At 42.9% G+C, this 239,781-nt stretch overlaps 5 protein-coding genes and 3 long non-coding RNA genes across 31 annotated transcripts; 5 read left to right on the top strand and 3 right to left on the bottom strand.

The window, feature by feature from the left end:
* Positions 1-32,631: 32,631 nt before the first annotated feature.
* LOC137483373 (uncharacterized) lies at positions 32,632-33,401 on the bottom strand. Its single transcript, XR_011004444.1, has 2 exons — positions 33,021-33,401; positions 32,632-32,725 (listed from the first exon to the last, which is right to left on the bottom strand). It is a non-coding gene; the product is annotated as an uncharacterized lncRNA (long non-coding RNA).
* A 23,198-nt stretch (positions 33,402-56,599) lies between these two features.
* On the top strand, positions 56,600-110,100 carry CARD11 (caspase recruitment domain family member 11). 15 transcript variants are annotated; one of them, XM_068207108.1, is made up of 26 exons: positions 56,600-56,711; positions 59,240-59,363; positions 79,910-80,122; positions 80,501-80,638; positions 81,273-81,598; positions 82,311-82,490; positions 84,076-84,228; positions 84,322-84,447; positions 84,935-85,132; positions 85,972-86,151; positions 87,195-87,249; positions 88,483-88,592; positions 89,757-89,860; positions 92,792-92,844; positions 93,395-93,527; positions 93,996-94,197; positions 94,637-94,763; positions 95,837-96,077; positions 96,481-96,577; positions 97,637-97,732; positions 98,674-98,806; positions 99,348-99,527; positions 100,683-100,807; positions 101,629-101,744; positions 102,305-106,269; positions 108,841-110,100. In XM_068207108.1, the coding sequence occupies exons 2-25, from the start codon at positions 59,351-59,353 to the stop codon at positions 102,507-102,509; spliced, it is 3,504 nt and encodes a 1,167-aa protein (XP_068063209.1). In that variant the 5' UTR covers positions 56,600-56,711; positions 59,240-59,350; the 3' UTR covers positions 102,510-106,269; positions 108,841-110,100. The 15 variants fall into 15 exon arrangements, with proteins under 15 accessions (XP_068063209.1, XP_068063218.1, XP_068063213.1 ...); XM_068207112.1 differs by lacking the exon at positions 56,600-56,711 and having other exon boundaries at positions 59,060-59,363; positions 102,305-104,673; positions 106,162-106,269; positions 108,846-110,100; XM_068207111.1 differs by lacking the exon at positions 56,600-56,711 and having other exon boundaries at positions 59,060-59,363; positions 102,305-104,673; positions 106,162-106,269.
* Positions 110,101-122,771: 12,671 nt separating this feature from the next.
* Positions 122,772-163,715, top strand: GNA12 (G protein subunit alpha 12). The gene is made up of 4 exons (XM_068207100.1): positions 122,772-123,446; positions 134,931-135,146; positions 155,471-155,521; positions 156,514-163,715. The coding sequence occupies exons 1-4, from the start codon at positions 123,126-123,128 to the stop codon at positions 157,081-157,083; spliced, it is 1,158 nt and encodes a 385-aa protein (XP_068063201.1). The 5' UTR covers positions 122,772-123,125; the 3' UTR covers positions 157,084-163,715.
* Positions 163,716-168,738: 5,023 nt separating this feature from the next.
* Positions 168,739-184,452, bottom strand: AMZ1 (archaelysin family metallopeptidase 1). Its single transcript, XM_068207099.1, has 7 exons — positions 184,201-184,452; positions 176,652-176,979; positions 175,889-176,056; positions 174,892-175,020; positions 174,397-174,560; positions 172,896-173,072; positions 168,739-169,430 (listed from the first exon to the last, which is right to left on the bottom strand). The coding sequence occupies exons 2-7, from the start codon at positions 176,953-176,955 to the stop codon at positions 168,861-168,863; spliced, it is 1,512 nt and encodes a 503-aa protein (XP_068063200.1). The 5' UTR covers positions 176,956-176,979; positions 184,201-184,452; the 3' UTR covers positions 168,739-168,860.
* Positions 177,424-181,727, top strand: LOC137483755 (uncharacterized). Its single transcript, XR_011004633.1, has 2 exons — positions 177,424-178,129; positions 181,593-181,727. It is a non-coding gene; the product is annotated as an uncharacterized lncRNA (long non-coding RNA).
* Positions 184,453-197,662: 13,210 nt separating the features above from the next.
* Positions 197,663-206,471, bottom strand: BRAT1 (BRCA1 associated ATM activator 1). Of its 3 annotated transcripts, none has more exons than XM_068207118.1 (13): positions 206,198-206,471; positions 205,713-205,867; positions 204,766-204,913; positions 203,548-203,932; positions 203,338-203,457; positions 202,793-202,884; positions 202,431-202,549; positions 201,756-201,942; positions 201,557-201,630; positions 200,869-200,971; positions 200,489-200,587; positions 199,335-199,513; positions 197,663-199,139 (listed from the first exon to the last, which is right to left on the bottom strand). In XM_068207118.1, the coding sequence occupies exons 1-13, from the start codon at positions 206,373-206,375 to the stop codon at positions 198,414-198,416; spliced, it is 2,565 nt and encodes an 854-aa protein (XP_068063219.1). In that variant the 5' UTR covers positions 206,376-206,471; the 3' UTR covers positions 197,663-198,413. The 3 variants fall into 3 exon arrangements, with proteins under 3 accessions (XP_068063219.1, XP_068063220.1, XP_068063221.1); XM_068207119.1 differs by having other exon boundaries at positions 204,766-204,910; XM_068207120.1 differs by lacking the exons at positions 204,766-204,913; positions 206,198-206,471 and having other exon boundaries at positions 205,713-205,836.
* Positions 199,509-201,942, top strand: LOC137483767 (uncharacterized). The gene is made up of 2 exons (XR_011004636.1): positions 199,509-200,310; positions 200,387-201,942. It is a non-coding gene; the product is annotated as an uncharacterized lncRNA (long non-coding RNA).
* A 109-nt stretch (positions 206,472-206,580) lies between the features above and the next one.
* On the top strand, positions 206,581-235,396 carry IQCE (IQ motif containing E). 8 transcript variants are annotated; one of them, XR_011004634.1, is made up of 24 exons: positions 206,581-207,025; positions 208,764-208,811; positions 209,441-209,483; positions 210,411-210,551; positions 210,856-210,987; positions 211,944-212,014; positions 212,544-212,657; positions 213,243-213,293; positions 213,809-213,879; positions 214,103-214,175; positions 214,585-214,634; positions 217,211-217,368; positions 217,836-217,891; positions 218,270-218,472; positions 219,270-219,374; positions 220,119-220,221; positions 222,403-222,498; positions 222,718-222,741; positions 223,632-223,727; positions 224,759-224,889; positions 225,585-225,700; positions 229,903-230,019; positions 233,514-233,645; positions 233,741-235,396. XR_011004634.1 is itself a non-coding variant. In XM_068207128.1 (23 exons), exons 1-23 carry the CDS (start codon positions 206,630-206,632, stop codon positions 233,520-233,522), a joined length of 2,376 nt encoding a protein of 791 aa, XP_068063229.1. In that variant the 5' UTR covers positions 206,581-206,629; the 3' UTR covers positions 233,523-233,739. The 8 variants fall into 8 exon arrangements, 7 of the variants coding, with proteins under 7 accessions (XP_068063229.1, XP_068063225.1, XP_068063223.1 ...); XM_068207128.1 differs by lacking the exon at positions 233,741-235,396 and having other exon boundaries at positions 229,903-229,991; positions 233,514-233,739; XM_068207124.1 differs by lacking the exon at positions 233,741-235,396 and having other exon boundaries at positions 233,514-233,739.
* The last annotated feature ends 4,385 nt before the right edge of the window (positions 235,397-239,781 follow it).

The following is a 239,781-nucleotide window of genomic DNA, read 5'->3' as shown; positions in this document are numbered from 1 at the left end:
TTTCATCATTCAGGCCTTGCTTTCTTATTTAAATATGATGTCTTTTATACTTGACAGTTTGGGTGAAATGTTTGCAGTTTGTTATTTTATTTTTAACAATGAGCACATCGAAGAGGACAATATTACAATATAATGGTTGGGGATTTTTTTCTATTTACCTTGGTTACAGTAAACGTACATAATAGTGTTCATACATGAAAAAAATTATCTGAAATCTGGTTATCTAAATTAGTGAAAGCTTTTTACCACTTTCCCTTCCTGCTTGCATGTAACAATTAAACATATAGCAGGAATACAGGTAAGAGAACAGCTCTCCCACCTGAAAAAGCAGAATCAACAAATCTGATGGTCATAAAAGACAGAGGAAAGGACGGGATGAGTTTTCAGGAATTTTTAAAGTAAACACAGGAACAAAAGAAGCAATGTAGTTAGTTTTATTTAAAGGTGGAAAAAGAGAAGGTTAAAAGTCTTTTTTATCAATGACTGTTGTGTTTTGAAATGAGGTGTAAATGCGGTGAGATAATGAGACGAAAGAGAAAGCAAGAAAAGTCTGCACTACTCAAGAGGGGCCATGAAACGAAAGGCAGCATTGTAGTCAAGAAAGTGGAAGCACGAAACTACTTCCACAGGAAAATCTCACCAATGTTTTTTTACAATCTTCTAATCTTCTTATTTTATACCTTCTTTATTGATTCTTTAGCATTTGGAATTAGCTAAACTCCTACAGATGGAGTGTTCTCATATGCAAATAATTTGATATGCTTTTTAAGGTTTTATTTGTTTGTTTGGGGGGTTGTTCGATTTTGTTTGTTTGTTTGTTTTTGAGCACTGCAGGAGGTTGTTGGAATCTGCTGTATCTCCTCTTGGAGTCTCTGGTTCTTGCAGTCATTGATGGGTGGTACCTGGGGTCTAGATTATACAAACGTGATGGGTTTTAGCCAGGTCATTGCTATGGTTTGTTTGGCTGTTTTAGTCCTGTAAACCAAATAATTATGCTGCATTCTCTTCTTTTTAATAGAAAATCAATGATTTTTTATATGATATTTCTCAACAGCACACTTTCTTTGTTGATGACTTACTCCACCTGGAAAATTTAACTGGTAAAGCAAAAGTCTTTACCAAAACCTTTGAAAATTAAATGGAGGGCTATATGAACACTATAACAGGCAAAATAAAAGTTGATATTCTAGTAAGGTCTTTATCATAAGTAATGTACAACAATTACTACTTTTAATTAATTGAATAGAAGGTATGGATCTTGTTGGTACCCTGAAAACAGTTCCGTGGGTTGTTCCTACACTTCCATTCTCCTTCACTCAAAAGCTTAAAGTGCAAAACTCAGGACAAGTAATTTTATTGACTACCACATGATAGTCCCAGAGGGTTCTTATATTGCCTTTCCTTTTCTCCCAAGAGGGACAGTGCTTTAGAAAACAATGACTTTGCAAGTAGAAAATAACTTTCTTTCAAATGGGAAGGTTTTTCAGCATATTCAATCAACCTGAATTCAATGAACTTTTGGGAGGGGGCTAAAATCTTCCTTAGCAAGGGTGTATTCCCAAGGGACACTAGCCAGCTGCTCTGCTTTTATCAAGTAGATATGCTTCTATGCCAATAAAAAACATTGGAAGAGAAGGAAAAAAGTATCCCATTATATGCTGGAAGTCTCAGGGGAGACATTAGGCAATGACTTCACCACACTTCTGAAAGTATCTCCTGCAGCAAACACTGTTTCAAGAGCAAGAATGACTCCCATTAAATGTTACTGGCCTTAAATAACTTAATGTGGTGTCAGTTTATAAAGCCCCCAAACAAACAGAATGACAAATTTTTGTTTTCTCCATGTGGTTTGAATTTACATAAAAGAAATTAGAATTAGATTTATGTACCTCTTACGTCTGATTTTAAATTCAGAAATGCGAGCGAATTCAGAGTTAAATTCCTTCTCTTGCTGCTTAATATGATTGTGCTCTGGAGTGTGGGAACAGGCGAGGTGCAGTTCTAAGGCACAGCTGTAGAAGTTGAGGGCAGAATTAATATATTGAAATGTTTCATGGCTTTTATGAGCCTGAGAAGGTTCCTACTAGAGCTGTAGCACGGCTGTATTCATGCTCAAATACAGTTAAGCTGATGGAAGCAGTGTCTGTGCCGTCAGGACAAGGAGCTAACGTGGTTTCTGAATTATCCCACCTCCTGCATTATCCCAAGGTAACGATAGGCTTTCTCATTTAGCCATCAGAAGAAATGCACAATGACCCAGCCATGTTGCCCTGCTGTGTTTTATGGGAGTAGAGAGTTAGCGAAGTCACATAAAGGATCAAGACAACAGGTTCTGCGTTTTTGAAATGCAGACGTTTGAAAACATTCTCAGAGCCTCCCAGAGGATGTCTACGGGGGCTCTTATGATTCTACTCCAGACAAGTTGGGCTAGAATGGAGAGAGAGATCTTCTCTTAAGAAGTCTGTGCCTTCAAACACCAGCGGGTCTGGCTACCCAGCCATGGGTTGCCGGGATCGCCCTTTCATGGTTCTGATGATGCCGCAGGCATGAGTGACCTGAGCACTTTGAGAACTGTCTGAAATTGCCCATAAATACTGGGGCAGACTTCGGACAAAGACTGAATGTTTTGGTTGAACTTAACCTTTGTACTGAGGAGTGCCATCTTGAGGATTTCCTCATCTTTCCAGTTGATCAGGAAAAAAATAAATGAAGCAGAATCTGAAACCATAAGTACAAAAAAAAAAATCTACTGAATAGCAGCTGAATATTACCAGTGAAATGCATTAATGCATCAGCTTACACTTGATCACACTAGCAGAAGACTTTCAGAGAATACATCAGACTGTAGGAAGTGTGATATTAGTTGCATTCTTTTTTTCCCCCATCCTTTTTTTTTTTTCCCTTGGAACTAAACCATAACCCATTCACAACAGTAAAAATTACTGCTTCTGCAGGACATGTCTCAGGCAGGACATAAAATGTTAAACACTTTGAAATGAGATTAGATTTCATAGTGTTTTCTGTTTTTCAATAACTCTTATGTGAAAAACCCAGCAAACAAAAACCCCCACAAAATCCTTAGCTGAAGTCCTTGTATCCCATGTGAGATCCATTGTGATTTCTGTTGATTACAATTTTCTGAATTTCCTGATTAAGATGCTGTAATATGCCCATGGTTTCTCCCAGAGAGAGTGCTAGTTTAGTCATTAGTGAACTGGTTATTGTCTTCCATATCCTTATTCACAAAAATATTACAAAGACCTAAATGACTTTCGTGCAGTTCCTGAACAGTGCAGAAAACAGTTTTTATCAAGGGTATGGGTTATTTTCAGGCACAGTATAAACATCTTAAGTAATCAAAGACATCCATTGAACACTTTGTGATGGGATTCCTCCATTACAGCGAGGAACTGTGTTAAGTGTATGAATAGAGATCATATTCCAAAAAATAGCATATTCTTGAGATCCTGTAATTGAGAAATGCAAAGTGCTAGATGTGAATGAGTTAGTTCATTATTACAACCCTGCATTTTTCTGACTTGATTGACATGACTCAAATGGAAAAGCTTTACAAGCAAAATGCCCGTGTGACAAACTGGATGGAAGAAGGATGGAAACAATTACCACGAGGGCTCGAGCAGTCCCACTCACTAAAGGGGTGAAAACTGAACGTCTCAGCCATGTTGCTGCTGCCATAGCCTACCATTTGTCTGTCATATAAAAATAAACAGGTTATGAAATAGCAAAGTGAATTTTAAGGAATAAATAGAAGCTATTTGCAGTGATTGGCCACCTTAGCTATAGATTATTTTTTTCTCCACAGGACATGAATATATATTGATGAGTAGTATTTTAAATTAGGATTCAAATCCAGTGGAATCTGCCACTATGGAGATTTCAGCAGATACTTCCCTGCCATAGTGAGACCATGGCCTGTCTTTTAAGGACATTTTGGCTTTATTAATCCTTTGCTCCTAAACACTTGTGTAGCCAAGAATTTTCCAGATTTATTGATGACTGAAGTTGAGATGTCAGTTTTAGATCCTGTAACTCTGGTTTACAAAAATAAAAAATGGACCATACTGTTGGTTCAGGGAGATAAAGTGAGAGGGTTAATGGGAGTGAGCCACTGTGCCAGATGGTTTTTACAAGTACTGCTATTTTGGCATAAAATTAATGTTGTTCCAAAATATTTTTTGCCAGATATCTGTGCAGAGATTCTGAACAGCAGGTTCTTATATTTAGTGGCCAAAATAATTTATTTGTCACCACTGTTCTCCTTGGCTGCATCCTTGTGTACATCAGCTCAGCCCTTCTCTTGACTGACTGTACTGGCATCTACTCAGTCCTTCACAGCTTTTTCTAGAGTGCTTCTTCTCAGTTCTGTGATTCTTCCTTTTCTTACAAGTTTTTTTTTTCTTTTTTATTCTTTTTTTTTAAGATGATCAAAAGCAATTATAATATATCTTTGAATCTGTTCAAGATAGGACAAGAGTTCAGATTAGCACTGGAGAGCTTTCCTTTCCACAGGTCTCTTATCATGATTCTGCTAACAGAAATTAATTTTGTAGAAATCCAGGCTTGGGCACGGACAATACATTTCACCATTCTTACAGCTTTAGCTCAAGGTTATTATTGCTGCTCTGTGCTCAGAAGGGAAGACTGCATACTAATTACAGACATTTTATCTTAATTTCCATAGCAATTAAATGTTATTTTAAAAGGCTAATCTGAAATATTTTCTCAGTGATCCACTTGGGTGACACCCTTGCACCATTTTTAGGAAAGCAATGAAAATGTATTTAAACGTGTGCTAAGGTCTTGAATCCAAATCTCACTTTTCACTGTTACCTTTCAGTAATACAGACAATATGAAATGCATATTCCTTGGAAGAAAACACCCACAACAAAGGAGTTCACATCCGTGATAAATTTAAACAGCAGCAGAATATCAGGATGGCTTTGACAGCACAGCTGATGTAAAGGAGAAATAGTGGAGTAAAAATAAAATAAAACAATGTTCATTGAACAAATTTATGTTTTAAAGGAAGTAGGAAAGCTTTGTGGTTATTTACATAGAAACCATTGATTTTTCTTAACTACTCTGTAATGCATCTATGCAGCAATTTAGAAAGCTTATACTTAAAACAGATGCCAGCATTATTCTTCAGAGAGTACTCGGAGCACAGTGAGTGTGAGACAGATGGATGCAGCAGAATCAATAGTTCAGAGAACTCCATCAGGTGCATGTGTTTCACATAGGTCAAGTTTGATGAAACCCCAGCTTCGTGAATCAACACTTCTGGTGTAAATAATTCACAGGAATGGAAAAAAAAAATCCACTATGCTTATATGGGATGAATATAAATACACTTTTAAAATAATTGTTAGTGAGCTGACTCATAGTCAGCTCATAGTAATATGATCTGACTCTTGTAGCTGTATATACATATGATCCTACTAATACAGAGTTTTAGTACAGCAAGAGATTGGAGATTTCTATTTTAGTAATGAGTTTAGTGAAATAAGGAAAACTGAACTTTAAACTGAGTGGCATTTGCAATACAATAATGCTGCAGCCTCTTTGCTCTTTCAATGTATATACTGTAAAAAAAAATCTATAAATCTTCAATTAGTATTTAAATCTGATCTCATTCCTTACTTTATATGTGTATCTTCAGGTTATAAGTATTTCAAGATGACTCTAATGTGACCTCCCTTTGGGAGCAGCTCCACAGGGCTCTCATAGGTCCAAGAGGAAAAGGTATAACCTCTAGAGTGATGTGCTCTGTAAAGCACTCGATGATCAGAACAGGACTCCTGGTGCCTTAACAGTGAAGTAAAATAAAGCTCAGTTCAGTCTGGATCTCCCTAGACATGGAACTTAATTCTGCTCCAGCATGTTTGTTCAACTGCTGCAGCCTGACACGTTTTGTTGTCACTACTTCTGTTTTTTACTGGTAAGGTGAATAAAACCAAAGGAAGTCGTTATCATTTACTTCCCCCTCCCCAGAACTCTGGTGGATTCCAGATTGTGTAGGATGAGAATAAGAGCTACTTTGTTTTGCTGAGAATGTTTATCATTGCTTTTCTTGACAGACTTACAGAGGAGCCTTTCAAGCCCCCTCACAAGGGCAAAAATTAGGTAGATAAAGGTGAAACTTCAATACTGAGTTGTAACTTGGATTGATTCACATACAACTGAACTCAGTTATGAAATTTATAATCTTAAAAGCCTAAATAAAAATAAAGATGGCTAAAGGAACTCATGGGAGGTGGTGTATTTTGTAGAGAAATAGCAATATAATTCTTTGCTAGTCAAAATTAACACTTTAAAAGAGTTACCAAGATGAATGCAAAATACCTTCAAATTTAAAATATACAGATTTAAATAATACAAAAAATATAAAATTTAAATAACACCAATATTATTTTATATTACATAATGCCTGGATATACCATGGATTCTTAAAACAACTGCCAAACAAGTTCTGTGAACTGTCAGTGTCTCTTTAGCAATAAAATTTCCAGAAGACTGGAAGGAAAACCCAATGTTGTGTAAATATTTTAAAGTTAATGATGCCACAAGTAATCCCAGACATGTTAATTGAAGATCAGTTCTCATGCACTCCACAGACTGCTTAAGATTGAAACAGTAGAAGCAGAATTAAAAATCAGTGCTGATTAATCTGTTTTTTTATGGAAAGCAGATATTGAAGAAGAATGCTGGTGCTGTGGATGACATCACAGCCATGACAGATAATCTCCCATTGCTTCATTTAATGTTCTTCTTTGGCCAAAATGTCTTGCCTCATTATGGTTTTAAAAACAAGTGGGTTATCTGATATTCAGCCCTTTAGATTGGAATGATAAACTGAAACGAACTTCAGAAAATAATCATCGGGTTGAAAGGTGTGTGGAAGGAGCGTGTGTTTGGGGGAACTTTGTCAGATCTATTTTTAGGCTTGATATTTAAGATCCTTCCTGAAGAAGGACTTTCTGAGAAATCTTTCATCTGTCAGGAAAAGCATGCTTTGGGACGTAAAAAAAAAAAAAAAGTCCATAGTTGAAAAATGATGCTAAATTATTTCAGACCAGAAATAAGAGTAGAGTTTGTCAACAGTGAATTTTCATCTCTATGGTGACACTTGAAAAAGCTCAGCTGAAGCAACTGAAAGTGTGAAATTAGAGAACATAAACTGAAGAATGATAAATCCCTTTGTGGATGTCATAATTCTTGAGTAATATAAACTCTAGTGTGCTGGAATTTGGAATTTAAGAGATTTTTAACATCTGAAATGGAATAATCACATCCAGTTCAACTAGTTTTATTTATTGCCAGTGTTCAGCAGCTTAGCTTTCCTGATCCATCCACTCAGACCATTCCAGTTGGTAACTGGTCTTCACATACTTTACCTAGACATGCAATGGCCTCTCTGTAGAAGATGTTGCTTATTTAGAAAATACTCTGTAAATAGACCTTTTGCTATTCTCCATTATATAATTCTTAATGTTCAATATTGCTTTCCAATAGAAATAATAGTTGTGTTAATATTCCAACTTAAAAAAAATACATTTGTGTACATGATTTAGCTTTAAATATTATAGGGAGTTTGCAATATAAACAAACATGGCTTCATCAAACAGCTGCCTCACAAGCTGGAGTAAAATTCTGACCTTACCCATGGAAGCCTCTTCAGTAGTTTCAGGGAGAAGACAAGGAAGGAAGTTGCTATTGCACAGTGGTTGATTGTTCTTGGTTTCACCTGAACCCAGCGATCTTTGTTGATCATAGCAGCAGCCAAAGAATTTCTCTAATGTGCAAAAAGAAAACAAAAACAGCAGAGAAAGTGTTCCAAATTCTGAGACACTTGTCAACGATAAAATGTGTTAGTTGCTTTGGTGACAAGAACAAAGCCAGCAAGGAAGGATATTTGCAATGAAATCCTTAAAAAAGTTTTCAATTACATTTATTTGTAAAATGCATTGCAAAAAAAAGTGAATTTGGAGTCTCCATACTTCTTTTATATGACAAGAGAAACTCTGCTTTGTGGCATTCATTGAACAATGTCACATCTTGCTTTTTCTTTCTCAACTCTTTACTCCAGTTTTTCAAAAGGAGATTTACACACTGTCTCAGATATCTTACATACATAGATTAACAAGAAATAAATTGGCCTTGGATGTTGGCAAATCTCAAAACCATATGTTCAGAGAGTTCTTTCATTCAGTTGTAATTAATTTTTTACAAAATTAGTAGCTTTAATCAATTGGATACCTGGATTGGGTCTGAATCCTGCTATGGGTGTTTGAAGACTCAGGGAGTTGTAGTAGATCAAGCAAAGCTTTCAGAGATGTGGCCTTTTTCCTTTCACTATATACATCTGTGCTAAATAATACTGAGACTAATTCTGCCTTTTGTCATAATGATATAAATCCAAAATAAAGCCTTAATACTGCAAGGACTTAGTACATGTACTCCAGGCAAGGGGCAAATCCTATATATTACAGCAGTAATATATAAATGCTTAACTTGCAGCAGATGAATATCTCTGCAGGATTTAATTTAAGCAGACACTTCTAGTTTCAGTGAATGTCACCTGGAGCAGAGCTTGGTGTGCTGGTTGGAGACATTGTACCTTGCTTGCTGTTACTGCTTGATCTCTAACAAGTCCCAGGGGCTTCCAGTCACTTAGCGTTCATTATTTAGGCAAAAATTAATTTAAAGGCATCTTAAAATTCTGTAAAATAATGATTACAAATTCTCTGAACAAAGCAAGAACAATACATCTTAAATTGCTGTTTGAAATACCTCAGATGTAGAATTTTTCTGTTACAAAGCATTTTGAATTATTCTGGGTTTAGCTACTTTAAGGTAATTTTAAGTAACATCCATAAATTTGTCCCTAGAAAAATATCAAAAGGGTGAAAAAGAACCCTTGTTTTAGTTGTGCCCCTGTGCTGAATAGTCACACTTTGCATTGGCTCCCTGATAAACATTGCAGCTGAGAGTAATTCTGAAAAAGAAAAATGGAAGAGCAGCTTTCCTTCCAGCACATTGCAGTATAACGTCTTATGACACAGCTAAGTATAGCTAATTTATTTGGAGCAAAGGGGTTATTAAGATGAAGATTAATGCGCAAATAACTCTTTCCTGGAAGCTTACTGTGATGCATAAACTCACAAAATCTGTTGCATGGGAGGGTTTACAACTGTGCTCAGTGTGGCTGGGATCCTTTTTATCAGCACAGTAACACTTGGGGTGCTCTTCCAGAGGCCCCAGCAGGGGAGAAGGGCTTGGACATTCCTTTTATCCCCACAAACATGTAAGTGTGTTTACTGGAAGAGGAATAATTGTACCTGGGGTTCAAGATCCATTATGATTCCAAGAGGAGTCAGTACCATGATTCCATGCTGATAGCCTAGAGAAGCCACTAAGCAACAAATGGGAGTTGTTGGTTTGTTGTGATAACTGTGTTTTATAAATTACTAGACCAACATGGACTGCTTTTGTTTTGTTTTGCCTTTCCTTGGAGACCTGGGTATTAGGTAGAAATAATACTGTGATTTTTAGTAGATTTGGGTTCTTGCCCTGAGTAACCCCCCTATATAACTTCCTCCATGTATCTAATGTGTACCATATGTCTGGGGTAATAATTTGCAGGAATATGTCAGAATGTCCCTCTAGTAAGGTTAGGGGTAATAAACTGTTGTTAGTGGTTCCAAGGTCAAACCTGAGTTCTTTCCATGGAAATAAAAGATAGCACTGCATTACCTTGTCAAGTTAATACAGTGTGATAGAGCAGCTCAGGCAGCACATCCTGAAAGACTGTAAATGTCTAATAGATTTAGGAAAACTGTACCTCAGGGAACATATTAGGAAGGATTCATCAATGGATCAAAACTGTCTTGGAGCATTACTTATTGGGGACCAGCACAGTTTTAAATTATTGCTTTCTTAAGAAAAGCCTCAAGACAAATTGTATTTCTTAGATTAGCTTTTCACGAGTGGTCAATAGTTTCTGTTGGAGAATTTTGTGGGTTTGTTGTGGTTTTTTTTTTTTTTACACTGGCATGAGCAATTTCAATAATTTGAACTCTGTAATTAAGTTTTGATTTTTTTTCCCAAATGATTTTCAAATTGCTTAACGTGCTGCTTATAGTCTGTCATTCTTTGCAGATGAAATTGGACATATTTGTGAAGTGTCTTAGCAGCATGTCTCTAATGACAAAGAACTTTAATTATAAGATATGGGTTCGCAAGTTGTGCATTAATTAGTCACAAAATTAACAAAGTGTGAAGTTTGTACACATGTTCACACATACACAGAACATCAGGAAGTTTTCATGCATAGATGTGTCCCAGTGTATGTAAGCATTTGGAATCAATACTGGTTTAAGGGTAATAGCAATTAATAAGAATTCTGCTACTCTGTGTGTTTTGAATTGTTCCACAATTCATCCCTGTGAAATCAGTTACTCGATATTTCCAATGTGGCTGAACTAGAAACTGGCTTCTATTTATGATTGAACTTAGATCTCCCTATTATGCTTATGCTGTTTAAAGTCATGATGGACGGTAACTCACAGCTTAAACAAGAAAACTTTATACCAAGGAGCAGATAAATAGGATTAAGTTAATAATTCTGCAGTTCTAGAGTAATTGCTATTTACAAAGCACAAGCTGTGGTTTACTGATGACATCATTAGAGTCTTGCTTTAATTAAAGTCTATATTGCCTGTGTTTTACTATGACTGCCTCTTACTGTAAATTGATTTTATAGGGCACTAATTTGTAAACTGGAAATTGCTGCAGAATAAGACTTGGTTATATTTTTGTGGTCTAAATGCTACATAGTATTTAAGAATGCATTTAAAGTTAAGTATGTGTTCAGCAGTTTTCTCGAACTCTTGCTTCTTTTATTCCACTTCATGCAAATTCATGCCTCAAATAGACATACTAAAGATCTGATCCTTGTAATCTTATTGATATTGAGTAATGCCTTAATTGCTAGACTGTCATTCTGACATAGACTATTCTAATTTCAGAACAAGAAAAAACAAATGCAGGTTATTTAGGAAACTGTGTTCAAGCCTAAAATTAAAATGTTTTGACAGAATCATAGAGAAGAGGAAATAAGGTTTTTGATTTGTCTGTTATCAAATAGAAGCCATGGGTTGCATCCCATGGAAAGGAATAGATGCGGCTTCTTTATCGAGTACCTATTGATTTTTAGTGTTGAGAAGAGTGACCAACAAAAATGAATTTGGAGAAGAATGGTGCTTTTTACTGATGCCTGCAATTGTTGGACCTCTGATTTTGTAGTTCCCATAACAACATCCAAATGACTGAGGACTCTGCACCATTGCTGTCCATTGAATCTACAAGATGTGGCTGCTATTGCTCCAGTTTCCTCATTTCTCTGAGAAAGGCAAATGCTTTGGGAAGCTGGCTCCGTGTTTTGTTCCAGAAAACAAAACTTTACTGCTATTCATTGTCTGTATTTTTCTATCTGTAAAACCAACAAAACCCAAACACCTAATATTGGGAAATTCTTATATCCCACTTACAATTCATGTCTTTGTTCTCCTTTGAGTGCCCAGAGAAATCCAGTACAGCTGTATATTTTTTGTTGGAAAATTATAGCAACCAAGAAATGAAAATATTCTTTTTGTAAGTTACATTTTATTTCCAGCTGAGTTGTATCAGCTTAGAGGGAACAATAGCAGAATCCAACATCTTAAGAGGTTGAGGGACTATTTATTTAAAATAACTTTAATGCTTTGGGATGCAAATGAATTAAGAGCATGTAAATGCTCTACAATAAGCAAATATTATTTTTTATTTTTGTGACCTGCAATTTACACTTTTCTGAGTTAGGTATTCATTTCACCAACTTTTTTTTTTTCTTTTTTTTTTTTTTTTTTTTTTTTTTTTTTTTTTTTTTTTTTGCTTCAGGTAAACCTGAAGCCGCATTCTGGGACCTGTGTGCAGAGAATGATTTATTCCAACAAACTGACAGCACTCATACTCCATCTACCATGCTGACAGTACAAGTAGTTGATTTGTCTTGAATTGTTAAGACATAGACAGGAGAAGGATTTAAAGGTTGGGGAGCATTATTTTGTTTATCCTTCTGGTGATGAGCTGAAACTAATACTCCAAGTATCTGATGGCAACCTGTTATTTTAGAGATAAAAAATGCCTGAACTGCCAGTAAAAGAGAGAATAACCTTCTTTGCAAGTAGCCATGATCTTTAATTTGTTTACTAAAGTTGTTTTCAAAGAATATATATGTTAAACCTGACAGCTTGATTGCACTGGGGTCTTGCCCTAGGGCAGCTATTTGGATGCATCATGGACACAGAATATCAAAACAAAATAATTTTGCTGGAATAAGAAATCTGTCTATCTTGCTGTCCATTTTGACTGTCTCCAGTGCACAATTCAACAGTTTTGTAAAATTGAATAGTATATGCTCCAATTCTCTCTTGGAATGTCGTGATGTTAGGAAACTATTGTGTTTCTGTGCAGAAGGAGATGGATCTTTATTCCACAGCAAAGCCTTGCCTAGGGCATTATGATTTTTCCCCACCCATATGTTTAATGTGTGTTCTTATATACAGATTGCTGTGAGGACAAACCTCTTCACAACCAGCTATCAGCTATCCCTTACAAACTCTTGTTATGTTAATTAAACAGTTTTTGTTACCCCATACATAAAATACTAAGCCTGGAAGAAAAGAATTTTGAGAATACATATTAGCATCCTTAAAAACATACAAGTAGAGGTATATGTTTATGTCAGGAAAATGTAATAGCTATTCCAAACCCAAAAATTACTAAGCTAGAAAATTGCATTAGTATATTTGGGCTCAAAGTGATCTTTGAGGCATGGAGGCAGAGTTGAGAGACTCAATGGTCTGTCAGCAATTCAGTGCCATTCAGGGAAACTTAAGAATGCCAACAGAGGGGAAAATATATGTAGAGTTCTTCAGGCTGCTTAAGAGTACTGCAACAAAGAAACAACATCGTCACCTGGCAAAAATCAAAGTTAAGAACCTCTGCATTAAGTTCATAATTACAATGAAAATATGTTTGTAACACTGATTTAGATGAACCCGAATTATCAGCACATTCTTCTTTATTTTATGAATACCATACATGCTCAGAGTCTGCCTGGACAACACAGTAACTTGGTCTGCAGGAGTTCCCACACAGGCTCTGAGAAACATCTGTGCCTGAAGTTAGAAACAGTTCCCAGCAGCCAAGAGCTGTGGCTGCACTGGGAGGGTTTGACTGTGATGTGCTCAGCGTGTCACTCGGACTGGACAATTGTAGGTCCCTTCCTACTGAACTACTCTGTTCCCAGTGTGGGCTGAATCTTGCAGGCGCTGGCAGCTAAAATCCAAGTCTCCACTGAGCTATACAAGCTCCATTTTTCAGATTTAGAGCAACTAAATCTAGGCAAATTTTCAGAAGAGTGGCAAAAGCTAAATCCCTGAAGTGAGTTATGGTACCTGCCAGTATCTCAGTCCCTTTTCTAGTCCATGAGGCTTAATGTTCATTCTGTCATTGAGTTTCCCCTTATATTTTGTTGTACTGTATATCAATTGCTCAGTAATCCTTTCTTTTTCTTGTTAGATCCTTTGGTTTACTTAAAAAAAAAAAATTAACAACCAAGCTCACAGCCTAGAAAAAGCAATAAAATAAAACCTTAAAATATAGAACTATTCTTAAGTTTTTCTAGCTGCAGCCTATTTGAGTTCATCGAAAACTCTAGGTGAAGGAGCAGAGAGAGTGCACCTGACTCTTTTAGCTGACATTGGAATAATTAATTTTATGAAAATGACTTCTATTGGAGGTTAATTTATTTTGGCTGACAGTCACATACATTAATAGACATATCTAATGCTGCAGTCAGTCTGAACTTTATTTAGAACAGTTTATTTATATCTTTGGGTGATTTCATTGCAAAGAGGTAGAAGACATTTAGGATCATCAAGTATGAACATTATTTCCCAGTTTAAAAAAACACATAGAAAGAAAACCCCCCAGAATTTTGACTGCTTGAGTATTTTCTGATAGTTAAGCCTAAAATAGTTTGATTTCTTTCATCAGTGCAGCTTAAGCAGTTCCTTCAGATGACACAGTTGACTTCCTTGTACAGTAAGAAACACCAGACATCTTTCCTCTAATCCTGCAGTTTGTGACTTTAGGAACAAGGACATGCCTCAGAAACTTGGTATATAAAATAGTGTTTGTGTGCAACTCAGATGACTTACCTGTTCTTCTGGCCATAATTTGGTATTTTTAATTGTCTTACTTGTAAATAGCTTACACAAAATGGCCAAGCACAATAATCTGTCTATTTGAAATGGCTCAGATGTAGTAGTATGGAATGAGTCTGTACTTTAAAAAGCAGAGCAAAGATGAGAATATTTGGTGGGTTTATATACTATTCCAGTCTGAAAAATCCAGCTGTAGAAAAAAACCTTCATGCCCATTTCAATTGTATTTTTGAAAGGGTATATTATGATAGTAATTTCCCAGGAGGTAGTTGTGCCTTCTGCTTTTTTTATGCATAAGGATGGAGTCTAATGTAGTTTTTAAGGCTTACTTTTATCCTACTTTATCATTGTGTTCCCACCACCAGATAATCAAAGAAACAAAACTGGTGGATTCTGTATTGATATAATTAAGTCAGTGCTTGGCTTTCTAAGTGTGTGTGAAAAGTGGGTTGATAGTATTTATAAAGAGAGAGAATATGCTTAGAAACATAGTTCTTATAAACTTAGAGATATGGGTAAGCTGACAGTTTCAACCATATTGTCCAGTTTTCTCATGCGCTGAAAACCTCCTGATAATCTGATGTCCTTTGCAAAATATGTTATCATGGGCATTGTGTAGAGTGGAAAACAATGACTCTCCCTACCCTGATATATGACATCTGCTATATCATTCATTTTCATAACCCTTTTCCGTGGCTAGGGTCCAACTGTTGGATGGAATTTATTAATTTTAGTGACATCAACCTGTTACAGTGTCAGTGGTACAAAGTCAATCTTTGTATGCAAGCTGGATTGAATGATGTTTCCATTGTTCACTCTGCATCCTTGGGAAAGACATTTTGAGTCTAAAAATATTAAATCAGAAAAGAAGAAGCAAGAGAAAGAGCATTATTTAAAAGTCTTGTAGTCATCAGAGGCTTAAAGAATCTTGTCTGTACAAGAGAAGAACAGAGAAATTTTACTACCAACAGAATCACAGGTTCAGAATAACTCCTTAAATTTTGGAAAACTTAAACTTAACACCTTTCCAGTTAGAACCCCAGAATTTATACTGAGGCCAACTCACCTTTATGGTCTTAAGGAAATAGCAATGTTTGTTCAATGATCTTGGAGCTGTATTGCCAAGCATATATTGAAGTATGTGCTTGTGTTCCCCAGGACTTCACTCCATGACCTCTGTTCATCCAAAACTCAGCAGAACCTATCCAGAGGCTGGCTGACAGCCAGGCTGTGTGAAAACAGCTGGCATTAGATTGGAATGGGAGCAGTGGGGATTCACTTCATTCTACACAGGCCTGGAAGAAAATGAAAATATTAGTTCACACAAAAACCCAATCCAGGGCTATGAAACAGAGAGATGAGTGATGTCAGAGTTCAAGGAGCATCTGGATGACACTCTTGGTCATATGGTTTAGTTTCAGGTAGTCCTGTGAGGAGCAGGGAATTGAACTTTATGACGATTATGGGTCCTGTCCAGCTTGAGATATTCCATGATTCTGTGATTGCCTTAGACATAAAATTGAAAGATCTTTACTGTGTATTGATGAACATGTGAAACATGGCAATTTGTGTCATTGATATGTGCTAGAAGTAGGAGGTTTGCCTTATGAGCCTGCTTTGAAACCAGATTGATTTCAGTTAAAAGAAAGGTTTCAGTAAAAAGAAAGGTTTTCTCTACCATGTTTCTGTCAGGTCTGTATGTGCAAGTGCATGTACTGAAGAAAACAAGAACTGCAGTGGGAATAGTATTTGCAGATGATAGTAACATCTGAACTGATTACCCAGTCATTGTTGCCTCTTGGTTTTGTAGTCATTCATGCCTGTGTGGAGTAAATACATATACTGAAAGAGATATTCAGAAGGATTCAATGGAGTCCTGGGTTTTTTTTACAGTAGCAATTTTACAATCATTTCTGCACCCATGTGGCAAGCAGTTGAGAGTGAGGTCTAAGCTATACATAATCAGATTTATCTCAATTTAGATACAAACTTATTCAATTTGTGTGGAATACCCAAGATATTTAAATGCAGAATGTGTATCCTGACTCTCTTCAGATTTAGGACTGAATATGAGACCCTGAACAGATATCCCTTCAGAAAATGAAGCAGAGATATATATATTTCCAATTACAATTCAGTAGGTCAAATGGTGGGTCAGCTGCTCAGTCTCCTCAAAGACAGGCAGGATGAATGGAACTGTATAAAGTTTGAGTGATGCTTTTCCCTTCAGAGATATTTTATCTGGCACAAGGCTGTGCTTCCCATTGCTCCTACCACAATGGTAGCCACATAGAGTTAACCTGATTTCATTTTTTTTTTTTAGTTATGCTTCATTTTCTCAATTGCAACAGTCATAACGCATCCGTTCATCATTCATTCTCCTTGGTTATTAATCTGAAGTATGAATCCGTTTATATTCAGGGAAACTTTCTTTAAAACCCTGGGGACTACAGTTCTCAGTGTAGTCCCCCTTCTATCGATTTTGCAGATTCTATCGTAAGGTGTCCAAGGTCACTGGGAAAGGGAGGGTGAGAGACAGACAATGCTAATTCTGCTGACGTTGAAGTGTTATGTTGGAATTGACCTGGAAAAAAATTCCCTGAAGAGCAGTAGGGTGTCAGTGTGAACTCCAAAAGAAAGAAAACAGTGAAACTATTGAACTGTGCCAAGTGCCATCTTTTTCATCTCCTCTAACTGTTAAAAGACCAAGTAGTGTCCATGGAGCAAGGACCTCTTAGCTCCTCTCATTCGAGGTTCCTCATTAGAAGAATGATTATTCTGGTAGTAGTCTAACAAACCTAATGTTTACTAAAAAAGCCCAAAGTGTATAGAATCTGTAATAAGCACATCACCCTCCTTCTGAAAGACTTTTGAAGTCCCTGCCCTCCATAGTTGTGCTGTGGTGTTGGCTGGCAGTGCCAGGATGTGTTTGGAAGGAGGCTGATGCTATAATACAGCACATCACACTTGCTGAACTTTGACTGTTGGAGGACCTATGGAGAAAAAAATCCACAGCAGTGGAATTAAATGTTCTTTTTCTCCTTTCACCTACCTCACCCTTTTCACTGTTTTTCTTCCCTCTCTTATTGACCTAATTCTTTTCCACTGGTTTCCTTTAGGCTTTCCCTGAACTTGTGGGCATATGGGTTTCCAGCTGTAATTTTATGCTGGATATGAGAATTGAATATGTCACACAAAAACTCTGCTTCATGGGGACGGTGCTGCCTTACATTACAGAGTTTGCCAGAATTCTGACACCTTTTTCTCCCAATAAAACTACAAGGCCTTGCAAGCGGAAGAAGAGAAGGGCGGCCTTTGATCCAAGTGGGTTTTTGTTTGGTTTCTCTTAGGTCGTAGCATTTAATTATAAGGTAAGTGTACCTGCCTTTGCCTCCTTCAGGAAACAGGTCTCAACCCGGTGAACTGCATCAGCAACTCTGACCAGCAAGAATGTATTCCCCTTGGGTTAACATTTATGTGGACACTGCCTTATGGTCCTTGTACAGGTACAATAAAACAAGTTTTATGTCTGAATCCCATTCTGCATTTCCAAAGAAAGTGTGATGCTGGCATCATAAAAGCCAGAGCAATTTATACATGGCAGCAGGAGCCTGTGATTGAATTACAGGGTTACTATTTAGCCATGAAACTCTATATTGTTATTGGCCATGTGTGTTAAGAGAATATCAGTAGTTAGCCCTCAGGGGCTATAATTTATAATTTACTTTGCAGGTGGGAAAAGTTTATAGTTCAAGAAACTGTGTGTGTCTGAAGTCATGTTTGTGCCATTATGTAGGGAGGAGGCAGAAAGAGAGAATCAAGGAATATTTTAGTCTAATGGAAAAATCTATAGATTATATAAACATGAGGTAGAATCTTTCTCTCTTTTGCTTTTGTGTTTGCACATTGCACTGATGTCTGTGTAATTCTGGAGCCGTGCTAGCATTATGCACGTTTGCAGAATAGTTCTTCATCTGTAGCAAGGCAGTTTCATGCTTGAAAAGATGCAAAAAGGCTTCCTATAAATTTTTCACTCTGCGTTATTAAAATATACATGGAGCTCAAAAAATATACAGTGCACTAAAGAACATGTGATGAATGCCATATAAAAAGTTTTGTGTGGTAACACAGTTATTACATTTCTGGTACCAACTAAGTGAAAGTGAATAAAGTGTGTTGCACACAATGTTCAATAATAAAAATTAAAATCAGATTATAGATTAAATTAAATTATTAATGCCATTGATTCTATTGCACATTCATTTTAAACAAAAATATAATTACTGTGCTGCTACTTGATTGCAGTTGATTTGGGCTTTCACAGAGAATATTACAAAAATTCTTCTACATTTTAAGAAGATAAGAATTGCCATGGTAGATAAAACTGGCTGTTCATTTAAGGCTGTATCTATCAGACATCTGAAAGTATAAAATATATTGTACCAAAAAAAAAAACACCACAGGGAGTTTTTATCCCTGATAATTAACTTTATTCTATCCATTGTAATTGTGGGTGTTTCTGTCGAAATGTCTGGTCCTTTATTTGAATTCTGCTGAAATTGTGGACTAAGATTTAGTGTAGAGAGTTCGTGTAGCCAATGATTCACTGTAGCAATGATTTCCATGTGTTGCCATTATAAGTCACAATGAGACTAATGAGAGGTTCACAACGTTTTATTGGGGAAGTGCTTTTAAAAAAATTAAAGGACTTAGTGGATTTTGTGTGCGTACTTATCCAGACAGAATGCATATGCAAAGGTAGCATATTCTAGGCAGTTAGATAAACATTTAATTTATTTATGTGAGCAGAACACTTCATCATGAGGAGGAATCAACAAGTAGTTTGTGATAAGATGAACAGCTTCCATTAAGTTGTAGCGGACTGTTGCCCAACTGAAATTCCATTAAATGAGTAAAACATGCTTATGTGAATCCCTTGCAGAATCCACAGTTTTAAAGCAAGGCAGGAGGTTCAGTGATGCACTGAAAGGCAAGGGTTACAGTGTCATTTCAAACAGTAAATTATTCATTAGGACAATTTTTCTATTCTTTGGAAATGCAAAACTGCATGGAAGTACCTAGTCACAGTATTAGGCCATGAATTTTAGCTTTCTGAGGTCTATAAATTTGTATTCTTTCCTTTGTATTACATGGTTTTCCATTACGTACCTCATTTTTTAAGTCTGTTTTCACAAATACATAGCCAGTGTTTGCTATAATCGCTACAAGACAACAATGACAATAAATAATAATACATAAGTGACTTCTTGCTATATAATATAAACAACCAAATCCTTATTTTCCATGCATTGCTGAGCTCTGTTTTTGCTCAGGAGCCAACGTTTCCTGCAGGTGAAGTGGCAGTGAATAGTCAGGTCGAGATAACTGTGTATTTGTTGTAGGAATTACAACACTGTATGCAATGTTTTTAATACAGTACAGTTTGCCATGACACAATGCAAGCCAGCAAAGCAACCCCCTTCCCTCCCACCCCCCAGTGTATGAATTTTAGATGCGACACTGTTGTGCATTAGGCTGCACAAATAGACTTTTTGTTCTTTTTTCCTGCGTGTTGTCATTTTAGAGTGGTGGTTGTGGAGGAGTTCAGCATCCACCACAAAGCCAAGCTGGAGCATACCATCCCCTAAGACCCATGAAATGCAATCATCGTCCTGAGGGCTTAACTAATATGCTCATAAAACCCATTGATATAACACCTCCATGCAGAAGCTAAGTTGGGAATGTCTCAAGAGTATGACCTAGCCCACAGATTTGTTGACAGAAATGTTAGAAACTGAGCCAACTTCCCTTACTTAGGAAGATCATATTTTTAGCCCGTTGCTGTCCCAGATCACCCCTGCACTTATGAAATGACAGCAGATGGCTCCTTGTGTTTGCACAGCTGCCAGCACCAGTGCTAAGAACAATGCTGCTCTTGCTTTTGTGCTCCCTTCCGTGTGACAGTCCCAGAAAGGTGTGGAGGTTGCTCTGTGGGTTTGTGCTCTCCTGGGGAACATCCCCTGGGGACATAATTTGCCAAAGATTCCCAGCAAGTTTTCTCCCTTTCATGCCTCTGTGCCCAGGCACCAAGGCTGCAGCTCTTCTTGGTATTTTTGGCTTGTTATTGCCTGGCTGCTTTTTATTCACACAAAACCTTCTGATTGCTTTTTTGCAATCTTTTGATTGTAGCCTCTTTAGAGACCTCAGGATATATCAGATGCTGCTGAGATGGTTAGAGGGGTCGACAGCAGTGAACAGGCTTATAATTGAAATTGGAAGTTTAACTGTGTCACTGTGCTCCATGTAATATGTAGGCCTGGTTTATTATTTGCCACTGCAAAACAGAAAATACAGGCTGGCAGATCCTTATAATTTTGGGGGTTTAATGCTAAATGGGAGAACAGTCTCATTTAATATGTCTGTGTGTGAGGATCTGTGTCTATACTGCAGCTGAAAGCTTTGGCATGAGTTTGGTTTGGATTAACCTAGAACAACTTCATGGAATTTGCTAGGATCTTCTTTATCTGTAATACTGAGGTTTGATTATCATGTGATTTCCTTTCTTTCCACTGGCACTAATTGGACTGTTTTCATATATTTACTGATCTTGCATATTTTCCTCTTCTCTCTCTCCTTTGCACAAAAAAGTAATTCTGTTTGCTCTGAAATTCCCAGAACACTCATCAATTTGTGCATCATTTCCAATATTTACAAAATTAGAATTTCATAAAAATCAACAAGAAATACTTCTGTCCCTCTATGAAAAGAGTTTTACTAGTGAGGGATATTGGATGTTCAGGAAAAACTCCACTGCCTGGCTTAAGAGTAAATAAAAGTCTCTAAGCAGACTTTTATGACACTCTATAAATGAAAACATGTGGGAAAATGGGTATTATCATACACTTTCCTTTTTTTTCTTTTTGTTCCTCTTATTTCCTTCTTCTCAGTTGACTACATTTTCTCTTCTGTGAGCAGGGGACTGGAGTCTTGTTTTGCACAAGAGCAGCTCCAGTTTCACTCAGCACTGTAAGCTGAGCATCCCCAGACTTGCTAATTGGACCCTTTTGAAAAAGGCATGACTTCTTTCCCGAAAAAGCAATCCTGCTATCCCAATGTACAGAAAGCCTCCAAGAAAGAAGCTAAACCCTTTGCCTTTACAAAGAGCAGTTTCATTTTGTTCATTTTGTTTGTTTAATAGGATTAAAATGAATGCACCATTATTTAAAAAAATGTGCACTAGAGCTGCAATCCAGCTGTTCTGATAAATGAAAATGCAGATCTGGACAGATCAAATGTGCAGCAAAATCCAGAACCTACCTTTTGCTGGAACACTGCTGGAAGATTTTCTTGCTGTTATTTCACTTTCTCACTGGCTACAGGCCTCATACGTGTATTTTATTTTTAAACATTTATTATCTTTAAACAGATACATATAATTAATAAGCAACAGCCTATGTACAAAAACTAATGAAGTGGAGATGGCATAGCTAGCAAGCTAAAACTTTATTTTCATTAAAAGTGTACATCTTTTAGTGCAGATACAGCTTCCGTCGATAAGAGGAAAGTGTGACACAGAAAAGCAAAAATAGAACAAAGAGGAGGTTAAGGCAAAAGAACTCTGGTTGACAGAATTCCAATTGCCAGTATATAAAAGAGAATGGCACATAGATTCTTTGGAGAGCATGTGCTGTAAGTCCTATTAAAGGAGGAGTGGGTTTACAGAGCTCTTCAGTATTCTGAGTTCTGGAGTAGATCCTTTAATAGATGTGTAACTCTTTTCATCCAAAGATCTCCAAGTGCTGTGCAGAGGGATGAACGAGGACTCAGAGTAGTATTAATATTTACTCTCTAGCTGAGAAGGATGCTGTGATGCTTTAGTCATCAAGAACATCCTACATCTATATTTAGACATGCAAAAGCATGATTTTCAAAATTGCTGAATACCCAGTATTTTTCAGGCAGGAGTGATTTAGAAGTGTAAATGCTTAATTTAAAAAGTTTTGAACAATGCTTTATAAAGTCACATATTACAGAGCTATCAGCAGTTAAATGGGCAGTTCAGGATGCATTGAGATTTTTATACCAAGCAAGACTTGCACTTTAACGATTGAAAATTCTCCAGAATGGTTCTGTTCAAATGGAAACTGTGTTTCCCGGGAAGTTTTTTTTTAATAAAACTTTTGCAAACTTTTGAAGAATAAATACTTATTTAAAACAGTATTTGAAATATTCTCCTGCTTCATCCCCTTCTTTGTTTCCTGAGCTTTAATGATAGTCTCTACTGCAGTTATCCATACTTCATCATGTCTAGAATTGTAGATTTGTAATCTGCATTGAAGCAATACTAAAAAACCACTCTGAAATCTCAGCTAATGTAGAATCCTACTGTCTTGCTGCTTGGTAAAGCAAATTATCTTTGTTCTTCTTAGATCTAATTGGTTTCCAGTTTCTGGGTACACTTAATCTGTACAGTGGCAGAAATGGTGTCAATTCAACACGGCCTGGAGAACATCTCTTTTTAAGTCATACCTACTCAACTGAAATAACCTTAGAAGCAAAAAAGTGTTTATCAGGAGTCAGAGACTAGAGCATTTTCCACTGAGGGGCAGTTAATTTCTTTCCTTGGTCCATCAGAGCATGAGTGCATTAAGCTTCACAGCATCCAGTGAACCCCTGCATTTTCCCAGGGGCTGGCTAAAAGGCACCACAGTGGATTCCATGGATTTGATTGAGTGACTGGAGAGGCTCTGTTTGCAGTTTGTATAAAACACAAGCACTTCCGAACTATTGCAGATTGCCAGGGAGTTAATTGGTAAATCTACTAAGAAATAAGCAGAAAGTTGCTTGTCAGATGAAGAACTGAGATCCATTAAGTTGTTATGGAAATTCACACCGTCCTTCAATTTCATGACAATAATTGCAATCCAGTTTTCCATTGTGCAGTGGAGATTGCAGGGCTGTACCTGAGGTAAGCGATTCCACAAAGCCTGAGCGAGAAACACGTATCACATAATGAACATGGAAAGCAGTTAAAATCAAACATGATGAGTTTGTTCATTTATTTTTTTTCTTTAATCATTTTACAACTATGTTCTCTGGCATGAAGGCAGTTTGGCAGAAATTACAATACTGGAGGGGAAATGGAAAGCAGTAATCTACAGGATTCTAGATGACAGTCCTGTGCAGTGAAAAGCACACAAATGCTAATTACATAGAGAGCAGGCACAACTGCTGATCAGGATTTATTAGAGCCTCTTTTGTGGACAAATGAATATTGGTGTGCCTGGAACTGTGCACACATGGATCCTCTCAGGGTCATGGTATTTCTGGAATCACACTGATCTATGCTTTGCATTGCACTCACTTGCACTTCCAGAACTGAATGGACTTGGGTCCCATTTCCAGGGTTCTTTGCCTCTTTGTGGCTTCATGTTTTCTATCTAGAACTGTCACTTGTAGTGATGTGATGTATTATTATACTTCCAGAATGTTTGAAAAGCAGTGACTGACAGACTTAAAGCCAAAATTATAAGATGCACATGGAACAAAGAGCAAAATTAACCACAGGTGTGTGTTTATAAGGATTTCTATAATATTTTCTGAATGTTCCTAGTTAAACTGGTCAAGTCAATCCAACATGATTTGCCACTGTGAATGCTTATGAAACATTTGTAGTCATTCCACATTTCCTGAATTGATGGCAGTTCCTGGTAAAGCATGAATTAACCAAGCACATGTCAGCACTGATAGAAATTGGAGTTTGTCAGCTTTAAAATGTGCAAATCTTCCTTTCCTCAACTCCTTTAACAGATAGACTTCCACGACATTATTTGTTCTCCACTAACTGAAACATTGCCACATTTGTTTTCAAAATGTGTAAAGTGGAAATTGCTGTCAGGCTAAAAATTTATATTACAAACCTCTGCCTGCAGCAAATTTTCATAGTTAAATTAAGCAAGACTTGTAACTTTAACACTGATAGACTATTTATTACAGCCACACCAATGTGAGAATCTCTGGTAGAAGTTTTTTTTGAGATATTGCTGCAGCTGGAGGATTTGCTTCTGTCCAGCTTAGTTGTTAACAGCTGATGAGCTGTACAGCAAACGCCACTGGTTACTGAAATCTGTCCCTTGGCTGTGCCCACATCCGACCATCGATCTCACCAGCAGCAGTTCTCTGTTTGAAAAAGAGCTGAAACCAATCTCACAGTATTTTCAAACATTTACATTGCTTGGGAGAATTAAGAGATTGCAAACATAGACTCTTTCTTATTTAATTAATCTTTATCAAAGAACTTTTGAAGACCCTCATAGGCAAATTTGCAGACGTGCCAGGCAAGAGCAGCTGACTTAGACAGACCTTTGCTTCCTAGAAGCCTATGATAATTTTATCTAAATTTTAACCAAAGTGTTCATGTGTCTCTAGCGCAAGTTTTCCTGTGTTTTTAGTGTTAGTGAGAGTTAGTACTCCATAACTTCACCAGGAAAACAGCTGCATTCTGTAGTACTGGGACATGTGGAAAAGCCTCATGCTTTGAATCACTATCCCTAGTTTTCACTGACATTTGCAAGAGCAAGGACATTTCAATACTGGTGTACTTACATTTAAGATTTGGGGTACTATACTTTGCACTTCATTCAGATTATTGCAGTTAAATATTGAAAATCTCTAATGTCTATTCGTAAGAGCCCTTAGTGGTGTTTTGTTTGGGTTTTGTGTTTTTTGGTTTGTTTTTCTTTTTCTTTTTGGTTTTGGTTTTGGGGTTTTTTTTGTTTTGTTTTTGTTTTGTTTTTTTTTTTTTTTTTTGAGTTGACATAGGGCAGAGCTGTCCATGTCTGCTTTTAGTGTAGCTCAAAGTTCAAAACTGTTGATTTCCTTGTTCAGTTTGTTTGTGCAGAGAAAGCAACACAAAACACATCAGCTGTAAAATACCAGCTGTAAATGGATGGTGCTTTTTAATGAATGAGTAGTTCAGATTCTCTGCTCCTCTTTCTGTCCCCCAAACCTGCTTTTATGGACCAATTTAAATTTGAGTGTTCTACAACAGTACAGGTCATCTTTGATTAGTCAGACTTGCAGGAAAGAAGTCAAATAGTGTGAGGAGCATATTGTGCACAAATGAGCAGCATAAAGATGTCCAGTGAACGTGACTTTTATGTGTACAGCTCCCATAATTTGTTTCTTAACTAAGCACTGAAAAACAAGTCTTAATTTTAAGTTGAACATGTAAAGTTGACCTCAAGTGTATCTTTATATCCACACCAGTTGTACAGTTGCTCCCTGCAACTTTTCTCTCCCAGTGCCTCAGCCACCCATATTAGCATTCTTTTGTTGCAGTCATTGATAGTGCTGTTAGCTGTACACAATGATTTACAAGAGGTTGACCAACACTTACAAAAAATAAATCCTTGCTGCAGGGGATTTGCAGATTAAAGGCTTGAGCAGTGCCCATATTCTGAGTTTATAAGAACCAGAACATAGAATACGCACGATATACTACAAAAACTCTTAGAGATTCACATGTTCTGCTGGATTGCCATAGCTGGAATCAGTTCCTCAGTTTCTTCACTACATCCCTTTCCAGTTGCCTTCCCTCTGCAGGGCACATTTGTGTTGTGCCCTCCTTTTGCACGTAGCTTTCACAGCTTTATTATCCTGTGCACAGAGCCTTCTGCAGAACTTGGCCAGCTCCGTCTTCTTACTGGGGATCCTGGCTGAGAAGAATAATGATAATGAGATGAGAATATAGATATCACTTTGCTTTGAGTGACTGCATGGTGACCACTTCTGCCAAGAGCTGATATTGAGCACGGCTCTTGGTCTTTGCCGAGCAGGCTCAGTGATGGCTGACAGAGTGAGATCGCTGCCAACCGCAAATTTTGTGAACTAAAACAATGATTATGTTACAATGGGCTGCAATTCTAATTGCATCTAAATGTGTGTTTTCTGAGCCCTCCTTCTGCTCTGTCCTCGCCTCTAATTCTTAAAGCAGAGCTCCATGTGCTGTTGATCCCTCTGAACTGTGCTGAGGGAGCAGCTGCCTATTGATGCGTTTAACTTCTTTGAGTGAGTGATGCTTTATAATGAGGCAACAATCCTGGCTACCTTTAATCTCCTTTTGATATTCAGTATGTGAATTAGAGCATAGGGCATCATGGTCTATAGGAAATGGAATATTGTAACCAACTTCATCACATTTGGGAGGGAAGAGCCAAGTGGTGGGATTAGAATGGCTGCATCCCAAAGGCAGGCTCAAACTGCTGTGATATTGTGCTCTCTGTCACTGATATGTGGTGTCTGGACAGTGATTTTCATAATAGGCTAATCTTGGTTGAGAGGAAAGCAGAATAATACATTCAAAAATGGAATAGAAAGTTATTCACACAGAGCAATTAGCTTTTTGTTCTCTAACCTATAATACAGAACGACAGAATTTTAGCTTTACCAAACCCTAAATGCAGTGGCCTGGGAGAGAAAAGGGGCCAGCTGACAAAAGAAACACATGAGGAAATATTAAAAGTGAACCAGTTTTCAGTGCATATTCTGAAACTAATATCCTTTTTTTTTTCCAGTTGCTTTCAAAAAATAGGGATCAAATGCTAATTGATTTGTTTCCCCCTCCATAAGGCTGCACTCTTTCCTTGAGGGAGTACCCTTCATATATGAAGCTGAGAACTGGCATAAGTCTCTCGCCTTGTGTTCCATACTTCCCTTCTAGCATGGTATGGGCTATGTTCTCTCTTGCTGGGTGTATGAGTAAAAGTGGTGTTGAATGTTGCATCTTCCTGTGCTTCTAATGTAACATGAGCACAAGAGCCACTAAAAGCACCAGTCTCTGTTCATTTATTTTTTTTTTCTTGGAGCTTGCTAATTAAATCATTAAAATTTTATCATCACTTAACCATGGATAAAGCCTTTTGAAACCTTTAATTAGTATGCTGCAAGAGATATGTGTGAAACCAAAAGCATTTATATAGTGTGAATGACAGAGAAAGATAGAGTGAGAAAAGGAATATATGAGAATGCAATTCCCTGCAACAAAGCTGCCCATGTTCCAAACAGGCTGTAGATAAAATAATACTGTTGTCAGTAGGTGCAGTTCCAAGTGAGACAGTGGCACTCACAGGAAAATGCCAATAGCTAACTCATGGATTTAAGTACAACTATATTATAAATATGCTTTGCATTACAATGTGTCATGGTTCTCCTTTAGTACAATGGGTTTGCTGTCCAAGCTCATTTTAGAGTGCCTTAGCTAAAGAAAGAAAATGTGATTTTGGTCATAACATTTTACTGTCCTGTACAATAATTTTACCATCCATATCATATCTGTTCTGCAATTCCTTCACCTGTTTTATAAGGACAAAAAGCCTGGCAGTACAGTTAGGCAGAAGGGGAAAATTTCAGTCTTTCAAAAACATTTTCAAGAGACTGAAAAGCCAGAACAGCCATTACTAAGAGCAGTGATGGGGTAGTGTCTGACACAGGGATCAAACCCTGTGTTTGAAACTAGAATTAAATCTAAATCTCACAGATCTCCAGTGAATATCACCAGTTGTGTGTGGGAACTGCTGTCTTGCACAGGAGAAATGTGGGAAATAGTCCCTAAGCAAGCATGTATTATATTGCAGGAAGCTTAGGGAGACACTGGATGGCAATTTTCAGTTCTGTTCTGAGTGTTGCAAGTCCAACTTCTTTAAGATATTTTTAAGTAAGGAGGAAAGATCAAGAAAGGCTTGTTAGTCTATACCTGCTTTTCCATCTCCTCTCAAAGGGCAGTATTTTTTTTATTTTCTTTTTTAACTGCACCTCTGTTCTTTCCATAAATAAATTTCTCTCTGGCTGTTTTGCTGACAGACTGGCCTCCTCCAGGCATTTCTCATGTGTCAGAAAAGTTGCAAGAGTTGTGCAGGAAATAACATTAAATTAGAATGAAGAAGAAAAACATTTTTGGTTTTGCTCTCTTTTTCCATATCTAACCTAAGCACTGCCTTTACTGAAGTCTCCTTAGGTCTGCAAATATCAAAACATCTTGCAAAACATCACTGCTCTTATTGTGTGAGGTTACAGGAGTGCTGTAATAGGGATGTGAGGCTGGCAGCTCAAACAATGCATAACGATGCAGTTCTCGATTTAGAAATGGCAATGACAGCTATTAACCTATTCTGTTTGTTACGGCATAATAGTGCCCAGTAATCCCTTGGTTTTGGTTAAGCAACATGAGAGTTTATGCTGCCCTGGAAGATAGAATCAGTAGATTCATTTAAAGAAAATTGCAAAATATGTTTTTCCCTACATCTTTGTTTTCAAAATTCTGTACTCAGAATTATGGTTCTGCAGTTTGGACCAAAATTTAAATTCACCAGTGAAAAAGAGGAATCTTGCTTAGTTTTATTTGATCTGTAGTTTTCGGTCTTCAGTTCAGACACTGCTTTTCCTTTCAGTAGAACTTGATTAGTCCTGAATTCTCTGCATCTTGGTTAAGCAGTGAAGCTGCAACTCTGACCTAGAAAGACTATCTTGTTTGAGGCAAAAAAAAGGCCTACATTTGTGATTTTTTTTTCCATACTGATGTTAAAGAAGAGTTTCCAAACAGATTAATTGTACTTTCCACTGATCTTGAAGGTAAATCATACATGTGCAAATGTCAATCGGGTAACCCTGAATTTCCTCTTTCATTCAGTCTTCCTTTTCTGAAGCTCAGTGGAATGAATGTGAGATAGCTTGCCTTGGATTTTAAAAAGCTTTTCCTGTGACAGGAATATGCTTTATCTCATTGTAAGGCAGCTTTCCTTCTCTAACCCAGTACAGGCAGGTTTGGGACCGCAGACCTTTTCTTTAGGCACAGGGAGCTGTGGCATCAGCTCTGCTCCTGCCCTGGCATGGCACAGCCAGGCTGGCTCCATTCTCCTGGAAGAGCCGATGGGGTGGGAGCCTGGGAACCACAGAAACCTCACCACCCCCAGCATGTCCCAGTGCCTCTGGATCACAGCTGGTTCATTATGCAGCCAGACAAGAACAAAGGATGCTCAGCACACAATTGTCTGCAGTTTAGACATGTCCTATATTTCCCCTCTCCATGTATAGAATTAGCTAACGATCCCAGTCAATGTATGGAACTGAACTGTAACTGTACCAGTCAGAATTGCAGAGTGCACTCTGTTCCCATCAGCCTGGAGAAGGAAGGTAGGACCCTATCTCCAGAAATTCCAGAAAAACTCTGCAGTATCCAAAATCTTCTGTATAATGGTTGTATTTTGTTTCTGCCACAAGCTTATTCACATCTGCTCTTCACAAACAGAACTTGTTAGTGTGAGGTAAGTTTAACTACCCTGCAACAGGCTGCTTGAAAATCCAAACTCACAAATACCTGGATTGTATTTTCATGAGGTCTTTCTGAATTCCTCCTCCCAGAAGATCCTTTGTTCCAAATAAAGGAGATTGGAATGATTAAAAAAAAAAAAAAGTCAAACAAGAAAATCCATTTGCAGTCCCCTGAGGTTTACACCATTTGTAAATTCTGTCATTGGTGTATTCACATCGGAGTCAGAGGCTCACAATAGAGCAGCTAAATATCAACTCAACACAGCTGCAGACTCCAGCACACGATCATTTATAAATTGCAGATAAAGTTCTACCCAGAGTTACATTTTTGCAATGGTATTGACGTAAATAGAGTTGTCTGGAAGTACTAAGGGCACAACATGCCCCCTCAAATCTCTTATGATGTTAAGGCAGTTGCCCTTTGATGACATCACTTTCCCTAAATATACCATGAAAGTACCATAGAATCATGAATGGTTTGGTTTGGAAGGGACCTAAAGCTCATCTCATTCCAAGTGCAGGCACACCTTCCCATAGACCAGGTTGCTCCAAGCTCCATCCCACCTGGCCTTGGACACTTCTAGGGCTGGGGCAGCCACAGCTTCTCTGGGCACCCTGTGCCAGGACCTCCCCACCCTCACAGGGAAGTATTTTGTCTGTATATCTAATCTAAATCTGCTTTCAGTTTGAATCCACTCCCCCTTGTCCTCTCACTCCATGCTCTTGTAAATAGTCTGTCTCCATCTTTCTTTAGGCTCCCTTAGGTACTGGAAAGCTGCAATTAGGACACCCTCAAGCCATAAGTAAAGCAGAACACTATTATACATTATATTTTGGCACATAGATAAAAATACTATGTTCATATATGTTTTGTGTTGTAGTTTACTGGAATCACATCAAGAGAACTGGTTGTCCTTTCCCTTGTTTTCCTTCACAAGAGTAAACACTCAGGATGCATCAGGCTTTTATTTCTGAAAGAGGAGCTTCCTGCTGGCATCCCCTCTGTTTGAGAGCTATTCTCTTTCCTTTAATGATCATCCAGTAACAGCTTAACATGCACAGCTGTGCTCAGGTTTCATACCAGGGCTCTCCTGACAGCAGCACTGAGAGTCACCTCCAGATTTCAATGCCTGGTTTATAGTGAGCCTCACCCCTGGAGACCTTGTCCCCAAAGAGCAGCTAGAACAGGGCTGGCCAGGCTAGCTGCAGTGTCTTGGGAGCACTCTGCATCCCAGGCTGTTCTCAGGACATGCTGCCAAATATTTCTCCTGTTCTCCAGGCACCATCTGCTATTGATGGGGAAGGAGCTGTCCTTCCTGAGCAGTCACCAGCATCCTGCAGCCGAGGGCCCCTCTCGCCTGCTCTGTCTGTACCACAGAGATGGTGTGGGAAGGATGAGTTAAATAGAGGACTAGGAACTTTAAATGCTGGCAAATCATTGCTTTCCTGGAAGAATTTCTAATATGACTACACAATTTCTTGTATTCAGAAATCTCAGTAGGCTTTCCCCTGAACTGACAATAAAGTTAGTACAAGTCAGTGGGGATGGGGCTTTTGCTCTTTGCAAACAGTGGCTGCTGACAGAGCAGTGTAGGTGCCATGGGATGTGCACCCAGGCAACCTTATAATGAGAATGAGAAATGGTTTGCAATTCTCCTTCTCTTTTTCTCTTGGAAAGAAGCTATCCAACTATCAAAGTAAGATGCTCAAGTGTCCCCCATCCAGAAGAATAGTCTTGAAAGGATCAGCAGGCTCAACAAGCACACATCTCACCCTCAAGTGCTGAGATCCTGCTTTTGAAAATGTTTTTTGAGCTTAGAGATCACGTTGGGGTGAATGATATTTACATGAGTGATGTCAAAGTTTACAGCAGCATTCTGTAATTGCAAATTCTGTTCCACTGAGCTAAAACTGGATTATTCAGATAACAAGTTTCTTTCACTTAAAAATCTTTAGAGCATGATATGCATGGAGGAAAATCTGCTATTTGTTGTTGAATAGGAAGAACCTGGGCCATTCCCCTACCTTGGCAGATATGTCAAATTTGAATTATTCACCTGGTTTAGTTTTTAGTTTAGATTTTACCTCTAACTCAGAGCCATCACTGTGCAATTACTATTTATTTTTTGCATGCTGAAAACCTGATAGGTGAATGTTTGTGCTCTGCTTTGCATCAGCCAACTTTCTGACTCTGATAAGGAAATCAGATTCCAGCCTCTCCAGCAGTTTTATCTATCTGCAGGTTTTGCAATCCTGCCTCTCATCCCAGTGTGGCAGGAGGACTTGCTAACAACTAACTCCCTACCTAGCTGAACAAAACAAAACAAAATTATACCTTGTGCAGGGCCCATACATATCTTTAGATCTTCTGTTTATTTAATTTTTTCATTTCTGGTTTAGAATGAGGATTTTGCTGGTGAATTATTTATATGACAAGAGGAAATGAGAGGGGGAGTGGTGTGAAAAATTTCCATAAAATCCTTATGTAGTTTGCAGTAGCGTTCAGTGAAAGCGTTGGGGGTTTTTTGTTTTCTTTGCAAGTTTCATTTATATTTCGTCACTGGAGAAAGCTGCCACTGATTTAATTTAAATATTTATACAGAATTACAGTCTTAAACTACATGCACACATTAAGAGAGCTGTACATTAAAGAAGTTTATTTCCACATAATGTGGGAAAGGCTGTGTCTACAAACATTGAGTTTTCTTGATCACTGACACCTGCAAAGGAGATAACTTTCCACTGAAACTAAATCCTCTGGCCAGTGTTGGTTGTAAGGAGATAGAATAAAATCATCCGTATACAAATTGCACCACACAGCATTTAAGGAAAAGAATGGCACAAGAGGGAGGTCTTGTAGGAAATACTAGAATTCCACGAGCAGCAGCCATTCCCAGTCTTGATGCAGCCAGCCACGGAGCAGCCTCGGTTGTGACAAGCACTGTGTATGAACCACACCTTTTCTAAACTTCACTTCTTCAGAAGTGTCTTGGCCATGAGTGCCTGTATTCCTCTTGGCTGTTTTCTGTCTTTATTTTCCTTTTGTTGCATCACCAGCAATCCTGATGTGACAAACTGTGAGATAACATCCTCTCTGTTCAGCAGCCTGTCAGAGAAATGAGATCTGAAATGAAAAGAACCGTCCAACTCTAGGTGGGCAGGGTCAGCTGGCTCTGTGTGGAATTGTCCAAGCATGAATATAGAGAATTGAGGAAAAGAGAGGTAAAACCCCAATTACTTAATTCTGCCAATTAATCTCACTCAGCTCCTTCTTGACTCATCCCCCTACTCCTGTTGGCTTACACAACATGCAGAGTGTTCTACCAGCTTCAGCATTATGGCAAAGAAATCAGGACTTTATAGGAAAAGAGAAAGAAATATTTTCTGTTGCACATCCTTACATCTCTTGCCATGGTAGCAAATGAAAAATTCGGCAGTGAAACTGAAAAAGTACACTTTGATTGAAAAATGTCTTCAACCCTGATCTTAGAATGACAGACAAGCCTGTAAGACCAACTCTTCCATTGAGAAAGCCTTTTGCTTTGATGAACAAGTTCAGTTCTGTACAGACAATTCCCAGAAGGCTTCTGGAATGGGAATTAAAGCCCATGGAATAGAGATGCTTCCATCACAATGGAAGGATTAGTTTCATGTTTGCTTGAACATTTGGTGGGAGGTTGCCTAAGGAATAGCATGCTTGGACTAAAGGATATAAATACATCCTAAAATCCCTATTTTGATGGTTTTCTGCATGCATTCCTTTAGTTGCCCTTTCCACTGGAGTTTGGAATCTCCACATGGCTGACACATCATACCAGCTGCTAACAGAGCTGTAAGCAAATTATAAACAAATCAGGTGACAGTTGCAGAAGTTTAGCTGTGTATTGCAGGGTTTCCAAGTACCCCACTACATAGGATACCTTTTTTTTCTTTATTTCAGGCTCAAGCTATCTGAAACCTCTTATCCAATTGTAATGATAGAATCTCTTTCCAGAGCTGTAATATATTTGTTAGGATTTGTTGTGCTGAAGTATGGCTGAAGTTCCCTTGCACCTTGGGTCATGGGGTCTGTCAGGAGCCCACCACAGGCACAAGCATTTCCTCATTCCTGTGCTTGTGCCACTGATACAGTCAAGACGCCGGTTCAGTAATTACTCCTCCTAAGGCACCACAGTTATGTATCACAGAGATATTCTGTATGGCTACAGCTCCATAAAACTGATATAATTGTTCTTTACTACTGCTAACATTAGATAAAGAGAAAACAATCTTGTGGTGTGGGTGAACTTATCAGAATCAAAAGGCTCATATGGTTCATCCTGCCTAAAGCAAGCAAGGTGGTGAAGTAAAGCTTGGAAAGGGAAGGCACAGAATTCAGGCATATTTGGAAAGAAATGGGGAGTTATTATAAGTGATTTCAAAATAAATAATGTAAAAACTCTCTTGGCATACAGTTTTGTATCTGACAATATTTAGGTTTAGATTTTACATTATTAGTTAATAATAATGGAAAGGAAGCTTTGAGTACATATGAAAATAATTTGAATGTCAAGGAGTATTTTCCATCCCTTGTTCATCTGCTGGCACACTGTGTTTATAATGACTCATTAATCCCATGCAAATGTAAGCATTTTCTAGATCTTCTTTTCAAGCAGTAGAAAACAGAGACTGACAGTAAGCAGTGTAAACGTAAATCCCAAGCCTCCTTCCTGGTGTTCAGTTTCTGAGTATATAACCAAATCAGTAACTCATTTCCTTAATCTACACTCTCTGCCCCATATTTGTAATGCTTTCTTTTGTAAATTATTACAAAGTAGCTATGCTTCCCAATAGTAAATGTTATATGAATTAATTGCATCTGTATTTCTTTTTTATTCCTTAACAGTATTTTTAGGTGGGTAGTATTTTTAAGAACTTTGCTTGACAACTTCATTAATGTGTGCTACTGTGGTATTTATTTTAGAATGGAATTATATTCTCTTTGTATGTATCACCATTGCAAATGTTATTCCACAACTCCTCTGTGTAATTTTTTTTCCCTGGTACTTCTTAAGGCAAACACTTCACTTGACTATGGACTGCATTTTAAAGAGATGATATCAGCTAAATTAAGCTTGCCCTCTGTAAGTACTTCAACAGATAAATAATACTTTCATTTAACAGGCTGAATCCACTGCTGCCACTCACCACAGCTTCGCTGGAAATGCTGATCATTTAGCAGTGAGGCTTGGAGGCATCCAGACAGTGTCCAAGTTCTTGTGCAGCTTGCAGCCCATGAGGTTTGGACTGTGAGGTTAAAGCTCCGTGCAGTTCTTTACCCTCATGGTCACATTCAAATGCTTGTTGATCTCAACATTTTGAAGTGCCCTAAAGTAATTATTTCATCCAACCTGCAGAATTGCTGGGGAAATGTGGAGGGTAGGGCCTGCAGGAAAATAATGATGAAGCTCCACCTCCACCTCAACAAGCGAAGCGATGCTTTCTTTAGATTTTATTGCTGAAGTTGAGGGATCGGTGCATTCCTGACTCCGGGGCCATTAGGTGGCACACTTGGGCTGCGGGTTTGGCAGGGCATGAATTCGTGTGTGGAACCCAAAGTTCCACTGATTAATCACACATCTTTTAATTTATAGGAGATGAAGCAGGAAGAATGCAATAAAATGACATTTAGGCATGAGACACTGTAAATATTCTGTCAGCTGGAAACCACTGAGCTTTCTGTATCTTTGGGTTTAGGGCAGTAGCAAAGGGATGTTTTCAGGAGCCTTGTATGGATTTCATTGCTGATTTAGTAGAATTTAGCAAGTTGATGTTGCTTAATCCCAGACAGCAAGTAAGCTCCACATAGACACTCACCCACATCCCTGGTGGGATTGGAAGAGTAAAAATGAGAATTTATGGGTTGAGATAAAGACAGTTTAAAAGGTAAAGCAAAAGCCTCACACACAAGCAAAGCAACCCCAGGCATTCCTTCACCTCCTTGTGCATCTGCATCCTCCTCACTGCTGGGCTGGTGTGGGCAGCAGAAAAGACCTTAAGTCAGTGTAATTGCAGCACAAATCCCAAAACCAGCCCCATATCAGCTTCAGTGAAGAAAATTAACTCTCCCCCAGCCCAAAGCAGTACACAGGTACTCAATGCACAACCTGCAGTGAAACCAATGTGAGTTATGTAAACATATACTGGTGAAAGTCTCCAAATGCTTAGAAAAGGGCTGTTGTTTATGCTCTTTAAAAAACAAATGGATCAATAAGAAATTAGTATTTTCAATTTTCTTCACTTAGAAAAGATATTTTTGATATGGCTGTGTTGTAGGAGCTATATATTATGTAAAACTAGAAAGACTGTAAAAAACTACTTGGGATTACGTAGGATTGTTGTACAGAGCTGAGTGTTTCTGAAGGTTGTGGAATTTGAGTCAACCAGTTTCTGGGGTGAAGAAACTGAACAGTTGATACAGAATAGTGTTTTACTTGTGCCTATGAACATTTTGGCCAATCCCATCCCAATAGCTAATGATTTCCAGAGTTCCAAATCAAATTAAATTTCTATTTCCTGTTCTCCCAAGCTTCCTTCAGTTGACTTGACAGGTTTTTGTTTTGTTTGTTTTTTTTTTCAATGGGATGTAGCTGTCATGTGAAGTGCTAATCATAGGTAAATTAACTGTTGTTAATTTAAGACACCTGGGGTTTCATAAACAAGGATTTTTTATTCTCTAAGCACTGCAGCAGTAGTAGGAAAGTAGAGCACTGGGATGACTTTGCTTGAGCTGGACTTTGTTTCCAGTTCTCATTAATAACAGAATGAGCTGCGGAAATGACATCTGAAGGATCCATTGTGTTGCTGGCTGTTGGCCTGGGGATGACTCCTAATGAAATCAAAGGAAGTGTATGCGTTCCTGGAATGTCTACTGGAGCCAGTGTCCCTGGAATTAGAAAGAAGCCCAAAAGCTTTAAGTTTGTTTAAAAAGTACGGGGAAGAAGCCTTCCATAATGAGTGAAGTCAGCATGGGCACACATAATTTTATTTTTTTTTTTACATTTTGAGCTGATGTCCAATTCACTTTAGCTTTCCTCTGGCTTAATGTTAAGCCAGATGGCCATGCAGCATCTAGAACAGTGGGGTTGCACACAGATGTGCCTGGAAATGTACTGCATTTTTAAAAAATAAAATAAATAAATAAGTAGTATTAGGCTTAGCACATGAGCATGACCAGGACTCTGAGTTTCCATTTTGTCTGGAGAGAGAAGTTGGAGTTACTGTGATTCCTCCATTTGGACAGAGCTCTTTGTTTAAGCTTTTGCATCACCTGAATGATTGCACACATATTCTCACCTGTCTGCATTCTGATGTGAGAATTAGGTGCTCTGCTTATGTGGATTTTGGGATATTTATTTACATTTAAAATTTCATGTGTTTGGATGGATATTTGTGCATGACCAGAAATGCACAAGTTGCTTAATGAAGGCATAATACAAGATTAGTTAGTATAGAAGTTCTATTGTCTTTTCAGATTCTTTTGGCAATAAAAATCAGTTTCCAGGGAATATCTTGATGCTGAGTGTAAACAAGCAATAAGTATACAAATAACTCGGCATTGCTTTGCATTGGGAAGGGAAGATGTTTAATTTATGATCAGGTTACAGCTACTAATTTAAAGCTCTTAAAACATTTAGAATTAATCCTTTGAAATATTAAAATACTTGAAGAAATAAGTCTAGAAAGTGACTGTTTTACTAATCCGCCATTCTGTGTCTCTCCAAGGCTTCTGCCCTCTTTAGAAATAAGGTGTTATTGGAGCTGGGGGTACTGGCTCAACTAGGGCAAGGATCAATAAGGACAAGAACAATGTCCAAATGATAAAAGTTTTCATCTAGCTGCTCCTCTCTCCAATTTCCTTACTGCAAGTAGCCTCTTTAAGAGAGGTAACGGTCCAGCAGTGAGCTCCACTATAAACATGAAAAAGATGAATGATTCTTGTAATTTCTACCATAAATCTGCTGTGCCCAGAAACAGGGTGGAATTCAAGCTCTGTTTTAATGATGACCAAAGAGAGAATCTACAGGACTGCCACATGTTTGGGGTTTGCTGTGTTGACAGAGGGCCTATGGCCTGAATAAGAGGAAAACAACAAACATCACTCTCAGAATATACTGAAAAGTATAGGAGTTATAAAGAAACACTGAGGGAGGGAAAAGTATAGGAGTTATAAAGAAACACTGAGGGAGCAGTTTTTCTGACTGCTCCAGAGCCAGAAAAAACCCCCTTGCTGAGCATATAGGTTTACTGGAAAGGTGAGTGGTACAAGATACATTAGCTGAGTTGATGAAGCTGGGACTTAGATATCTGAGTTTAAAATCAGGATTAAGGAGTTTTAGCAGAGCTCCTGAGGCCTAAACAGGTTTTCTAAAAACACAACACAAGTTATTTAATGAAAGACATTTGAAGCTTTCTAGTCTAAAAGTGAGGAATGTTACCCTTTCTCTATTTGTGTGAGAAAAGAAAGAACATTAACTAATTAGTATGCAAATAGGGATTGATCCTGACCCAGTTCTTCGCTGTCACTTGTCATCCTCTCAGACAGTTGAGCCATTATTCCAGTTCACAGAGCTAATATTTACACAACCTGGGATGACAGCAGGAGGAAAGTTCACAAAGGAGATCTTGCCCTCCCCCACCCCTTACATTTGAATTAAATGCCTCTTTACACTTCCCCACCTCTGCTTCCTGAACTTCTCCTGTGGGACTTTCTCCCTGCCTGTGGTCAGCAGGACACCTGATTTCATAGCATTACAGACTCACTGAACGGTTTGGGTCGGAAGGGACCTTAAATCTCATCTTATTCCACCCCTGCCATGGGCAGGGACACCTTCCACTGTCCCAGGTTGTTCCAAGCCCTCTCCAAGCTGGCCTTTGATATGTACTCAGCATCTGCTAAAAACATGCTGAGTGCACCAGCTACAGCAAAGCAGCTTTCTAGGGAATAGTAATTGTCACAAAGTGGTGGTGTCTGGTGTGTTACAGGGCAGCACAGCTGAGGACACTGGATTTGGTTTCATCCCCTGAGAAGATAATATTTCAGAGACCCAGATATGAGGGAGAAGATGATTTATGCTGTATGAGCTTCATTACTTAATAATGTCCTAATTGTTTTGATCACCCGCTGAGAGAGTCCCTAACAGTATGAAGGTACCTCAGTGCCAAAAGAAAGGTGACAGATTTTTTTTTCTTTTTTTTGAGTCCTGCCAAAGGATATTTTAGTTTATTATTTAGGACATTGAGATGAAGGATGTTACACAGACAGAACCAACTCTGTTTTGTATGTGAGCATTCTGCAATCTGTGGGCTGGGAGCAGGGATGCATTTTGCCTGTTCTTCCTGGGAGGTGGCTCCCCTCGGTGCTGGCTGGGTGTGCTGAGGCTCTGGGCACAGGGCTGAGCTGCAGCAGGAGCACTGCAGCAGCTCTGCAATGCACAGAGAGCCTGAGCCCAGCTCGCCTGCAGAACTGCCTGCCCTGAACATATGCAATTCTAAATATGAAATATTTGTGTCTCGCTTTTTTTTTTCCCAGCATGTTAAGGAGGAGGCTTTGTTGATTGATTTCAGTGCTATATTCCTGTGGCATATGCCATGACATTGTTCCACAGATGCTATCACCAGCAGCATGCTACAAAAATACTCATTTTCAAAGCTCTGTGACTGCTCACAAGAAGCCTGAACCCCTCATAACTATTCAAAGAGATCTGTAGAGGAAAACCATACTCTTATGCTATATTTGGAAGAAGTCAGTGTGTGTAACTTCACGTTCATTTCAACTGTAGTAATTTGATGCAGCAGTTCCTCCTGGTGTGGTTGTCTCTGGACGTGGTGTTGGTGAATTGTTGTGCAGGTTTGTGTAGTGATGGCACAGCATCACCTTGTCTTGTGTAGCAGCACAGTCTTCCAATAGGACAAGTTCTAGAAGTGCTTCCTGCCTTCTCTTTGTCCATGTGTGCACACACATGAGCACAAACCCCCTGCAGTTTCTCTGTGGTTTGTACTTTACATGCTGTAGCTGTTCGTGTTGGGCATCTTAAGGCATTTTTAACAGCAGCTTATTAAAGAATGAAACATGAAGACGACAACCATATTTGTAACAACAAGTGTATGCAGTACTTAATATTCAAATAATGAGCAAAAATGCCTGTAGTGGTATCCAAGAGTAGAGGAGGTGTTGCTTTTTCTGTGCTGTGTTGAAGTGGCAGAGGGGAAATGGTGATGAAGATAAGGATAAAGACTGGTGGCTGTGTGGCATTCTTGATGCACTGCTCGAGGGCTGATAACAGGCCTGGGCTTAGAATTAGTAAAGAGAGTTTATAAATCAGGAAAGTACTTGGAAATTCTGATCTTATATGTTTGGTCTCTGGGATTTATTTTTGTTTGGTTGGTTTTTATTGATTTACACACAGCTAATGGCTTGCTGGGATTTACTCTTCGTCTGATGTGGGATGTAGGGATATTGTGTAAGGGAGATACCTCCTCCTTTCAAATCCCAGAGTTGCTGGAGGTTAAAACCTTGTAAAAAATGTGCAACAAAGAAGTGTTAGGAACAAATTGCCCTCTATTTTCTGATCCCAGTCACCTGACATAGATCCAGGTTATAAAAATTGAATGTCTCCTGTCACATGGGTAGATTATTATCCATGGACAGGAATGATTGCTGTCACTGTTTGACCTGTGATTTCCTTTTCCAAATTGCCATCACTTTGCATTAGCAAGTGAAAAGTAAGTGTATATACTGAACAAAGGTATTTCTATTGTGTAGTCTACATACTAACACTGTGAATAAGCAAGAGACAACATCCACATTTGGAAATCTTCATTCTTTTTGCCTTTGGTCGTTATATGCATTCTTAAGAAATACACATTTTTTGTCTTCCTCCTTTCACTTCTGAGACCTCTTGCAGTTCCAAAAAGGAAAGTGCTTAGACAGGAGATGGTCTTCTCTTCTGTTTTCAGTTATTATTTTAAAGTAAACATCACACCTCATCAGAACAGAGATTCATTGCATTCCTGCTAAAGGAAATGGGATTTAAGGATATACTAAAATTTAAGAACTTGATTACATTTGCTCAGACACGACTTCAGTAAGCACCATCTATCCTTGAGTAAGACAGAAAGGTTGTATAATTAAATACAGTAAATTATTGTTTTCAACAGTTTTTAAAACTGCATGCAGAGCTACATTCCTTGGAACTTCAGGGAAACAGGAGCATCTGATTCCCTTAGATGCCTTTGAAACTGTGCTAGTGTGGATGAGGGGCAACACACACCTCCAGATGAATCGAGTATGCAAAGGCAACCTCAGCTGTGTCATTCTTGGGCTAGGAGGTGATTCGTTTTACAGCCATTTCTTATGCCAGCTTGGGGAGTGCAGCATTATTCATTGCAGTGTTGTGCACATTGCAGTCCCAGAAAAAGCCCTCATAATTCCTGGGTATGCCTGTGTGCACCTAAATCAGCATTCCTGCTGAATTTGTGCTCATTGATTGCAAAATGTCGTGTGCAAGAATATCAGAACTCTTCAGAAACACTTGAAGAGGAGCAGAGGCTCCGTGGAAATCAACAGGTGTGGGAATGTGGAGGGCACATTACTGAGGAAGCAGCATAAGCAGGAGAACTAAAAAGCTAGGAACTGCACAGCATTTGTACTAATGTTTTGTCTGAAATACAAAAAAGGTCATGTTTGCAGAAATATAATTTTATGGTTTGGGTTTTGGTTGCACAATCCACTGGGTTCCCTCTCCCGTAGTTTATGATGACATGAGAAGCCACAATGGAATTAGGGTCCTGTAATTCTCAGCACCTTTGAATATGTATATAAACACACACTTTTTGTTTATGCTTTGTATAAAATCATAAGTGAAATTAAGACCTAACCTGAAATCTAATTAAATTCCTATGTGAATATTGGGTCTCACAAAGACTGCTTTTATTACAGTTGGATTGTTTGGTGTTGATCCAACATAACACAAACCTTGAGAACTGTGGCAGCTATACACAATTGAAAAGGTCCTTGCTTTTAGTGTAAAATTCAAAAAATGGACACAAAATCCCACTCCTTGATCCAAGCACGGGGAAGTGACCTTTAGGGAAGGGTGAGATGGATCACTGCAGGTTTTGAGAGCATCGCCTTGGAGGGGAACAGCTGAGTGACTGCTGCTGTTGGAAGGTGTCAGTGGGATGTTTGTCACTCCTGAGATCAGAGTAAATGACTGCATAAAGCAGCAGCAGCAGCAGCCCAGTGCATCCCCAGCAGGTCAGAAACCCTGCTGTTGGTAGTGCTCAGTGGTTGTGGGGTGAGGTGTAAGAAGTTTGCTTGGTCACGTGGTGGCAGAAATCTGGAAATCTGTGCATTAATCATTGGGTGTGCTGTCACCCAACCTGCCAGTGATCGACATTACCTTTGAATTTCACAGCTTTTGTCAGTCTGAAGTCACATTATATGTTATATTATGTTTTAACATAGTTTTCCAGAAGTAATAGAATCATAGAGAAGAAATGGTAACGTGTGTCACATAAACCTGGATGTAAGAGGCACAATACTGTGGTAATGGGACATCCAGCCCACTGGGATATCTTTGTAAGTGGAAATTGATTTTCTCCAGGATTCTTTACTGGGCAAAATAAATTAAATATGCATTTAGTTTTACCAGTTTAAAAAATGTCTTTTTTAAAATAAGAACAGTGATATAGAAACATATTCCAATAAATTAAAGTAAGATAAATTAATATTCAGCAGCTTGGTGAATACTTCAACTTATGAGATTTTTTAAAATCTGAATAATACAATAGGGACCTCCCAGAAAGGAAAAGCCGATGGAGATCTCTGGAACACTTTGACTAGTTACAGATAATTTTAGCTTTGATGATGTAACCATGTGTCTAGACTCTATTTTCCTTTTTCACTTCAAGCTTTTAATTTGATACTATTCTTCTTGTGAATATTTGAGGCGGAGTCAGTTTGGTTTAGGTCAATAGGCCAAGTATGACCTTAGCAATAAGACAGTCAGCCTCCAAAAGCTCCACAATTTCTACACAGACACTTAATAGGTTTTTAGGACACAAATGAAACCATTGTAGTCATTTTGCTGGTATAATTTACTACATTAATGATCAAAAATGTGGAGAAAACAGAGCAAAAATGTTAATTTCAAGCACCATTACAGAAATACAATATAATAGAATAAAAAAAAAAAATCAGATAAATGTTCATTTGCTGTAAACTGACGGTTGTTAAGAGCCCATTGCCCTAAAGCAAGCTCTGTTTGGAGCAGCAGCAGACCGAGGTCACTGTCATTTGTGAAATGCAGATTACTTATTGGAGATGTTTGTTAATGTTTTAATAGAAAAAGGGGGCAACTGAAATGGTGTTTCTTCAATAATGAAGAGTCATCTTTGTTCTGGTGATGGTGTTAATACTCTGCTGCCTGTTGCTGTCGTGGCTCAGGCACCCTTGAGCAGACATCCCAGACTGAGGGCGCGGTGTCTCCTGCACCCCAGCCCTGCAGTGGCCCCCAGCTGCTCCTGTTCATGGCCCTGCTGATGGAGCTGCCCCTCTCTGCCCTGCCAGGGTGGGCAGGCAGGATCTGAGCTGGGCTGAAGGGCACCAGAAAGCCCTGCCATGCCCACGATTGGCTCACTGCCTGTTTGCCCTCCAGCTGAAGAGGAAGAATCACATATTCTGCTTTACTTGTTGATGGTGCAAACATCATGGCATCATTTATCACAGTAACATAATGAACAGTAACTGTGTTTTCCCAGAACTGCAATCCCTGGCAAAGTTCACATGTATAGAAAAAAAGTCAGGTGACAGTAGATCCTTCAGTAGCTGCTTCCCTCTGATGAAAATTATATGTAAGGCAGAAAGTAGGAGATACCAAATATAACAGGCATTCAAGTTTAAAACTGAGCAGCATTGGTTGAAACGTGGCTCCTTTGAGAAGATTTCTGTCTCTGCCGCATCAGTCAATGCAAAATAGGTTTCAGAGCCATTCCCTTGGTAAGAACTGGAAGCACCTTAACTCCTCACATTTGTTTAAAAGCTCAGGGCTGACAAGGCTGCTCAGGTTGAGGCTGTTGTCCATGGTGACATTGCAGTCTGGATCTGAGTCTCGTTAATAATTTGGTTTGCATTACTTATAAATATCTAAAAGACAATCAGAATTAAAAACAAAAAAAAACCTCGTTGTTGAGTACTGAAGGTGTGGTAGGAGAAATTTAATTTGAAGCAAACATATATTTTTAAATAAAAAAACTTCTCCAGTGCTCTTTTGCATGTGAAAGAGACCTAATGACACTTCTGATATCCTTCATGCATTCTGACATTTTTACATTTTCAGCTAGAGAAGCATGCAGTACACAAGAGAAGTGATTGTATTAGCTTCTTACTTTCTGCACTGCCTCTTGTATTAAATAATGGCTTAGAAAAATAAAATAAATCCAGTTCTTGCATAAAGATGAATGGAGTAGAATAGTCATTATGTGCATGAGTTCAGCCCCTGAGTGTGGTACATTCTGGGAGAATTCAGGCTCATGCCCAGTGAGTGCCTGTTCCCATCCTACTGAACACCAGGGGGATTTGTTTATTTGTTAGTGGTGTCTGTGGAGGTGTGGACACAGGAATCTCTTGCTGAGGGATTCAGGTGAGCTCAGCTTCTCTTCCTTCAAGACTCTCACAAGAGAGGCTGTGCAGAAGCTCCTCTCTGGCTATGAATTAGAGCCGAGGACCTGCTTCCTCCCATCTCCTTGGACCTCAGCTCAGCAAACAGTCCTGGTGTAACCCCCCTGGCACAGCAGGAGAGCCCCCTCCCTGGGGAGCGCCTGTCAGCGAGGAATACACTTCTCTCAAAGTCTTTTTAATGGCAGGCTGAGCACACTTTGGACTGCAGAGCGCACGTCTCTGTGTGCCCAGATCCACACTGGAAGCAGCACACTTGGATGTGGGGATTTGCCCAGGCTTCAGGAGCTGCTTGTGCTGGGAAACATCGGGCCAGATAGCAAGAAAGGAAAGCTGTGACCCCTAATTCTGTTGATTTTTATAGGTGTTTTTGCTGTGAATAGGCAGCGAGATGAAATGCTCTAATTTCTGTGGTGCACTCGGAGTGCAGGCAGGGATATTCTGCAGTTTCATAAACAGGGAAACTCCCAGAGAAGAGCAGTAACTTGGGGCTACAAACCTCTCCACTTCCAGTGTTGTGAAATCATAGGAGTGGACCAGAACATCATAGAATAGTATAGAAAAGATCAGAATAGAAGCAAAGCCTTTGATTTCTTACCTGTTCAAATTCATTTTAACTTCTGGGAATGTATTTCCTCTGTAAATGCCAAGAAAAAATAGCCCACAGAAGCACATGGAAACCTTAGGAAGGATTTAAACTATTCCATCTGTGAAACTGTTTATGGTTAAAATATTGACACAAAATCAATAAACCTATGAAATTTTACCAAAGATAACTCTGCAGTGGTTTCAAAACTTCATGGGATAATTAATATTATAATAGTATTAACTAATTTAAACATAGTATTAACAATACATGATTAGAATTTGAAATATATTTTGGCAGAATCATAAGAAAAGACACTTAATAGAGATGAGCATTCTGCTTTGTCTTGGTTCTCACAGAAGTTTGTACTCTCCAACTTCTTTGGTCATTCTTCCAGCAAAGAAAGCCCAAACAGCTCTTTCTGTAGCAGGAGTTGCTGCTCTCAGGGACTGAGCCAAAAAGACAAACCCAGGCTTGTGATTAAATGAATGGAATTGAAAGGGTCCAATATTACTCCAGATTCTTCTTTTGCTGCAAGTGCATGTGTATTTATTCTAGTGTTTAAGCCCATTATGATTTTATTGGGGAATCGTTTCAGTGTTTAATATAGGAATTCATTTATAGATTTAGATATATTTCCACACAGAATCTCTTTAAAAATAAGATGAAGCAAAAAAGTAGGGCTTTTTTATATTATGGGTTCATATTGCAGTAGATCTGAGATGATACGCTTATTTATCCTCTCCTGTGTGAGATCAAAGCTTTCTCTGTGAAATATATCCATGATATAGAAAATAAGAATAGCACAGCAATAAGGGTGTCTGATCCTCACTACCATAATCTGGACCCCCAAAGAAATCCTCATCTTGTGAAACTGCAGCTTTAAATAGAAGCAATGTTATTTATGATGCTCACAAACAAGCTCACTGGAAGTCAGGGAGCAGCCAAGATAGTATCAATCTCTCACAGGGTAGATATTAGCCAGAACTGTATTTAAAATTATTTCTAATTGGAGTGTGATTGTGCATATTTTGTACCCCAATGCAAATGCAGTGTGCAGATAAGGTTCTTAAAAAGAGATGTTCAGAGCAGCAGACACTTGGAAAACACTGAGTGTGAAATCCAGGAGCAGTTGGTTGATAATTTTTCTGTCTTTTGTATGGTTTTTATTGACCCAAAATGATTTGCTCCTTTATGAGAGAAGACACAACCTCACTAGCATTCCCTACTGTGTGCGAGACCCACTGTGTGCGGACTGCTGGGTTTTGAGAATTAACAAATGAGCTAAATGAATGCAATAAAAATAAATCAGGGATGGTGCATTGCAAAATGGGCTTTGTTCATTTATTTCTGACATGAATGGTTTAGTTTTAATTATTTATAATCCTTCACAGTGCATTGTTAAATGTGCTGCAACATATTTTGTAGAAGTAATGAAGTTTTTGAAGTAGCAGAGCACAGTGCAGCTCTCACACCAGCTGGGTCTGGTGGGGACTGAGCACTGCAGGGAGAGAGGGACAGGAAGGTTCTGTTTGCTCCTGTTTCCTTGTGGTGTGGAAACAGCTGCACTCCAGACCCTGTGATCTGGACATCTGGGGTCTCTTGGCAGTGTCAGGTGGAAGTGGCACATCAGGTGCAGATCAGACCTGAGCACCTTGAGCTGGCACTGCGCGGGGGTTTTGCTTAGGAGAGCAAAGCTGCTGCTCGTCCTCCTGGCCAAAGCTGGGAGCTCTCTGCATGCCTGAATAAATCAGTGTCACACATGCAGGTGGCACAGGAACAGTAACAGCAAGGCAGCCGAGGGAGCTGCACTGCTGCTCCTGGGGAAGATAAACAGGGACAGCAAAGTCTGCGAGTGACTGAGCACAAACGAGAATGAGAAGTTTGAAACTGCAACGTTTGCACATTCTCTGGTTCCACATTTTCACATCATTGCCTGCTCTCTCAAGTTGGCACTGGCAGACAAATGAGGGCCTGGGTTGGGAGGCAAATATTTCTTAAATAACCACAGACCTCTTTCATATGGTTTTGCATGGGAACTAAGGAATGGAATTGTGTCTTTTCATGCAGGAACAAGAAAAAGAGTTGGGCACTTGGGGCGGAGGAAAAAAAATTCATAAAGAACCAAGTGTGATAATTTAATCTATTGCAGATACAAAAGAAATGAGCTGAAGTATATTTTAATCCATCTTTCAATTTGTACAGAGCCTTAAAGTTCACTTTTGCTTCTGACTCTGCTACCTCCTGTGAGTTTGTAAACTCTGAAACCATTCCAGTGGAATTTTCTGCATTTTATTTTTAGTACTTTCAGTCTGGTTGAAGACATTAGCTACCTGAATAAAAAGCTGATGTATGAGATAACCCTCTCTGCATCCATGTGGAGGTAATGGAAGATATTTGTTATGGGGGAGGATTGATGCAACTTGCTTGAGGCAGTGAAAATAGTCACAGAAACTCACCATGGGAAGAATCTTTTTACCTTTCATGTGAAAACCCCACCTGAAACCCTCTCCTTTGCTCTGCATGTGTCATTGTGTTGATAATAACCTGGCTAATGTCTTACCCTTGATGGGATGAAAGGCTGGATTTCACAGCTGTTTATGACATATGTTTCCCATTATTGATGGATTCAGCACTGGAAATAATGCAGGGAAATTAGTGTCTTCTTTTTCTCACTTTATGATAGCAAATGTATCAATACAAATGTGGAGATGCTATGCAAAAGCAATCAAATTTAGTCTGGCTTTATATGTATGTAAACATTTTATTTTCTATAGTATTTGTAGCCCTTTGCTGCAGCAATCATATTAATCTCTGATTACTATTGGGAAGACCAGAAATGTTAATGAATAGCACAGCTTGTCTTGCTTCTAGGATTTGGAATTTATGGAATATGCTTTGCAGTCTACTTTATTCTAATGTTTTTCTCGTGAAACCCCTTTTCAGGATTAACACAGGATTGAAAATACAATCCTTGATTATCATCCTGCAGAGACTTATAAATGGCCTTAATTTTAAGAACTGATACTTCAGTAGGACTGTTCACAGTATGAAGAACCTACGTGAGTCTTTGCAGAAATGAGATCCAAAATACTAACTTTGCCTTAGTCTTCTTAATTATAACAGTGCACTATTTCCAGGGACAGCTGCCTCAGTTACAGGGAGCTGCAGAGCAGCAGGTTGTGGTTGTGCATTGATCCTACAGCCTCTGACTTCATAACCCTGGTACCATCCAGTCACTGAACCTACAGACAATGATTTTCTGATTTTCTCTTACTCTCTTTTCCTCCACGACAGAATGAGTTACCCTTTGCTTCTGACCATTCCAGCAGCACAGCTGGGTGCTGCCTCCTCTTCCTCTTCTTTCTATCCACAGGAGTGTTGAGTATTCATTAGGAAAAAGAGAGGCACTATCATATCCACAGATGATTCCTCCTCCAGAAGCCTCACAGTGGGTTAATCTAAATTCTGTAACCAAAAAGAAGCAATTGGGCTTTGTCGTGTCCCTTTCTCTGCTCTCAGGGTCATGCCAGAAAGAATCTGTCCTTACTGCATCACCTTCACCCCCTCACAGCATGTGGAGACATTCTGAATTCAGCTGAAAAGGATGTATATGTCTTATTCCAGAAATAAGATGTGCCCAGTGTCTATACCATGTGCACATTTCACTACATCTCCTGATAGTTCTCCCTATCACCCCTCCTCTCTTCAAGGACAATGAGCTCCTACAAGGTCTCCTGTCATGATCTTGCTTTCCTCTGGGCTTGCCAGAGCAGGCTTTGTGTTCTGCTCCCCTGTTGTAAAGCTGCTGAGAGTTATATAAACAACAGTAGCTGTGCCTGGTACACTGCTTCACCCAAGCGATGTGAAGCTGAAGCGTTGCAGATGAGCCTGCAGTGCTTCTGTGGGGTCCCATGAAATGAGCCGATAAACCACACAGTTACTGCCTCCTCACATGGCATTTACTTCCTCCAGGGCAAGGAAAGCCAATCCAGGCTGAGCTGGAATGGTCTCCAGCAACTATAAAAGCAAAATGAAAAGTGACACTTTTCAACTCAGCAAAATAAAAAAGTGAGCTCTCCTTCTCCACTCCTCTGAACACTTGAGCTTTTGCTCCCAGCCAGGCCTGTCAGTTTAGACTAGACTCAGCAAAGTGAAAGCCTCTGCTAAAGGCATTGTATCATCATCTTAATCTTTCTCCTCACTTCTTCTTGTTTGTTAATTCATCTCCATTAGGGCTTTTGGTACTCACTATCATACTTGTTTTGTTTCTTATACCTCAGGCATCCACAATGGTTTCCCATATGGAAGACATGTCGGACCTCAATTTTAACATAATAAGGATCAAGTTGTGCTAAGTCTTATAAGGCCACTTCTTGTTTGCCTCTGGTGAGAATGTCTGTGGCTCTGCAGGAAAACTTCAAGTACTGTTTTTTCTGCATGCGTAGGTCAATATTACTGAGCTGCTTTCTTTGGGAGAGGTAGAGACTGCTGAGAACCCAAGATGAAGGTATTGTAGCAGTGTACAGTACTATTGATAGCAAATGTCTGGTTTGTAGCTGTTGTTGAAAGCAGAACCCTACCACAGTCTTTAGAAATGTAAACTAATTCCTGGTCTGTTTCAAGAAATCAGGACAAAAGCTCCCTTTTATATATCTGTGCTTTCAGCATTACTGATCCTTCCACACCTGCTCAGCAGCCTCTTCCACCAACTCTCCATGTCCAAGGTTCAGTTTTCTCTTATGTCCTTTCACATTTATAATCTCAAGTGCAATATTCATGTATGATTTTTTTATTCCCTTCAGATTCAAGCTTTTCTATTCCCTTCAAATGCTGAGCTTTCTATTCTTCCTTGCTGTCATCTCTGTTCTTCTCTCTGAAGCCATCAATTACCAGAGTATTTCTCAAGAAGATCTTGGACCAGTGGCTGATGTATAATTTTTGGACCAGAACAGTGTTCTGTGTGTATGAAATCACTTTTAAGACAATTTCATTACCCTTCCATTTCATTAGGGTTTTTTTGCTTCTTTGTCTATACAGAACTACGGAGAGTTACAGCTTTTGGCCAGCAGATCTTCACCTGTGGGCTGCTAACAGCTTTTGTATTTCTGTCTTTGCAAGAGTTAAGTCTTCTGAAACTCGTGTGCCCATCTTCACTGCCTCTCTCTCATCTCCAAACCCTGTTTGCCTAATTACTTTGATTACCTCATTGCTGAGTTACTTTGGTTGTATTTCCAGACAAAGGCTGTGTCCAAATGTGAAACATTTTCTAGACTTTCTGTATTAAAAAATAAATTAAATGGGAAAAAATCAGATTCCCTCTTTCAACTCCTCTGACATTTTGTGAACATCTTGCCTCTAGCAGTGACCACTTAGGTTCTGTTAAGAACAGAACAGGACAAAGATTTCAGGGAATGTTTGTAGGAAACCCATTCCCTGCCATGTCAGTGGAAGACCGATGGTTTTCCAAGCAGCTCTCAGCCTTCATGACAGCCTGCTGTCGATGTGTTAAATCTCTAAAGACCCAAACCATAGTCTTGTTCAAACATTGACTTTTCCCCTGGGAAGCTTGCATGGCCAGAAATGGATTGCTGACCATTCCTGAAGGAAGTGTCCTGTCTTGTTCATTAAGTAGATTATGCTAAAAAACCTTGAATCACCTATTAGTGAGTGGTTAAAGAGAGTGAGAGCAAATAGACTCCATGCACGCTTTCATTCCTCGTGCTCAGAGAAATACAACAACCTGAGCTACAAGACAGGCATGACTTCTGCTCAGGAGAAAGGCAGGCCAGCCCCTAACAACAGGGAGGTAATTAGCAAAAGACTGGCTGTTGGTATATTTTGAGAAAGAATTCTTTTGTTGTGGATAAATTTTCAGGATTAGTGTGGGTAGCTGATAAATTCCTCAGTTATATTGGTGTAGAGAGAGAGCTCAATAGATCCATGATGGAATAGCAAATTTAGTTTGTTTCATGGTGGAAGGTTAAGAATTGGATACAGTAGCTGCAGGAGGAATATATCATTCCTTAAATCCTGATATAAAATGGTAGATCCCTCTTTCTGTCAATACTCTTAACATTATTGCTTCTTTGTCTCACTGAAAGTTCAATTCAGGAGTCACTGGAGTTTCTTAAAATTTACAGGTTTCACTCACTGAAATTTTAAGCCCACAAGTTTATAAGCAGTTTTTCATATTTTGGTGAGCCAAAAGAGGATAAATGCATAATTCCATAACTTTCCAGAAATAGACAATATGGTTTCTTTGTTCTCTCAAAAACTTTTTAGACTCTTGGATAACCATAAAGCACTAGGCAGTGCTATAAATTTTAGACATTTTTCAGTTTTCAATGAAAGGACTGTGCTCATCTCTCTGTCCTTTCTCTCCTTTATGCAAAATATAATGTAGGCATATTTCGATGAATGAATGGGGGTCAGTAAACTCAGCAGGGGTCTGGTATGTTTTACACAAGAATCAGTGATTAACACATCAAACCAGGTAATTAGTGCAATGTCTCATAAAATCAGGCTTCAGTTTTATTAGATATCATTATCTATTAATGTAATAAATTTAAGAGGTTATTAAAATTGTGGCAATTTAGATCTACAGATAAAAACCTAGACCTATGTGTGCTTGAATTAATTTCATTTCCATTACGTATTTTGAGATGGGTTATCTGCATTCCATTACATCAGGTGCATCAGAAGTAACTCCATGAATGATAAGTGAATTACAGTTTGTTACAAATTTCATGGCATGTAATGAATGTGGCTATGTGGGCATTGGAATGAAGTGAAAGTCCTATAGATGTAAAGGTATTAAATATTCCAACACAGTGTTGTCATACAGTGAGAAAGCACAGCTTGCAGAAAGCTACACTATTGTTTCAAAGAGAAATATTAAAAATTCCAACCCAGGTATTCATTTATGGATCAATAAATAGCAGTCATATAGTTTTATGGCTATGTTTAATCTCACATATGTAAAATGTGCTGTGATATATGACCACTATTTATATGCATCCTAAGAACTCTTCTACAGGAATGCTCAGAGTCCTTCCCTTGGGAAATACACAGTTAAACAGAAAATGAACATGAGGTCTTGGGAGAACAGATATATCCAAAGATGAAAAAATAATTTCTAAGTAGCAAGTCACAGAGAAATCCCACATACTGATCAAGTGGGACATCAAGATTTCTGTCAGCTCAGTCACAGGGCCAATTCAGTCTCACAGGCTGTTTAAAACCCCTCAAGAGCTCTCCACTACCTGCTGTTTCTGCCTTCTTTCTTTCCCTTGCTTGGAAAACATTATATGTTCCTAGCCGGCCTCAGAATCCTCTGCTTTCAGAAATGATCATTGCTGCTTTGGCAGAATAACTCTGAATTTGATGTTGGCTAAAGCTTGTTCTATTTAAGGGAAACAATAAGGAGAAATAAGGCATAACATGGTAATATCTCAGTCTGACCTCTGGGATCTGATAACTTTTCCATCAAATTACTAACTTAGCCCAAGTTGCTTTTGGCAAATTCCTGTTTCATAAGCTTCTCTCTGTTCTCCTGTGTAATGACCCAGCTCCTGTTCCTGCAGTGGAGCTGCATTTACCTGAGGATGGCTTCAGCTGCCAGCTTTGGGAGCATGCAGTTGCTGCTGTCTGGCAGAGCTGGATCTTTGGTGTGACTCAGTACAGGAATTCTTGCTTTTCTAAGGTGTGCTGGTGATATGCTCACGTGGAGTTTCATGCTCTGGTTTTGACACATTTATGTAACAGTTTCAAGTTCAAAGGTGTTGTGGTTCTCTCTACAGAGGAGGAGAGACAAGCGCCAGTAAATTCTGTGAATCATGGTGGATGTAGAGGACCTGTGATGAAAGGTACAAATCCTTAACTTCCAGGTCTGTGTTGCATTCCCTGGATATTTAAACTGTGGAAAATGTCCCCTTGCCATTCAAACTATGTGGATTAATATATAACCCTGTGTTTAGAAATTACATCGTTCATATTATTAATTAACCCTAACATTGCTATTTCTGTGTAGTATCTTACTGCTCTTAGCACAAGTTTTCCTCCTTCTGACCTTTTAAAGAATCTGTATAGATTCAAAAAGATAAAATGTGGAAGAATGTGAGCCATTTAAGCTCTGCAGTTATTTTCAATTTATCTCTATTAAAATATGCATATTTTAATTGGAATAAATGCTGACCTATAAAGAATACAAGAAACATTTCCAATTTAAAACAAACAAACAAACAAAAATAAGTAACTCACCTCTCCTGGCATCTACTAAATTTCAAGTTTGATAGATTATCCTTTAGATTCCAGATATGTTAAATCCTTCAGTCTAATGTTCAGAATAGGTATCGACAGTGCCACTATCACATAAATGGGGAAAGATGACTTTGTGTTTTAAGCAAAAGGTGAGATATGAGACTAATTAATTTATTTAGGAAAAAAAATTAACAGAGGCTCTTGAACTAAAATAATTTTTTCCAGCATTTATTCTGGTGGCAATGATCTGAATTCTATGAATGCTTTTTTTCAATAATAGTGATTGGATTTCTTCCTGTCCATCTTTATTTTAAGAAAAAAAATTGTTTTAGAAGTGTCTGCCTTGATCTCTTAACTTTTTCCAGTTGTTGTGGCATTGTTGGCTTTTTTTTTTTTTAAGTTAGACCAAAATATTGAACTATGTGAAAGAACTATTTTTACCACTTGTAAGGTAGAGGAAATAATCCCTTTTCTCCAATACATTGTCTTATCATCCATTGAGGATGGATATGAGTCTATAACTCATTGTTTGCTGTTAAATTAAATCATTTGTCTGGAAGGTTTAAAAATCCTTGGATTTTAAGCCCTGTGCACATGTAATTAAGAACATATGGAAAAGCACAAGCACCTGAGCTGTGGTTCACGCACAATTTTGATGAATCATGTAAGTGTAAGGGAAAGAGAACAGGTGGAATAACAACTAAATTAACTCTGACTCTTCTGGAGAGAGCATCAGAGAGTCTGGAGCTTCCCTCCCTTTGGCCTCAAGAAGGGGCAGAATTGGTCATAGAATCCCAGAGCTGTAGAATCCCAGACTGCTTTGGGCTGGAGGGGACCTTAAAGCACATCTTGCTCCCCCCCTGCCATGGGCAGAGACACCTCCCACTATCCCAGTCTGCTCCAAGCCCTGCCCAACATGGTCTGGAGCAACTCCAGGCGTGAGGCAGCCACGACAGCCTGAGCCAGGGCCTCGCCACCTTCACAGAGAGGAATTTCTTCCCAGTGTCCTATCTAAATCTACCTTCTTTCAGCTTAAAGCTATTCTCCTTTTTCCTATCAAAACCCCAGGTCTGGGTTCTTTGCTTCAGTGAAGGGCTGGTCTTTCATGCCATGGATTGTGAATCCAGATGCCAGAATGGATTTGAATCCAAATTTTCCACACTGGGTGGATATGCTAACAGGTGACTGGGATATATCCCATAATACTGTGAAAGTTGACAGACACTGTACATTTTGTGCAAAACCACGTAAGCCCCACCACTGTCAAATGAAAGAGGGAATTTTATGCTCTCTGTTCCCCTCTGATATATGTTTGGCTGTCATCTTATTTCATAGTTGAGGCAATTGAAACACTGTTTAAATGTGTATCATAAACCTATAGATGAGAACATTTCCCTGCTGGATTTAAACCATTACCCCCAAAGGTGTTAAAGAAACCACGCTGTGTGTCACTTTTTAAGATCAAGGGGCATTTTTGATGTTAATGCCTAGAAAAGGCAGATGAACACTAACAGCTGCTTATGCACAGGCTGGTGAATTGAATAGCGAAATACTTCTGTTCTGGAAGTCACATCTCCAGAGAAAAATGATAAATTGTGAGCATCCTTAAGTAAGAATGATAGTCTCTAAGGATAGTTGAGCAAGGCTGATAACATAAAATATGTAAAATGGGGAAAATATTTAATACTTCTGTTTCTCTGCTCTAAGGAGTTGGAAGGGTTGTGTTAACAATATATACGGGGCTGCTGTGCTCAGGCATGCAGGAGAAATGCAATATATTAGTTCTCAAATCAGTAGTTTGTGAAATGCGTTTCTGGTATCCAGGGATTTTCAGGACTGTTACACTGATAAGGAGTCAAGGGCAGTCTCCTCATGGGCTGGGATGGCTCTCTTGGGAGAAGAAGGGAACAGAAGAAAAGGAGCAGCAGATTAAGAGTTTTTAAGGGCATTTTAGTGTTCCTTTACTTCCAAATGCTGATTTTTTTTTTTAACTCTTCAGTTTGCAGATATTTAAAGCTCTGCAACAGCTTCAGCTCTGGCTTAGAGCTGATGAATCACATCTTTAAGAAGGCCTCCTGTAGGAAGTTGTGGTGTACAAGGAGAACCTTACACCAAGGGAAGTTTGTTTCCTAGGAAGTATATGTGATTCCTGTAGGACAGGCAGAAGGAGAAAGGAGAGAAACTTTCCCTGTAGACCCCAATAACTATGTTCTGGTATGAAAGTCACCCATGGGCAAAATGTGTAGGAGGCCAGCAAAAATAGGGAGGAATATCTAAGATTCCAAATATTCTCCACTGCTTGATCACCTAGTAGAATAACCTTGAAATTTTGCTGGCTTTTTTATGCAAGGAACCCAAAGTAAAAGCCTAGAGGAAGGGATGGTACAGCACCACCAAAGGATTTAAAATGCAACCTCATTCAGGTTGTACCACCAGGGCTCAGATCCTGCAGAATGAAACCAACTGGAAAGAACTAAATATACCCTTTTTTTCTGAAGTCTCTGGGAAAGAGGGAGACAGCAAACATACCAGGTGTGTCCTTCCAGGGCACTTGCAGGTGAGAGGAGTTCCTTTGAAAGCAGAGGTGCAATTTATTGTTTCCTGCACCAAGTTTAATGAAAGAAATCTGAGAAGCCATAACCAACACCGATAACAAAAAAAGTATTGTTTATTGTTACCCCTTAACTGGACAGGCTTCTTAAACTGAAATTTCCAGTGGAATTTTTAAAATTATCATTATTATTAAAAAATAATCAGGGGACAGAGACAGGTATCTTTTTGAGGCAATTCAGTTTTCTCACCCCCCAAAAAAAAAAAATAAAAAAGGAATATTTCTTGCTTAGAACTCTACCAGTCAGGTTCCTAGACCCTGAATTTGGGCTAGGAAAGCCCCTGGTTCAAACTCTGCAGCTTTTTGCTGTATTTTAGGTGATGCATCTGAAGTTTTTCATGTTTTTTGGCTGCCTGGTTAATAGAACATAATTATTTTCTACACTTACATTTTGTGAAACACATAACTTCAGTCTGCCAGCCTCAAGGAACTGCAGCCTCACTATAACACTTTTTTTATAGCTTGAGAGAATTTTTTTACACCTGAAAACTGGGATTAAGATTGTAAATTCTTTTAAAGGAGAGTTGATCCTCAGTTACATGTGGCTTTGTGATTGATGACTGTATCCTGCTCAGCTAATCTCAGTTTGCCAGTAAACCCTTTATGACTATGAGAATTTTGGGTTCTTTGATTTCTGTGATAGATTCCTTAAAGCTGTTCAGGCTTTGCTGGATAATTGCTCCATCTCTATGGTGCCACTTTAAACGCAGGGAAATGTGGCATCTTCTTTAAAACAGTTACTGTAGTTTTTGATCTGTTTGTAATCTACATCAGTAAACAAAGCAAAAGCAGGAACAGAACAAATGATACCTAACCCCTTGCTTGGCTCTGTAGGGCAGTTTCAGAATGTGCTGCCTGATACTCTGTTTGCTGAAGAAATCAAGGACAGAAGGAGAAAGCTGTAATGAGACTTTGTGAGTTTTGATTTGAATTTTTAGCATGTTTTTCCTTTCAGGTTAGGAACTATATGTGGAAGATCTGTGATTTTAAAATTGAAGTGAAGGCACAAAGCCGCCTGCCAGCAGAGTTAGTTTCTCTGGTTGTGCTTAAAATGGTTCCTCTGTTGCATGCACAAATCAGCTTCCTCTGTGAAAGCAGCAGAAAGCTCAACTCAAAAGTGACTTGTATTGGTTTTGATGGAAGAATTGTAGGCCATGATTCTTATGGCTCTATTTCACAGTTTTCACCCAAAGTTTCACAGACTTTCCCCCAGCCAGAAACTGCAGAACCTCACCTGTACAGTTGCTGCATGGAGAGATTTTTGGCTGCCCAAGGCAGGAGGTTTTCCTGCACCTTGTCACATGCAGCTCTGAGTTTGTTCCAAGCAGTGAATTTTGGTAAAGTTGCAAAGAATATCAGTAACACATCATGATATAGTCCTCACTGGAAAAAAAAATTGGTAGGGGGGGTAGCAAGTTCTGCTATTGCTCAGCAAGAGACAGAAATTCCTGCCTTCGTTTATCTTTGAGCTCTTGATATAGAGAACTGGAATTGCTTCCAGAATCCCTTTCTGAATAATCCTTGTGGATAAACTTAGACCCTCAGCAGTCCGGGTACAGTTACAAACATGTGAAATTAGAGAAAAAATAAGGGACGATTGGAGCAGAGCACCCTTGCAATTTTTGCAGGCTTCAGATTTTCAGTTTGGTAAGAACAGTTTATGTGTTATTGTCACAAGACTTAGAGCCATGTGTTTTCTCTATTTTATTTACGTTTCTTCTTTTCACTGTATCACCTCACTTCCTCTATTCTTCTCTTTGACGACGCTCTATCCTTTGACAATTTTTCCACTGTTCTTTTGTACTTACTTTCCATTTGTTACGGTTTTCTTTATTCTCTACCAAATACTTTTTCCTTTCTTATTTTCTCCCTCCACTACTTTCATCATGCTTCCCCCCACACACATTCCTAAATTATCTGTCATAGGTCGCTTATGCTTATTTTTCTAGTGTTTCTGATTTTATTTCTGTTATTTTCTCTCAGGAAATAAACACATGCCCATGCCCATATATACATAGTTGTTTTTCTCTAGTCACCCTCAAAATAAAACTGAACCTTGCAAAAATCATGAGGGAGCAGAAGGTACTCCAGGCAGAAAAACCTGTGGGTGACTCTGCTTCAACCCACATTATTGTTCCTGTAATTTGATGTGTTTGCATTTACAGCTGGACTGATGACCTTTGCAATCACCCTTGCACACTGGCATCCTTATTACACTCATCCTTTCTTTAAGGGTTCTTCTCTCTGTCCCTCACACATCCAGGACCTGACTCCAATGAAGCTTCACCTGTGCACATGTGCCCAGTATAAAGGCAAAACCTTGGGTGTGAGGAGTAGAGCTGTACCTGTGCCTTGTACAAGAGCCAGCACACCACACAAGGAGTTCAGGCTCAGGATCCCTCAGCAGGGTGGCAGAGCACTGAAGGATGTTTCTAGAAGTGATGGTGGCTGCTGGTCCTGCAGGACCCTGGGAACAGCAAGGGCAGGGACTTGGTGACTGCTCTGGTGGGTTTGGCTGCAGGGAGGCTCCTGGTTGCAGCAAGAGGTAAATGTCCTCTGTGAGACCCACCAGGGACTGAGTTTGCATGTTGGCCTTAAGGCTGGAATCCAGCATTGAAGCAATACAAGCTACTGCAGCTTCTTTGTGTCAGCAAAGACTCCCTTTGGAAAACATGTTGTTTAAAGCATCCTTCAACTGCAAAATAATCTGATGCATAAAGCAAACCTTGTTGGCCACCTTTTTAGCAAAATAAGCTATTCATAATATAGATGCTTTAATGAAAAACCTTTGATACCTTGGGAAAACCCAGAACTCCTTTTGCCTGGAACTGTTGTTCTTGAAACTCTGTTTTCTTCAGTTCCTTCATTCTTTTTTCTCTCCCACCTGCTTTCTACCAGCAAGTACCCTGAGACACCAGGGCTGCTGCTCTGTGCTGGGAGCGGCACAGCACCAGCCAGGCTGGCATTAAGCACGTCTCCTTGTGCCTCAGGAAAACATGCCCTGGAAGTGTGTGGAGCTGGAAGTGAGGCAGTGGAGACAGGCTGCTTCTTGTGCCTGAGCCGGGCATTTGTGCTGCCACCTCTGCCCACTGCTCTTCCTGGGGAAGGGGCAGCGGTGCCTCCTGATTTGCTTGCCTGGTGCCACAGGGCTCTGCTGTCACCTGCCTGCAGAGTCATTTGCAAATAGGCCCTATTGCTGGGGAGCAGAAATGTGTTTTTTTCAACCCGAAGCAGATTTATAGTCTGGTTTCCTGTCAGATCTTTGCATTTTCCTTCTCCGCCCCTCCCAGTCTCTGACACACTTTTTCTTACTTTCTGTGTGGCTCTTTGCTCGTTTTGCCACCAGTGCCCCAGCCTCCTTCATTCCTGATTCTCCCGAGACTTTGGTACTTTGGGGGCCAGGGAGTGTTTTACTCCTTGTGTTTCCTTTACTTTTCAACAGCTGCAGAGCTCAAATAACCTCTCCAGGACTCCTGGAGAGACACTGGCAATTGCATGGAGGCGACGTAGAGAGTGCAGCCTGCAGCAGCTGCAGCCAGACAGCCGGTCACTCATGAGCACCCAAGGTAAGGAGAGCAGCTGGCAGAGCAGCTCACCTCCCTGCTGCCTGCCACAGCTCTGATCACTGAAAGTTCCACTTTCACCTTTTTTTGTGTTGATATTCAAAAGGTTCTTTGAAAATGGTTCCGTTTGCGCTTTCCTTGCCATCATCGGGTCTGGTACTTGGCGTGTGCCGACCCGTGGAGCCCAGGGCTGAGGGAGGCAAAGAGGCTGTAGCTGGAGGTGCAAATGTGCACTGGGAAACTGAACTGATATGGAGGTCTGGAGAGGGGAGATGAAGGACTGGTCATCAGTGCTGGTCTCCAGTTTATTTCTGGTTCTACCCATAGTGTGTTGTACTCTAGCCCTTTCTTTAAATCTCATCACTGATATTTATGCTTTCTGCTAACTAGTAAAATCTTTCTTATTTGGTTTTCTTCCTCTTTTTATTTGTTCTTCTCACTTCCTTTTTTCTTTTCTCAACCCTCTCTATTATTATCTTTTTCACCATCTTTTTATGCCTTTTTATGCCATCAAGAGTATTTTCTGTGTGACAAATATTTCCCTTCTTCATTCCTTTCCTCTCCCTCTGCCTTCTTTCATGCCTGTGCAATAAACTGTAAATCCTCCCTCAAATTCTTAATCTCTCCCTCCCTCCCCTCTGTCAGTTCCTTCTTGCTCTTGTGTTCCCCTTTCCAGTTGTTCCTCCAGCTTCACACATGCACTCATACTTCCTGCTCCATCCCCTCTCTCCTGTGTTTGCTGCCCTGGCAAGATCCTTTTGTGAGAGCTGTTGCCTCTCCACTGGCCTGTCCTTGCACACACGTGTCTCTTAGTCCTCTCACTCCCTTCCATGGACGTGTGCAGGATTTGCATGTTTACACTTTTGGGGATGCATCCCAAAATAGGAGAATTTTACACTTGCATAGCTTCCTTCCAATGCTCAGACTCATATTTAGTCATTCACAACAAATAACCACTGTCATCCTGTCTCTCTGTTTCTGTCTGTCTCACAAACAGCATTTTCTCTGTAACCCCTTTGTCTTCCTCTCCACTCTCAAATAGAGCCTGCCCTGACTTTGTGTATTCTATCCCTTCTCTTTCTGCCATCCCACTCCTTCCTACCTCCTTACCACAATTCTCCACCAGGTTTCTCTATCTGTTTTTATCTTTATATTGCATTCAGACTGGGAGGAACTGCTAATGCTGCTGGGCTTGCACTGCTGCCTTAGGATCCCTGCTGGCAGCCTGCGGGGGAACCAGAGGAAGTATTGCAGTCTCTCAGCTCCTCTTTCCTCTGCAGAATATGCAACCTGAGCAGAGAAAGAGCTTAGTGATGGGACTGAAGGTAGATGAAAAAATGGGAGAGCACAATGCAAAATGCTTTTGGTAAACTGTAAAAAATAGTTCTAGTTGTTGGTTAATCTTTTTACTAAACTTAATAAACTTCTGCAATTCCTGCCCCACAGCAGAATTTCTGATCTGACACTGGCATAGTTTTTGTCCTTTTGATTCCTATGGGATTCCAAGTCCCAAAGGTAGAAGAAGTTCTCATCTCCAATGCTGTAGTGGGAGTAACTTTGCTCCTAGGATCTGGAAACAGCTCATGTCTTTTATACCAGACATATTGGTGAGTCACCAAGATCAGACATGGCTAAAAACTGCATCCAAGGACAATATCTGGTATTATTCCTTGCTTAAATTTGTATGCTTTGAATCAGATATGACAAATAAGTGCATTTCTTTGATGAAGCTTTTTAGCTTCACCTTCTTGAGCAGGACTATTGAGACTGAAGATTTATTTCTAGGGATGTTCTGGTGTGGTCTTTTGGGAACTGAATAAGGTTCACTTATTAAACTCAGCTGAATTAATAAGAGAATTATTATGTGGGAGAATTCTCTTAGCAATCTGTCTGGCTCTCTCAAATTGTCCATCTCCTTATGAGTGAAAGGAGCTTAAATTTTTATGTTTGCAATTATAAGATATCCTTTCTGATTCAGAGCTAGAAAACTGTGGCCTTTGAGCTGTGAGCATTCTCTTCTGAATACAGAAACAGGTACATTAAAATATCTTTGCCTTTTGGATCTTGCAAAAAGTCCATAAGTCTAGAACAATAAAATAAGAGATGCTCATTTTATACATTCAGGTCTAATATGACTCTTTCTTACTCTGTTGCAACTCATCTTGTGATGGGAACAGCATTTGTATTCCTTCGAGTCATTCGACAAAACTTTAGGATTTTGTGCCTTGTTTCATCAGTATTTTTTGCCCCTATTACTGGTTCTTTTTGTAAAGGCTCCCATAAATAAATGGGCTGAGACAATGTCTCTTCTCTCTCTTCCCCTCCTTCCTTTTTCTTTTGCATCACATAGTTTGCTTGTGTTGAGTTAAAATGGACATTGTCAAAGATGTATTGTGATGTTTGCAAGGGGACCTGGAGACAGAAATTTTATTCTTGTGTGTGTCTGTGTCCAGTTTCTTCAATCATGTGTCTGGCAGAGGAGAAATTTCAGTAGGAAAGAGCCTGGAAACTTTCTATCCTCCTCAGTAAATTGCTGTATCAAGAGAGCCAACCCCAGAACAGAAATTCAGAATCACGTTTTACTCCCTGTTTCTATGCAAATAGTTACTTCCAATTAGATTTAACTCTTAATTAAGAGTTCAATAAACTTTAATGATAAGCGTTCTTAATAGACTTTCAATGTGAGAGAAGGAAGAGCCATCTGACTGCCTGTGTCTTTTACAATTAAAGTCAATTTGGACCTTCTCTAGAAGGAAGAATCCCAAATAACTGGATATGCTGAAGATACCAGAATGCCATACACCAAATGACCTTGGTTTCTGTACAGTTGCTTGTGAAAGTTTTTATCAGATAGATATATGGGATGATTGCTCACAGAGGATGGAATTTATAGAGATCCTTAGCTACCCACTTGTTAGCATATGGCTCAACTCTCTCTTTGATATTGAAATGCATCGTTCATGAAATACAAATCTTTCACTTAGATATGGTCGTTAAGTTGTGTAACTGATGGTGGAGTTTGACCTATGGCAGCTTTCTTTGGCAGTAGCCTCCATAGCAATCTAAACTTAAAAAGAAATATGGAAGTATGCCTTGTGATTTTCAAACTGAAGGGTAAAACCATAAACCCCACCAAGTTTGGTCAAGTCTCACCACTGATATGAGAGAAAAATTCTTTGTCTCTTGTCTGTTTTACCACTACTGTCTGTAGGATTTGCACTTGCAGAACATTGCTTTGCTGTGAATCCAGTATCTGCAGTGAATCCGCAATTCCTTTTTCAGAACAAATGATGGGGTTTTACAGGTCTACATGTAATAATATTCTCCATCTCTACCTTTCCCCCAAATTTTTTCTTAAGTGCTGCCTTCATCCTCTAGTCTTGGTCACTTATTTAAGGACAATGAACATTTTCAGGAAGGTAACCTTTCTGCTTGTGATTTGTTCAAGGACTCTGGAATTATAATGGTTGCTGTCAAATGTATATAATTGGTGTCTGTGGCACACATCCAACGAGTGATAAAAGCTTCATTGTCTCTGCTGCTTCAGTCTGTATTCTCTCCCTATATCACCCTCTCACTTCTGCTCCTCTCAGGCAAGAGGAGAATGCAATGCCAGGCTGTTTAAAGTGCAGTTAGAATCAGCTCTGCCAGATTCCCTGTCACGGAGTGTCCCAGCTCTGGGCAGTGGATTCCCTTGGCTGAGCTTTGCACACTGACTTGAGTTAAGCACAGCCTCCTCTGAACTTTGATTTCAAACACCTTCCCTCATAACCTTCTGCCAAATATTTGGGGTCTAGGAAGGGTGATGTTTTGTGAGTACCATGAACTCCCAAGCTTAGTGACCTACCTGTAACATTTTACCAGTGGATAAGAGTCGCAGCTGAGATGGAGACAATACAGAGCAACACACTCCATTTCCAGAAGACTTCAAACTCTTTATTATAGCATGCACGCTTTTTATACACTCTTACAAAACTCATAAGTTTACACTTTACTCATTGGTCACGAGAGACAAAGTGCTTATTGGAATAGGCAGTTGCAGGTTTCTCTTATTTATCCTTCTTTTTTTCTTGGTTTCTATGTCAACCTTGGTAGAAAATTCTTTCAGGGGTAAACATGGATCCTCTTATCAAACTTCTCTCTGGCTCACAGAAGTCACTGTAAAACCTCTTCCACAGGTGAGAACTTTGTGCTTTCATATAGAAAAAGCAAGCACACATTACTGATAGCACCCCAAACTGGCAACGTGTTGTTTCCTGTCTGCTCCCAGTGCTGACCATGTGGTGAGGAGAATATTCCTGTTATGTTAGTCCTGCAAAACCTATTTTATCTTCAGGGCTGGATGGGGCATTACTTTCTAATGCTGTCTACTACAGTGAATCTGTTTAGCAACTCAAAAGGAGAGAGAAATTTGTCAAATCTCACTGGAAATCTATCAGAAATGGCAAATGAAATGCTGCAACATTCTGGTTTTGTCAAAAGGGTAAATGTATATACAGCTCTGTGTGTGATATTATTTGTAGTAATTGTTGCCTCAGTGAATTTCTCTGTCTGAAGTAACTTGGTGTTGCATTAAGGGATGTGTTTGTTCTGGTCTCTGAGGCCAGCTTGGCCTTACACAGAGGCATTTGGTATTTGCCCAAGTCAGCCTCGGTTTTTGGAGTTCAGGGGAGGAATCAGCTTCAGTGTAGCCAAGGAAAGGATTCCCACTGGCCCTCTGAGCACTGGGTGTTTGCTGGAAATTTTTCTTCAGATTGTAATTGAGATGCTGAAGACCAAGTGTAGCATAAGGTTTCTGTTTAAAGTGGGATAAGGATTTTTTTTTCCATCTGCATGCAGAAAAAGCTGTATGGTAGCAGTACATGTATGGTTGTCATTAGCAGCTGAAGAATAGTTTCCATTTCATTTTTATAGCTCTAAACTTGTAGAAACATCTCAAATCTGGCTGTGCCTATACTTGAAATCAGAGTGTACTTAATAAGTTGTTACATACATTTAATATATTTGAGCACAAAAATAAGTTCCTCCAATATTTGAAACACTAATAAAGTCAGCTATCAAATATTTCCCTTTGAGGATTCTGAATCCTGATGAAACTGGGAAAACACCCAAAGAGTGTTTCAAGTCTTTTTACACCAAGTACATTTCCAAGGTACAGTGAAAATGGTGATTGAAACTTTGATCATGAACTGAAAAATTATCACATTTGTAAGATTGTTTGAAGGCTTACGGCTTTTAACAACTCAGTTAAAATACCAGTGACCTACACTACTCTCTGATCAAACTGGTCCATTGCTTGGAGTCTGTGTTTAAAAGAACCTTTCCTCCCTGGTGGCACTTTTGTGTGGATCCTCTGCAAAGTCTAGTGGCAAAGTCTACATCCCAGTCTTTTACAAGAACAAGTCACAGTGTCTATCCAGCATCTACTTCCTGCATCTCATTGCTTGGCTTTTTCTGAAGCACAGAATTATTTAGGTTGGAAAAGACCTTTAAGGTCATTGAGTCCAACTGTTAACCCAGCACTGCCAAGTGCAGCACTAAATCATGTCTCTGAGCACCATGTGAAAGTAGTTTACATTCCATATGGTTTTTGTAGTTTATAATGAGGTAGTTAGTGAGATCATCAAACTCTTTTCACTAATGATTTGCAGTGACTGAAAATAGAAAATTCCATCAATTTTTCCCACCTTCTTTACTATTGCTGAGCTGATTTTTTCCTGAGGGAAAAAAAACAAGCTTAAGGTAAGATTCTTCCCTGCTCCTACCCTACTAGTCCTCCTTCACAGCTCCTGCCAAAGGAAGTCAGGATAAGTCCCAAAATGTAATTCTTTAAGAATCTTTTGTGTGGGCTTCATCCTTCCAGTAACATATTCCTGTATTTCCAGTTACATATTTTTTAGAAAGACCCAAGAATAGCAAATTTTATTTTAGAAGGTTTCATTTCCTTCTGTCTTTTATTCTCTCTTTTTTTGCAATTTATGCCATGAAAGATACCAGAGTAGTATGAAACAAAAAAATGTTTAAACTTTTGTGTCAGGATCGAAAACAATGTGTTTTCCTCTTGCTTCAGTTGTTCAAAAAAAGTGAAGGAATTTTACATTTCCTGAAAGGATAGAAAGGCTGAATCTGTTGGTTTTTTCTAATCCGCAAGTCTGTGGCCTGAAGGAAAAGTGATACTTGAATATTTTTATATGGAGTGTTACTCTGCAGAATGGTGTTTTTGTGACTCATCCATATCCATACTAAGAGCAGCATCCAGGCAGTTTTGCTGGATTAAACACTATTGACAGCAGCACCTTCACTGAATCACTGCCCAGCAAGGCTGCACACCTGGGAGAGCAGGGCTGGCTCCAGACTGGCCTCAGAAGCTATGTGAGAATACAATATCAGGAAGAATATTCCACCTGCAAGGAACAACTGGAAAATGCTTGGTTTGAGGCAGAAGTGATCAGAATTTGAATGTCCCTTTGAAGTCTGTGGATTCAGTGACAAGCTGTTACACATACCTTGTAGTATGTGCTGCAATGCAGAAAAATGTAAACTCATTGCAACATGATAATAGTGCAGAAATCCAAAGCTACTTGAGCAGGATAGTATTAGAAATCTTGAATGCATTTAGAAATTTTGGCTGTAAAATAACCAATGCCATCAGCACTTCAAGTAGTGTCTGCACAAAGGGACTGAACAGTAGAAATGATTATTTGAACATTCAAATATGATGAGGAAAGAGCATAAGAAAAGGCAGAGGGTGGTTTGTTACTGCTCCTTTGGTCCTCACAGAACATCCCAAGTCCTCCCTCCCCTCAGCCTGACCTGTTAGTCTGACTCCCCTCACTTGTCTTGTTTAATATCTCCTTTCCTCCTCCTTTCTGATTCCCAGCCCATGCATGGGAGTCCCATCAAGTGAGAGAAGGCATCTGGCAAACTCCTCTCTGTCCAGCAGACTTTAGAGCTGAAAGCATCACTCACCTCCAATTTGTGACAGAGGGAGGTGAAGCAATGCACAAAGCACAGCAAATGAAAACCAACCTGCCTGAAAACAGAGACGGGCCGTTGTGCTTTAGCAAGCTCTAAACTCTCTAAACAAAGTCAGATTTTCATTTGGGATATTCTTCCAGGTCGTTTCTCTTGTGGAGAATGCTGCACACCCAGAGCTGGCTGTAGTAAGCCAGGGTGTTCAGGTTGCTGTGCTGGGTGTCAGCTCAGAGCATCAGCTTCTGTGGGCTGGGCAATGCCACATCCTGGCATTCTGCAATATATTGTCTGTGTCTAAAAGTGGTTCCTGCCCACTTCTCATCTCCCCTCACATGGAGGCAGTGAACTCTGTAACCTCAGACCAGAAATTTGCTCTACCTTGAATTTGGTTTACACAAGCCCAAGAGAAATGGAACAGCTTCTGCTGCCCAAACCAGCAATCCTTATTTCCCCCAGAGAAAAACCAGTGAGTGGTTGAATGTGGATTCTGAGCCACCAGCTGGACCATTCCATCCTGAAAAGGAACAGCAACATTTTTGGCTAAGTGCTAAAAATTGCACATAAGGATCCAAAAGAAGCATATGGCCGTTGCTTTAAACTTGCCTTTTTCTTTAAAAATACACTTTACCAGAATTATCTATTTCAGACTCCCTAACTGTGGAGTGAGAAAGTTTATTTCCCTCTTTTTTTCCTTGCTAGAATAAGTGGCATCAAAAATACTAGAAAGAAACAGAGCTTTTTCAGGAATTTGAACTGGGATAAGTCTCATTTACAGAGACTTCCATCACCACTCCGCTGAAGATAGCAGGGACTGTGCATCAGTTGTTTGAAGAAAGCTGTTGGTCCTTGCTGGGTTCACCTCAACTCCACCATTCACCCCAGCACCAGCACTGCTGATACAAAGGGCAGTGTTACCCCAGTCAGTCTCGGTGATGTCTGGGTGTGGCTCCTTGCTATTGCAAGTGACTGATGGTGTAACAGTGGTATGAAACTGTCCTGATGTATATAAGTAACCAGGACCACTGTTAATAAAGTGCCTTTTACCCCAGAGAATGTTGTCATTGAGAGCACCCAAGGGGCTTGCCCACTCACAGTTACTGCTGAAGCTTTTCTAGCAACGCAGGAATTATTAATGATTAGTCACTCTCAGGAAAGGTCCTGTAAACACTTCCTCCCACACTGATTGCTGTGAACAATTTCAGTGTGAGTGTGGGGAGAAAGCACACACAGCTTTGTGGTTACTGCAGTTCCCCAGCCCTTGCAGAGCTGTCCCACAGCATTTACCCATGTGGTCCCCTCTCCTGTGATGTTCTGTGCTCCCCCACCAAGGCACTGAGTAGGGCACCAGGAGGGCACCTGTCCCTGCCCTCAGCTCAGGTGGCTGTGCTGCTCTGCAGGGACAGGCACTTGTGGAACTCCCTCCTGCCCAGCTGGGAGGGTGAAGCCACAGCAAGAGCTCCTGACCTCTCAAGAGCTCAGGGAGAAGGTGGCAGAGGACGCTCCCAGTTGACAGAATTCCACCCAATAATGCTCACCTCAGTGCTGATGCCAGCCTGGGACACAGCTTCTAAAATTGCTAATAATGAAAAGGCTGGGCACATTCCTACTTGAAGAGGCTTTTAAATTCTCCATATGCTTCATTTAAAAACATTCCTTTAATCTTTCTGATGTTTGCAGTACCCTAGAGAATAATGAGTTTTTTTCTCATTTGATGAGTCTATTGCTTTTACAGGATTTGAAACACTTGCTAACCTGAGTAGCTTATGACAAAACAGGATTTTGAATTCAGATCCAACTTGCTCTGCCTTGCTTCCTTTTCTAATCCAGAGTGAACCGTATTTGTTGTTATTTGGTATTTCGCATGATGGGCTATCATGATGGAGTAATTACTGCCACAGAGAGGATAGAAGGGCCTTGCTGTCAGAGAAGGAAACCTGTGAAAACAGCCCATCATTCTTAAAACATCTGAAACATGAGTGGAGAAAAGCAGGAGTTAAACTGCTTTTAACCTGTTCTATCTACATAACCTATCTACATAACCTTCCTTGCTGTCAGAGAAGGAAACCTGTGAAAACAGCCCATCATTCCTTAAAAATCTGAAACATGAGTGAAGAAAAGCAGGAGTTAAACTGGCTCCTGTATAACAGTTGCTTTGTCTTATGCTTGATGTTCCACTCCTGTGCCTAATTCCTCAGTCTTGTCTTCCATGGTGACTTCGTTAGCAATGAGATGCTAATTAAATTTCATATTTACGATTAGAAAATAAAATCATTGGACCTTTTTAAAATAGATTTTTATGAGTTTTGGCTCAGTTAGCTGAGTCAGCAGCATGGATTCTGCAAGGCTGAACTCACCGGCTTTGAAAAAAAAGATAAATAGAGCAACTAATGATGAAAAGAGAGTCTAATCTAAAACCTCATACAGCTTCTACACTGTATTAGCTTTTGAGCATAAGAAAAATAAATTTGTTTTGGTTCCTCATAGAAATTCATGTAGAAATAACCCTTCTTTTATTATGTCTCAGAGGGTTCAAAGCTTAAAATTCCATTTAATTCTTAAAATCTCAGTTGTGGCTGGACACAATATGCTGAAAAGAGATTGATGCATCTGCAGTGTTTGTCATCACCTGTTAGCCAGCAAAATATTTATTTCACTACTTAGAATTAACACAGGTAAGCACTGGCACAGAGCATCTGCCCTCTTCCCCATGGAATGTGCACTGCTGCAGAGTTTATACAACACTAGAGAGCCAGAACTACTTAAATACTGCTGCCAGCCAGATTTATAGGTGCTATAGGGAGCAGTTCCCTATTCATGTAAAAATTAGCACCTCACAAAGCTTTAAAGGGCCATTTTTCCATACCTAGAATTTGAAGAATGTTCCAGTTGTGGGAAGATTTTTGAAAGCGCTCAGCTTTAATTTAAGTGTGTACAGAAGCCCTGATTTTAAAAAGTGCTTAATGCTCAGCAGCCCTGTGATTCACAACACCACCTTAACCCACACTGCGAGACAAAGCTGGCAAAAATCTGGCCGTTTATTTTGATGCCTAAATACCACCTGTGCTCTTAGAAAATTTGACCCTAATTACAAGCTGTGCCCTGGAGCAGGAATGAGAAATAGGGGAAATCAATCCTCACGCGTGGGAGCCGTTTGCTTGTGCTCATCTTGTGTGTAACCTCACCACAGCCACAGATGCAACACTGCATTTAAAACAAAGCCTTTTCTGCACGTTCTGCAAATGATTTTGCTGTCCGCCTGTGCTAAGGAATTGTTGTGCTTCAAGGCATAAGTTAGAAGAATAAAACAAACTTCCCCTGATTTTGAGTTGGTTACCACACTTTGTACTGTTAAACATCTGAAAAATCAGGGTTTGTGTGCAAATAATCCTGCAAATTTTGCTTTTGCAGTAGTTTTTGTAGATGTTGTTTCAACAGCAGCTGCCCATCCTTTAAGGCTGGGATGCTCACAGATGGAATGTAATTCTGGCACCACTTTACAGTTGTTATTTTCACAAATATTTATTTCCACAGTCAGCAGAGAATTCAATACAATTCTCATACTTCTTTTTACTTTGACTTATGGTCAAGAACCAGGTGAAGACCAGGTGAAAATAAATAGTCAGATTTATTGCTATTTTAGTACTTTGTTTCTTTGGTCTTTAAAAAAAAAAGAAAATACACATTAACCATGAACTGAATCAGCCAGAGTTTCCTGATGAGACCAGAGTTTAGTCTCTTTCCATGGTTAGTTAATTCTTTGGGGATAAATTTTCCACATGAAAGCTTTACAGTATTTTATTCCCTATCATCAGAGCAACGGAAGATGCTTAATTCCTCCTTGCAGTGCTTTGAACACAGAAAATATAGAATTGCCAAGTATTTGGCATTATCTCTTCCCCAAGACAGCAAGACAAGGTCACGGAGACATTACCACTACAGAAATAATGGACAGACAATGTACAAACAGACCATTTTCCTTTAGATTGCTACAGAAGTGACTCACAGGAGCCCTTCTGCAAGACAGAGAGCGAATTGTCTCTCTGTTCTCCAGAGATTGCTTTCCTGCTCTTAATTGCAGGCCTTTGGTGACAGGGGATGACTAAGGAAACCCAGCTGGGATCTCTGCAGGAAAAAAGGACCTGTTTGAGGTCCTCCTCCGGCCCTTGCTGCTCCATCCAGAGCCCCCAGCTCCCCGTGGCTGTGAGAGCACTTCTCTAAGACTTCCCTCAGCAGCAGTGTGAGATTTGAAAGTTACCCACAAGCTCTGTTCAGAAGAAAAGGGAAGTAAGGCAGCCCCCAGCACCTCTCTGCCTGCTATATATAGGCTGTAAGTCTGAGAGGGAGGGTGGTGGGTGGAGGTTTCCGGAGCTGCGTGTCACAGTCCCACAACACTGGTGAAAAAAGAGAGAGGGCACAGAGCAAGAGAAGGTGACCAGAAAGCACAAGCAGGGAAGATCTATTCATAAAACAAGCACAACCATTTCCACGTACAAGGAGTAAAAGATCAAGCTCCTTCTGATTCCTGGTGAGGGTTTGCCCTTCCTAGACCAGGCTGCTGTGATTTATTGTAGGCTTTTTCTCATCAAATAGCAACCACTTGTCCTCTGTGTGTGTTGAGTGCTGCTGGCTGAGATGTTCCTGCAGCTCTGAGCAAGGTGCCAGGATTTGGCTAATGAGCAGAGCACCCAGGACTGTGGCAGGCTGTGGCTAGGAGTGGAGCTCATCTCTTCCAGTGAGGTGTTGGTTGTGTAAGGTATGTATGACATTGTTCCAGCTGCAGTGGAGCTACAGGAGAGCAGCCTGCTCTTTAAAATTAGAGTCTATTTTAAAGTAATGGTTGCAAAGAGGTCACAAAAAGTAATAAGGTGTAGATACCTGTTCTATCTACATAACCTATGCATTTACCTAAAATGAGCAAAATGTATGTGTGAACCATGGGAGTCATCACCTTTAGAAGACTGGCCAGTGTTTGGTCCAACAGGATATATTGTTGGAAATTAGAAGCTAAACACAAATGGGCAAGTTTTCACAGAGCTGGATGGGAGCTATTCCACCTTTGCAGAGTATTTAAGATATTTAACTAAATAATATTCTCATCACAATCAGTGCATGCTGCTCTTTTAATACAGTAAACAGTTTGCATGGGGGTTGTTTTTCATGTGTTTGGAGCAGTTTGTCAAGGCTGATCTTAAAAGGAGAGTTATCAGAGTTGGCCTCTTATGTATTCTTTCTTTACATTTTATGTGTTTTTACTAGCTGTGGGATTTATAACGGCTGGAGTTGTGTCAGGGGAGGTTTAGGTTGGATATCAGGAAGAGGTTCTTTGCCCAGGTGTTGGTCAGGCATTGAACAGTCTCCCCAGGGAATGGTCACAGCCCCAAGGCTGTGAGAGCTCCAGGAGCATTTGGACAACGCTCCCAGGGGTGCCCAGGGTGGGATTGTTGGGGTGTCTGTGCAGGGCCAGGGGCTGGACTGATGATCCTTGCGGGTCCCTTCCAACTCAGAAGATTCCATGATTCTATGATTCTCCATATAGGTTTATTTCCTTTTTTCCTACCATGTTATAAAGCCTGTTATATGAAATATTATTTTCAAACCTTCCTGGGCCATGGTGAATTACAGTGAGATTATCTGACAGTATTCAAGAATGGAGTGTGACCTTTTCTGTTTTGAGAATGGCCTACACATTTACTGTCAGTTGTTTCCGAATTTGGAGATTGTTCAAGTGAGTGCAGTCCTCTCCTCGAATGCGTTCTGTGTTGTCCTTTGCCTGGAGATGAGAGTATCACCTACAGAGGGTCATTATCTGACTAGATAGAAAGTGTTCTTCTCTCTGTTATTTTTTAAACTTCTGTAATGTAAGAGTTTGTAGAAAGTGACAATTTTTTCAAGAAACAGACTGAGTAGGAGTTTTGTTTGACAGAGCTACAATTCTTTCTCCCTTCCTGATGTGACTTGTATTAATAGAAGTGAAATGTTAACAGCACTGATAAGAATCAGGCTGTCTGTGCCAGGGTTGTTCGGGTTTCATATGTACCAGTTAATGAACCTTTGTCCTTACCAGGTTTCTGTGTAGCTCAGCCTGTGGAGGTTCCTCACAAACACTGGTTCTCTGCACCAAAGAATGTGCTGGGTTTTGTAATTCGAGCACACATTTACTGGGGCCTAACCTACTGTCATCAAACCATTTGCATCTTTGAGCAACTTGAATTTTTAATTCAAGGCTCCTCCTAAACACACAGGACTTGCCCCCAGCTGAACCTCCACCTTCTCCTGTGCTGGCAAGAATCTCATTATCAATTGTAAAAACAAAGTGAGTCAGTCTAAAGAAAAAATTAACCTGGGACCTAGTAATGACTTCTGAGGCTTTGTTGGACCAGCATTCTCATGAGCCTCAGCAGCTTCTTTCTTAGCTCTTGGCTTTTAGCACACACTAGTTGAAAGGAAATGCTTGTGTCAGTAGCTGATGCTCCGGAACAGAAGGGCAGCTATATAAATGTATTTGTACTACGTTAGCCCAGCGATTTCTGCTGCCCTCCTCATCACCATGCAGAACAGGATGGAGCGTGTGTAGATTAAAGCATTTATTAAATGTCAGGCGCTCAGCTCTCCACTGCTACTTTGCAAATCCTTTAAAATAGATGCACTGAAGTCCTCTGGTAAATTATTTATTTTAATTACTGTGCCATTATCTTGATTTGCATGCTCAGAAGTAACACTGATTCCTGATGTTTCAGGACCTGTGGCAGGTCCTTCTCTATTTATTCCCATACTCCTTGCCTTTGCCTTTAGTAAGGCCTTTCCTATTCTCATCTCTGTCTCACTTTTGTTCCTCACTTTCATTCTGTTGAGTTCCTCTTCCTCTTTCTTTTTGTTTTCCTGTTCCCTACTTAATATTTCCTTTTCCCCTAACCTCACCATTTTTCACACTCAATTCTCATCTTTCTCTCCACTCTTCACTTTTTTTTCCCACATCTCTCATTGTTCATATCTCTCATTTCTCGTTTACTTTTACACATATTAGCATTCAGTGATGGCAGTATGACAGTTTCTGAAACCTGGGTATCAGATTCTCAAACAATATGTGAAAACAGAATAATACCCATCTAATCACCAGTGTAGATTTTGGCATCAGGTGGACAAAACTCTCTTCATGGACCCCAGCGGGAACCCAAGTGATTTGGGGTGACTGGAAACTAATCTTTGGACAGAATTCTAAGGTAGAAGTATAAAATGGTGGAATGAAGAGTTTTGAACAGAGCATTAGAGGAACTGGATTCTAAATTCATGCCTAATTCAAAATGGAGAGATGAATCCACCTCCAAAATTTGCTTCTTTCTCATTAGTGATTAAACAGTGTGTTACTGCCAGAGCTGGAAGCAGCTTGATTGTTTGTAGGAAATAGTGACACACAGAGAACTGACAGTTATCAAAACATCGTTTCAGCTATTTGCAGAGGAGGATTTTTCCATTGTCTTTGTTTGTGATCAATAATGTGTGTGCTACAACCAAAGCTGATTGGATGCTGCCCGTTGCATGTTGGAGGCAGCATAACCTGCTCTAAGTTGGCCATTGAGCAAAATGAGTCATTTCCTTCCCGTGAGATCAGGTGGTGGGAACTCAGGGACTCCAAAGCTGCCGACTTGAGGAAGAGGTAGAGCAGATACTGCCAGCAGGTGGGGTGTGAGATGGGAAAGCTCCAATCTCAGCCTTTTCTGAAACAGAAATCATTACAGGATCCTAAGGAGCGTTGCTGCACTGATTGGGATCTTTGCAACAATATTGCACTGGGCAAAACAATGTTCTTAATGTGTAAATAGTGTTTTCCTGCAGAAAGCAATAGGAATTGTGCAGAATTTCATTTGCAATTGCAAAACACCCAAAAGCTCAATGTAGTAAGTGTGGAATTGAGTTCCTTCAATGCTCAGCTCTTAGGCAATGTTATCCTGCAGCATTGCAAACTTGTCTGGCTTTGTTGCACACAGTGTTTTCTGGTTTAGGTGGTTCTAAGCAAACTGTTGGGTGTCCTGACTGACAACACCAATAATTGATCCATGCTTTACGTATGAGGTGCCCTTCTTTTTTCTGAGATGGGGTTTTATATGGATCTGTTCTTAGGAAAGTAAATAAAGACAGAAAGCGATAATTAAAGAGAGTTCTAAGAGTATTAATTCTTCTGACCCCCTTATGTTAGGACAGGAATAATGATTAAACATAAATCACTGATTTATTCAATTGCTTGGTTTGTTTTGGTTTCTTCTTTTTCCCAGAAGGGACAAGTACTGAATTGCAGTACTGAAGTACAGAAAGGAGGGTAACATGACAGAATTCTTCACTTCTTTTTGTCTCACTTGGGTTTTGAGCCTATAGTTACAAAAATGAAGGGAATTTTCTTTCCTCTTCTGAAGCCAGATGAAGATGCTTCCAGAGCTTTCTGAAACAGTTAAGGAGTTTGTTTTGCTTCCTTTTCCCTCTCTTCTGTTCAGAAAATGGGACTACTACTCATGTTAGCTACTGAAAATCTGGGTTTACCTCCCTGCAGCCTGCTGGTGTTTGGGGTTTCTTTTGTAGGCTGTGTGGAATGGGAAGATTGACTCAATTGAATTGAATAAGACATTTTTGTGCAAAAATAATCCTATTTTGTGTTTAAAGCTTCTTGCTCTTCTATTACTTTGGTATCTCTTATTCTATTTTTTTTCTTTTATATTTATATAATAAGTAAGATGGTTGAATTTCTTGTATAAAGAAGGGGTTCTGAGATACACAGAATGGTTCTTTTCATGTGGTTCACTATGACCCAAACCAGAAATACAGCCCAGCCCAGTCAGCAGAGCTGCTGCCTTCAGAAAGTGTTCTGAGGTCTGCAGAGTATGAAGTAATAAAACTGCACTAATAATAAATATTTTTCTTAGGGCTTTCCATCTCAGTGGTTTCCTTGTACTTTGCAGTCACTAATTAACAAATCCTACCTTGTCACAAACACACCCATTGCCAGCCTTGTTTTCAGGTGGGGACACTGAGGGAGAAAGAAGGATATAAGGTGCAAATTCTTAAAGGCAGATGAAGACTGCCTCATCTCCTTTGGGATTGGATTTAGACATCTGTATCAAAAAAATTGCAAGGATAGGTAAGCAAATTTAGTCATCTTTATCAATGTTTAAACCTTTTAAAAGTGGTTTTCAGTACCACAGAACATCCAGAGAGCAGCCAGCATAATTGGAAACTGCCGGTATTCAGCATTTCAGCGAGCCTGGAGGGCACACAGAGCTCTCCTGTCCTTAAGCAAAGGAATATAATTTCCTTATCACACTTTAAACTGTGATTTTCCTCTAAAAGTAAAAATAGCTCTAAATCCCTTTGTGGTTTTGTGGTTCTCTGATATTGCAAATCTGCACATATCCACACAAGCAGCTTTTGAGAAAATCACCCAGTTGTTACACTTTGTCATGTGAGGTGCTGTACACACTGCAGGGAGAAAAGGCATTGCCCCACAGACTCTGGAGATGTGCAGAGAAAGAGGATGAAGAACAACACCCCCAAAATGCTGAGAATAATTAGATACACAGTTTTAGAGTGCTGTTTTCATCTTTATTTTTGGTTTAAAGTATGATGATTTATATGTAATTCTTTCATACTCAGCATTTAACATAAAATTCTCTTCTTATTAACTCATAATATGCAAAACATTTTGTGTACTGTGGTTTCTTTTTAAATACTGCCAGTCTGCAAACATCTGTGACAAATGCAGAAATCCAAAACATAACAATAGATTACCTCTTCCAAAATAAACTTTCTTCTGCTTCTCAGTATGAAGAGAAAACCCTTTTTTCATATTTCACAAAAGGAGTATCAGGAAATCAGAAACCTGAGCAGAAAGCTGCATTGGCTACATGGCAGTTCCTGAGTATCGACAGGCTGGCAGCAATTGAGAGCACGGGGATGCAAATAATTAAACAGCTGAAGGGTTAATTTCTGCACCATCATCAAACAAAGCACAAAAAAACAAAAATGAAGCTTTAGATGTGACCTGATGATGAGCACTTTATAGAACCCCTGGGTCTGAAGCCTGCAGGCTTTATTCCCTTGATCAGTGGAGAGTGTCACTGACATATGAGAGTGTGGAGTCTGAGTGAGAAGAGAGAGCAGCTTTAACTGCAAAATGATTTGTTCAGCTGAAAAATCCACCACGGAAAAACCAGCAAACATCCAGAACGATTCATTTGTGTGTTACAGCCAGCAGAAGGATAGTCCCTGAGAGAGAAAAGGAGACAAGGGGAGCATAGTGTTCCTTTTAATGTAAAAAGGGATTCTCTCTTTTATTTGTCTACATCTGCAGAGACCTTTGAAATAGATGGAACAAGCTGAGATTATGACTGGATTAAGCTCTCCTGCAGTTAAAAGCTATTTTGTATACTAACTACTGAAAGGAGCAGCAGGAGAGCAATTTTTTAACTGCTGTGGTGATTTCTGATTTCTTTCTGCTTAATGTCTGTTGAAGTCAGTCCAAGTCTGTGAGTTCACACCTGTGATTTGTAATGGATGCCATAGTATTTCTATGACATATCACAACTCCTGCATGTGTTAGTTTACAGCTCAAGAGGTGTTGGAATCACAAATTAGATAATGGTAATAAAGATCAGATTAAATAAGTGATTACACATTTGAAAACATTTTAAATCTGTCATTTTTAATTTTATAAGTGAAAACAACTTTTCTGCAAAATCATCATAGGAAGGAAGGACAAAAGCAGGGAACAAGGGCTATAAAATGCCTAGAAAATGCATGTACTGCTAAAAAACTTCTAAAATTAAAGCCAGTAATACTAGACTTTTATTAGTGTCCCACTGAGCTTCAGTTGTTACATCTGTGTTTTTGACCAGCACACCAAAATTTCAACCAATGGCAAGCATTTGGTTTCCTATTCAACGCTATATTAAATACTAAATCAAATAATTATTTGCTCAGAAGGAGGGGTTCTGTGCTAATATCAGCTGTGATCATTGCTATTTTCTCTGGAACTGCTCCACAGAACATTGGAGCTCCCCGGAACACATCCCCAGAGCTGCTGGGCAGACAGGCAGTTAGGAGAGAGCTTAGCTGGGATTCTGCAGGGCATTTCCAAGGTGCAATTCCACAGAAGGATGCAAAAGGAAGAGTCTGACATTCCTATATGGCAGTGAAGGACCACTCCACTAAATGACATTTCTCAGGGCTTGCACCTTATAATAGACTGTGTTTAGCAGGAGTTTACTACCAGGAATCTTTTAAAATTCTTAGCCACTCATCCAATATACTTATTACTTTCCCATTAAATATTATGTCCCCAAAATAACAGTATGGATGTATTATGCCCATATACAAGGGACTATTTGATAAAGATTTTTTTTTAATGTCAGGTAAAAAAAAAAAGCATGTTCTTGTTGAGAATTACGCTGATGAGTGAACTCTTCTTTGAATCATTTAGTGGAGAAATCCCTTACTGATGTCCTGAGGGAACTGCTGACAGTGTGCAATAATTTCTGGTTCAGCGCAGCAGATTACAAGATACCTTGCATTTTATGAAATTCAGGCAAGCGCTTCTTTTGCACTCTGAGATCCATCCCTGAGCTCCCTGCTATGCTCCCAGAAATTAAAGGGCCTGTGACTTCCTTTTTTCAGCTGCAGTGGATGCTGTGGCTGTGAGCTGACTGAGGCATTGTGTGACCTTCTGCTTCACTGCCTTCTCCTCCCCAAAGTCCAGCTTCTCCAATTATGTAGCATTGGTTAAATTCACCTTTGAAGTGAAATACAGGTACTTCCAGAATAATGGTGGAGAGTAAGGTTCATGAGAATGTGTGAGGACTTCAGATGAAGCTCTTTCACCTTTAGCATTCCTCCCACTACAACCTGCTTTGTAAAGATTTTTATCTATTGTTTTACCTTTATTCTGCTCATTGCTTCAATGTCATTTTTAACACACATAAATACTGGCATTCAGTGAGAATTTCACCCAACCAGTGTGAAGTTCATGAGATCAGGGAGATTTTTCCCTTAGCTACAGCCTTGCCCCATGAACTGCCCTGGTCTTCCTTGCCCTCTGGGGACTGCTGTCTTTCCCAGAATATGTAATAGCAGTCACTGGAGTAATGAATCCCCATGCAAGCTTCAAAGCAAATGTGGGATAAGTGGCTCCTAGGATGTGAAACTGCAAAGAAAGGAATTCTGCTGGAGTACAGGAGAAGAACAAAGCCCCTGCCAATACTCCCTTAACTTGTCCATACTGTGAAAAACCATTCAAATTTTTATCACAGAGATATTGAAACCCAGACTAGGATTTTTGACAAATTGGGAAAGCATTTATAATCATCAAGCAGAGAGCATGCATTGTTTTTGTAGGAATACTCTGTATTTCATTATGTGAGAACACTGACAAACACATTATTTAGCAGATACAAAGCACTTTTGGCTTTAGTTTTCAAAATAAGGAATTAATACCCCTTGGCTATCCAGTGCCTGAGCTGGTTTTGCTCAGGGATGCTCAGTGTAACACAGGCTGCTCCCCAGTTCCTAAAGCTGGAAGCTGAGACAAACAGCATGTTGCTTTTGAGGTCTTTAGTTACTGATTACCAGCAAAGCCATAAAGCAGAGCTCTCGTCTCATTTGGTCCAAGAAGTGCATAGTTTTCTTCCACCAGGGTCTCTGAACTTGAAATAAAAGCTTATGTTCCACGTGCCACCTGGATCACAAGGTCCTATGAAAGCTAGAATGCAAAAACAGTACTAGATGAAAGGTTAATATTTATCACAACATAAAGAAGGAAAGCTTTTTTTTTTACAAAGTTTCTTTAGTTTTAACTTCAGTACAAGTTTTCTTGCCTCACTGTAGCCTGCCATGTAACCTTCTCTAATGAGCTGGGTACAAATTAGGAGCTGGCAGGAAATTGCTTCACAAGCACTCAGAAGCCATGTGATAACATTTGCATGAGTCAAGAAGACTTTCAGACTGCAGTGACACAATGCTGTTACCTGTCCCCTCCTGCAGGGAAAGGCAAGGTCTGAGCTCCCAGGTACCTGCACTCACACCCCTCAGTGCATCCACAGCCAGCTGCAGACACAGATCTGCCTTAACTATTCTTGTGTGCAGCCACTTACAGGTGCTGGCTCATCACATCCGTGCAGGTTCACATCAGTACAGCTTACAGGAGCAAAGGAGGTGAGGATGAAAGCCTTCGTTGCCTGCAGCTAGTATTTGTCTTTGCTCTGAGCCCTGCAGGTTCATTCCCTTCTTGCCTTGCTCTGTGCCCTTTGCCATTGCCTCTCTGACTTGCAAAGAGCTCGGTGGAGTTGGCTGAGTGCAGATTCATCACTGGAGAGCGATGAGCATTAGTTCATAGGCTCAAGATGGCACTTCTGTGAACTGTCACTTCCCAGACGAGATGTGGATGGGCTGCCCTTCAAACAGCTTCAGTATTGGGCAAATTCAGCATTAGTCAGAAGTGGTTCTGAGCTCATCCCTTGTGACATGGAAGCACAAAAAGTACTGGGATTGCAGCTGTCCTGCTTGGAGTTCATTTGCCAGTTGTGTCCCTTGTTCAGGAGCAGAGCCAGAGATGGATGACTGCCTGGAGACCCTGAAAGATGAGGAGGAGGCTTTGTGGGAGAACGTGGAGTGCAACCGGCACATGCTGAGCCGCTACATCAACCCAGCCAAGCTGACCCCCTACTTACGGCAGTGCAAAGTCATCGACGAGCAGGATGAGGATGAGGTGCTCAACTCACTCATGCTGCCCTCCAAAATTAACAGAGCAGGTAATTATCTGGTCAGTGGCTCCATCTGCATCTCTGTCTGAATAGCTTTGCTCTACTAAGTCTGGAGAGAGCCTGAATCAAGTTACAGATTATCAGATGGAAACGCTTTTATCTTATTTACAGGAGGTTTAAAGTTCGGGGGGGATTCTGCTGCTATTTTGATAACAAAGACTCCTTACAGTGCTGTGCAGACTGAAGCTCATGGGGTTCAAATTCCCATCAAAGCCTTGGCAAATATTTCAGTTAACACAAGCAGCAGTCAGTGCCATTCCAGGAGTAGCTTTTCAGCTGTCTTGCAGTACTTTGTGATTTGTCACTGGAAGATCTTTGCTCGTGCTCATGGGGCTGATGTGTCACCTCTCTGCTGTCTGTACCCAGGCCGGCTGCTGGACATCCTCCACACCAAGGGCCAGAGGGGCTACGTGGTGTTCTTAGAGAGCCTGGAGTTTTACTACCCTGAACTCTACAAACTGGTGACAGGGAAAGAGCCTACACGGAGATTTTCCACTATTGTTGGTGAGTAGAATCAGTCACAAAGGAGCCTGTTGAAGTAAGGACTCTCTGGAGGACTGGCTTGGGTTTTTTCAGGCAAGAAGTGGAAATAAAAGTTAATCTTGGTGTAGAATGCTTTTCAGTCCCCTTCAAAGCAAAATGTGGTAGGTAATGTATAAAGCAAAAGGACATCCCAGCTGTCTGAAGAAGCTGAAGAGCTTCAAAAGGAATGATAGGCATTACCAGAATTCTCAAGAGAAGTTAACAGTGGACTAAATTAGACTGACAACTTACACATGTGCAGCATATTTGAAGCACATTTCAGATTAATTGTACTTGCACAGATTCATTGTACAAAGGTTATGCTATTTCCTCAGGCTTAGCTGAAACAAGAAAAATGTGAAGGCTTCATCTTCTGTCCAGACAAGCTGTATATGTGTATATTGTGATTCTGATACCAGTGTGCTGTGTAATATTTGTACTGTTTCCAGTTAGACATACAGATGTGTGGGAATTTGTGTAAATTCTGCACCTCTGTACATATTCTGGGCCTTTTGTTTCTTACTTAGTTCTGCTGATCCTACATATTACCTTATTAATAAAGTAACATAAATAAGGTACTTTACCAGACATTGATAGGCTGTTCAAACATTTTCAGTGGAGGAGGGACACGAAGGCCTTACCCATTTCCTAATGAATGAGATCATCAAGCTCCAGCAGCAGGTGAAGACAAAAGACGTGCAGCGCTGCGAGCTCCTGGCCAAGTCCCGCCAGCTGGAGGATGAGAGAAAGCAGCTAAAGCTGAACAAGATAGAGCTGCTGACCTTCCAGGAGAGATACAACAAGATGAAGGAGGAGAGGAATAACTACAATGATGAGCTGGTCAAGGTGAAAGATGAGAACTACAATCTGGCCATGAGATATGCCCAGCTGAGTGACGAGAAGAGCATGGCTGTGATAAGGAGCCGGGACCTGCAGCTGGAGGTGAGATAATTACTCTGAGCAGCAATGGAGGGTGCCAGTGGCATCTGGGAAAATGAGACCTTCTCTGACCGCAGAAAGATGTGGAGATCTCATTTGCTTTGCTTATCCAGATTATTGAAGGAATCACTGTACAGAAATGCCAACTGCAGTGAGGTGCATTAATGGCAGATAATGAATTAACAGAATAGAATGCAAATAAAAATAAAATGTAAAACATAACGGCTTGCTAAAAACTTAATTTTAGCTTTTTTAGGCTCAGTAATATCTTGGTACAGTTATCCAGCAGCACTACAGCTGCTGGGGATTTATTCAGAAAGATATCCTGAATTTTCTGTTTTTTCTGATCCAAATAGTCCATATGCAAAAAAGCACAATGTGTGGTCAGCCTCTTATGTGTTTGTTCTGTTTCATATCTCTTTATTTATTGGAGGATTGAGAATGTGCCACTTTTTTTTAGTCCAGGTATTCTAAAATTCCACAACCAGCCCATATGAGCTGTAACTGGCAAGCAGCAGGTTTGTACTTGGTACTTCACCAGTTAAGTTGTGGACATTCAGCACACAGTTATCAACCACTCGTTAGCATTCACAGTTTAAGCTATTTTCCCCTGTATGTTTTCCACCTGGAAGTGAGAGTTTTTTCAGAGCAATAAAGTCAGAGCTAGGGAGGATCCCCTTCCTCTCCTCTTTCTCATTTTCTCTGCTCCCTCTAGATTGACCAGCTGAAGCATCGCTTGAACAAGGTGGAAGAGGAGTGCAAGCTGGAGAGGAACCAGTCTTTGAAACTGAAAAATGATATTGAAAACCGACCCAAAAAGGAACAGGTTCTGGAGCTGGAGCGGGAAAATGAGATGATGAAGACTAAAATCCAGGAGTTACAGTCCATCATTCAGGTATAAAAGCAGATTGCTACCTTTAAAATCCAAACTCACACATACTCCAGTTACAGTACAGGAGGTGTTGGCTGAAACCTCTGCTGCAAAGCTGCAACCAGCAGAAGTGCAAAGTTTGGACAGACAGAAAGCTGCTTGTACAGCTCCCAGCTGCCTGGAGTGCTCCCTGTACGGACACATGCATGAGGAGGAGTTCTACAAAAATAGTCTTCTAAAAAAATCAAGTGTACATGAGAAATTGGCTCTTCCAAGAGTGCAGTGTTTAATTGCTGAACATTGTACCAGCCTGTCATTACAAATCTGTGTTAAACAGCCAGCACAGAACTCTTTGACAGTGACTCTGTGTACCCTGTGTTAGGCTGTTGTCATATCTTTGCCAACAGGTTTTAATGAAGCAGAGGATGATAAAGGTTCCTGTACTTGAGTGGTCACTAAGCACCAGGGTGTCCTGCAGAGCCCTGCTCTAACCTGCACAGGGAGCTTCACCAACCTGTGTTTGGTCAGTAGGGAAAACAGTTGATGTGCAGCATATTTAGGACTCCTCTGTGAACAACTTGGCCAAAAATAGGGATATATGTGAGATTATTTAGCACTTTGTTAGAAAAGGCTTATGGCATTTTAAAATGACACTTAAAATTATCAGTAGAAGGCTTTTCAGAAATGGCTGTAGCCTCTAGCGGTGCCTAACGATTCTTAGTTCTAACACAAATCCAATTCACATGTTGAAAAAGAGTGTAGAATAGAAGATTCTGGGAGTTCTGGTCCATGTAGGTCTTTTACATTAATTGAAATGGTCTTACGGCACTTAAAGAAACAGAGAAATAGCCAAAAATAGGAATTAAATTCTCCTAAGTGAAAGTATAAATAAACTTGAATCAGTTTGGTTTAGAAATGCTTAGGTATGTTTAGAAATACTGGGTAACCTAAATGTCCCTGAAATCTCCAACTCAGTCTAGATATTTCAAAAACAAATATGCATATTCCTTGCTAGCATTTTATGGTTTTTTTGTCTGCCATTTATGGCTAATTTTGGATTGCAATTATAGGTTGGAACCTGCTTTGGTAATCTTGTTCATTTTAAATCTACAAGAAATTGTATTCCTGGATGGTGTAGAAAGTGAAGCAGTGGCACAAGGTACTCCAGGCATGTTTAATATTCTCTCAGCACAGCCCTGCAAAGCCTGTGCATGCCTTAAAAATTCTCCTGAATATTTTCTTAGGCCCTGCTCTTTGGAAAAGGGTGATTTTTGTGCTCAGTGAGAGCTGATTAATAGAAAAGAGTTTTGAATGCAGGGCTTGGAGTGAAGAATTGTCATTGCATCCAAACTGGATCAAATTATAGCCAGTACAATAGACCAGTAAAAGAGTTCCTTCATCAGACTATTCTGACAGCAAGACAGATTTTATTCATCTTTTCTGACACTGCTTTAAAATATGAACAAATGTCCATCTCTTCTCCTGCTTTCCCATTGCAGTACCTTGTTCATTTGCTATTCCTCTTGCTTGTTACTGTCTCTGATACTTCTCTCCCTGCAAAACTATTTTCTGTTTCCCTGGCATGGCTTTAAAAAATGTCTTTCCTCAGGCTGACAAGAGGGGTTTGCCAGATTCAGACAAAGCCATTTTGGATATTCTGGAACACGACCGTAAGGAGGCACTGGAGGATCGCCATGAGCTGGTCAACAAGATCTTCAATCTCCAAGAGGACATTCGTCATGTGGAGGACTTGAGGGACAAGGTGAGGAATGGAAGTGTAGAGAGACTGAGTATCTCAGGCTAGTGCCAAAAATGTCTCTGAGAGCAGTGGTGGCTAACAGTGTGTCATTTCCAGTATCTTGAGGAGAAAGAAGATTTGGAGTTAAAGTGCTCAACACTAGGAAAAGACTGTGAGATGTACAAGCACCGCATGAACACTGTGATGATACAGCTGGAAGAGGTGGAAAAGGAGCGAGACCAGGTATCTCACAGTTAAAGTAGAGGAAAATCAATAGCAAAAGCCTCTATCTGCTCTGTGTCACTTTGGGGAATTGTAGAAAATTGGGCCCAAAATACCATTAAAAAATAAGCAGTTAAAAGAATTACTTGTTGGGATTTGCATTATGGTAATTAAACACAGGGTAATATTGGGTTGTTTCCACAGTGTAGCATCTGGCAGGCAGGACCAGGATCTTAACAGCAGTTCCTGCAAGGTTTTACATCAGTGTCAAGTCACCCCATTTGCACTCTGGGACATTTCCCACCAACCCAGAGGGAGCTGTAAATGAACCACCCTCATCATCATAATTTTTAATGGTGCTACCGTGGCACATCCTGGTCCTGACTGCTGTGTTAATGGGTGGCTGGGCACCACTTCTGAAGTCCTCCTTGCCAACACCTCACAAACAAAAGCAGCAGGAGGAGGCTCTGCTGCCCAGGTGCCAAGGAGGTTTCCCGCCCCGCTGCAGGCGTTCCGCTCGCGCGACGAGGCTCAGACGCAGTACTCACACTGTCTGATTGAGAAGGATAAATACAGGAAGCAGATCCGGGAGCTGGAGGAGAGGAATGACGAGCTCCGGATCGAGGTGGTGCGCAAGGAAGCGTGCATCGTCAACCTGGAGTGCAAACTGCGGCGCCTCTCCAAGGACAGCAACTTCCTCGACCAGGTACGGCTGAGCAAGACAGACATCATCTCTTTTGTTCACAGAATTCACAGAATGACCAGGTTGGAAGAGATCTTAAAGATTATCAAGTCCCAGCCCCAACACCTCAACTAAACCCTGGCACCCAGTGCCACATCCAGGCTTTTTGTTAAACACACCCAGGGATGGTGACTCCACCACCTCCCTGGGGAGACCATTCCAGAACTTCATCACCCTTTCTGTAAAAAACTTTTTCCTGATATTCAGCCTATATTTCCCTTGATGCAGCTTGAGACTGTGTCCTCTGGTTCTGTCAGTGCTGCCTGGTGAAAGAGACCAACCCTCACCTGACTACAACCACCTTTCAGGGAGCTGTAGAGAATGATAAGGAAGAGACTTGTTAAGACTTGCTTTTACAAACATTTTGGTCTGGAAGGGAGAGGGGACTTTTCTAATTCTTTCCATGAATTAACTGAAAAAAATAATCTACTAAATGTCAGTGTTGTGAATTCTTTGCTATAGTGTTTTTCAAGTTTTCTGTTATGCACATGGCTTCCCAAAGGCTGCCACTCCACAGCTTGACTTTAAATGGAAGGGGAAAAATGCAGAAAATCGAGTATTTTCTACATTGGGGTAGAAACTACAAATAGTTTTTAGGAACCTGAGTGAAAAATAATTCAGTCTTTGAACAGAAATCCCCGCAAATCTCAGCCCAAATTACTGATTGGGTCTGGAGCCACATTCTGTGTGAGCTTCTGAAGCACTGGAGTACAATAGGTTCAATCAGATTACTCTAAAGGAAGGTCACGAGTTTGTTGCACCAAACTGGTCTCAGAAATAAAGTGTTCCCTTGTGATCTTTAGAGTTTGCCACGGAATCTTCCCATTACCGTTATCTCCCAGGCCTTTGGGACTTCTGGCCCAAAAGCCAACGGTCAGGAAGCCGATGACTCCTCCACTTCTGAGGACTCTCCTGAAGACAACAAATTCTTCTTGCCTGATCAAGTTCGTCTCAAGAGAAGAGTGAACCTAAAGGGGATCCAGGTGTGTCTGAATCTGAGACTGGAATAACACTGAGCAGGGACTTCTAGAATTATCAGGCATAACACATGTTGTGGCTGTGCCTCTGAAACTGCTGTCAAGATAAGAATAGATCTGTGTATGATAGTGAGCTGTGCGTGATAGTTTTTGCCCTGTGGTGATTTGCATCTTGAGGAGCAGATCTAATCAGGCTTCATAGACTGTTTTCTGTCCCTTCTCCCCATTTCCTGTTTTCTTCTCACTTCTGCTGTTCATTCACATTCTTGGAGCGTTGTCAATAAATTGATTCTTTGCCTCCTTAACATTAGTGGAAAAAAAAAATGACATAATGCCTGAGGTCCAATGCACACTGAAGGTGAAAAACAAAGCATTGGTGGAAAAGCTCTCAGCAGCTGGAAGGAAAAATAGAAAGAAATGGACACAATCTAGAGCAAAATTAACTATCTAATTTAGAATTAAATTATGGCAATTTCCTCACCCCTAACAGGAAGGGGGTAGCATGAGTTAGGTTCATTCTTTCCCTGACTAGCTGCATTCACATGGCTATTATCTGATGCTGGATTCATGATCCGTAAAAAAAACCCACAAAAATCTAACATTAGGCCTTTGAGGTTCTCTTTCCTTTCATCTGCACTTGAATTCTCCCTGCCCTTCATAACCTTCCTGAGCTCTGACTGTCGTTATTACTTATGGCAATAGAGCTGCATCTTTCACATTGCACACTCCAAAAGGATGCCTGTTGAATTAACAGCTGCCTGAAACCAGTCCCAAGGCACCCACTTCACCTTTTGTCTCTCTTTTTCTTCATCAGAATCTGGAAATTGCAATGCATTTGGGCCAGGCATTCAAAAGGAGTCAGGTGGCTCACCCTCCATCACTGCTGTTGCATTTAGATACCAAAATATCTTCTAACTTTTGGGTCCTCTTGTTTAAAAGAGGGGAAGTATATTACAACATAACAGTGAAAAAAGGTGGTGAAAATATCTGGTTTACAGTGTGTGGTAAATATTCTGCATTTGTGCTGATTTTCGTCCTCTTTCTTTTAGATAAGTCCAAGAGCTAAATCTCCTGTCAGCATGAACAAAATATCAGAGTTTCAAGGTCAGGAAGAGCACCCATGTCCTTATTCCTTTTCCATTGCTTTGTCTCTTTCACTTAATCTCTTTAAGTTGTTTTAACAAACATGCCAAACAGGGAAATTCTTAACTAAGTCCAAGTCAGCAAAAAAAAAAAAAACCCAAACAAAACAGTTTCTCTCACAGTTATAAATGTAATGATTAAAAGTGGTCAAGACTTCTACTTCATTGTCCTCTCCATCCAAAGGTACCTCCCCAGGCACACGATGTGCATCCCATTGCTCACCTAAATTTTCTGTCCACTCAGTTTTCCATTTAGTTTACAAAAATTGTAAAGTCATTTGTGTAACATCTGTACTAAAAATCATTATACCATTCTCTTTTTGCTGTTGGAAAAATCATTCAAGCTGAAAAGGCCCTAATCTAGTGATTGTCTAATGAGTTCCTTTGTCCTTCAGCAAAAGGGAATTAATTTTAAATCTAAAGCATTGCAAAGGCTGGGAGAGGGAGATTGACCCATGCCCCAGCCAGCTGCCAAGTTACCAAATTTGTTGCTGTATACTCATGTTTGAGCTGCTCCTAATTCCTCTTGTTTGTGTAACACTACCCCTGAAACACCAAACACCATCAGAGGCAGCACTTCCTTCAGTAGCTGCGAGTGGCCCTGTTGGATAAACTATCCTGGGAAACACAGCTCCTGCTCCAAGGAATTCCATGTTAAACAGCAGCTTTGCTGTCAGGCAGTGTGCAACATTAGCACCACTCAGAGGTGCTGAGGAAGGGAAGGAGTCCACATTCACTCTGTGTTACCTGGGACTGCTGAGGGATCTCAGGCTTCTTGGTCCCTGCTGTAAATTCTTTGTTGTAACAAAATGTAATTCAATGAGCCAACCCTGCATATTGCCAGATTCAGGTGGTGTAATTAAAACATAAATTCATGAAACAATCCTTTAATTTGTCAAATAGCATTCACTGATCTATTAAAAACACTCAGGACAGAGCTGAGAGACAAAGTGGGCAGGAGTCTGTGCAGAGGGGTGGGAATTTCTGTACTTTGCTGGGAGCTCCTGGGGAACGGGAGCCAGAGCTGCAGGGCAGGAGCGTGTCCAGGGCCCCTGTCCAGTACAAGACCAGCTGAAATGGAAAGGGAACATAAGTGCAGTGGCACGTCTGTGAAAGGCTCTGCATTGGAAGTGCTCTGACATGCTTGTCTCTGGTGTGTTTTCTCTGTGTGCTGCCCTTGTCCCTGCAAGTGCAGCAGTCAGAGCACAGGATGAAGACGGGGCCGAGGGCAGCACCGGCCGCACGGACATGAGCTCCTCTGTGTCCATCAGCAACTCCATCAGCAGCTGTGAAGTCACCAAGATTGTAAGGATGCCCCTTGCCTGTCTACAGCCATCTCTCCTCATGTGGTTCAGAGCTTGCACAACTCAGTATTAGCGCTTCCCCAGCATCCCAGCTGAGATCCCATTCAAGGCCCTCGTCAGAAGCTCCCTTAATCCTTTAACCAGCATTTTGTTAGACCTATGTTATTAGCCTTTCCCAAAATCACAGAATTGGTTTATGTTTATTTAAAGATATTTCAGAGGTATTTATGACCTCTTGCTGTCTCCTTATGCCATTTAACATTTACTGTTAGAAGAAAGAGATTTGCTTTAAAAGCTGCTTTGTAACTTATCTGAGAAAATTTTAAGGGTTTTTTGAGTTCTATAATGCTTTTCCTGTCTATAAGTAACAGCGAGTGAGGAAAGGGGTGCAGATCACAGTTGGAAATTTCTGCATACCATAGTCAAACCATTTCTTCCCTGCTTGCTGTATCCCCATAATCTTCCAAGGTAGATATTCCATTATACATATGTGAGCACTGACACAGCAGGACAGGCAGATAGAGAGAGTGCTCTTGCAGAGTGTTAATAACAAAGAACAAAACATCTTTCTAGAACACCGTGAAAAATGCTGCCCCCAGGAAATTAAAATTATACTCAAGAATAGCCAGGAAAGAACTTGCTGCCACTCGTAATAAGCTTAGCTGGGTTAGGAATATTTTTTGGAATATCTGTTGGATGTTTAGATGACTTACACTGTTTTCCCTCTAGTGCAATTCAGGGTTTAGTTTCCAGTGGACTGGAATATTAATTATTTAATGTATAGAGATCTGTATTTTTCTTCCTCATTCCAACTATAGATATATTTATATAAGTACACATACTGCTTTTCATCCCCCTCCTCCTATGTCAGCTGTGCCACACACAGAAGTGAAGTTACAATGGCTCAGTAAATCAGGCAGTTGTGTGGTCACAGGAGAAGGTGCAGTGCCAGCACACAAGCTGTGCATTGTGCTAAAAACAGGGATATGTGAGAGCTCTTGGATTCTGCACAGCTAGAATCAACTTCTCTTCTTTTTCTGTGTGTGCTTCCCAGTGCAAAGTACAGCCAGTGCAGAGCACCCTTGCTAACGCTGCTGTGAGTGAGAAGTGAGAGCCCATTTCAGCCAGATAACCTTTCTGACACCTTTTGGTTTCTCGTTCAAAGCAAACCCTGCGAAATCGCAACGACAGCATCATGTCAACCACCCCTGAGCCGCCCGGGAACGACTCCATCATGCGGCGCTGCAAGGAGGACACCCCTCACTGCAGGTGGGTCACACAGGAAACCTACCTGGGCCTGCTGCCACAGGGACAAGGGGAAAGGGGCTCTAGAGGTCCTTGTGTCTGCCTCTGGTTGGGGAGCCTCTGTAGAATTCACAGAATCACAGAATGACCAGCCTGGAAGAGACCTTAAAGATCATCGAGTCCAACCCAGCCCCAACACCTCAATTAAACCATGGCACCCAGTGCCACATCCAGGCTTTTTTTAAACACGTCCAGGGATGGTGACTCCACCACCTCCCGGGGGAGACCATTCCAGAACTTCATCACCCTTTCTGTAAAGAACATCTTCCTAATATCCAGCCTATGTTTCCCTTGATGCAGCTTGAGGCGGTGTCCTCTGGTTCTGTCTATAAAGCATAGGATTAACCTAAACTTCTCAAGGCTCAGCCCTTCATCCAACATTTTGTCCAAAGCACTCAGGAATGTCTGAAGTTCAGCTGGCATCAATGACAGTGACAGCACTGCAGCCCTGAGTGTAATAGACAGAAACACAAACAGGACTGGAACACCTCGGCGCTGATGCTATTGGAGAGAGTGCTCTCTCTCCCTTTGCACACTGATCCAGCTTCAGTTTTTGCCCCTCAGCTCCCTGCTGCCCACATGTCCCTGTTCTTTTCCCTTCTCTAAAAGCCCCCCCCTTCTCTCTGGAAGCTGCAGAAGTAGAGCAGAGCTGCTTGCACTCTGAGGAGTGAGGGGAGAAGCGGAGGAGGGAGCTGGTTTTTGTGAGTCTCAGGGTCTGTTTCTCAGCAGAGAAGGGAGGGCAGATAGGCTTTGCCCTTGGCTTCACCTTCTGCTGCAGCTTCCCCTTCTGCCAGGTCAGGGCCCCTGGAGTTCCCCTGGCAGTGAAATCACATCAGCTGGTGAGTGGGAAGTTGGTGGCAGGAAGGAAAGAGACCTCTCCAGCCTCACAGTTCCCTAAAGGGCACTGACCCCTTTTCTAAAAGGTTTTTTGCAATGTGATACTCAGACATGCTGTGTTGGTGTGGTGTCAAAAGCATCAGTGTCTGCATCAGAAATACCAGCAGACACAAATACATTCCCTAAAGGTAGCAAGGAGAAGGAGAAAAGAACAGAGCAGACCAATTTAGAAGCAAGCAATATATGTGGAGGGTTTAGATCTTTATTAGATCTGTTTTTAATATCTAATCTTTATTAGAACTTTATTCAGATTTTTATGTTTTTCAAAACAATCTGATCTTGGGCAGACTGCCATTTCTGCCTCTCTCTTTGGACAGCTTTGCAAGACAGCTTTCCACTGAGGGCATCCTCAGCTGGTTCTCCCACATAATTTTCTAGGCTGCTGAAGATTTAAGCAGTGTTTATTTTAGTCTCCCTTAGCTTCTCCTTCATTGTCCTCCAAGTCCCTTTTTAAAGTGTATTGTATCAATTCAAGATGGAGAAAAGGGGGTTTATATTAATGATTTCAATGTTTTGTGCTTCAGGTGCCTGAGAAGCCTTTGGCATGCCTGAACTTTTCAATATTTGCAGTGTATTACAGAACATGGTAGAGATTACTTGGAGGTTATTCAGCTTGTGGACTTATTTCACTGTAACTCTGACTGTATTCTGTTCCATGTGTTAAGGTATTGGAAGACTGAGTTGTAATGAAACCTGAATTTTCCCCTCATAATAGATATTCTTCATGTGGAAAAAACAGGTACCCTGGCACAAGGTCTGAATGGGGACTTACCTTGTTGGGCTGATAATCACTAAAGTCAAGTATCTCAAGAGCCTGCCCAAAAGTACAGTGTAGTTTATAACTTTATAATTAGCATGATAAATTTTTGGAAATTATTTGTGAACATAAACCAGAATAATTGCTGTTTGCAAGCCAAGTTGCAGGTTTCACAGTTCATCTCTTCTTAATTTGTGTGGAGAAAAAAGGTGAGATCATCATTTAATGTAGGAAAAGGTACATTATTTCCCTGCTTATGCATGGTGCAAAAAAAGCTGATTATCTGCAGCCTGGCTGCAAAAAATTCACCCTTCAGCTGAAGCCAAATATGAGGAATATCAGCTCCACAGGAGACCTACAAATCATTTTGAATGGGAAAAACAACAAGCTGTTATTTAAACAGCTTTGCAACCAAAGGACACGCTGTAATGAAGTCCTTCTATTAAAGCTGACAGATCACTCACTTGGCTGGACAGCCCCCATACCCCTGTAAGAGCAAAATTTTAGTGAATTTAGAGTGGCTCTAAGGCCAGCCAACCTGGTGACCTTTGCAGGAAAGGCGGTGTCACTGGGAGCTGGGCTGGGACCAGAGCTGTGGCAGCTCCTGTGCAGAAGCCTGGAGCATTTTGCCATTCTGTATTGCAGGTACCTGAGTAGCCATGAGAGCTACCCTGAAACTGCTATAAAATGCTTCAAGTACTTTAAATCAAGATAAATTACTCCTCTTCTGCTGCACCTCAGTAACTTCCCTTGCATTCACTCTGTCCATCAGTGAACTTCTGGCTTTTTGCTCTGTTTGGAAAGCCCCCATGGTGCAGTGCATGCACAGCAGGCATGGTGCAGCCCTTTATCTCTGTGCTGAACCAAGTGTGGTGTGAGTCACACACCAGACCATCAGTCAGCAGCTTCCTGTTGTCCTCAGCAAAATCTTCATTCCCTCACTGCTGTTGGCAGTTCTTCCTTCTGAACCTTCTTGCTGTTTCACATGCTTCCCATGCTGGCTGACACATGTTATCTCCTTTTTCTTTATCTTCCCTGGACCCTCAAGGATGTTACTTGCTTTTTTTTTTTTTTTTTTGCAGCTGCACCATTGGCTGATGCAGGACCTCCAACATCTTCCTTTTTCACAGAAGTTCCTCCTTCAGAACTTAATGAAATCTACTGAAGCTGGAAATTTGAAAGCTTGAAAGTGTTCAGCTTTCTCTCTCTTCCATTATCTCATGCTTTGTTTTTAATTCCAGCCTGGTTGAAGAGGACAATGACAGCTTCGGATGTGATGCTTTGGAAATGGATGGTAAGCTAGAGGATATCATGTAAAATTGAAATATGAGCTAATATGTGATCAGCTCCTCAGCTACAGAGACTGACAGATAACCAGCCCTGCTCTAAGTAAATGGGACATACAGCCTGTGAGTAAATCAAGGAAACAAAGGGTCGGCCTGTGGTGAGAAGGGGAAAGCAGTCATTCCTGAAGAGCTAAGAGGGAAAAATGTTTTGTTTTATTGCAATGAGGGTGGTCAAACACTAAAACAGGGTTGTCCAGAGAGTTTTAGCCAAACTCTTCATCCTTGGAGATATCAAAACCCAGCTAGACAAAGTCCTGAGCAATCTTCTTGAGCTGACCCTGCATTGACTTTTGACTAGACAGTCTCCAGAGGTCCCTTCCCACTTTCTGTTCTATGAGAGTGGCATTCCTTGTGCCATGTCCTGTGGATATGAATCATACCTCTGCATGAAGAATTTCCTACTTCAGCTTTGGCTGGGATCAATTAAAATTAATTTTCCCCTTTTCCATCTTTGTCACTTTATCTAGGACTCATTATCATTCTTGTTTCTCTTTCCAGATGACAGTCACGACAGGCATTCACATGGAGCTCCTTCAGTGCACTCTTCCTCTTCTTCTCATCAGTCAGAAGGCCTGGATGCCTATGAGCTTGAGCATGTCAACTCCATATTTAGAAAGTTCTCTCTGGAAAGGTATTTGAGATGCCAATTTACTTACCTTAGAGACTGAGAAGAAAGGGTGCTGTGGTATAAACTCTGTATTTTTTTATTAGTTGCTGAAGTTATAGCAGCAGGAGTGATTATGGTGGCAGCAGTACAACGCTATCTTGGAGCCCTTTCATGTTCTGTAAAACCATGACGGTCAGCCTGAAAATTCAAAAACGTAAAGGCAGACAAAATGTTCTAAAGGCTTCGATTTCTCCTTGTGATCTTGCTATCTTGCTGCAAGAGCTTGCTGAGTGGAGAACTGTTATACACTGAGTTTTCAGAGTTTTCAAGCTCTTCTCCAGAACTTGTGCAGTAATGAGGAGGATTTCTTTTAAAGCCCTTAGATCCTAGTGCTTGATAATGCTAGAAGTTTATTTGTATATCTCTCATTTCTCATGCATTCATTTAACTCAGAGTGGGATAACCAGTTGTCCCTTCCTCTCCTGGACACAGACCCTTCCGTCCCTCTGTCACATCTGTGGGCCGCATCAGGAGCTCGTGTCACGCGATCCAGCGCATGACGCTCAACGGGGACAGCCTCAACTCAGAGATCACCCTGCTCGGGGGCAATGACAGAGGCAGCTTCGTCAGCTCTGTCAAGACAGGCTCCCTTGCAGAGAAAGCTGGCCTTCGGGAGGGACACCAGATCCTGCTGGTGAGCATGACATCGTCACCAAGCAGCCCTGGGTGTCTGCCCACCCACCTATGCTGCTGTCCCTGGCATCCCATGAGCACAAGATCAACAATGCTTCTGCCAAGTTTCTCTTTACTTAGTTTTCCCTCCATTGCCAGTGTTCCCAAATCATTTCCCTGTTCAAATGCCTCCGAGGGGGGAAAAAACACCCCAACAATTTATATTCCTGCACTTCTTACTCCCAGGGAAGCCTGGCATAGTGCAAGTGCTGCAGCTCTGTCAACTGCTAGCATTCCTAATTTGAGAGAAAAAGAACTATATAATTAGGACATAATCTACATTCTGGTAACAAAGTGTCTGCATTGTTTAATAAGAAAAAGATCATGGCACTTTAAAAAAATTATTTAATTGACTCGGAGATTGAACTTGCACTGGAGAGTAATATTTCTTTCATATCTAGTTGGAGGGCTGCATTAAAGGGGAAAATCAAAGTGTTCCTTTGGATACTTGCACAAAGGAAGAAGTTCACTGGACAATTCAGAGATGCAGTGGTCCAGTAACACTCCAGTATAAATCAAACCATGAAGGTAAGACCAAAAGTATTTCTTATCTCCAGTAGTCCCAGGGCTTTTATAGCAACTTGTCTGGAAGAGAGTGACAAGACCAGCATATCCTTTGTATTGGGATAAATTTGGAGCATGCCACTGGTGTTAATTACAGCTCCTCTGTGGAACTGCTTCAGGTTTTAGCCTGGTGTCCAAGAAAAAAAAACAACATGTGCTTGTCAACAGGAGTCTGAAAAATGTACATGGTGGCCAATAGCAACATGACTCATGAAACACACTCAAGCTTATTTTTATGTACAGTTTTCTGCAGTACGATGCGGTGAGCTGAATGATCTTTATCCAGCTGGTTGATTTAGCATTTACCTGATGGAGTTGCCCTGTTTATTACCTTTGTGGCTTTATCTTATCTTTAACAGCTGGAGTTCATGTGTGGCGAATAGAATTTGATTTTAGTGTTCAGGTTCTATAATGATAATTTCAGGTTATGGATCAAAAATTACATTCCAAAATCCATTTTTTACTGGTGTGTATAAATGGGCATTCATGTTTTTATGCTGGTTAGAGAATTTCAGCTGCATAGATCACGCAGGAAGTCATGCCTTTGATTTTCTTTGATGTTTTCAATTGTAGGAAAGACTATTGCAATTTTTTGAGCATCACTTAACTGCAGATAAAGCATGTTATAGAATCTGGGAGTGCCAATTAGAGCTAATAATAAGGAGAATAGCTTGTCATTAAAATTGGTGGCAGAACTCACACAGTACTTAGAGGGCAGAGCTATAGCTGTGTCTGTGTCTTTGCTGAGAAGTTCTTTGTTCCACAGGTCATGGGGGGAGTACTGAGAATGGAGTTACCTAGAAGTAGCATTATAATGAGAATATTCCCACAGAGCTGGCAGCAGCAGCATGGGCTGTCCCTGAGCCAGCGCCCCATTAGTATCTCCAAGGTGCAGGCCCGTGATCGGGCTGGAACTGCTGCAAGCAGCACTCTGGGACTACAAACCTCTCTCCGGGGAACCTCAGGAGTTCGTGCTGTGGGAATGCAGCAGCAGCAGAGTGGGAGATCCTGCCTCACCCCTTCCCTCCCTGCTGCAGGGTACCGCAAGCTGCTGTCGGAGCTGGAGGAAGGGCTCATCACCTCGGGGGACTCATTTCACATCCGCCTGAACCTGAACATCTCCAGCCAGCTGGACTGCTGCTCCCTGTCAGTGAAATGTGATGAGATCGTCCACATTCTTGACACCATGTACCAGGGCAGGTGTGAGTGGCTGTGTGCCAGGGTGGATCCCTTCACTGACAGGGACCTGGAGATGGGGACCATTCCCAGCTACAGCAGGTGAGAGGGATACTGAGTGACCATTACTGAGAGCAGGGATCTAGAAACATGGAACTTACTGCTGTAAGGAAAGAGGTGTCTATGTCTTAAATTTTGAGCTAAGGTCTGATGTGAAACTGTAGTAAGAGCTATAAAACTTAAGAATGGAGATTACAGATGTTACCTGAAAAAACAGAGTCCCTCAAAAAGTAACATATGCAAATATTCTATGGATATCTTTTAATCCTTAACTGCACTGCAGTTCTTCGTATTGTTTTGTTCCTGCCTTTACTGCATGGTTCAGTCAGTCCTCACAGCTATTTCTATTTAATCTTTTCTGTAGGCACAGACCCGTTGCAATCCAGCTTTCTTGTGAGTGGTTTCAAAAACATTGTGATCTGTGTGATTTTATCCTTTCTTTCAGAGCCCAGCAACTCCTTTTGGTGAAGCTGCAGCGGCTGATGCACAGGGGAAGCAAAGATGAGACAGAAAACTCCTACAACACCCTTCGGGCCCTGCGGGTAAGTATCTACAAACAAAGTCCTCTTAACACCTCACACTCCCCTGCTACTGGTTTTTTATTTTTCATTTTTCATCATCATTTTACAGAAATTCCTGTTTACGTTCTCTGTAGGTTTTGATTGTGTCAGGCAATGGGCACCTTCTGTTTGCTTTAAATAATATTGTGCCTGGGAATGAACCCAGCTCTGGCTCACTATTAACCCTTCCAGCTAGGAGGGACTACACTTTAAAAGTCCAAACTCTGTTCTGTGTGTTAGTCACCCTTCTCCTGCTTCTCTACCTGTAAACATTTAATGCATCTTCATGTACACATGAGGGAGAAGCTGTGTCCTTGCAGTTAATAATCAGAATTATTACTCTCCTATTGTGAATAAGCCTCTCAACCACAGAGTCTGTTGTCCCACTTTACAAAGACCTGTCTCTTCCAGCCTGGATGCTGTGGAGAGAACTGGGATTATCAGGCCTTCACACACAACAGCCCTTCAGATTTTCCCTTTTCCATCACTAAAAGCATTTTAGACCCCAAATTTTCATTTTTACATAATTAAAACTGCCTTCCTGATGTGTTAGTTACCACAAGTTATTTTTAGAGTCTGGGAGACATTCATGCTTCTGAGTTTTACAGAGACAGGTAGACAGTGCTTGTGCTTGATTTTAGTCAAGGTTAAGTGTCACACATTCCTTCTGTGCTCACAGCCCCACTGATCAAAGGGACAGAGATCACTGGCAGAGCTGCTTGTGAAAGCAAAAGCTGTGCATGCTCTTTTTTGGTGCAGAAATTATCTCTTTTTTTCGGTGTGGAGAACAGTCTGTGAACGGAATGTTCACAGTCTGTGGAAGGAATGTGAAGAGCAGGGGAAGAGCAGTGCTTGTCAGCACAGGCCATGCTGTGCCCACTGTTTGTTTAGAACATTGTGTTTGGGATAGGTATCAATCACTATCCCTTTTATTGGAAATAGAAAATATCTGGTTTGGCTTCTTCTGTTTCTGAAATGTTATTATTAAAAAATGTGAAAAAGAGCAGGGGTGAGAAAACCCCCTGTGTTGTTTTTTACTAGAATACATTGCAGCCAGAGGAGCCTGCCCTGCAGAATGACCCCAAAACCAGCCCTCGCCTATCCAGAGCAAGCTTTCTTTTGGGCCAGATTTTACAGGTAATAAAGTTCAAATCCTCAGTGCAATGTCTGAAATAGTGGATCTGAACAGTAGATATTCTCAGGCTATTCTAATTTACCCAGAAATCCCAGCTCAGGTCTAGGGGTTGTATTGGAATTTATTCCTATCAAAAAGAGATTTAATGCATGAAGGAGAAGGATGGGTTGTGTTTTCTGTTGTGATGTGGGGTGTTTGTTTTCAAGAGCATGGCTTCCATTACGAATGTGCCTTGAGGAATCCCACACATCTGCTGTCAGAGGCTGAAATGTGCTTTGTTTGTACCATAAGGACAAATCCAATGGGCTGGATCAAATCTCCAAGTCTCTGAGATAGGGCTCCATCAGAAAATAGTCCTTTAATTAGGGGCCAGCGACTCTGAGCATAGCAAAGTCTGTGTGGGTGAAAGACAAAGCCTTGTGAAGGAAGGTGATTGGGAAGGGTTAGCAAATACACAGGAGGAAGAGCTAATGTTTGGATAGAGGAATAGGCGGGTGCATGAGGAAGAAAAGCATGAAGCCTATTTCTCATGTAAAATGACTGTAAAAAGATGCCATTTGGGAGTTTTTAAGTCTCTCTGGTAGAGCAAAGAAGAGGCAGTTTGGGTATAGCCTGTGATACATTTGTGCACATACTCTGGGTATGATATACACATCAGTGCTTGTACTGGTGATAGCAGGGAGCTTTGTGAAGGGAAAACATGCCTCTTAAGAGCAGAGAACAAAATAACAAATCCCAAAGGGGATTAACACAGGCTCTGAAACAGATCTATGATATTTAAAGAGTCTTAGAATTCACTCCACAGATCCATGGAGTCCTGTCTTTGACAGACACAAGTGATTCAGATCTCATAGGTAACAAGCATCAGCTGATGAATACATGGGAGGGTAAATAATGCAAGAAATGAGGCTCAAATCTCTCTTTTTTTTGTTCACCTTTTTAGTTTGTCAGTAGGTCTGAGAACAAATACAAACGAATGAACAGCAATGAGCGGGTCCGCATCGTCACAGGCTGGCCCTCGGGCCTGGCACTGAACTCATCCGAGGGGAAGAAGCAGCTGCCTGATAAACTGGAAGGTAAAAATCTAAAAAAACCTTTACACGCATAGTACTGACACAAAGGCCAACATAAACATCTACAGAACAGCATGGCTATGAAATATATCCCAGGTCTTGCATTTGTGGTCCCCTCTGTGAAAGTTCAACAGCAACTGTGACCAAAACTGATTTTGCTAAAAGAGCTTGGGGCACTAAGCCTTCACAGGCAGCCTTAGAACACTGAAATGTCCTGTTTGGCTGGCAGTTCTTCCTAGGTGCTTTCTTGCCTTTGCTCCAAAATATTTAACGTGGAGTAAGTCAAGCTAACAAGTAGAGAGCCTCCAAGCAAATGTTGTGTTGAAGAAGTTAAGAAATAATCTCTTGAAAGCAAAAAGCAGCTGAATTTTTTAGTGTTAGATTGGACATCATAGTGCTGTGAGTATAGTAAAGACAACCCCAATAAAAGGGAAGGAGGACCAGTTTGACTAACCATGTCATTTCTGGTTCATGCATGTCTCCTTTTTTCTTCAAATATTGATGGAGAGGAGCCCAGAAGATAAATGTCTTGTTCTTTGCTCAGATTTGGATTCCGAGAGTGAGCTGGATAAGAAGCTCAGTCTGATCCCCTATAGCTTGGTGAGACCCATCCACTGTGAGCGCAGGCGCCCCGTGCTGTTCACCCCCACCATGCTGGCCAAGCCCTTGGTGCAGAAGCTTCTCAACTCTGGAGGTGCCCTGGAATTCAACATATGCAAGCCAGGTAATGGATAAGAGAGGGCCATGACTGTCAGCCCTCAGTGTTGGAAATATGAACATATATATGCGTGCACACGTAGGGGAATGCACATGTGAGAGTTGCTTGAGGTACTTCAAGTCACATCAGAGTGATGTGTAGCTGTAAATCCTGCTTTTTGAGACTATCTGGGATATTTGAATGTTCTTGAGACAGCCAGTACACATGGTTATGAGATTCTGTGTCTATAAATATTATCCATGTGTATGCTGTGTGGTTGCTAGGCTGCCCCTCAGAGACTGAAATGCTGTGAGTGCTCTTTCTGTTTGCATACTGTTTGCATACTGCATATCTAGGCAATGTGAAATTTTGATTAATTTGTTTCTAGTATTTGCTATTATGAGGAATATCTTCCCTAGAGCAACTTTAGGTTTCTGTCTCATCCAAGCTGTGAAGATTGTGCATTTGATCTACTGGAAAGACTGATTTTCTTCCATGCTAAGTATTTACTATTAAGGCAGTACGCAGTGCCGTGATGGCTGCGGGGCAGGATTGTATACAACCCAGCATTAAACAGAGCTGACGTTTCATTTTTACACTAATATTGAATACCCACAGCATAGTACGCAGCCTTACAGTCATCCAGACAGAGAAACTGAGAAGTTAAGTATTATAATAAATATCCCCTGTCTTGCAACATAAAACAAAAGCTTTGATGTAGAGCTGCAATTCACAAGGGGGCCAGTATCACACATTGCAACCTAAGCCAAATTTTTTTGAAACTTTAAACACAAATGTTGGAACACTAAATCCCTGTTTCAGGATGCTGTGCTGAAGAGACCACCTTTTTTTTAGCACTTCTCAGCATCCTCCATCCCTGAACTGCTACTATATAACATTAGGTGCTGGAATCGTATTTACTGTTTTAATTTAATGCCTTCATAGTGTTGTAGTAATTGCCCAAGGACTCATTGGTGCAGGATATAGCTGAGATGCTCAGCTGTGATCAGATTAGGCTTTAATTGAATTCAATGGAAGAAATGAGGCAGGTGTTAAGACAATTCATTGCTCATCCTCCTTCCCTGAACCATCCTTACATCCCATGTAAAGAACTACCAGATACTTTTCTGCGTGTTCTGCTGCTATAAATTTGATTCTGTCCCCATCCACATCTCTTCCTAGATATTGTAACAAAGGAAGAGTTCTTAAGGAAGCAAAGGACAGAGACTGTCATCTTCAGCAGAGAAAAGAATCTGAACACATACGAATGTATTGTACCTGCCAACATCGAGGCTGTTGCTGCCAAGGTGCTCACAGTGCTCTGTGTCTCTTCTTGGGCTCTCTGGGAACCTCTCTGCAATGTCCTGGATATCAGACTGACCAATTTACAGTTGCATGTTCTCTCTCCTGCCCTCCTTCAATCTCAGAGTTTTATTTATTCCCCCAAATGGTTTTTATTTGTGCTCTTACTTTTCCTTTTCTTTCCCTTATCCTTTTATATTCTCCCTCATTCCCTGTGATGACCCACATAGATGCAGCTACATATCCTTTCATTTTCTGTGCTCCATCCTTTATTCATTTCCGTTTCATATCATAAGTATATATGAATACACGAGAGAGTAAGAGATACAAGGACCTAGACAAAGGAAAGAGAAGCCTGAAACCCAGACGCAGGGGTGTACAGAACAAAGATAACAATGCCCAAGACAGAGATCTGATGTCAAGCAGAGTAGATTTGATGCACAGCATGGAAAAAAAGGAAAATTAAAGTGATGGTTTTTTGTCTCACAAGTAGTTGCAATAGATACTCTTTCCGAACAAAAAGAAAGTCTGTGTGTTTGTGTCTAAGGTAAAACTGGTATTTTATCATACTTTTCATCTTTAGAGCATTCCATTTCCATTTTAAACCTTTTTAGAAAGGTGTTAAGCTCAGCTGTTATTTGACTGACTAGTTTTAAACCAGTAGGAGGAGCTGGACTTTAAATGTATATTTGATTAAAAGGTTTTAAATCAGTACAATGGTAAATAGAGAGCTTTCCAAATCACCCCATAAGGGATAGATATCATTATCTTGAGACTCCACAGCAGTGAATTTTCCTTTGTGACACTGTTATGACTTTGTTTTTAGAACAAGCATTGTCTCCTGGAAGCTGGAATAAGCTGCACGAAGGATTTAATCAAAGCCAAGATATATCCTATTGTTCTCTTTATAAGAGTCTCAGAGAAAAACATCAAGAGGTTCAGGTAACATGTCAAACCTTTTGCATATTTGATGTTCCCTCTTATTCAGTGAATAATTCTTGAGTCCAATAATGTTCTCACTGAGAGAAATAAAGACCCTCATCCCTCTCCATCTGGTACTTCTTTGTGCACTATTTCCTCCCATGACTCCTCCCTGAAATCTTACAACCAGAGAAAGCAGGAATTCCCCCAATCTGGCACTCTTTCACTGTCATTGGTGGCAATGAGCATTGTGGGAGGATGAGACCGAAGAAAATGTGATTTTCTCCATGCTCAGCACTCCCACAGCATTTCTTAAGGTAATGCAAGCTGGAAGAGGAGAGCTCATAAACACTTGCACTCTCCCTCCATTCAATCCTCTTAAATTGTTTCCCCATAGCAAATATTTCTCCTTGGGGGCAGCATGGAGGGAAGGGGATGGTAGACCTGGAGTAGCTGCATTCTTCACTGCTTTTATTGCTTGTAAGTAGTTAGGAGAAAATAAATTCTTGATGGGACAGCTGGGGCTACAGGATTAACTTAAAATGCAAGACATTTATTTTTGGTCTGCTCATTTGATGCAGGAAGCTGCTGCCGAAGCCGGAGACCGAGGATGAGTTTTTACGGATGTGCCGCCTGAAGGAGAAAGAACTGGAAGCACTGCCTTGCCTTTATGCCTCTGTGGAGGCAGAGGCATGGAGCAGCATTGAGGATCTTATCCGGACAATAAAAGACAGGATCGGGGAAGAGCAGCGGAAAACCATCTGGATAGATGAGGATCAGCTCTAAAAAGCCCTCAGTAACACAGAGCTCTTTGGTGAGAAAAGGACACATCCAGGTGGAGCAGGGCTTCTCAGAATTCTCTGGTTAGGTACCCAGAGCTCACTCCTGTTTCAGCCTTGCTGGCAGGACACTTCCTGCTGGCAGGATGCATGTCTGCAATGGGACTGGAGCTGTGTTGAAGAGCCAGAGTCTCAGATGCTAAGATCCAGGCTGTGGGACCACCACCACAATTTCTGATCCACTGGCATTTCTTAAGGGACAGCACCTGTTTAACACATGAGGACAAAGTTCTTGAGAGGGAGCTTGGGGTAATTTATTATGTTCAAAATATGGATCTCTTTGGTCTCATTCCAAATTTCTGATGAGACTAAAGAAGTGGAATCCGAAAGGGAGAAGGCGCGAGGATTGGGCTGCAGGATGTGGAATTGAGATGTGCCCCACACCCCCCTGAGGTGAGATTCTGAACATACCCAGTTGAGGAAGCTGAAGACTGGTGGGGAGCAGCAGCAACACAACTGCTGATGGCCAGAGCAGCTCTGTAGCCCTGGTTCTCCACAGCCATTTTCAGCCATTTTAATCAAAAGAGAAGAAAATAGCTATTCCTCCTGGCATGAACTAAAATAAAAATTTTCTCTTCCTTTTGAAACCCCAGTTTTATTTAACAGTTTTGCAGGTTTCCTTTGTAGTCCTGGTACTTACAGGAAAACAGACTTCACTGTCCCAGTGGCACATCAGATCTTTCCACATCTGCCAACATTTCATTTAGTTTATCCCTGCCTCTGCATCGTATTCATTTGTACATCTCTCAGTTTTTAACATTTTTTTACTCATGGAAAATACCACGGTGCCTTCTTCGGACAACAGGTTTCTCTGTTTCTTCACTGAAATATTTCTCTACAACATCATTGCCTGCCAACATGCCCACTCTCAACAGGAGGGACTGTTCTTAGGAGAAGAAGAGGAGAATTTCATAAGCCAGTAATTGCTGTGAACCACTCAGTCCTTGACTCGTGTGCCGTGAGTGAGAGCGAGGAGCCCGGCGGGCAGCACGCTGCGCTGTGGCCAAGTGGGATAATGCTTCCAGAAGTGTGTGTAGGGCTGAGGAGACCACGTCCCATTTTCAAAAGCATTTAAGTCCTCAGAGAGTTTAAGTTCCACTGCTCATGAGTGTGACTTATACTCCTAAATCTCTTCAGTCTTTGAAATCTTTCTTCTCAACATTAGACGCTGTACTGAGATTGCCAAATTGATCCAATAAAACTGACCTGGTAATAATGACTCGCGCAATTGCTGATCTGAAATGCAATAAAAATTGACCTACAGATGAAGAGTGGTCCATCCCATTGTCCTTAGATCCTTCACTCCTTGCCATATCCCTCCCTTTTAAGATGCATTTAATAACAAATTTCCTTTCCTTCTGCATTCATCCTCAGTTCCCCATCTCAGTGCTGTGGGCTGATGTGCAGTAGCAGGCAATAAAAAACCAATCGGAATCGAAATGAACATCTGGCCTGCTTGCCTTCACTAGATTAGCTGCTCCCTTGTCTTTGCCACAAACTTATGCTGTGGGTGTCTCTCAGGTAGACTGGTCAGCTCTTGTTGGCTTGTGGGATTGTGCTGTTTTTTTTATGTTCTTTTCTTTTATGCACATCATTTTTTAACTAATCGACTCTTTGAGAAGTAATTTATGTCACTTTACATCTAATTGCTGCTGCTGTGTTTCTCAAGTTATTAATGTTTGAAAGATTGTTCATAGCTAGCACTTCTTGGAGAACAGCTCTTTACCTGCCCAGTGCCATCTGCTTGGACTGTGCAAGCAGGGGGATACTTCCATGTGCAATCTCTTTACAAAAAGGACAGGCTGCACACACAATTTGCAACTCCCTCCAGGGCAATGAATAACAACCAGTTGGGGTATATATAGAACAAATTGGATGATTCTTCTGAGATCCTCTGTAGCTCGAGCAGAAATAAGAAAGCATCAGTTGGAAGAACTAAGCCTTCCAGGAGCATTTTGCATTCATTTCTAATGTCCTGATAATGCAATCTCGTGTAACAGCTGCCTGTGGTTTGTTCCTGCCCCTCTTGTGAAAGCTTCTGAGTCCGCAGCTGAGCAATGGGAGGGACTGCAGGAACATTTCTCAGCTGCTTCAGCAAAAAGTTCAGCCAGGTCAGCGTCAGATGCCTCCAGGAGCCACCAGCTGACTGCTCAGCGGCCAGCGTGTGGAGGATGTCCGTGTGCCATTGGCTGTGCCACAGGGATGGCTACCATCTGCTGGAATGGCTGCAACAGATGGCAGGTGGGGCAGAGGGGATGGACTGTCTCAGAATGCCGTGGTTGTTTCTGCACTGATCTCCTCTCCCCACAGCTTTATGTCTCTTTGCATGGACAAAGCTGCAGATGTGATTTGTCCCACTCCACTTTCGGCGCAGGAAAGGCATATGCCAAACTCTGGAGGAGGTTCCTTTGCAGTGAGCAGAGATACACCTCCAAAGAGATGTTTCTCTGACTTACTGGAGATGGCTATCTAAGGGTGAGATGAATTGCCCTCTGAACTGTCTGGGGTTTTCATAGACTACATCAAGAAACAAGAGAATTAGCCTGGCCTTTAGCATTTAGCTCTTTGATCTGTAATTTAGGGCAGCTAAACCACCTTATGGGAAAAGTGGAAGTAGAGACTGAGGCAGAGAGCAAGAGATCTAATTATTTCTGTGAAACAAGAGAGGAATGGATACATGGAGCAGACCTTTCTTCTCACATCCAAATGCATCTGTAAATTCCCAGCTCTGCAGATGCTATAGGTCGTTGTGGTTATCTGCTCACGTGATGCAAAACAACCAGACCCTGTCCAGTGCAGTTCATGGCACAGCTGTGTGCTGGGCCCTGCACAAGCCTCATCTGTCTGTGACTTAGTGGAGAAAGACTGAAAACTCTGTTCCCTCTTGACTTCTGGGTGCGAACTTCAAGAGCAGATTTGTTGCTGGAGTGGAGCTGCAAAGCAGCCATGGAGCAAAAGGAACCACTGTCATTTACACTGGCTGGGAGGTGCCTCTGCTCTGGAGCCAAGAGTCCCTCTCACCTGAAGGAAATTAACCCCCGCATATTTTGAACACATTCAGATCTTTAAAAGAGATCCCTGAATGATTTTCCCTGAATGTCAGAGTGCTTGAATCAGTGTGGATTCCAAGTCTTGAAGCAGAGGATTTGAAGTGCAGACTTGGAATTTGGGCTGCAGATCATTGTGGTACTTTCCATTCTGCTAAATCTCCCTTGTGAGGTATCACCTTAGGCCACATCCCTCCTCACATACATCCCAGTTACACAAACCTGGGCTCAGCACATGCACAAAAGCCCAGCAGGCACAGCCAGCTTCAGTAGGAGTTGTGTGGCCGAAAAACTGGGAACAACAATTAAGAAAACAAAATGGGAACTGTAAATGTTGGAAATGTTCCCTGTAAACAGTGTCACAATGCAATCTTAAGCAGATTATCCACCTGATCTCATCAAACAGATAGAATGGGACATGTTTAATGTTCATTTATTCTTTGGTTGTTTCTATCAAGACAGCACTTGATATGAGATTTGGGGTCAAGGGGTCAATAACTGGACTTGCGGGTACCACCAAAATTCAGATATATTCTCTAAATCAATCTAAAGAGGGAAATTCGAGCTGCAGACCTGATTTTGAACCGGAGGCTGTGCTTGGACACCAGAGCTCAGGCCCAGCTGCCGAGTGTGAATCCCAGGTGTGGATCCCTACCTAAGGTAAGCAACATTCACAGCACAACCCATTTTAAAATCACTCGCGGTTTTTAATTGAAGTCTGGGAACATTTCTCAGCAATTTGTAATTTAAGTTAGAAAGGAGGTAACAGAAAGCCCAGAAATTGCCCTATGTTTGGTCTGCTGCTTTTGCTGTAAGAGGTGGAAACATAGAATAATAACTGCCTTTCAAAATGGATTATTTGAAAACTACTTCTTCTTGCCTTTAAGAGCTCACTAGAGCTTGTTGGAAAATTTTTCACATGCAAATTGTTCTTCTGAAAATGTCATTGAAAAATTGCCCACTAGAAAATGCAATTGGAAATTTTTTCAATGGAATATTGTTCTGTTAGAAAATATGTTTTCATCTAAATCAAATGTCTGTGGAAGTTCTTTCATTCTAACATTTCTCTTTTTTTAAAATTTAAAGTATTTCAATAATACTGAAGCAGTAATTTTCAAAATTTCACATACTTTCAATCTTTTATCTGAAAATATTTTTGGGGTTAATTTTTAATTTTTATAGGTGAAATATTTCTAAAAGTCTACATTTAAACATTTGATTTGATTGAAACACTTGTTGTATTTGATGTTTATATGCTACAAAATAATGGGAGTAATGGCTTACAGCTCTCACATGTGGTATCCTGTGATCACAAGAGAAAAAATCCAACTGAGTCTGGCATTGCATTTTTTTTTAAGTCTTCTGCTAAAATGATGTATTGTTTAAGTCAGTATCATGCAGTTCAGCACATTGGGGAATTGTTGCAGGTAAAAATTTCATGCAAACTTTATTACACAGAATTGGATATTCCTTTGAATCAGAATTCTGGCTGGAGGCAAAGCTGTCAATCGGTCCGGCTGCAGCACAGACAGCTCTGGCAGCACAATGTGCAGGGGGGTAGGAACACACACAAAGCAGACTTGTGCCTACAAACTTAAAGTGGGGATAGATGCCAAAGCTGGAAAAATGCCTGTAAACCTGTTAGATGTTTCTGTATTCTTTGTGCCAAGCTATTTTCATGGCCCAGGGTTTGAGAGCTCAGTACAAGGCTGCAGTGGGGCACTGCTGAGCCCTGGAGCTGCTCACAGCTTCTTCAGCCCTGCCTGGGCTGGGCTGTCTAAGCAGCACTTGTTAAACTGCTCCCTGGAGACTGGAAAAGCAAGACACAGGAGTTTAGGGCTTCTGGGAGAGCAGCGTTCTAGGATTTTGCAGTTATTTATATTGTGTATTCCAAGTCATTCAGCCTTAATCAGCTTAGACCGTGACAATGTGTTCCCCTTTGGTGCAGTTTCCATCTCCTTTGCTCTTGCTCAGCTCTGAGAATTGAACAGTACCTCACAAAGAGACACATGATATCAAACAGGAGATTGTGATTCACTGCTTGTAAGTCACTTTGTCTCCCTCCCTGTCTCCTGCTTGCTCAGTTTCCAGAGCTGCTTGCTCTGCACCCTGTGTGCAGCCCTGAGGTCCCTCACCAGGGCACCACCAGATTCAGGCACAGCTGTCAATTGAAGCAGTCATTTCAGGAAAACCCTCTGCTTTTCCAGACTCATCTGTAGAAGAAAATGGAGGCTCTCCCATGGATCAAGGCCTTTGGTTTTGGAGACCAAATCCAGTGTGAATTTTGGTTCAGGCGCAGTGAATAGGGGCTCTTGAGCGCTGGCAGCTTGGGTGGCAGTACAGTCATTGCCTGGGACACCCTCCTGGCACAGCAGGAGTGACAGTGACCCTGCTGTGCCAGTCCTGCCCACACAGTACCTGCAGCTACTGGGGTGACCATTCTGCCCGGCTCTTTCCTGGGAAGAAAACCGAATCCAGCCAAGGCAGTGCTGAAAGACCGTGGCATGAGATTTCATCCATGTATTTCAGGTACTGCAGAATTCTGCCATGCTGCCAGAAATCACACTTGATATCTCTGTAAAACTCTGTCTGACCCTCAGGGACAACCCCAGACCCAAACACTGAGGAATCTGTGTCGTTCTTTCCTATTTTCATTGTTTCCTTGTAAATGTTGAGGCTGCAGAAGCAAACAGAAGGTCTGGCATCCCTGCAGACTTCACCTGTAGATCTGATGCTTCTTTAAGAAGGTGCTGTCGCTGTCTCTGTACAGATGCAGGAGGTGACAGAGAGCTGAGGGCACCTGTCCACACAGGCCAGTGGCACAGCCTGGCTCCCCCTGGGCTGCACTGCTCTGTCTCAAGGCCCTGAATGGGGGGTGATGCCAGTGGGGCTTGCCTTAAGTGGTGAGATTTCTGGTTTGATTTGAGAACCCTACCAGTAAGCAAAGTTAGAACAACAGGAAGCTCATCCACCCTCCCTCCCCCACCTCCTTTTTTCTGTTCCTCTGCTGCAGAAACTGTCTGATGTTCAGATCAGAGGCTCTCTGGGGTTAAATGCACCATTAGTCACTGGAAAAAAGGGAAAAAAAGACCTTTTAAAAGCAGATGGTAGATGATAGAGAACCTGTTTGAGAGTAACTATCTACAACAGTGTGTCTGCTTCATCAGATATTAGCATCAAAAGCTGTCTGATAATTTAGCAACAAACAGCTATATTGATTTTCTTCCAAAGTGCAGATGCAGAAAGACAAAGATGGAGAGGTGGCTTTTTCAGACGATGCCTGGCAAAGACAAGGCAGGAAAGGACCTGCAGCCCCCAGTCCCATCAGCAGAGCAGGAGCAGCCTGCAGGTGAGAGGTTCTGGAGGGAGAGATCCACTGCAGCCTTGTCAGGAGCCCGTGCAGAATGGAGGGGCTCCTCCCAGGGATGAGGAACTGCAGCTGGGGCCAGGACCAGACTGCTCCCACCAGGGAAAAATGGGAACTAGAGCAAAGAAGTGGAGCTGGGATGGAATGTGGAAGAGACACGGGAAGTAGCTTGCTTCCCTTGTTTTGAGAGGATATGTGAATTAATTGCTGCAAAGTAATCTGAGCAGCAATAGCTACCAGTCCTTCTATCTCTCCCTTGGATACAGCAGCCATCCTGACTTTCCAGGGTGCTGCCAAAATAGCCATTTTAACACCTTAGCATCTGGAAAAATTCCACTTTAGAACTAAGATTTCTCCTTTATCCCTTGTGCCATTAATTTCTTTTTCACACATTGGTAGAAAAGCCTCCTCGTGATCAGCAGTTGGCTCTTGGAACTATTTCTTGATGACAAGTGTTGGGTTTATCCAGTTCTTTGGACAACAGCTCCCTACTTCTGATTTAAATTCCCTGCAACCAGTGGTCTCACATCAATTATGTACACTGCTCCTCATCTCTGTATCTGAAATGTCAGTGAATCTGATAATTTTTGCTCACAGAGGTGGGGAACCAACAAGGATCTCTGGCACAGCCTGCAGTGATTGCATCTACCAAGGCATTAGCAAAACAGCAAGGAGACAGAAACGGGCACTGACGCTGAAGTTCAGCCCCTGCTCAAACAGCAGCAGTCAGAGAATTCCCAACAGAGAGCTTAGGGAGGCACCAGGGCATATCAGGACACTGCTCGGGAAGGGCTGCACAAGGCAATCTCCAGCCATGGTCATGGGAACATTTGGAAAGAGCAGGAAAGAAATAAACACAGTAAGAAATAAAGAATAATTCATAATTAAACTGATTTACTCCTGGCAGAAATAGACACAATTCCATTAACTTTCAGTTCCATCTAAATACACACCAGAAAGAAACTAAGCTGGATATTGACTCTGACCTAGTTGGAGTTCTTTATACTAACATTACTGTATTGTAAAAATACTGTTTTAAGAGCCAATTTTGGGCTGTTGCCATCCTTTTTTCACCCTAGAGAAAGCCAGTGGGGTAAACTTCTATTAAACGAATGTGAAAAATTGATGCCTGATTCTAAGTGCACATTTATAAATATAACATCAAATCCAGTGGCTTACAACAGCTCCTCTCCCAAAGAGCTCTGCCCTCTGAGCCTGCCCTGTGATGCTCGTGGTGGCTGTGACCCAGCCTCCTGGACCAGCCCAGCACCTCCCAAGCACACTGGGAATATTCAGCTTTGTCATTGTAGCCTGTCTGCAGCATTTGCTTCCCCATATCCTGGTGCTGAGGTGATTTGCTCATTATCAGATTGCTGTTTATTAATCAGAGCTGTAACAATGGGACGGAGGAGCTGGAATACAGCACAGCCAGTGCTTCATTTGTTCCAATTGATTTTCCTATCACATTTTATTACTACTATTTACTCTGTATGCCTCAGGAAGATTGAGCTGCACTGTGCAGTAGGGGTTTCTCTTCTCTTTAGCTCTATTTCTGTGGTGATAGTCAGAACAGTGGATTCTTCCAGCAACTAAGCCATGACCTTCTCTGCTATAAAACAGCATATGGAGATTCTGCGATAATGAGACTCCACCAGTGTGTGAAGTCCTGCAGGTGGAGTCCTAGGGAAATCCATGAGAGTCATGGATACTGAGCACAAATTATCTCTCCAAGATGACACCTTACAAATGCTCAGCACTGACCAGAACCTCTGCTGGAGCTGAGGCAGCTGGAAGGTACAGACCTGCAGAACAGGCACCTGTGCTTAGGCTGGGACGAGCAGCTTGTACCAGAGGGAGGTTTTGTCCTGCAGTAAAATTAATGGAGCCGATGGTGATGATGGGTTTTTATCCCTGCTCCTTCCTCTCTTCTCTGTCTTAGGTCACTGTTCACAAGCTGGATCTTGCAGAGTCCAGCCAGCACATCTAAGCCATGAGGGCTGAGCAGATGATTCCTGTCAGGACGTGCGTGGTGCTTTATGGAAGCTGACGTGTGGGTCAGCAGGAAGACACAGGGTGGCACAGGCTGTAAGATCACATTAATCCTCCCCTTGCCAGTAACAGGGCTCACTGAGAACCAAAAGCAACTTTAAAACTGACTGAAAAACTATAAAAATCTGTGGCGAAGCTCCTATTTTCAGCACAGCAGGGATTTCATCTAGAGATTTATAAGTGTTTGAACTATATTTACTCTGAAATTGCCCCATTCAGTGAGTACCACAGGAAACTCATGGTTGGCTGCAACTGTAGGTGTCAGATGCAGTTGCGTGGGGAGGTGATGAGAATATATGTTTAACAAAGGCTTTGTTTTCTACACTAATTTTAGAATTAGCCTAGTTGAGGAGTGAGGAGGCAGCTCTCAGGTGGTAGCACGTGCCATTAATGAAGTTCAAAACACAAACCACAGACAGTCAGCTGAGCTGAAAGCTTCCACTGGCTCTTCACTGTTACTGGAAATGTGAGAGTCCTTCAAAGGAATTTCTTTCTTATCTTGCTGAGATGCTGGTTTGTAACTTAGGCAGAGTGGGTGAGTGTGTGCATGTGCAAACACATGCCTGTGTCACCACCCAGCAGAATGAGTCTGTGCAGACATGTGCAACATCATCCTTTTTGGGAGCATGCCACATGACATTGGGGAGAATTGCTCCTTTTTTGTTTCTTTTTTCTTTTTTTTTCCTAGCAGAACTGCTTCTTTTGTTCCACCAGCAGAAGCTTTGGGGTTTGAGAGCTGAGTTGTATGTCCTGGCCCCTCTCTGAAGTACATCCATGCACTTGTCACTGGGCCAACAGTGCCTGAGTGACTTGGACCTTGCTTGATGGCTCCCTGTCCTCCTGCTGTCAACGACCTTGAGCTGCACCAAATAATTATTTTCTTCCTGTTTTGTTTTTTTTTCCCAATGGCAATGGGGGTAATTGAATGGTTGTAAAATAGGCCACTGGGCCAGTAGGGGTTAAGTGAAAATGAAAACAATGCCATTGATGAGAACATTTTTTGGTCACATTTAAGGTCACAGTGAGATAAAGGGTTAGGAAATATCAGCCTGAGAATTTAACATCACCAATGGCTTCTGCCAGCACATCCTGAGAGTGAGAGGAGGGGGCGAGGATGGAGGGAGGGGAATGTACAGACACTGGTGGTGGATTTAACCAGGACTGAGTTCAGACATCTGGAACAGACTCACTTGAGCAGTATTGATCAGAGTGGAAACATTAAACTCTTAATCTGGCACTGTTTCATTCGTGCTGCATTATTATTGTTATTAGAACCTGTGATTTACCGTGTCCAGCCTGGATCAAATTCAGCAGCTGTATTTCTCCAGATTATTTTGCACTCTTCCTTACTGAAGTGCAGTCTGGCAGCAGAAGTTTTACAGCTCTTTGAAGGAATAAGGTCTCCCTCCAGTGGTGGCAGAAACAGCTTTGACTCCCTAAATCAATGAGGGCATGTGAGGCTGGGAAAATGAGTGTGCACCACAATACATTTCGATGGGAAATAATTTTTGAAGGATTTTTGAAGGACTTTTGATGATTTTGCTATTAGCCACCTCTTCTTATAACATTGCTCCTAGTAGAACCCCCAGTGTTTTTGAAAATCTTCTCTTGTGTGGAAAATCTCCTTTCAATACTATCCCTTTTAACAAAATAGGTTATATGTGCAAATAGCACTGAATTCCCACTCAATTTGCCTATTTTACTACTGCAGTAGTAATAGTTCCTATTGCTGATTGTCGAGTTGCACATGAAATACTGGGTTGGATCCCATCACCCCATGGCATGAGGTAATACACTGCTTTAGACATTTTGCAGAAAAAAAAATCCCTTTGGATTAAGCTGTTTTCAGTTCAGAAAAGACATGTCCGAGCCCTGGTCACCTTGTAACAGAAAGCCATATGACACAAGTGCACTGGGGTGAAGAGATATTGATTTAGTTTCTGTAAAATGAATGTAAAGTCAAAAGTCTGAGCATTTTTCAGCACCTCTCCATACTCTGCCTGATTGGTGTGACCCTGGCTGCAAGCCCCATGGCTCACACCTTCCACTACACATTCCACACTTTCCTAATCATCCTCCAATTGCAGATTCATATTTTGAGTTGCAAAACCTGTGTGGTCTGTGTTGTAAGCCACAAATGCTCCCTTATTCATCCATTTTGTGTTCCTCACTCAAGTTCTCTGTTTTTCCTCTCTCTCTCCTCACATTTCCATATCTGAAGTGAACTTCATAAACCACTTTTCTTAACCTCCCTAGGCCTTACTGTAGCAGCAGCAGAAAAGGTGCAATATTAAAAAAGGGATTAAAATAACAGAGTGATACCTCCAGAGTGATGGGAAGCGGCGAGAAATTCTATTGAAACCAGTATTTAATGTTAATGATGTTTTCCCTTCCAGTAGTGAATAACCACTCAGTGCTGAAATTGGAAGACTTGTTCAGAAAGGGTTCCATGGGATTATTTGATTGGAATATGTCAGTGGTGCTCATGGTTACCATTCTCCTGATTTCATGCCAACAGAATGGGCAGTGATGGCTTGAGAATCAGCTAAACAGTTCCCCTTCTTCTGAACATCATAAATGGTTTAGAGAAAACCCATCTGAGCATTTTCTTTCTGAGCTCTTTCATCATCAGAATCATGATGTAGAATAGCTTTATTCAGTCCTCACTGTATCACAACTGTTTCCTTAAATATGAATTTATTTTTGAAGATAAAATTTTATCTTGTCTCTTCCAGGAGAATGCATTGTCCATCCGTATATTTTGGGTTTCTGTTTGTACTTTTGCCCTGTCACCCCCAAATATTCAATGTATGTTTCTTCCTTCTTCTAGCCAAGGGTATAAATTAAAATTCAATTTCATTAAAGTTGTAAGTAATCACTCTCTGGCTCTCATTAGTAATGATTCGGTGCAGGGGGATCCCGGCTGCTCCCACAACTGTAATTCAATTGGACTCATCAGCTCTTGTTCACAAATCGCTTGAGCTGCACTTTCTTCCCAAATTTATGGCATCAGCACTGTCCAGAGGTTGAATTACAGCTGCAGGTTTGATCAGGGACTGCATTATTCTGCATCTAATCCCTGCATTCTGACAGCAGTGGGGGGAGCACTGTTGTTTTACAGGAACTCTGCATTGTTCCTCTGCTTTATGTCAGGGGCTGAATTGCCTTTGGAATCAGGGAATTGTCAGCCCAAAGCTACAAGCAAACAACCAGCTCCAGATGACATGGTGTATAAATAACAAACACAGAGACACTCAAAAGCCAGCACTCCTTCTTCTGCACTCTCCTAAATTACTGGGATGGTGATTGACCACAGCCTGTGCTCCTGCATCAGCGGATGCAATCTGAATATATTGATGCTTTCTGAATATATTGTTGGAATGTGACTCCCAGCTTTTACCCAAAATGAGGAATGTTGATATTCACTGGTGGTACAAAGTCACTTGCACATTGATTAAATATTTCAGCCAGAAGCCACGTTCATGCATTCATTCACATCCAAGCCTTTCCTCTTGAGCAGTGACCTGCAGCCTACGGCATTCCTGGCATGAAGGGCTCTGGAATGGCACGGAGCAGGCCCTGTGCCATCTTCCACAGAGGTGAGTGGCACCCTTCAGCTGACAGCCAGGACTTGGCCTCCTGCAAGGCAGCATTCCCCCAAACCCCCTAGTACCCAGGGTTTAATCCCAGAGGGATACAGAAGCCTTTACCCCTCCTAGAAACACTGTCCTTCTGCTGCCAGAAAGGAACTGGCAGCCTTCGTTTGGAACTGATCCTCGTTAGGAGCAGAGGAAATGCCCCAGGCACATCTAACCCCGGATCAGGCGCGGGGAATGGTGCACTGCCTTTGGAAGCTTCTCCTGCTTTAGCACATCCGTGTCCCTGTGCTCCAACAGCAGAGATCGGATCCACGACCAGCGGGTATCAGTATCTACCACGCATTTAATTGACCTTTGCTGTTAAATCATTAATGGAAATCACTGAGCATGGGGCAATAAGGTGTTTTCACCACTGTTCTGCTGCTTGTGGCTTCTGCTAATTTTCTGGTGTAGTTTTGCTTGCTCTAATAGCAGAATCTGTCATCTTCTAGTTTCGCACAAATCCTGGGAGGCAAATTAGAAGAGATGTGAAGTAAATTCCTGTTGACTTTAACGAGGGTTGTGGTTTTTAAAAACTACGTTAAGAAGAAAGCGAAGGTTCTTTTATTTCTTTATGCAACCTTGCCTTTTTTATACGCTTTGTGCTTGGAGAGACTCTGACATGAGACAGGCTATGGGAAATGTCTGCTTTCATATAACAACTCTGAGCAGCAGCATTTGGCTGCTGGACTGCAGCTTCTAGAGAGCTGTCGGCATCACCTGTTGTGTCAGTCCCCTGTGGCTGCAGATCCCCAGGCAGGATTCTCAGTCAGCCTCCCAGGTGGCTTCCAACATGTTTTCAGTGTATTTTACTTCCTTCATTTGTCCATTTTTTTATTCCTTTTCAAACTGAAATATATTTTTTCCATTCCTAATTAACTCCCTGCCACCCTACTTGTGGTAAAACCTGATTTATTTCTCCTTCTCTGCACTAAGAGGACAGGATACTTAATCTCCTCTGGGTGGACGCTGAAACACTGTCTGAATAAAATGCTGATCACTCATCTGGTTAGCTCCTGCCAGATCTTCTCTGCATTCCTGCCACCTGGGCTTTGCATCATTTGCTATCATTTCTTTAAGTGACAGAGCCTATTCCTTCTCCATTTTTGGGAGAGCAATAATTCCTAAATTAGCTGGTTGTCACATTTAGGTGTGGTGTGAGTGTTTATCTTTCATATTAATTGTAAAACCATGAATATTCACAGGCTAAAAAGGATTGTTTGAATAAGCGCTTAGAAAGGGTATTAAACCAATGTCTACAATTTACTGCATTTGATGTTTTTTGGGACATTTTTTTGTGGCTAGGGAGTAGATTTTATACCAATGTCCACTTGGTAGCTGCAGAGGAATAAAGAAGGCTTGGGATCCTTCGTTCAGGGAGCAGTGAATAAATATGTTGTAGAAACAAACAAATATTAGCATTTTGAAAGTCTCTGTGTTTGACACACATCTGCAAAGTAAAATATGAATTTCAGATAGATATGCATGCATCCATGTCTGCAGGGGCAAACTCTCTCAGATGGCAAACACTCACTCTAAGTGCCAGCATTTTTTGCACATCTTGGAAATATTTGTGCAGAAATGGAAAGAGCAAAGACTGCCCATCTGCAGTGTGAGTGAGGAATGCTGTGGGCAGTGTGCACATGTGCTCAGTGAAGGGACCCAAGTGAGGGAGGTGAAGAATCAAGGCTTCCCTTCTTCCTGCTGAAGCCTTGAGAGGCCCATTCAGTGACATGTCTAATGACACCTTTCAGATGCACCATCCATCCCTTCTGCCTCACCTCTGAAACCAGCCCAGGCTGAGGAACCTCCCCATGGGGGCAGCCCAGGGGCTCGGAGCCTGGCCAGCCACCCCGTTAGTGATCTCAGGCAAATACTGGGAACTCTGTTCCATTTATTCATCCTAAAGTGGAGGTGTTAGGACATATGAGGCTGGTAAGTGGGTGACAGGCATCTGCAAGTGTCACCTCAGCAATTCAGGTTCACAGAGAGCCTTAGAGTAGGATTGTAAAAATTGCATCATTTGTAACCTTTCCAGCACCAGTTTTTTTAAACACAAACTGTAACCAACAGCTTTCCTTCGGACATGAAGAGAATAACTAAAGACAACATCTGTTTTCCCTTTAGGTGTGGAACTGCAATAGCAAGCCATGCATAAATTTTATTAAGGCTTGCTAATTTCTGACAAGTTTGAGGAGATACATGCTACCAGTGCAGATATTTGGCTCTGCATCACCAGATGAAAAGTCATTTTAAAAACAATGCAGAAAAAAATGGACATAGCTTGGCAGCAAATGTGTGAGGTTCTGCTCCCAGAGCTTTGGTTTTGTTTGTGCAATTTATAGATTTGTGCCCTTTTTTCCCCCCTTAATGTCACTCATCTTCTTTTCTAATGACTTTTTATGACATAGGTGACTAAACAAAATGCACCTAAGCTGACAAAGCTACTTATTGCTGGAGCCTTTTGTACTCAAAATCAGAGATCCAAAAGCTTTCAGGACTTAGTATGATTTTAACTTTTTTCTGCAATGCCAAGGTTTTCTGTACCCCAAGAACACTCGAGCCAGCACGAGCCTGTTCTGTCCCTTTTGCTGCAGGAATGTGCCCCCAGATTTCACACTCACAACTTGAGAAAGCTCCACTCAGGTCCCACAGCCCCAGGTTCTGTGCCCTCTGAGGAAACACCTCAGAGCAGAACCTCAATTTCTGATCTTTCTTCACTCTCAGAACCAAGGGGGGTGATTACCTGGAAGGTAATCACAGTAACTTCACAGAATCCCACAATGGTTTGGGTTGGAAGGGACCTTAAAGACCATTGGGTTCCAACCCCCTGCCACAGGCAGGGACACCTTCCCCTATCCCAGGTTGCTCCAAGCCCTGCCCAACCTGGCCTGGAACACTTCCAGGGATGGGACAGCCACAGCTTCTCTGGGAAAGCTGTGCCAAGGCCTCACAGGAAAGGAGTTTTTCCTAATATCCAATCTCCACTAAGAACTGCAGGATGCTTGGCAGGACATGCCTGGAATTACACAGATCATGCCTCATTGCATGAAATAAGTCGGAAAGTCACAGGCTGGGTTCAAAATATGTTTGTCTTCTCTCAATAATTAATTGTTTGTGGATTAATATGAGGTTTTGTGTTTTGAAAGTAAACTAATCCACTCACTGGCTGGTGTTTAATGAAGGAGAACAGGCTGCTGTCAAGCAGTCTGAAAATAGTGAAAATTAACTCCATGAAGTGTCACGACTCACATACTTTATGTATATGAGTAATGTGTCTTCTGTGGGACAGAAGATGAAAATACCACATGGAAAAGAAAAAATAGTGGCTGCCAATTCAATAAGAGAAGCAGGAGTAATTGCTTTGACATAATTTGGAGTTTTGACTGCTTGGTGGCAGCTGGGCTGGGCCACTGCAAGAGAATCCACTGCAAGAGAACTCACAAACAGTATGAACCAAAGGTTCTGCAGCCTCTGTATTCACAGAGCTATCAAAGGGGAAAGAAAATATAATTTAAAATCAGAATACCCTGAAATCATAGAGTTCCTCCCCAGATTGGAAGGGATCTCAAGGATCATCCAGTCAAGCCTTTCTTGGCAAAAAAAACACTGGTCTAGACAAGATGTCCCAGCACCCTTTTAAGATTCACCCAGCTGATACTGGGGAATTGGGGAATCCACCACTTCTCTGGGGAGATTATTCCAATGACAGATTGTTCTTCTTTTGAAAAATTTTCCTCTTGTGTCCAGTCAGAATCTCCCCAGGAATAACTTGTACCCATTCCTCCTGTCCTTTCCATGTGACTCCTGGTAAAGAGGAAGACTCTATCTTCTTTGTAGCCACCCTTTAAATACTGGAACATGGTGATAGATAAGATGTCCTTTCAACCTTTTCTCTAGGCTGAACAAACCCCATTCTCTCAGCCCTTCCAGTGGCATTAAAAGGGACAAGGCAAATACTGAGATACAAATTCACTAATAAAAGGATTTTTCTTGAGAGATGCCAAACTACTTCAGTTTTCTTTGGCTGCACAAGTGTTAAGACTGCCAGCACTTCTAAAAATTGGGATCTCTCAGAAAAAGAATAGAATAGGAATCATAAAATCTTGCAGATAACAACCAGCCAAGGGTTCAATACCTACAGCAAAAAACTAATACTTTAGTACCAGAAGGTTCCCATATACTTAATGATGTTGCTAGAAAATGGTTGATCTGTTTGAACTGCTCTTGTTCATTCCTGTGCAGGAGAATGTTATTCCCTTTGCTTCTCTGCACTTTTTCATTCTGCCATGGGGACTGTGCAGAGAGAAGGCCATTGAAAAAGCCATATAAAACCTTGAGAATGCAATAAGCAGAACATGGCACTTTTAACACGACAAAACTACCGGCTTAGGTAAGGCTTGAAGTGCACATAAACTCCAGCACCTCCTCAGGCAAAGAGAGTCACAGTCTCAACAGAGAGCCAGCAAAAGGAGTTTAGATCATAAATGCTCTTCAGAACTACAGGCTTTGCTGCCTGAATGCACAATGAGCAATTCAAGGGCCCAGACATCTTCAAATCACCCAGGCTTAGCCAGGAGTACACCTACCCTGTGGGAGCAACAGTTCAATATTCTGACCCAGTTTGCTCACCCAGCACGGGGTGGGTGATTTATCACTTTGGGTGATTCCATCACTGCACACCTTTCCTTGCCATCCTGTTAAGATCTTCAGTTTTGTGCCTAAGCTCTGGAGTTTTGATTGCATTTGCAGTAGCTCTGGCATTGCTGCAAGGTGCTACTACTGCAGCAGGAGCAAATCCTCCTTGTGGCTTATTTGCTTCTCAGTTTCACGAAGCAAAATGCTCTTTGTGGCAGTGCTGGTGTCTGGTGGCAGTCAGAGGAGCAGCAGCCATGTCCCCGGTGTGGCAAACACCAGCGTTTTTAATGCAGGGTCCATCAGCTGCACCCTCAGCTTGAGTGGCAGCAGCTCCTTCCCCCTGGGCTGTCACTCCCATCTGCAGCCAGGTCTTCATGCACAAGCAGCCCACTGCCTCCTGCAGCTGCCAGATGCCTTTCCAGTTTTCATCTGCAGATGTTCTCAGGGCCAGAGCCCCAAAAGTTTATTCCCCAGCCTTTTCCCCAAGAGCCCTCCATCTTTCTGCTCATAATTCAGTTGCTTTGTAGCCAAGGGGGGGAATGGAAATAATGCTTCCCTCATCAGCCCTTTCTTTCTATCCTGCAGTTCTTTGCTCTCTTCCATCTTTTAGTCTTTTCCCTCTCTCTATGGGAGATTAAAGAAGAAGGAATAGAAGCAGCTGCACAATCAGCAGAAAGACAAATAGGAGTTATAGGAAGAAACAGAGATGGGAAAGAGGAAAACAGAGTAGAAATAGAAAAAAAAAGTTTAAAAAGTAAAAAGAAAAAGGAAAACTGAGAAGGTAAAAGAATAGAAAAATGATGTTAGTTGATATTGCTTTATTTTATTCTGTATCAATATACGTTGTTTTCATTTCAGTCTATGCCCAAAGAAGGGAGATGAACCGGAAATCCTGAAGCATGGAGCTGGACAGGTAATAAGGAAAAGGGGAAAGGGAATTCTCTGAGGCTGAGAACAAACCCGGGGAAAGGGAATTCTCTGAGGCTGAGAACAAACCCGTCTCTCATCAGGAACACTTTCACCTCCTGCTTAGGCTCACGACAAAGCCTCTGCAGGGCTGTCAGTAGGGATTGTCACTGTGGCTGTGAGCCCTGCCCGGCGCCGGGCACAGCACCAGCCCCGGCTGCTGCAGGAGCAGACAGAATTCTGCTTTGTGCTGCTCCGGGAGCAGCTTCCCAGGGATTCCATGGGGACCACGGGGCTGAGGGGGATGGAGGCAGGGAGGCAGGGCTGGGCCTTTTCCTTTTGGCAATTAGATGGGAGCTGTTGAAAGCTGCTTTCATGGATGAACGCATGGAGAACTAAGGACGTCTGGCAACTGATTTATTTGATTAGTTTATTGTATACCACAATTTCCCTCTCCCAGATGAAGGAGGTCTGTCACTGGAGCGGGACTTCACAGTTACTGAGCTCTCTGCCAAAACCCCTCAGCACCTCAGAAGTCTGCAGAGGACCTCGAGTAGGGCACAGACAAAGCCAGAGGGGCAGGAGAATCCGGGCTCGTCAGAAAACGCCGATCTGGGCACTGCACAGTTCCTGGTTTCCAGGCAGTTTAACATCTGTGCATGCCAGCGGGAGCCCTGAGTGCTCAGCTGTTGCGAAAATCAGAGAACGGGGGGTCGGGGTTGGGTTGTTAGTCTCCATCCCACCGCTGTGGCTGCGTTCAGGTGGGGCGATCATGACATCCAGTGGGAAACTCCTGAACTACAGCAGCTTCTCCAGGGGGGAACGAGCCGCTCCTGAGGCTCAAGCTACAGCCGAAGGGTAAGAGCGTGGAAGGGAAGCTGTTCAGGAAAGCTTCTGTACTGAATGGCTCAGCACTAAGAGTTTTGTGCTGGTCTCCTGAAATCTCCAATATCTAAATGTGGTTTGAAATGTCTCTTCTTGCCATGGACAAGAACACTCGCTCTTTGGGGAAGAGCTGACATTGCAGTGGGATTAATCCTCACACGGGATTTTCACATCCATGAAAGGTTTTCTGTAATTTTTTTTCGTTTTAAATCTGTGACTCCCCGACCTTCTAAGATGTCTTGATGCCTATGAGGAGGCATCAAGGAGGAACTTTTGACAGGGTGGTGACAGGACAAGGGGAAATGGCCTTAAACTGAAGAGAGGTGGATTTAAATAGGATATTAGGAAGAAATTGTTCCCTGTGGTGGTGGTGAGGCCCTGGCACAGATTGCCCAGAGAAGCTGTGGCTCTTCCAGCCCTGGAAGTGTCCAAGGTCAGATTAGACGAGGCTTGGAGCAAACTGGGATAGTGGAAGGTGTCCCTGCCCATGGCAGGGAGTGGAACAAGATGAGCTTTAAGGTCCTTTCCAACCCAAACCAGCCTGGGACTCTTAGCATGCTTAATATTCTATGAAATCCCAGTCATTCTAGTAGTTTCCCTCAGTTCTCTATACTTGTGTCCCATGTTTGGAACGGGTCTGGGGAGGATAAACAATCTGAAACTTAAACTGGAATAGATGCTTATGCCGTAAATACTTGGAAGCACAGACAAAAGTAATGCAGAAAGGACAAATAATCTCATAGAACTGAGGACATGTGCCTGTCTTTTATGATTTCATTCTGCAGCCAGAAGGTCTGGGATCCCAGCCACTGCTCGCTGATCACACACCAGCTGCTTCCCAAAATGGTTTTTTCCCTCCAGTACCTAATCACGAGACCGAGGGGGATTTTCTTTCAAATGTGTACTTTGATACTTTCATCCCCACCTCGCCATCAGCCCGGCACTGGATTGCTGCAGCATGTTGTAAGGAATTACACCCGATGTCAGCAGGAATTACCCTGCCAGGGGTATTTCAGGGATGTCAGCCAGGCCTCACCCTGGCTGCTGGATTTGGGTGTCAGGGAGGGGCTGGATCCTCCCGGGATCAGCTCCTGGGGGCAGCCGGGTCCGTGGAGACAAATCCCTGCGCGGTTTAATCTGGCTGAGTAAGGATCTACAGATGCTGCAGTGCTAAGGACCTGTGTTTCCTGATGACGTCAGCAATGGCACGTTTCTTTGCGTCACCGCACGTTCTCAGGTGAGAACAGACCCCACTGGGTTCTGACCCGCACGTTACAAACACCGCCCCGGTACCGCCGGCTCGGGACCCCAAGGGCCCGCCCACGCTCCGCCGCAGGGGCTCCACCTGACGTCATCCCGGGCGCAGCGTGACGTCACGCCATGTCTCGTGTTGTTGGCGTGACGTCACGCCAGGGGCGGTGCGCCTGCCTTCTCCCTCAGCCTCTCAAGCACCGCCCCCGGCAGCGAAGCCACGCCCCCTCGCCGATGATTGGTGCTCGCGCCCCTGCCCCCGCCCCCTCCCGGCACTGCCCGCCCTGCCTTGCCCTGAGCCGCGTCGCCCGCTTGGTCCCGCCCCTCATGCCGGTTCCTCCAATTGGAGAAGGGACGCGTTGAGCGACAGCGCTGCCGCCCAATGAGCGAGGCGCGGGCTCCTCCCCGCGCGGGCGGTGGCGCTCAGGGCAAGGGGCCGGGGCCGCGTGTCCCCCGCCCCACGGCGGCACCGCCGCGACCCCGCGCCCAGGGCTCCGGGCGCCTCCCGCCGCCCCCGGCCCCGCGCAGCCCCCGCGGAGCGGCCGCGCCCCCTCCCCGGGCAGGGCCTGCGGGCCGCGCCCCGCCGCCCGTACCCCTCCCCCGGCCGGCCGCTCCCTCCCTTCGCCGAGCCGGAGCGAGGAATGGGCGGTCCCGGCCCGTAGCCCCCGGCTGCGGCTGCTCCTCCTCCCGGTCGCAGCGTCTCGGCGGCCTCCGCCCGATGCTGGCGGAGCTCGGGGTCTCGGCGGCGGCGTTGTGAGCGCTCCGGCCGGGCCGCCGCCGCCATGTCCGGCGTGGTGCGCACCCTGAGCCGCTGCCTGCTGCCGGCCGAGGCCGCGGGCCGCGCCGGGGAGCAGCCGCGGAGGGACGGCAAGGAGCGGAGCCGCGATGCCGAGCGGGAGGCGCGGCGGCGCAGCCGGGAGATCGACGCGATGCTGGCCCGGGAGCGGCGCGCCGTGCGCCGCCTCGTCAAGATCCTGCTGCTGGGCGCCGGCGAGAGCGGCAAGTCCACCTTCCTCAAGCAGATGCGGATCATCCACGGCCGCGAGTTCGACCAGAAGGCGCTGCTGGAGTTCCGGGCCACCATCTACGAGAACATCCTCAAGGTGAGGGGCGGCGGACGGGGGTTGGGGGCCGGCGCCGGCACATCCCGCAGCGCCGGGAGCTTGGGCCGTACCCGGAGTCGCCGTCGGAAAAGGATGGGAGAGCTCGGCCGGGGCGGCGGCTGCTTGCCCCGCTTGCCCCGCTTGCCCCGCTTGCCCCGCCGCCGCTCTCGGTGCTCCCGGCTCCCGGGAAGGGGTCTCGGTGCAGGTGTTCGGGAGGGCGGGGACCTTTGTGCTGCGGGGGGCCTGGGAATGTGGGTTCCGGCGTTACCCGGCTGAAGGCTTCCGTGGAAAAGGCTCCGAGGAAATTTCCCTGCAAAGGGGATTGAGAAAAGCTTTGTGGAAACGGAGAGGAAAGAGGATATAGGTGTGGCCTGCCTTCTGGAAAAAACATCATGAGAGCATCCTCGAAGTCGGAATTGGAGAAACTTCAAGGTTTGAAGAAATGAGGAGGAATTTCTCTGCTTTTGCAAAGTATCCCCAGTCTGTGCACCTCGAGATGGGACAAGAAAGGGGTCCTCGTACAGATGTTATGGCTGCAGGGGGGTGTTACTTGGTGCATCTTCAGAAATGGGGGAGTGTAGGCCCTCAGAGTTGGGCAGAGTGGGGTGTTATCAAACCTGGAGCTAAAATAGAAATAACTCTGGTTTGGTGCCTTTGCAGGAAAGTTTTAGTTCAGTGTGTGTGCAAGTTTTATAGTGCTGGCAGCGTATTTCTCTATTGACTGGAGACTATAAAAGCTGCTGGTCTACAGACCAATATTTCCCAAACTAAGGGAAAACCAGCCTTGACAAATACTGTTCCTTTCAGGGATACAAGCCTTGATGCCCTGTGCAGGTAGAAGTGATCACATTTTAGAAAATACCTGAAGACACATAAAAAGCTCACTCAGGAGTGTTTCTCTCTTCATCTTCATAATCTTTCCCTAAAAGAAATGCTGCTTTCCTGCCTATATTTTTCTGTAGGACCGTCACCATTCTTTTGTGGGCATGGATTTGTGAGGCTTTGTGAGATTTCATAGAAAGTTAAAGGAAAGGGAACTGTGCAAGTTAAAGATAACGAGTTACTTTTGAGTTTCCAGATTCGTGTTTAAATAGAAGCTTTATGTGCACTTAATAAGTGCATGCATACAATGACTTGTTTTTAAGAATGCTGCTATTCCATACAGGCCTTTCACTTCTGTTAATGAACAGGAAAATTGTTGTCTAATTTTCTTTTCCCTTTTTTTGTCCATTTTCAGGCTGGAGCCCATTAACTGCAAGAAAGTTGAAATTCAGAAGCTTCTCTCTGATTGTAGTTATGTGAGCAAAGAGAGTGTTATGATTTTTTTTTTTATCTATATGCCTAGAAATAAGGAGTCTTATTTTAGCTCTTAATGCTTATTGTGGTCCTGTCAGTGATTTTTTTTTTTGCTGTTACTAATTTCAAGTAGTAGGAGAAGCTTTTAGGGAAGCAGTTTGTGAGAATGGAAAAATCTGAGACTCCTTCCTCTTTAAGTTGTCTAAGCAGTAGCAGTTATGGTAAAATGATGTAATATTTTATGTATGCAGAAGGTGTAGAGCTTTCAGCAGTAGAACTTGGTGTGCTTTGGAAAGGAAAGTGTCTCCTCCTTGTAGTAGGGGAAGAAGAGTCACACACTTGAAACACTTGTTTGCTGGATGGCTCTGAGTAGATTTGCATTATTCAAAGTAGAATCCTGGTCCTCGAGATAGCAGCCAGGTGTTCTGATAGTTAACAGCACTTCTTGGACTATGTCAGTTGAACCTTTAAAATTCTTCTGATCCTGAAAATAAAATTTGGAAGTGGCTTTAAAGTGGGTTAATATGGTTCAGCAGATTGATTGCCCTTTTGGCCTTGCAGGTGGTGATTTCGGAGTGTTAAGGTTAGGTTAAGGGTTCTCCTTTGGGTTCGTGTCAGACTCTTCCTTCCCTTGCTTCTCCAGATAACACAGGTGGCTCTTGCATACCAGAATACAATTTAGACTTCCCCCATAAGTTTTTGGGGAATGGCTTGGGAATAGTCACTATGGAAAAAGCAGGCAGAAGGAGGAAGAGCAAAGAAAGAAAACTAGAAGAGTTTTCTGGTGGGAAGGCACTAGATGTTTTGTTTGCATTTTTGCTCATTAGAGAGAAACCTGATAATACCTTGATATTCTGCCATAATCATCAGGAAGAAATCAAATACCAGGACAGAATAATGGCTTTCAAAACAGGGTGATTGTCAGTGCTTTTATTTTAGGGTAATACTCTCTTGCATTAAACTTTGTTCTGTGGATAAACATCCAGTGTTTAAAGTAAACTTATTTAGCTTCTTTGACAATGTAAATTGTCAAGTGCGCGTGATTGCTGCTCTTTCTGTAACAGAGTGTTTAGACTACAGGTTCTTTTCACTTTTTCAGGAAGTTCAATGATCACTGGCTAAGACCTAATGAAGCCAAGATCACCATGTGTTTAACTGGCAATAAAAGATCTCGGATGAATTTTTAGTACTATATGTGGACAATGTGAAGTGGAAATGATCCTATCAAATAGCATTTAAATCTGTGTGACATTGTCAAGTACAGCTGCAGCAACCTTAGCCCATTTTTCCACACAGTCCTCAGCATGGTCAGACAATGGTCCTCCTAAGCTTCTGCAGCACTGAGATCTGAGTTAGAAATGCAGTGTAAATCTCTGGGATTAAATGGTCAATTTTCATTTTCCAGCCATGACTAAACTCCTCTCTGAAGGAGGAGCATTCCTACTCTTGTAACAGTGCTGGATATTTCTGAAATACTTATTGCAGTAGTGTTTAAGCAACTGTACAGCTTATGGAGAATGAAGAAACTGCTTCAGAGAACACAATGTGAAACCTCTCTGAAAATAACAGTGCTAAGCATTACTGACATTAGTGTCAGCTTCCACTTTATTTTGAGTTTTCACCTTCTTGCCTTTCTGATATCTTCTTAATGCTGAATTCTTTGCTTACCCTGTTCTCTCTGGTTCTCATCTCCCATTTTGGGGAAACCCTAGTCAGAAACAAAATGCTGTAGCAAAATAAACCTATGATACAGAATTTACTTTTCCATTTAGTCCAGGTGATGGTTCAGGGCCTTGCTAGCTTTTTCTGGCATTTGTGGGATGGTATTCAAATACAGGAGTTTTGCTTTGGTTTAAGGTAAATAGTCATCGGTTAACTCGGGTTTTGCTTGTTAATCGAGGCTAAGTTTCAAAGTAACTTTTTGGAACTTTTGGATGATTGAAGTGAAAAGCAGTAGTGTTAATGCTCTGGTATGAGTACACAGGCTTCAGGACTTCAGCACACCCACCTGGAAAAGGAAAGTGCACAGGACAGGGCTGGCTGGCTGCTGAGGCCTGAATTTTAAGGTGACTCCTGGCTATGCAGAGAAGCTTGGTTGTGTACCTTCAGTTTCGAATCTAAGCAGTGTGTGGTGGTGTTACAGAGTATTTTGATGCTTTTCAACTGTAGCTACAGGAATTTTCTGATACCTTCCATCCAAAACAGATGGGTTGGCCTTGCTACTCTATTTGCTTTCTTTGATAAAAGTTAAAGAGCTCAGGTCACAACTCTGATGTTCCTTGTCTAAATGTTTTTTTGTTTCAAGTATGTGAATATCACGCTGCTTAAAAAAACCCGGTTTAGTTGCATAAGAAAATAATTATAGCAATCTACAAGCACCAGAGTGGTACTTGCTCCAGCTTGTTGAGAAGATTTCGATCTGAAGAGACAAAAAGTTCAGCTTTTAGAAGCCTGAAGTACAATCTGTTGAGCTCTTTTGGTAATGTTAGTTTTCCTGTTGAGAATGGAAATACCAGCTCAAGGCTTCGGTACATCCATGAGTGTTTTCTTGTTGTTTGTGACCTGAAGTGTAATGATTGACTAAGGAATCGAAAGGCCTGGAATTGCAGAGGGAAGGACTACACAGGAAATTGTGTGTGATCTTTTGTGAGTGGAGAAAAAAACAAGGAAAGATTCTGAACATGTAAAATCTTTGAGGAACACTCCTTTGGGACTTTTGAGTGCAGCTGCAATACACGAGGGGATACCTGAGAGCATTTCTCCTTGGAATATGAGTGGCAGTTAAGCAAAATAAGTGGCTTGTGCTGATGGCAGCTTTAAGAACTTTAGACTTCTGCAATTAATACTAAACCTGGACTGTTACTGGGACTCTGTGTACCTTGAATGTACCTAAATTGTATTTATGGTGGCTGAAGTAAGGTGGTTGTACCTCCTGTCATCAACAAACAAACCAAGGAAACTCTTTTGCAACTTTCAGAGTTGCAACCAGGTACAGATACAAACTCTGGCATGTGGAAACAGATTATTCCTCAGTTTGTTTGGGAGATACACTTGCAAGTGACCAAGTTACTACTTGCAACGTAAGCATATTTCTTCCACTGGCCCACAGACTCGGGGGGAATATATCAGGTAAACCCCAGTTACACTTTAAATTGTCTTGACTCCACACTTCCCTGGGTTTGCATGCAAATGCGTTTGGAAGCCCATTAGGAGGTGATGATGGTCACACTCCATCTGTTGCTTCAGATCCAGCTTCAGCTGTTTGAGTAGTTGGTCTCAGGACAGTGTCAATCTCCTTTCTGCTGGAACAGCTTCTTTTCAGAGGCATGACAAGGAGAGTAGAGGAACTGTGGTTAATTAGAATACTTAAATTTAACATAGACGTGCTAAAGTTCTGTACTAGAACAGTCTTTCAATTCTAATTATCTTTGCTCTGAGCTTATTTTACTAAGAAAAATAATACTCTCTAGTTTATGTAGAAAAGACAAAAAACCCTGATGATTCTTGCTGATCTTGTTGTTCATTTCATCAATGGATCTCTTACTACTTCCAGCTGGTGTATTTTCTATGTCTTAAATGTAAATTCTGGTGGTCCCTTTGCATTTGGGGTGTCTCTTGGTTGGGCTGGGAGACAGCGATCTCTCTTCATCATGGTAGGTACTGGAAGAGGAGTAATGGTCAGTAGTAAATGATAAATATTCATAGTAGTTCCAAAATGGAGCTCACAATGCTCTTGTGATGTAGTCATTAGTATTGCAGAACATGACTTAGTCCCTGGAGACTGCAGGCACATACTTTGATGTCTTCCAGACAAAAGTTTAGTCACTGAAGTGACTACATTTGGGAGCTTACTCCCAACTTATTCACTTGCTTATGTAGTTTTATAATTAACTTGGAAACAGTATTGGCAAAATAATTAGCAAATTGTCCTGTAAAAAATGTTTACAGGAAAACTTCGGAGCAAGCTCTAGTTTACATTGTCTGAAAATGCCAATGCAAATGCCAACAAGGAAAAAGCTGAAAGGAATTGGAGGCTGCAGAGTTTCCAAATGAGTTTCCACCCCTTGCCTGGGATTTTTCAGCCTAGGGAAGGTCGGAAGCTGGTCCCATCCTGGCATTGAAAGCCCTGTCTGAGCACGTGCTGGGTACTGAATCCATGAGGGCAGCCTGGCAGGGATACCTTTGGAGCTGCAGGTGCTGCATCTCCTGTAGTGAAAGCATGAACTGACTGTGAACTGATATTGGTGGGATGGTCTCAGGGCAAGGAGAAAGCTGCTAATACAAGTCTGAAAGCATTAACTGGGAACTTTTTGTGAGGTCCTGAACGTCATCTCTGAGGTCATCATCTCTCTACCCTGTGCCCAGTTACAAGTAAAGTTTGCACTGAGTATTTTCCTTCTGCTGCATTTATCGTCATTTTGCTGGGTTCACTCAAAGACAAGGACTCTTTTCAGAGTTTCCAGACAAGCAGACATCACTGCTGCTCCCACTCCAGAGACTCGGTGGCTAATCCAAATGTTTTTTAATATTTGTGTTCCTGTGGACTAGGTAAATGACACTTCCCCTTTGTTGCCATTTTTTATTTGTATGCTGGCCTGGAAGGTAGGTCATCTTTGCTGTTTACCCTGCTCTCACCTGGGTGGTACTGGAATCTGTGAGTGGTGAAAGGACATGCAGAACTGGGGAGTCTTTTTGTTGTCTAACTGGGCCAACTGGTGATGCTCCCACCCCTACCCTTGTGTGTGTCTCGCCTCGCAGCAAACTAATATAGCCAGTGGGAATTACTTTTTGTATGAATAGCCAGGTTTTTGGTGATGTTTGCCCACTGGATTGTGGGCTCAGGCAAATGACAAACCTGTGAAACAGAAGGGGGTGGAACTCCACTGCCAGGAAAGATGCTCCTTTTGATGGTGCCTCGTTTTTTGGCTGTTCTGTAATGTGAAACTTTATCCTGAATGACATTGGGTTCTCTACTGCTGCTTGGCCATAATGCTCCAAGGACACTGATCAAAGAAAAACTCTGTTACTGCTTTTATGATAGTGTGCTGTAAAAATCTGATTGTCTTGCTGTTTGTAGTAGGTCACCTTCTCTGCAGTGCCCAGACAGCAATTTACAAACAGTGCATGTGATTACATTTGCTAACACTGACAACTTTATTTTTTAAATTTGTGCATGTGGACCTGTGTTCCTATGGCTGCATCACCTTGTACTGTTCCTCTGGCTCCAAAGAGTATCTGTGGGCTGAGGTGGGAGCAGTCCTGTTGGCAGTAGCTCCAATTTAGACTGGTCTCTGTGAGATGAGATCCCCAGACTTCTGCCAGTTCCTTGTCAACAAGAGTGAGGAAAAACGCGCAGTAGGAAACACGCTGGAGTCTCCCTGTGCCTGCGGTGTTGCTGCTGGTCTGCAGCCGTAGGAGAAGACAGCAGTGCCTCTTAGCTGTGACCTGGAGTCCCCAGGGAGTGCTCAGCCCTTCTCTCAGGACAGTAAGGTCCATAACTGATATGCAGATGCTGGAGATTTCAGGCATTGCTGTGAGGTTGAGTATTAATGTTAAAAGTGTAAGAAGTACCTGCTGTAGTATTTAATGTGTAACATTTACTCTCTTGTCTGTGAACTCACACCCAGTAGTAGTTCCCTAAAATTATTTTGAGAAAAAGTGCTGTAGGAGTCTCTCTTTTTTTGTATACAAACTCTGAGCAGGTTTGCAAGTTCTCTGTAGATACTGAATCATGTTTTTTGATCACTTGACTGCTGGTGTGTGTATGGAAGAACCTGGCCTTGCCTATGAGCAAGTGCGCCCCAAACTTGTGCCAATTTTATGTTTGGTGCTTAACTGAGGAGTGTTCACTTGGCCTCTGAGTTGGTCTGTCTGGTGAAAGGTGTGAGCTTTTAGGGATAATGAATCCTTCAAGTACTGGAGCATATGAATAATTTAAAAACTGAGTGTTGTGTTTTATGTAGCAGTGTAACTACAGATGTAAGATGTGCTTAAATCACATTGCTCTTTGAATACTGCAAACATCTCTGGCTTCAACTGACATTAGCTCATGATAACCTTTCTAATAATTCCCACAAATTCATTGAATCATTATTTAAAAATACAAGAGAACCTGAATTTTTTCAAAGCTAAGATGATTTCAAAAATAAAGGAGAAAAAAATGTATTTGAGCCAGTCCTAGTAATGAGCATTTGTGTAAATGCTCATAAAACCTTCCTGCTGGTGAGTAGCAGACGTGCTCCAAACAGCTGTGCTGTGTCAGGCTGGGGAGCTCAGCCTTTGTCTGGGACATGAAAAAACAACCCACAACCAAAATCTGGTACGAGCACAAGGCAATGTGATCCTTTGGTGTGCTCTTCCAGTTATTGGCAGCCTTTGGTTTCGGAAACTCCCTGAGCCAGGATTTGCATCTGGAATGTAATCGAATAGTCCTCTCTGGACGTTGCTTCCATCTATTCTTCTTCATGGCTTTTGGAGTCCATTTATGCATTTGGCCACCATCCTGTGTAAATGCATTTGGCTGGCTGGGGGTGTGTAGGTTTTGAGTTTGAACTGTTCGATAACTCATATTTGTCTAGCAAGGGGAAGGACAAAAATAATCTTTGTCTATTCCCTTTCTGCGAGTGGTTTGTAATTTCTTTAGATTTCTTGTGTGTTATGCCTTAGCTGTCTTTTCAAATCTATGGATTTCTATACTTAACATTTTTTTATGTATAAGATATGGTGCTTCATGAGGTAGATCTCATCACACTCTTGTTACACCTTTTTCTTCTTCTATCCTGATTCCATTCAGGTCTTGTGCTTGCCAGGGATTTATGCAGTGACTTGAATATATTAAAACTTATTAAGAAAGGAATGGAACAGAGAATTTCCTATTTTTTTTCCTCCCTAGATGATGCTTGCATTATGCTGCTGGTTTTCTATTTTCTAATGCCTGACACTATCCTTATCTGTGAATTTTAATTCTTTCCATCTATGCTTATTCTCAGTCCTGCTTTAACTGCAGTACAAAAGCTTTAAATCAGTTGAAGTGTTCAGAAGATTATTTCCCATCTAAACTTGTTGCTTAATTTTTTTCTGTAGTCCAAATTTGAAAACAGAATGGTAATTGATGGTGTTCAGCCTCGTGAATGAAGGAGTGAATTGACATTTTCTATAGTCACAGAAAATCAGAAAAACTGTCAGTAAAGGGGTAGGAAAAGTGTCTTGCTTGTATTTCCAATAAGAGGAAACCTTTCCTATGGTGATTTGCTCTGCAGATTAATGAGGCAGGGATTATCAAATGCTCAGTGAGGTTGCAAAATACAGTGTTACCAGTAAGTCTGAGATGTGAGAGAAGGAGTGCATAGGATCTAAATTTAGTGAGTTCTCTGTTTCTCCTCATCTTTCTGACATCTGTTTGTAGCGTTTATGGAACTGTTTTGTGGAGATGGAGAAATGTTAAGTTTAGATTCACTTTACTGGGGACTTTGCTGAGTCACACTTCTAACTGCTAAGAGTTGTGTAGAAGAAACATTGACTATTTTATAGCTCATTATGTGAAGCTTTTATTCCTGATGTGTTTTGGAGACACATGTTGAAGCAGATGTGTTCTAAAAATTTTGAGAGGTGCTGTGGGTGTGCACAGGACAGCATTCCTGCTAGTCTTTATCCTATGTTTTTGTTTTCTGCATGCAGTGTGTGTGTGTTTGTCAGTGCTGATGCTGGTGTCCTACTGCTGAATCACTTTGTCCCAGGTTGGGCTGTACATGGGACTTGGTGGCAACATCTCTGTCTCTGGAACAGTCAGAGCAATGCTGATGCCACGTGCTCCCCATGGGTGACCTTACACTGGTTAATCCACTCCCACAGGGTCTGTGGGACCTAAGTTTAGTTCCTTTTTTTTTTTTTTTTTTTCTCTTGGAGGGCCAAACCTGCGTTTCCAACAAGGAACAGCCAGCAGATAAGTGACTATTCTGGGACTGGAGCAGTCTGTACACCCTTGATTGAAACTGTTCTGTGGTTTTCTCTACACAAATAATGAAACTTTCCCTAACAACAAACAGCCTCTTGAGAACCTCCGTGTCTCCAGCAGGAGCAGGGAAAGTCAGAACAGTGTGGGGAAGTGCACTTGGACTGAGGTCCCAGTGCTCTTCTATCCAAGCAGGAGTTGTGCAGACCTGCAGCCATTCCTTTGAGATGCTGTGAGGTGGAGAAGGGTTAAACCAGCTCCAGAGCTGGAGGGGGAGATCCTGCAGGGCCCAGGCAGGAGAAAGGTCAGAGCTGCGTGGGCTGGGAGCTCTGTGCAGGGCCCAGGGCAGCGAGGGGAGGAGGTGACCCAGGGGGTTGGAAGTGGCTGGGGAGATGGTGACCCATGGGGAGATAGATGGTGATCACGGTCCCACACACAGTGCTGATTAACCATTTCATACACAGCAGTTCTCACTGAGCAGAGACAAACCTGGCATGAAACACCTAGAAATAACCGTGTCCTGCTGGTCTGAGTCACCACAATCCTCTGGAAAAATCTCCCAGGTTCTTAACTGTGCATACTGAGGAGCTGACCCTGCTTTCCAGTTGCAGCCAAGATGGAAGTGTGTGCAAGGATGGTTTGCAGAAGTGTGTGAAGCTGTGAGATGTCATGGAGGCATCTGCAATTCAGAGGCAGAGCTTTTTAAGTGTTTTTTTCATGCTTCTGTTCGCTAGTGCCCTTCAAATAACCATCGAAAGACTTCTGTTAATAAAGGGAAAAACTCTGCAACTAGGAATGAGAGTTGGCTTTTGGTCTGTATGACAGAGTTACTAAATAGTTATGTCTGGAATTTAAAGCATCAGTTGGTAAATATATTTGATTTTAGTCTTTTCATGGTATTGTGGAGATGCATTCTCTGCTTTATGAGAAGAAGTAATAATCAGTAGAGAATCATAAATATTTGCATTTTTGGGAAGCTGCTCTTCAGGAGCACTGCTGGATAGTGACAGCCACAGCACTTTGCTTAGAGTTGCTATTCTGTGACACTCCACTAAGTTGCTTCTCAATTCCCTCTCTAATTGTGGTTGCTGTTGGGAAGTTGTTGTTTTTGTTGTTGTGTGGTGCTGCTAAAGGACTGGAGAGCAGAAAGGTTCAAGTGTTAGTAAAACATACGTGCAGTTTTGATTGCTTAAAGTATGCAAAGAAAGAGATCAGTCCAGTAATGTGGAGGCTCTTGTGAGTAGCTGTGGAAACAGAACTTTTCTTTTGGAGATTTTTTATTTTATTTATTTTCGTATCTCTAGAACCAAAGATCAACGTAATGAGGAAATGAATCCAGTATAACCTAGAGATTTTACTTGTGAATTCGATGGTACTTGAGATGCTGAGTCACCATTAGCAGATCGATCCATTACTAAAATGGGGCTCACTATTGAGAAATAAATATTGGCTATTGGAAGCTGTTTACTGCAGGTGAAGTTAGAGTCAAGACTGAAGTATCAAATTTCTTTAACCTCATGTGTTTGGTTTGTTGCCATGAATATGAACTTGGGTTTCCATAAAAACTGAAAAATGTGAAAAGAACCAGCTCAGTAATCCTGAATTTATTTTGAGAACTACACTGCTTTGCTTCTAGATTTCTTTTCCAGTGTTAGAGTAGCAAAGCCTACCTGTCACACATTGCTTAGCAAATTCAAAAAGTAAGCTGATTCCCAAGGAAAACTGGATCTGCTTTCCTGAGCCTGGTAACTTGGAAGCTATGCAGTGTCTTCAGTCCTGTCATGCTCTTCTGATCTCCCTAATGCTTGAGAAAGCTGGGATGTCCTTTTTTGTGTCAGAAACCCAAATGCAAAGAAAAAGATGGAAGAATGTGGTTTCAGGCATGGTGTTACTTTTAAAACTACAGCTATGATGATCACACATTAGTTCCCAGACACTTTTCATACTCTCACTCATGTTTACTTTCATTATCTGTTGGTAGCACTGCTTGTTGCCATTAGCTGTTGCCGCTAATACTTTTTCCACCTGGGGAAATATTTTGTGGCTAAATTGCTTACAGAAGCAGGCTCTATCTTACTTCTGTTGGAGATGTTGCAATAAACAATGGTTTTGATTCTCTCCTGAGTTCAGTCTCACCAGAACAGTGTCAAAAAAATGATCTTCAAGTGCCTTCAAGTCCTTGTTCTTTTGCACTTGAATCTTTATTCACTGACTTTCTTCTGTGAATCACTCTTTAGGGCTGCAGGGTTCTGGTTGACGCACGGGACAAGCTGGGGATCCCTTGGCAGTACACGGAGAATGAGAAGCATGGGATGTTCCTGATGGCCTTTGAGAACAAAGCTGGGATGCCCATCGAGCCTGCCACCTTCCAGCTCTACGTGCCCGCCCTGGGCGCGCTCTGGAGGGACTCGGGAATCAAGGAAGCCTTCAGCCGCCGGAGCGAGTACCAGCTGGTGAGTACATCCATCTCCTCGGTGGGAGGAGAAAAGTGCTGCGGTATAAATCTCTCTTCAGCTCAAGCACAGCTTGCTACGTGCAAGATGGAGCCACCCTGTTAGCTGTTTGTAGGAGTGCTGTAAATCTGAGCACTTCAGCAGCAGAAACAAGTGGTAATTGGAGCCAAACTTGAAAAACTACATGGCAGTAAGAGGGAGTGGAAAAGTGCACATGACTGGATAAACTGGAAGAGCAAGAGGAACCAAAAAAGGCAGGAATTGGTTGAACTAAAAATATTTTAGCAGCTCAGTAGGTCTGTTCATAGTAGGTCACTGATGAAGGCACACTTAATTTGTAACTTTCCAGTCCTGCCAGCTTGCACTATATTGATACTGGCAAACTCTTCCTGCATGCAGCTCTTTTGAAGTGACTGCAACACCCATTCAGGCTTCTGCTCCCTGACTGTTTCTTTTCATCCTGACATCTGCAACTGAAACTTGGATAAGCAACTGAAAGATGACAGTGAGCATAAAAATGTGCTCTCTTCCCTGCCTTCTTGTTATTTGGTCTTCATGCTCTTGTGCCAAAATAGCTGCACTTCTGGTATGGGATATGTTTCTGACAGCTGTTCATAATCCACTCCTTTTTCTTCATATGTACAAGATGGAGAGGATTTTTTTTTCCTTCTCTTTTTCTTCCCTGTTCTGTGCAGCAAGGTGCTGATCCAGACAATCTGGTACCACAATTGCTATGTTATTGTTCTTGAATTAGAGGGGTTGAAGGACAGAAACAGGGCTTTGTATAGTCTCCTTTAGATTCTTTTACAAAGGAAGTCAATACAGCTGAAGGAGAACTAGAGAAATTGGATAGTGAAATTCTGATTGTTCCCTCATGCTGCTTCTCTGTGTGAGTTCTCTAGTGTCTGGTACTCTAGTTAAACTCATGCTGCAGCCCTTAGGTACTCATCTGTCTCCACTAATAAGATGCCTGTTTGAGTCATGTTGTTGCATATCTTTGAAATCTGTCTCTGAAGTACCATGAGACTGCCAGATAGGTAAAGAATAAATGAAATGGTGAAGCAAAGCTGTCACAGGATGATTGGATAAACCTCACTTCCTTAGGCTAAAAATGAAACAATTTCCATGTTACAGCACTGGGGGTGGGGGGAAGGATGTGCAGGGGGAGAGAGGATGGATTAATTGTTCTATTATTCCTAGCATCTGTAGACACAGGCTTTGCTGTTCTAAGCACTGTTCAAATGTGGAATAAAAAGATGGCTCATGCCACAGGGAACTTGAATTTGCCATGAAACAACTGCTAAGAGAATCCAGTAAAGTAAGCAATAGTTGCATCAGCAGCCTACTAAGATTGTTTGTTTGTTTCCCTGGAAAATGCTATGGTCAAGTGTGGATTTTGTTTGTAGAGGGGGATTCAGATGGGGATCATGTGGGAGGTTCATTCCTGTACTGGTTAGCAATAAAGTAGTATCAAAGTGGGGGAAAAAAAGTCCCATTTGTTGAATAAATAGCGTTCCAAAAGTAGTAGGCCTACCTCTGCATTCCCTGGCTTAGAGGATTAAACAGGAAATACCAAAAAAATAAAAAAGCCCCACAGAAACAAAGCAGAGAGGCATGCAAGTGATCATTTGATATGCTGTCATCTTCAACATCCTGCTGCAGTTCCACTGTGCATCCTTTTGGATGCCATTGGTGTCACCTGGGTGGTGTTACTGGGGCACCTGGAACTGATGCAGGCACCAGAGCTGTTACCCTGTCACTACTGCAGCCACGTGTGCCACAAAAACTCTGTAGCTCCATCCCAGTCCTGTGGCACTGACAACAAGAAAATCTGGGTGCTGTTACTTTGTTGTGCAGGCTGCATCATCAGGGGATCAGAAAGTCCCTCTCTTGTAACTAAGAAAATGCACTTGGCTGCATAAAAGGTTTTTAAATGCTGCTTCTGGATTAAACAAATTATTAACACCTTAATACTTTGAACAAGTTTCCATATCTTGCTTCTTAGTTCAGCAGAAGTCTGATTCCCTCAGTATGGGGGAATAAGCAACTGTACAATTCCTTTAAAAAATTTAGAACTAAATAATATTTTAAAGAAAGAGGTGGTTTAAGGAGATGCCTAATTTGTAATTGCATGTGATATGTGTAAACCCATACCTTCATTTATTTTAAACCCTTGCTGGATTTAGACTTGTGTAAATAAATAGAAGCCAGATATAGTGGACTCTGAGAAAATAAATCTTTTCTGAACCGATTTTAACTCGGGCTAAAGAAAACCTCTGCATCAGCACTCTCTTTCTTCCCTAGTATAAGCGAGCTATTAAATGGAATATGCTTGGTTTAAACTGAATTTATTATCTTTAAAATAGTTCTTAAATCATCACCAAAATTTTGCAGCTTTACATTACTGTGATCTTTCTGAATGTGCCTTGACACTGTTTGAAAAAACAACCCCACTCAGCTCTGGCATTTTCTTCACCCTCATCTTGCAGTCAACTGAACACCAGCTTTTTTTTTTAATCATTGTTGTTATTTTGGCTTCAGAGCTGTAGGATTATTGGTCTGCTGGTGTATGCTCTGTTTCTGCAGGAAGCTGTGGGACTGTTAAAAACTAAAACATGTTGGTTGGTTGACTAGAGCTGAAAATTGCAGTGTGCAGGTGCCTTCCTATGGTCTGCAATGCCCAGCTCTGTGACTGACTCAGCAGTAACAAACTTGTTGAAAGAAAACAGCTCTGACCATAACCCTGTGCAATCTAAAAGCTGCTTCTCCGGCACTGCAGAAGCTGCCTCTGGGCATTTGAATGTTTTCTGCTTCATACTCAGTGCCTCCAAGTGCTGGTTGTAAATCCCTGTCTGGGTCTTTGAGCGTTTCAGAAGTGAGTGGGTGGATTCTACAATAGCAGGCTGCTTTTTTTTTGCCTTTTTTTTTTTTTTTTTTTTAACTTTTGTCTTCCCAGCCTGTCTTAAAGCAGACAAACCAATTTTGCTTTCTTTTTACAAACATCAGCCTCTCTCTCTCTTCCCCTACCCCAGCCAGTCCCCACCAACCCAAGTTCCTCTGTTCCTTGTATGGGAGCCAAGTAGTTTGGGGGACAAAAGCTCCATTGTATGTTTGCTTCCATTGTCACGTCTGTCCTCGTTTTTTAACTACTGGAATAGGAATTCCTTTGTAATCAGAATGGGATTCTTCTCCCCTGCCCTCATTATCCCCACCCCATTTTCTGTCTGTGTGTTAGAAAGGAATACATTGGTCACCAGTCTCCAGATGTCCTGGGGTATTTGTTCCTTGGAGGGTGCCCGTGGTAGTTTGGCCAAGGGCTGCAAATCCAAATTCCCCAGTGTCAGCAGGGGGAGACAAATCCCACTGGGAATGTTCCTGGAGAGCAGGCAGTGGGATTTCCTGCAGGGTTTGGCTGCAGGGGTGGGAGCTGCTGCAGTTTGAGCCTAATGAGAGGTGCTTGGGTGTATTTGGGAGTTTGGGTGCATGTATCTGCAGGCTCTTTTTCTCCCATTAGTGACATTTCTTTTTATGCTATAAACCATGGAGACCAAGGCCAAGATAGGAATTGCTTTGGTCATGTGGTTTCTCTTTTGTTTTGTGGTTTGGGGTTTTTTTGGTTTTTTCCATCTTCAGGTCTTTACTGTGAGAATGTGAGAAGCCATTCACTTCTCTTTAATGAGTCCAGAACAAAAAGTCTGACACAAGGTTAGATACTCTTTTGACTTCTTGTAGCTTGGCATGCTTGATGTCATTGTGGGTAAAGATGGGGCAAATAGGGCTTGTCAGGGAATAAAAATTATTATTTTGTCACGGGCAGAACAGATGGATAGTGATGAGCAGATCTGCCAAGACCATCATGTGTCTTTATCAGTTCTTAGAGCAAAATTGACATTGTTGTTATAGAAAATATGTTCATGATCCATCACCAGAATATCAATTGAATTGTTGTTACTGATGTATTAATATTATTACTGATGTTCCCTGCACTGTTAAAAGACTTTCTGGTGTTTTAATAGCTCTTTTTTAAAGAAAAAATAAATGTCAGCATTAATGGGAAGTTGTGGTTCCTGAGAGGGAAGTAAGGCTCTTGCAAATATAGACAAAAACCTTAGTACTGTGTCCATAGCTATTTTTAGATGTGTGCACAGGGAATTGTATGGAACGCTTCCATTAATACTTCAAATACTGAGAGCCTCTGAAGCCTTGGTTGTAGGAAGACTCTGGAAAATGTTTTAAAGACCCTTTCTTTGATTTTCATTCACCATTCTCTGGGTGAGAGGTGAGGGGGAATTGGGGGATATTTGCAATAGCATGGGTCACCCCTCTGAGAATTAACTATGGGGTTTGTTGTTTTTCTTTAAGCAGCCCCTGGAATTGGTTAAATTCTGCCTGCCAGGACAGGCAGTGTGCTGGAACCCTGCAGAGGGAGCAGCCTGCTCCTTGGGGTAGGAGAGCTTTGTTGCTGCATTCTCCCCATGCAAGGAGCTGATGGCTTCACAGCCTCACAGGCAATCAGCTGTGTGTTCTGACCAGTGTGCAGGGGAGGCACCAGTTATTCACACTAATTCTCAGTTCAGGGTAGACAAACTGTGGCTTAAGTGTCTTTATTTTTGTACAGAAATGCTCAGTACAGCAGTGATGTAATCAGGAGTTGGGCTGTACATCGGTTCCTGAGGCACTGGGAGATTTTGTGGCAGTGTTTGGCTGAAGCCAAGTGAATTGAGAGATGGGGCAGCAGAAAACTGACTTAATGTGAGAAGTAGGTGGCTTTTGAAGTGACATATTCAATGAAATGTACAGCAATGGGTTGGCTTTTGCCAGAATTCTTCAGTGCACTTTAACAGAGATTTCCCGAATCCTGAAGCACAAAGTTTCCAACTGATTGTTTCTCTTTAAGATGCAATGGCAGAGTACAGCCAGCTCTAAAAGCATGTTTCTAGGCAATTTGCTCTCTCAGCACATATGGCAGAGCCCTGAAATGCAGGGATACTTGTGCCTGGCATCACTGTAAATCACTTTGCACTTGAGGAAATAGCGAGTGTCAAATCCAGCCCAGCTTATACAATTGGCTGTAACACAAAAATGAGCTCTTCTCTTTGCAAACTACTGTTTGAATATGAGCTTACACAAGAGACTCTGAATGTTGCCTATTCTGCAAGGATGATTTTTTTTTTTCTAGAGCTGTGAAACTCTCATATTTCATCAGTGAAATCCATTGAGGCTTGACCAATGCTGGTGAGATGTACAAAGGCAATAACCACACTGTTCAAAGTGCCAGCCTGGGAAATCTTGTTACCATTTAATGCATGTAATTGGGACTAGGCAGCAACTCTGCCAAATTACTTTTGAGCTCTGCATGGGTATTTCCTAGCTTGCAGGACTCCTGTGAAACTAAATTATTTCTGGGAAGTTACATGGTTTTTTGTTTTCTTTTCTATATCTGGATGGGACATACCACTCTAACCCACAAAAATTTTTACAAAACAAAACAGAAAGCAGAAATTCATGTTTGCTGTTGCTAAGCATTAATTTTTCTTATTTGCACACTATTAGTGCTGAAAGTCAAGTGCATCTGTATCTAACAATATTATATTCTTTCTTTCTTTCTTTTTGAAGCTAATTGTGAAGCTGTGGATGGTAAATTGGCTTGTCTGAATCATAGCTAGTACACGCAAGGAATGATAATGCTGTACACAATAATAGTCAATGATAATCTAGTTTTGTTATGTTAGAATTCTGAAAGAGTGGCCTTATCTGACACAAGATGTCATATTAACCCAAAAGATCACTGACTTGCAGCTTTTACCAAAAGATCACTGACTTGCTCTGGACTCTTATGCAAGGGAGAGTTATGAAGATGTTTCTTAGTTAAATATCTGAGCAAGGTTTTGAGCCAGTGTCACAGCAATTAAGTGCCAGAGATCCAGATTTAAGTTTTTAGTTCTAGTTCTGTTTCCAATCCCAAGACCTCCAAAGTTTCTGGTCAGGTTATGGAGTCTGACTCATCTTTGTACAGCAGGGGAAGTTAATTGCTTGTTTAAGTGCAAAGCTTGGTGGCTGCTCTGCAGCAGGAAGGATTAGCAGCTGGAGTCCCTGGCTTCTAATCCTGTCTCTATGACCAAATAGGAAAATTTTTTCAGAACAAGGTCTCAAGTAAGAACCCTCAAGCAGAAGTGATATTTTGTTAAAGGAGGTGAAAGTTAGTGAGCCATAGTTTAGGTTTTATTAAGAATTGAGAGATAGCAAAGCAAAATGTAGCTGGAAACCTCCACACAAAATCCTGTGAGTATTGGCTAAGGCTGTAGAGTTTGCCAGTTTGCATCTGCAGAAGTTCAATCCTCAGTCCTAAATTTGCAATATTCTAAAAACGAATGTTTTAATGAGATATGTTAATGGGCCTGCTGCCACCAGAGAGCTCTTGGAGCAGTGCAGGGTTTGGCTGTGCCAGTTTGTCTTGACAGTCAGGGATTCAGCCTGAGGACTGAGCTGGAGCAGGAGGCAGAGTTGGAGATGTTGGCTGTCACCCACAGCAAGGAATGCTCCACTTGGTGCTCTCGGTTTTGCTTTAAGTGCCGTTGAACAAGAGGTGAGAAGAACTTGCATTTAAAGTAGGCTGGATTCCCAACCATTTGGGGAATCACTGCAAATCATTTTGAAATCTAGCAAAATCTGCTCTTGCAAAATCTTTTCTCAGTGACAAGAGCTGTTCTCTGAGGCAGAACCAACCTAAGAAAGCTGTGATGGGTAAAACACTTATTAGACATTGTTAAATACTTTCTGCTATTGGAGAGAAATAAGAAGAACCAGAAAGGTCATGAATTACGACTTTTTTGAAGCACTACAAGTGGAAAAGTCTTGGAGAACAGCAGTTTGTGACTGTACCTGCCTGAAACCTCAACCAAGCATTGAGTGCTAAATGCTCTGTGGGAAAAAAGAAGGATTCTTGCCATGAATTTCTCCTGACCTTAGGTTATGACAAAGTGCAACAGCTGGGTGAAATGTGGCCTGCATGGAATTGGGAGGATAAGTTGGAAAGTAATGAGCAGATCATACATAATAAATAAGTGGATAACAAGAAATTGATATGCCTACCATATGGGAGCTGAGATGGATCTGAATAAAAAGAGCTGTGCTACTGACTGTCCTGCTATTCTGTAGAGTGAATTCCCAGCACTCAACATTTTTTTAATTTTTACATTATTTAAAGATCAAACACTTTGGGTAAAATCACCTCCAAATCTGTAAGATGTGCAATTAATGCACTTCATTAATGCTGTGCTCTCTATGGGTACCAAAAGGCTGGAATTCAGACTTAGTGTGGACGTACCTTTAATTTACAGGTTCTTGAAGGCAGATTAAAAAGTCTGGTACTATGTAAGGCTTCCTGTAGGAGCTTTTTACTACTGGCCTTTGGAAGCCAATATATCTTGACTGTGTTTTTGAGGTGGTTAAGATAAATGAGAGAAACAACTTCATATTTACACCTCCCATGGTGAAAATTCATTGCAAGCATTTGCCTCTTGCCTAATGATTGCCATTTTCCTGGTTGAAAGATTTCTTTTTCCTCATGTGTATTTTACTAAGTACAGACTTTTTTTTTTGTCTTTAACTCTTAGTAATTGAGCCCCTTAGAGAAGTGTCTGGGTGTCCCAAAAGGTTTTTTACTCATCCTTACCTCTCTGTGTGCATATGGAAGTAGTTGTTGTTTGCTGTCTTACCTTCAACAACAGCACTGAAACACTAAATCTAATGTTCTTAGGCTGGAAAAGCCCTTTTGGCTCTTGAGAATAAATGCCACCTTGGTTCTGGAAAGAAGCTTTAATTTTATTATGCATAAAATAATTAGAAAAAATACTCTGTATGTTTGTCTTTGCAGAATTGTTGTTCTAAGCCCTAATTAGTGCTACTCTAAATCTTGCAGGACTGTATTGAATATGAGGATTTGTTCAGAGCAAGTACAGCTGTAATTAATCTTTGCATTCCCATCAAGAAATGCTGGCACATGCTGTGAGAAACAAGGAAGGAAACTTTCAGTTCAGGCTGTCTGAGCCAGTACCCAACTGCAGCTACTAACCACTGGAGTAATCGCTTTATCCCTTTCTAGTGTGCAGGAAAGGTCTGGGCAGAGACAAATCCAGCCCAGGGAGCAGCCTTTAGCTTTGATTATGCTGTTTAATTTCATACTCAGAAAGTTTCTAATGGACCTCAATCATTCAGGAGACTTTAAAATTGGCAGCTATTATCACCTTAGAGATTCCCAGTCATGAAAATGTATTCCAGAAATCTGAGAAGTTAGGCACATTTAAAGGTGCACCCTTTCTCTGATAGAGGGAGTCTAATGAAGAGTTCCTTCTGAAATTTGGTGGAAGCAGGAGAGAACTCACATATTCAGTAATGAGCATCTGCATAGGTTAAAGTCATGGTAGCACAAGGGAAACTTTTATTTGAGTTGCTACAAAAGTACTTCATTATGCAGAGACATATGTTAATGTTTTTCTGCCTAAAAACAAAGAATACTGTTTTTAGTGGAAGGGCTCCACTTGTCTGACTGGTTTCATCCATTCCATCTCAAAGATAGAGCCGAAAAGGAGACATTTATATTCTTGTTCCCATGATATGGGAGTTCAGAGTTCTTGATGTATAAAAGCTACGTGCACTACTTGAAGATGCAGCAAGGACTGGCTTAGCTGTGTGAAGGAAAAAAGAGAGCTCCTGCTACTTGCTGTGTGCTGTATTAGCAGTTTTCTGAGCCTGTGGTTGGTTTCAGGAAAGTGGGGAAACACAGGCACTGCCCAAGAAGAGGTGACTGGTTTTGTTAAGCCTGTCTCCCTGACATGGCTCTCTCTGCTCAGAGCAGCAGTGCTGACAGTGCACTTCAGAAAGTTCCAGTTTTACAAGTCAGCCTTTTGTACCTCGTTTATGTGTTCTTTGTAGTGATTCAGCTTTCTTTTGCTACCCATTCAGCTTTTTCTTGGTACCAAACCTTGGGCTTTTCACCTAGAACTGGGACAGCAAGCAAGGGTGTTTTCAGTGCTTTTAAAAATGTTCTAAAAGGTTCCCTTGAGAAAAAACAGTAAGAGGTTAAGGCTTGGATTTTTCAAAGGGGCCACTGAATTTAATAGGATAAAGGGGTAATGAATGCTTTCAGGCTTTCCTGAATATCCTAGTTTATTGCAAGCTATGTAGGATCAAGAACAAGTAACATGAACAGATGAACAAATAAGCAAAACATTAAAAACTAGGTCTGTTTTTATGGGAGAGTCTTATTGGCATATCTTCTGTATTTTTATACTTAGCAGATATTTGAAGTTGTTCTTATCACAATGAGAGTGAATTATGTTTAATGAGCCCATATTTTTGAAAAGATGGGTCCTGACAGAAAGCTGAAAAGGAAAATGCAGGTAGGATGGTTAGGCAGCAGTAACCTGCTCAGGTGGTGATGTTGTACCCTTGCTACCTATCCAAATCCTGATCTTTTTGCAATGACTTCTCAAAAACATTGTAATGTCTTTAAGCTACTTTTCTTCTGTTTTTCCCCCTGCTACTGTTGTCTCCCAAACAAGCCTGGTTTGCTTTAAAACGTGGAGAGTTTCACTGAATGCAGACCACTCTTGGCTTCAGCTTACCTTGTGCTGTAGCTCTGGACAGAGTGATGCCAGTGAGCAATAGGAAATGGTGGTTTGGGGAGTTGTGCTTTGCGCTGAGCTCTTGTTTATGCTGGGTGGGTTTTTTGGAAGCTGCTCTTGGAGAAGGGACAGATGCAGCCTGGGGGTGGCTGAGCACAGCTGAGGGGGTGACACCCTGTGCTGCTGGGGAAGGAACAAGCTGTGGGCATCACAAGTGGGCACAAATTGCCTTAACCTGGTGCTTAACTTGTGACCACAGTGTCTTTATCTCACTGATCCTTCTCCCAGGCAATGGTTCCTTTTCTGAGGCCAAAATAAGATGCCTGTACCTTAAAGAGTAGTTTTTTTCAATGTTTGTGTTCCAAATTACTGGAGTATCTGAAGTGTTCACAGACTGTTCAAATCTAGGCTCTGTTTCACAGGTATTGAGTGTGGAGGAGGAAGAGGAGGTGAGCAGAGGAAGGGAGGAAACAGTATTTGACTTTTGACTTCTGGGTTTATGTGCAGTGGTAGCTGTGCAACAGGGGAGGATTTCATAGATCAGATGATTTAGGATGCATCTGAATGTGATGCTGTTCTATCTCAGTGCTCCAAAGGGCTACAAACCAAGCAGCTGATAAGCAAACACTAGTGGAGGGAGCAGAGCTGTTGAGTGCCCTTCCTGAAGGAGAAGGGCAAGGTTAGCTCAGTGTTTCACTTCTCCTTTCTCAGCTGCACTGCTGGAAAAGCTTCTGTCACAAAGGCAGAAGGCAGCGTGGTCCCCACCTTCTCGGTAGTTTGCAGCTACACCTAAAGCAACTCTGAGGAGCAAACCTGTTTTGCTCTATTATTGACTCAGGATCTGGGGGAGGGCAAGAAAACTTCTTGGAAACATCATGCAAGATTTTCTGTTTGAGAAAGTGGAAAACATGTTGCTCTGAGAAGTAATTTATTGACACCTTTCGAATGTCTCCTCTGTATACAACACAGATTCCTGCAGCAGACTGAGGCAGACTTGTGCTTCACTTGGCTTTCCTCCTGAACAAACTGTTGCTGTTTGTCCTTAGAAGGTCTGCTCTCCACCCCTCCCCCAAAGCTCTTAATTTGACTTGCTTTCCTTGATACTTGCTTAATTCTGCTTCGGAAAACTCAGTAGAATCTCAAACTGGAAAAGCACCGGTTTATTGATGGAACTCTTTCCCATTTAATTCCACCTCTGAGTTCAAGGCTTTGATCCATGAGCTTTCAGACTGGTCAGAGTACAGTAGTGAATCAGTCATGGTGTTGGATGTGGGCAGGAGACAAAAGAGCCACCTACTATATCCTCTTTTTCTGTCTTCTTTCTTCCAGTCCAGCACATGCATTCCTGGTTGCAGGGAGTTCAGCTGGCCATCCACGTGGCTGGACTGCTGCCCTCTCTCCAGTTCAGTAGGATGTGACCGAGGCTTTAATTAGGGTTTTTTTAATAGACTAGTCTGCTCAACAGCTTGAAAAAGTTTGTTAAACTCACTTCATTTTCCACCATGGCTTGATTAATTTCCGTGTGTGGCTGATTAGAAATAGGTGACAGCTTCTATCCTTAAGTCTTAATTTCTAATCACAGATTTCATCTTTAGATTTGTTTTCAGACCTGAAAGAGAACAAATTCTGGAGTTATGTTGAAAGTAGTCCAGGTTGCATGAAATCTTCATACTGAAGTATCAATAGGGTGAAGGTTTAAGTGCAGATTTGAAGAATTCCTTCTCCTTATGCCAAAGCAGATGTCAAAAAGGGGGAGAAGATTTAGAATAGCTGATATGTTTTTATGTGAATAGATAAAAAACCTTGCAAGGTAATGCAGGATGAGAATTCCCACTGATTGGAAAGGCACTGGGGAGGCAGGCAGGGTAACAACAGGCAGAAACCAGCCTCAGGGCTGGTCAATTCTAAGTCTCTTAGAATTAACAAATAGCAAACTTCAATTGAAAAAGGAGGTTTTTGTTTCTGGGGCAATGATGAGGGAGATGATTTTTGAGAATCAGCTGTGCAGCTGCCTTGAGGAGTCCCTCAGACTTGCAAGCCTTGTGTTGTCTGTGGTTGAGCCTGCCAAGCACTGAGGTAATGGGCATGGGGCACAACTTCAGAGTAATGCAAGCAAGGTGGAATTTAATTTTTTTCTGCACTCTGTTCTCTACACACTTGATTTTATAGGACTCAAACTGTTAAATAGTACTCCTGAGTGCAGCTAAGACTTAGGTTGCATTTTAGCTGAGTTCTACCTAAAATCTTACTTTCAGATATTGAGCAGCTTTCTGAGTTTTGCAAGGCCATCATTTTTAGTCTGCCCATCTAAAAATGTCTCAGTATACATACAGACAAAATGAGAATCTTATTTAGAATGAAATTATAAATATGAGGGATGAATGGCACTTCGCAATCCTTACAGTCACCATTTAACAACAGACAAATTTCACTATGATATGTCTGAGCTGATATTTCCCCAGAAAGTGGAGCATTAGGACACTGCAGCAAATCTTTGGTGTGTAAGTGGAGCAGGAAGCATCGTTCTGCAAGATACTCAAGGTTATGCCTCTTGTAAGTGCATCCAAGTTGCTGAGCTTTCCAGCTGGCCACCTGCCATGGAAAAGTCCAAGCTCAACATTCTCTCATGGCTGGTGTTAGCTGCTTTTTCAGCCCACAAGATCTAAGATATTTATTTCCCATCCCTTGATCTGATAAGATTTGAAAGGGAAACTCGCTGGTAAACTTGTGATTTAGTCTTGATCAGATAGTCAGTACTGCTGACTAGATTAATTCAGGAGGTACTTTTTTTTTGTCACTGTCTGTTCTAGTTCTGCAGATGTCTCCTGTAAACAAAGCAAGTTTCAGGTTTGCATTCTGGGAGGGACCTGCTGGGATCAAAGCTTGGGCTTGGGGTCAGGGAATAACGGGATTGTGCATCATTCCAGAGGATGCAAAAACATCCACTTGCTGCCATTTTTCCATGGCAGCTGCCCACTGAGAATAAATGGGGTAATTTGCTGGTGATGGGCCAGAATCTTGGATCCATCCCTCCTTGTGCAGCTCAGGACTTTGTTCTAGCTGTGGCAGGAGTGCTGTTTCAGTTGCTTTTGGGGTGTTGAGCTGGCTGTGCCTGGAATGAGAAGCTGAGCCTGGCGTGCACTCGCCCGGCTCCACGGAGAACCTCCGGTGTGGAGATGAAAGAGCTCTGGCAGCACTTGCAGACAATGAATTCCCTTGGACAGCTGGCAGGGAAACAGGAAGGAATCCTTCCATGGGATGCTTAGGAGTAGGTCTGGCAGCCACTCGTGCCAGCTCTGAGCCGGGCTCGCTGCTGATGTTGGATGCAGTCGTTGGACTATTTTTGTTGTTTAAACATGAATTTGGTCATGAATTCCCTTGCATCCCCTCCTCAACTCTTGCTAGCTGCTGGTCAGTGAAGGGTAGGACATGCTGAATCCCTGATGTGCAGGTCTGTCTGCTTAAGGATTTTTCTAGATTTATTTTTTTGAAAGCTAACACTTAGCATGTTTGTGTTACACTTTGTGTTTTGTTTGTGGCCAATACTGTTTTCTCTGCTGTTTGCACCTGTTTTTCTTCCAGCCACTGCAGATCTATGAAGCAGAAACAGCAGTGATTTAGACAGTAAGTATGAGTAAAATCAAAATTACAGGGATTTTTTGTTAATGTTTCTTGAAACTTTTAGTGTAGGATGGAGCCTGCCTTAGTCTATTAACAGAAAATTCCTTTCTTCCTGGAGGCACTGCTGCTGGTGTGCATATTTGAGACAAATGGACAGAATTGTTAACCTAGTCCAAAAGTAATTTATCTCATCTACATCCTGTTGATGTAGAAATACCTAGAATTTCAGGAAAAATGTAACTCTTGTTTTCCCTTGCAGCACTTGGGAGAAAGAATTGCTGTATTTGATTGCTAGAAAAAGCTAACACATGTTAAGAGTTGCCCTTCAGCAAAGAACTCCACTCCTGTATGAGTGTTTCTTAGCTGCAAGGCTGGAATTTCAGTCACAGGATTCCACAAATCTTAGTACTGACGTGAAAGCTCTTATTAACCTAAAGTTTTTCTGGGAAATTAAATATTTATCACCTATTATTTTCCATATGCTGCAAAGCACAGTTTAGGCCATGTGTCATGGAGGATGAGTTAATAGAAACCCACCCTGACGTGTACAAACAAATTTTTCTATTGCCTGTTTGGACTGAGCTGACAAATAATTAATTTTTAAAATATTTTCAGACCTTAACATCTGATATCTACCGTGTGTGAGCAGGCAGGAGAAAGGAGAGGTAATTTTTAGAAGCTTGGAACCATATGGTACTTTTTTTGTAGTTGGTGTGTTTGTAGGGTCCAGATAGCAGCAACTTGGATAAGCACTGGAGTTGCTGGATGGGAGCCAGGAGCTCAGTCTGTTGTTAAGGAGGAAGTTAAATAACACTGGAGAGATCTGATAGCTGGAATTCTGTACAGCTTAAATAGGGAGAAGTGGTTGATCTCTGCATTGGAGCTGGTGATTGAATGAAAAATTAATGTTTGTCTTGTGTCAATAAATTTTGATGCCCAGACAGGATGTAGAATATCTGTAGAACAGAATTGCAGTGTCCAATGGGCATCAGCATTTCAGGGCAATTTAGGTTACTTCAGCATCCTCTGAGAGAATTCTTAACAAGCACAGACTTGCTCACCTCCTTGGAAAATAATACTGAATTCATCAGCTGTCAGAGAGGAGGGAACACATTTCTGGCTGCAGTAAATCCATGCCCTGTCAGCAGTGAGGCTGAATAGAAGTGCAGATTTAGAAGTAATCTCTTGAAGGAGCCTGCGGGCTTGGGGAGGGGAAGTTGTTTGTTTGTAGTTGTCCCTCAGGAGAGTTTTAGCCCTTGGACAGAAGCAGGGTGCACAGCCTGAGCCCGTTCACGCCCAAAGGATTTGTGTTGTGGTGGCAGGGTGTCAACCTACTGCTTGTGTCCAGTGCCTCTCGCTAAGGAAAGCATTTTCTGTATCACTTTTTGATGGTGAGGATTTGGTTCTAATTTCAGTACCCAAAAACTTGGCTGATCTAACTCCTGAACATTTTCAAATACTGGTCTCCTGGTTATTTTGTAACCTTGCTTCTCCCTTGGGCCTCTTGCTTTTATAAAACATCTGAAGTGGTGACATTCAGACCCCTTACAGTTAAGAGGTGACTGACATCCCAGGAAACCTGGAAAAGGGGAGATCTCTGAGTTTGCAAACAAAGATTTTGCTTGCAAGTTTGCTTTTTGTCTATACATGTCTCAGGCAGCCCTCATGGAATGGCTCCTTAAATGAAGGCCAGCCTTGGATGAAATTGTATCAGTGCTTTCAGTCCTTCCCATTTATGTATCCAAGGTCTCAGAGCTGGGAGATTCCCAAACATCTTCCTAGGCTCTCCTGGATTCTCTCTGTTTCTCAGCCCTGCTGCTGAGTGTTTTCCAGCTCCTGAGCAGGGGGTGGGTGCCCAACCCTGGTGTTTTATCTGGATCGGTGTTCTCTCACCTTGCAGACTCAGCTGCAGGTCGTGGCAGTTATTTGCAGTATCTGTTTCACTGCAGTGTGGGAATTCTGTTAGATCTGTGTTCTGTGTTTCTGTTTGATCTGTATTAGATGCTTCCTTGAAGTACAACATTTCCTTCCTCTGTGGTTTAATCCATCATCTGAAACAAGCTAAGACTGACAGGTCTACCTTAAATTGTGCACTCTAAATTTAGCAGCCAGAGACAGAATGATCAGGAAGGGCTACATTGATATTATGTCAAAAAGGCCTTGGGACAAGGAAAGGAAAAAAGCCAATTTGGAACAGAGAGTCCCCTTTCAAGTCTTCTAGTTCAGAGCAGAATATAGAGGAACTGCTTTTCAGCAGGAAAAGTTTGGAATGAGCCAGTATTTTAGGGAGCTGGACAATGGGATGGCTCACTGTCCTTTATGATCTGACCAAGGCTCACTCTGAATAAGTGAGGGTTTCAGTGACAGGTTGATAAATTCTGGCTTTCCAGAACATGTCTGCTGAGTTTCTGGGGGTATTTTAAAGTAATCTGCATATGATTGCTGTGCATTATTTTCATGCAATAAACACTGCTTGGGAACTCTGCCCAGAATGAGGCTATCAATGGCAAAGGAAGTGATGCCAGATTAGTTATAATATTTCTGGGGGGGGATTTCCTGTGTGCTCTGAACGTAGCCTGAAGGGACAGGGATGTTGAGTTCAATCATTATTTTCATGGTGACTTATTTGGGGCTCATGCTAAGATGGCATTCCCATTGCACAAAGTATGTAGATTATATTTTTTTTTTATTTCATGGCTTTTGCCCCTTGAGAATGCTGTGGTCAAAATAATCTAGCTTACAAAAAGAGTTTTAGAGGACTATTTCAGGAAGCAGGAGTATATGTTTACATTTCAACTTTCCTCCCTTTCTCTTCCACCAGTCAGTTTTTAAACAAATTGCACTATTTTCTCTGGCTTCGCCAAACTTTATACTGCAGATAGGCCCGTTTAAAAGAATAACATTTTTTTTTTAAATAATCCAATAGCGATACTGCATTGTGGGCTCATTTGAGGCCTTCTGTTTGTGTTTCTTCATTCCCCCAGTTCCCAGATGTGCAGTGACTCATCCTCCTGAACAATGGGAACAGCATCTCTAACTCCTTCTCTTGGTCCCAGGCGTTACTCAGAGGATCTGGGCTGCAGAGGGAGGAGAGCTCAGCAGTGACACAATGAGTCACCCGAGCTTTGTGGTCACTCTTGTGTGGGGAGCAAGGAGTGGAGCACGAACGGTCACTGCTGGGCCACTAAAAAAGGATCATCTGAGCTACATGAAATTCATAACTCAGAGGTCACTGTTCCCTCCCCCACGGCTGTCCCGTAAAACACGGGGTGTGGGTGCAGGAGACACTGCTGAAACATCTTGATTTATTATCAAGGAGGATGAAAATCCATAAAAATAGCGAACTGGTTTGTAACTTTCCAATGTGAAATTGTACTAATCCAGCACTAGTTAAAAATAAAATAAATAAGAAATGTCAGTGTGTAAATGCTTCACTGACAGACTCTGCTGGGACTGTGACAGAATGGGGCTTCCTATCCCAGTATTGTGCTGGTTGAAATTAGTCTTTCATATTTTAAGAGTATTATTTATGAATATTGTTAGAATAATTTTAAAGGAAATAGTGTACTATTAGGACAATGGAAGACATGAGTCTTTCTGAATCTGAAAGGCAGAAACTCAACAGCCTTCTATGAACACCGTTGATCAGAGGAAGTTTCTGGAGATGCCACAGTTTTTCTTGCAACATCAGCCTGTAAAAGATCTGATCTGGATCTTTTTTGTTTGTTTTTTAAGTGAGCACACCACGATGTGATTCTATTTAGGTAGTTACACGTAGTATAAATACACATAGAGGTTATAAATATACATATATTATAAATAACTTCAGCTTTCATTTCTACTTTGCAAGCATAGCTTGAAATAGATTGTGATGTTAAAATAAGCTTTTTTTTTCCCCAATAAAAACATTAAAATACTGAAATTGAAGTAATCAATCTGCATAAAGATATTTTTAGTGTCTGATGAATCGATTGCAAATATTTGCTGACACTTTTATAGGAAGTCATGGTCATGGACCTGAAATAACTGGCTAAGATCTGGAGGAGGAGAGCACTTGTACTGCTAAGCCAGCTTTGAATGGAGCTGAATGGCCACATGGGTATTGGGGAAACACTAAATATTTGCACTGAAAAAGCCAAACCAACTTCTCTATGGCCAGTGTCACGAAGAGAAAAATAATTCAACACAAAAGGGGGGCAGCTGATACTTTATTTTGATAATTACTTGCTTTGAATGGAAAACCTACTTTGATTTAGAAACTGAGTGTATATTTTTATATACATATGTTTATATACATAAGCATTTGTTTGTATGCGTGTATAATACCCAAAGCATGAGACAGCTTTGCATAAACAGTCATTTATTAGTGGAATTCAAAAATCCATTGAAGTGCAGCTTGATATAAAACTCAATGAATTTGACTTCTAGATCTAATTAATATTGCTGTCTAAATGACTAGGGGAAATGAACATAGAAAGGAATGTTCAGTTAGCATAACTGTTCTAATTAAAAACACTAACAGCAAACAGTTGTGAAACCTGGAGTTTCCATATTTTCCTCATTTTATATGTTACGTGTTACTCATCAAGTCGGTTAATGCCCAGTGCATGTGTGTGCTGCTGCCTGGAGGAACTGAATGTGCTTCCCAGAACATCCCAATTTGCTGTAAATCTGACTAAGATATAGAACAAAGTTATTCCAGAAGCCTTTGGAGCAGGAACTGAGTTCACACTTCCCTAGGACTTAATAAAGAGTCGTTAATCAGGGAATCATTAAGGCAGGAGGTTTTGAGTGTGTGTGCTGGGTCTGGGCTTATTGCTCTGTAAGGTTTTTGGTGGGTGTTTTTCCTCCCTTCATGTTTGTGTGCTTTAATGTTTTGAGGGTTTTTAAACTTCAAACCCTCTGGAACTTGTTGAGGATTTGTTGTTTTGGCTGGAAACAGATATTTTGACTTAAGTACTGGATGCCTTTGGATTCTGTGCTAGAAGAGAATATTCAGATTCCTTCAGATCTGTCAGACCATGCATATGGTGCTCACACCTGTTCCAGCCACCTGACTTGGTTACCCAGCTCTCCCAGTGCTTTGCCATTGCTGATTAAAATTTCCCTGAGCAAATTACATGGCTTAATTGCAACATTAATAAGAGCTGGGTAAGAATCTAGAGAAGTCTGTTTTCCTTAAATCACTGCAGAAATGAACATGCATTTTTTCCATTAATCGGTTTATTTTCTTACCTCCCTATCAGTGTGCAGAATGTCAGAGTGATGGATGTGTGGGGTGGGAATTAGGGGAGGCAGAAGCTGTAAATCAGGTGATGCTGCCTGTGTGTCCCTGCATTTCACAGGCACATGGCTGTTCCCTGCTCCAGCGTGGGAGGGTGGACACACAGGCAGGGACTCTTGAAGCAACTGGGTAGAAAACTGGAAGCATCTCCATCAGAAATGGCCCCTTTGCAGTATTTTTGCACATCTGAAGGAGCTGTGTGGGACGGAGCACAACAGATAGAGGAGGGGTTTTTTGTAGCTTCAGTGATCTTTTCTTTCTGGGCTCTCCCATCTCCTGAATATGACTAATGCTGTACAGGAAGCCCTTTTCTCTTATTCATGCAGTCTGTGATATCTCTTCTGATCCACAGAGTGCCAAAAAATACAGGAAATTACTTTCACCTTATGAAAATTCATGATTGTAAGGAAGCTCTTAGAGCAATTGTTCTTTGGAAACTTCCCCTCTCCCCTGCCCCACCCCACCCCCAAAAAAAGAAGTGGTTTTTTTTTCTGCCACCAATCCATTGTAAATCTTTTGTTGATACATGGTAGTCTTTTGAAAATCTGTGTGTTCTCTCTCCTTTATGAAAAGACACTTCCAGTTTAAAATATTAGGAAATAATAAGCTCCAGCTCCTTTTCTATGTGCCTTATGCTGGGAGTCTGTACTTGTCCAACGCTGAATCCTCTGATCTCCAGTCTGATTCCTCACAATGAACTGTTGTGTTCATCTGTTTAGAGTTGTACTGGGGGCAAGAATTCTGTTCTGCTGTCTCAGGCCTATGGTGCAGAGGAGGATCTGTGGTTTAAGAGTTTATATTGCGGCTGGAGTACGTGGAGGAAGTTCCATTCTGAATTAGTGGCTTGGTGAGGGCACCCACTGTCATTTGGTCATGACTGACAGCCCTGATCTGTGATAAGGAATGGCTTTTCCTGCCTAAAATCACTAAAAGGCAGCAGGATTTTCCACTTTATCGTTCTCATGACATGGCTACAGCTACAAGCCATCCTGAGCAGTAAAGAAGACTTACTGAATTACTTCTTCATGGAGGGAAGTATTTGCTGGAGGGTTTCACTCCAGAGTAGCCTGCATCTGTATGGAAACAATATTGTTACTTTAAAAGTCTGTGCAGGGCTTCTTGTCCCTACTTAATGCAAAGGGACCCTTGATGTGGGTGGGGCACACAGGTAAGCTTGTTTGATAAAAGACCAAATCCTCTTACACAAGAGTAAGTTTTCACACAAGAACGAATTTTCCCTGTAAACATTCCTATTTTCTTCTCGATATAATTGCTAAAGGACTTTTTACAAGATGGCCAAATGTATTATTAAAAGTCTTGAGGCCAGAAGTGGAACTGTCTGTAGAAGAGCAAGTCGTTCAAAATGCTCCTTTTTTCCTTTGTTTGTGACAAGCAAGTCTAACTTAAATCATCATAAAATACTTAAATCTTCCACTTTTCTAGGATATGCTTTTGTTCACTGTTATGAATTTTAAACAAAATACACTGGTTTCTTATAAATGTGTTTCAATTTTTACTCCCACTCAGTGTCAGTTAACTGCATTTATCTTACAAGGGGAAAAAAGCCAAATTCTTTAAGTCAAAGAACTGACTTTAATAACACTTCTCTTTTATTGTAGAGATTCACTGGATAGATCTGAGCATTTGTTCAAATCTCTTCACAACTTTGGTTTTTCCAGACCTGGTGATACTGCTCTGTTAGACCTCAGTGCATGTTGGGAAGAAGGCCTTGGTTCTGTTGGATTTGCTGTCCTAGAAAGAAGCTCAGTTCCCATGTCTTTCCTTTTCCACAGGGTGAATCAGTGAAATACTTCCTGGATAACCTGGATCGCATCGGTCAGCTGGTAAGAAACCTCCTCCTTCTGACCAGAGAGCTCCTAGAGACAAGGAGAGCCTGAGTGTGCTGTGATTAATGGGGTTTGCTTGGGTTTTTTGGTTTGTTTATGAAATAATAACGCATTAAATTCAGTGTTCTTTCTGTAGAAACAGTAAACTCAAACTCCAGCTTTCTGAAACTGAAGTTTACCATTTGTTTAATCTTTTTTGACAGATAACAAATGGAAATTGTATTTGTGCACGTATTTTATCAGGCTTCTGTGCAGTCTCTAGATCTCATTCCCTTTTCCTGATGTTCTGATGGCTGCTGCTACTTAAGGTAGCAGAATGAAACCTTAGCAAAATAAAAACCATTCCTAGCTCTTGTAGGATTCAAAATCTGTAATGAAAACATCTGTCAGGACACTTAGAGGAGAAAGAAGGGAGATAATTTTCCTAAACAGTAACAATGATAAGGTTCTGAGGAAGAAAATTCTCTACTCTAGTAGATTGGGCCACAGACTGTGGTAGAATCTGCTGCTGTACTTGCTGGTCATAGAGTGTGAACCTGGAAGAAGAGTTTCCACTAAAGCTTTCAAGATGGTTCTTGTAAGAGTAATGAACTGTGGAAAAGCTAGATTTTTTTTTAAAAAACTCCTTTCATTGATGATTTGATCTGCTTTATTGAAGACTACCTAAGTGGCAGTAACACTGTAGCTAAGAATTTCATGATGACAAAATGCACTTCAACTTTAAACGAAGAGGCTTGACGGATGAAAGTGTGAAGTAGTGAATTAGTCTTTTATTTTTTGTTCTCATACATCTCAGGATCTTCTGTAGCTGTTCACCAAAGTGTTGAGCTAAATGGTCAACAGGCCATAAAGTTGAGTATTCATTCTTCATCTGATAATTGTTAAATTTAAAAGCAGCTCCTGGTGATTTTACCCATCCCTTCAGTATTCAGGCATTAGCCAGAATTTTTGATGGACTTTTTCTGACACTTCTCTCCTTTCTTTTGCAGAATTATTTCCCCAGCAAGCAAGATATTTTGCTGGCCAGAAAAGCCACGAAGGGGATAGTAGAGCATGATTTCATCATTAAAAAAATTCCTTTCAAGATGGTGGATGTAGGGGGACAGAGATCTCAGCGTCAGAAGTGGTTCCAGTGCTTTGATGGAATAACTTCAATTTTGTTCATGGTCTCCTCCAGTGAATACGACCAGGTCCTCATGGAAGACAGGCGCACAAACAGACTCGTGGAGTCCATGAATATCTTTGAGACAATAGTCAATAACAAGCTTTTCTTTAACGTTTCCATTATCCTATTCCTCAACAAGATGGACCTTCTCGTGGAGAAGGTAAAGACTGTCAGCATTAAGAAGTATTTCTCGGACTTCAAGGGCGACCCTCACCGTCTGGAGGACGTGCAGCGTTACCTGGTGCAGTGCTTCGACAGGAAGAGGCGGAACCGCAGCAAGCCCCTCTTCCACCACTTCACCACGGCCATTGACACGGAGAACATCCGCTTCGTGTTCCACGCCGTCAAGGACACCATCCTGCAGGAGAACCTCAAGGACATCATGCTGCAGTGAAGGAGAGCGGCCCCTGCTCTGTTGAAATTTCGCTGGAGGGTTCGATCGAAGTTTTTGTCCTTTCTTTATGGCCCTTGCATGCGGCGTAGGACCCATGCGAATTCCTTGGCTCAGGAATGCTGTACACTAGCCAGTCCAAACAGAGGAGCTATAGGCCGGAGAGTCGTGTTGATGTTAGCTACTGAATCATTTGGACTAAAACACTACTGAAACCTGGCCGTGGTAGGTTCTGTACCGAGTTTGGAACGCTGAATGACACAACCACCGTCTGCCTTCTTCAAGAACAGAAATTTCTGACAAACCATGGATGGAAGACATGTTTCAAATGAATGCGCTCATTTTTCAGAGACACTAATTGTACAAACTGCCTTTTTTTTTTTTTTTTTTTTTTGTAGTTTGGAGGTGCTGAATCGATCAAACTAATCTAAACATGATGAGATTGGCAGCTGTATTGGAGAATGTTAATGGAAGTTCCATTCTTAACCCTTAGGAGTGTAACCAGGTCTTGTGTGTGTATTCAGCTTTGCCAGGGGTCTGGAATCCACCTCCCAAGGTGGATGCACAGGACTTGTCTTGAAGGTTTTACATGAGTCTCCTGAGGCAGAAATCTAGAACTGTGTAAGGAAACTCATGTTGGAGTAAATGGGATGGGGACTTGAGGCCTCGCTGATTCGGAGAAGGGTTTATTTTGCACTATGCTTGGAGGGTGTTACATCATGGGAAAACTGATTTCCTCGGTGCAGCAGCCTGTGCTGGAGCACCCAGCCATGTATCTGCACAGCGGTTGCTCAAGGGAGATGTGCTCCATGGCCAGCTGGCACTGTCCTCACACCCACAGTGGGCAGCATTTGTGAAGGTTCAGTATCTCACGTGACAGGGCTTCATCTGTACTCAAAAGTTTGGAAGCTGATTAAACTCTTTAAGCAAAGGTTTTGGTAGCACAGCAGCTGCTTGATTAGTTCCCAACAGCTGACCTTGTAGGAAGACTGAACACCCTGGAGATCCCAGCTTTCCAGCTGCACTGATGTATTTGGACAGCAAGACCTTGCTGTAAAATTAGCCTTTAATGTGTGTCTTAATGGGATCTTTAGCCTGTAGTGATGCACATGGAACTCAGAGCACAGTCAGGTTTGGAGTCGCCCCTTTTGGGCAGTGGTTTTGGTGTAAAATGGCAAGAGGCTGTGAAGAATTTGGATGTGAACTCCAAATTTCCTTGTGCTCTCAGTCTCTGCCAGGTGCCTTTTCTGTGTACAGACATTGGATCTTTTCTACTGCAGTACTGAAGATATTGTAGTGCTGGCCTTTAGGTAACTCAAACATAGTTTGCTGTGCAATTTTTGTCATTTTTATCCAAGAATAAAACCTGAAGGGCCGTTTTTACCCATAAAAAGTCAGCAGATTCCCTGGAGTTCTTATCCCCTTTGAGCCTGTAATGGCATGTCAAAACAAGCAAAGTTTTACTTCAGCTGGTAATCCCACGGGAAATGTGGTCAAAGAAAAGTCCTGTTCCGTTGTCCTTTCATGTTAATTTGGATAAAATCTGGAATCTTTCTTCCCCTCTGAAGCTTGCAGATGTTCATATCAGTATTTTTGTGTAGCTTCCTGATGTAGCTGCCTCCTGGCTTTCCTTATGCGGGCTCCAGAGTGGAAAAGCTGTGGCTGTTTCAGTGCCTGTAACGGGCACAGGATCGACCTAAGAAGCAACTGAGAAGTTGCAGATGGGAAAATCTAACTTAAATTTCAGCAAACTTAAACAGGAATTAGCTTCCTTGTTACAAGTCTTATTTTGCCAGGACCAACTCTGTCTTTTAAATATTTATTAATTTTTAGCCTTGAAGAAGAAGAATGTTACGTGACTAATATTCAGATGGGGAAAAATATTAAGATTATTACATTTGAAAAGGAAAATGTTTCACCATGGCATGATGCAAACAAGTTTACTCATCACATAAGGTTGGTTTCTCTGAGCTCATTTGTTTGGCTGAAGACTAAGGCTGCTTTCAAAGCTTTCAGATGTTTTCTGAGTTCTTGGTAGTGGTTTTCACTTCACACAAGACACTGGGAAAGAGGAGGCAGTTGTGAGCTCACCTGACTTCTAGGCTGACTTGACTTTAGTTCTTAGTTTGCTGTGAGCTTTATTCTTTCACTGAATTTTCCAGATGAGTTAATATTATGCTTATTTTCTCAAATTAGTTAAACATTCCCTTTCAACTGTATTTTTTCTCAAGAATTACCTCAGTTGGGTGTCTGAATCTACTGTAGTTTTACCTGGGAGGCATAGCATGGAATTTCCGTTCTGTTTTTCTCTTGACACTCATCCATGGTTTTGTATCCTTAGTCACCTTATGGATTTACCCTCAACAGAGCTAATGATGCAACTTATATTTTAAGTAAATTAAAATCTGCACCTGGAAGAGAAACAGCATGAGAGATCTCACACTGAGCTCTCAAGCTGCCTTTTTTTTTTGTTGTCTTTTTGTATGATATGGCTGTTTTGCACACTAAATCAGTTTTGGGGAACCAGTTTGCCCACCCTGGGCCCATTCTTGCCTTTCTTGTTTTAATTGATGAAATGAGCCCGAGTGTGGGGCTGCAGCTGCAGGTGAAAATCCAGGTTTTGGCTCTGTGTGCTCAGAGTTCTGTCAGGTCTGGATAGTGATGGATCACACCAGGAACCCCAGGTCACAAAACTCTCCTTGCAAAAGTCAAGCACTTCCAAGTTTGCAGAGGAGCTGGCTTGTGAGTAAAAAGGATGTGGGGGTCTTTTTTAACTGTCAGCTTTCTCTGCAAAATACTTGTCTTGCCACAGCTGAGGGGGCTTGGGGTTTTTGTCAAGGAAAGTTTTAGTGTAATAAAGCCAGAATATCGTGTTGTGGTAAATCAGTGAATTACTAAAGCAGAGCTTAGGTAGATGAGGTTGTTCACACTTCTAGGGACAGACCTGGTCGGTTGCTTAGTCCTTTCACCAGGAACAAATAGAAAACTTTTATTTTAAGTGACATCCTGGAGAACTTTGCAGGTAAACACAGCTGGAGAGAACATCTTTTTTTGTTAGTTTTATAGGCTTATTGTTCATTTGGCTGGTCAGGAAATGGGTCACAGGCAGGATGATGATCAGATGGAGACCTTGAACAAGTACTTCTTTTTTTTTTTTTTTTTTTTTTTTTTTTTTTTTTTTTTTAAGAAAAAAACAGCTTTCTGCTGTCCCTCCTCTGACACCCGGGGTCAGTGACAGAATATTGCAGCGGGGTTGTCTCTCCTGAGGACAAAGAGAGGAAACTCTCGCAGCCTGTGCTTGGGGCAGAGACTTACGTAAACCTGGAGTTTAAGTAGAAAGACTAAATGGGAGTCATTTTTCCAGCACTACTTTGTGTTTGTTGTCCTCAAAACAAGTGTTAAGCTAATAGAGTGTGTCAGTACCACTCCTGCAGATTGCAGTGCTGTCAGGCTCTGAGCAGTCCTTAGGTGCATTGCAAGGTGACTTGCTGGAGTTAAAAAGGATGAGTGGTTTTTTGGAAGTGACATATTCAATAGGCACTTGTCACTTTGAAGGAATGAAATAGTTCTTAATGTTGAAAATTAACTAATGGTTGTTATGGAATTGAAATTATGGGCCACTCAGTTCTACAACTCAAAGATGCTTTCAGTTTCAGGCAGAGAATGGATCTTATTTAATATGGCAGCCTAGATTATTTGACTTATTAACTTGATCATATATTTAACTTTTTAATTGCTGCTGTGTAAAACCTAGAACTAGGCATGTTACAGGAATGAAGCTCCTGAAGATGACCATTCCCAGGCCTGCTGAGGCAGGTGAAGCTGAGCTGCAGCCAAGCAGGCAGAGTAGAGAAAGTAATGGCAAATAAACTGTAGGGAAATGGAGTAGGAAGAGCTCATTTGTACATGGCACTGGAGACGAAAATATAATTCCCCTAGGACAGCTAAAGTGGCATTTGGTGTGAAAAGTGGTGCATTTGGAGTGTCCATCCTGTCCATGTGTTGCCCCTCATCCCCATGGCCTCATTCCCTCTGGGAATTCACCCATGCTGGGTTATTGTGATCTGCAGAGAAATGCAGAATTAAAGCAGTTAAAAGAACAGATGTGGTACCACTGAAGAAACCAGCAGCTTTCTTTAGTGACAGACAGCTGCCTTCTACAGAACAGCTTTTAGCAAACAGGTCCTCTGCTGCCTTTAGATGGCTGTCTTTGTATTAACTATGTTTTAACTTATATTAACTTATGTTTTGGAGTCTTTTCTATGTGTGTACTTCTTTATTTCTGGGGGAAAAAATCCTTTTGTGCATGGACCTAGAGGATTTCTCTAAAAGGCCCCTCTGATTTTCAAGCAGTGAGTTTTGACACCTGACTTAGCTTGGCTTCTGTCATCAAATTTTCAGGAGTACCTGCTGCATTGATGGATGATTTGATGTGTGCCAGCTTGAGAGACAAACACGATATGCAACACCTCCACACAGTGCAGTTTGTCATGTAAACCAAACACTGATCTCATGATGAGAACTGTAAGTTTAGCAGTACCCTCTTTGCTGTATTCTCTTTCTAGTATAAAATCACGTGGTGTAGTCAGGGGTTTAATATAGCACTGCCAACTCTTTACCTCATACTCTGTAATTCTGTAACACAAAGTGGTGGGTGGGGTGTTTCAGTAGCAACTATAAAACATCTGTGCCTACTTTTGTAAATGAGCTTTTAACAGATTTTTAGGGAGCATCCATTATGGATCAGGAGGACTGGCGTGGTCTGGGCCAGACTTGGCCTGAGTTAATGCTGACTCCACACACTTCTAGGTGAGGACTGTCTAGCCTAGTGAGGAATAATTGGTAATGCAAGACCTAGTGCTTTTTAATAATACCTGTTTTGTAATTAGCTGGGGTGATCTCTGCTTTGTGCTGTGACGTGGGCACTTCTTTGTTTTAACACTAATCTTTTTTTACATAGATGGAAATGAGTAAAGCCAGGAGATTTGGAGCTGAAACTGCCTCTCTGTTAACCAGGTGATGCTGCCTCTTTGCTCATCTTGGTGGTTGGGCAGTTCAGCTCAGTCCTTGACATTTTTATCTTGACAATGGCATTTGGAAAGCAGTGTTAAAGTTTGTGTGTTGATATGCTTGTGTTCTTACTGGGTGGGGAGTGTGGAGGTTCTAGATTGTCAGTGCTGGTGGTTCTGTGCCTGGCTTGAGGAGCTGTCCCAGCCCAGCTCTTGGCCTGTGACTGAAGGTTGGATCTTCTGTCTGGTGTGAAAATAGTCAGAGGGGGAAAAAGAGCAGCACTAAGGTCCAAGGTGGGCATTCTGGTTAAAAAAAAAAAAAAACAAAGCCAAAGTATGTTGGAGGGGAGCAGGAGAGGGGAGCTAGTGTCTAAACAGATGCCAAAAGCTGATGGTGAAGACTGTATTGATGTGAAATGCCATCTGCACTGACCCAAAAGCTTTGAGTGACTCCAGAGAGCCATTGGCTGTGAATTAAGAGCAGCAGGCTGGCAAGGCTGGCCCTGCCATTGTAAATCTCTCTCTTCCTCTGTTCATCACTGGGTGCTAAAACTCAATTTTGATAAAATATAGTATGCAGATCTCTGGCCAGACAGTGCATCTTTTACTCCTTCCTGACAGCTGCTTAAACTTTCTTCAAGACACCAGAGCACAAGAAGGTAAGAGGCTGTTTCCATTCTTTGAGTAACACCTACAACTGATGGAGAGCAACATTTTTTACTGAGTAGGACCTGAGAGAGCATCTTTTGAGGGAAGTGACAGGTTTTGAGTAGCACAACTTCTCTGCTGTTACTTGCCACTGATCTCTTTCTTGTGCAGGTGGTTGGGCACAAAGGCTGGGGAGATGGCAGGGAGCAGGGGGTGTGGGGGAGAAAGGATCTGCTGGGAGCTCACGAGGCTTGGGAAGGTGCTTGGTGGACTTAGGTGTGGAGAGGTGTGTTCAGAGTCCAGTTTGCATTGAAGCCATTAACCTCTGGAGGACAGGGAGTGTTTCTCCAGTTGTGTTGTCTGGAATGTGGAATGGGCTTGAATTGATGATACAGATTAAAAGGTTATTTCTGGAGACTTCACTGAACAACAGTGCTGGTGTTTCTCGCTCTAGTGAGGAGTTGTCTTGTTTGTGGAATCAATGTACAAAAACAAACAGACAGAACACCAGGTTATCTGACACGACCACATAGCTTAGGAAGCCAAGTGATGTTATCTTTTATTCTGCAATGTACTTGCTCTCTGGTGCCTATGCATTAACACACATACTATGCAATATCAGTCTTTTTTTAAACCAGTTCACTACATTGGGCAAGAAAGGCCTGAGTTTAGCCTTAATTTTCTTAACAATTCACAGGAAAGTACTTTAAAAACAGTGACAAACTAAAAGAAGGTGGAAAATGCATAAAATAAAAGCACAGTTCCAGACTGCTCACATAAGTGTCTTTCTAGCACCAAAACAGCATCTGTGATAGAAGCAGCTACTTGCTGTAATAGTTTCAACTTATGAAAACTGTGTACTAGATAAAATTATATTGTGATGTGTAAAAAGTGTATTTTATAGCTTTGGTGACTTAGTTTACTGTTTTGTATATATGAATTTTATAAATCTATTAAAACTTGACTTGTTATACTGTTCTTTATGGCTTTTATCTTTCAACAGAGTTTGAGGTGACTTTCTTTTATTTATTAATTTTTTTTTTGTGAGATAGTTGCCTTTTGAACAAACAGCAGCATGGACTGTATGGAAGTGCAGCTGTCATGCCATGAAATCTCAGTCTGTAACCTGTAGGTATCTCCCACTCCTCCAGTCCTGGGTGGAATCATTCTTCCTGAGTGTGTGCAGGAGCTCAGGCTGGTGACACATTAACCTGTGTGAAACTTGGAACTCGTTCATCTGTGCCATTCCCGGGGCTGGCTGGGCCATCAGCACTGGTGGGCAGTGGGGGGAGGCACAGCTGGAGTTTGCTGATGTATTTTGGGCTCAGCAAGGGAAGCATTGGGCCTGTTGAGATGGGAGCACCTGTTGGAGATTCCTCAGTGCTGTGTAGGATCTCATAGTAAATAGCCATGGGGCTGTGCCTGGCCTTTCCCAGGGCCAGGCCCCCGTCTGGGAGCACAGCAGAACCCTTGGAGGGTCACCAGTGTCCCTGTCACAGAGCATTGCCATCCTGTGCTTGCAGAGCTCAGCCTCCAGTCCTTGGGAGTGCCATTAACCTTACCTCACATTCCCTCACTTCCAAAGGTCACATCTGGCAGATTTTTGTGGCAAGTCTTGATTGTTTCTTGTGTAAACTATTAGTGCCGAGTCAATTCCACTGCCAGTGCACAACTTGAAACACTTCATGGAGCATTTTGGGTCCTTTCTACAAACAATTGGAAATGCAGCACTTCAGCTGCGTCAGGTCTTGGGAATGGCTGACTGTCCCTGGAGCTGCTGGGCACTTCCAGGTGAGATGTATTGCCAGTGTTCAGCATCTCTGCTGAACAGCAACTGCAAATTCAGTATGCTGTAGCAGAAGGTGCCCAGGTGTGATCATTGTAATCTGAAAAGCTCTCAGAACAGCAGCAGCTCCAGGGGATCTCTTTGGTGAGCTCTGTGGAGCAAAGTGGCCCTTTTGGGGCCCAGGTGTTGCTGTGAGATGCCCCTTTCCTAGCTCAGCTGTGCAGATGTTGCTCTATAAGAGCAGAGCTGCAGCAGTTGGTTCTGCAGATGGGTTTGTCTGTTCAGTGCCAGTGAGTGCTTGTGCCCCAGGGAGAGCCTAAACTCCATATATTATCTTGGAATTACCTTCCCAGAAGCAGCACAACTCCCTGTTCAGAACCAGACTATCTCTCCTGCAATTTCAGTAATCCAACACTGAAGATAAAAGGGAGAACATGTCTGTTTCCCCAGGGAGAGGCTGCTCTAAAATGCAAAGTATAGCTTGTAGTTTTGCTCAAGTGTACAAGGTGTAAGGTTTGGGGTGGTTATAGTAATATTAAAGTATTCATTAGAACCCTTTGAGGAGAGAAATCAAATAAATCCTTGTGGTTTCTAGCTCCAGCCTGGTATCTCATTATCCTTACAGACCTGGGAGGAAGTTTACTCAGTTACTAATCCCAAACTTCTTGCCACTCTTCCCAGGACTGACTGGCATCTTGTGAAGCTGTGTGATATTAAGGCAGGAAGAGTTAATTAGGACAAGTGCTCAGGGATTTTTACCAAAAGTATCTTTTCCTTAAAGCCTCAGGTTTGCACAGCAGAAGCAGGTTTCAGTGAGAAGTACCATTTTTAGGGGAGAGAGGTGGTCACAGCCACTGTTAAATCACAAAGTGCTGGATCATGGTAATGAAATGTTGTAGAAGGTTCTGCTTTCTCTCCCACCCTTGCAAGCTGTTGGAGGCAATTGCACCCCTAACTAGTAAAGAGCATGGAGTTTTTTGTTGTGTTGGGGTTTTTTTTTTCTCTCTGGACAGTGGCTTTGTCTCCCCTCTCCCTTCAGCTACAGCAAGTCCTTGTTTTCAGAGTAGGAGTGGAATGTTCTGCCTGTTTATTCTTGGGAGAAGATATTTGTCTTTATGAGCTCGTAAAGCTATTAAAAGACTGGTTTTTACTGTGTTCAGGATTAGACTTTAGAAGTTGCTTCAAAACAAGTGTCCTTGAGCTTGGGACAGAAAGGATGTGACTGAGCTGCTTTGGTGCTGCAGGTAGCCACAGGATGGCGTGGTTTAGGAGATGCTCTGAGCCAGAGGAGTCCCACATGGATCTGTGTTGAGCTTTAGGGGTTGTTACATGGAAACCAACAGCAGCTGCAGGAAGGAGGTGCTGGTTCTGCTGGGGGATCTCCTGAAGGTGGGTCAGCTGCAGGATTCATGGTCTGCCTGTCACCATGAGCTAGAGGAACACAAGCAGTGCCTTCCAGAGCTGCTTGCTTGGCCATGCCCAAGCAGCTTGGGGCAGGCTGCTGGCCCTGTGTCCCTCTGGGACCTGCTGTCCCTTCCCATCTGAGTGCCCCGTTCCTTCCCCTGCCTCTTTTCTGCCAAAGGCTCTCCAGGCTGTGGCTGAGGTGCTGCACAGGGAGCACCCAGGTCTCCTGCCCACTGCCTGCCATACAGAGGAACTATTCTGGACCTTCTGTAACCAACCCCAGTCCTGGCTGCTGCATTGCAAGTGACTTCTGCATGTTGGATTTATATATAGAGCACCCTACTCCTCCTTGCTGATGGTTGATCCACAGCTTGACCTTCTAAAGTGACTCCTAATTACCTCATCTGGATTTCTGTTTCACAGCTTACTCAGCAGCTTATTAGCTCCAAGTTATGTTCCCACACCTTTCTGAGTAGAAGGATCTCCCCAGGAACCTGCTGCTTAACATGCAGGAAAACTTATTTAGAGGCTTATCTTCAGTTTGGCCTTCTATTTATTCCTGTGCCAGCTGTTTTCTGCCCCCTGCAACTGTGGTACATGCAGAGAGAAGTAGGAACTGTGCCTTTGTGCTTTAGTTCTGGCTATAACCTTCATTTTCAGTGTAACCTTGCCCAGTGCTTTGTTCCCCTGTGACCCAGGCTTTCCAGTCCTTTCACTGGTGTGGGCTGGGGCAAAGTGCTGCTCACAGACCCTGTGCTTAACATGTCTTGACATGACCAAACCCTGCAGTGGAGTATTGCAGGGACTGTCTCCTCCAGCTGCTGAAGGACTTCCCAGTGTTTTCAGCCACTTTCTGCCTCTCACTGCAAAGCTGCCCCTTGCCTGTGGGCACTGCTGAGCTGCCCAGGTGAAGCTCTGAGTTGCCATCTCTTTTATGTCTTATCTGGAGCACTTGTGGACCAGCTGAGCAGGTAAGTGATGGTGTCAAGAATACCCGTTTGCAGTCACAAGAGCTCTCAGCAGAAATTCCTGCTCTCGCAGCAGCGCTAATGCACACCAAGTGTCACCAGGAGTCTCCACCTGTGACTCCTGCCCGCCCTTCTGTGCCACCCCACTCCTCTGCTGTCTTTGGAATTTTATGATGGAAAGCTGCCTCTGTTCCCGTAGGCAGGATTGTCATCCTGAGCTTCTTTCTGGAAAGTTTCTAAAGTTCAGCCTAATAACTCAGTACAGAATCAAGGAAGAGCAAACAAGGCTTGAAAAGAGAGTAATCTCTTGCTTCAAATAGTAAATGTGTTCAGGCAACAACTGAGCGAGTTCGGGGGCAGAAGTGGGATTACTAATTCAAGCAGGGTTTGTTTGGAAAGTTCCTGCTGCTGGGAAGAATGTCTTGGATGAGAACCCGTCACCTTTGTGGCTGCCAGGAGAGGGCGGCAGCCGCGGCTCTGCTGCTCCGCGCCCGCCCCGCTCCAGGCGCAGCCTGGAAAAATGTTTCCAGGAATTGCCGTCATCAGCCCCGATGCCAAACTGCCTTTCTCTCCCGGTATGAATCATGCGGATGTGAAACGCTTGTGTTTCCGGAATCCAGCTGGATTTACTGCAAGACCATCTTTGCTACTCACCTGCGTGTGTAAATCTCCGGCGTTTTTCCAGTGTCTCCCAGTTATGCTCCCGCTTCCTGCTGCAGAATCGCACTGATGGGGTGGAGGCTCAAAGTGCACAGGGCAAGTGCTCCGGAAAGCCAAAGCTGCTGCCTCCTCGGAGAGAAACATCCTCTCCTTTCTCCCAGCTGCACTGAATCTGATCCTACCTGCTGGTATTTTTAGACGGGAGAAATTTGGAGCTCAGCCACGTTACGTGAGCTGTGGGAGTGTTATCAGTGCTCAGGGCTGAAGGAGCAGGGATGGAGAGGGGTCAGCCTTCCCCTGAAGGAGCAGGGATGGAGAGGGGTCAGCCTTCCCCTGGCAGGAGCAAAGAACCCATCAGCCTCTTGAGCTCTGGCTATAAATAGCCAGGAGGAACGGAGAGAACAGCATGCCCTGGCCATGGGAAGGAAGGCTCTGCTCTCTGGGTGCCAGCACAGCACCCGGTCCTGCTCAGTGGGCAGAGGGAAGGCCCAGGGTGGTAACTTCCCAAGGCAGAAAGAGGAAAGCACCTGTGGTTCCCCCTTTTACATTAATAATCAACGAGTCTGTGAATGTTTCCAAAGGTTTCCTCTCCTATGCCAATGTACAGAGGATGTGGGTAGTTCCAGCTCACGCTCCAAGTCTGGCTTTGTTTGAACTGAGGCACCTCAGGAGATCTTTGAGAGTTTGCCAAGAGACAATCGTCAGGTTAACGCTGCTCTTTGGGGCAGCCGCGCTGCCAGGGATCCTTCTGCTTTACTCTGTGCCCATCTCCTCCATCTCCCCCAGCTCATAATGAGAGTCCATCAGCCTGGATTGTGCTCCTGTGCTCAGCACAGCCTCCAGCTGGTGGGGCAGCGAGCAGAGCACTGAGTGTTTGTGAGGGAGAGAGGAGAGGGAGAAATCTCATCTCTGCCTCTGACTGGCTAAGCAGAGAAGAGCTCTGTGTGGGGGAGCTGCCCTGGTTTCATTTGCATCTGTTTGTTCAGATGGCCCAAGCTCCTGTGTGAGCATGTTCAGTCTTTAGTGGGGGTCTGGCTGACCTCTTCCTGGCCAACTTCAGACCAAGAAAATAAAAGCACCTACATGGGATTTGAGGTGGGTGTGGACTGGTGGTGTCATTCAGACCAACACAGGAAAAACCCTTAGAGAAGAACTAATCACATCAAAACTGTGTTAGCAATCCCAGAAAACAAAACACCTTTTATTCCTGGGGGGAGTTGCTGTTTCTCTGAGACAGCAACAGCTTGGGGTGAGGAAGGCTGGAAGCCAATGACATGAGCAAAGCTGGCCCAAGGCAGCCTCAGCCTAGTTATCCTCCCACCGCCAGCGATGAGGGGATGATTCCCCTTTGGACAGTTTTCTGGAACTCAGCTTTCTCCGCAAGGAGGAAAATTTGTCTCCAAGGACTTTGCGTAGCCCAGTGCTGTCCCTAGCAAAGGGCAGGTCCTTCCTCATAGCAGGCAGCTGGCCCGTAAACATTTCCCACTTAGCCAGAGCATCCACGGTCTTGTCCACTTGAGCCAGTTCCTCCTCAGAGACGTTCCTCTCCAGGGCAGCAATGCACATCTCCAGCCACAGCTCGTAATCCTTGATGGTGTCCGTGGCCTTGGTGTGCCCAGGGAGCCGGGGCTGGCCCTGCCCCTCGGCCACTGAGCTCGGCTGCTCGTCCTGCTCCAGCTCCGGCCCGATGGACAGGCCCTGGCTGCAGGTGTCGGGGGTCAGCGGCTCAGACAGGGAGGTCACGGCCTCGGAGTCGTTCTCACAGCACATCCCAGAGTCGGAGCTGAACGGGAGGATGTCCTCTGAGGCAGACAGCTCTGCTGACTCCTGCCTTGGCCACGTGGACAGCACGGTCTGTGTCCAAGCATAGAGCTTCTGTGGTGAGAGGAGAAAGGTTTCGTTGTGGAGGATGAGAGACGCCAGTTTCACGTTCCCCCGTGTTTGCCAGGTAAACCTATTTATCTTGAGTGGCTCAGCTGCAGCTGCCACAGTCCTCTCTGCCAGACAATGGGCTCAGACAACTCCTGGTGACCCTACAAAGCAGGAGCTTTCTCTTGTCCCATTTTCTTGGACTGTGGCAGAGCTGCCTCCAGTCAGATGTGGACTTTATCTGGCCTGTTATTGAAGGTGGTAGGAAAAAACTGCACCAGATCACTCCCTGCTGTGTGAAGTGTGATCTTCAGGAGAGGCAAACCAACGCCTCTCCAGAGGAAACTGTGTCACTATAAAAACTCCTCAGATAGTGGTGAAGAATTGTGTTTCATGTTGTTAATGCCTGTGGTAATGTGCATTTTATTCCCAAGAATAGCTCTTCCCCTCCCGAGCTGCAAGGAACAAGTGGGAAGGCTGGCTTTAGGAAAGAATTAATGAAAGGAAAATGTCTGAGACAATTTCCTTTTTAAATATTAAATGCCACAATGAGGCATATAACAGGTTGCCCCTGGCACATTTGTTCCTTATGCTTTAGGGAATGAACCACGGTACTCCAGTCATCCCTGGGTAAAAGGTGATCTCATCTGCCTTGTTTCCAGTGTTGAGGGTTTTCTGTGTGTGCTTTTCAGTTTTTCACACTCCTGTGACCTATTTCTTCCCCTTTACTTTATGTAGCTCCCACTGGTCCATCTGCAAAGCCCCCAGTTGCTCAGCAGTGACAGGATTAGCCTGGGCTGTCCCCACGGTGTGCCAGGCACGGAGCTGGATCCATCCCTGCTCAGCTCAGGGGGAGCTGCAGTGATTGAGGAGCAGGCAGGAGATTCCCAGCCCTGTGGAGCTCCCTTCTCTCACTGGCCCCCACTGCTCCCTCCTCCTTTCCTCCTCTATTGCTGTCTCTCCAGGCAAGTGACAGAAAGGATAAAGAGCTCAAATTGAGTGGGTGGGAGAAATCGGCCCTGCTTCTCATTTCAGTCTGAACATGGAGCCTCGGGGAAGAATTCTGTACAGGAATAAAATGGACTCTTTCAGTTTAGCTAATCCACCCTGCCCCCTCCTTCTGGGGCAAGAAAGATTGTAAAGGGAAAACTTTTCTCCTGCCTGGTCCCACCTCCAGTGGCCCTTCCTTCCCTCTGGGTTTATCCAACAAAGGCGGTGCCAGAAGCTGCAGTGGGAGCTGGGCTAGTGACGGAGACAGCAAAGCTCTGGAAAGCTGAAAGCAGCCCATAATTTTGTAATGGCTCTAAATTCCCAAGAATAGTGAATCTGGGAAGGAATCCCAATTGCTTCTTAGCCCAATTCCCAGGAAGAAAAAAGGCTGTGGAGATGTGGATTTTCCTACAGTACATTTGGGTTGTTCAAGGCAAAAAAAAGGGGGATAATCGAATTCCCAGAATCTCTTCAATCTCTGTCATCCTTTGGGTGGCTTATTCATTTGAACTTTGGGTGGGTTTGAAGGGCTGCAGCCTCTTAAGTTCTCCTGTTTAACCAGGAAGGGATGAGCTCTGTGTGGGTTTTGTTTACCTGCAGGCAAGAGCAGCTGAAGTGGATGTCCACCCCAAGGATGTCACTAAGACCTGTCTGTGTGTGTGTGGCCACTGCAAACTCATCCAGCCACCATGTGAGGACAGCCTGGGATGCTGCACCAGCAGCAGGTGGAAATGTTGATTGTGGTGGGGAAACACCAGGACAATTAGCTTGCTTTCAGTTTTCAAGATGACTCATGCTGGAATAAGCAGCTGGAATAAAAAATGGAGTGTGGTTCTGAGTACAACTCAGATAAATAAATTGAGGGGCTCTTTCTGCTGCATAAGTACTGGTTTCCTGCCCTGCATGCTCCTCTGCCCCAAACCATGTCTCAGTTGCAGATCTGAGCAGAGTTGCCTGCTGCTGCCGAGGCACAGCTTGGTTCTGGCATTTCCTGTGGTTATTAGGAGTGTCTGAAGCTGTTTTGTGGCAGGTGGGCATCTGTGATAGTTTCCAAGAGGAAATGTGACTTCAGACTTACACTTAGCGTGCTTGGCAGGTTACCTTTGCTCTCTGTTATTGTCTCGACATGCTCTCTGCTCTCTTCTGTCCTGTTCCTTAACTATTTAATTCATCTCTGGCATTTGTCTCCTCTCAACATTATGGCAAAGCCTCTTACAGAGATTATCACAGCTCTCTTACACCAGCTTGTACTGTATCTAGTTGAGCTTCGCTTCTCAAGGAAGCAGATGTGACATTTGGCAAGTGAATCATTCCTTTGGGTTTGTGTTCCCTGTCACCAGAGGATGCTGAGCCAATTACAGTATTTGCTGCAGGTGTAAAGGCAAAAATATTTCTAGAAAAGATTAATGCAGGTGGCCATTCTCTTCTAGAAAGCACTGGCTGGATGCTGACAGGCTGGGTGTTTAAATAAAGCAGAATTTATCTGCTTTATTTTAGCAAGATCCTCCGGTGGTCTGGGCAATTTAGACACTTCTCATACAGAAGTAGGGACCAAACAGCCACAGAGTCAGAGAAGGGTCTGGCAGCACCACAGATAAGTAGGAAAACCACAAAAAAGTGTGTGTTTCCCCACAGTCTTTGCCATGCTTCTGTGTATCTGAGTCCATGCTGAAGGAAACCAGAGGCATCTCCTTTCTCATTCTGCTCGTATCTTGTTACAAATACAACCCACAGACTTTAAAATAGGCAGCCGTGGAAAATCCTGTCTCTGAATGTGATGTGTGCCAGACAGGAATCACAACCAGGGAGAAGATGGGTGCTGAGTGAGAATGGGGACGTTATTTCTATTCCACCAACCATTTAGCTACTAAATCTTGCTTTTTAGACAGCAAAGGTAGAAAACCCTTTCAAGAGCTAAGGGTGTGTTAGCACTGTTCCTGATCTGTCTAAATGTGGTATTAGCAGTGGTATGGGTGGGAGAGAAGAGACAAAAGATGAGTCTGAGACCCTCCACATATTGAGGGTAATAATTTGGGATGCTTTCTCATAAATTTAAACAGAGGAATTGCAGCAAAGCACACACATAATGTTTCTTCCCTGTTCCCAGCAGCCCCAGAGAGGCAAAAATCCAGGGTGGCACAGGAAAGCTGTGGGAATCTCTGAACTCACTGCTGCTCTTGCTTGCAATCTGCCTGCTCTCTCCACCTCATTTTTGGGAGTAGGAAAGTATGGCTGAGCTGTGGCAGTGTCCCTTGGGAAGAGCCAATAGCCCTGGAGCTTGTGCAAAGTGCTTTGTTGGTCAGAGCTGGTGTGGAACACCTCCATGTTCAGGTGTGAGCTGCTGCCTGAGCACCTCGCACTGAGAGCTCCTGCCTTCACCACGCCGCTGCAGCGCTTTCAGTGCCGGGGTTTGGGCTGGGCTGAGCCACCCTGTCCCTGCCCTGCCCCTGCTCCAGGAGGCTCTGGGGGATTGGGGCTCACCCTGTAGCGCTCGATGAGTTTGAAGCCCACGACGTGCTGCAGCTTCCGCAGGCAGATGGGGCAGGGCTCCAGGGGCCGCAGCAGCGCCTCGTCCAGGCTCAGGGCGCCCTGCATGATGCACTGCAGCCAGCGGCATGTCCCCAGCCCCATCAGGTGGCAGATCTCGTGACAGGTCACCTTTCAGGGAAGCAAAGATCACAGCAGTGCATGGTCACTCCTGCTTCCGCTGCCCCCTCCTCTTCCTCCTCTGCTGTTCCACCTTCCCCGTTCCCTGGCAGTCTGACCAACTCTTGCTCAGCAAAGGTTCTCCTCCAGCATAGGCTTTTCCAAGGTGATAGGAGAACCTGGCTGCCTCTTCCCAGCTCCACGTTTGTGTAGTGGAGAAGGAGAGGTAGGTGTGGGTGAGGCAAATGTGGGGAACCCTGTAGGCAGAGTGTTTGAAGCTGTGGGGCAGTGCTGCTGCTGCTCTTCCCCAAGGACAGTGTGGTGGTTTTTGTTGTTTTAGGGTTTTTTTAAAGAGGAAAAGCAGTCCCACTGGGGCCTGAAAAGAGCAACACAGCCTGTGTGAGAAATGTGCAGGAAGTTGTTGGCAATAACAGACCTGAGTCCTTCCAGAACAGACTCCATTAACATTTGTGCCAAAGCAGAAAACTGAGCTGAAGTCAGCTGGCCAAGCATGACTGCCTTGGGAACTGGCAACTGTGGAACGGCTGAGGATGGAGGATTCCTCTCCTCCTCCCATTGCCACTTCATATCATTTAAAATTATTTCAGGAAGAGACCCCAAACTAGAAACTCCTGAGCAAATACCAGGGGAGCAAAGGGAAGTGGCTTTGAAGGTGCTGGTGTGACTGCTCTGTGTGGGCCAGCTTTGGGAGGAACACTGGAAGCAGAGCTGGAAAATGGCAGATGGTGGGATGAGGGAGGACAACACTCGTGAAGAGGTTGTGTTGGAGGTGAGGGGGGTTTAAGGGCATCTGCATTTAAGTAGATGACTTGGCTGAGGTATTATACCTCAGATAAACTTGGCTGAGGAATTCTTCTCCTCCATCCATGTAACAGGTCTGGCACAGGGATCCCTCTCCTCAGGATTACCCAAGCACAAGTCTAGGAGCTGGGCAGGGTTGCTTCAGTCCTGCTCCATAACACAACCTGGTTTAGTGGAAGGTGTCTCTTCCCAAGGTAGGGGTTTGGGACAAGATGGTCTTTAGGGTTTCTTCCAACCCAAGCCATTCTGTGATTCTGAGGCAAGTCCTGTAGCCTCCCCATAACTGATGTTGTCATTTGCTCCAGTGGTGAGGGGAGTAGGAGTTGTCCATGCAGTGCACTAAAATGCAAGTTCTTTATGTCTGAATTCAGTGTGGGCTTAGCTGTGACTGCCTGTGTTTCTGGGAGCAGTCTCATGGCTGCTTCACTGGGCTGAGGCATGGATGATACCCTGGCCTGAAATATTTAACCCTACCCAGGAAGAAACACGGGGTGCAGGAGGCTGCTGGTCCTACCTTACAGCACTGGACCATCTCCTGGGCACTGAACTGCAAGGTCCGGTCTCTGCCCTCCTTGCTGACTTCACACAGCTCTTCCTTCTGCGTGGGCGGGTTCAAGCTGCTACAACCAGCCTGGGGGAAATCCCCAGAAAACCTGGCAAAGCTGCAGACTCCCACTTCTGTGAAGAGAGGGGAGTACAAGTCAGGCATCTGCTCTTTTACATCTGTCACCTTAGGCAGCGTGAAAATACAGCTGTGGGAGCACAGTCCAGCTGGGCACACAGGCTGTGGTGAGACCCACTCCCCAAAAGGTTTGTATCACCTCAGTTGCCTCTGTCTGGATCAGGAGCCTTGATCCCCCTAATTTCACAGTGGGGAAAAGTTCCTCTTACTAGGAAATAACATGTTAAGGATAAGATTTGGCTATTCCAGTCTCACAGGGAAAGACTTTTTGGTACAGTACTGCCTTATTCACACACTTTGCTAGATCACCATGGGACACCAACCCACCTTGTCCTGGCAGGAATTTGCTGAATGTGAAGCTCCAGGTCTCGCATGGGTAAAGATCCAGCAGGGTAAGTCCAAGGACACACAAGGCATCCATGGGCTTGTTGTTCTTCAGGAAATTCAGGATCCCATCTGCACAAATATAAGAGAGATGTTCATTTAAATGAAGAATCCCTGGAAGACACAGAGCCAGAATTTCTGCTGCTGGTGGGGAGGAGGATGTAATCCAAGCCCACAGGCAGGCAGAGCTGCTGGGTTCCTCATCTCAGGTGGAGAACCATGGCTGTGTAGCCCATCTCTCAAACCAAAGACTTGACTTTGGAAGTGGTGCTGGGCACAGAGTCAAAACAAAGCAGAAATGCTGATGAATTCAGTACCAACCCATGGAAATGAGCACCTGGGAGCAGAATTTCCCTACAGGCAGCTCAGAACTGAGCTGGAACAGCCCCAGGGGGTCAGTCCTGGGTCTGTGCTGAGCATGTGCTGCCCATAGTGCCTGCAAACATCTCATTCCAGGTGGATGTTTGTGCAGTGCAAGTTTGGCAGCTGGCAAACCCAGTACCGTGGGGAACTGTGTGACACTTGAACCCAAATTTCCTATCATGAAAGGCCTGCGAGTTCCCCCCTTGCACCACCCAGGCCAATATTTAACTTTGGCTCTGGACAGGGGATGGGAGAACTCAGACTGCACCAAATCAACAGAGCCTCCCCGCAGAGCTGATCCAATGGCTTTGCAGAGCTGGACCTAAACATAATAGCACTGAAAAAATACAAACAGCAGAGGAAAATATGATGAAAGTCACTTTGTTTTTTATTCTGTTTCCAGCCTCGAAGCTCTGGGCTTTCCATGGGAACAGGATTTCTGCCTTTTCACTCCCTTCCTCATCCCCTCCCAGCTCAGGCAATGAAGGGCTGTGTCAGGCATTTCCTAAGGGAGAACTCGTGCCTGTGTGCCAGGCTGGTGTCTTTGTGGGCTCCCTGCTGCCAGGTCCTTCCTCACCTGCGTGGAGCTGCACCCTGTCCGAGTCCCGGCTGTGGCGGAAGCAGCAGTGGATGGAAGAGACTGGGATGGAGGGAAGGCACTTCACACGCAGGCCCAGGAAGAAAGACTCCACACAGCTCTGGAGGGAATCCAGCAGCGAGAGCCCAGCGGGGCCTTCGATTAAATCTGAGGAGAGAAGCTCTCTGTCAGTCCCTTACAGCCAGGGTGAACATTAGGGTCTGATGGGGTTTGTGGCACTGGCCACAGCAACTGACCAGGCTGGTTCATTCTGGAGTTCATTGCTTACTCTGGGATGTGGTGGACACCTCTGGATGGTTATGGATGTATAGAAGAGGGAGCTCTTTCTAAGAGGTTGCTCAAGACATTAGTACGCTCTCATTAGCAGAGCAGATGTGCTGGAAGGTTGTCTCCTGTTTAAGTTGTGCAGAATGATTAACGTGGGAATGGGTGGCTGTGTTTAATGAACCATCACAGAGAGGCCTCCAGAAATGCTGGTTTTTCCAGCATTGTTTCATACTTTGATATACATATATGCATAAATTCACAGTGAGCCTCACCCAGGGGCACACATACCATTTATATGGCAGGTCTACCACCACGGCTTGTGGCTCTGGACTGGGGGCATTGCCTGTTACACTTGTCTTTGCTATGGCCATTGCATTTGCAGGTGAGTCCTTAGGGGAGGGTGTTAGCAGCACTCAACACCACCCACGGCCCTCTGGTGACTCTCCAGGCAGCCCAGTGGAGATCCCTCCATTACCTATAGGCTGCAGGTAAATGTGCTTCCGACAGAAGTTCTGCTTCCTCCTCAGCATGGCGTGGTAGAAGGTCTCGAAGTCCTCGGGGGCATCGGGGTGGCTGAGCAGCCAGTCGAAGGCCGTGCGGATGAGCAGCGTGCAGAACAGCGTGCGCTGGGGGTTGTAGGCCTCGGACAGGAACAGCTTCTCCGCCCTGGAGAAGGCCTTGGCGTAGAGCTCCTGCAGCGCGGGGTCGGTGGAGATGAGCGCGTCCTTCAGAGCGCGGGGCCCGAAGCTGAACTCCTGCGCGTGTTTGCACTGCAGCATCGCGGGGCACGGCGGCGGCACGGCCTGCGGGAGGGGACACGGCCATCAGCACCGGCCTCGCCAGCGACAGGGAACCTCCTTGTGTCTGGGGGACACGGCCATCAGCACTGAGCCTCACCAGGGACAGGGAACCTCCTTGTGTCTGGGGGACACGGCCATCAGCACTGAGCCTCACCAGGGACAGGGAACCTCCTTGTGTCTGGGGGACACGGCCATCAGCACCCAGCCTCGCCAGGGACAGGGAACCTCCTTGTGTCTGGGGGACACGGCCATCAGTGCCCAGCCTCGCCAGGGACAGGAATGCTCCTCAGGCTTGGTGCTTGCAGTGGTGTGCCAATATCCCAGCTGTAGGGTGTGGTGGGATTCTGTAGACACTGCACGCTGTGCTCCAGGCCCTGTGCTTCATGTGGGAGTGGCTGTTATGGGTTCTCCATGTCCCCTTGGATGTCACTGGCTCAGGGACCTATTTGCTTGGGATAAACCACACTCCTCGGAAAAGGTCCAGGTCGGGAAGAAAGAGGTTGATATTGGTCTTTATCTGTCAATCAGAAGCCTAAACTTCTGCCTTACCTGACACCAGTGAAAGCAGCTGTTCTCTGGTGACAATTTCCTCTAACACTTTTTTATCCTAGCTATTATCCCAGGGCATCTTCTGGCTCCCGGTGCTGTTGTCAGGCTGCAGGATTTGGGGAGGTTTGCCCAGCCAAGGTGGGACTTGCTGGGCGAGGCTGGTGGTGCCTCTCTAGCAGGACACGCTCGGGCCCATTGCCATCATGTCCCTCCATGAACAGCTTCATGTCACACTGTGTTAGCATCAGCAACACTGGGGATGATGTCAAGTGGTAAATAAAGAGCAAATGAAAGCCTGCAGCACAAATTTGGAGCATCCTGGAAATATCCTCTCCAGGGTCCTTTCTAAGACCAGCATTCCCCAAAGCTGCGGAATTCTTATTCCTATTCCTATCCCTATTTCTATCCCTATTCCTGCACCCGCTGCAGTTTATACACTTGGGGAGGTGCCAGTGAACACCTTGGGGAGAGGGAATCAGAAGAGGAAACAAAGCACAGCCCCCGTGACTAATCCGTGCCTGGATTTTTCCTTTAGGTAAGGAGACCATGCCAAGCAGAATTGGAGCACCTTGGAGCACTGCTTTGGGCTTTTTGCCTACCACAGGTAAGTGCTCCACCTGTTCACAGCAGAATGAGAAATTCAGCGGATATACGCACAAAAGCCCAGGGTTTCTAGGAATAAGTGTTACCTTCTTCTAGGCAAGTTCATAGTAACTTAAAAGGAGCCAGAAAAGCTTTCTGGGTGGACACCAAATGCATCAGCTGCTGACCATCACTGGTCTAGCAGCAGCATTCAATAACAGGAAAAAAAAAATAAATAGATTAAATATTTTAAGGAGGAACTGGTTAAGTCTATAATTTAAGTAGGTCTGCAGCCTAGTTCTGCCAGGTAAGTGGCACTCAGTGGCCCCTAAGGACAGCAATATGATTACGAAAAATTCAATGTTTAAAAAAAGTAGTACCAACATGAGCCAAAGCCTCTCTCAGTTATGCAGAGGTGGTTTGCACTGTAAGAGGAAAGTGGCAGCCCATTAAAATTAACATTGCATTCCTTCTCATCTAACCCTTGGGAAGAGCTGTATGTATTGGTAGTCCTTAAAAGGGCTCATTTAGTGTGATCTTTTTTGTCTCTAAGGGTGTGTAGTTTGGAGAGGGAGCGGATAAGCAGTTTTCTTTCATTTTTGCAAGCTTTGTATTTCACTCACATTAAAGGCTGACAGCAGGTGGCACGGGGGGATCTGAAGTGGTACAAGGGCCCTAATCCAGTGAAAATTTAGAAAAAAAAATCTGTGATACTTTCTCAGCTCTTCTTACTGCCTAAAATTGTTCAAATTGCTCCAGCTGGTTTTTACAGGGAGCAGCAAGAGTTTGTGTGAGGTTTCTCTGCTCTTGGTGACCCAAATCTCTGCACTTCTGACTTGCTTCCAGATTTGGGAGCACAAAGTGAGAGTCTTGACCCCAGCAGGTCATCAGGAGTTTTGCCTTGGATTAGGGTGAAGATTGGCATTTTCCTAATGGACAAGATTTCACTTGTTCTGCACAACCTTTAAATACAAGCACCCTTTTCCTGGTGGTTGCAGAACTTTCAATGGGGAACTCTTAGCAATATTCAACTGCCTGAGGATGTGATGCTATGAGCGGCTGCCTGCCTAGTGCAAGTCAAGAAAGAGACCTTGCACTTGGTCCAGGTTGAGACTGATCATGTTAAAGGATTTAAATTTCAAAGTTTCTGGAAGCATGAGCTGCTTTCACTAATGTTTTGGGCAACAACTGGAGTGTTGGTCTGGGGAGGAGGAGCTGGTTAGAAAATGAATGGATTTTTCTCAGCTAAATGGGAAGCAGCAAAGAGTGGATGTATGTGACAGCAAATACAATGAGTGCACAGTCTTGTAGTAAGTGTTCCCCCCAGGGTCCCTCGTGGAGTATAGTGTGAGCCCAAAGCTATGGGATATACATTGTTTCCATAGACTTCCTAAAAGAGGACATTCACCCCGCTCCAGACATTCCTAGCTGTGACCATGGGTGTTTTGTGATGTTCCCCATGCCCAAGGGTGCCCATGAGGATGCTTTAGTGGTTCAAAACCTCGGGCACAGGAATGCATTTGCAGGAATTCAGTCTGGAATGACATGTGCCTCCTTCTCCTGGAGACTCTGGCTTTGTTTCAAACAGAACAGCAGCAACCCATTACACTCTCCAAATCCAAGACAATTACTTCTCTTTAGTAAGATTTTCTAAAATATTTCATTGGAGAAAATTAATGCTTCAGAAAAAAATTATGGACCAACTTTAGTGGTTGAAAAAGAAGCTCTTTTACCACATTAGCCATAGTAGATGTTGTTTGTCTTGTTCTAATATATGGATATGGTGTTTCATTAACTGGAGCAGAGTAACAGGGCTTTACAATTTCTAGCTCTTGTGCTGAGGGTGCCTGGTGTAACTCCCTGAGGCAGTCCCTCAGGAGGGAATGGCACTTTGGCTTAGGTAGTTTCTTTCCCAACTCAGTTTTTAAGATGACAAGGTGGGGATGAAGAAGTGGAAGCACCAATACATCCTTCTGCCCTTCAGGTATTTCAGAAGATGTCCTGCCTTTAAAGAAGCTGATTTGGCCCCTTGTTAAATGACAAGCTGTGTGACCTGACCAGCAAGTCCTGGGAGGAGAAAGTAACTCCTTTTGTTTAAAAGGCCAGTAATTTGTAGTTGCACTTAAGAAAATGCTTTAAGCAAAATAATAATGTAGAGATCTGCTGCAAGTGGAGACACTCCCCACATCCACTCCTGTGCCTTTTTTACTTTACCATTAGGAAAACATCCTGTTCCCAACACAGATTTTGTTGCTCCATCTCACAGCCATTTGCTAACATTGCAATTTTTCCTAAACCAGGAGCAACTGTGTTGGACCACATGAGACCAATGATGATTGGACCTGATGATCTTGGAGGTCTCTTCCAACCTCAATGATTCCATTGTACAAAGGAGACATCGATGTCCCTGTGTGCAGGATGGACAGGATCCCTGCAGGATCCAGGGGCAGGGAAGGAGCCTTGCTGGGAATCTCATCCAGTCCATGGAGATCCTCCTCTTTTTTTTCTGTTATTTGCATATTTCATATCCATCATCACCTCCACACAGTGCAGAGGAGACACAAAGAACCCAAAGGTTTTGGCACTTGGCTCCTTGTCTTTTCCTGCCAACAGCCTTTTCCAAGGATTATGTTGTAGGACTCCAGTTGTGGCCTTTCTGCTTGTGGTGCTCCATAAGGCAGGAGCTCCAACACACTCCCTGAGTCTGGTTTTCAGCACCACTCTGAGGTTTCAGACCCGATTGGGCACATTACACAAATCTGTTCACTATGGAATCTGACAGATTTTATTTTCATGGTGAGTGTTTTCACAAGGAACACCCCAAAATCCAGGCTCAGCATGTGACACCTGAGCAGTATGTACACTCCCTTTCCCACAGTAACCTCTTAATGTGCTTCATGTGCAATTCAGGTTACTCATAAATAATTCTCTTTGCAAATCAGACACATATAAATTATTCTCTGTAATTGAAAATTACCTATGAATTATTCTGTTTGTAATTCACAGATATGTCATTTATTCTCTAATATATTGACATTGCTTTCTTGGATAGAAATGCCTGGGGCTGACAGTAACAGGGTGATTCTCAAAGGCCGAGGCAATACCATACAGTGTGAGTTCATTTGGGATATTCTGACAAAACAGGGATGGTCTTCTGTGAAGAAATTCCATGTACAGGTCCAGAAAGGGCACTCAGTGCATTATGGAGTTATTTGGTATTGTATAGAATTTGACCCTAACATTGCAGAGATTGTATTTTTTTTAAGTTGGTTATTCTAAAGATATTTATTTTATAAGCCAACTTGTAAGTAATTTCTAGCTTTTACTCTCCCATAGGCACTGCAGGTGCACAGAAGGAGATTCCCTCTGTTCACTTCCCCATAGCTTTTGTGAAGCATTTGCAGGCAACCTGACTTAACCCGGCTCTTTTTATGTCAGAGGGACATTAGCAGGATCTCCTAACACTGATTAATTACCTTTGTTAGGTGCTGTACTGTAAACAAGCAGTGATAGTGCAGAAAATTCATCGCCAGTCAACAGAAATGAAAAGCCCAGAGCAAACATAACAAGCGATAACTAATTATCAACACATGCTCCAGTTACTTAACAGCTCTTTCCCTGAGATTTGCACTTGGTGTCTGCTACTGCTGCTCCAGGATCAGCCTCTCCTTCTCAGTATTACACCAATGACAGCCTGAAAGCAATTTTCTCAATTTATTTGTTTACATGCATAGAAAGAGATTTTTCTTGACTGAGAAGCCCTGCTCCAAATAAAATTCTCACTGGTCCAGCTCCTTCCTCACGGAGCTCAGCACAGCCCCTCATACAGACCCAGGCTTTGCCTGCTAAGTAGGCTCAGCTCTTGGGGTCACACCAAATCTCTTTGGCCAGGCTCAGACCTGGTTTTGAGATACTCAGCAGTTCTCAGAATCAATCCCCTCTGCTCACAGAGAAAATCCAGTCTCTGGACCTGCTCAGCCCTCTCCTTGCAGCCCCATGCAGCTCTGGCATCCTCTGTCCACTTGGCATTAAGTGGTCACAAAGCACTGAGTCAGGTCTGTATGTGTTCCAGCCCAGAAACTCAGATAAAGCCTTCTGGCCTCACGTAGTGCCAGATCCCAGTAATATTTGTGTGTAATGTCTCTAGAATATGTCTGTGGCTCAGAAACAGATGGTCTCGGGAAGAGTCATTCCTGGTGCTGTGGAAACCTTCAGGGATTCACACGTGCATTTACCAGGAGGAGAATGTGCCTGTCCTATTGGAACTGTGATTGATGTGTTACTGCTGCAAGACTCAGGCCTGCAAGTTTGTGTCCTCCCAGGAATCTGCCTCATTAATTAACTTGGACTGCTGGACAAGTTAGATGGACAACTCAACAATATGCAAAAAAGGTTTGCAAGGTGAAAGACAAGATTTGTAAAGGTCATTAAATACCTAAGATGGAGGCAGATGCTTCCTTTTGTCCTTATTTGAGTGTTCTTAAGTATTTAAGAACACATAACACGTCCACTTTGTCTTTGATTTTGTTTTATGTTAAAGCCTGCTCTCTCAATACGCTGTGCTTCATTTTAATACGTCCTGAGGACATACATTATCCCTCATTTCAGCCTTCTCTTCTACAGATTTTATTTATTCTATGCTCGTACAAAGCACTACCCTATTTTTCAGTGCCTGCCATTTGAGGCTCTCTAAGTGTCACACAAACATTCATGAACTTCTCTGTGCTACCCTCCAGAAAGTAAGCTGGCAGTATGTGCCTTTCCCCCTCCTCCCCCTCATCACCCATTTATTCACCATTTTCAGAGTTTTCTCTGTTCATTTTAGTCTGGTTCAAGTGCCTGTGTTGCTTCTTCCATGCACACATGTGATGAAGGGCTGGCTGTGTTCTCCTTCCCTGGCTCTGACCTGAAATAATCCTCCGAAATCCATGTTGCATGCTGTGCACTTGCTAACCAGAGACCCAAAAGCACGGAGCAGCATCTGTCAGAGCTGTACAACAAACGTAGCACTGCAGAGATAGCCGAGCTCTAATCACTCAGCTCCAGGCACTTTGCTCTTCATCATACTTGTCTAGACAGACTAAATGGTCTTTGCGAGACAACCCCGGTGTTAGCCAGGAAAGCGGCAGTGTTTTCAGGTATGGCTGAGGGTGGGTATTCCCTGGAGCACGGGCGGTATGAAAGTGCCTCATCCCGTGGTGAAAAGGTAAAAAGGCACGGGGATGCGGTGCCTCCTCCTCCCAACGCATCCAGTGCTTTTTAAGTGATACCACCAGGTCGGGGATGTTTGCGGGCATTTCACAACACGGGGATGTTTGTGGGCCAAGGAGAAGGAAGGGGCTCCAAGGTGTTACTACAGCCAGCATGACTGGGGGGGTGGGGATGGAGAACGACAGAACCCAAAGCCACGGTGTCGTAGGGGCAGGCTGTACCCTGATCACCAGCCAGCGCTGCCAGCCGGAGGGTTGCTGCGTGCGAGGCATGTTCTGGAAGGGCTGCAGAAGCAGGTGCTGCTCCTGGGACACCTGAACACCCCCCGGCCCCGCTGATGTGGAAAAGGGGCTGTGATTCCCGGTGCGGAATCCCCCAGTACGCTGGGAGTCCCCCAGTACGCTGGGACGATGCACCAAGCACAAGCACTGAGCCTCACCCCGGCACCGCAAACCCCCGGGAAGGTGCGCCAAGAGTGCCCGGGCAGGATGGAGCCCGTGGGGATGATGCCCGGAGCGCAGTCCCTAATCCCCGGCGGGAGATGCCCCGAGCGCGGTCACCAGCCCCCGGAGGGGGATGCCCTAAAGCGTGACCCGCCGCCACCGGGGGAGGATGCCCCGAGCACGGCCACCCTCGCCCGCGGAGCGATGCCGTCGCCGGGAAGCGCTGCCCATCACCCCAGGAGATGCCCCGAGCGTGGCCACCCTCACCCGTCACCCCTGGGGCCATGCCCATCACCCCGGGAGATCCCCCAGCCCGCCTGGGGGGTCCCGCCGCACGCCGAGGCCGCCCGGACACCCCTTCCCGCCTGACCGTGCCCTCCCCCGATGAGGCGACCCCGCGACACCCCCGATCTGCCCGGGGGGACAGGACAGGACTCACCGCCCGCCGGGCCGGGGCTGCGGAGGCCGGGAAGAGCGGCAGGGCCGGGGCACCCGGCTCGGGGCTGGCGAGGCGGAGCGGAGCCCGGCAGCGGCGGCGGCGGCGGCAGGAGGAGCAGCAGGAGGAGGAGGAGGAGGAAGAAAAGGGGGAGCAAAGGGGGGCTCGGCCCCGCCGCCGGGAGCCCGCGGGATTCGCCGAGCGGCCGCGCAGAGCCGCCTCCTGCCGCGCGCGGGGCAACCGCCGGGGGGCGCCCGCGGGGAGCGGCCGGGCCCGCGCGGGGCCGGGGGACACGGAGGGGACACGGGGACAGGGACAGGGGACACGGAGGGGGACACGGGGACAGGGACAGGGGACACGGAGGGGACACGGGGACAGGGACAGGGGACACGGAGGGGACACGGGGACAGGGACAGGACAGGGGACACGGAGGGGGACACGGGGACAGGGACAGGGGACACGGAGGGGACACGGGGACAGGGACAGGACAGGGGACACGGAGGGGGACACGGGGACAGGGACAGGGGACACGGAGGGGGACACGGGGACAGGGACAGGGGACACGGAGGGGACACGGGGACAGGGACAGGGGACACGGAGGGGACACGGGGACAGGGACAGGACAGGGGACACGGAGGGGGACACGGGGACAGGGACAGGACAGGGGACACGGAGGGGACACGGGGACAGGGACAGGACAGGGGACACGGAGGGGGACACGGGGACAGGGACAGCACACGGGGTGCAGGGCGGACACGGGGACAGGGACAGGACAGGGGACAGGGACAGGGACAGGGACAGGACACGGGGTGCAGGAGGGACACGGGGCCCGGGAGGGCCCCCCCCCTCTAACAGAGGTTAGAGGGACAGGACACGGGGTGCGCGGAGCAGATGGAGACTGGGAGCAGGACACAGGGTGCGGGTGGCAGACACGGGTAGCGGCAGGAGACACGGGGTGCGGGATCAGAACACGGGGTGCGGGAAGGACACGGGGTGCAGGAAGGACACGGGGTGCGGGATCAGGACACGGGGTGCAGGAAGGACACGGGGTGCGGGATCAGGACACGGGGTGCGGGATCAGAACACGGGGTGCAGGAAGGACACGGGGTGCGGGATCAGGACACGGGGTGCGGGATCAGAACACGGGGTGCAGGAAGGACACGCGGTCCAGGAGGTGCGGGGTCAGGACGGGCCCGGCAGCGGCGGTGGCGGCGGGTCCCGCTCGGCTGCCGGAGCCCGGGAGCGGGGCGGGAGCGCAGGCAGCCCCGTCTGGGGCAGCGCATTCCCGAGAGAGCCCGGGGCTGAGCAGCGCGGCGGTGCCGGGGGGTGGAAAGCCTTTAATCTGTGCTCTAATGAGAGCTGGGCGAGGAGCGGCTGTCCGGGGACTGGTTGTGCCGGTGGCTGGTGCCATCCCCGCCCTGCGAGCCGTGTTTGCATTCGCCTTGATGCCATCGCTCCCACATGACCCGGATGCATTTGTGTGTCCCACGATGTCCTTTAATTCGGGAATATTATCTGTTCTTGGAAAGGTTAATTACATTAAGGGAGTGGATCTCTGCTCCCATTTCTTCATGGCTTCATTTATTCTGCCTTTCATGTTTTGATCCTCTTCAGCGCTTTGATCCCTCATTTCTGCCATCCCTGGATGGGAGGAAAAAGGAATACCCTGGCTGGGACCCGAGCGTGTCCCTAAGTGACATAAACTGAAATTAGGGAAAAAAATATATTTTACAGCCTCGGGGGCTGTAGCAGTGCTGGCAGCCCAAATGCCATCTGCACACCCAGCACAGCCACGGGCTTTGCAAGGGCCAGCAGAATGTCCTGCTGGAGTCGTGGTGGCCACGGGAGTGGCCAGATGACCACGTGCCATGCTGCAGGATTAGCAAGCACCAGGATGAGGCCATCCCTGCTGCAGCCTGCGTGCCCGGGACCTGCATTGCTCTGAAGGCACTGGCAGCATCACTGGTGAAAAATTGCCCTAATTTGCTGCTCTCATAATCAGGCCAAGGCGAAGCAGCAGCTTCTCCTGGCAGCAGACGCTGCTCGTGAATCTTCCTTGTGGGAAACCTTCCTGAGATTCAGCGTGTGGGAAGGGCAGGAGGGAATTCTGAGGCCTTGCAACAGTATCTCCTTCCACTTCAGCTGCTACCCAAAGCACAGGAGATGCCCTCTGTGCTGTTTTAATTGGCTGCTGCTTGTAATGAGACTTTATTTGTATTAATTACTTAAATTATGTATTTATGAGTTGCTCCGAGTACACCACCAACATGTTTAGAACCATAACAAGCCTCAAAGAGTCAGCTCCTACATGAGGAAGCTGTGAACTGGAAAACCAGATGCACTGATACAGTGTGCTCCTAAAATGCACAATTTTTTTTTTTTTTTTTTTTGGTTAAACCTATTGTAAACTTAAAAATTAGTAGCTGGCTTAGCTGCCAGCCCACTGACTGACCAGCATAGGTAAACAGGACTGGTGCTGTTGTTAAATATTCTCATAATGATGCATTTATCCTGGGCAGGCACAGGGGCAGGTGGGCAGTCCTTGCCCAGCAGAGCTGGCAGTGAGGGAGAGGGAGGCAGGGACAGAGGCTGTGATGAGGAAACAGCCACACAGTCACTCTGACTTTTTAGGAAGCAAGTGGTTTTATTAAGAGAGGATCACGAGAAAAGGAAGGGAAAAGGGAGAAGGAGGTGGTCAAAACTCAGATGAGAAGGCAACCGGGAGCTGGAGAGAGCAGTGAATGAGAGGGATGGAGATCTGGGGCCATGGAGGGAGCGCAGCTGCACTCAGCATTCGCTCAGCTGCCACTGGAGCTGGTCACAGCAGAGACGTGATGCTCACCACAAGTGGCCTTTATCTGCAGTGATCAGCAGCAGTCACCACTCTGCTCTGAAATCAATTGTTTGTGCAAAGCTGTGTTTCCTGGAGCAGCCACATGATCTGTGTCCTCCCCGCAGGAGGATGTAAAATACGGGGGTGCATGCCTTGGGCAGGTGAGTGCAGGAAACTTCATGGGGCAGCACATCCTCAGGGAGAAGCAGAATGAAATAAACCCCAAAACTGCTGCCTGAGACTGGAATTTAGGCAACTGTAGCTATTTAGCTGAAGAAAGTTGTATAGATACACAAATAGCTCCATGGGGAGAAAAGGCAGGTACCCACGAGCTGTGTGAGCCAGAGAGAAGAGACAGCCCAAACCCACAGCTGCAGGCTGAAGGCAGACTAACTGAAATGAGAAAATAGGCATTAGTTTTTTAAAGAATGAAGTTGATTAGCTGCTGGAACAAATTACTGAGGAAAGTGAAAATCTTCCCATGCAATAGTGTTTTCTATTCAAGATAAGATGCCTTTCCCCAAGTGGGCTTCAGCCAAGTACATGTTCCTGTGTTCAGCAGAACAAGGATGGGGTGAAATGTGGTGGTCTCTGCTCTGAGAAGGTGAAGAGGTGACTTTGTGACCCCACCTTGATTTCAGGAAATGAACTGAAAGCTGTGTTCCTGGCATGGATTTCTAAATCCCTCCTGGATGGTGCTCCTAATTTCAGTTTGTGCTGCTACCACAATGCATAAATGCACTGGAAGTTTGGACCTCAGCAGCAGCCCAGAGAGAGCAGAGTGGGTTCAGCTTGTGTTGTCTCTTTGCTGGTCAGTCACAAAACCCTGACCTACACTTGGGCAGTACTGTAGAACTACCAGCAGTTACTTTGATGTTGGTCCTAAAGCAATTGCAGCCACATCTGTCTCACCTTTGGACTGTGTTGTGCACAAGGAGAAAGAACAATTAGGGAATGCCCACAAAAAAAAAAAAAAAAAAAGTAAGAATCTAATCTGACATTGCTGCTTCTACAGACATGAGTAAAGTACAAAATTAGCTAAGTGGAACAGGCTCAAAATCAAAGGGTGAGATCTCCTACATGTTAATGGTGATGGAAAGGAGGAGAAATGGGACTGACTGGTTTGCACAGGAGATGGAGAGCTCCCATCGGGGAGGTACTGGGAGGATGTGGCACAGACCTGTCTGGGGTCAGGTTCACACCCTTTGCAAGTTCTGGTGGTGTGGTTCTGGTTGAGGGTCTGAGGCAGGAGATGAGGAGTTATTAAAGTAGGGTTTCACCTTGAACTGGAGAGTCTGAGGGACCTCATCTGACAAGACTACAGGAGGTTTTTGCTTCCTCACTGAAATCAGTTGATTTGGCTTCCTGCCACACATCAGGGGACGTGGAAAGGGGATGAAGTGTTCCTTGTCTCCTCCACTGATACCATGAAAATGAAGTGCATTGTGCTGGTGCTGAGGAAAGGCTCCTCCTTTGCCCAGCTGCTGCCCTGCATTGGGCAGTGCCATCCCATGTGTCAGGACATGCCCTGTGATGCTGCCTCATGCCCTACCCATCACCCTCCCCCAAAAAGCCCTACAGAAAAACCTCCTGGAGGCGCAGATGAGCGGCACTGAGCGTGGCACTCCTGGATTTCCATGATTCCCTTGAGAAACCCAAGGGACTGGCAGCAGTGAAGGACAGCTTCCTTCCCTCTGCAGGAGGTGGCAGAAGAGAAGCAGAGAGCAGCAGGCACCTTCTGGTAGGTGATGGAGTGGGGACATCAGTGTCCCTAAGGCAGAGCCAGGCCAGCAAAATTGTCCCTCTCTGCTGTGTCCTGGCACAGTTCAGGCTCCATTGGCAGCTCAGGGAGGTTTTTAATGAAAACAAATGTTTGGCTGGTGTTACTGTAGTGCCACAGACTTCAAGGAGCAAGCAGAGAGAGCCCAGCCCCTCTTTGATCAGTGAGTGCAATCTGCAGCCACAGCTGATGCTGGAGGAGAAGATAAGAGAGAGAAAAAGAGAGCAGCTCTGGAGTGAAGATGAAAACACTGGGCAGAAGATCTGTGGGTGGATGAAAGGGAGCCATTTATTTGCAAATAAGTTGCTAGATCAGGTTTCATGTGCATCTGGGCAGCTTCTAATACGATGGACTTATTCAGAGCTGAGAGTTTTAACTGGAGTTGGAGACTCTTGAGACATCAGCCCACACGTGTAGCTGGTCCAAGTCTGTCTTGTGCCAATCTAAGGAAAATGTAAGGGTCTTCTTCACTTTTTACCATCAATTTTGTGTCTCTGCAGGAAGTCAGTGTGGCTGCTCCATGATTCATTCCCATGAGGAAGCATTATTTCAGGTCCCCAGATGGTTGCAGAGGCAGAAGAGGGGGCAGATATGTATTTTTACAGCCAGGAGGATGCAACTTCAGTGTACAAATTTGGCCTGGCTTAGAAGATCTAGGGAATATACAGAATGATTATTTATATATCTATTTTCATGATTGTCTTCCTCTTGGCTCTTCCTCTAGGCTTTAGGAACACTGAGAAAGGAGGAGGCTGCTGCCTGAGCAATCCATCCCAGGATTTAAACTCAGCCTGGTATCTGGTCTGTGTTCCCTGGGATTCAGCAGAGTCCACTTATTGAGCCCAGCAGAAATAGCTTTTCGCTTCCTGGTTTCAGAGGAGGTGTTAAGTAGGACATAGATAAATTTGGGAATATTAGTAAGGGAGGAAGGGCAGCTATTTCTTTTGAAATAAATCTTTGATAATAGATCTTTGGGCAGAGAACTGGGAAGAGCTGCCCTTTATAGAGAGCTAGAGGATGAGATGTTTGCAGATAGGAAACTTTTTGATTCCAATAAATTATTGGGCAGAAATGGATGTTTGGGAGCATTTCAAGTTTCTATCTATGCAGCCCTGCCTGGCACTGAGTCCTGCAGCGTTTCAGCTCAGGGAGTGTCTGGCTGATGTCAACAGTTCAGGGCTGGGTCGTGTCCTGCATTGGCATCTCAGTCTACAGGAGTCTGGGGACTGCTGTGTGACAGTGCAGGTCTTTGGTGGCACCCCAGCTTTTAGGTTTATCAGAGTTTTCCCAGACATGTAGAGACATCAAGTCTCACACGGTCAGTAATGTGAAACAGGCTCTCCCCACAGGGGAAGGGAGGTCTGTGACTGAGAGGCAGAGCCCTGCAACGCTGTCTGCGTAATTAAAACACTGCAGTGAGATGAGACACGAGATGGAGAGCAGAGATAGTTGGAGGCACTGAGAAACAGAAGCGTTTTCAAGTATTTTGCTGCAGAGGTAACTGGAGAATTTGCCTGCTTTTCCCTTTGTGCTGTCCTTCACCAGGTGACTCGTGCTGGGCAGCCAGGGGGACGCTGACCCAGAAACCTCCGGGTGCCAGGACGGGAGTGGGCACTAAACCAAGCTCAGGCACAAGGCACAAGGGAACCACAGGGCAGCAGAGCCTTGAGTCAGAGCTCATCTCTGTGTCTCGTTGGGCTGATGCATGGCTGTGATTTTTGGCTGGGAATTGACCACAGCCCAGTTTGCTCTGGGCTGGGTGAGGATCCGCTTGTGCCTGGTGACGCTACAAAGGCGGCTGAAGGCCAAGGGCTGTCGCTGGAAACCAACTGTGAATTAATACCCAGGGTGTGATTAACGTGCTTTTTAAATGCATTCATGTCCTGTCGCACGGGCTGCAGCTCTTGTGTCACATTTGGTGTTCTCAGAACATTTATTAGCCTTACAGATCCCTTGATTATTGCTTTCTCTTTTATAATTAAGCCATGAAACCCAGCATGGTGCAGCTAATGCAGTATTAATTCATGGCTGGTGTGTTCTGCCTGTGCCCTAGGAAAAGGCTAAATGCTGGCAGCTGGATTGCTCTCTGCACAGTTACTGTTCTGAAATTTTTTAATATGATTATAAAAATCACATTCTGCTTGCATATGTGCAACTTGGGGCTCTGCACTGCCGCGAGCAGCGAGGTCTGGTCTGACTTCCTCAAGAGCAGAGCTGTGCCCCTGGCAGTGCTGGGAGAAGGGGCTTCCTCCTGCCCCAGGTGCTGGCTAATGCTCTCCAGGTGGATGCTATTAGCTCTGCTCCGGTGCAAATGCAGCCCTATGTGCTCTCCACTCCCTGCCCACCCTTCCTAGGACATGTCTGTGAAAATGTGAGTCTTGTAAAAGAGTTCTGTTTTAGTCCTTTTTGTCCTCCTTTTCTTCGTGTGAGAGTTAAGTAGAATTCAGGATTTCCTGCGAGGCTGCAGCTCCACGGCCCCTTTCTGTCAGCAGCAGCTGCCATGGATGTCTGAAGAGTTTTCCTCCTGCCTGGTTGCTCCTGCCCCCAGAACAACAGTTTAACAGTTTGTGTGGCCATGTGGTGAGCTGAAAAGGGAACAAAAATAGCATTAAACATGTCTGGTTTATTTATTTTTTTTTTTATTTTCCCTCTCCTGGGAACTAGTTGTAGGAGTGGCTGTGCTGGAGGAATTGGAGCTCAGAGCTACTGGGAGGGAAATCACTGGAATGACACAGACCCAGTGCCCCAGCCACTGCTGGCCCAGAGGCAGCAGTTTGAATGCAGAATTCATGAGGTCTTTGCTGGGCTGGCTGTTGGGCCACTCGCTTCTTCCTTTGGGTAAATCCAAGCAGCTTTGCAGCCACCTCCTCTGAGGCGTGAGCTGCAGCACAGGGTGGGCAGTGATGGGCTCCAGCAGCTCTGCCCACGTGGCTCTGGTCTCCTGGGACTCCTACCAAATATCAGATATGGGGACAAAGTGCCAGCTACTGGAGAGCAGTCATCTCAGTGTCCCTCATGTGCTATTCATGGGTCCCAGATTCCACAGTGGAATTGCAGCTCCACTCCGCTGTGTGTGTTAGTGACACACATACCCCCACTGCTCAGGTTATTGATTATTGCTCATCAAACCATTTCTGGAGAGACCTGACTGCTGATCATCTCAAAGCTACTGTTTCAAAAAACCGGTGCCAAACCCTACGTGCAGGATGCAAAGCTGTAGTGCAGAAACTCTTTGCGCTCAGACGTTTCCATGGAGATGAATCTTTGATCTCGCTGAAATAAATAAAGGGCGGAGAAGATGCTCCCAAACTAGGAAGGAAGGCGAGGCTGATCCCTACGGGGCAGAAGTTCTCAACAGGAATTAGAGTGACAGGAGACTTCTCTTTTATCCCCTCCCGATGCCATGTCTGTGGTAGCAGGGAGGTTGAGCTGTGTGCCCGCCAGCACACATGGAGAACGTGCCCTTGGTGCAGCCAGGCAGACACTCTGCACCTTGGAGCTGCCTGATTTAATGCTGCTGGAGGGACAGACCTTTGTCTGCACTGCAATATTCACCCCGTGCCGCAGGACTGGGGGAACAGAGCAGGGTTTAACACCAGCGCGGGCACGCTCGCTCTCTTGACCGTGGCGAAGCAATCTGAGGAATGAGAACAGCCAGGAAAAGAGCTCTGTTTATGGATAAAATCTAGAGGGGAAAAAAGAAATCACATTTTCCTCTCGTGTAATGTGCAAAATAGAAGTGTTTCCTATGCTGACATGGAGATAGTGACCAAGGGCAGCAGTCAAGCTGGCTTTATCCACACGGGTGAGCTTTGACCGCGCCGGCAACTCGTGCGCTCTTGGAGCTGTCGGCAGCTGCTGGCACTGGGAATTGAGGCTTCCGTGGATGGAGCAGAAGAGACTTCATTAGGGAGGGGTATAACTAGCAGAGCAGTCTCGGAGGGCTGCTGCTCGGGGTGGCTGTGTCAGGAGCTCGGCGCTGGCGGCGGGACGCGGTCCCGGGGCCGGGCTGGGCGCGCCTGCTGCTGCGCTTCTCGCTCCGCTGGGCACCGCGTGTGGCTTTCCCTGCTCACTTCGGATCTGCTCACGGGACAGTCACGGGTCCGTCCCTTTGTCTCAGCTGCCAGCACGGCCCCAAACAGGTTTTACTGCAGCGTGTAGGAGCGTGCGGGGTGAGCAAACTGCTGTGTACAGCTGGTTTTCCTCATTTTTTTTCCCTAAATAGTCTTCCTCAGATGCATTGAGCTGCCAGTTGTGCTAATTAGGGTCTCCCTGCTCTAAGGGTTTTCACGCAGGCTAACCGGTTCTCAAGTACTTTGTCCCACCCCTGCTTTCCCTGGAGCAAGTGACCCCTTTGTGCCTTGCTGGATCTCAGGCTCCTGAACGACTCAACCATCATTTCATGTAATTTTAAACTTACAGTTTAGACACTGTTATTTATGAGGATAAATGTTGTTTACAGCTCTGAAATCTTATTATCTTTTCCAAATATTGCAGAAAGCTTCAGTGCTGAGCAAAGCCCACAGGTTCCCTTTAGAAGCTGACAAGTGGGGGTTTTGTTGTTGTTGTTTCACATGACCCTCACTGAAAATACTGTCGCTGCTCTCTGTTTTCAGAAATGGGCTATTTAACTGAGAAAGCCATGTTTGTCTTATGCACTACTTCACTAGGAAGAAAATATGTTGGAAGAGCATGCAATATTAATGGTATTTTCAATCAAATTCACTTCAACTGGTTTCAGTGGAAGATTTAGCCTTGTTTTCACAGGGCTCTTTGTCAGAACCTAAAGCACAAAATACTCTTTTGGGTCAAAGTTAAGGTTACTAGACAGTAATGAAAACAGCATTTTTTTATCCTCAATTACATGGACAAGACAGGATTGCTGTGAAGCCACAGCTGTTTGTCTCAGAGCTGTGACGGATGTTGTCACTTAGCAACCACTGCCATTTGTGTTTTAACTGCAGCTTTTTTGTTGTTGGCACGTAATGAGAGTTGTAATCACGAGATCAGTCCCATGGAGGGTGTTTGTTATCAGGAGTGATGGGTTTTAGGACTCACCTGTGCCTATAAGGGCTAAATCAGAAGATTTCATGTGTGATGGCTAATGCAGCTTAGCAAGGGTTTGTTTAGGAGCTGGCTTGGCTGGGCCAAGTCATGTTTCAAGATGTACAGCCTGCATTCACCATCTGCCAGACCTGGCTCTGCTGCTCCTTCGTGCTGGTCACAGCCCAGCCCAGAAGCTGCTTTGAGGCCAAAGCTGTGAGCAGAAAGGAGGGACCAGCCTGGGCAAGCCTGGATGTCTCTGTGCACAGCAACACCAGATCCCTGCTCCCTTCTGCTGGCCCAGCCCAGAGCTCAGGGAATATGAGCTCAGTGGAGACTGGAAATGTGAGGAGTGGAAGATAATGAGATGGGAGAAGTGAAGATTGAAGGTCTCTGTCTCTTGAGGGTAATTCTCACCTATCTTGCATTGACAATGAGGGAAAAGGGTCAGACCTATGACAGTTCAAGCTCTAACATTCTACAGGTTAAAGTCATGGTTTAACACCTGATCTGATCTAAGACATGTCTCTCAAAGAGGTGGGTGCACCCTCTGTGCCAGACACTGGGTTCCTGTCTGGCATGGAGGTTAACAACCAGGCAAGTGGGGAGTAACTTGGTTTGGATGGGTTAGTTTTGGAGGCAGAGGTGTGAAGGGTCTCTTTGGAGCCCTGTTATATGTTCATTATTATGTAAATAAGCACTTTCAGCTGAGCTCTGAGCAGAGAGTGAGTATTGGTACCACGGATAGAAACGCTGTTTTCTTTAATTTCATTTTGCTTTAACTGAAGTTGTGGTGTAATTGCACCTGTAGCTCTGCAGGGACCCGTGGGGAGGGCTGCTCATCCCCCTTCCATCGGGGGGATTTAGGAGAACCCCTAGGATGTGTTTCCTTACAGTTGCACATCCTCAGCTCTGCTCTGCCTTGCCCAGATGAACACACTGCTCCTTCAAACCCCATTTCTGCGTGTGCTGGCTCCAAGGTTAAAGGCAGGACCTGTCCTGCCTCTGGAGCAGCAGGGCTGACACAGCCCGAGGTCTGGCCCTGCTGAAGTGCTGCTTTATTTCTCAGCAGAAGACAAAACCCACCGCTCTGAGGGGAAATGACACAGACAACAGAGCTGCTGCTGCTACTGGTACATATTTCCATTGTAAATTGCTGACATCTTCTGCAGTGAAGCTTTTTGACGAGTTCCTCTCTAATGCACTCTGGTTTTTAGAAGCCTTGATGAATATGTATTGAAAGGTAGAGCAGATTTTATCAGAGGAGGACAGAAGGAATTGCATAGATGTGCACAAATTGATCTGTAATCACAGATCACGTATATCTAAGCTGAAGCAACAGCCCTAGACATTTATGGCCCATTTTTGACTAAGTTGTGCAATTAGTGTAATTAGGCAAAGAATATTCTTTGTATTGTAAATGTCTAGTGTATTAAACCAGAAAATTAACAGCCATTTCTTTGGCAGCTTTCATTAAGCCATCGCTAGTGTAGGGCTGAGCCAAAGATGCTTATTCTCTCTAGTGTCTGGGTCTGAGCAGTTAAAGGATAAATCCTCTCTTCAGAGCTTTGTTGGAATGTGTTGAAAGCAACTCTAGGAATTTCCTACCTGTGTACAGATCAGAAAACACAACTTAACATTGCCCCTGTGCAGAGAAAGGGCTGAAATGAGCTTTGAAATTTTCTTCTTTCACAGCACCAGCCACCAGAGATACAATTTTCTTAAGCTGTGATGTTTTTTGTCAATACCACCTCTATTTCTCCTGCCAGCTATTCACAGCCTACTTAAAAATAAAGGACAGTCCTGAGCCTCGTGTCCTCTTGCACTGAGGCCACAGCCTCTGCCAGAATCAGCTCCGTGGGTGTTGGAAAAACTCTCAGCGATGCCTGCCTCCTGCAGGAGCCAAACACAGCTACAGCTCTGATGGGATGAACGCTGGAGTTTCCAGAGAAATCCATCCCAAAATGTCCATAGGAGCAGGCCAGGCAGCCCCCTCCTTCTCTGTGCTGCGTGACAGAGTGAGCTGGTGGTAGTTTCTGGAGGGACAACTGTTGTTGTGAAGTGGTTAAATAACAATGGCACTTGCTGAAGGGGATGCTCAGGGCTGTCTCCTCGGGAGCCAAGCCTTCCCCCAGCTGCAGCATGACCACAGCTCCCTGGCAAGATTTAGCACAGAGTGTAATTCTTAACCCATAACCCAGCAGGAAGCTCTGTGGCTGGGATAAGGATCTTGTGGAGGTACAAAAAAAGCCTGGGTAGGTAAGAAGTGGGTTTAAAGTAAGTTGTGGGTGTAAGCAAGTGGGGTAGGGCTTGTATGAGTCCGCAAGTGGGTGAAGATGGACATCCTAGAGAGGTATCCCAGCATGAGGGATGATCCACGTCAGCTGCTGTTGGTGTGTGTGCATAAACTTGGTAGCTAAATTTCCAGCTCAAAAATCCCACCCCATTGTTTTCTCTAGAAAGAAATGTGGAGTTTTTAGTTTTCTTTCATCTCCTTTAATCTCTCTAGCCCTGGGCATTTGTTCCACACTCTGCCCAGATGTCCATGACCCTTCCTGATTCTCCCAGCTCTCAGGGGCAGCATGGCAGTGCCAGCACCTCGGTGTCAGTGGCACTCCACTGTCACTGGAGCAGCAGAGAAAACAAAAGGCAAAGCAGGGAGCTCAGACAGCACAGAAACACAGAGTCAGCACTGTCACAGAGCTGCTGGAGGTGCAGACCTGTTTTTAATGAAAGAGGAAATGAGTCCTTAATAACCCTTCTAAAGGTAAGGAGCCCCCCCAGCTTGTTGTACATTTGGTTTTTAGTGCACAAGTGTATAAACACAATTTTGGACTGCAATTAGGCAAATGCTACAAACATAATGTCACCCTCACCCCAGCTTATTAGAAAGAGAAAGGAGTTCCATGAAAAATTAATAGGTCTGGGAGTTGAGAGACCTTGGTAATAAGCAGTGAGTTTTCCTTCTCTAACAACTCATTTTTTTCAATTTGCTGATCTCTGAATAACTCCTTGGAGTCTCCTAAACTGCAGAGTCCTGAAATGACAAGAATTCCAGTGTTGAACAGGAGGGAGGTGTTCACCCAGCAACCTGCTGCCTCCTCTCCTGGAGCACAGCTGACCTACTGTCAACACAGAATGCTGCTTTTGGAACTGCAGTGCCTTCACTAGACAGGACTGCTGGAACTCCACAAACACTCCACACCTCTTTAAAAGCTCATCCCTCTGTGAAAGCTCTCTCACTAACCCTTTCCATTTCTGAGATGAATGCAGTGACAGGAAAAGGCCTGAATTTTAGTATCTTCTGTCTTTTGCCAGGTGTCGACCCAGCTCAGGTGGAATTGTGTCAGCAGCTATTCTCTCCTAAAAACAGCTGCTGGTACAAAACCCAAGGGCTCTGTCACACATCAAGCTGTGCACAGAGCAAGAGGCAAGTGTGCTGCTTTCCTCAGAAGGCACAGAGCAAACCTTCAGCCTCAGCAGCAAGAGATCCAAACTACATCTCAGGCCATTGTACTGCTGCAGGGAGGAGATTGCACAAGTCTGCTTTACTGCTTTTCACTGCTTTAGATGCTACAGCCTGCACTGCCCCAAACTCAGTGTCATGTTCTGCCTCTCCACAGGCTGCAGGAGGATAAAGGACACTCACTAACACCTTGGTGCTGGAAAAGAACCCACCATGGTTTATCTACTGCTACAGGTACTGTTTGCTGTGGGGTTTTTGCTAGGTTGCAGGGAGCTTCTTAGCACATGGCAAGATACTGGAGCAACTTGAAACTGCACTCTTGCCTAAGTTTTTAAAAAACTGGCAATTTTTTCTCAGAAAATGATGTTGCCATTCACACTATGTCTGCTGGCTTCTAATTGTTACCAAAGCTAATCACAGATCAAATTCTTCTTGAAAAAGCTTTAAGTGTAAGTTTCTCTAAAAAGTTAAAACTGAGTACTTTTTTTTCCAAGAAGCACTTGGAAAAAAAAATATCCACCAAAAAAATGGACTTGTTTCTGGCTTCAATTAAAACCAAAGTCAGCATGTTGGTGTCACTGCTGAGATCAAACAAGTCTGTGATCTATAGGAGAAAATTTGTACTGCCAAGGATGATCAGCTTTTGACTCCTTAAATGCCACTTTCTGCTCTAGACCTCAAAATGCACAAGGGAAGCTGAGAGCTCTGTTTATAGAATAAATACAGAAAGGTTAAAACAAGTGTTCCTTAAAACCAGTCTCCATCAGTTTTAGCTACTCTGGCTCCAAAAGGAGCCTGCAACAGCTTGTTTTCAGTCACCCTTGTTTTTTTTTTTTTAAATGCTTCCTTATGTAGGCATGGTCTGGTGCTTTCTTAAAAGACAACAAATTTTTTAAAAAGGAACAAATGCCATTCTTAATGTTTTTACTTTGAAAAAGAAACAGCACTTTATTGGCAACTACACTTTTTAAGAGGAAAAAAAATAATCAGAATTAAAGCAAAGATTTTCTAACCCATTTAACAGCTAACAAAACCATCCTTCTCCTCTAGAAGAAAACTGCTTGAGCACTGCTCCTTCAGAGCAAAAGCTGTGTTCAGTAACAGTCAACTTCATTATCCTCTATGGTCCCCACAGTAGCAAGGATGTCCTGTAAGAGGGACTGAGGGCTTTCCTCCACATGGTCACTACTTTTATTTAGCTCATCATGCAGCTCCAGTAAGTCTATTGCACCCAAAGCTAACATCATGCTCTCTGGATCTTGGAAATCCACCCCAACATCACCATGTGTGGGGAAGTTCTGAGCCAGAGAACCCTGCCTTAGTGTCCTCTGTAACCAGGCAATGCCACGTCCTGCAGGTGAATCTTCAATCTCCTGTGGATTCTCCAAAGTACTCATGGGGTAGAAATGACCTCTCAAACCAACGAGCACATCACAGGCTCTCTGCCCCACGGGTTTGTCACAGTCACACAAGGAGCCAAACAAAAACCCAAACAGCTTTGCTCGACAAAAAACCTGCAGCAGCTCGTTCTGAGGGGTGGAACTTGTGACTGCAGGGGAGACAGGAGCATAGGGACACTGGGAAAGCTGGCAAATGGTCTGACTACAGAAAACTTCAACCAGCTCCAAACCACCAAGTCTGACTTCCCAGTCTAAGTCATGCTCCACAGTCTGGATGACTCTAGAGACAAACTGCTCTGTATCTTCCAGCTGACCTGTGCAGCCTTCTCTCAGCCACTTGGTGAAGATGCTGATCACAGCCCTCCTAGGAAAGCCCTCTGAGTCTGTTGACAAGATTTCCTGAAGTTTTGCTACAATGCTCTAGATGCAAAAAGACAAAGAGAAAGTTCAGTGAATGGAGGAACACGCAAAGAACCAAAAACAGCAGAGGTGAAAAATCTTCTCATTACTGGTTGTGCAATCTGCCTGCATGAGCAGATAACTTCTGAAGAAAGTTATGAGCAGTACAGCAGTAAACTGATGGGAATTCTGGTCGTGCAGAAAAGGTTATCCTACCTCTTTGTTATATTGATTGCCTACGACAGGTGACTCTGGAGCAAAGCAAGTAATGAGGGCCAGGTGTCCCAGCGCAGTCACGGCGCTCGCTCGCACGTAGCTCTCTGGGTCCTCCAGCAGGTCTTCTGTGAGCCTCAGCACCTCTGAGGACAGGAGACACTGCCTGAACTCCTTCTGGTCTGTAAACAAGACAGCGATCCAAAGAAGTGGGACTTTATTCCCTCTGAGCATGAAGCTGTTTCTAATGCAAACAGTCCTTTGCCTCATACAAGGATGGCTGCTGCCTGCAGGGACAGGAGCTGCGGCAGGGACCAGGCAGATGTTCTGTGTCAGGCTTCCTGTCCCAGCAGCTTTTAGTCAAGCCCTGACAGACACTGGAATTTGGAAAATTGCACTTAAGAGTTGTTTTAACAGCAAGAAAAAACTTTATGCAGGCAAGTGGGGACATGGTTCCAGTCTCGTGAAATTTATGCCTTTGCTTAAAGGAAGAAAAAAGAGTTGTCCTTTCCTATTGTCAAGCATGTAGCAGAGAAAACAAAAGTAACTGCAGCACTGAGAGAGGCTGCAGGGTAAAGTGCTAATGCAGCTGAGCATGTTGGATATTTCCTTTGTGACCTGGGGACAGCAGCAGTTGACAACATTCCCCTCCCTTCCAACATTGCAGAGCTACTGTAGGAAAACCAGCATTGCCTCAGTGCCACCTGCTGCAAAGCCTGAGCTATCAGTAAAGTGAAAAATCAGTAATTAATCCTAAGCATATAAAGAAGGTCTAGGCTTTTAGCCTCCTGAAGGCCAGTCCCCAGCCTGTTGAAAGAAACCAGACTCCAGTGCAGAGCCAACTGAAAGCCAGGAAGTATTATCTGCCATTAAGCACTGTCACCTGCCTTGACAGACATGTCTCAACACCCCTCAGTTTAATTCACCAAAACTGCCATTAAGGCAGGTACAGCATTCTGAGTTTGACAGAAAAAGCAGGGTGAGTTTATTAATATTTTTGTCAGATTTTGATCATGATCTAAGATAAAAGTCTTGACACTTCTTTCTTTTCTCAGCCCTCCAGTTACAGGTCAGAAGATGCTTCAAAAGCCTGACTGACTTTCACAGCATTAGAAGAAATATTCCTCAAATCTGAACTGGTAAATCTTTGCACCTACCTCTCAGGCACTTAACCATGGAAGTGAGGAACTCCAGGGAAGAATCTCTTACTTCCCAGCAAGGACTGCACAAACGTTTCTGCAGCACCACAAACACATCTGTAAAAGGCAAGTGACAAACCTGAAAGGACATGAAAGGCAACAAGCCTTACTGAAACACTCACTGTACAACCTCTACATCATGTCATCTGATACAATCCCTTTTGCTGCTGTGGGGTGCTTCTTCCAGAGTTCTGCAAAGCACTATTTGGGCAGCTAAACTTAAATTCAACATAATTGTGAGCAAGTGAATCCAGTGCTTTGAGCAGAAAAGGTAGGCAGGAGCAGATTTCATGTGTGCCACTAGATGCTGTTTGTCCTAGCTGGAACAGCTTTGTTACCTTCCAAAATCTTCTCAGTTTGTTGCCACTGACTGTTGGAGGAGGACAGCTCCTGCAAGTGCACCAACCACTTGGATGTAGCTTGAAAGGTTTTCTTTAGAACCTGAAGCAATGTAAAGCAGATTGACTTTACTACAGGAGGAAGCAGTGTTGCCTTTATGCCTTTAAAGGTAAAATTAATTTTAGCCTCAAACTTAGAGTAATTATCAGAATAAAAAAGTGCATATGCTTCCTTACTGAGAAGCCAGCCACAAAAAATGGTGCTTAAATATAATTTCTAACAAACACCTAGAAAATCCCTGTGTTCAGCTTAGTATTATGAAGTTCTAGTACCTCCAGCTTTGGGTTTGCAGCTGCCATCAGAGTCATTCAAACAAAACAAAGCAAAAAAAACCCAAATCCCCTTAATAAAAAGAATTCAATACTTCATGACCATGTCAAGTTGAGTATGTCAGTGCTACTCTTAGACATGATGGCTCCTGTCTTCTCAAGAACTCTCAATGTACCAGGCAGTTCCTGCTCATTACAATTTTAGCTATTTTCTGCAAGCCACCAAGGACAAGACAAGTGTCCTACATATTCTAATAAAAAGCGTGCTAAGAAACAACTGCAGTCAGACCCTTTATCAGAATTACACCCCACTGGGGCAAGCTAATAGACCTGGATCTCTGCCTAGTTCTATACTCACGGTAGGGCTGGTGTTTGGACTCTGCAGATATGCCAGAAGGACATCAAATAAACTTCCTATGAGAGTGTCACAGTCTGAAACAGAGAAAACAAACCCAAAGGACCAATACTGAGAGATGGAGCAGCCAAATCCCTGCTGAAATACACAAAGACACAGAATTGTAAAATTGTTTTGGATAAGAAAGCAAAGATTAACTCACCTTTTTTCTCTGAGAGTGCAGCAAGGACATCAAGAGCTGACTTTTGCACTCTGAAGCAATTGATCAAATTCCGGCTTATTGTGCTTCCCAGGGGAGAAGCTGGGCTCAGGCAGCCATTGCAGAATTGTAATATTGTCATGAGAGAGCGCAGCAAAGACACACTGGGCAAATCCACTCTTAAATGTTTCTAACAGGTGAGAAAGAAAATCAAAGAGTTTCCAGCAACAGTTTCAAGTACAGAGCAGTTTTAGGTCAGAAGGCAGCAAAAAATTGCAACTTCTAGTGGGTTCTTAAGGTACCACAATGTCAATAGCTACAAATAAATGATCCTCCTGTCTTCCAAGAACTACTGCACAGATGGAAGGAGATTCTTCTGACTGCCTGGGAAAGCAGTTCAATTTGTGTTTCTTCTCAGGATCAATAATTGTAATACAAGCAAGGTATGGTAACAAAGCTCATCAAGACAAATTTAATACTTAAGTGCAGTCCCTCTTTAAGAGTCTCAGTATCCCTCTGTTTTCGTGTTCAGAGCCTACTGTGCTAAATTTCCTTAAACTACGGAAACCCTCACTGCCAAGTCCTCTCCATATTCTCTTACGCTCTACTGAAAAAGTATGCAACCATCTTAACACTGTCTTTCAAGGACCAGTTTGATTCCCATTCTCTGAATGTTACCAGAGACAGCAGCTTCTCCAGGTGAGCAAGGGTCTGACACAGGAGACCAGCACAAGATGTCTTGGAGGACAGAAGACTTTCAACAGTGACAGGATCACTGACAGACTCATCCAGCAAGCCTAGATCAAAGAAGGGGAGAGCTCAGGTTGTCAATGAATAGAAAAGGCTTTGATTTTTAAAGTTAACCGAGATATTCAGCTGATGTAGTATGAATATGCCTTCAAATGCAACTGGCCGTAGGATTTACCCCAAATGCTGCTACTGTCCTTGACTTCTACTCTTTTTCCTCCAGTTTTGGCTGCACCAGGCACTTAAAATACTGGCAAGTAGACTGGCCTCTAACTTATCTGTCCTAACTGTACCTGCACATTCCAGAGGCTGGGAGGCTGCTCTCAAAATACAGTCCATTGGCTGAAGTAGAACAGTCAGTGCCTGAATCCTGACATCTTGTGGGCTTCAAGGAAGAAACAGCAGTTACCAACACAAATAAACTTCAATTCAATTCCTTCCCAAATACTTGCCCCCAAATGCTGAGCAGGATAATGATTTTCATGCAGGCTTTTAAACAAGCCAGCAATGACAGAGCAACAAAAGCAGTATCTCAATCTGAGCCTTCTTCCAAGGTCCCCTTGCTAAATGAAAGCAAAGGAGAAATGGCTCTGGAATTCAGAAGCAGCTATGCAAATAGAGAGTGGGATCCTGTGTAAGGAGGCTGGGGGAGAGAGGCATATCTTGTTAACAAAAGTGTCCTTCTATCTTAGAACAGGAGTGTTGCTCAGCCTGTAAATCAGTATCTGTATGTGCTGTATTCATCTGATGATTTCCTGCTGCTTTTTCACCACCTAAAGGGGAATTATGGAGCAGAAACACCTGCACAGTGCAGAAATCTCATTGCATTAAGTCCTACCATTTGCAGAGCTTCAAAAGTCCCACTGCCAGAGGACCTGCTTGTACTGGGGTTAAGTGTTCCAGAGCAGAAGTTACTAATGCCCAAAAGCTGCCTTCAGTGCCACAAAACGCAGGGGATCTGAGAAGAGAGAAGTGTAAGTGTAACCTATCCCATGGTGGCAAACAGATCTATCTCAGCATGGCCTCCAAGGTGCCACAAGATCTTTACCGTGCCACATTAAGCAAAAGATTTGCCAGCACGGGCTGTGCTTGAACAGTCTCCTCCAGCAGAAAGGATTCTATTTGCTTTGCTATGTCTAACCAAAGGACTTCAGTCCACGCAGCATAACAACTGCCAAAACAACTGCCAAACAAACTGCTCAACAGCTTCAGTGACTGCTCGATGTGAGAGGCAGAGCTGGACTGAAGTGACTCTTTTATGTGCTCTACAATCATCTGGGCACATGCTGGCCAGTCACAGTCCTTGGTACTGAGAGCTTTTGATGTTTCAGACTCTAGGGAGAAGGTGAGCATGTGCACCAGGAGCTGGCTGGCAGATGAAGCCACAAACAGGCTGGGATCTCCTTGCAGAGTGAAGATCACATCCATGCCTCCTGTGGGAAAACAAAACAAGTCACTGGAGGAACAAACATCCAGTTATGACCCTAATTCAGGTACCACACAGCTTTAAATGGTGGTGATGGGGTTTTCTTATCCTTTATTTTGTAGTCTCTACTCTAAGTCAGCCAGTCCTTAAGAACAAGCAAACAGAAGAAAATAAAATTGTTTTCAGATCCTCAGGGGTTCAAGAACTCAGGATCAGACTTCAATAAACATCAGTAACATTAGGAGAGTTGACAGCACACTCAATGTGTATTTATGGACAGAGCCTGTACCATCTCTGGACATAACCAGTAGGAAAAACATGAACAGCAGTATCAGTACCACTTTTCCATCACATGGACAGCAGCATGTGCTGCACTTTAATACCAATCCAGTCCTTTAGGCCCCTCTGTACATGGGATCTAAAGTGTGTGTTAACAACAGGATTGCAAATGTGTGCAAGCACAGAGATAAATGAGCCTCCATTTAGCTTTTCTGCACTAAAATCATGTTGAAATGTACCCTTTAGTAGGAGTTACAAATAAGAATACAGATAGTTTTTAATTTTATAAGGACAATTTTATAAGATTCTTTCTGCTCTAAAAAGAGCACCACCTTCAGTGTTTGGAGGAAAAAACTAATAGCATAACTAACTTAACAAAAGTTAACTTAATGCTTAGCTAACTTAACCAACATCTTTCAACGACTTCATTTTTTGACAAATGGCTTACTTTAACCTTAAATAAACAAAGACTCCCATCTTGCTCATTCGCCACCTGAGCAACGGCCTGGGATGGCAGGGACTCAGCAGACGTGGGGAGATGCCAGCCCCAGGAGCACTCACCCGTGGAGCAGAGGCAGTGCAGGGCAGGCAGGTGGTGCAGCATGCTGTGCACACCCTTCAGCCAGGCGCTGCGCACCGACGCGTCCTCCCACGCCGCGCCGCCCCGGGGCCCCTCCGGCCCAAAGAGCCTCCCCAGCAGCTTCTCCTGCTGAGGCAGGGCAGAACACAGAGTAAACAGCGAGCAAAGGGGCTGCTCTGTCCCAGTCAAGAGTATCAGTGCTGCCGTGAAACCTCCTCTTGCTACAAGTACCACTAAAACAGGCAATTTTCAGAATCTCACGCTTAAAGGCAACATATGGACAAGCTGGAGTGTTCAAAAGTGCTTTGTTTGCAAGTGCTAAAGGACAACTTATGTGTATCAGTTCCATCAGAGTGCTTTATACACCTGTACACATCTTTTCCCTGAATGAAGCCTTTTGGGTTTTGTACTAAAATGTATCCTGGTGCAGAAAGCACGGCTTTAAAAAGCTCCCTCGTTTTTGCAGGGAATCAAAAATTTCCTGTCAACCTACTACAGAGGGAAAACAACATCTGTTAGTGCAGTGTAAATCTACAGGATCTGTCCTGGGATACAGTACTGTGCAGTGACTGCTGGGAAGTAGTGTTCACAGAACTCACAGAATGACTAGGCTGGAAGAGACCTTCAAGATCATCAAGTCCAACCCAGACTTGGGTTACCCCATACACTCTTTTGAACAAAAAATGGAAGCACTACACATCAGCATTCACAGTCCTGTCGTGGTGACACAGAAGTGAGAAGCAGCTATACATGAGAATTGAACAGGAATGGTGACTGTAGCTCTTTGCTGTCGAATCACTCTTGCTGAGTTGTTCCATGTAAGCCATGAATTTACTGAGCAGAACATGCAGGTTTTTAGGGGTTGTCCATAGAGAAGGAGCAGACAGACACGCAGCAGCAGCAGCAGGTACCTGGGTGCCTGACTCACCTGCAGGTGCTGGAAGCGGCTTTCGGAAGAGGCGAGGATCCCGGCTAACTGCAGGGTGAAGGACAGGATGCTGGGGCTGGGATCCGGCAGGGCCAGCACGGAGGTGATGAGCTCTGTCAGACACGGGTTGTCCCGCACCAGCTCCACAGTGGGATCTGCCCAGGAGAGGCCACCAAACAGCAGGTCACTGCCAGGACCGTGCTGCCTCATTGAAGTGGTTCCCTGAGCTGAGGTAAGCCCTGCCAGCTGCTAGAACTGATGAATTCGGGTGCACCCACAGCATTTTCAGGTGTCACAGCACCTCAGGATAGGTGTGGAGACATTCAAATCCCACCTGGACACCTGTTCCCGTGTCACCTGCTCTAGGTGACCCTGCCTTGGCAGGGGGTTGTACTGGATGATCTCCAGAGGTCCCCTCCAACCCGAATTATTCTGCGATCCCGCGATGGACCTCCTCTCCCCTCGGACCAGCCCCCGGCACTCACCGAACCACGTCAGGCTGCGGAACCAGTCCAGCAGCTTCTCCAGGCAGGTGTCGTCGAGGCCGGGCTGCCGCGGGTCGGCCAGGGCGGCGCAGACTCCGGGCAGCAGCACGGCGCACTCGCGGGTCATGGCGAAGCGGCGGCGGGCCCGGGCCACGAAGCGGGACTGGGGGTCGCACATGGCCGGGACCACCGGGACCGGGGCCACCGGGACCGGGACCACCGGGGCCACCGGGACCGGGGCCACCGGGACCACCGGGATCACCGGGACCGGGGCCACCGGGACCGGGACCACCGGGGCCACCGGGACCGGGCCGGCCCGGCCGCACCGCGAGTGTCGCAAAGGGGGCGTGGCCAGAGGCCGGGCAGGGGGCGTGGCCCGGGCGCGCTCCAGGGACAGGCGGCGGCTGCGGGACGGCGCCCGTGGGGCGCGGGATGGAGTTGCGCCCTGCCCGGAGTTATCCCGGCGCTCTCAGGCAGAAGCTCCCGGCCCGGCAGAGGAGCGAAGCCCTCGCGGAGGCCGCTCCGCCGCCTGCCGGGGTTTCGCTCCCTCCGGGGCCGCTTGGTGTCACCCGCGCTCCGCGGCCAGGCCGAGCCCTCCCCCGCCGCTGCCCGCGGGCGCGCCGCCGCTCTGCGCATGCGTCTCCACCCCGGGCCGCAGGGGGTTGCCATGGTTACCGCGACCCGGAAGTGCCGCCGGGGGGCGATGGCCGCCCCCAGTCCCGAGCCGGCAGCCGCGGCCCGAGGGGGCCCCGCCGCCCCGTGAGGCCTTCCCGCCGCTCTCCCACCATGGCCCGGGGGGCCGGCGAGGCGGCCGCGGAGGGGGAGCTGGTAAGGAGTGAGCGGCGGGGAGGACGAGAAGGCCCCAGGTCTGGGCCTGCTTCGGCCCGGGCTCGGCTCAGGAAACGCTCCGGTGCGGCCGGGGCAAAACTTTGGAGCAACCCCGGGCTTGCCAGGCGGGCGAGACGGTGGCTCGGAGAGGGAGTGGGATGGCTTCTGTCTTCTCCAGCCCGCGGGACTCGGCTCTGCCTGTGTCTGTCCCGCAGCACGGCACAGAGGTGACAAAGCCTCAAGCTGTGCTAAGGAAGGTTTAGGTTGGACGTCAGGAAGAATTTCTTCGCAGAAGGAGTGATTAGATATTGGAAAGAGCTGCTCAGGGAAGCGGTGGATTTACCATCCCTGGAGGTGTTTAAAAGAAAGAATGCTGGACGTGGCACTCGGTGCCATGGTCTGGTTGGCAGGCTGGTGTTGGGTCATAGGTTGGACTCGATGATCTTGGAGAGCTTTTCCAACCTAGATAATTCTGTGATTTGTGTTGGCGTTTGTTTCCCACCCCTCAGCAGCCAGCTGGAGGTTTTGGGCCCCTTTTGGGAGCCCCCAGGTTCTGTTGTTGCCTGCTGCAGGTGGCTCTGGTTGGGGCAGTTTTGCAGGAGCAAAGGGGCTGTGAAGGTTACCAGGCAATAGCAGTGGGGCTGGTACTGCGTGTTTGTGTCCTGGCCAGTGTTTAGTTGTTTCCATTTATCAAAGCTGGGCACTCTCCACATTGTCTGATTCCAAACATGATAGCTGCACTTAGGGAGAGAGCTATTTCAGAATGAGACACCTTAAAATAACAAAATTAATCAGTGTGCTGCAAGGAGCATTGTCTCAGGAAATGACAAACTGCATGGCCTGGTGTGTGAGGACACATCCCTGCCTGCTCTCAGCCAGCATGGCAGGCTCTTTAACCTGCTCTGTTGTCAGTCCTTGCTCCTGTTCTGCCAGCCAGGATTTCCAAAAATGCTTCATCCCCTCCCCTAACTCTTACAGGCACAGACCAGCATCTGTCCAAAGATTGGTGCTGAGTGCCACAGAGTCAGCAGCAAGTGGAAAAGGTCATTCTGTGAGGGCAGCATCCAGATAATTTGGAAGCTAAGTGGAATTTTTCCTTCCGCTGTGGATATGCTTGCGTTTGAGAGGGAGGGAAATTTGTCATCTTCCTTGCATTTGGGGTTGCTTCCCTCAGCCTGAGCACTTCTCCATTTCAATACAGGAACTGAACAATCCCATAGGATAGCAGGGGTAGCACAGGTGAGGGAGGAAGGGAAGAGCTGAGTGAGTTGCAGCTTAAATGGTGGAGAAATTCATGCAGAGCCAGCTGAAGGTTCAGCTGGTGCAGTGCTGTGCACTGCAGTGCCAAGTCTCTGTGACTCAAGTGCAAAGTGTCCCTGCTCATGGCACAGGGGTTGAAACTGGATGATCTTTAAGGTCCCTTCCAACCCAAAGCGTTCTGTGATGCTTCATTTCTGAAGTGACTTTCACAATATCCCAAACTATTTCTATTAGAGCAAATGATGCTTGCTTTTGCAGCAAGAGCCCCACCATCTTCCAGTGGCTTTAGTGTTTTTGAAAAATGGCTTATTTTTGTCTTAAACAATTGACATTTTAGCAATGCAATGGAAAAGAGGCTTTGCTCACAGTGTTTACTGTTTGAGTTTATTGTGCTCCAGCTTTGTTGAACTGTGAAGTTTCCTGGATGTGTATTACAAGCAGTCATTCAGTAGCAAATGTCCTGTCTTGTGTTTCCCAGGGAGATGACAGCCTGTCTGTGATAACCTGTGAGTCAGACACAGCCATGGTGAGTTTGGATCAATGCCCCAAAACCCCTCTGGAGTTCCTGCTCATCTCTGTGGTGCCTCCTGCTCACCAAGCATCCCTCAGAGAGGAGAGTGAACAGTGGCACTGCAATGGGCTTGAGTAACAAACCTCTCATTTCAGATGTAATTCTGGCTTCCACATTCTCAGCACTGGGGCTGCAAATCATGTTTGGCTTTATTTTGCTGTTCTACCAACTTGAGGGCTGAAGTAATCCTTTTAGAGAGCTTTAATGGAATTCAAGAATTCCTTTAACTAAAGAGTTCTGCGGATCAGCCTCTACTCTGGGATCATCTTGAATTTGATGCTACTCATATTTAATATTGTTGGGAAACGTCTCATGTTCTAAGCAAGAATTGGTAATTTATCTGTATAATTAGATATAATTAAACTTCAGTTGGCAGCACCTTAATTCTGGTCACCATTGCTGTGCCCAAATCTGCATATGCCTAATGTTACTATTTCTTCTTTTCTATAGAAAAGGTTTTGTCTTGTTAGAGCAAAAGATCTTCATAGGAAATGGGAGATTGAATGTAATTTTGAGATTATATGATGAAATCTTAATAGCTGAATATTTTCAGTACAGGAAAAAAAAATCCATTTCTCTTTCAGAAGTTAAAGAGGAAGATTTTTCACAAGCCTCCAAAGTCACCAAGTAAGTGTTCTGAAACTTTTTATTCTGCAATGGCAAAACCTGGTACGTTTGTGGGGTGCAGGAACTGGGAGCTTCACTTGAGACAACATCTTATTATTCTCTTCAGAATTATTCACTGCTGTGTGCAGAGCACACTTTGAGATCTGTTCTGTAACCTGTGAAGTTCAACTTGTATAGACTAAAATATTGACATTTATGGGTTGGTTGTAAATCTTGATTCTCCAGCATAATCTGCTTTTTTCTCATGTTATGCCTTCTGACAGTAACCATTCTGAATTTGTTTTTCTCCTTGTCATTTTGGAGAAATGCTGTTACTTGTTGTGTAGAGAGACTCTGGAGTTACTGGAGCCCTCTACCATCCAGTCATAGATCTGTGTGTGGATTTAGTGATTCTCTGTTTCGTTTGTTTTGATGGGTTGCTTTGTTTTTTTTCCACAGTACAATGTTGTTATTATTATTATTAGATCTGCAGTTTTAATATTGGGTTTGTCCTTTATTTCTGGGGTTTATGGTTTTTTGCTATACTTTTCCATTTACCTTCCTTCACAGGCTTCTAGTGAATGTTTCAAAGAAGGCTTTACCCTAAAGTAACAATAACAACGTTTAGCTGTGCAGGTTCCTTAAAGATACCTGTCCAAAGTGTACACATAAATATTTCCACATCTGTTGAGTCATACTACTGTCACTCTGCCTTTTTCTAAGCCTCTTCATTTTTTGGAATTGTATTTTTTTATTTATAGTGGAATTCTTTGGGGTTTTTTATGTGCCTGTCCCATTGCTCCATATAAGCCAATATGGAATATGCCGTTAAATTCTATTTTTACAAGTAATAAGATTGAGTCTGTAAACTTTGAAGAACAGGACAACAAGAATTTTAGTAACCTTGAGCTTTTGAAGGCAGCACTGATATGTTTTCTTTTGCTGTAGAGTCTCCCTACAGCTCAAGCACACAACTGAATCCTAAAAAAGCTGCAGCTTGGAGATCTCTGCAGGGAACAGGCAGTGCTTGCTTTGAGAATGCAGCTGTTGAAAACCCAAGGCACATGTGGCTGGGATTTCTGAAGCAAGGTATTAATATAGAAATATTGTTTTATTATTCTATTGTTTTTATGGATAAAATTCATTGTTGTGGACAGCTTAACATATAAACTATTAAAAATAGATTTGTATTTGATTAAAGGTTACATAGGAATTAATTTCATTCTTATTTATTTGGGTGGTTGGAATTATCTGATCTTGAACATTGGCATTTATAGAAGGAATAATTAACAGCATCTGGAGCTTTCCATGTTGCATTAGTTCAGAATAATACCACAAATTTAATTCACAGTTATCCCTGATTTTTACATTTTTGTTCCATTTCTCTTGGCAGGAATGAGCCATGCTCTGAAATCAGATGTTGACACGAGGCATATGCGAGTTAATGTTTCCAGTAGCACTCCAGAATATTTGAAGGAAGCTCTAGGAATGAAAAAGCCAAAACATGCTCGTTCTCCCAGTAATGGTAAGCTCTATAATGGTGTGGTAGATAAAACTGAATTATTTTTTTTTCTCCTCTAAAAACACACATTGCTTAAGAAAAGCAAGAGCCATTTTAGTTTACTAAAATACATGTGTGAAAATATGATCCATGAGATACTTTTTGAGATTCCTAAATTGGTTAAGGCAGGGATTTCCAATTTTTTTTGAGCGATGAATCACTGTTAGCTTTCAAAACTTTTGCAAATTGCCATGCATTTGCAGCTGAAAACGTTGCAAATATAATATGGTTCAATGGGACAGCTGTAGACAATTTATTGTGACTTCAAAACATAGTTTAGGAACCATTGATAGAAACCATCTGCTTGCCTGAAATTCTATGTAATTGACTCCTTTTACTTCTTCTCTAGAAAGTGTTTTATCATGTGGTTGTGACATTAAAATCAAATGAGTTTTATGAGAAGAGCAAACTTTCAAAGTTTTATTCTGCTTTTCTTAAAGGAGAACTGTAAACTTTAGAATTCCACTTCCATTTAAAATGGCACCTATACATTTACTGGTGATAGACAGTTTCTGGCATCTTTACAGAATATGTTTGTGCATGTTAAGCATAAATAGAAAAATGTATCCTAGACATCTTTTAGAAACCTTTTGTAAATAATGGATTTATTGGGATGAGAAGACTGCAGTCTTCTGTGAAGTTTGTATCTTTCTTCAGGTGGATATTTTAATATAGCACCAGAGAAGTAATTAGGAAAAAATTGGCTGCAAAATCTGGCAGAAATTTCATACAGTAACACTTCCATTTCACCTCCCTTTCTAAAATCAATTTCTGTGTTGATTTTTCATCTTCGAATAAAGGAAAAAAAAAACTAGTTTCCACTTTGATGCTGTTCTAGATATTTCTCTTTATCTGCAAAGTTTCTGGTTGGTTAAAAATAGCTCTTTTGGATCTACTTATTTTACATACCCTTTCTGTAGGCTACATTCCTGGAACTCCTGAGTACAAAAAGAAAGAAGATATGTATGATGAAATTATAGAACTGAAAAAGGTACAGTTTCTCTGATACTTACAGAAAAAGTCATGGCATTGCTCCTTCCTGTACATGTCTTGGCCTTAATGATCCAGAATACTTTGGTTTCTACAACTTGGGGCATCCACCACATTTTTTGCATTTGTAATGTAGGGATAAACTAAAACTTATGTCTGCCTAAGAGAAATTCACTGTGGTGCTATGGTTAGAGTTTTCTGTAGAGGCTGGTGCACTGTATGAAGGGTGAGGACTGGGCTTGTTGAGCTCTGGGGTTACCTATAGACAAATACCTTGGCTGAGATTGATTGATTGTGTAGGGCTGCCTTGCTGTTAGACCTTTTCCTTTCATCTTCCCTCTGTCTCCTCCCTAAGCTGTCCTGTCCTGGTGTCTGCCCTGGTTTTGTGTTTTGACTGTTTTGTCCTCTTTTTTCATGTCATCTTTACCATCATAATTGGATTGGTTTTTACATCAAAATTTGTTTCCATGTGAAAACTCTGGTTTTTCCTATTTCTGAAATGTGCTTAAGATTCTTCTCCCCTCTTTTAGACAATACAAGCTCAGAAGAATGAGGGGGACAGAATGAAGACGAAGCTCCGTCGACTGGAAGAGGAGAACAATAGAAAGGATAAACAGATTGAACAACTGCTGGATCCTTCCAGGGTGGATATTTCTTGGGGGATAAAAGTGGGGCAAAAGAGTAGGAGTTTGTAGAGTGATGACTCCTAGGATTGATGAGCTGGAATATGAGAGGTGGTGTAAAGGGATTTCTGGTCTGTGCATCTCAGATCAGCAGTCCAGCTCAGTTCAGAGGAAGATGATGCCATGCACTACAGATAAGTTCATTTAGCACAAATATCTTTAATTTCTGAAGGTAAATAAAAATGCTGTCTCATTAGGAGACCACTCTCTGAATATTTTGCCTGAGAGTAGAAGGGAGTTAACCTCTTGCAGAGTGAAGGGTTCATGCAGTCCTGAGACCTGACCAGGAGGCAGAAGAGCAGCTTTGTCAGGCCCTGACAAGAAACATTTGTGGTTGTGGTCAGACTTGAATCTTACTGAATTTCTTGTGGCTGTCACTGTGCAGGCCTACATCTTGGGAGAAATGTGCTAATAGAAAGTTAAGGGCATAGGGAGTTCAGAATTTCAGCTGTTGGACTGTGGAGTTGAGCAGGTTGGAAAATTCTGTGGAAAGAGCCAGCAGTAGAATAAAGTAGCAGAGTTGGTCACTTGCTTTTTCTGTTGCAGGGCTCTGAGCTGGCTCGAACTTGGTCAGAAAAGAAGACTAATGATGGATGGGTAAGAGTGTCTTCATCACTTCCTGCTTTCATTTGTCCTTCATCCTCTTGCTAAGGTGAAACACTAAGAAAAAATAAAAGTAGGTCAGAAAGAATAATCAGTTAGGGAATCACATAACCTGTATCTCTGTTAGCAGGTAAGGAGTTAGTAACAAAGATCTAGAATTAATTTTTTTTTTTATTTTGAGAGCTTTCTTTGCAATGCCTTCAGTCTGTTTAGGCAGCATTCTCCCTATTGTTTGCTGATTTGATGTTGGCAAGGTAGTGGGCAATGTTGCTTTTATTTTATGGTTGTATATCCGTATTCTTAAACTCATGATGAAATCAAGCATCTGATTTCATCCGTGTTCTCCTTTTCACAGGGTAGCAGATGTGTACGATTTACTAAGTACTGAAATATGTAGAAATAAGTATATCTGATTTGGTACAATTTATAAAGACAGGACAGACAGGAATAGACCTTCTGTGAAGAGACAGATTATTCAAGGACTCATGAGCTCTTTGTTCTTTCTGTAGGTGGCTACTGGATTAAAGCAGAAGATTGTCAAGCTTGAAGAGCAGTGCAAGGAGAAAGACAACACTATTAAGTATGACTTTGAGGGGGCAGGAGGTAGAGGCTTGTATTGGATGAGCTAATAAAGAGAATTGGAAATCCATGTTATTTTTCATTTGTGTTCTATTCCTTAAGACATTTTAATAGACTCCCAAGAACTTATTGGTAATTATAAACAAAAAAAAAATTATGAACCACCGGCTTGCAGTGTCTTTGTTGATCTGACTAGATTCTCTTTCGTATTATTCTATTTTCAGTGAATTCCAGGAAGACATGAAGACCAGTAGTTTGGAAGAAGTGAGGTTAGCCATGGAAACCTACTATGAAGAGGTATGTCTGGCAGGTCCTTTAGTGTGCGTTCAGGACAGGAAGCTGGTCCGTTGTTGAGTCAAAGTGGACATGGAATGTTTAAGAAAGTTTCTTGTACCTTAACAGCACCTGTCATTGCTAGCCGGTTTTCATAGTTATTCTCATGGCTCCAGCTGTATGTACTGAAAAAATGTTTTTCTTCGATAAGTTGAGTGCGTTAATGAAAAAGAGAAAATAAAGAACCCACTGTACATCCATAAGTGTAATGTTGAGATGAAAGCAAATTTAACAGCAGCCTGATTTTCAGTGATGGCATCATTAGCTCTGCCACTACCCAAAGAGTCTTGTTCTGATTTTCACCTAATGAACACATGCATTGCTGTGGAAGCTGGCATTGCTAATGCTCCTTAATGGAATCTGTATTTCACAGGTTCATCGCCTCCAACTCCTCCTGGCCAAGTCTGAGACTATGAGGAAAAAGTATGTTTAATTCTTCTGATGCAAATGTTTGCATGCATGTGTTTGACACATCACTCAAGTCCTACTTTAACTGATGGAAAACTGCCACACATGAACAGTTTTTGTCATTTAGATTGCTGGATTTGCTTTTTTGGTACTGCTTTAGTTGGCTTCACAGCTTTGAAATATGTCTTAGTCACATTTTTTTTGCTTGTAGATAGATAATTTTGTGGATCTGGAAAAATACCAGAGCTATTTAAAAAGTACAGGATAGCACTAAAAATTTATCTCTGTTACATCTTCCCTCATAATCACACCTATTCTGGCATTACTGGTAATTGAAACGAACTCTCTGGATGTTTGGCATTTCACACTTGAGTCAGTTCTGCATCTTGCTCTAGAGTGTGTGCTGCAAAGAAAATATTCTTGGAGTAAACATTATTTTCCTTTGGTACAGAGACACAGACAAGTAAACTGTGTCAGAGAAGCTTGTACTAGTGCTTGTCACTGGTGTGCAAGTGTGGGCATGGTGGTGAGGGGGAACAGTTTATAGAGGCAATATAAGTCAAAGCATAAAGGCAGAAAGACAAAGCTCCATTAAGAGACAAATTAAAAGCATAACTGCAAGTGAGTGTTATTTGAGCTGAAAAAGCGTAAGAGTGTCTTGTAGGACAGTAAAATTCGTTAGCACACCACTTCAAAATATACTTGACCTCCTAGTGTTAAGTACAGACAACTGTCTTAACACTGAGTGTAATTATCTAGATTGATAGAAATATGTGAGAGCTCTTTAGGGTCACAGTTTATACTGCTTGTGTTCCCTAAATCACTGTCACTTGTGGATTGAAAACTGCAATTTGTTTTGTGACTTAAAAAAAAAAAAAAAATCTTTGGGCTCAGGTCTGCAGTGACCAGCCTCTTGAGGCTCTAAGCCATCACACCTAATTTATTTACAGGTGAAAATGAGTCACCAGGTCTCTTCCTTGTCCTCATTTATTCATAGCTTCAAAAAGTGGTGGTCAGGGCAGTCTCTCCCCATTACATGACTGTCAGTCTCTGCTGGAGAGGCTGAGCACTGAAATAATAAATCATGTTGAAGGTCAGGACTCTGGCATATTGAAAGAGTTGTTTGAGAGTATTTCTTTCATGATGCTTGTCTCTGTTAGTTCTGGCTGAAGTGGATGGCATTTGGCTTCTCTTTTTCAGTGTTAACACTGAAGTCTGGTTATTTTTATGTGAAGCTGTAGTATCCAGTTGTAGCTATAAACTAACTTTTCAAGCCCTCAAAATGGACTGAAATAGATTTCTTTATTCAGGTTTAGATGAGCCTAAAATAATGTCACTGAGTGGTATGGTTACGGTCTCTATCATTCCTGTCACTACCCCATTTTGATGGTGGGTTGTGTTATGTTTTTTACTCTTTTTTTTTTCCTCCTGCCTGGGACAGCTGTGTGGATAGTCATCCTTGACATCTGGACAACCTTATTTTATTTGTTTTTTTTCCAAATTTCCTTTTAATTTCTAAAAATGAGAACAGCTAAAAATTCAGCCTTTTTTGATATGCTAAGGCTGTCTCCCCTTTTACCTTGTAATTATTCCAGTGGATAGGATGTAAGATTCCTTCACAAACTGTTCTGTGGTTGTCACTGACAGTGGCATTTGTGCAAAACTAAGTCCATCAGTTACTTCAGGCCTTTATTTCCAGAAGTAAGTTTTTAAGAATTTTCTCATAGCAATAAAGAAAATATATTTCATCTCACTAAGAGTCTGTTTTGTGAACAAACATTACAACTTTGCACATCTAGAAGCTCAGATTTCTTCCCCCCTTTATTAGAAAAAAAAAATTAACAATCCCTGTCATATATTTAAAGTCATTTTAACACATAATAGGCTTTCCCATTTCTGGTGCTTTTGATTTCCATATTAGCTGTATTCTTCAAATCTGTTTCAGATCTCTTTGGGGTTTATAGACACAAGGATAGTTTCTTTTACAGTAGAGCACCATTTCCAGTTATCTGAAAATACACTTGGGTGTTGGATTTGTTTGAGAGCTATTTCATCTCTCTCTATCCCCCTCTCTCTCTCCCCCCCAGTCTCAATGTTTGCTAGTGAGCAAAAGCCATTCAGAGCCTGCAGGCTGGCTCTCTGTGCTGGACAGTTTTCTGGAGGAGCCTCACAGTTGGCTAAAGAGTTTTTTAAATCAGAGGTTCACAGAATGCTGGTAAAGCATTATAAGGCTGGTTAACAAAACAAACAGAAAATAAGATAAATAACATTCATGCAAGTGCCCTTGTTTGTGCATAAATGGAACAGAGTGGGGGAGGAAGTAAAAGTAATAAATGAATTTTCAATGTTTCAAATTTTTTGATGCAAATTAAAACGATTGTAGAAGTCTTGAGCAAGATGATCTTTGCATGCTTTTTCAGAAAAGAGTAGGTAACTCCCCAGGTAAAAAAAACATTGAGGAATGTTATTGTGGGGGAACTGAAGCTGTCAACTCAGCCATCTTGTGTAGTGAAGCTGCTCCACTCTTTTTAATGCTGCTTCTTTGTTCTCTGCTTTTAAGTTAACTTTCTGGTTTTGATCCCTTTTCCAAGTGCAGAGGGCAGAGACACCCAAAAGAGGCTGAAGGCACTGAATGCTGCTGTGCTGAGGCTGTCCAGGAACATCAGGGAAATGCAGGCTGAGAATCGGAGGCTGAAGGAGGATCTGGATCATGTGCTGAGCACTTCCCGTCCTCACAGTAAAACAAAAAGTATGTGCTGGAAAATCAGTGAGCGTGGGGCAAGGGATTTGGGTACATCTGAAAGATGTGTGACAGCAGGACCCTGCAAAGGTAGAAATAAGGGAGTTATTACAAGGTGAAGATTTGGGGGGTGGCAAAGTTGGAAGGAGACCTTTCTTTCAGGAGTTTCTGATTTCCCCAGTCAGATCTGTATTTCCTCTGTTATTATCCCTGAGAATTCTACACTGGAATTGGTAGAGGAAACTTTTTCAATAGCTGAAAACTGATGAACGTGAGTGGCTTGTATTGATTTCGGGGTTAATGGTTTAGAAGTCAGATATTTTAAACTCATTCTCATTTTTTCATTGGTAGATATTTAAAGGTGGCATTCAGAGGTCTTTAAATGGTCTTTTGATGTGGCCAGAAGTTTCAAAAAGCAAGAACAATGTTGCCCCATGGGTGTAGTTACATGTTTAAAGCTTTGTTATTGTATTTAGATTATAGTGAGTGGAGCAGACAGAGGCTGGTGAGGAAGATTTTGGATCTAGAAAAAGTAAGTGGTCATAGTTAAGTGGCTTTCTTACCTGTCTGGGAGCAGAAAATGCAGAACCACTGTCTTGTGCTCTTGGCACATTGTCTTTCAATGTCTCAGCCCTGTGCATTCTGCCTCACATACATAACCTGCTGCCTGTAGCATGAGCCCTCCCTCCCTGTTTTCCTTTATCACACTTGTTAGATATAGATGCACATTTTAGAATTAACCTCCATTTGATCTTGTCTCATGGCCTAAATAAAATAATTTCACACTAAATTTAATTTTGTTTTTTGTGTGTGTGTTTTCCATGTAAATTGACCCTTTTTTGTGTGTGTTTTCCATGTAAATTGACCCTTTTTTGTGTGTGTGTTTTCCATGTAAATTGACCCTGCTTAGAAAGTGTGTGCCATGGAGAGCAGCAGGGTGTCCTTAGCTGATAGTGAGGCATCACAAGTGCTTGCTGTGTCACCTTCACATTCTGTGGACCTGGATCATCCAGCATCCCAACATTTAGGTGAGGAATGCTGTCGCCTCCAAAGGCTGGTGAAAAAATTGAAGAATGATAGGAAGGCACTTCAGAATCTCCTGCTCAGTAAAGAGTAAGTGTGACTCTTGTCTGGGATGTTCTTCTGCAGGTGTGAAGTATTTCATCATTTCTGATCCTGGTATGAAATGATGTAATAAGTAACTCACATTTTCAGCTAGAATATTAATTTTGAGAATCCCTTCAGTTGTTATTTTAAAAGCTTCTTTCTAATCCTACTGGCTTCATAATACTACATTAAAGAAGAAAAACCAGAGGATGGAAAATGGGAATTTCTGCTTGTTTCTAGCACATTTTTCAAGGCTTATTTTTCTGCCAAGCACACTAAAAACCCTTTGAAGGGTTATATGTTTATGCAGCACTTCTTGTTTGTATTGTGCTGTAAAAATTTGTGTGGGTTTTTTTTTTTTTTCCTCCAACTTGTTTTGTCCTGATCTCCCACTTCTCCATTTAAACCTACCTTCTGCCCAGGAATGCTCTGTGGCTTCTGTCCTCCCCATAAGTGGTTGATTTGCAGTTTGTGTTGCCTGGACTGTTTGGTGTGTCAGGGCCTTGGGGCAGGTTAATCTGAGCATTCTGAGCAGGGACATGCCCACAGGGAGGTGTGTTGGTGACACTCTGCCTCCTGTGTCACCTCTGAACAAAAATGCACAGTGAGAGCACATGAGGAGGGTTTTTACTCCTCGGCAATGGGTGTTTGCACTTTGTTTTGTTTAAAATGAAAAATTAAACATTCAGTTACTTTACAAATTTGAGAAAATCCAATCGATTTAGAAGTTTAAAGAAAAAATAACTACTTTGTGGAAGTATGGATGTCTTAGGTATAACTGAGATTTCTTTGTACCTCTGTAGATTAGATATCAAGCACTTACTGCAGGCTAAGGCTGAAGTGGAGCTGGAGCTGCAGAAGTGGCAGAATAAGATGGAAGAGAAAAGCACAGAAGAGCAGACGTTAAGGTGAAGCATTTTGTATTTATAGATCCTTTTGGGACCCCCCCAAAAAAACATATCCTAAAGTAGAATTCTCTTTTGAAGTGGCTCAAATTCTGTAGGAGTTCATCTGAACTGCAAGAAGCTGGGGATTCTTTTAAGCAGAAGTGTTTGGAGGGATGGAGTAAGTTACTAGGGGAAGACTTCTTCAAAGTGCTTTTAGAGGAAGTGGAAGACTAAGTAGTACAGTAAAAATAAGATCTAAATTATAATAAAAATTCATAAGATAAATGGAAAAAGCTTTTATGTTGGGCTCAGACATTTTTTCTCTAGGAAAATATTGTACTCTCTTTACCTTAGCCTGTTTCTAGACCACTGCCTCTGTGTCATTCTAGTTACTCCTTGTATTCTGTACAACTGTGAGTGATAATCCTGTGCAAGAGAGGCACAAAAAATGATTTCAATATTGTTTTTTGAGAAAGGACTTTGACAAATATAAAACTGTAGCAGATCAAAATACATTATTAATAGTATCAAGGCTACCACAGTAACCTTGAGACTTCTTAGTTTTAACATAAGGCTGAGCTATCACAGATTGAGAATTGATGTTATGTGTCCGCTACTATGAGAACATCCTGAGCGGTTTCTCTCTTTGGCCTTAAAAAGCAAACCCAAAGTAATCAAGTGTTATGAAATAGGTTCAGTATTTTCAAAGCAGGGTCAACAGAAAGTTTCTATAAGTTATAAATACCTTTGCTTTTCCAACCATAGTGAGGAAATCCAGAACTTGACACAGAAAGTAGGGAAACTGGAGTTAAAACTGGAGGAGGGGAAAATACAGATGGCAGAAGACACAGTGGAAAAGCTTAATAAGGTACAGCTACATTTTTGTTTGTGTTTTTCTTCTTTCCTTGTGCCTGATATAGATTTCAAATGGAGCTCGTAGTCTAAAGAGCTCCTAGCTGTGTTTTTTCAGAGGTGCTTTAAATCTTATCATAGAGATAATCATGGTTAACTCCCAATATTTGTTGGATATAAGTTATTTCAATAATTAACACTGCAACTTGGGGAGTTTTTTGAAGCTGTTCTGTTAGTGATCCTCTGCATTGCTGTTGCTTTTTTTCTTGCTCAGTGTAATATTGCAAAAGACTTAAACTTTTTAGTGTTTGGGGCTTTTCCCAATTCTTAAAAAATTTATGGTTACTTTTATCTTCTTACAGCATCTGAGGCCATTACCTAATTTCAGTCTGATTTTGTAGAGGGAGGGAGGTTTTGTAGGAATTAACAGTTAGCTAAAGAATGGAGACACAGGTAAATGTGGTCCCTGGCAGACTGGCAAAAGATAAAAATCCCTTTTCAGTGTTTTTTCTGCTGGTCAGGTGGTCACTTAGGGCATAAGAGCTGTCCAGTCAGAAAATACTAATTTGCTTTTCTGTTAGGATGGAAGTGAGGTGCTTTTCATGGGAATATTTACAGGATGTAGAACACTCATCATCATGGAAATTGAGGGGGTGTAATTCTGCTGCTGGTGGAACATAATATTTGAGTCAAGAATTAAGGAAGATGTCAATACAATGAAATAAGTGAACTTCACTTCCAAGTGAAGTTTTCCTAGAGCTGAGGAATTCTGTCTAATAAATATATCTGTGCATCTGTTAATCCTGGACAGTATTGAATGTGACTCTAGAATCAGTTTGGGGTTTTGTAAAATATGTCTGAATTTGATATCTCTGCAATCTTCTGTCCCTCTTCCAGGTGAGGTAATTGGCCAGCAGAGATGGATGGGCACAGACAGAGCTGCATTCAGAGGCACTGTGGCCATGTTAATCTCATTTCACTAAATACTACTTGCAAATTATTACTGGGGATTTTGATTTGCACTTAAAAATAAATAGACCCTGAAATACATGTTGTAAAAAATACTAATAAAAATGTCCAGTGGCTTAAGAGGGTTCTGGTTTCTGATATACTGTGCCATTCTGTAGATTCTTTTCTGTGTAGCTCATGGATGCTAGAGGATGTTTTGAATACCAAATAACTGGAGTCTTTAAAAACAGCCAACAGCTCCTTTTTCCCTCTGCAGATTATATATATTCTTGGCCAGTAACCATCTATTTATTGAAATGTTCCCATTATTTGTAATTATCACTAAGTTCCTACCAATTTTTCATTTTAATAGTAGGTTGTCATTTTTAATATGACATGATCCATTTGCTAAACTTAAGCCTGGAGCTCAGCAGTTTTAGGTTATAAATAAATTCTTTTCACAGAATCAAGAGGTTTTTTCAGAGTCTATAAAATCTCTTGTTCATCTAGTTAAAATTTTACACCAACAAATTAAATTAGTCTTTTAAACTTGCAGTTAACTTTTGTTTGGCATGTGAGGTATGACAAGTAGGGTGGGAGTACAATTAGGGATCAAAAAGATCAAATGGTGAGAGGTGGAATATGCAACCACACCTCGGGAGAAATTATTGGAACAAAATCTTGTTTTATTCTTGGTTTCTTCCTTTTTCCTCTAATTAATTTCATTAAGATAGAAGAGTAAAGTTATGCCAACTTACACAAGCTTGGTGTCATACAATGGCCTGCTCTCAATAAGCTTGAAGAGATGATTATGAGGCAACAGTTGCCAGGATGAGGCATAAGAGACCTCCCTGGTTAATTAATACTTGTCTTTCCTGGAGAAGAACTGCAGAATCAGATAACCTGATTTTTGTTCTCAGTCTGTTGCTAACATACAAACCATTTCTGAGCAACAGAGCAGCGAGTTAGCAGTGCCGTAGCAATGCACAGAAAAACAGGAGTATGTGCAAATGGAAACTTTTCCATTCCCATGCCCTGCTGAGGGCTGAGAGGGGGCAGGGATGTGTTTCAGAGTCACCTCCATGATGAGTTTGAACACAAGCAGGGTTCAGAATTATGAGTTTCCTCTTGAACTTCCCCCTGCCCTGCAGGAAGGATGAGCTCTGGTGCTGATTTTCCTGAGTCATTTGTAAACTGTTCCCTCACAGCTCTGTCTTTACTGTGCTAACTTAGAGATTCTCTTTTGCAGGCTCCTCCAGTCTGCACAGTTACAGGCAAAGAAAATCACAGGAAAGAAGAAGCAGCCAAAATTATCCAGAGATACTGGAAGATGTACAAAACCAAGGTGAGATTCTCCTATCAGGGAACAGCTAGGACATCCCTCTCTGAATCTTACTCTTGTTTTAGCATCTATCCACACATCTTGAAAGATTGTTGTTTGAGTTTGACGGGGGCTGGGACAAGTGTTTTCTGGGTCTTTCAGTTATTGGGAAAATTTGGCAAATCTTTATTAGCTAAAACTTGTATATATTCGTGGCATTAACATGGGCATTTTTCATTTCAGAAAGAAGAAATTGCTCTGCATGAGGTGAGTGTGTTTGTGACACCCAACCAGACAGTACAGCAGATATGATTTATATCAAAGGGCAAACAGCCAAGACAATATTTGTTCTGCAGGCTGGCTATAGTCTTCCTTCTGACATCCTGATTTTGTTTCATGTATTTTGTCAGTGATCTCAAATTTTTGGTCTCAAATTTTCCATAGTTGGTACCTTCTGCAAGGTGAAAGCTTCTGAAAATTCTGAACAAAATCTGATACCAACAGACAGGAAAGTTTTTCTGAATGAGATAATTCTAATCCTGATTTGATTTTGATTATGATGAATCTTCAGAAAGATTTGGAATAGGATTTGAAGCTTTTGGTAAGGAGAAATGTCTGTGAGAATTATGAAGATAATGAAAAGTTTGTCACACAAAGTCATTTCTTGATGAATGTTTTGCAGAAGGGTTTTAATTAAACTGTTTTTTTCAAATCGCACAATGTAGCATCTTACCTTTGTTTTCTTCCAGATCATTAAAATTCCCACTTTCATAAACTAGAACTAATTCTAACCATGTGACACAAACATGCTGTTCTAAATGCTTTTTATTTATTATAACCCAGTAAAATCTCTGAGGGCAGTGGAAGGCCTTGCATTCAGTGCAATCCCCACAAGGTGTGCCGGGCTTGGCTTGGTTTCTGGTTGCAGCAGAGCATCTCAGAGCCCTCTGGGTAGCCAGAATGCAATGTGGGAATGGGAGCATGGTGCTGTGTTGGTGAAATTCAGGCTGGTGCTGGCAGCTAAGACTTCACTGCATTTGATGGGATCAGTCCTGAGCACCTCCCAGATGGAATTTAACCCCCAGAGCTGACCCTGGAGGTGCAGTGTCTGTGGGTTATCTTTCAGAGGAGCTAATGGCCACTTCTCTCCATGGCAGGCAGTTGTTCTGCTCCAGGCAGCCTTCAGAGGACATTTATCTCGACAGAAAGTGCTGCTGCGTGCTGGGGTGCCTGATGCAAAGTCTCACACTGAGGTAATTGTGGGGACAGATGGGTATCCCAGCATCACTCTGTGTTTATCTTGCACTGTAAAGGACTTTACTTCCAGGCTTAATTTGTTGAATCACCTGGTGATTGTTTTAATGTGCTGGTTGGCAACACCACTGTAATTCTAGAAAGATACTGAGCTCATTCCCTGGCTTCCCTTCTTTCTTCTGTGCTTCACACTTTTTCTTAGAAGTAAAGCTGTAACTTCTCAGCCTTGTGGCCTGTAACACTGTAACTCTTTTTTTCCCTCCTTCTCCCATCAGATAGCACACCCTTTAACTCTTTATTTTGGAGTGTTGTTCAAAACTTTACCTGCTCTTGAGGGTTCACTACTCAATCACTGGAGTAATAGATAAACTTTTTTCACCAAAGTTCAGCAAGAAGAATCTGGAAAACATCTTTTATTGGATTGAAAAGCAAAGGAGTCTTGGTGAGGCATGCTGAAGCCAAGACTTGGTGTCCTCTCTCATGTCCAGTTTGCTCCAGATTATTTAGTTCTGAATATGAAAAAAATTTCCTTACCAATAAACATTCAGTTTCTGTCAATCATTTGCTAGGTTATACAAATATCCTTTGGACCTTTAGCAGGTTATAGTTAATTTGTAATTCTCCATCCAGGTTGTCCATCTGATTGCACTTTCTATGCTCTTTGCTTCAGTTTATGGCCCGATGTAGGAGGACTGAATACATGGCTTGATACAAGTAGAAAATAAATCCATTATGAAGGTTGTCTTACCTCCTTAATCTTCAAAAGGTTTCCTTCCTGGAAAATAAATGGAACTTTCCTTGCAGGTGCCTGCTCTTTCATTAATTGAAAGCTGATGCTTCAAAGCTTATATGATGATCAGATTTGCATTTCCTGCTGATTTAGTCTTACAGAACCTTAAAAACTGCAGACCAAAAGATGGGGATGTTTGTAGTACTGCCAGTTTCACAATCAAGAAGATTGTGAAAGGTTCTGTCGAGCTTCTGTGCAATCTGTAAAAGGTCAGTTTTCCTTAATCTGATTGCTTTGCAGAACTCCTGCCTGTCTTCCATGTCAGACTCCTTGGGTTTTTCTTCTGATTGCAAGGAGAGAGATGAGATTGTGACATTCATCCAGTCCATTTTCAGGGCTCACTTAGCACGTACAGAACTGCTTCAAGAGAGGTAAGCCAGGAGTAGATACTTCTGCGACATGCAATAACAAAATCATTTTTATTACAGGACAGGAGTAATTTTTTAATAGAGTTTTAGTGTGCGTTCCTTGGCAGAGAGAAGGAGAACAAGGCCATTGTTACAAAAAAGACAAGGGAGAGCTTGTTCCTGAGAAGATTCAAAAGATGTGCAACTAAAAGGAGCTTTGTGGCAGCAGGAGTCTTCCCATATCCTGCTGCATTTTGTCTTCCATAGCAGTGAGTGAAAGTAAAGTGAAATAATTACTCTTTGGAACAGAAAGATTACTATTGTTATCACACAGATTGCTGATACGTTTGCTTAATGTGTGAATCTGAAGCCCTGACATGTGCAGGTGAAGGGTTATGTGGGGGAAGAAGAGGGAGAAGCTAGAATGTCAGCAAGTCACTTAGCTCAGGTAGGGTGCAGGGATTTGATTACTGCTTAGGTTTATGATGACTCTGTCTTGAAAAATACTTCCTTTCTCTCTAGGGTTTACTGCTCTGAAAGTTTTTAATGTTAGCTGCCATGGTTACAAGGAGAGTTACATGGCTGTCACCTCTGTTAAGTGTCTGGGTTCACTTCTGCAGGTGATAGAGCAGCAACACAAGAAACATTTCAGCACAGCCTGTGAAGAGAGACTGCAAACACTGTTCTGTGCCTCATGCTCTGAGTGTGTCTCTTTGCAGGTCCTCTGTGCCCAGTGCCCCCAGTGGGAAAGCTGATCCTGCAGTTCCCATCACAGAGGAAAAACCAGGTTCAGCAACACTCCAGAGACCTTCAGTCCTCACATCTCCTCTTCCTGGTAATCTCCTTCCCCAGTGTTCAAAAGTCTGGGTGTTTTGAGTGGGTGCATGCACAGTTTTATAGAGAACATCTGCATGTGCACACACACGTGCATCCTTGTACTCCGTGTGTGTGGCTTCATTTGGTGACATGTTGCTTCTACTGGCACATGTTGCTTCTACTGGCACGTGCAGTTCCCTACATAAAAAAATAAAAGCTCTGACAGTCTCAGCACCAGCTTCTTCACAGTGCTTTGTCCCAGCTGTGGTTTAGAAGGTCTCTCTGGTGTTAAGTGGTAATTACTGAGGGAACATGGTGTTCCCCTGTATTGCCTCTCTGCTTTCTTTTCAGCCCTGTAGCTGGAGTATGGTACTTCCCATCACATTTTGGGCCCTTAGCCATAGACAAGCTGAGAGCATTTCCACCAGCCTGACTTAGTTTCTGCAGAAGACAGACAGACATCTGCTTGAAAAAGCCATCCTAGGCAGCCATGTGCATTTGGTCATGGTGTTTTCAGCAGTCTGCAGTTGCTGCAGTAAGGGGGAAAATGAAGTCCTGGATAACCTTGCCAGCAAGTACTGCTGTAATACAAACTGAGAAAATCTGTCACTTTTATGACTCTTGTGCCATTTGGTTTTCTTCTTGGATTCCTTATTGCTGTTTGTGAGAAGATGGAGTTAAAGCCAAAGAGGCTTTTAGGAGGATGTTAGAAGTACTGAGTTAGAAAGGCAAAACAATGCTGCAGATAAGACAGCCTTAGCCATGCAGCTTCAAAGGAGTTAAATTGAAAAGGGCTGGTTCTGTGCAGAGTGGGATATTTTAGGCTTTTATGGACCATTTGGGGAAAAAAGGAGCAACTTTGAGTGTGACCTGAAAAACACTGGCTCAGTTTTTTTGTCAATGAAAAGCTCTCAGTCCCTGCAGGCTTGCTCTGAGACAGAGAATGCTGTAAGCAGTGGGGCTGTTTCTCTAAGATAGGAGGTGGGGATTAAGCCAGATTTGAAAGGCTTGTGAAAACAGAGGTAACACTTCAGTGGAAGAAAATGTGTTTAAGAAATTTCACTGTGTTCCATATTCAGAGGCACGTTCTGCTTTGTGAAGGAGTAGGTAGTACTTGCTTCTGAAGATGTTTGAGGTTTGAGTGACTTTAATTATGTCTGGTGATAGTATCCAGGAAAAAATATTGCTGCAGCACCTTATTTTGCCTGAGCTGTACTGCAGTAGTCATTATTGGCGTGCTCACTCTAAAGCCAGGGTAAATCAGTTGTGAAATTCTACTCAAAGAGAAAGAATCCCTTAAATGCTTAGTCCTTCTAAGACCCACAGAAGAGTGTAAGATGAGGCAAGTCCAATAAACACAGTCATATGAGTACCAGCAGAGCACAGTCATTGTCTAGCTATGAAGTCTCCTAAGCTAAGTTTTATTGCAGATTATGATGACAAGTTGATGAGTGAAGAAGTTCTGGAATAGTTTATACTGGAAGAGAGACAGAGGAAACCATACTTTCAAACTTTCTTCCTTGCAGTTCTTTCCTGGTGAATATCAAAAAGGAGTGATTGGGAGCAGACCAGGTTTTGTTTGCTGCTGATTTAATCAATGTGGGAGATGTTTTCAAACTCTAGGATGAGGAGAGAATGTATCCAGGTGGTTTGTGGAGAGGTACACTGGGGATGTGCTTCTGTAACTGCACAGCTGCCCCAAAGACTGCCTGGCACTGAGCTCTCTGAAGCATTAGGTCCTGGTGCATGGGAGTGTTTAACCAAAATCACCCCAAAAGTGAATTGGGAAAAACCTCCTAAAGGAAGGAGAGCATCCTGTTGTAAATGCAACCCCTCAGGGATCTGTTTGGTTTTTTACCATGTGGATTTATGTAACTTAAACTAAAGTTAAAGTTAACTAGAAGTCCATGCCATTCTGAGCTCATGACTGATAGGAAAATCCACTGGCAAAATTGGGGTTTGATGGTAAACTGGGATTTCAGTGGTCATCCTGCAGCTTGGAAAAGATGTGAGACAAGGAGCTTGTTGAACAGTTGAGTGATTTAAAAGCAGTCAAATTCTTACAGCTTTAAATCATGCAGCTGTTGAACAAGTTCTTTCTTCATTTGTCCCAAGTCCAGACTTGCATTTCATGACCTCTAGGTCTTAAAATGATCTTAAGCTTTCAGACAATATCTGTATTGCAATAAATCATTTCAGTTCACTACCCCTTTTGGCCTTATTTTAAGAACAATGGGGAAGATGAAAATGTGTTTAAAAAACCTTATAAATCTGCTAGAATGAATGCATATAATCCTGGTGTAGCATTGCAGACTTATAATTCATTGTTTCCATCAGGTTGGATGTCTCTGTATTTTCTAGGAAAAGAGAGAATTTTTTTTAAAGTGTATTATTCAGTGCTGCTTTGCTTGTCTTCAGGACCTGGAGATTTTATAAAGCTATTTCTGCTGTTTCCCATGAAATGAAAGAGATATTAACAATTCAGCCTGTGAAACTTGATGTTGTATTTTGTTTTGTTCTGTCAGGGGAGTGACAGGAAGGAAGAATATGTTCTGTACATGCACAGCTATCTTGATTAAGGGCAGTGTTTCTCTTTGCATATTACTGACCACTCTGGCTGCAACTGTTAACTTCATTTCAGGCCTTTTCGGAAGCATAATGAATTTACATCCAACCCTTAACTCATATCACTGCTTAGTGTTCAGCACCAAGATAAAGCTGAAATCAAACTGAAAATAAGGACAAGAAAATCTCATCTTTTCTTGAGAGCAGGATATAATCAAGGGTGATTTGGATAATAGTAAGATATTTCATGTATAATATGTTTATTCTTAGAGTTGCTTCTTCTGGTTATCATGCCTGGTTTTGGCAGTTTCCTTTTCTCCTCCATATCACCACTGCTACTATCTCATAAATCTCCCTGAAAAACTCTGACATTGTTTGTTGACTGGTGCAGAGAAGATTTTCACTTAACTAGAAAATTGTGTGTTTCCTTGCTTTTTAGGCTGAGGTCAATGTAATGTAATGGCCTCCCTGCATCCCCCTTGCCATTCACAGGTTCTGTCACTCTTTTCCTATCCCTGGGCCAGTCGTGGTCCCTTTTCTTTATTCCATCTTCCACTTTCTGTGTATGCCTGCTCTTCCATACCAGGATATTGTTTTCCTGTGTCAGGAGTCTCTTATTTCACTACAAGATCCATGGCAGGTCTGTTCTCCCTGGATAATATTCTCTGTGTGCCCTCCAGTTCAGGTCAGAACCTCAGACTGTGGCTTCCTGCCTGTTTCCTCTTTCTACCACAGGTTGTCTTGATTTGTTTTCTTCTCTGGGAGAGTCTTTTCAGAGAATTTATGTTTGAAACTGAAAAATAAGTGGAGCTGAGGGACGAATATTGTGCAAGAAGGTATTAATAGCTGAGGGGAGGATATTGTGCTGGAAGGTATTAATAGCCGTCATCATTTAGTTCCTACATCTCTTGCACAGGGGTTATAAGCTGCTGGTTCTGCTCTTCCTGTGTCAGGGACTTCGTACATATTCATTTTATGCCTGTGGTTCTCCAGTGTTTACTGGAATCATCAGGAATATCTGTTCACAACCTGAACTTCAAACATTGGAATGGTTGTGATACATAGAAACACATCCAGGAAAATAGCAAAGAAACACAATTTTTAAAAAAGGGGAAAACCCAATAGTGTGGTCACTGTTTTTATTGACATTACAGTAGAACAGCATGTGAACAATATTTGGGTGTTTTACATGTGTAAGAGTTAAAGACACATGTGCTGAGAGCTTCTACCTTTTTTTGCATCTATTTCTCTTTGTTCCATCTCTATCTGAGTCAGGTTTTCATTGTGACCTCTCTGTGTAGCTTAAGCTTGGGTCAATTTTTCCATTTCTGGCCATTTAATAAATATTTGGTTTTCACCTGTGATGGCTTCAGTATTAAGTGGCTTTACTTGGTGTGTGCAACCCCTTGCAAAGATTTAAAGGCAGTAAAAGAGCTCATGCATGGTCAGTGTGTCAGCTCAACCCTTGCTGTGCACTGTGGCTCATTAAAGAGGAACAGAAATAGCTCCATGCACAAAATCATCAGAGTCATCCATAACTGGATGACTCCAGGTAAGCTTGGAAACTTCCTGGCTCAGAGAATAGCACACTTGCCCCAAGGGTTTGTTTTGGTCAGTGCTGTTTGTTGATGACCTTGTTTGCTGGAATCATTTCAGGCAGGTCCTGCTCTGCTCCCTGTGTGCCCCTGGATGAGGCTCACTCCGAGGACTCCGATGATGATGTTGTTGTCCCTCCCTTGCTGCAGGTGAAGAAAAGCTACACCCACTTCTAAGGTTTGGTAACAGGCTCTGGTGGTCTTGAATTATTTGGTTCACCAACAAAACTATTTGTACCAAGATCAAGCATATCAAAGATGGAAAAAGGGGGTATATCAGCCCCCTTTTAATGACAGTTCACATGATTTCAGCCACAAATGAGTAATTCTTTGACATGTTGTCTCTGCAGACTTTATGGCTAAAAGCCACTGACTGACTGCTAACCTTACCCTCCTGGTACACAGAGAGTTTGGATTTAAAAACTCAACCAAAACACTTCCATGTTTTTAATGAGGATTCTAAATTCAGCTGCCAAATTGAAATGAAAGCAGTAAAGCCTTAAGATATTTAATTCCAAACAAAGTTTTGTTTCAGGTCAACTAAAATAATTTGTTTAATCAGAAAGTGGTAAATGACATAACTCCAGTTTTTAGCCCGTGTGTGCAAAGGGGTACAACTGGTATTTGTTATCTGTGCTTTACTATTTAAAATTTTTACTGTATCATATTTTAATATCTTTTTTAACATTTTTACATTGAACATTTACAGTCTGTGCAGACCTTGTAAAGGCTTTTAGAAAGCCATTTCTTTGCTATAGGGTTATTCTAGGCCCACTGTATCAGCTGGGTTTTCTTATTTATTGACCTTTTCCTCTGTGTGTATGATGATATGTGTAGTACTGTTTTGTGTTGAAATGTCTGTTGACATATTCAGCTTTTGGGATTTGTCAGGGCAGGTGTGTCATAGCAGCAGTGTGCTGTGAAGGGATACCCTTGTGAGTGTTTTTTCTGCTTAAAAAGTCACAAATTGCATGTGTTTTTCAGGGTCAACTTTTAATGTGTAAAAATACTTGACATAGGAGATAGAACTGTCTGGAATGTTCACCTGACTACATTGCTCATATCTAATCAAGGCAGTTTGGTTTGGGAGCAGAAGTGGTAGGTTGGATTGTAACAGAAATCAGTGCTGCATCCAGAAAAAGCACTCACAGTGTAATTATCCATGGAAAGGCCAAAGGCCTGATGGGCCTGAGGATTTCATCAGAGGGGGTTTTTCCAGATCTTCTCTGCAGACTGTGCTTTTTGACTGGATAGTTCCTACTGTTGCACCAACATCCTTCAAAGACATTGAAATGTGTGTGGGTTTTTTTAAGGTGAGATAGATAAATCGTGATACTTATTGGAAGGGGAAATTAATTTTACAAGCACGTGGTGAAGGTTTTCTGGAAACACCAATGGTTTCTTTGTCATCAAAGAGTAATAAAGTCTCCTGTAAACAGAAAGCACACTCTTATATTTAAGATTTTTATCACCTTTTCTAAATTAAAAATCAGTCACCACTGTCTCTCAGAATACCAATAAGTCAGGGCTGTCTCAGTTCTCTGATTTCAATGAAGACTATCTGAGGCTTATCATAGTTTGTGCCAGTACTTAGAGCCAAAGAGGAAACTGGATGGCTGCAGCACAATGCAGCTGATTTCATTTAATCCCATCGGTGGAAATGCTGCCTGTGCTATTTCCAAAGGCAGTTTTGGGAGCTCTCCATACCCAAAGCAGTCTGAAGAATGTCATTTGCACTCCCACTGGGTAAATTTTTCCTGCTGGTGCTTTAGTCACATGACTGTCATCTGCAGGAAGGATAAAAAAATATACATAAAAGAAAAGGGATAGAATTCTTCTGGTAGAAGCTGGGATATGTTTCCTTCTTTTTCTGGAAGTCATGTTAAAAAGAAGGGTTATTTTGCTAAATGGAAGCAGTGCTGTACTGAGTTGTTGTGTATAATATTTCAGGTCTGTAACTGTGACTCTGTCATGGATCTCTCCAGAGAGTAACCAGAGATGAGGCCTGACACATTAAAGGAAGAGTGTGTAATGTGTCAGGACCGAGGCTGATACCAAATACCTGCCTGGCTGTCATCCTATAGGGAGATACTGGGGCAGCAAATGCAATAAAGAATGCATTCTTTTACTTTACTGTGCTGTAATGAGCAATATGACAGTATTAGGAAGTTGATACAGAGCAGAAAGGCTTGTGTTTGAGCTGAGCATGTGGCCAGCAGCTGTCTGTAGACAAATTCTGGGATTAATGAGAGATAGGAGCTTGGGATGACCCAGACCCAGGCAGAAACTAGGGTGAAAAGGAGCAAGTGTTCTCTGGGGTCACTCAAAATGTGTTTAAAATTTTCAAAATTTGGGGATGCTATCTCCCAGCTATCAAAGATCTGATACTAACCTTGAGATGGCCTTCAAACTCATACATTACTTTGGAAGGTAATTATGTGTTCACTACACATCAGAAGTTTGGTGTGGTACAGTAGGAAGAGAAGCCTGCACAGTATTAGCCTTAGGTGTTGTTCTGTTGTACACTGTGATGGAATGTGTTGGAGGGAGTAGTGACTGACACTAGGTTTGGTTCTGTGGTTATCCATCTGAATGCCAGCACCCATAAATGTGGGAAGAAATGTGGGACAAAGAAGGAAGAAAAAGTTAATTTTTGAATAAATGGCATTTTTCCTCAACAGGGAGCTGAGGACAGTAAAAGTAAGTGTGGCTCAAATCTGCCAAGATAGGCCCTGTACAAACACAGTGTTTCTGAAAAACACCTCTGTAGAAAGCCCTGGAAACCTTGTGGGGGTGTCAAGGTCTCAAATGAAAATTAAACTCCCCTATCCAGTGTAATCCAAAAGCACACTTTCCATTCTGTCCATATGGAATAATGTTTCTGACTTAAAACCATCTGCAGTTTGCAGCAGTGTTAGTTAGAGATTGTGTGTGAGTGCAGAGATCTGACTTTAATGGGATGTTATCTCTCTTGATCTCTTTTTGCCCTTAAGTGCCTTTGCCTGTAAATCTTTACTGAGGCATCAAGACCTGAAAAACTGTATTGTTTCCTGCATAGCTCTAAAAATAATCCCTGCACAGGCAACTTCTAATGTAGTCAAAATGGAAAAGGATTAATCTTGGCATATGAGAGCACCATTAATTTTTATGATCCTTTTAATATTTAGAACTGTGCAAGTATTTTATATAATTTATTTTGGAATCTTTGAAAAGCTAAAATAATTGCAATGAATTTTCTTTGAACTGTTGAATTTTGAAATAAAGTTTGTAACCAAATAATGATGTGTTTCTTCTGCTACTGCTGTATTTTCATTGCCCCTCTGGCTTCTGCTGCACAGTCCTGTTTTCTCTTTGCACCTGGGCTGACCTTTTATCCCTGATTTCCTGGGTGGACAGTAACAAGATAACTGAAACATGTAAGGTGTGAAATTTCTTTTCTTCTAGTGCAGATTCAAGGTTTTCCCATCGGGAATGAGCAGTGTTCCTGACCAAAACCTGGTGGGACTGAAAGAGCTGATGGGTTTTTGCTTTAAAAATTGGTCTGGCAGCAGCTGAGGGAGAGCAGGAGACTACAGAGTTCAACAATTTACTGAGAGTGTTATTGGGTTACTGGGTTATTGTTGCTGTTTGTGAAGCTCTGGAAGGAGCTAGGACATGTGCATTCCTTTCCAGGTCCACTGAAAAAAGCCTTTAAGGGCTCCCTAAAGAAGCCTTCTGATGGTTTATGGAAATAGAAGACCCTGTTAACTGCTGTGAGAACATGGGAATCCTGCAGTCATCCTCCTGTCAAGCAGAGTCCTTAGTGTAGTACTACAACAGCTATGAGAGTACAAGATGAGACAGTCTTTGTTGGATAGTTATATTAATTAAATTTCACTTTTTTTATTCTTTCCTCTCAGCTCTACTGGCATATTCTCTGGATTTCTTATGAGAAACTTCAGTTTTAAATCTTAAACACCAGAGGTAATCCATGCGGCATGAACGGAAAAATTGGTATTAATTCTTGGAGCAGACTGGTCTTGAATTCAGTTGAAAGCAATTAAACATTCACACTCTAGTTATATTAAGCCATAATTTGTCTGCAGCTGAAGTTGGAATGCCCTTGACTTTTGCAAGCTTTGCAGCATCTCTCTGTGGTAGGTTTGTCAGCTAATGAATTGCTTTCCTCATAGAAACTTTTTAAGGGGAGGAAAAAAGTTTAATTCAATGGGCATCATTAAGACCTGCAAAGAGCAAAATTTCCATGTTAGACTCCAGGTTTTTAGGGAAGGTTTTTCAGGCGTGGTTGGTGGTCAGGTGCTGCATCAGTTCCTGATGTTTCCTTCTGTTTGCTGAAGTGCTGCTCTGCTGGTGGAGGCAGCACTGACATCCCTTCCCAATGCCTGCCTGGTTTTGGTGTGTGTTTGGCACACTGGTTACACATGGTGTTCAGTGACCACTCCTGCTGTGCTCAAGGAGCAGCCTTGAGCAGCAAGAGCTGCTGTGTTCTCAGGAATTCACTCTGCTCTCGTCCACTGATGAAGTTGCACCCTGCTCCCCTTGGTCCTCCCTGCCTGGCCCTCCCAATTACCCTTTTCAAACCTGAGCATTTGGAGCCCCCCTGCTCTCCAGGACAGTGTTTGTGTTGTTCCCCTCACCAGAGCTGTGTCTGAACCAATGTCCTAGCTCAAGGTGTTGCTCAGGCTGTCCCAGCTCCCCTCTCCTGGGGAGGGTTTTGCCTCACAGACACATTGCACTGGATACCACGTATCCTCTGCAGGGCTTCTATTGCTGGTAGTGTGAACAGAGGTGTCATAAAATCTTGATGCTCAAAATGGTCTGGGAAGAAGCAGGAGGGACATCATGTCATTGCCAAGGGCTGTCTTAGCTCCCTCATTGTCAGCCAGACAGTCCCACACCTGGATCTCATTCCTGTCCCCTCCTCAGCCGGTCAGCTCTGCAGAGCTGAGCCTCTGCCTCAGCAATGAAACACAGCTTGCAAGTCTTTGCTGTACTATGACTTTAGGGATGAAATACTGTAAAATCTGTCACTTGGTTACAGTGCTGCTGTAAAATAAAGGCTGTACTTGAATGGCCTCTAGGTATATGCATGGAAAATTAGAAGAGTTTTTAATAAATGGGATGGACCGTGAGTGCCTGTAGTACAAGTTACAACGTTCTGCACAAACATTGCTTTGCATTGCCATTATCGAGCAATAATCCTTATTTGGAACTTTTACAAATTCTGGCAGAACCTTCTATTTATCTAACCTGGAAATCTTTCCTGAACAGGCTCTCTATAATCTACTCAGAGAATTGGCAGTTTTCTTCCCTCTCTCGGCAGATATTTAATAGCCACTTTCCATGCTAGTAAACCTTTATTATTATACAAAATGTACCAGAATGTTATGAAGAAATACCTTAAATAATTAAATAGAAACGAAGAGTGACAAAACAAACGAACAAAGTGCAATTTGAACTATGTTATTCTTTCCTTTTTATGTTCACTTATTTGCTAATTTGCTGAACTTACTGGACTGCAGTGGGTCTTGCTGTGATTAGAGAGAGTTTGCCAAGTTCCTTTGTAATTGTTTCTTTGCAATTAACTAAATAATAGAATGTTCTCTGTGTGGCTCTCTGGGGAAAAGAGCAGGCAGGTGCATTTGCAATAGGATTTCCACATCTTCCACCCATTTCCCTAGAACTCAGTTTAAAAAGACCAGTAAAACATGAGAAAGAGAGAGAATATTGCCTCGGGACTGGAAATGAGAGAATTTACCTATTATTATTCCTTTCAATTGGCTGAAAGGTTTTTTTTGCTGGCCCTGGTAGTGGCTATTTTTTGTGTAAACCTGAAAGTCCCTGGCAGGATGTCAGAGGAAAGTCATGAAAACCCAAATGTATGTTCCTGCCTGCAGATGCCTCCACTCGGGGGAAGTCCTTCAAGATGGGAGGAGAAGTCAGCTGGGAAGAACCCTGGCTTTGCTGGGAGAGCAAGGCTGGAGACAGAGCTGTCGTGGAGGGGGCAGCGATGTCTGGGGGAGGCTGGAGAGCAGCCCTGGCTTTGTTATTTCCTTTGACTTTGAGCAGAAAATTACAGAGGAAGCCCTGGGAGGAGAGGAAGGGTAATTTTAATGGAGGCACAGCTTAGCTCAGCGGGAAGGAGGCACGGCGGGATGGAAGGGCAGAGTTTATGGAGCGGCAGAGTCAGAGGTGTGGCCCGGCAGTGGCAGCTGAGTGCCGAGGCATGGTTGCCTCCCTGACCTCCCCATGACCATCTGTAATTTAGTCCCTGTCTCAAGAGGGTAACTCATCCATCTGCTGGCATTTGGAGTGCAAACTTGCCTTTATTTTTCTTTAAAATCTGTATTGTTGGCTAAAACCTTTTGTAGCACATATTATGTTAGACAGGGGAAGACTCCTTTTTCCACATGATATTAAAAGCTGAATTATTTAATTTCATAGTGAATCAGAAAAACCAGGGGTAGGAGATTGCTGTTTTAAAAGGTGCTCTCATTGCCAGTACCACTTCAGCAGGGATGTCTGGAATTAGAAGCTTGTGAAGAGTGAAAAATGCTACATTTCTTGGAGGGCTTCTGTAGACTGCCTGGTGGTCTCAAGAGGATGGAGGACAGCACTGGCTGCCTTATTTTGGAGGCTTAAACTAGTCTTTTTATCTTTGCTGTCTTTAACGTGCAGCACTTCTCATCTGCCTATTTTGTCCATTGATTCTTTAGCAAAGCCACTGTCAGAGCAAGTTAGCAAACACTAATACTGCTCTATGGGTTACTTTTCAGCAGGATTACCAGTGAACAAGCTGACATTTGCAGTTTGCTTTGCTTGACTGTAAAACTGCTTTCCCTGCCAGGGTGATTTACTGTTAGATTTTATTCCTGGGATGTCACGACAGTGTCTCGTTTGTTCATTTGGCTTTGGCAAAAGACAGTGTACCTATTTGGGAAGGAAAGAAAGGCTGCTATAATCTAAACATGAGAGCCTTGAAAACTGTCTTGTCATGTACTCAAGAGTTACCTGAATAGGATCAAATGAGAGATGCTAGACATCCAAGAATTGCAGATATTTCTTTGTGATGTGGCCCAATGGGCTGAGATGCCATGGAAAGTATGGCTAGTGCTGGATCCTGTGGTTTGTCTCTTATTTCTCGTTTGCTGAATCCATTCTGCTCTTCATTTTCCCATATCATTATAAATAATTGTGGGGGAGAAATAAAAACTGTTGATGCCTCTGTTTCTCTGTAATCCCCAGTCCTCATTCTGCTCTAATTTAATCCAGTTGTCTCAGCAGCAGGAGGCTGAGGGGAGGCATGCACACCAGCACTGCTCCCTTTCCCACTCACCCCCAGCCCCGCAGAGCGCCTCAAACACCCACCCCCATGGAACAGCATCCAGCTTTTCCTGTCATTTATTCCAAAACGTTTTGTGCAGTTTGATTTACATCAGCCCTGTCAAACAAGATCTCAGTGTGGCGTCCTGGCTGCATCTTCTATCCCCTGTCCATCACATGCTGACAGAGGTGCTTGGACTTGCAGCCTGGTGGGGGTTTTGTGTCCATCCAGAGGCCCGTGGCTGTGGTTACATCTGCAGGACAGATTCCAGCCTTGAGCATTTTAGTGCCAAGTTGCATAAACTCTGTGTCAGAAGGGGCTTAGGCAGAGATCTCTTGCTCCCAGCGAGGTCTCTCTGCTCCTTGTCTTTGGGTTGTTAGAACTGGAGGTGAAATATGTTAGACCGTTGGCCCTTGAAATAATTCCTTCTCCATCCATCCTTCCATCCTTCCATCCTTCCACCCTTGCTGGCACTGTGAAAAAATCAAAAATAATAGGGAAGAAAATAAAATTGGCTGATGTTCAGCTGTCCTCCTGCAGGAAAATAAACCCTTTTCTTGGAGAAAGCTGGAGGGAGTTGAGGTCTTACATCTTGTACCCTTGTATATCTTGTACTTGTGCACATAGCGCGTGGCTCTAAACCCTCTGACGTGTGTCTTAATTCTATTTGTGAGTGATAAGATTTCTTTTAGCTGCATTGATAATACTCATGTGAAAATCCTATCCTAGTCAAAAGCTATTGAAGTTTTCAGAACATCAGCAGAAATATGTTTATTTGCTCTAAGAGCCCATTTTAGCATTTTTGGTCTTCTTATTTATGAAATGCATCAGTCAGGACAATGTAAAGGACTAAATCCTGGCTGCATTTGGGAAAAGAAATAAAATCACACTTGCAAAAGAGGTGTCTCCATAATGTCTACTGATCTGGCACCCTTTAGGAGGAAAAAACTGTCAGTATTACCCTTTTTTTTTCCAGTGGGACACACAGCATTCCAATATTTTCTAAGTTTTCATGAGCCATCACAGTTTCTAATTCTAAACAGATGAGAGTTTCTCAAGCTTGCAAGACCTGGAAATCATTTGCCTGAAGTCTGTTAGAGGACTGGATGGTCCTTTTTTCCCTTTCCAACTCCAAATTATGTTGAGTGGTATTTAAAAGACAATGCTTTGAGCAATCAGCAGAGGGTGAGGTGTGCTGCAGCAGGGCTGGGATGGGGACACAGGGATGGAGAGACTGAAGGTCTGGGAGATGGTCTGAATAGACCTGCCAAGTTTACGAGCTCCTGCATTAATGCTGGGCCACGCTGTGTACTTACAGCAAGAATTAAATTATTCATTCTATTCCTTTTAAAAGAAAGCAGCAAATATTTTTTATTCATTTCAGTTGCAAAAAGAGCAGTACAATCTTTGTAATAAAGTGAATGAATTTGGGATTGCTGCTGCTTATTGTTATTTTTTCTGTTTTACCTCACTATCCTAGCAGAATATTTATGTACTTACTTGTTTCTGACATAATCCCCTGAGAAGGTACACTCATCTTTTTTGTCTTTTACCTAAAAATATTTTCTGTTCTGTTTAGAAAGAAATGAAAAGCCTTCCCCATTGGGTCAGTCTTATCTTTGGGAAAGTGGTGTGTGAGTGGCTCTGTGGTGTTATGCAGTTAGATGCTGTCATTGCTGAAATCTTCGGGTCTTTAATTCATAGTTCTGATTTATGATGTCATCAAAACAAGCTGAGAGTTGTAGGTCCCTTCAAGCTGATGAAGCAACGCACTGGCTTTGGGTCAGGGTTTGGATGAGGCCAAACCTTTGCCTACAGAGGGTGGAAGCTGAACCAGAGCACTGCATCTCTCCGTGGAACAGGTGGAGGGCAGACTTGGAAATCACACAAGAGGCTCATCCATGTCTTCAGACACCTGAGTACCTCCAGAAATTTCCCCCCAAGTTTTGGGCAAACAACTGCTGGGGCAGTCAGTGCTGGGGAACAAGCTTCAGCTGGCATGGAGGCATCGGTGTGGTCAGTGGCGCCGGGGGCTGGGATGTGCAGAGTGGCTGGGTCCACGCTGGGGTTACTTTGGAGGGCAGTTGTTGGTGTGAGGGGTGGGGAACTGGTTTGGTGCTGGGTGTGGGCACCCACCCTCTGCCACACGTGGCCCTGTGCCCAGCACCACAGAGTCATTAAGGTTGGAAAAGACCTCCAAGATCATCGAGTCCAACCATCAACCCAGCACCATGACCATGTTCACTACTAAACCATGTCCTCAAGTGCCATACCCCCTCATTTTTGAGGTATTCTGAGAGATACCAAGACTTTGTTCAAATTACTGTTTCATTACTTTTCCCCTCGTGCTGTCACACAGTGAGAGGCGTCTCCTTAATGTTCACCTGTGCTCCCATTGCTGCCATTGCCACGTGTGTGCCCAGCCAAGGGAGTGCTGGATAACATTCTGCCTCCAAGAACTGCGAATCCGGGAGGGACAAACTTGCTGCCTCTGGATCTTAGGATGGGCGTTGAGACGGACTCGAGAGGAGCTAACAATAAGTGACTTTATGACTGCCTTTACCACTTGCTGTGACACAAATCGCTTTTACTCCGCTGGTTTTTAGGCTAAATCCA

Source organism: Anomalospiza imberbis, chromosome 16 (genome assembly GCF_031753505.1).
Source record: "Anomalospiza imberbis isolate Cuckoo-Finch-1a 21T00152 chromosome 16, ASM3175350v1, whole genome shotgun sequence".
NCBI lineage: Eukaryota > Metazoa > Chordata > Aves > Passeriformes > Viduidae > Anomalospiza > Anomalospiza imberbis.
Note: the sequence above shows the minus strand (reverse complement) of the source record. Positions and strands in the feature narration are given on the sequence as shown.

Bases quoted from the DNA above. Each gene is read 5' to 3' on its own strand.
- CARD11 (XM_068207108.1), top strand. The intron at 81,599-82,310 runs GTGAGATAATTA...TGCTCCCTCTAG, and splicing joins GCCGGGACCTGCAGCTGGAG to ATTGACCAGCTGAAGCATCG. The intron at 89,861-92,791 runs GTGGGTCACACA...TTTTAATTCCAG, and splicing joins GAGGACACCCCTCACTGCAG to CCTGGTTGAAGAGGACAATG.
- GNA12 (XM_068207100.1), top strand. From the start codon at position 123,126: ATGTCCGGCGTGGTGCGCACCCTGAGCCGCTGCCTGCTGCCGGCCGAG. The intron at 123,447-134,930 runs GTGAGGGGCGGC...ATCACTCTTTAG, and splicing joins TCTACGAGAACATCCTCAAG to GGCTGCAGGGTTCTGGTTGA. The intron at 135,147-155,470 runs GTGAGTACATCC...CCTTTTCCACAG, and splicing joins GCCGGAGCGAGTACCAGCTG to GGTGAATCAGTGAAATACTT.
- AMZ1 (XM_068207099.1), bottom strand. From the start codon at position 176,955: ATGCTGCAGTGCAAACACGCGCAGGAGTTCAGCTTCGGGCCCCGCGCT. The intron at 175,021-175,888 runs GTGAGGAAGGAC...ATATTTGTGCAG, and splicing joins CAGGGTGCAGCTCCACGCAG to ATGGGATCCTGAATTTCCTG. The intron at 174,561-174,891 runs GTGGGTTGGTGT...CTCTCTTCACAG, and splicing joins CAAATTCCTGCCAGGACAAG to AAGTGGGAGTCTGCAGCTTT.
- BRAT1 (XM_068207118.1), bottom strand. From the start codon at position 206,375: ATGTGCGACCCCCAGTCCCGCTTCGTGGCCCGGGCCCGCCGCCGCTTC. The intron at 202,550-202,792 runs GTACAGTTAGGA...TCTTTGATCTAG, and splicing joins CCAGCCTCTGGAATGTGCAG to GCTTGCTGGATGAGTCTGTC. The intron at 201,631-201,755 runs GTGAGTTAATCT...TCTCTGTTTCAG, and splicing joins TGCACTCTCAGAGAAAAAAG to ACTGTGACACTCTCATAGGA.
- IQCE (XM_068207122.1), top strand. From the start codon at position 206,630: ATGGAGTTGCGCCCTGCCCGGAGTTATCCCGGCGCTCTCAGGCAGAAG. The intron at 210,552-210,855 runs GTATTAATATAG...TTCTCTTGGCAG, and splicing joins GCTGGGATTTCTGAAGCAAG to GAATGAGCCATGCTCTGAAA. The intron at 213,880-214,102 runs GTATGACTTTGA...TTCTATTTTCAG, and splicing joins GAGAAAGACAACACTATTAA to TGAATTCCAGGAAGACATGA.